This window comes from Trichomycterus rosablanca, chromosome 2 (assembly GCF_030014385.1).
Source record: "Trichomycterus rosablanca isolate fTriRos1 chromosome 2, fTriRos1.hap1, whole genome shotgun sequence".
NCBI classification, from domain to species: Eukaryota; Metazoa; Chordata; class Actinopteri; order Siluriformes; family Trichomycteridae; genus Trichomycterus; species Trichomycterus rosablanca.
The window spans coordinates 3848704-4103177 of NC_085989.1; the positions used below are offsets into that span (position 1 = coordinate 3848704).

Here is a 254474-nt window from a genome sequence, read left to right on the forward strand (position 1 = left end):
ATTGTGTCAAAGTGTCATTTTGTCAGTGTTGTCCCATGAAAAGATATACTTAAATATCTGCAGAAATGTGAGGGGTGTACTCACTTTTGTGATACACTGTATATATATATATATATATATTAAGGTCCTCCAAGCTCCTAAAACCTCTTTATGGACTCTTTATAGCTTTCCCTAGAGCTTTCTAATAGGAATTACTGTACAGTATAGTGCCAAAAGTATGTAGACACCCTTTCTATTGATTGAGATCAGGTGTTTTAGGCCCTTTACTCTTCTATAATGGCCGTGCCCTATGCACACATGTGCTCCATAAATACAAGTTTGTTATGGAGAACCACCAGTGACCAACACCAGTGCCTGACCAAAAATAAATGCTGTTTTAACGGAAGGGACCCAAATTCCTACTACATCCAGAAAGATTCCTGCCCTATACACAGTGTTTTACATGGCACCAAACTAACAACCTTGAAAAAAAAATAACTAAATAAATAAATAAATCACTTAAAATAATCCTGTTTGTCATCCACAATGGTACGTGACAAAATCTACTGAGTACAGCAGTACTCGTACAGCCCGGTTGTTCCTCTGCCCTAAAAATTTCATTTCTCATTTTGTTCCACACCAAGATTCAACTCATCAGTTAACAATTTACACAAGCCTGGACCAGCAACTGGTCCGCCAGAGCCAGGAAAACATCAGTCCAGATGTTTTTCATGAACAGGACCAGGAAAACAGTGATGTACAACATACAAACTTCCACGTTTGCTTGGTCTCAGATGGTCTGCATGAAATCATGAACTGGAAAAAGATCATCTGAATGGTTTCTTATTTTTTTGATCCCTTGAGCCGAAACAGAGGCGTGTTTATTATTTCCATTCTTTGCTGTTACGGTTCTCATTACAGCTCAGCCTGTTTGCAGACATGGGAAACTCATACACACAATCGTCGGTCAGAGCCCGAATGCTCGCTAATGCTCATTAAAATCCACACACAGGCGAGGACTTGGGTCTAATGTAATAACATTAGTCCTGTTAGCCAGACAGCAACAGCATCGTATCGAGAGGAGCGACAGCAGCAGAATCAGCATTAATTGGCTGGATTGACACAAATGTCGTTCATGACTGCAGACACACATCATGATTTAGAGCTGAACATAAAATTGACATAAACTATATGGACAAAAGTATTGGGACGCCACTTTTAATTTTTGAATTCATGTGTTTCAGCCACAAGAGTTGCTAACTTCCAATTTTGCAGCAACAGTTTAGGGAAGGTCCTTTCTTGTTTCAGCCTGACTGTATAATCAAAGAAGCACTTAATAACAGGTCTGCCATGAACTGATAAGTGTACATTAGGATTTTAACGTCATTTTTTACCATAACCCTAGACTTCGGTTACATTCATGACAGGACAGGTAGTTACTGCTTACTCAAGATTCATCAGTTCACAAGTTTAATGCCAAACACAATCATGGACACTTTTATATCTTCAATTCACCTCACTTGCACGTCTTTGGACTGTGGGAGGAAACCCTCACAGACATGGGGAGAACATGCAAACTCCACACTGAAAGGACCCGGACCGCCCGACCTGGGAATCGAACCCAGGACCTTCTTGCTGTGAGGCGACAGTGCTACCCACTTAGCCACCGTGCCGCCCAATTTTAGTCTGTAATGCCCAAGAAAATCATTTAAAAAATTCAACCAGTGTTTGTTCCAGATTTAGGTAAAACTGGTTAATAGGCATGTTCCAACATCCTCTATAAAAGCCAGTCAACTCTCTGCAAGCCAATGCTTTTTTTATTATTATTATTTTATTCATTCATTTTCTGTTTTATCACCGCTTTATCTTGGTCTGGGTCACAGTGGGTCTGATTCATTGTGCGAAAGCCTGGAAACACTCTGAACAGGTCGCCAGTCCATCGCAGGGTGTGCGCACACACACACACACACACACACACATATTGCAATTTTTACAAGCTCCAATTGGCCCGACTGCAGCTACAAACACAGTGAGGTTTATATAGATTTTTTTTCCTCTGGGCAGGCACTGCTTATAGTCCAGAAAATACACATCAAAAATGCACACGCTGCTTTTAGCTCTCTGTATGTTTGTGTTTGTACTGAAAAGTGTGTGCACATGCCGCCTATTATTTATTTATAAGAATTGGAGACTTGATGAAAGGCCCTTTCCTGTTCCAGCATGGCTGTGCCCCTGTGCCAGAAACGAAGACCATTAAGATACGGTTTGATAAGTCTGGTCTGTAGGAGTGGCGCTCGGGTCTGGAGGAGCTTCCATAGCAGCACAAAACCGTGTGAACTGGAACGACAGCAGTAAACCAGCAGTAAACTTCTCATTGTACATCACTGCCTGACCTCACAAATGTTGTTTTGATTAAATGGGCTCAAATTCCCACAGTCAGATTTCAACATTGTTTATTAACCTTTACTTTTTAAGGGAAGGCTTTCCACATAAAGTCTATTAACTGTAACATTGATAGCAGGCCAGGTTTCAATAGCTCCTTTGACTAAGTGTGTACAAATTCCCACAGACACACTCCAAAATCTTGTTGAACGCCTTCCTAAATGAGTGGAGCATGTTAAAGCCAGAAAATGTTTTTAAAGGACTTAAAATTGCACAACACAGTAACTCATACAGTTAACTTTATGACAAAGCTCTATAAATAATTTATTAATTTATAACTGGTTCGATGTGGTTAAGGTCGTAGATAGTACTGGACTACTAATCAGAAGGTCGCTGGTTCAAGCCCCACGACTGCCACATTGCTGCTGCTGGGCTCTTGAGCAGGGCCTTTAACCCTCGTTTGCTCAGACTGTGTACTGTAACTGTAATGTAAGTCACTTTGGATAAAAGCATCTGCTAAATGCCAAAAATGTAAATTATTTATGGAGCTCAAGCTCTCGATTCATTGCTGTTACGGTTCTCATTACAGCTCGGCCTGTTTGCAGACATGGGAAGCTCATACACACAATCGTCGGTCCGAGCCCGAATGCTCGCTAATGCTCATTAAAATCCACACACAGGCGAGGACTTGGGTCTAATGTAATAACAGAGTCCTGTTAGTCAGACAGCAACAGCATCGTATCGAGAGGAGCGACAGCAGCAGAATCAGCATTAATTGGCTGGATTGACACAAATGTCGTTCATGACTGCAGACACACATCATGATTTAGAGCTGAACATAAAATTGACATAAACTATATGGACAAAAGTTTTGGGACGCCACTTTTAATTTTTGAATTCATGTGTTTCAGCCACAACAGTTGCTAACTTCCAATTTTGCAGCAACAGTTTAGGGAAGGTCCTTTCTTGTTTCAGCCTGACTGTATAATCAAAGAAGCACTTAATAACAGGTCTGCCATGAACTGATAAGTGTACATTAGGATTTTAACGTCCTTTTTTATACAGTTAACTTTATGACAAAGCTCTACAAATAATTTATTAATTTATAACTGGTTCGATGTGGTTAAGGTACTGGACTACTAATCAGAAGGTCGCTGGTTCAAGCCCCACGACTGCCACATTGCTGCTGCTGGGCTCTTGAGCAGGGCCTTTAACCCTCGATTGCTCAGACTGTATACTGTAACTGTAATGTGTCACTTTGGATAAAAGCATCAGCTAAATGCCGTAAATGTAAATGTAAATGATTTATGGAGCTCAAGCTTTCGAGTTTGAATCTCAGCAGTGCTATCAACCTTGCCTGTCTGTGTCCGTCATTAAAGAAGAGTCACTGAGCCGGAGAAACAACAACCGCGACCAACAGATTCCACATTAATGACACATTTAGAACATGAACATGAATTAGTGGTCAGACAGATATACCAGACTATGGGGGAAAGATCCATTTTAATGCCAACTATGGGCATATGTTATTATCAAAACTGACCATTTCTTGCAAAGGTGGTGTTCATATAGCTGGAGTGCAAGCATTCACACTTAGTGGAACTTCCTTACACAATATAGTTGGTGTCAGACAGACACAATTAGCTGTGACTGAGAGAGAGACGGTCAACATTGTGTCATTGCAGAGGATTGATTACAAAGTGTAAAATGATTCTGCTTTGGAACGGTCATGAGCTCAATTCCTGACGCTCCTAATGAGTCTCGAGGGCCTTAAAAATATGATTAAACAAAGAACAAATGAAAAAAGCAGCTTGTTGCAAATATTGCTTTAATTGTTTTTTTGTTTTTTGTTTTTTACTTTAAAATCAACTTGGGGGAAAAAACCTACAAGAACACAAACTTTTGTATACAATTGCACAGCATTTCCACCTTCAGCACAGGGAAAATGATCAACCTGAGCCAAATTCAGACTTTAGACTTTTATTATTCATTGAAAAACACTTTTAAATGTTAGACATTAAATTGCTATTACACACAAACAAGCGGCTCACACTTTTCTTTGGTGCAGAAGTAAAACAAATGACCCCGATGAAGATCAGAACCTGAACACCAATCACCCCTAAAATCTGTTTTTCTAAAAAAAATAGAGGCAGGGTTTGGCGGGAGGGAAATGATGCAGGGCAGTTAGGTAAGGGTTTGAATCTCAGCTGTGCCACCAAAGATGCAGGGCAGCCAACAGACACAATTGGCAAAATCTGCGGGAGGGAGGTCGGACATTTGAGTCCCCAGTTGGCTGCTGCGTAAAGCTGTACCGTGATTGGTTCTAAAGCTCTGTATGAGGCTTCACCGCTGGCCAGAGTACAAGCAGTGTAAAAACAGTACTTGGCCCTCATGTATGGCTATTTATTTATTTATTTATTTAGATGTTTCACACCATGCTTACACAGTGGTTATACTCACGGCAGGAAAGGTAGGTAATTCTCATGTTTTAGTTTATAGTCCTCGTCAAGTGTTGTTCTTATACACCGTCCTAATATTGTGTTGGTCCCCATTTTGCTGCCCCACAAGCAACAAACTGCGATGCACTATGTATCCTGACACCTTCCTATCAGACCCAGCATTCACTTCTTCAGCAATCTGTTGTATCGGACCCACGTGCATCAATGAGCCTTGGCCACCGATGACCCTGTCGCCGGTTTACCACTGTTCCTTCCTTGGAACACTTTTGATAGATACTGACCACTGCAGACCGGGAACACCCCACAAGAACTGCAGTTTTCCCCCATTTTTCCTGCTTCTAACATCAACTTTGAGGATCAAATGTTCACTTGCTGCGTAATATAAGAGATGAAGAGATAATCAGTGTTATTCACTTCACAGGTCAATGGTCATAATGTTATGCCTGGTCGATGTATATTGTTCTTATATGTTGTTCTTAAAATGCGCTTTTTTATACCTTCTTTGGTATTGCAATAGATTGTCGTTGCTGCAAGTTTTAAGGACATTCAGTTAGTATATGTTTGATAGAAACTGGTATATGGCAGGTATCAGAGAGCTGTGTGTCTAGGGAAGCGGTGCAAGCATGAGGAATTCTGAAAGCAGCCGGGAATTGGAAACGCCTAAATTGGGGAGGGAGGGGGGTTGCTTGGCTATAAAGGTCAAAAACCCAAATCATCGAACAGTCTTAACCTAGACCCCACATAAGTAAAAGCACAATATAAACAGTCATTTCCAGAGCTTATTTTTAATACATGAGCTTTAGAAATGCCTTATTGTGGCAAACGTAGGCACCGGAAACATCACAAAGACCACAATGACCCAGACATTTCCAATAAGCGACCACATACATATCGGACATACACAGCAAACTCTGTAGAACAAGTAAAGCTCTCTCCGCTCCGGCTCAATAAGTGCCTGCTGCTGCATGATCTGGCAGCACCAAGCCGGGCATCGATTTCCTTTTGCTCTCCTTTATAAGCCGATGCGCCGCCGCACTCCGCTAGCACTCCGCTCCAGCGTACTTGAAAGGCGTCCGACAGAACTTCAGTTAAGACTCCGTGTCTGCAGAAGTGAACGTTCTCGGTGTCTGAATGAAGGTCCACTTCTATATGGCAAATCAACAGTCCACCCTGCAGGAGAGGATCGAATATAGTAAAAATAGCCGGTGCAGCAGGACAGCAGAAAGAGAAAAGACAGCAGGACAATATACACGCTTATACACACAAAAAAATGGGACGGTCTACAGCTCAGATAGAACTCGTGAAACCCACTGACACAGTGCTGGTTCAGCTAGTCAGGTACAGGCCAGGGACGAGCTGTTAATTTATTTACAGGACTAAAGGACTTATTTTTTATTTTATAAGGATTTTAACATCATATTTTACACATTTTGATTACATTAATGACAGAACAGGTAGTTACTGGTTACACAAGATTCATCAGTTCAACTTTAAAGTCAAACACAGTCATGGACAATTTTGTATCTCCAGTTCACCTCACTTGCACATCTTTGGACTGTGGGAGGAAATCGAAGCTCCCGGAGGAAACCCAAGGAAGGGAGAACATGCAAAAAGGATCAGAAAGGACTCGGACCGCCACCGTGCCGCCCGGCCTTTTTTTTTTTAGTAGGCATGACTACACAGTTGTTTACTAACAGGACACAATCACATACACAATCTGGGTAAAAGGATTTGGGGAATTGCACCAATACCAGTTTAATGGCAGCAACGTTAAATAGTTTAAACCGTATGAAAAACCCACGTGTCCCTCAATAGCACCTGATATCACCTGAACCAGCATCGTGTCAGTGGAAAAGTGCATTACGATAAAACCTCACCTACCTGAGAAGGAGCGATCACGTGAAACCTGATTCCATTCCAGGGTTTCTCAGGGAAGCACCTCCTACAGAAAGAAGACAGACGTTTAGCTCTGCATCAAGCAACAAACCATTCAAACAGAAGAAGCACATGCATCTACAGAAGCAGATACAGGTCATGCAACCCAGGCTTAGAAATATCAGATTCCAAAACGTTACGTTCAATTCGGCAAAGGAAAAAAAAAAATAGCAGCTTTCAGACGCTGATCGACTTAATAAAACTTTTAGAAAGAGTTGCATTACACATCTGATCTGATACTAATCTGAGTTAGTCTATCATATATTGGTTTAATTCTTTTTTTATATAAGACAGATCTACAACTGCATTTAAATCAATTTCATTTACTTTTATTATTATTTTCCTGACTGAACAGTTTAATTCATTATACGCCAAGAGGTTCAACATTTAAACATTTAGGGTTAGCGCTACCTTTACAAAGCTGCACTGAAGGTTTAGCAGTCCTCTCCTTTCCCTCCATCATTACTTACATTAAGAAAAGCAAAATTAAACTTGACAAATCTGGAAGCTAAACGTTATTAAACTCAAGTTATTAAATCAGACCAAAAAATAAGATTGCATTCAAGAAAAGTTTTATACATACCCAAGCATCGAATGCTTAGCTGTCTAAAGACATTAGGAAGCTATCCGGGTTATTTTAAAAGGCACAGGGTCTTACCTCTAGGATCCTTTTTAAGTATAAAGAGAGAGAGAAAGATTAAAGTGCTGCTTTTATTCAAATGAAACACTCTGAACAGTCCTTTAGTGGCGTTTACATCTCCAGCCTACATGCAGCGTTTTAAGATTTAAGATCTGTTTTGAAGAGGAAGAAAGATCGTAACTTAAGGTTATCAGGTTATTTAAAAGCTTTTAAGAAGATTGAAACAGAAAATCAACCACGGTTAAAAGCTTCATACAAAAAACAATCTAGGCTTTATTGACAACTGCTGCAAAAACATTTCCGGACAGATTTAGTTACCTATTTATTAGGCAAGCGTACACAGGTAGCATATCTGCATTTTATGGAGAGGATACAGAGACTACGATGGCAGTACGTACAGTTCGGGTGGGTTCGATCTTTGTTTTTTTTAATTAATATTATGTACAAGAGGTTCTGAGTTAGCTGCAGGATCCCTTTACATTAGAAAGAGACGACCCTGGTAGAGATTGTTGTCCCAATCCTTGTTAAACAGTTTGTGCATGCAGTTTATAGAACATTAAGAATTTGACTTATTTTAGGTGTTAAAAACAAAAATCCAAACACAGGGTTTTTACTTTTTACAAAAACAGATCCGAAGAGCCATTATTAATTTTAACAAATAAAGGATTTGAGGACAGTCCATCTCAACAGTGTCTATTAGGGCTATATTTCAAAACTCTAAAATATAATGGAAAAAATATATAATCGATATAAATATTTGACTCCTACGTCTAGATTTAAATTTTAAAACTATTTAAAGCAAAGGAATTATAATATCCATAATTGTTGGCAATGCCATAAGTTTTCCTTTCCTTAATTAACGATCTTAGCATGATTTAACATAATAATGATTTAATGGGCGTTTACATTTCATATTAAAATATTGATCAGAATTTTGAAATGTAGCCTAATGGGAATCTGCAACTCATCAACATTTATACATTTGTTAAGCTTCCTGTGCAGTTAAATAGTTTAACCAAACCACTGAAAAACCAAAATAAAATAACAATGCAAAAAATAAAAGCAAAGAGATTAAAAGCAAGGGGAGATTAGCAATAAAAAAATAGAAAAAGAGAACAGGTCTAAAACTGTCTTGGACTTCCAATCAAGTCTTGAAGTGTTCAGGAGCGGCGAATTCAGGTTCCCTTTAAAAGTGTCCATAGATCAAATGCATAACTGAAAGGCAGACAATTACTTTTGTCGGGCTGCGGAAAGCGTGAGCTGCCGCGAGAGACAGTCATCGTACGGGAGCGTTAGGAATGATGACATTGACAGGAGTTCAGTATCGTCCGTATGGGGCTTCCCTGTACGCCCCCTTCACTGGTCTCTGAGCGGGCGCTTTTCCTCCGCCGGTCACGCGCTGTGTTCCGTTCCAGTCGTCTTGAGCTAGGAGTGGAAACGCACACGGTTTAGTCAGAATCCCTACACCAGAAGGAACAAACCCAACCCATCGTTTAATACCGACATGCTCATCAAAGGACTAGCAAATAGTGTCAATTAAGCCTTACGCTTGAAATTGTGGATAAGTGTCCTTTTTTTTTTAAGCCGTTTCACTTAAAGCAAATCAATTTAGGATCTTCAGGACCGGTCTAGTTGGCCATTCGAATGTGTGGGGGGGGGCAGTTTCACAGAGCTTAGCATGACTCTCCATACGCAGTAAGGCTCTATGTGGCAACCCAACACTGTCAGATTATAAGAAACGACAAGAGCCCTGACCTCTGCCCCACTGAACAGCTTTGGAATGAACTGGAACATCAGCTGATACTTTCTTGACCAGCATCAGTGCCTCAATGGGACCGAATGGAAACAAATTCCCACAGACATCTGAGAAGTGCAACCAACACGCAATGCTAGTAATGATATAATAATAATTATAATGCTTACCATAATTTTCATATCCCTCTTGTGCCTCTCCATGTCCATAGTCATAATACTCTGTTTCTCTAAAAGAATGAATGCACAGTGAATACGCTGCATTTCTACAAGCATTCTTACACAACTAGAAACATTTACTGATACAAAGGCGACAAATATCACGTGATTAAAACGATCTGATCATTAGAAAGGCAATATTACAACAACTTTACTCCAAACCACGTGTGCTATAGTATCATTTGTGTCACTTCCAACATGAAACTGAAGAGTAAAATCAGGTAAAAGCCGTATTGGCAGATTTTTATGGAATGCGTCCTCGCTAATGGACCGATGTCTAGATTTCACTGATCATTCCAGCTGACCAGAGAAGATATGTGCCGTTATGACAAATTCAGACATAAAAATGCCATTCGAGTTCAACTCTCAGAAGTGCTACAGGCCAGGTGAGAAAAATAAATGCACGTGCGAGGACGTTCGGGTGGTGCGGTGGTCTAAAAGAATCTGATATTGAATTGCACTGATAGAATACATATCCCTTACGACATATCCAACATCTTCGTCATGCTTAATTTCTTTCTATCTATCTAATGCACCTCTAGTGGCTGTTTGTTTAATTCTGAACGCCATGTCAGCTGCTATGGCTATTATCATGGATTGCTAATAGATTGTCTTTAAATGTCAACATGGTGGGTCAATTTGCTTTCCTTAATTGTGCTTATGGTGATTTTGTGTTTGTGTAACTATGAGGGTTATAACTTAAATTCTTGGAAGTAATTGCACTTACTAAATGCCAATTAAGCAGTTTTTGGGGAGGTACTGAGGTGAAATTTCCTTGTAGCTGTTCGTATTGTAGAATTTTGTTCTAATGGTTTATCTGTTGGCATGAGTAGAGGACGTGTTTTAACAGAAGTTCTTGATCCACAGAGGGGCCAAGTGGGGGCCTGGTCTCCTTTTAGCAAGTACATATAGGTCAATTCAGTGTGTCCTATGCAGCATCTTGTGTAGATACTTCGTTCCAGTTGTTTGTGGGGTATAGAGCTCTATCCATTTTTATGCATTTTGTTGGTGGTATGAGTTTCCCATACTTTTTTGCCAAGCTGCTGGGGTGTATGCTTGTATAAGTGGTCTGCGATCGGATGGCGGCACCTCTGCTGCCTATGGAAGGGAAGGTCACTATGCCATCTCCAGGACTGGAGTGTAGCCTTAGCTGATTCTACCCACATGATACGGCTTTAATGTGTTCGGTATCAATCATGCATACTAACAAGTATGGGCAGCAGATTCACAATCTGGAAATGGAAATCACTAAACTGGGGACTGGGGGGTGGCGAGAAAAAAGGAACATAAATGTGCCGTCTTGCTTGCATTCGCCTTGCTTGTCTTCTGTCAGTCCCGAATGTGCGCTCAGTGTGGTAAAGGAACGACTTTTACAAATAAAGAAACACCGTACAGGTGCACAGCAACAAAATTCATGTTAGAACTGAAATCCCACTTGAAACTGGTTGTGTTTTATATCAGTATATCAGTTTTTTGGAAGCATGTTTTGGAACACAACCTTTGCTATTATGAAGACTGTTAAATTCCTTTCATATCTCCAGCAAAAACCTCAGATCAGAGTTAATATAAGTCTGAATCCTGATCCCTGAAAGCAGCCTGGAACATCTCTACCTGAAGAGCAGAGGAACGTGTGCAGGTCAGGTGGTGTCTAGTTCGAAGCCGACCGGCTATAACCTGGTATGTTAATTCCTGCTGTTGATTAGCCTCATTAATTAAACAGACTGGCCTTGTGGAGTCGTTCTGAGCGAGTAATGAACGGCGCTTGAACTCACCCCTGTGCTTGACTGTAATAGCTGTCGTAGGATTCGTAGCCGGCCTCCGCGTAGCTTTCGTCGTAGGACTGGAGAGTAAAACGGAGAGAAGACGAAGAACGTGAAACACCCGGTGTTGTCGTTAGGATTTAGGACTTTGCAGAGCAGAGCCGAGCGCACACGGCGACAAAGCTCCGCCGAGGTCAGAATTAAATCTTACATAATCTTCATAAGACTCGGCTGGAGGGCGGGGCGGCGGAGGGGGCATCCTCTGCGGTCCGGGAGCTGGTGCACGGGCGCGGTTGACAGCACCCCCTCTGCCGGGCTGGGCCGGCGGGACTCCTCTGGCTGCTGGCCCACCTCTCACGGCTCCACCTCTCGCAGGACCTCCACGAGGAACACCACCGCGCATGGGTGGCATGCCACGCCCCCTAAAAGATCAATCAGGGCTGATTTAATAAATACTACACTTAAAATGAAGCTTTGTAACATGAGATCTAATGTTTCCAATCAAAGAAAGAAAATTATGATGAAAATATATTAAAGTAAGAGGTGCAAATGTATTCAATTATTCTGACTGATAACTGAGCATCATTAGCGTTAAGCTACAAGCTTACAGCAACACTTTGAGAAAATTAATCACAGAATTTCACGTCAACGCGGCTTCAGGCGTTATTGCATAATTTACTGATTTATTTATTATGATTTAACGTCATGTTTTACACACTGTGGTTACATTCGTGACAGGACAGGTAATTACTGCTTACACAAGATTCATCAGTTCAAGATTAATATCAAACACACTCATGGACAATTTATTATCTCCAATTCACCTCATTCGCACGTCTTTGGACCGTCAAAGGAAACCCACACAGACACGGGGAGAACATGCAAACTCTGCACAGAAAGGACCCAGACCACTCCACCTGGGAATCCAACCCAGGATCTTATTGCTGTGAGGTGACAGTGCTACCCACCGTGTCACCAGTTTACCACCAGGACAGCTTATAGGCCATTTCATTGCATAACTGACAGGTTTGGGTGTAGATGTCATTTACATTTTCAGCATTTAGCAGACGCCTTTATCCAGTACTGTGACAGTATTATCTAAGCAATTGAGGGTTAAGGGTCTTACTCAAGGGCCCAAAAGTGGCAACCTGGCAGTGGTGGGGCTTGACCCAGCAACCTTTGGATTACTAGTCCAGTACCTTAACCGCTAGGCTACAACTGCCCTATAATGTTTTTTATTATGGGTGCTATACACAGTAGGCGTCTTTCAAGGTGGTAAATGATGCAATCTGTTCATAAATGCTTGACTGTAAGGGGAGTTTGGCAGGTTTTGCAGTGTGAGGTACCCTCACCCCTTATTGGAGGGAGTGTTTTAACACTGTATGGCCAATACACCATGTCATGCATGTGACTTGGTCCAATCTATCTTTGAAATAGTCTATAGTCGTTCTGCTTTTTTTATTGGGGTCGGCCTCATGCGTGCGTATGGTTAGTTTGTTGTGACTGTCTGCCACACTCGTCTAGCCATCTGTTCATAACGCAGAAAGTCAATGCCAGCTTAGAATCGGTTGGTGAAGTCCTACAGTAGGTAGCTATCATTATTGCATAAACACAGAAAGAAAAGTGGAAAGTAAACGCGACTCAGGATGAAACTGGTATCTCAAAGCTACTCAACAGCAATGCCAAAGTCAGAAGGGTCCCAAAATATCCCAATCATGTTTGTTAAAAACCATTATGATTTATTCCTAAAACACTATCACAGCATGCTCACTAGGGATGTAACGATGCACCACAAGACAGGTAAAATTCACATGTGTAACGATTTAAATCCGTTTACATGTATAATGAATCAATATTCACTTTAAAAAGCAGAGGGTGGTCGCCTGGTCGACGTCACTACAGGGTTGCCAGGTTCGGAATTTTCCAGCCAAATTTATTTATGTGAAGATACTTTATTTGTATTATTCATTTATTTATTTAATGTGGGATTTATTTCATTTCAGTTTTGTACCTACATTAAGTTTGTACCTACGTCAAAAAAAGGACATTATTCATTATTTAGATAAATAAAAGATGAGCACAAATACAGTTTTTTTTTAAAAGAGAAATAATAAAAGGAAACTTTTTTTAAAATTTAATTTTGTTTAAAAGAAATTGGGGTGAAAATTGTATCGTGAACCCAGTATCGTAAATCGCATCGTGAGTAGAGTGTATCGTTACAGCCCTAATGCTCACCATAGTGATTCTGGTCTAAAGCACAACCTCCATGCATGTTGCACATGGAGTAACTGCCAATCTGTCTATGCAGTCTTTAAAAACACAGTGCATGTGTGATACCTGGGTGGTCCTCCACGGCCTCTGGTGAGCGGGCCTCCTCTGCCCCGGACGCTGTGTTCGCTGCCGTTCAGATAACCCATCTCCATGAACTGTTCCTGGCAAATTTCATCCATCAGGTCCTACAGAACAAGCACACGGAGAGGAAAATCCAATCAAAGACAGAAATGATTAATAATAGTGGATTCTGACCATGAGGGTAGGGCGGGGTGAAGGAAGGGAGGAGATGGAAGGTAGAGATAAACCAGGACCATCAACACACAAGATCTGAACCTTCCATAAGCAAGAGAACAGTCACTAATGATCTAATAATGCCATCACGCACAGCGCAGAGATGATTTATCAGATAAAGTATTAACCTCTAGCCGTGGGCAGAAGCAGCGGAGCTCTAATTTAACCCCGTAAGTGGTTAATCAGCGCTGAACACTGACCTATTTGGGTGTAATAAATGAGACATAACCCATTCTCAATCAGCAGGAGAAATGTTTCCATCGGTACTTACAGGGAAGAGGAACTTCTTGATCTCCTCCATGGCGTTAGCCATACGCATGTAGGCTTCGGGCGCAGGGGCGAACACCTCGATAAACACGTGGAGCTCCATAGACAGGTGGGCGTACTTGGGCTCGCCGCTTTGCCGCAGGTCCTCCTCCTGATAAACGCATTAAAAACAAATATATTCTGTTAGATTTCATCAGAGCTTCGTCTCAACGAGGCTGCAGACGGCAGTAATCAGATCTGATGGACGCTAAACAGAGCAGCATCTGCGAGTCAGCGCATTGCATCACCGTCGCCGCGTCAAGGGATAAACGTGAACCGAAGCTGGCGGCTTTCTGCGCGGCTGTCGGACATAACGGCCTCTCGACCGTCCGTCCACACGAGACGGTAACACCGCAGGATCGAGTTTCAATCCGTGAGTTCAGTCGTTTTATTAGGTTCACCAGTACATGTGATGCCATCACTCGCTTTAATCACCATGCCAGTAAGTTTATTTCTGGATCGAATTAAATCCTCTAATGAAGCGGCTGAAGTGGAGAAGTGGAGCTCCGATATGAAACCGCACTCGAACCTAAAAGTCTGGAGAAACCTGAGAAGCGGTTCAGCTTGGATGTGGGTGGGATTCGAGTCCCACCAACGCATGACCGAAACTTAATTTTAGAACCCGAGCCCTGCTCCCTTGACTCAAAGAAACAGCAGCAATTAAAACAGGCTGTGTTCCAAACCGCTCCTTGATGTATTAAATATAATAACAAACCAGCTGTGTGTGAGAAATAGATCTTGCATTTCTGATTCAGCTCAACGTTTTCCGTAATCTTGAGCTTTGCACGCTCTCATGCTTGCATAAAAAATTCACAAACAAGCTGCTACAGCAGTTAGAGAAAGTCAAGCGCGAACGACGACGAGCAAAAACTCCCTTAAAATTGAAAGAAACCTTGAGATGAACCAGACTTAACAGGTGGCGCAGCGATAAAAACTCATGCTGGAACCAGAGCTGGATCTTGAATACATCGTATCGAATCTCAGCTCTGCCTGCCGGCTAAGGCCGAGCGGCCACATGAACAACGATTGGCCTGTTGTTCAGATATGGGCGGGACTAAGCCGGATGGGGTCTCTCTCTCATAACTGGTGCAATTACGACCTCTGCTGGCTGATTGATGGCGCCTGCACAGAGATGAGAAAAGAGTGCTTTCAGGGTGTGTCTCTCCATACACAGGGCTGACCCGAATTGCACTCATCAAAGTGTAGGTGATAAGATGCATATGGCATGCTGCCCACGTGTCGGAGGGGGCGTGGGTTAGCTTCGTTCTCCTCAATCAAAGCGGGTATCGGCATTGGTGGAGAGGAAGCATGACACAATCGGACGTGCTAAAAGGGAGAAAAAAGGGGAGAAAATGCATAAATAAAACACTAAAAAAAAAATACATATCAAATAAAAAAGTGTGTGCAAAGTGTATGAGGGGGCACGGTGGCTCGGTGGGTAGCACTGTCTACATAACTAACTGGGCGTCTACAAATAGCCAAGAATTGAAGGACGGAGAGTTTTAAGGCCCAATGGTGCATGACTGTGGTTAATGAACTAGCAACTATAACGCTTTCCTAGCTTGTTTGTACAGTAAGTAATGTAGCGCCAAGCTAACTGATCATGTTTGTGGAATGAGAATAACAGAGTAAATAGTAGTTTTGGACATCTGAATCATCCATCATCTGAATACAACAAACAGTAAAGCATTACTCATCATGAAGACAAAGTACAGATGTTAAATTTGGAAAGATTTAATCTGAGTAAAAGCATTCTTTAAATCTAGAATAGAAACCAGCAATGAGCTACAGAAAATTCCTGACACAATTACCATTGTGGTAGAAAAATCCAGAAGGCTTTTTTTCACTAGTCTGTGTTACTGGTTTGTGTTGCTTTCTCTGCCCCCTTCGAACCCCTGTGCCTGCTAATCAATCACCAGCCACCACCGGTTCTAGTGCCAAACAGATCAAATTCCCATCATGGCTAAAGGAATCGAATGGACAAACAGGTGCTGGGTGGAGTAAGTAAAGCCCACTGGTGCCGAGCGCACGAGTGGTGAGACGGACCTGAGCCGTGAATGCAGATCCGGGAATTCATTAATATTTCAGCGGTTCATTTAAGTCCCTCATCCATTCCATTTTAACGGTGCGCCATTAGCACAGGCCTAGCATCAACATCAACATCAACAGATGTGCAGTGAGACGCAGGACGAGATGCAAGCAAATCCACAACTGGAAGTTATTTCATTACTTTACTGCCTTAACCAGCATGCAAAACCGCCTAATAAGCAGCTCCAACCACCTAACACTAATGCGTAGCAGAAACAGCTCTGTCCAACCGAGACATGGACTCCACAAGACATCTGAAGATCGTGACACATTCATTTACAACAGCTCCTCTGTTGGTCTGTTCCAGATGCCATACCCTTCATGTCGTCTGCCCAACAACCTGTCGGGGGTTCATGGCTCAGACCATTTTCATAACCATCTGTCCCTTATCAAGGTCACTCAGGTCTTTATGCTGACCAGATCTGCTGCATTCAACATCTAAACAACAAGAAACTACTATCAGGCCGACATTTCATATACCCCAGGTTTTAGTGAATGACTCTGTTTTTATAAACAAGGTCAAGCAAGCCGACGTTGGGGACGAAAAAGCTACAGCCCAGCGGAGAGCGAAAACGCCTCTCCTGCTGACTGGGATGACCGCCAGCTCATTTGAATGTCATTTAACCACCGTAGGATGACCTCAAGTGCACTGGGGGCAAAGTGGACCACAAGGACGGTTAGAAAAGGGCTCCTAGGGGCGGGGCTGAAGTGGTGCCAAGCTGAAAAAGCCCATGTTTATTAGTTGTTTGTTTGTTTGTTTATTAGAATTTTAATGTCATGTTTTACACTTTGGTTACATTCATGACAGGAAACTGTAGTTACTCATTACACAAGACTCATCAGTTCACAAGGTCATATCGAACACAATCATGGACAATTTTGTGTCTCCAGTTCACCTCACTTGCATGTCTTTGGACTGTGGGAGGAAACCAGAGCACCCGGAGAAAACCCACGCAGACACGGGGAGAACATGCAAACTCCAAACAGAAAGGACCCGGACCGCCCCACCTGGGGATCGAACCCAGGACCTTCTTGCTGTGAGGCGACAGTGCTACCCACTTAGCCACCGTGCCGCCCCCCATGTTTATTAGTAACATGAAATTTCTGAATACGAAAGGTTTTGTTCTGTCATGAAACCTGAAGGTGATGGGGTTTCAAGTAGCAACCTTATGAATTATTAATCCAGTGCCTGAACCAGCAAGCTATTACTGCCCTTCTTATTTACTGTACAGGTCAAGAGTTGTAATGTTGACCAGTACCAAAGCCGCTTTGCCATTTGGCCCTCTTGTAAAATGCTGATAAATAATAATGGAAATGACAACTACAGCAGCGTAGCAACTATGATTTTACTCAATAAGACTGTAGATGACATTTACGTCCTTTTCAGACTGAAATCCCATACAAATCATGGGTCCCTTAACCAGTCACGACAACATCACTCGGTGCAATAAGTAAGTGTGAAAGGAGCTTAACATTACAGATTACAGGTTCACAAACAGCCAATTCCAGAATCCCTGTTTGCATTTTCAAGAAGGCAAAACCACAATCGATACAAATCTGCAATTTAGACTCCAGTAAAACACTCGGTCTGATATAAATTGTGAACCGACCAATAAAACACAGATCTAAATTAACTAAATTAACAGCACTACTCTACTTAAGTCAAATCGAATTTATTTGTATAGCACTTTTTACTAGAGATGTAACAATACACCCACAATGCAATGTGATTCACGATACTGGGCTCACGATACAATTTTTTCCAGATTTTTTGTTTTATTATTTCTCCTAAAAAAATAAAATAAAACACTGTATTTGTGATTCTTTTATTTATCTAAATAATGAATACCCTTTTATTTCTGAGGTAGGTACAAACTATGCAAAACAATTTTGAATTAAGCCCAATTTGGCTTAAAAACACCCGAATCTAGCAACTGGGCGTATAGTGCCAGTGACGTCAACCAGGCGAGGTGTATAGCGCCAGTGCCCTCTGCTGTTTAAAGTGAATATCGATTCATTTTACATGTCAAATTGATTTGAATCGTGGAATCAGAATTTTTGAATCGGTTATTAACCGTCTTGTGGTGCATCATTACATCCATACTTTTTACAGTAAGAAACTACACAAAATCTAGGACCCAATACCCTGTAGAGCGATCCAAGCGTGACAATGACAAGAAAAAACTCCCTTAATATTACACTTAACAGGGACCTCCATCCTCCTTGGGTGGCCTGGAGGACAATCTGATTGAATTGCAAAGTGTATGAATGTAAAAGCACACTATAATTATCATACTAAATACAGAACTTTCAATAAAACTAAAAATAGAAGGTTTATGCTTTCTATAAACGGTTGTACAAATCCAAGATTTAATTCTGATAAACAGAACACATGGAAAGTACTGGTCATAAATTTAAGGAGAAATATGATCTTTTAGACAGGCCAGTGTTATTTTTATTAAGGTCAAAATCTGACTTTATCAACGTAAACATGTGTCTTCAATAATCATACAGAAAACCTTGAAGAATCCAGAACACAGTAGAGCTTACTGATCTGCAGTAACTTTTAGATCTGATAAACTGCCTGATTTATACCATGAACAAAAAACATGATCCATTAATGCTGGATTTAAATCCTGAAGTCAAACATGTGATCTATCATCACATCTGTACTGCTTGACAGTTACTAATACTAAGAACTTAAGTACATCCAACCCCTGTTTTATAATTATAATCTATGGTAGATAAAATGCCTTTATTCGTAACACCTACACAAACACGTGTACAGTACAACAAAACGCTTTTTCCTTTGCGCATATTTACCTTGGCTTTGTCTCGCATGGATCCCTTCCCCAGCACTGAGATCTTGGCACCGGTTTCCTCCTGCAGTCTCTTGATGGTGTTCCCCTGAGGTCCAAGAATCTTCCCAACAAAGTTAAACTGCAAAGAACACAAGCGTGATTAAAACTCCATCCATAGAGAGAAGAAAGCTCGCTCCCGCTCTCGCTCTCGCTCGGCCGGGCTGACTAACTGGCTGGCTGGCTTGATAAATTTGGTTTGTGATCTGGAAATTATGAAATGAAATGCAAAGCTAATTGAAGGCCGGAGGCACTGCAGTACACCGAGGGCACTTTAATGCCGTGGACGCAATCAATCAGGGGCTCGTTTGAGGGAGGGGCGCTATCGTGGCAGGGCCGCGATCGCAGATGGTGCATCGGAACCCAGACTCCGGTGTGCAACTCTAGTTCATCATGTGTGACCCGTGCAAAATAGCTTCACACTGATCAAGCATTCAGGAAGAGACAAAGCGTTTTACTGACATAAAAATAAGAAACTAAAACCCATAACTGTCTTGCTAAGCACATGCAAATCAGAGATAAGAATGATAATTACTGACTAACTAACCAATAACCAAAAGAAACGTCATCCGTCCATTGATGCCATCAGTGATTTGGCCACTTCCACCCCCAGTGTGCATAAGTCAGTTGTTTACAGGTGTATAAACAAACCAGACCGCACGTTAAACTCGATCAAATACAGCTGATGTTTATTTTCATCAGCTACTTTATCCTGGTCAGGGTCTCAGCAGGTCTGGTTCCACTGGGAAACACTGGGCACAAGGCAGAAATACCTTGAAGAGGGCACCAGCCACCCCCTTCCTTTTCAGACATAGCCAATCACCTACCTGCCTACTGGTATTTGGACACAAACAGGGCTAGTTTGACTGCACTCATTAACAAGTATCTAAAATAAGGCTCATTTTTATGATGATAGGAATGTGTTCCCTTAACCATTAATAACAGGTCTGCCATGAATTAAAAGCTGCTAATACACAGACAATACTGTCCACAGTCAAGCGTCAAGCAAGCTTTATCTTCACTGGATCTATTGTCATGAGCAAATATACCGAATTTAAATAGACCACACAAGTGTATTTAAATCTTAAATGAAGCTACTGTTTGAGCATGAAGAGCAGAGGCTTTGTTCATGCACATCTCTTATATTTCATTTGCCTATTTACCACAGATTAATCCTGGTCAGGGTTGTGGTGGGTCTGGTTTCTCCGAATCACTGGGCACTTTGTGGTAACACCCTCCCCAGACAGGACTCCAATCATCCCAAGACCCCCGACCATCCCAGATACATAAATGTATATATAGCAAATCATGTTTTATGTAGCCACCAACCCGCCGATAGCACCGCTGGGAATACGAACCCTGGATCCCAGCAGTAGTGGTCTAGTGTAATTTCATCTCTTACATGTGTATGGAAACTTCTGACCAACCGTGACTATTTAGTTGCATCAGAAATGTAAATTTGGGCTGGGCGATGGAACGTTTCTGGCTCGATATCCTATACGCCGGGTTTGCTCAGACATTTGAGAACAAAAGCTCTTTGAATTACTGTAAATGAGGGAACACTGTGATCCACACAGCAGGTATGAATTTGCATCGATGTGACAGTGCGACACTGACCTTTGGGTACTGCTTGACTGGAATGAGGACTCGTTCCTTTAGCTTGATGTTCTTTGCAGTAAAAAGATCCAAGTAGGTTTCTGTGTCTTTTTCTGGCTCGTCCTTCTGAACCCGCTCGATTTCTGTAAGGAAAAATAAGTGTCTTTAGTCACGGCAGTCGAGGTTATATGTGAAAGAGCTCATTTGTGAATAAATTAGGAGATTCACGGCTGTTTTATCCACCGTTTCGCAGTTCGAGGGTTAAAACTAGAGAACGACTAGCCTGTCTCTGTCAGCGGATAAACAACAACACAGGAGGCGCCTCTGGCTGAACATAATCTCCGACCGTGCCTTTCAGCCCAAGCCAGAAGTGTATCAGCCGAGCGTTCTGAGGGCGTCCAGGGAGCGCAGCAGTCAGTAAACCATGAGTATCACTCCAAGTCATTCAAAACCTGCACAGCATCAACAAACTTAAGAACGCTCTACAGGATGCCACACTATATTCACAACACCAGCCAGCAGCGAGTTCGAATAACAATCGAGTCTGTCAAACACACACACACACACACACACACACACGACACACACACACACGACACACAGGGACACGCCAGGAACACAACAAACACTTCAAACACAACACTTTAAACACATTATTATTATTTATGAGTTATTAGGATTTTAACGTCATGTTTTACACACTTTGGTTACATTCATGACAGGACAGGTAGTTACTGGTTACACAAGATTTATCAGTTCACAAGTTTAATGTCAAACACAGTCATGGACAATTTTGCATCTCCAATTCACCTTACCTGCACGTCTTTGGACTCTGGGAGGAAACCCACACAGACACGGGGAGAACATACAAACTTCACACAGAAAGGACCTGGACCATTCCACATGGGAATCAAACCCAGGACCTTCTTGCTGTATGGTATCAGTGCTACCCACCAAGCCATTGTGCCACCCAACTTCAAACACATAAAATAGTAATGGTGTGTATCTACTGGGTAAGTCATTCTCAGGCTGGGTTAAAATGGAAAATTGACATGTGACTGCATATGAATCAAGCAGATTTGCTGTGTTCATCAGCTTAGTTAAGCATGTTTACAGATGAAATGATTTATTTATTTAGATGTTTTATGCCGTGTGTACACAATGGCTATATACACAGCAGGAAAGGTTGGTCATTTTTATCAGTCTATAGCCCCTGCCAAGTGTTGTTTTAGTATGTTTTTTTTTTTTTTTTTTTTTTACCCCTTTTTCTCCCCTTTTAGCGCATCCAATTGTTCAATTAGCATCGTGCTTCCTCTCTGTCTATGCCGAACCCTGCCCTGATGGAGGTGATTGAAGCTAACCCGTATCCCCTCCGAAACACGAGCAGCAGCCAGATGCATCTTTGCCACCCACACATTGACGAGTTGGCGCCACCTAGCGTTGCATGCGGAGAGACACACCCTAAGGGCACCCTCTCCCATCTCTGTGTAAGCGCCTCCAATCAGCCGGCAGAGAACGCAATCGCATTCTGACAGAGAGAGACCCACATCCGGTTCTTTGTCCCACCCCCCACATGAGCAACCGGCCAATCGTTGCTCATATAGCCACTCAGCTTCGAACCGGTAAAGCAAGGCTGGATTCGATACCACGCTTCTCAGAATCCAGCCCCGGTTGCAGCACGTTTCTTTTTACCGCTACGCCACCTGAGCGGCTGTATGTTTTTTTTTTTAGATGCATTCTTTTAGACCAGTGTCTCCAACCACCGGGCCGCAGACCAGTACCGGTCCATGGGTCATTTATTACCGAGCTGCACAGACAGAATAAATAATTAGAGATAGATAGAAAAGCAATTTTCACTGCTTCCATTTCGGGTGTTATTGTCTCCTATCACCCCTAGGTGGGAGCAGAGTCTAATGCAGCGAAAGAAAGCTCATCATTTGTGAGCAGTAAGGTTAAATACTCCCGCCTCCGCCGGGCCGTGAAATTATATCTTATATGAAACCGGTCCGTGATACAAAAAAGGTTGGGAACCACTGATTTAGACCACATTAAATGAGAAAGTGAAATATTTCTCCAGATAAGCAGAGCCAGGGTAGCACAAACTCGCCCTACAGTAACAATCCCAGCAGGCTGATGATCCAAAACATCTGGCTGAGCAAAGACAGCAGAGAAGAGAGATTTCCTGCTGGAGAAACAGCTCATATTCCAGCGAACATTTCCGAACCTCCAAGTGCCAAGACACGTCAGAAAAATGTTGTTCTTTTGTTTTTTATTACTTGTCCAGTTGTTTCACAAGCAGCACTGCTGGCTGAACTATAATTTATACAGTGTGTACCATCCTGCCCAGTCTTACAAAAGAATGATACAATAAAGGACTTGACTGTCCTATCAATCTATCTATCTTTTAACGCCGTGTTTAATCTTGTGAGTTACATTCATGTCAGGAAAGGTGTATGTACGTATTTGTATCCGTTAGGTAGTCTCTGGTATTATATATGCATTCCTAATTTAGTAAAGTTCAAAAGTTTTTGTCTTTCCAAGGTTAAAAATGTCTTTCATTGTTCCAGCTATTGAGAATTTTTGTCTTTCCCTGTGGTATTTAGGGCACTCAGTTAGTATGTGTTTAATCGTGATGGGTAATTGGCAGGATTCGCATTGTGGGGCATCCTCCACCTTTATCAAGTAGGAATGTGTAAGTCTGGTGTGTCCAATGCGACATCTTGAGTAGATAACTTGATCTTTACGTTTTCCTGGGTATGATTTCTGGCGGATTTTAAGTCAGGGTATATTTCATGAAGCTTGTTCTGTGTTAATGTGTTCCATTCTGTCTGCCATTTGCTATATTTAGTTTTACTAGAGGTATGGTGTCTGTTGTTGGAAGTTTGAGGTTGACGATCTGTTCTTGACTTGACTGTCCAAAAGATTAAAATGATATGATATTTTAGCATATTGAGCGATTATATTTAGTCACTGAAATTAAACCTGGTGTTTGTAAAAGCATAAAAATGGAACATTAAACGATTAGCTGCAGTAATTGCGATTAGCTCAAATCGTACTCGCTAATGAAACCACCAGACGCTTAATCCCAAAAGAAATCCCATTTTCCAAATTAGGCAATGAATAGTGTGTCAGACAGTTATTTCACAACACTGACATACGGTACAGTGAATTTCAGATAGCCAACATTTCCAGTAGACCTGGAGCTGAAGGAAAATCTACATGCTTTGTTTGTTTATTAGGATTTTAATGACAGTAGTTACTGGTTACACAAGATTCACCAGTTCATAAGATCATACCAAACACAGTCATGGACAATTTTGCGTCTCCAATTCACCACACTTGCACGTCTTTGGACTGTTGGAGGAAACCGAAGCATCCAGAGGAAACCCACGCAGACACAGGGAGAACATGCAAACTTCACACAGAAAGGACCCGGACCGCCCCACCTGGGGATCGAACCCAGGACCTTCTTGCTGTGAGGTGACAGTGCTACCCACTAAGCCACCGTGCTGCAGAGAATCTACATGGTAAAAACCAGGTTGGTTTATGCGTTTAGAAAAGCCAATGTAATAGTAAGGGAAATTTTAAGGTAAATAAAGTCTATCATTTTAATTCTACATGTTAATACAGGTTTAAAATTCTATTTCGACAGCTCGTATGAAAATATAAATGAAACTGCAATTTAGCAGTAAGTCAGTCACACTGCTAACATCACTCATCCATCTGTTCAGGAAAAAGGCACAGCCCTTAACAGTCATGGTAGCCCTTAACATTACTGTATGAGAAGGTTCTCTCTTCAGCCAATAACTTCAAAACATACTAGCCGGACTACCCTAAATTACAGCATTACTTGCTCAGGTTAGCTCGTTTGCCTTTTGACTAGATAAGCCATATAAGCCTGGTTTACCTTCCTAATGGAACAATTAGCAAATATAAAGATGTGTTGTACAATCAGCAGAAAACAAGTCTGAATGATGAAAGTCTTAGCCAGTCCTGCAGGGACTACACCAAACTGTGCACATTAGGTAAACATTTGCAGCCTTTGATTCAGATGTTTTTATTCTGCCATGCTTAATAAAAACCACCACAACAACATGCTCTAGCTCACAAGACTGTCTAGATCAAAACACCCTAATCGGACCAATGCACTAACAATGATGTCAAACTGTATGCGGTCATTTTGAAATCCGTCACGTCACGTTACTATTTTAGACGTTATTTGTTTTATAACAAAGTGGTTTTTTTTATTAAAACTAGAACCAGATTACAATGCTTTTATTCACCAAGACGTACAGGGAAGTCTTTGGTGTGGTGCTACATACAAAACAACTCGGGTCAATAACACGCCCAATAAAACAACATCTGATTGAAGATTTGATGTATTGATACTATAATAATAACAATAAATGAAACAGCGTGTGTATGAAACAGAAATAAACTGAATCCTTGTTGCTGGTGACATGGGTGAGTCTTCTATAACTTATTTAATATTGCAACATTAGACCTGTGTGTACTTAATGTGACAAATGAATTCTACAACAAACTAAAGGTACAAAAGATTCAGAGGACAATCCAAACTATATAAAACACTAGTGCACTAGATTAGGTATTTTCTGTATTTTAATGTTACATAAACATTAAGCATCAACACATTTGATGGAATAACCTGACAAAGCTATCCAACACCTTTTCATCAACACTTAATTCTATTATTTCTACCCTATATACCTAAACTCCTTAAAACCCAAATGAATCAACACTGAACCCGCAGCACACTGGATAGTGATCTTAAGATCACTACTGTCAAAACGATGTGAGATTATTGCCAGATATATTGTCTGAATTAATGACACTGTGATATGTATTCAGTATCCAATCATACGGTCAGATGCTTTACAACAGACCTGTGAATACATCAACACATGAGGATAACAGGGAAAACCAAAAATGTGTCAAAAATGATATTGTTTTCATCTTTGCTATTGTAATAAGCTTGCAGACAACTTATGTACGTTAATACATTAATACAAACAATTTAGTTTGATTAATTCCAATGCTCTTTCATCCAACAAAATCATCTTTGGTCTTACTTTTGCAGGAAGCACTTATCCTGACCATAATAAAATTGTTCAGAACACTTCTAAAATGACTTATTTATCTGGACGTAGGTAAGAATTGTGGTCTTGGACAGACAACGCCAACAAAAAAGTTCTGGCTGAATGTGACTGCAGCTACAACGCTGGTCTAAAATCCTCTAATATGAGGATGGTGGAGGAGAACACAAAGCTAACAATTAAGTAGCACTGCGACTTAAACAAGTGATGATTAAAATACTTTGACTTTTTTGAATTTTTCTCATTTATAACAATATGCAAACGTTAGCTTGAGCATTGAGCCCATTGAACAGCAGCAACCGCAGATGACTAGAAGGGAAAAAATCCTTCATCCCTCATGTTTTCCAACCACAAATGGCTCCAATTCAAAAGTCTTGACCTTTTAAACTGTATTTTCCTCGGGAACGACATTGCCATTACTCTGCCCATATATTGATGACGTGATGTGACGGTGTGTTCGCAAGTCTGTGGTTAATCATATGATCAGACACAGAAATAAGAATGTCGGACAGTGTGTCATAAATTCAGACAAGATATCTGTGAATAATCTCATAACGTGTCACAGTGTGTACAGTGTACAGTCTGGCTTTAAGAGGAGCAATAAGAAGGTTTTTCACTGTTTTTCTTTTAAATTAACTCTTGGCAGTCAAAGAAATCAGGTTCATTTCACTTTAACTGGAACTGACAGTATAATGTTAGACCCAGAACCATGGTGTATAAACAGTAAAATATACAAAAGTAAATAATTACAGTAACTTTGAAGAGAACCTCCATACTCAAAGGATGCTCACAAATCACTGGCAATGCATCAAACTCTGAATTAAACAAAAATGGATAAGGATAAATAAAGAAAAACCCGCTGACACACGTTTCCCACGGTTTGTTCTCACAGTTTGTGTGTACAACTCGTAATTATAATATTTTGGACAGCACTTTCCCAGCAAGCTGGAAAACCATCAACACTGAAGAACCCACTAGACTTCATGCTCATTAAAACCTAGCTGGACAGCTTTCAAAATGACGGCAGGATTTAATGTACTTATTTATTTATTAGGACTTCAACGTCATGTTTTACACACTTTGGACAATTTTGCATCTCCAGTTCACCTCACTCGCATGTCTTTGGACTGTGGGAGGAAACCGGAGCTCCTGGAGGAAACCCACATAGACACGGGGAGAACATGCAAACTCCACACAGAAAGGACACTGACTGCTTCACCTGGGAATCGAACCCAGGACCTTCTTGCTGTGTTACCCACTGAGTCACGGTGCCACCACAATGGGTTTATAAAGGCTAAATTATACACAGTACAATAATCTGACCAAAAAGTTTGCGGACACCTATCATCACTTTGAAATTAGTTAAATACATTTCCCTAGTTAACCATTAGTTAAAAGTTTGTATGGCATGCAGTATTGCATAACACTCCCGGAGGAAACCCACACAGACACGGGGAGAACATGCAAACTCCACACAGAAAGGACCCTGCTCTTTCCATCTGGGAATTGAACCCAGGACCTTCTTGCTGTGAGGTGACCCTAGACCAGTTATGGATGTTTCTGGATGGTACCAACCCAGTATGATCAGTGCTAAACATGATGTGCACTATGTAGGACACACAAATCCGTTTTCTACCAGTTTGCATAGTGATGAGTTTCATAACAAGACATTTCACTTTTTCACAACGCAGTCCGATTAAAGTTACTCCTAAAGCTACAATGCATTATATAAAATGCATAAACACAAGACTAAACACTTGCAGATTGCATGTGAGGAGTGATTTATTGATTTCCTCCAATTTACCTCACTTGCACGTCTTTGGACTGTAGGAGGAAACCCACGCAGACACGGGGAGAACATGCAAACTCCACACAGAAAGGACACTGCTCTCTCCACCTGGGAATCAAACCCAGGACCTTCTTTCTGTGAGGCGACAGTGCTACCCACCGTGCCGCCCCGGACTGACTAAAGTTACTCCTAAAGCTACAATGCATCACATGCAATGCACAAAAACAAGCCCAATAACTTGCAGGCTGCAGCTGTGTGATGTGAGGAGTGAGGATGATGGAGTGAGGGTGAGGATGATGGAGTGAGGGTGAGGATGATGGAGTGAGGGTGATGGAGTGAGGGTGATGATGGAGTGAGGGTGATGATGGAGTGAGGATGATGATGGAGTACCTGCGGTGAGAAGTTTCATGTGTGTGATGTGAGGAGTGAGGATGATGGAGTGAGGGTGAGGATGATGGAGTGAGGGTGAGGATCATGGAGTGAGGGTGATGATGGAGTGAGGGTGATGATGGAGTGAGGATGATGATGGAGTACCTGCGGTGAGAAGTTTCATGTGTGTGATGTGAGGAGTGAGGATGATGGAGTGAGGATGAGGATGATGGAGTGAGGATGAGGATGATGGAGTGAGGGTGATGGAGTACCTACAGTGAGAAGTTTCATGTGTGTGACGTGAGGAGTGAGGGTGAGGATGATGGAGTGAGGGTGAGGATGATGGAGTGAGGGTGAGGATGATGGAGTGAGGGTGATGGAGTACCTACAGTGAGAAGTTTCATGTGTGTGATGTGAGGAGTGAGGGTGATGGAGTGAGGGTGAAGATGATGGAGTGAGGATGATGGAGTGAGGATGATGGAGTGAGGATGATGATGGAGTGAGGGTGAGGATGAGGATAAAGTACATACAGTGAGAAGTTTCATGTGTGTGATGTGAGGAGTGAGGGTGATGGAATGAGGGTGAAGATGATGGAGTGAGGATGATGGAGTGAGGGTGAAGATGATGGAGTGAGGATGATGGAGTGAGGGTGATGGAGTGAGGGTGAAGATGATGGAGTGAGGATGATGAAGTGAGGATGATGGAGTGAGGATGATGGAGTGAGGATGATGATGGAGTGAGGATGATAAAGTACCTGCAGTGAGAAGTTTCATGGCGTGGATGAAGGACGCGTCCAGACTGTCTCTCTCCGCCAGCAGCTGCGGCAGGTACTTGTTCTCGCTCTCCATGCTGGACTTGGTTGAATAAAGTTCAATAAAGAGACGTGAAGATGCTCGGAAATCCGCTGGCGAGGCTGCAGAGAATCCACCGCTCCTACAGCTCCCGGATCTCAGGACTCAGAGCGCGGGCGGACAGAGAGAGCTGATCCTGAACACGGAGACTCGGCAATGGAAGAATAATACCAGCAGCGAGCGGGTAAAGGCGCCCTGAGAGCGGACGTGACGACGAAGCTTGCAGAACCGCCTACTTTTGAACGCATGGCGTCGAGGATCAGATTCAGATCCATGCATGATAAAATGATGTGAGTTCCAACACAGGAGCTGAGTGGAATTAGAGGGTAGATAAAGCAACCGAAGTCATAACAGAAGCTGAAACGTTGATATGGAAATGAATGATTATAAAATGACTGCAAAATTCATGTGATCAGGTTTTTTGAATTACAGATTGGGGACTGGGACAGACTGCTGTCACTGAGCTGCTCCTTTGTCCCCAGAGTAGGGTTGCCAACTTTCAGAACTGGAAATAAGGAATACATCTATCTGTCTGTCTGTCTGTGTCTGTCCGTCCGTCTGTCTGTCTATCTATTCATCTATCTATCTATGGGTGAAGTACATATTGTACAAGTCTACACTTACATTTACACCGATCAGCCATAACATTTAAACCACCTCATTGTTTCTACACTCATTGTCCATTTTATCAGCTCCACTTACCACATAGAAGCACTTTGTAGTTCTACAATCACTGACTGTAGTCCGTCTGTTTCTCTGCATGCTTTGTTAGCCTGCTTTCACCCTGTTCTTCAACGGTCAGGACCACCACAGAGCAGGTATTATTTAGGTGGTGGATGATTCTCAGCACTGCAGTGACACTGACATGGTGGTGGTGTGTTAGTGTGTGTTTTGCTGGTATGAGTGGATCAGACACAGCAGCGCTGCTGGAGTTTTTAAATACCGTGTCCATTCTATTAGACACTCCTACCTAGTTGGTCCACCTTGTAGATGTAAAGTTAGAGACGATCGCTCATCTATTGCTGCTGTTTGAGTCGGTCATCTTCTAGACCTTCATCAGTGGTCACAGGACGCTGCCCACAGGGTGCTGTTGGCTGGATATTTGTGGTTGGTGGACTTTTCTCGGTCCAGCAGTGACAGTGAGGTGTTTAAAAACTCCATCAGTGCTGCTGTGTCTGATCCACTCATACCAGCACAACACACACTAACACACCACCACCATGTCAGTGTGACTGCAGTGCTGAGAATCATCCACCACCTAAATAATACCTGCTCTGTGGTGGTCCTGTGGGGGTCCTGACCATTGAAGAACAGGGTGAAAGGGACTAACAAAGCATGCAGAGAAACAGATGGACTACAGTCAGTAATTGTAGAACTACAAAGTGCTTCTATATGGTAAGTGGAGCTGATAAAATGGACAGTGAGTGTAGAAACAAGGAGGTGGTTTTAATGTTATGGCTGATCGGTGTATATCACCACTTAACACTATTTTACTTAAAGGTTAATAGAATACTGTTTATTTTATGTCTCTATTCTATATTTGTATATAGTATAACTTTTTCAATATAATTTTGTTTGACTTTGTCCATTCAACAATTGTGTTGACACCTGCACCAAGAGAAATTGATTGTACACCTGGTACTGGGTGAATATATAAAGATTCTGCTTTTATTTTAAATAAATTCTTATATTTTTATCCTCAAGTTTTCTTTAGCTTTTTTCTCACTGTTTTAATGTCATTGCTTCATCGCTCTCCTCTCTATCCTCTTTAATACCTCGTATCTCCTTTTTTCTTTCTTGTGCCTGTTTTCCACTGCATGGGGCTCTCTGGTATGGTACATTTTTAAATCGGTGAGCACAATACATATTTAGTCCAAAGGCAAAACTTTTGAGTAGTGTGACAGCTTTACTGTCATGCACTAGATATTGGAAAACTCTGAGAACTGCTTTTGCTTAGTTAAAATGTGCAAGCTGTGAACCAAGACCTGCAGTCTAGAATTCAAACATTGCAAAACAACACAACTTCGTGGCCAAGATAATAAAGACCAAACCTGAATGAATCACCTGTATCAAGCAATAAGAATTGAGCTAATATGGACCGATGCCTGTAAAGTACGAAATGTTGATGTTTGCTGCCCCCCTGTGGATACAAAAACTGCGGTTATCTTCTGTAACCACTTCATTCTTGAAACATTCTGTATGTTTTTGGGGTGTGGAAGGAAATAGGAGAGTCTATTTCATAACCAAATCAACAAACTGCTAACAAAGGCAAGTTTTAAACCTGCTGTGTAACTTTTAGTGCTTACTATGATAATGTGGTGGGAGGTGTATGTCAAGACAGTTTTCTTATACACACGAATCCTTCAGCTGTTACTTTTCTATGACTGGATTATTGGAACACAGTACATTGTCTCTTCTTTTATAAGTTTGGCTGTATAAAAACAGCAAGACAAAGTCTCAGACAAGTGCACGTTTTACATTTGTAGGGGTAGAAAGTTTAAGGTGATTTGCCTCCATGGTACGACCTTCTTATTCCTTGTTAGTGATTATGCTGGACCATAACTGGTGGTTGAATATAATGTAAAATAATGAAGTTACTTTGGGAGATGGGGCAGAAAGTCAAGCATAATTTCTTTTAAACACAATTACTTAAAGGGTTTATATTTCAAAACATGCCGTTTACTTCATTGACTGACCACCTCAGGTACACCTATCTTCACTGGCTATTTTATGAGCCACATCCACCATATAGATGCATTTTGTGGGTACACAATTACTGAGTGTAGCGTGTCTGTTGCTCTGTACTTTGTCACCCCATCTATCCCTATCCATCAATAAAAAGAGACTCTTAAAGGTACCTCTGCTTTCCAGCAGTTATTTGGGTGGTAACGACAAGATAGCGTGTGCTGGTATGTCTTTATCAGGTGCAGCAGTGTTGTTGGGATTTTTAAACACTGCTTAAACTTACTGACCTCTTTATTAGGAACAAATACCCTGTTAGCACAGACCCTGTGTTTTAGTATGACACACCACTCGCTCACTTTCTTAACCGCTTATCCAACCAGGGTCGCAGGGGGTGCTGGAGCCTATCCCAGCCTCCCAACGGGCGCAAGGCACACAGCAACACCCTGGACAGGGCGCCGGTCCATTGCAGGGCAGACATACACACACACCCATTCACCTATAGAGCAATTCAGTGTCTCCAACCAAACTGACTGCATGTTTTTGGACTATGGGAGGAAACCGGAGCTCCCGGAGTAAACCCACGCAGACACGGGGAGAACATGCAAACTCCACACAGAAAGGACCCGGACTGCCCCGTCTGGGGCTCGAACCCAGGACCTTCTTGCTGTGAGGCGACAGTGCTACCCACCGAGCCACCATGCCTCCCCTGACACACCATGTTAAATGAAAATTATATCTGGTCAGTGGGGGACCCGTGTGGGTCCCTAATGGAAGGGATGGAGGTGACAAAGTGTGCAGAGCTTCCAATAGACTACAGTCAGTAATTGTATACCCACAAAAGGCATCTATATGGTGATAGTACATCATAAAATAGCTAATAAATGTACGTAGAAGAAAAGCTAAATTCTCATCTGAAATTCAGTATCAGTTTGTTTCTAAACACACAAAAACAATGATTTATTTTCTTCTAATGTAATGTAGATGTGATGTTTTCTCTGTGTACACACTTCCCCTTCTCTGCTGTCATAAGCAAACGGTGCTGAATTGCTTAGAGGCCTGAGAAACCTTTTCGTCCTGTGAAAGCTTTCAGAGCTGTCAGACCTGCTTAGCTCTTTACCATTTCACCTCTCACTTCATTTCTCTCTCCTCTGCCTGCCATCTCAAGGTCGGGACACACTACACGCCCGCGTGTTTACTGCGACTCGCTTCTTTACGTTCATTCAATTATTTTACATTTCATAGAAGGCTGTCATTCACGAGTGGCATTGATATGAGATAAAACCACAGGGGGTAAGGTAATTTCGGCACTTTGACGTGTCGGATTCTGATTGTTATACAAGGATGTTTATCTAAATGTATAAACCATACTTTTTAAACATGTATATGAAAGTATGTGGGCACACAGGCATCATATTCATCCAACATCATGGGCATTGAACAGCCCTCAGTTATCTAGAAGGGCTTTTCATGAGAAAGACCCCAGGCAGACATTTGAGGAACATTTCAGTTGCCATACAGACAATAACCTGATGAAACAAGCAAATATAAAACGAAAAGCCCCTGAAGCCAACAATACCAGCTTTGTCATCATGCCACTCCAAATGTTTTTGGTGAAAACAGATGTTTTGGACACCTCTTCTAATGATTAAATTCAGGTGTTTCAGCCACGCCCATTGCTAACAGGTGTAAGAAATCAACAACATTAAATACACTTTCATTCTTCTAACTTTGTAGCAGTTTTTGGGAAGTACCTGTTTCCTGTTCCTGCATTACTGTGCATCCGTTTGGCAAGTTTAGAGTAGAGGAACTCCAGTGGTGTTGCACAGAGCCTTGACCTTAACTCCACCCAACACCTTTGGGATGAATAGGAATGTTAACTGCAAGTCAGGCCTACCAGTCCAACATCACTGTCTGACATCACTAATGCTTGTTGTTGGCTAAAATTTGTAGCCGTTGGGGAAACTCTGTATTGACGCCCATGAATCAGGTACCCAGCAATGGGATGTCATGGTCAGGTGTCCACATACTTTTGGCCATATAGTGTATTATATGGTTCACTCTAATAAACCGTCAAATTATTTTTATTTTTTAATTTAATTTAAAAATCAAAAGCACTAAACAGATCTATAAGAGCTGAATAATGTTCTACTCTGATAAATTCTATTCATTAATGTCTCTCAGTACCACACCGTTTGCTTTATGCTTCTCAGAATTGAGATCATTAACTTTCATAATGTTTGATTCCTTTTCCTCCTAGAAAGACCCCCCAGGCGTAACATGTTCACTGAAAGACAAAAACAATTACACAGACACACTAATGATGAGGGAACCATCACTTCAAAGAACATCATGTACGTATACCGACAGAGAAGCACAAACAAACATAACAAACATACACTCCGTCGGTGTGAGGAAAACAGTGAAACACTAACCATTACCCACTTTTTCAGCTCACTCTTTGATCAGCGTGCCTGCCTGGGGTGTACAGCGCTGCACCACCGAGCTCTGATTTCCAAACCGAACCTCTAATGATGGTGAGAAGGTGGAAAGGTGCACCGGTACCCCTCCGAATAAGAGCTGCTAAGATTTTCAGACATTGTAATGATTCACAATGCAAGAATGTTTACAGAGAACTGCATGGCATCTCCAAATCCTGATAACAAGTATTAATTAAAAAACATCATTATTTTATAATACAGGCTCTATTCAACACATCTGAGGTGTATGGATGATTTTGCAGACAAGAATTTCAACACATTGTAGACTTTACTATTGGTCAGAAGTTTATTTGTTTACATTTATAGCATTTGGCAAACACTCCTATCTATAGAGACCTACAGACGTGCCTCCTCAGTAAACATTTCCTTACTCTAGTAGATGAACATGGATGGATGGATGGATGGATGGGTGGATTAATAAACTGATGAATAAATGGATAGATAAATTAATGGATGGATGGATGGATGGATGGATGGATGGATGGATGGATTAATAAACGTATGAATAAATGGATAGATAAATTAATGGATGGATGGATTAATAAATTGATGAATAAATGGAGAGATAAATTAATGGATGGATTAATAAACTTATGAATAAATGGATAGATAAATTAATGGATGGATGGATTAATAAACTTATGAATAAATGGATAGATCAATTAATGGATGGATGGATTAATAAACTTATGAATAAATGGATAGATAAATTAATAGATGGATGGATGGATGGATTAATAAACTTATGAATAAATGGATAGATAAATTAATGGATGGATGGATTAATAAATTGATGAATAAATGGAAAGATAAATTGATGGATGGATGGATGGATGGATTAATAAACTGATGAATGGATAAATGAATGGATAGATAAATTAATGGATGGATGGATGGATGGATGGATGAATAAACTGATGAATGGATAAATGAATGGATAGATAAATTAATGGATGGATGGATGGATGGATAGATAAATTAATGGATGGATGGATGGATGGATGGATGGATTAATAAACTGATGAATGGATGAATGAATGGATAGTTATATGAATGGACGAATGGATGGATGGATGGATGGATGGATGGATGGATGGTATCTAGTATAAGCAAAGACATTAGTAAGTTTGAGGTTAGTTGTATGTAAGTACCCAGTAAAATGGTGGGTCTTTTTTAAGACATTTCAAGTTTTGTCTGGTTATTTAATTGGGCCCTAATCAAGCTTGGCATAAAAGTTCTTCTGTGTATACAGACGATGAAATACTGGTAATCAGTATCAGTTTCATTCACTGATTCACCAGCCAGACGGTCCTCTCCCCAGGATGCTTTCAGGAGGAGCTTTGACATTTTTCCGCGCTGCCTCATTTCCCCAGCATGTCTGATCATCGTTGCTGTCATCAAGTCTTAACATCCAGTTCAGGAGCGGAGCGTGACTGTCTCATGACATCAGTCAACTCTGACCTTTAGGTAGGATGAACAGCCCTGGCTCAAGCACTGTGTTACATTGCTGCCACTGCCAAATAAACCATACATGATAAAGACGAGCAGTTTCATCATGACCACAGCTGGATAGTAATGCTGGATATTTACAGTCACATTTATTCAAGGAATATAAGAATGCTCCAGAAATGGCTCCAAATCATCACTTTTTATTTTATTCTGTATTGCTACTCATCACTGCATAAACACATGAAACATGGGTGATACTGTCTACAGTCATGCAAGCTTTACATCACCATGGGCTTAGAAAGAAGTTCATGCTCCAAGGTCAGCATTTTAAAGCACAACTACAGTAGTAGTAGTAGTACTGTAGTTTGCTTGCTGGCCACACTAAGAAAGAAAAACCCAGAGCAAGGGTTTGTTTTTTACACAGTAGCCCCAAGAAGCTTCTAAATCATGGCAGACTTTTTGTACAGTGGTTGTTGTACTGGTTTTTGGATGATCATCCAGACCAGTTTTCATCTTTGCATAAGGTGACAGCTGCGCTTTTCTTCCAGACCTGGCAAACGATCACTGCTCCATAGGTAGTAGTGTATTTAAATTAGCTCCATTTATTTGAGGACAGAGTCATTTCTCATGGTCTTCCTTTTCTCAGTTTGGTTTTCCTCCATGTACTCTGGTCCATGCTGCCTCTTAAAACATGCAAACAGTATACTTGTCGTCTCCACAGTGACTCGACCTGTGAGTGAGTAAATGATGTGTGATGCCCTGTAGTGCATTGCCATCCTATCCAAGCTTTATTTCTCATTAGTATTCACACTATGAACCCAGTGTTTCCATGAGGTGCCAAAATCACTGTGACCCTGATCTGGATAAACAAGTCAGTAAAATGAATAAATGAATGTTCTTCAGGCTTGTTTGCAAAGCTGGTCATGAGTGCTTGACACCCAGGTCCCAAGAACACAGAGCTTAATACAGAGGGGGAATACACTGTGGACAGAACCCCAATTTATCACAGGGCAACAGACATTCACACAATCACACATAAGTCATTTAAAGTAGTTATTTTGCTCTTGGCATGTTTTTAGACATTGAAAAGAAAACCAAAGAACCTGAGGGAACAACATCTAACCTATGTAACGTTCTTATATCACAAATTCTTAAATGTAATGTGTAATTGAAAATGTAATTAAAATGTAAAGTGACTGTGCCCTGGTGTTTAAGGTCTATAAAGATGTGGTTTGAGAAACTTAAATGACCTAGTATTCTAAAACACTGCGCCACATGAGCTCTTTTTTATGCATTTTCTCCCCATTATTCATTAAGCTTTCTCTCTACTGGTGCTGACCCCCGCCCCGATTGAGAAGAGCAAACTGACACACGCAGTAGCCGACTGCATCTTTTCACCCGCACGAGGCGAGTTCATATGCGGATCAGCTTTGTGTACAGAGAGCCACACCCTGATCCTCATTATTCCTCTACTCTGTGCAGACGCCATGAATCAGCCAGCAGAGGTCGTAATTTGCTCATTTATGAGGTCCCTATCCGGCTTTTTCCTCCCTGTATGAACAACATGTTTAAGTTTGAACATGTTAAACTTGAACAAGCATGTTTAAGTTTACATTTTAATTTTCAGCATTTGGCAGATACTTTAATCCAGAGGGACTTATGCCTTAGACTCACCTCAGTGACAGATGACCTTATATTTTCATCAAGAATTGTCTGATAGACAGTGAAATTACTTCAGGTCCTGAAACACCAAACATGTTTTTATGAGCAGAACTAACTCAGAAGTAATAGCAAAGGGGAAAATTACTTTTTAACCTCTAACCAAACCTCTTGCTAATTAACTATAATTGTTATGCATTTTACTTCCAATTTGCCCTAACCTTGATGTTGCCTCCGCATCTGACAATTGGCATTCATGGCACTCACTTCCGTCCTTCACTGAGCAGCGTGTCAGTGCATTAAGAGCCCTTTTAATTACTCCTGAATTAAAATGAGCTCTTTTACCTCCCCTCTAAAGCCCAACGATCTATCTATCTGGCCCAGAGTAGACATTTAAACGAGTCCAAGGTCAGTGACATTAAAGTTTCTGACCGCAGCACCTCGAGGAGGTGCTCAGTCGCTGGCATGCTGAACGTGCTAATTAGCGCTGGCATGTCGTGCATGTTTAAAGGTAGCGGTAACTCTGGACTAGCCTGTGCATTGTGCAAAATGATGAAATGTAAAGTTGTTGTTGGGATACATGTTGAAACCATATATGTACCAGACAGTGCCTGATCCTAATCACTTGCCAGCTCTTAAACAGAAGCTCCCAGAAAGTGACAGCTTGATCTTGAATGCAGTTTTTACTTCTGCTCCAGAGCACAGAAGGTGCATAGAATTTGGGGAGAAGCACCTACATATCATAATAATTAGCACTTTAACATAACACTAATATGTCTTTTCTTGGCATGAAAAAAATATATATTTTGTACAAATCCCACAGATACAGATCTTTTATATTTTTTGTTTGTTTGTGTATTTTCTCTCGACTTTAGAGTATCCAATTGCATTATGCTTCCTCTCAATAAGCAATAAAGCAATAAATGCCTGTTTTGTCCATGTATTCCACTGGAGGGAACTATACAGGTATGTCACCTAGCTATCAAGCATGTATAACATATTTGCACAGACAAGGTTTTTCTTGTCCTCCTCTCAGTACATAAAAATATGTCAAAATTATTGTTTGTGGTAAAATGTTAATAGTGGTGGGTGGTTAAAAACTTTTTAGACCACACACTTCGCTACATGAAGTTAATGGATGGTTATGCTGTCTTAGAGGCTTTTAAAATTTTGATTAAATCGTGCAATGACATGAGTCAGTGAATGTGTCGGCCGGCGAAGGCTGGAAGGGATAATGTACTGTGACTACATAAAAAAACAAATCACCCGAGAGAGATGCATGACATGAGCCTGAAATAGTTCTCTGTTTCAGCGGTGCTAGTGGGACGAGTTCGCTCTGCACTCTAGATCATTACTAAGACATGGATTAAGTGCACAGTGTAGTCATCATGCAGCTGAATCATTTAACTGCTCCTACTTACTTTAAAGTTTTAAAGGCTCTGATCTTATGATGAAGTCTATTTTAGGAAATTCTTATCTGAGGGATTTAATTCAGGTCATTTATATGTTTTATATATCATATTTCAACTCTTCCCACTGGAATTTGCACTTTCAGAAAGAGGCCTAGATTTTTAACCTTAATGACAGTGAAAAGACAAAGATTCACAGCATCCCTGACCAGGATACAGAGGTTAATAAAATGCATACATAAATAAATCAATGGCCGTGTGTAGGCTGTTGTGTGAAGTTGTTGTGTTGAAATGCTCTTTGCAAACAACCAGACGAGTGTGTGTGATTTTTTTGTCCTGACTTTGCCGCTGGCGCTGAACTAGGACACGCTGAGAAGTGTGAGTGCCAGCTTAGCAGCTTGTCAACCTTTGAACTTTCTGTCAGTGCTAATTCTGTATAAGTAAATTACACTGGCAGGGTGGGCACTGGAGACCCATATCAGCAGGAAAACATAATTAGAAGTGGAAGTGAGTGAACAATAGAGAGTGAAAGTGAGTCACCGCTGAGGACTGTGGAAAATAAAGATAAAGCAAAAACAGGACAAGAGATGGAGGTATAGCAGGACAGAAAAGGGCATTGGGACTGGCACTGGACCATTTCTAACTAAAAAATCCCTAAATAAGAGAGCAGAAGATAGCGGCTTCCTGGCACATGAGGTGTTCTGGTATTCTACATTAAAATACACACTTTGTTGACATGCTCTTGAATTTAGGTTCTTTCACTTATTTATAGTGGGTTTTATTTTTTTATTATTCAATTTTTGCATTTACCCCTTTTCCTCCTAATCTAGTCATGTCCGGTTCCACGAATGTAACATCCTCTGTTGCTGCAGTTTCCCACCTTGACTGAGACTATTACACACCCATTTCAACATGTGGACATTTACAACCGCTTTTTTTCACCTGCCAGAGAGGGGGTCTCACATGCGGAAAGTCATGCACTACTATTCATGAATCAATCGTCCCTCATGCAGGTGCATTGACCATCCAGCAGAGGCTGCTATTGCAGCAGCAAAGTAGACTTACGGTAATAAAAACATTGCAAAACAACATCAAGGAGTATTGGTACCACGCTGATATTTACATATTTTATATAAAAATGTATTTATAAAATGCCATGTGTCCCCAGACTACCATTATTAACAGATTTTCTATTACTTTTCTAATACAGGATAACATGTCTAACTAAGCTGCTGTCACTTCTGTTCCAATTTAGAGAGATGAAGAGTCCATTCAACTTCATTAGTCACTAATAATCCAATAGGTTTATTTTAATTTTAATTTTAGGCCAATTGTAAGAAAATGAAAAGAATCCAATATGTATAACATATGAAATATGCTGACTGATAAATGCATTTAGGTTTTAAAAGTTGCATCTATTAATAGTAATGTTAAATGATAACTCCTGGACTTTATACAGAAAGTTGGCAGCTGTGTTTTGAATAGCTGTTATTTTTATTACACATTTAAGGCCTTTAAACTAACAATCCATGGTAAACCACTACACTCTAGTGGTGAGTGTAAAGAACACACTATGTGTATATTCATATATTCATTTTAAGACAATATTGTAGGTGACTGGAAAGAATAAAATATGTTTTACTGTCATCAGAGGAATAATATGGACTGGGCTTTAGGTCAGCCTGAGCTGGGCTGTGTACATGTTTACAGACAAATTTACTATTTACTATTCTGTCAATGCACATAAATAATAGCTATAAAAAGAGGATTTGTTGTTAATTGTATAAATAAAAATAAGTTAACACACCCCTTGTTGAATTTACCATGTTAAATATATATAAACACAAAGTGTGAGATGTGAAATTCAGCAACTTAAGAGACATTTTTCACCAAAGCATGTAGACACAACATATTTTGTCTTGTTGTATGTATACATTTTAAATGTATAAGTTCTCGTCTCTCTTTAGGTTGTTCGACTAGATCTGAAATCCATAAGTAAAAATTACTGCAGATATTTTTTCTTCTGTTTTGTGTCTGTTGATGTAGTGATCATGCTGGTGTTAAGAATGAAATATGCATAATGTCTATATTAATATGATCATGCTTTTGCATTAACACAACTCAGAAAAGCTGATGTGTGAGTACATACAGGAATTAACAGAAAGGCTCTTTTATTATGCAGATTTTCTGCTACAACCCACTGAGTTGTGTAGAGTAATGAATCGTGGTTTGATGTTTGATGTGTGGTGATGCTTTAGAGGGGTGTTTTAAGTACCTGGTGAGACCCTACCATGGTCTAGCATGTAGAAAAAGCAGAAAGGTCCTGGGTTCAATCCCCAGGTGGAGCAGTCCGGGTCCTTTCTGTGTGGAGTCTGTGTGGGTTTCCTCCCACAGACGTGCAAGTGAGGTAAATTGGAGATACAAAATTGTCCATGACTGTGTTTGATATTAAACTTGTGAACTGATGAATCTTGTGTAACCAGTACTGACCTGTTTTGTCATGATTGTAACCAAAGTGTGTAAAACATGATTTTAAAATCCTAATAAATAAATAAATAAAGCCACTGGTACTGGTGCGCTGCTTTACTGTCAAACTTACATTTACTGTTAATTAAAGGCTTTTTTGTGTGAGGGTGTAAATACACACTTTTTGTGAATATTTATAGGTGCAAAAACATTGTGTTTAAATAAGGAGTGGTTATTTGCACTGGATATAGGGGTTAAATACTTGTTTACCTTAATACTTGATGTCCTGTAGCATCACTACTGTAACACAAGTGCTTACCTGTCAGACTGACTAGTTTATAACGTCACACAACTTTAACCATCCAATCAGCTCACACAGGCCAGGCCAGGCCAGTGTTTTGTGCAGTATTGGTGGATCTGGCAACCTTGTGCGTTTAGCCTTTGGTATAGCGTTTTGCAGGCTGACGCGTTTATTCACTCAGTCACCCGCTGTGTTGCTTCTACCCAGCCGGTTCGGTTCTGAATTAACAGTAGTCATTATAATTCATGTAATTTAGCTCGGGTAGACTTTGGTTTGTTGTATTTATTCTCAGTTTTTGTGAATAAAATCGCAGTGAGAGATGGGCTGCGCCGGTTTCACCTGCTCCAAGAATTCCCTCTGTGTCCTCAACATCCTCTATGTGGTGAGTAACACAACAGCCATATGGAAGCATGTTTTAAACTCTTCTGATTTTATTGTATGCGTTTAAAGTGCATTTTTGCAAACTTTAATGGCTAATATGTTGGTAAACAATAGCTTACGGTCCACCGTTCAGGGTTAGTATGAATAATTTAGGATAATTTCCAGTGCGGTTTGGTTTCAGCCTTTACTGATCACTAACAGTGGAATAGTTTCAATACTTACTATTTATACTTACAAATTCACACAAAATAGTACATTTATATATTGTTTACACATACTAGCTAGGGTACAAGCTTTGTCGTACGTAGCCATAGAGACCAGTAACATTCATTCTATCATAGGCCTCCTGTAAGTGTGAATGGGATGCGATGAATCGGAACCGACTCCCGGCTAGAAAAAGAGTCGACTCCAAATCTTTTTAGCTAGTAATAGTACATTGGCTAACCTAAATGCATAACATAGTTTGCTATTAATTCTATTAACAACAATAATTGTGTATTTTAGATAGCCAATAATTGTTATAACATATTGGTAAATTTTACCCAGTATATTAACATATTAGTACCAACCAGGAACGTGAATCAGAGTCGATTCCAACATTTCTGGAGTAAACAGACCTGTTATCCTATAGGGAGGTGAGTCGATTCGTAATACTCGACTCGCTATAGGGTTGCAGTATTTACTGCAGAAGAGAAAAAAAGCCGAAATGTTTATTGTTTAATATCTAGTAATTATTGCTGTCAGGTTTTTTCTTGTCGTATGTTTTAGTTTTAAATTTAATAAAAAACATAATGAATCGACCCCGTCTGTTTCTAGCACATTGAATCTGATTCAGAGTCGACTCCGAATTTTCTGGATTTGAGCAGGCCGGCTGTCTAGTTAGTACACTGGTTCTTGGGTTTAGATGTCTTCAGACATGTCCTGTTTTTGCTTCTGATGTATTATCTAGTGTTTGTCCAGTTTGCATCATGTTAAATTAAATGGTGGTCAAATAATTTTGCCCTAGTTGTATAAAAAATCCTGCAGTTGTACATATTAGTTTTGGAGCCATGTATAAATGAGTAGATTTACATATTTACACATGTCTTCTTTTAGATGGTGAGTATACTGATGATCGGCATTGCTGCGTGGGGAAAGTGGTTTGGCCTGGTCTCCAGTTTCCAGGTGGTAGGTGGCATCATCGGTGTGGGGGTGTTCCTGTTCCTTGTTGCTTTGGCCGGACTCATTGGAGCAATCAAGCACCACCAAGTTCTTCTCTTCTTTGTATCCTTCACTGCACATGCAAACTCTCTAACACAAAAGTGACTCTTTGTGTGTTTGTTTTTAAGTTAGTTAAATTTGTGGTTTGATTAATATTGATTGGTGTGTGATACTGAACCACTTGCAATGACATGCAGTAGAAAATAGTAAATCTGAAACAATTAAATCAGCATTTAAATAGTTAGTCAGCAGTTAAAGTAATTGTTAGGATTAGTCTTTGTTTTGTTTTTATTATGTTATTATTATAATAATCTGCACAGGCTCATGCACTGAGACTTAGTAAAAGGAAACTACAAATATGAACTTCAGTGGTGGGTGTTTCCAAGTTTTCTTTTTGGTGTAAGTTACATTAGACTTGTGCAGTTTTTTTAATCCTGCGATTGATTATGATCCAGGACACTACACTAAACAACTTTTAACATCCTTATTACTAAAGATGTGAAGCTTTAAGCTGCATTTCTACAGTTTGTTCACATGCACACTAATCTGAACATTATCAGATGTTTGCTTTCATTTAAGTGGTCGTGTAAACAGCATACTGTAGCATCTAGATATCTAAGTAGAATTTCAAAAATCTAGTTTTTTAGTTTTTCTTTTTTGTATCTTAGTGATGAGCATAAATCATGTGTGGTTTGCATCCATGTTCCCAAATAAATAGTAAAGCAACACTTTGATTTAAATGTAATGCTAAAAGCCTACATGAAGTATTTAGAAAGAATCCCCTTTGTGTGATCAAATTATATTTAATAATGCAGAATCCATCATAATCTGATTATTTCACTCATGTAAATCTGCTCTTTGTTGTGGGGGTCACATGATTCATCTGACCTCTGTCAATTACCTCCATTGTTTGTTCCTGTTCATTTTCCGTGAGCGTGCAACAGGATACCGGGTGTCCAGTTTCGCTTTGAATCAACACTCTACACTGAACAGCACAGACATAAATACTTGTTCTATTAACCTAAAGTACAGTTGTATGCAAACGTTTTACCTTTCCTGGCCATTTTTTGTTTAGAGGATTAGAAAAAGTAACATCACATGGCCAAGGCCGTGTGATGGATTGGCATCCTATCCAGGGGGTGTTAACCACATTGCAGCGATTGCAGGGGATTCCGGGGAAGCTGGACCCATGTAACCCATGTTCATCTTTTTACTTGATCCCTCCTTAATAGCTGTTATTAGTACATGATCATCCTGTTCCTAGTCTTTGTGGTCCAGTTCGCTGTATCCAGTGCGTGCCTAGCCATCAACAAAGAGCAGCAGGTAAGATCTGATCCAATCATTACACACTCCGTAATGCAAGAACACATGTAAAATTGTAAAAAATGTTTTTATCACTTAGTGCTTAATGTTTAATGTATTATGATTATACTTAATGTGAGTTATACAAATACCGACTGTATCCCATCTGTTGCTCTGTAAACTTTGGCACGCACACTGGACCCCACTGACCAAATGTTTTTTGAGTGAGGGTGGGCAACTTTAAACATCTTATTGTCAATGCCGGGAGGGAATCAGCGCACCAACCAAAAATATAAAGACAACAGTGTCATGTGATCAGTAAGCGTCCAGTAATAAAAGACTAGAGGTTGATCAACACACAGCTCTAGTCTCTGTAAGTACATGTTGTAGGTTCCTATAACACCCCATAATGCAGAAAACTTGGGAAGTGGTTGATCAGAAGTCAAGATACTGGACTAGTAATCGAAAGGTTGCTTGTTCAAGCTTCACCACTGCTAAGTTGCCACTGTTGGGGATCCTTGAGCAAGACCCTTAACCATTAATACTACAGTTATAAGCCGCTCCAAGCCTAATGCTAAATATTTTATTTAAATCATTTTTAGGTGGCTAATATTTTTTCTGGCCCTGGTTTTGCTCTCTGTTCTCACTGAAGCAGTTCGTACAGAACACGGAGTATTTTTAGAAAGCTCTTAACCTGAGTCAGGTTACAGTTTTATTTTGGCATCCAGTATAGCGCCTCATGTTCGCTTAGGGGCTGATGAATGTACGAGAACATTTGATCATGAACTTTGATAAAACGATCTCGTGTTTACTATAAGATCACCTTACCTATACACAGATGTTATATTGATTTTGTAATCCAAGGTGCTTACATACATATAACCACTTCTAACAGTAAATTCTACCAGCAGCACCTTTGAGCTGGGTAGAATATAAATCTGAAGTAGAAAATCTGAAGTGGAAAGCACAGGGTGTACAAGCTATGCAGTGACTAGTTAAATTCTTCTACTTGACCAATGGCCAGTACTGATCCACCTATCAAACCTCAGATTACCATGTAAGCAATGGGCCCAATGGTGGCAACATGGCAGTGGTGGGGCATCGACCAGCAACCTGGTTGTTTAGTATCTTAACCACTAAGCTCCCACTGGCACCCTGTAGTATGTAGACGTAGGAAATTTAGTTTTGCATGTGCTGCATTTCTATGTCCAGTGATCGGTCTGATCATGTGCACTTAACGTGTGTGTGTGTGTGTGTAGAATCAGCTGTTGGAGGTGGGCTGGAACAACTCTCAGACTACACAGAAGGATGTGGAGAAGAGCCTGAACTGCTGTGGATTCAACCACATGGATGTCAATGGCACCTGTCCTGCTGTAATTCATACACACACACACACACACACACACACACACTCATACACACATTTGTGCACACTGAGTGTGTTTACAAGCACAGGATACACTGATAATGAAACTCTGACGTGAATCTCGTTGTTGAGGTTATGTGGACTTAATTTTAGGCAACCTCTGGGTTTACATGAGTCTTATTTGTCAGAGAGGTAGAGAGGTAGTAACGTGTTATTGAATTATTTTGCAGAGAGCTAGTTTGCCGTGTTATCTTGTATCACATAAACCTGTTACATGTTTAATCATCTAATGCAGTTGCAATAATGGAAGGAACCTCAGGTCTATCACGATTTGCTCAATCACCTTTCAGTAGCGTCTCTATTATATCTCATATTTACATTTATGGCATTTATCCAAAGCGTCTTACAATTCAGCAGCAGGGACTGGCAGGCAGCTCAGGTCTGAATGGAAAATGCACAGTACAGCACACTTGCATTTACATTTATGGAATTTGGCAGAAGCTTATTAATCAAAGCAACTTACAATTGTGACTGATAGAATGCAGGCAATTCAGGGTTAGGAACCTTGCTCAGGGGCCCAACAGTGGCAGCTTGGTCATGGTGAAACGTGAACCAACGACCGTCTGATGACTAGTTTGGTACCTTAGACATTAAGCTAACACTTTACACTAGTAAATTTCTTTAATTAGAATTTTAGTATGATGATGTTACCATCTCTATTTTATAATCTTCAAGATTATCCAGTACAGTAATTATGCTTATAACAAAAAAAAGGATTTTTAGGCATTAGGACTTCACTAGACCACATTTTTGACTCGACTTTTCAGAGAACATGTTTTATTGAAGTGTCATTTGTTTGTGTGTCGTCATCTGCCCCCTTCAGGCCTGTTTTACTCATCTCACATGTGAGACCTGTGCAGCGAAGATCCAGGAGCATGCAGAGGAGGTGCTGCGTTTCGTCGGAGGAATTGGTCTTTTTTTTAGCTTTACTGAGGTAAGTTTAAACCGGGGCTTGTACTGTCTGTGATTATGGTTAAAATTTGAATAAAAAGATGCTTGTATAGGTTATTGTTGAGAACGCTACCCCACTACCACTGAGATCCAAGGTTTGAATTTCAGCAGGGCTTTTGGCCAGTCAGACAACTACACAGACATGACACATGATTGGCTGTGTCTGTGGATGGGATGGCCGATGAGCCTCGCCGCTCAGCCCGAAAGAATAAATAAAGAAACAAACTGACCAATTAACCAATTAACTTGTCTCTGGCAGATTTTGTCGTTGTATATTTTGTATGCCATGTCGTTACATTTCCTCTCCTCCTGTTTCAGATCCTGGGCGTATGGCTAACATACAGATACAGAAACCAGAAAGATCCTCGAGCAAATCCCAGTGCTTTTCTGTAACCCCAGCATGGCAAACATGGTGACATCCGGTTAGCCATCCTGTCACTCTGCACTCCTTTAATCACTGGACTTCTCTCCGGAGCTGTGGACACCAAAAATCGTGTGTGTTTGCTTTTCCTGAGTGGAGATCAGTGTTCGTTCTCACTGCTGCCATTCTGGGCTCATCGTGTGAAGCGTGTAGTTTACTGATGCGAAAGCAAATGCTGTAAATGTAACGATGCTTTATTTCTGTTTGAACATGTTTTGTACTGGAATCACTGGATTGTTAGTAGTTAATAGTTTCATTAAGGTTATACATCGCCCTGAAAATGTATTCAGCCTCTAAACCTAAAGAACCAAATTAAAAGTGTACCTACTAAAGTATTCACCCCTCTTGTTTAGTAAAGCCAAAGATTCCTAATTCATGCTGTGGAAATTGATGGCACAGCTTCCATCCTTTCCTAGTAACAAACATCTTTACATTTTGCTGGTTTAGTTCAGAAGCAACACTAATTTTCAGCGCCCACCACAGCTGGATAGGGGTTATCGGGACTCTGGGTCACTAGAGGAATCTTTTTTAAGCCTTTTAGTAAAATTTGTTTGGGTGTTTTCCCAAAAGTTGAAGTGGTACCTCAATTGTTAAGGTACAAAACCATTATGAATGAAAATGTTCAAATCCCACCGCTGATAAATGCCACTGTTGGGCCCCTAAGTAAGGTTCCCAACCCTGGATGGCCTGTATTGTATCAGTCACTATTATAAGCTGCTTTGATTAAAAAGCTTCTGCTAAATTACATTAAAGTAAAAACAAGCATGCTTTACTGTGCACTATACATTTTAAATTCAGACCTGAGCTGCCTTCCAGTCCCTGCTGCTGAAAAGCACCTCCATGGTTTTACCTCCAATAGTCTCTGCACTGGAAGCTATGATTGGCCCGATTTCACTATGTGACTATCATAAAAATTGCATTTTAATCCTCTCTAAAGATCTACAGATTAAATGTTGATCAATAAAATAAATCACATAAACCCACTAAATAAACTGCTGTCTGTGGTAAAACGACTCTTGGTGCCACTCTGGGTCTCGCTTTTTGGCCACTAGGAATCGAAGGATTTACCTGACCAGCTTAGGTGTTACCTTGCTGCTGTTTGTTGTTAGATATACACCGTACATAGGATTAGAAGTCTCATCAGACTGCAAGACCCTTCTGCCTGTTCATTGAAGAAGCATTTTTTTCAGTGAAGTCTTTTTATAAAGACTTGTTTGTGTAAAGGCACTCGGGTGGCACACCAGTAAACTAAGCTAGCCCATTATTGCTGGCATCCAAGGTTCGAATTCTCAGCGGTGCTGTTGGGTGGGATGGCCGAGGCTCTGTGATGGGTTGGTGTCTTATTTACTTCAATCTAGCAGGTTACTCTGTCAGTGTAGAAATGTGCCACTGGCTGATAGAAAGGCCCAGGTGGACGTGTGTCGAAGGGGACGTGGATGGATGTCAGGTTTACCCATGGGCGATGAATTGGACAAGTCTATATAAAAATGTTGCGGTGCTGAATACATTTTCAAGGCACAGTAAAAACTGTCCAAAAAATGACCAAATGTGAAGGAAAAATATCTGCTGACTTGATGGATGCAATAAGTGATTATGCCTTTATATTAATGCTTATTTGTATTAATAATCTGCTTGAGAAAAATTGTATTGTTTTTGCTGGTATATCAAATAATGCAAAAAAAGTCTTTAGGTGCATTTATTATCCTAACAACCAAATAATTTGATATAAAAAAAAATGTTTAACGATTCTGCCACTTTGACCTGACATTTTGTGCACTGTTTAATCTATTACGCCTGTAAATGTGTTTGTGTGTGTTTTTTGGTCTTTTGCATGAATTCCTAGCTCCAGTGTGCATCATTATCCTCTGGTTCTGTGAACTATGCACTCCCACATTATAAATAAAGATGGAATCATTACAAATCTGTGCTGTGAGGTTTTTGTTCGGTCTAATTGCAGGGTTTCTTAGAAGTATTTAGTTCAGGTTTGCTTTCTTTTCTTATGCTAATGCTTGGAATTTCTTGGACAAACAGTTTCCTCCTGAGTTCTACCCAATCCCAGAGTCACACGCACAGCTTTGAGAACGCCGGGGAATCGCAAGAACAGAAGTTACGTTTGGCTGCACACGTAACCAGGAAACGGTTCAACCAGGAACCACATCACTGGTCTCACACTTCATCCAGGATACGAGTGGGGGGAGGAGGGTATTGATGGGGGTGTTATTCAACCCAAGCTTCAGAATCTCAAGCAACACCTCAAGTTTTAGACTCCATTTCTATTTAGAATGTTTACAATTGTACTAAAGGAGAATAAATAAAGGCTGTAATAATTAAAGTGATTATCTAGTTCTTTACTTTGGAAAAAAACAAATCAGGTACATTTATTACCCACTTCTTTACTAGTGTGATTATCAGTAGAGTAAGTCTGTTATTCACTGGTAATAATCCATAATTATTCATCACTAATTAAAACTAAACAGGTAAACTCAGTACTAACTTCTCTGATTAGCATGCCATGCCAAAAAAATATCTATTGTTTTGGCTACTTGGTAATGTTTATAGGCTCTTTATGAGTTTGTATGCCAAACTGGGAATTTGGTGCCCACTTGCTTCTACCAGCATATTTAGAAACCGGTTTCTTTCATTTCTTTATTGATGTTTTTTATATTATGTTTATTGAGCAATAAAACAAGAGCTTACTGTTTGTTTTGTTACTAGATACTAGGTAGTTACATCACCCATTTTAGTGGTAAGACTCTACCCATTCATTTAAGTGCCCATTTAACTAGGTATAAAACCAAAACAAGACAAGGTTAGTGACCACTTGTTTACAAGCATAGGTTTCCACTTCTTTACTTGTAACAAGGTAAATGAAGTGTCCACTTTTTCTTACTAGTAAGGGTGTATACTTAAAAGGTTTATGGCAAGTGTTATACCAGAAAGAAGACTTGGAGAAAATTGGCATATTATTTATTTATTTACAGCTTAGAAGAACAAGTTTATTGTCCATGTCTTTAGCATTTTGAGGAAATGATACTGTAGATATTTAATGGTACTCTATTAAATTTACATTCTCCAGTGCTGAAATTAAGGCTGACTGTGTATCATTAAACTAACAATTATATTATATTTACTGTCGTTCTGCATAACCAAGAGAGCAATTGTTTTTGTTACCTAAAATGTGCTCCTGACTCACTAACTGTAATTCATGTAAATATGTTGTTTCATTTAACGATGTGAAATGTATCAGTGTGACGTGATAATAGGCCACAAAAGAGCTTCGTGTCCACTTCTATACTAGTTAAGCTGCCAAGTTTTAATCTAGTAAGAATATTTTTACATTTTTACCACTAAGAAGACCAAATGAAGTGAATTCTGCACAGTTTTTCTTTTATTCATCCACAAAGCTACACATTACTGATGCAGTACATTAAATAAAAAACTGGACTGTAATTATCAAACAGGATCAGTAACAGGATCTCAAACAGAAAACATGAAAACACGTCCAAAGGGTTTCCAGTGCGTTTCTTACATCAGTAAACAGGATCACAATTATAAAATCTAACTGGAAGAAAACTTCCACACACCAGGAGAAATCATGAGGGTTTTAGTTTACAGCTCGGTCTTCAGGAGCTTCTTTGCTCTCATCATGTTGTTCAGCACTGTGGAAATAAAGATAAAACGAATTAGTGCTTTGAGAATTTGAGAATTCTGGTGTCTTTAAGAATTTCTTACTACATATTTATTACATGATGCTGAAATAAGTCGTTTTTAACTTACAGAGTTTCATGTCAGCTGGCTCGTATGCGTACATGCGGTTGGAGTAACGACCAGTGACGTCAGCACGGACAGTCATTGAAGGATCTAAATAAAAAGCAAATTCAACGTTTTATTTACAATCCTAATAAAAGACCAAAGAAAGAACAAACGTTTGCTTTCAGCTGTCTGGAACTGACCAACAAAGATGATTCTGGGAACATACTGGCCATCAGGTGACAGATGCTTATCTGTGGTTTCATACTGTAATAAAAAAAAGCATTTTAATAAAAATCTCACAAGTTTTTACTCATTAAAACATTATAAAGTAAGCTGAAGACTCACCACCAGATTGAGCAGGATAAAGTCATTATCAGCCAGTTTCTGGAGCTCTTTATCTTCAGAGAAAAGCTTCTTCAGAGCTGATAAGGAACAGAACAAACATTTACTGACCTGAAGTTTCACAAGACGCCTACCTACTTCAATATGACTGGAATGAGCGCTAATAAAAACACACAGAACCCATTTTTACACCTTAAAATGTGCTTTAAAAAGCACAGATTCCTAAGAAAATGACTCAGTTAAATGCAAGTAAATGTAATCACTGTTTATTAAAAATAACTTAAGTAAAAAGTAAAGTTACTTTGGTTATATAAGTTTTTAAGAATGTTTTAATTTGTTCAATCTTGAATTGAATTTCAGTTACTTTAGTCTTTATTGAAGTGTTTATTTTCACTAATGCACCTTTAATAGCTGTTTAAAAGTAATTAGAGAAATAAAAGTAACATTCTTTTTTGCACTATGCATAACTCACCTTTACCTAAACCTTAATTTAAACTCTTAATATATATTTTATACATTCTTGTGAGTGCAAGATTTTAGTGTTTTTTTTATTAAACTAGTTATTATTAATGTTATAAGTTTGTCATTATCAGTCTTATTTTTCTTTTCCTTTTTATTACACAGAGCTTTTTAATTTTACATCTTATCATTTCCTTAAATTGTAAGTTTCCTTTAGATTTGTTTACAGATTCTTCATCATTACAGAAGTGAACATTACACACTCCCATTCTGAAGTAAAAATTACACACTCCCATGCTAAAGTAAAATATGATCTATTTCTGTAATCTACCCTGTAACCACTAGAGCCAAAATTCTACCCAACACACCTGTATGTTTTATTGCTGCCTGAAGAGCCACTTAATAACTAACAGAAATGAAATAGCTGAAGGAAATGCTTGTCGAGGAATCAGGATGTATGATCTTACACTGGCTGTGTGGGCACTCGTCCAGGTGGAAGATAACCATCAGGGGCTTATTCCTGCAGAAACGGTGTGATTTATTAAAATGACTTTGCACAGTTGGGTCATAGAAAATAAAATGGCATAAACATGTGTGGTTTCTTTATCTTTATCTGTTGTCATTTATCATTCACACCCTGAGGTTTGTAGTGGTTGAGCATGAGCCAGTTATTGATACTACAAACACGATTCTTTATTGACATAACTGTGAAGAACGTTTTCAGGTGTGTCAAGTTAAAGTCATATATTACTCTCCTTTTGCTTACTATGTTCCTTTTAGGTTTTAGAAACAGTAAGGAGTCCAGATTGTTATAATAATGACATTTTTTTTCTGGTACGACTTTTTATTAAATAGACAGTAGTGGCATTTTGTCTATTGTGATTCCCAAACAGAATTCAGAACTCAACCAACAACTTAAATGTGGGGGATGGGACGCCAATTCAGACAGAAATCTTTGGACACTTTTACTTTAAGAAAATTATATCTTGTTGTAAGATTACAAGTGTGTTTACATAATACTTCCTTTACATTATATTTTTATAATGAGGTATAACATAACATAAGAACGTTTTACTGTTGTAATGGCAAGAACAATTTTTTGGACTGAACATTTCATCTAATTCTGATTCTGATGGTTTTAAAGTACAAGCCAGTTTGAGCAAACGTGTCTGTTCATCTCTGTGATCTGAACCTCCAGCTTCATTGTGAACACTGAACTAAGACATGAATGTTAATTAATGTTACTTACTGAGAACGGGACAAGAACAGGGCCTCCTCGTAGGTCTGAGCCCAGAACAACTGATCACCCCACCCTGAGAAGTAAAAAAAAGACAAATTCAGAGTAAAACACTGAGATTAATTCACATGCTTTCATGTAACATGAGCTCAAACGAATCAGCCAAAATCAAAAAAAGTATGTTGAAAGTGTTTACTAAAACTCACCTCTGGATAGAGTCTGGGGGAATTTTCTTCCCTTCTTGAGTGGGTTCTTTTCTTCAGCCTTGTCGGCACTTTTCTCAGCAGCCTTCTCTGGTTTCCCCACGGTAGAAGTCACGGCCACCAGGACCAAGAGAACTGACAATAGTGCTTTAATCATCTTTCCGAGCTGAGCAAAAGAGATCAATCATCAAACCACAGTTAGAAACACTAAGGACAGTTTTATCTCCTGCAAACCTTATAAAACCAACACAGCAAACATCTATCACATTAACTAACAGGTGCAAAATAATAAAATCAATAAAAAGTATCATGTAAAGTATCTGCAGTAGAAAAGTCTCATATAAAGGAATGAAAAAAGAAAACTAAATGCATGTTAAGGTTCTCACCTGTTCTCAGGTTTTACTGTCCTCAGTGTTCAGTCTCTCAGTCCTGCTGTGCTACCTGAGTCGTACCTGTGCTGCCTTTATACACCTGTGCACCTGCCCCGTAGCCCCTCCCTCCCCTTTCCACTACAAGAATGTGAGATCCTACACCATCCTAGTAACGTTTCTATTTACCTTCACATTTACCTTTACTTTAATCATTATTAATAACAAAGATTTTAACTCAACATGAATGTCAGTAATAACAGTTAGGATTATGATGGGCAGAAAACGCTTTATGTGGCCTAAAATTCAGAAAACTGATCAATGTTGATCGATTTGGATCTGATCCAAAGCCAGGTCAGCATAACATCAGGAAATCAAAGTGAGGCTTGTAATGATTAGGCCTTTTCTGATTGGTTCAGATCTGATCCACGATGTCATGCTCACGCTCTTCTGTTTTAGTAACGATGACGAGTTACTAAGTGTAAGAAAACCTTCCATAGACTAATCTATAATGAGTGCATACAGAGAAAATAATTAATTAATGAATTAATCAATCGTAGAAGAAAAAAATAATAAATGATTATTTTTCTTATTTTCTTCTTCTTGTATTATTTACATTTACATTTTCAGCATTTAGCAGATGCTTTTATCCAAAGCGACTTACAGTGACAGTATACAATCTGAGCAATCGAGAGTTAAGGGTCTTGCTCAAGGACCAATAGTGGCAACCTGGCAATGGTTGGGCTTGAACCGACAACTTTCTGATTACTAGTCCAGTACCTTAACCACTAAGCTACAACTATTATTATTATTATTACAGTAGTAGTATTAGTACTATTACTATTATTATTATTATTACTATTATTACTATAATAATAATAATAATTATTATTATTATTACTATTATTATTATTACTATTATTACTATAATTATTATTACTATTATTATCATTATTATTATTGCTATTATCATTATTGCTATTATTATTATTACTATTATTACTATTACTATTACTATTATTATTATTATTATTATTATTATTATTATTATTATTATTATTATTATTATATTATAAAGTGGCCCACCACTGCAGAGTGGGCTGATCAGCTGGCCAAGGGTCTATGTAGACATGCCTGGCTACATCTGGGGAGGGGGTGGCCGAAGCCCTGTAATGGACTGACACTCTGTCCAGGGTATTCCTCCCCTATGCCCAGTGTTTCCTCTGACCAGGATAAAGTGGTTGATCTAAATGAAATCTCATTATTATTGAGATGGCATGGTTGCACATGGTAATGTAGGTGCAGCACGTGTCCTGGGCATCATTTAACAAATTACTAATGATTTAAGTAAAGCATGCTTGGTGCCAAGAATTACTTTTCTTTTCCAAAAATGTTTTCTTCTACATTTATTGAAAGCTCTATGAAATAAAGAACATTACTAGTGAGGCTCTGTGTTGCTACATCAGTCGCAGTATCAGCGGGGTGTGTTTTATGTACACAGCTTTAACATGCGCATGTTAAACGTGCTGGGATCCTCTAACAGAACGGCCCTGGAGGCGGAAGCTGCATGGATAGCTAACATGTTGTAGGAAATCTGACGTGTCCTTAGAAAACTGTTGATCCTGTAATGACATGTTTGGTCACTGTGCCTTTGTTTATTTCTTTTTTTACAACTTTATGAACATGAGTTTTTTTAAAGACTTGTCATAAAAGAAGCATGCATGTTAAACTGCTTGGTCAACCAGATTTACCTAATAAAGTTTACTCAATACGATCAAAAGTATTCTAAAATACATTTAGTACAGTGTGTTTAGTATTGAGCTTGTTTTCTTCCCATCATTTGGTCTCTAGTCACAGCAAGAGATTTATTATTTATGGATTTAAATTGGTTGATTCATGGACGCTGTCCAACTTGAATCCCCCAAAACCACCACTGCTGATTCTTGCATGCATGCTAATATAATTTATTATTATATACACTGATCAGCCATAACATTAAAACCACCTCCTTGTTTCTACACTCACTGTCCATTTTATCAGCTCCACTTACCATAAAGAAGCACTTTGTAGTTCTACAATTACTGACTGTAGTCCATCTGTTTCTCTGCATGCTTTAGCCTGCTTTTGCCCCTGTTCTTCAATGGATAAAACCCCCACAGGACCACTACAGAGCAGGTATTATTTAGGTGGTGGATCATTCTCAGCACTGTAGTGACACCGACATGGTGGTGGTGTGTTAGTGTGTGTTGTGCTGGTATGAGTGGATCAGACAGAGCAGCGCTGCTGGGGTTCTTGTAAATACCGTGTCCACTCACTGTCCACTCTATTAGACACTCCTACCTAGTTGGTCCACCTTGTAGATGTAAAGTCAGAGATGATCGCTCATCTATTGCTGCTGTTTAAGTCAGTCATCTTCTAGACCTTTATCAGCGGTCACAACACACACTAACACACCACCACCATGTCAGTGTCACTGCAGTGCTGAGAATGATCCACCACCCAAATAATACCTGCTCTGTGGTGGTCCTGTGTGAGTCCTGACCATTGAAGAACAGCATGAAAGGGGGCTAACAAAGCATGCAGAGAAACAAATGGACTACAGTCAGTAATTGTAGAACTACAAAGTGCTTCTATATGGTAAGTGGAGCTGATAAAATGGACATTGAGTGTAGAAACAAGGAGGTGGTTTTAATGTGTATATTTACAGTTGAAGTCAAATGTTTACATAGAGGGAATATATTTTATGGCAGTCTTTGGATTTCAATAATTTATGCAACTGTCTTTTTTCCTTTGGACTGAATGATTGGAAGAAGTTTTTTTTTAAATAAATTATATTTATTTAAATTTTGAAATTATAAAAATTTTAATTATAAAAATAATTATTCATTGTTTTTTCAATAATGTTATTTGCTATGGTTGGTACCGTCTCAGTGCCCATATACATAGGGCTAGTTTGACTGCACAACAGAAGGTCAACAGGAACTCAAACAATTATGCCAGAAGCTGCTGAACATGCTGAGATTATCCACATTTGAGCTTTGAGAAGAAGCCGCTGCTCCAAAATCTCCACCTGACTTTTTCATCACACTGCAGCAACATGTCTGGCGACGATGATACTCCTGACAGTTTTATCTTGTACGATAAGCACAGACAGCCACTTTAGGTCAAGGCTTTACAGGACTGAGCTATTAATTGTGGGTGACCTGGGTGATGATTGTTACAAATGCATTTTAGTTTATAGTAAAAAGGATATCAGTGTATCCATCATGAAGAGTCAGCCTGGTGGAGGGAACAATGGTGGGATTGAAGCCTATTTAAAAGCCGCTGGAATAAAGAGAGCGGCAGAGGTCAATGCTGCCTTTGTTCGATCCCAGACAGCATCAAGCATTTTCAACAACCAAGCCTAATAAAGCACTGTGTTCCTCTGTCCTTCAGATAAATGCCTGACTTCCTTTATCTGTTACTAAATGATAGTGTGTCATGTTTGGGTTTGGGTGGTAGTGTGTCTGCTGAATAAAGTACCATCAAATGTCTCTCAGCAAAAAGAGGATTGGCTAATTAAGAACCACGGCACGGTGGCTCGGTGGGTAGCGCTGTCGCCTCACAGCAAGAAGGTCCTGGGTTCGATCCCCAGATGGGACGGTCCGGGTCCTTTCTGTGCTGAGTTTGCATGTTCTCCCCGTGGGTTTCCCTCTGGAGCTCCGGTTTCCTCCTACAGTCCAAAGACGTGCAAGTGAGGTGAACTGGAGACACTGAATTGCCCTATAGGTGAATGGGTGTGTGTATGTGTGTCTGGCGCCCCGTCCAGGGTGTTACTGTGTGCCTTGCGCCCTTTGAAAAGCTGGGATAGGCTCCAGCACCCCACCGCGACCGTGATTGAATAAGCGGTTAAAAGAGTGAGTGAGTAATTAAGGACCCTATTCAGACTATAAAGGAATAGATTTAGACAAGAGTTATACCTACATATTTTCCACAAGTGGCTCATCAATTTGTCGCTGGTCCAACAACAATGTAAACTGTTTTTAAACATCACTGGAAGATTAAAAAATGGTCACTGAAAGCGGCTGTGCTGTGTTAAGGAATAATCACATATTGAACCCATTTAATTCAATAGAAATTCATTCTAGTCTTTGTACTGTGGGAATAAAACCGGAGCTTCCAGAGATAACCCACACAGAAAGGAATCATACTGTTCTACCTGGGAATTGAACCCAGGACCTTCTCGTTTTGGGGCGACAGTGCTATACCTACCACCACTGCCCACCAATTTCTTTTTTAAATGTAGTGAATTGTGTAGTCTGGACAGGCACTCGACAGACACAACTGGCTGTCACTGAGGGTGGGTGGGTTGGACAGGGTTTTTCCAGAGAGCTGCTGCAACAGCGACTCCTACTGTTTGGTCACTGTGCCAGCACAAATTGTGGAGGAACACATAGGGCTTATGATGAGGTGTTATGAGCACGGGCTAGTCCGTGGCTCTCCTCAGCCAGCATGCGGGTGATGCAAGCGGCTGAGTAACTGTAATAGGGCGACGAGATACCAAAGTTGAAGTGTAGTACTTGTACATCATACTATGAGGACACTGATTATTGAGATGATGAGTTTCAGCCATGTCCACTGTAAACAGGCGTATGAAATCGAATACATGCTTCCAATTTCGTGGTAGCATTTTGGGGAAGGCCCTTACCAGTTACAGCAAGTCACAATCCAAAAGCAGAGTACAGGCTGTCACAGCTGGAAAGGAGGGCCAGGGCAGCTGTAGCCTAGCGGTTAAGGTAATGGTCCAGTAATCAGAAGGCTGCCGGTTTAAGCCTCAGAGGTGTAGTTCACTTCACCACTACCAGGTTGCCACTGTTGGGCCCTTGAGCAAGGCTCTTAACCCTCAATGGCTTAGACAATATACTGTCACAGTACTGTAAGTCGCTTTGGATAAAAGCGTTTCCTACATGCTGAAAATGTCAATGTCAAAATGTATAGTGCCAGAATAAGATGTCAAACAGGCTCATGGTCAGGTGTTCACATACTTTTAAACATTTAGCATATTTCTTCACTCTAGGGGAGGTTTTTTCGTATTTAAACACATCCTGTTTCACCAACCAAATGTGTTATGTTGACCCACAATGTTAAACATGAGGCCCGTTTTAGTGTACGCAGTGTGTAACTGATCACATTCCTTACAGGTAAAGCAGATGGTTGTTTAAATATAAGTGTGAGAGGGTGAAGCAGATTGCTGAGGTGTACCTAAACTCTCTCAGGTCAATATTTACCTTCAAAAGCGGAGTGGCTGAGCCCCACACACGCACACACACCTTTGCTTAGGCCCGCCTTAAGAACACGGATGTGCCAGGATGGCAAACGGCAGGATGTGATCAGATTAGGCCAAGTCACCTCATTTTTTCTTTGGCTTCTAACATATACACCGATGAGGCATAACATTATGAGCACCTTCCTAATATTGTGTTGATCCCCCTTTTGCTGCCAAAACAACTGTGATGCTCTGTGTATTCTGACACCTTTCTATCAGAACCAGCATTAACTTCAACTATTTGATCTTCAGTAGCTCGTCTGTTGGATCGGACCACACGGGCCAGACTTCGCTCCCCACGTGCATCAATGAGCCTTGGCCGCCCATGACCCTGTCGCTCATTTACCACTGTTCCTTCCTTGGACCACTTTAGAAAGATACTGACCACTGCAGACCGGGAACACCCCACAAGAGCTGCAGTTTTGGAGATGCTCTGACCCAGTCGTCTGGCCATCACAGTTCGGCCCTCGTCAAACTCGCTCAAATCCTCATGCTTCTAACACCGTGCCATGATGAAGAGATAATCACTGATATTCACTTCACCTGTCAGTGGTCATAATGTTATGCCTGGTCGGTGTATAGTTTATAAAGCAAAGCAAACAGTCGTAAGATCAGAATGGACCCGAGTGACTAATCGAGGGTTAAAAAAGGTACAAATGCCCAGGACATAAGGGTCTCAGTGGGCACAAGAGCAAAAAAAAAAAAAAAAAAAAAAAAAAGGCCTAAAACAGGAATAGTCTGGACACGGTTCCAATCCATCTCAGTGCACCTAGGATCAACCTGGTTCAGGGTGTAATCCTGTCTGGGTGGCAACAGACCCACTGTGATCCTGACCAAAGAGAAGCGGTTATTTTTTACAAACACTTTAATTAACACTACATGACTGCACTATAATCATTCCCATGATGTATTAATTTGATTGTTTTTAAGTTCTTTTTTCATTCTATGTACTGTGTTGCCAGTTCCTCTAGATTACTCCACGTTTGTGCACCCAGAATTCACGGCTGCATTTTTAAAGTAAGGACTTTTTGTTATGTTAGGCAAAAAACAATCAATCGCTGATTTACCTACACACAAACATGAGCAAAGAACTGAAAGAGTGCTCTTTTACAAATACATGTGACACTGATAGAAATAATTTTATAACATTTATTAATACACGTAGAAAAGAAATGTACAGATTTTAATATACACTAGACTCAAACAAATACACCTCATACGGATAGAGGCAAAAATATTTAAACTATCAAAAAGCAAAAAAATTAGTCCCACAAGAGACACAAAGGCCACTGTTTTCACAGAAAACATGTTGAATAATGTTGACCCAGAGTGGTTTCTGAGCGCCGCTGGGCTCAGTTCAGCATTGCCAGATGCAGAAAATACAGAATAAATTAGAGCTCGACTGTATGGACGTGTACACACAGTTTTATGAAATGACAGCATGAACACTGGCTGGGAAATGACCGTCTAATCATCTTGATTGTCACACATAAATACATAGATGGCCAGAAGTATGTGGGCAGCCCTCGGAGTTCACGTTTCATTCATAGATAGCTCCCGACCAAGTGGTAAATAAGAATTTGTGACAGAAAATGTATTTTACGCTGCCAATTTTGCGCGACGGCTTGAGGAAACACATGTTTCGGTGTAAAGGATCTTCGGTGGCTGACCTCAACACGCCTAAACACGCTAAAAAGAAATCAGAACATCATGGGAGGCCAGCATTAATGCTTGACCTCGCAGATGGTCACAAATTCCTACAGGCACATTTCAAAATGTAATAAAAAGCCTTCTCGGAACAGAGTTTTAGAAATCCGCAGAGTGGGAGCCAATGCAATACTTTTGCCCACGGTTTTGGAACGGGATGACCAGCTGGCTAACCGTTATGTGTCCACATACTTTTGACCATATAGTGTATGTACGTCCAAGGCAAAACGTTCAGCCATGTTCAAAAGTAAAAAAAAAAAATAATGATAATAATCACGTATATGATAATTCTGCATTTGAATTCAGTAGTGGATAATCATCTCTCTAATAACACTACAGGCAGGATAGTGCAGGCTCGATAGTTTTTTGGTAGTAGTAGAACCGGTGATGTGACAGTATACCACAGTGAATGAACCCCCACTTTATATCAGCGAGGCAAGCTGACTTTTAATTCAAAAGAAACACAGCCTGCGTCATAAATCGGAGAAGCATCACGTTCTCCTCTTCCAGTTCATAAAAACATCTGGTCAGACCTTCTGGCAACACATTCATCTTGAGGGTTTGTAGTGCCAAACACTTCATAGAGTATCAAAAGGGATAAAGTACCACTGAAAAATAATCCATCTCATGTATACCAGTGCAAAGACACAATAAGCAGTAATAGTGGTTACAAGGTGTGTGAGCACAGTCTTAAATCGGTGTAGCACACACACATAATGGCAAAAATATAGAATATCTACATCTCAATTTCAGGAAGAAGTCTGTGTTATTTCTGGTTCTTCCAGTATGTGTGTATTTACAGTTTGCCGTTTCCATAAAGACCAGCAAGTGTTGAGGTCTGGGTTTTTGATCAGGCTGCTCTAAACACAGATGTGGAATCACCGTTCCTTCTTGTTCTGAGGCTCATTAGGAGATCTACTGCCTCCCTGTGGATCGTTACAGTACAAACAGGTCCGAGCCAAAAGTTAATGCCCGTGCTGAGGGGGCAGAGGGGGCCCGTTTACCCCAGGATGGTAGAACGCACAGTTGCTCTCGTATCTGCAGTTTCCTTTCATCATGAAATGGCGACACACAGGCCGTTTTGACATGTCTAAAGAAACGAGAGAGAGAGAGAATGCAAAAATATGTTATATTTTAAATAATATCACATAAACAAGTATATAATATCAGTTATTGCTATACAGTTTGTTTGCTTATTAGGATTTTAACGTCATGTTTTACACTTTGGTTACATTCATGACAGGAACGGTAGTTACTCATTACACAAGATTCATCAGTTCACAAGGTTATATATCAAACACAGTCATGGACAATTTAGTGTCTCCAATTCACCTCACTTGCACGTCTTTGGACTGTGGGAGGAAAACCGGAGCACCCGGAGTAAACCCACGCAGGCACGGGGAGAACATGCAAACTCCGCACAGAAGGGACCCGGACCGCCCCAACTGGGGATCGAACCCCGGACCTTCTTGCCGTGAGGCGACAGTGCTACCCACCGAGCCGCCCTACAGTTGAAGATCCATGATTTATGCCAAGTTCACACTACACGACTTTCCAAGTGGTCAGGGCGCTGTACAGTTCACACTACACGACTGGATCTCCTGCACCCGGGAGTCTTTCAGGTCGGTGTATATTTCACACTACACGACTGATCTGCGATAGGGGGTTTCACACTACACCATCCATCACCAACTGGAATCGCAGACGAGCTTCTCTGGTCTCCTTTTTTTCTTCTTTTAAACAAAAACACAGGTGAGAAGTGACGAGGGTTTTAATGACACCACGTCCAAAAATGCACGTCAACAAGTAGCGAGCGATCAAAGTGTTTGTGGTCTGATGTGCAGCGTAAAATCAAAGAGGAAAAATAAATGAATCCGAGTGGATTTGGCAACACAAACAGTATATGGCTTGTTCTGCAGTAAAGTGGATGTTAATGAATAATTTTGTAATGCAGCGTGGGTGTTATGTTTCGTAGAGGACGATCAAATCAGAAATACTACGTGTGTGTGCCGGTGTATCCTGATATAAACTATATCCTCTCCTGCGTTTCCCCTCACGCCGTATCCTGCGTTCTCATTGGCTGTTCGACATGTCACTCATTCCCAGTTGCCCATCTGAGATCAGATATCTGACGTGCTAGAGAACTCGATCCGGTCGCCGAGCGGTCTGCGAGCCGGTCGGGTCGAGTTGTTGGATAGTTCACACTTAGCGACCGAGAGCCGAGAGTTTTGATCGCCGAGTGAACGCCGAGTTGCTCCCGACCCGGAAAATCAATCGCCGAGCGAAAATCAGGGCAAAAAAAATCGTGTAGTGTGAACTAGGCATTATAAGCATCAGCATAAACCATCTTGATTAAAAATCCACTGTTCATGTATATTATGTAATGTATAATATGTATATAATGTATGTATATGTAAAACAGGTTTGGCCGCTGGAGTATCACAGTGGTCTATTGCACCACTGCCGAGATTTGAACAGACCGATAACACTAACGGATTTAACAAAAACAACACACACGACGTGATCTTACCCCCCATGTTGTTGAGTCCCCCTCGTGGTCCCCCTCTCCCACCTCGTCCTCTGAAACCTTGATCTCCTCCCGCGCCTCTTCCTCGGCCGCGGTGAAAGTGCCCGCCCCGGTGCGGCCCTCCCCTCATGGGGTCGTCTCCCCAGTAGTTTCCGTTGTCCCCTCCCCTGCCCTGAGGACCAGGAGGAGGTCCCATCATACGCGGCCCTCCGCCGAAGGGGGGTCCGTGCCCGTGGGGAGGGGGAGGCGGCGGGTGGCCGAAATGAGGACCGACGGGTGGCTTGTTCGGTGGGAAGCCGCCGTTCATGGGCATCTGCATGTTCATCCCTGGACCCTGGCCATGCATACCTGGGTTCACTACGAAGAGAAGACACGAGCGGAGATGGTTAATTTCACCAGGCCACGCTGCATTCATGGCTGCACAATTAATCGTGATCCCAACTGTTGTGAAAATTTGAAGTTTGAATTGTCTGATGTTATGATTTTAATATTTAGGACAATAATCTACAATTTTAACACATAAAATGCAAACTAGGGATGTCGGTGCATAACTGGTAACCAGTAACCAATAAAGAAAACGCTTTATTTTGTTAATTTGCATCCCTAAGCAAGCACAACATGCTAAAATATATAAATTCCTTGTATGGCTGTGTTCAAACCATAATACTTACTTGGAGGACCGTTGCCCTGCTGGTTCTGGTTCTGATTCTGGTTCTGGTTCTGCTGCAGCGAACCCAGAAGCTGTTTGATCTTGTCAGAAAAGTCAGGCTGCTTAATCAGGTCCTCTGCTGACTGGTTGGCACCCTGCGCTCCCTAAAGAAAAACAAGAACGACATCTTAGTACACCGGAAGGAGCTAAAAGTGCAGAAAGAGACACTCCGTTGTCGGGTAACTCACCATGATGGAGCTGAGAAGTTCTTGGACATTGACGGCTGGGTTGTTAGCGGGAGGAGGGGTGCTGCCCTGATTCTGGGGGCTCCGATTGCTGTTCAGGTTACCCATGAGATTTGCAAGGACAGGGGGCAGTTTGGAGCCCTCCTGAGCTGAAGAAGCAGGGCCCGATGAAGATGTCTCGGTTTCCATGTCGCTGTCGTCCACCGTGGTGCTATCCTGGGGTCACCACGAAGAAAAAAAGCTTGATAAGAGATTTTGGCCTTAATGACTGTTTTAAGATAACTGATGCGATTGAAGTAGGCAAAGCTGCTTACCTCATCCAGAGGAATGAGACGAGGTGGCATAGGCTCATAGGACTCTGGATCCGGCTCATGGGGGCAATCCGGGACACTAAATAAATCGAAAACAACAATTTTAGACTTGGACATCACACCATCAGCGGTATCGAAATCAGATCGGTGGTATCTCCAGTACTGAGACGAGCATACCTCTCCTTGCTGAGAAAGATCTCCTGAAGGATGCCCATCTCTCGGTCCCTCTGGGTCAGCTTCTCGGTACTGTTGGAACCCGAAATAACCAGACAGCCTGTAAGGGTGAGAGGTCGTAGGGACGCCCACGGCACTCTCTCCTCCATGGTGTCGTGTGAGAGCTGGCGGGACATCTCGAACGTGTGCCTGTCCATCATTAGCTCCCGCTTGGCTGCCTCGCCAAAGTCTTTGATTTTGTTGACGTTAACTGGGAAGGAACAAGCAAAGAGCATGACGATTCATCACCTCATCATCCACCGCAAAGACGGGCACAGATCGCTAGAGGACGGTTCTCTCTTGCTTACCTCTTTCCGTCTCGTCCAGGTCGAAGTAGAAGTATTCCTTGAGCTGTTCTTCCTCGGCCCAGCGGACGCTCTTCTTTTTCTTGCCTTTCTTCGTCAGGCTTTCTTCCTCTTCTCGTGGCTCTGCGAGAGCATTGGGTTTATCTGTGTGGGGCAGACATGGTAGCACTTGTTAGATCATCCGTTTGATTGATCGATGCTCTATAGTTTATATTACATGTTACATTCTCTACTCTGAATGAAAATTAAGAAGAAATAGCAGTAAACTCACCGGTGTCCATAGGCTCTGGGTCCTCGGCAGGCACGGGTGTCCCTGGCGGCTCCCCGTCTTGAGGCTCATGTGGAGGAGTCTGAGATGCGGGAGCCTCGGGGGATGCCGGCTTGGCGTGCGTGCTCGAGTACGCCTGAGGCTTGCTCTCAAATAGACATGGCTGTTAAAAATAGAGCGGAGGAGAGCATTAGAGAAGGACAATCTGTAACGAAGGGCATTTTCTTTTATCGTTATGCTCCTTTTTAAAAATATCCCTCTCGATCATACCTTATTAGATGTAGGAGAAGCTACTTTAGGTTTCTTCTTCTTGATCTTGATGCCGGGCACTGGAGCAGAATTAAGAGCATCCAGAAAGCCTGGGCATTCCATAGCTAGTGTTCCACAGAGACAAACAATAGTTAGAAGACATCCATGCAGCCGGTATAACTAAGCAGTAAACCAACAGAAAATAAAACTGCTTACGTTGTGCAGGAATGAGCTTGACTTTTATGTCTTTGGTCGTGTTGGGAGTTATGTTCAGAGGCTTGTACTTCTTCTCAACAGGGGGCGCATCTGACGCAGCAGAGCTGGAAAACAATCATTCGAAATTGAAAGGTAAACTCTATGGTCATAAGAGGGCGCTTAAGTGCAACATTTGTAAATAACCAGTGCTGAACAGATGAATGGGCTTATTTTCCCCATTCATTACGAGTCAGGAGACAAATTACCTGGGCCTCTTCAGAACAGCAGGCTTAATGTTGTATTTGTCTCCAAGCTGGGGAATAGGAAGGGCTTTCTTGGCAGGAACTGGTGTAGGGCTCTCTATCTCCAAACCTATTAAAAGTAATTGATGGAAAAACATTCACTGAAGGGACCAAGGTGATAATACATGATATAAATCTAGATAAGTAAGAAAAATATATATATTTAAAATAAATAAATCACCCCTGGTATCAACTGACAGTGACTATCAAGACTAACAGTTTTAATAACCATGAATGTATATATACAACAATAATCAAAAAACAACCAATTTTTGAAACCTGATACTGAACATTTACAAACTGACTAAAGAATTAATGCAACAAGACAGCGATCTAATTCCATTAATAAAGTAATCGGATATGAACCTTGCGTCCGACACGACATGAAATCACTGGACTGTTTAACCTGACTAGTAACTGCACTCAAACACGATTAGCTCAAGTAACTAGTAGAAGTTCTAAGGCCTTTTTACAAGGCAAAGCTCTGTTATAATACTAAAGCTGGGGTACAGACCTGTGGAGCGGATCTTGGCATGACTGGGTGCATGGGCTTTTGGTTTCTCTTTCTTCTTTTCCTCGTCTGTCCCTTTTTCTGCGGCCTTGGCTTCGGGACGTACTTTAACCTCTTCCTTCTTCCGTTTCTTGTCTGAAAAAGCATTGTGATCACAGCGACTTAGAAATATGTCCCTATGTTTGACTCACATCACAACAAAGGCCGTCAGGACGTGACGAGATCTATAAGAAGGTAATAAGTAATGAAAAGAATGAATTACCATTGGGAGAGACTCCACTGGAGACGCTCTGAGACCGGATAATGGCCATCCAACCATCCACAAGTACTAAAGCAAGCTTCCTCAACTCTGTGAGATAAGCATATGCAAACAAGATCAATATTCAGTGTTTACTAATGTCTATTACATAACAAAAAACACACAAAAAGACTTTACATGACAAATGTCTTGACAGAATGCTTGATTTATTAGTGTACTTTGGACTAGGTTGGTGTTATTTTGTTTATGTAAGCTACCAACAGACCAAATATAACAAATGGAAAAATATTAACATTTTAAAAAGGCTATTATTGTGTGTGGACTTCTGCATGTCTATGTACAGCTTCGGCAGTATGCAGTGATACTGGTCAGCACTAGAGGTGGCTATAGGTTAATGACTGTGTCTATTCTTAATTAAGAGTCCAACCTTACAGGCTCTATCTCTAAACTGCACATTACAAATTACACACAAAGTCACATTATTTTGGCTTTACTAGAAAACTAGGTGATATTAAGAGTTTTCTTACCTTCCGTTTCACCACTCTTGCTCAGATGCTTCACCAGCTTTGCTGTATTGTTCTAAAACCAAAAAAAAAAAAGAGAAACTAATGAACATGCAGCTTTAATACAACTCCATATTGCATGTCTCACTTGGATCTTTTAGTAAAAATGTACCTGTTTGAGATGGTCCACAGTAAGGGGCAGTTTTTGCAAAGTAAGCAGAATGAGCTGCAGCATCGGTGTATTGTTGGTCGTCTTGGAGTAAGTCAGCCACGAGTTCAGCAGCTTGTAGCCTCCGACACGGATAAATCTGAAATTAAATAGAAGAGAAACATGTATTTCAGTTGTACTTTTACACATAGGGACAGGGTAGAGATTGTAAAGTTTACAGTGTAGAACTGTTTTCACACATACCTGTTTAGAATGTCGTGTGACTTGGTCTGCAGCAAGATGTTGAGGTACATGCATCGACTGACCATTTTATGGGAGGCCTTCATGAGGCTGTTTTAATTAAAAAAAAAATAACACAGTTGGTATCATAATAAACAAAATGTTTCCCGATTTGCATGGGGGCTTTACCAACAATGCTTTCATAGCTCACCTGAATACTTTGGCAACGCCCTCCAAGCTCCGGAGCTCTCCATCTTTGCCCAACAGAGACTCCACTCCTTTCAGCACCTCCCTGGGGTCCACTGGGCCCACTGCCATTATTGCCTACTCACACACAGAAAAAGGAGGGAAGAGAATAAATGCATTGATACACTCTGGCCAGGGGCATACAATGGTTGCTACTGTTAGTGAAGTTCATATCTGAGCATTATGCGAATTATTAAGGTTGTCTCATATGCCGAATAAAAGTAATTTTATAGAGAGCTCATTGAAACGAAACGCCACATAAAGGTTTAAAAATCAAATCCACAACCATCGAGTTTCCATGAAAAATTGGAATAAAATATAGAGTTACACAAAGTCCAGAACTAGTCAGGATTTACTAGTTAAATACCATTCATACTGAATCACACTACAAAAAAAGAAAAGCTGTTTGTCAAGCTGAGCTGTAAAACTGCACAAAGAGGCCTTGAGCCCAAAGTTAGTCACACTTCCAGATAAACAGCTTTTGAAAGAGAGAAGTCAGCAAAGATGCCCCGATGTGGCAGGTTGAGTCATGTGGCATACACGTAGATTTTTTTTAGGTTTTGTAAAATACACAAGCTGTTTCATGTGGTATATTTGTAATCCACAGGCCTCGACAGACTTTTTCGGTGAAATTTTTCGGTGACTTGGGTGTTAAAATACAACCCAAGGCTGCTGAAATATTCCAGCATGTAATAAACCTTGCAGATTAAATACAGCCTCTGTTGCTGACTTAAAGGACGGTTTAATAATGTACTTCATGTGTATTATTACTATGGAGCAGTAATGCAGATGATTCCAATGTTTACACTGATTGCAGAAACATTTCGGACCTATATTCGATTTATATAATCGAAAAGCTCTGTGTGATACATTAACCTAAATATTATTCGTACTACATTCTGTTGAGAGTCCCTATTATTTGGCGCATCTGGTCTGAAAAGCATCAAGTACCACAGAAATAATCATACAAAACTTGAGATGACTTTATTGCATCATCAGATGTGTCTCTCACCTGGTACCTGTGAGCAGGATGTGCTCTTAGTTATAGCCCTTTTCTTCCAAAGCAAGCACTGTGCAACATCAAGTATGATCTTGAATGAGTATACTGAACTAACAGGCCTGATCATTACAGTAAGCAATTATTATATACCTAAAAGTACTTCAAATTTATAAAATTGTCAATTTCATGGAGAAAAATACATTTCTTCATGAAATTGACATACAATCAAAAAGGAACTTAGGGTTAGGTTTTATTTTTTGTTCAAGTTTTGATCTAAACTCCCTCGTTTACAAAATAAACTAAATAAATGAAAAAGAAAAACCCTAGAAAAAAACTTCTTAAATCCTGGATCTTAAATTCAGAACATTAGGTGTTGTCGGACTTCACAGATTTTCAAACACACACACATTCACACTTGTTTTTAATCTCAAGAGAATACAGAACTAAATGTTTTGCCATAATCTTAAGTATTCACCATAAAAAGTAATTATATTAGTAGTAAGTGACCACCGGCGCAGCTTAAACTTTTTCACACATAAAAAACTAACATGCCTAAACTGCTTACAATTCAGATACTTGCTCATTATTAGCTTTAAAAACAAACAGAACCACCAAACAGCCGAGTAAAAAAACTCGTCAGTAAGTAAATAAGCTTTGCGCACGGAACTCAATATAAACTTGAATACCTGAACTGAGAGTGAACTATGAATACTCCACAGACATTAGTTTGTTATTCCTTAACCAATACATTTCATGTACAAATATGAACATACATACTTGCACTGTAAAATTTTAAATTCTTTTCATTTATTTATTTAGCTGTCATAAAATGTCGATGTTAATTATTTAAAACTAATATTAATGTATGAGCCACTACTGGAATTTTTCTGCAAATTTCAATGGACATTATTAATTGCCTAATTTTTTGTTCTAAAAAGCAAATTTCAAAATATATCCTACTATATTCACACGTGCCCATCTATTTATCCCCCCTCCCCCCCAATATATTAAATATCATTATATATTATTAGCAAATAAGCAGTCATTCTGAATTAAAATGTGCATTGGTTTGAAACACTAACACTTTGTTACTAATAACTGTACATGGTTAAATGTAAATGCTCACTACAGTTAACTGACATCTGTTCTATGGTGGAATCCATTTATATGGTCAAAACTGAGATTTAACATCCTTAATGTACGATGCTACATAATTATTGAAAATTAGAATTCACCATAAAATACTGCCTTTGGCTGTGGTAAGATTTTTCTATTTAAATAGACTAAAATTATAGCTAAAATTGAAAACTGACAGTAATTGGTACATTTCAAAGCAAGTGTACACTTAAATAGACTTTTGAAAAGAGGAATAGCTACTTATGGATAACATATATTATTGGAAATGGCTGTTTAATAACAGAGCCTAGAAAAAAATTCAAAATAATAATTTCCTTAAACCGTCAATAGAAAAAGCCGACATTACTATGCATTTTTCCCCTTTTAAATTATCAACCATACAGCTTGCCCTTACATTCATTCTTGGGAAATGGCATACTATTCTCTTCTTGTATGATTCAGACACAGTAATGTCATCGGTCCAGTTTTTATAGACTCGAGTCTCTGGGATTAATCAGCCATTATCTGAAAATACAAACTCACAAATATGACTGATACCAATTAAAACTAATGGGTTGATGCATAATAATAGTACAGATGCTGCATTAGATTATGTATTATCTTTTATGGGTCCGGTGACAAGGTGATCACAAATGAAACAAAAAAAGTCTTAACTTTAAAACCTATGAAAATTAGAAAAGTAAATGTAATTGTTGCCAAGGTCCATGGACGTATTAGAGAAAAACAAAGCCTTTGATGAAACACTGCCAACTACTTATGTAACTCACAGTACAGAAAAACGAATATACATATAAAAATTAAGGTGTTAGGGTTTTATATCACTTTACATTTATTTAGATACAAGTTACAGAGTCCTTTCCATGCATGAATTGATGTAGCCATTTGATGGGTGTATCAAGTCGTTAATACCATTTGCCCTACAGGAAAAGCTCACAAGAACTGGACAACTGATGCAGTGTCTCACTAATAGCTAGTTTAATAAATACAAACCTAACTACATAAAGTATGATGATATGTGTACATACTAAACTTAAATATAACTAAACATGACCCTATCTGGAAAGAATAAAAGAGATGATTAAATTTAACTGCACATAACATTAAAATTTTAATTATTTTAGGGTTTACTGAGCTGTCCATAACATGTTTATAGGAGAAGTTTCAGGTAAAAAGGCTGGAAATTAAAAAATATATATATATAAACTAACAGGAGTAATTCTATTGGCTTCTTACACACAGTATATAAACTTACAGACGTGAAAAAGGCTTCAGTAAACTAGTCATATAGATGCAGTAATTAAGTACACGCTTTGTGAATGTGTTTGGGTAAAGTGTTATATAAGATAATGTGTAAAATAATAATAATAAAGTATAATATATTATTGGTTGTGTTCAGTGAGCAGCACCTGAGAGATCAGTGTGATAAATAAGGAGATGTGGGGGTGGAGCTACAGAGTGGGAGGCCCCGCCCACAGACTCACTGTACTTTAAATCTCTCCCTCAGCTGCTCAGTCAAAGCAGAACGAAGCAGCTCCACCAACACCGAAACAACCGGTCATAACAAGAAACAGATTAATATCTAATACTTTCGAGGTAAATTTCGAGGTAAATATATTTAATATAATATTACAGCATGCAACATTTTACAATCGGTTCTAAATAATACTGTCGGTGTGATTGTTTCCCGAGGACGAATAAAAATAACGTTTCTTTACTCTGTCATTTGTGATCTGTCATGAGAGAAATCAGGTTTGGTCTTACCGGTGAAAGCTGAAGTTTTAATAGTCTCTGTATCGACCTCCTTTACATGGTACATTACACACAACTCCTGAAAATGTCACAACAGTAAACACAGGGAACTAAAGTGATAAAGCTATGGGATTGAATGGGTTAAACACATGCCAAAATACTATTAACTTAAAGAGTCACGACCCTTCCCTAATGTATTTGTGTTTACATATGATCTATGATCTATGTGTACACACAATCCCTAGTCTACAGTGTTTTAAGTGCCAACTACTAAACACAGAAAACTGTGTATAATTTCCTATCTGCTTGTGATTTGATCATACGGTCCATAATAATAAACCTTAGGTGGATTAACCATAACAATCACCGCAAGTCCTAATATCAAAAGTAAACAAAGTAAATTTAATGGGAAAAGTCAAGTCCTGTAAGAGCTAAATGAAAAAAAATATGCCGCCCCCACCCAAAAAAAAAAAATCACAAAAAGTTGTATCCCTACCCAAGTGTATTAATTCCCAATTATCATCTGCTTGTGATCTGATCCTACAGACCCTCGCAACACGAGTCCAAAATAAACCCATAGTGGACAAACCAATACAATCACTGCAAGTCTTAAAACTGTCCACACCCAAGTCCACCCTTTTACAAAAAGAAAATTCCTGCAAAGGATCAACAAAGTATCTATCTATCTATCTATCTAAGGGTTAAAAGCAGAGGATACTATAGTACTTATCAGTTGGGTAGAAATTACTGTAAAAAAAAAAGCCAATTCAATGTTAAAACAAAAACAGGGAAATATGGTAGTATGGAAAACATGGAAATACCAAAGTATCAACCAAAACAAACTTTCTAAATGTCAAAAATGTTAATCTGTGGGATTAACACTATACCCCACTAATTTACCTGTTAAAATCCCATTCCCAAAATATACAACACGTTGAAATTATGCAAAACAATTCTGCTAAAGCCACGTAATGGCACTGATCGTTTTCTGCATGTAGTGCCGTAAGTATTAAAAGCAAGAGGAGACTATAGTACTGATCAGTTGTTTAAAAAAAAACCTAGAAATTACTGTAAAAAAGCCAATTAAATGTTAAACCAACCTTGATGCTGGGATTAACACTGTGCCCCACTAATACAAAAAAAATCGCCTTCACTATAAAACATGTGAAAATTATGCAAACCAATCTTGCAAAATCCAGTTAATGGCACTAATTCTAATTTTCTGCATGTAGTGTCATAAGTATAACAAGCAAGAGGAGACTATAGTGCTGATCAGTTAGGCAACAAAACTAGAACTAGAAAAAGCCAATTCAATGGTAAAACAAAAACAGGGAAATATGGTAGTATGGAAAATATGGAAATACCAAAAAAAAAAAAGTATCAACCAAAACAAACTTTCTAAAATGTCAAAAAATGTTAATCAGTGGGATTAACACTATACCCCACTAATTTAACTGTTAAAATCCCATTGCCAAAATAAAAAAAATCATCTTCACTCTAAAACATGTTAAAATTATGCAAAACAATCTTGTGAAATCCAGTCAATGGAACTAATCATTTTTTGTAGTGTCTTATATTAAAATCAAGGAGACTATAGTGCTGATCAGTTAGGGTTAGGGTTAAAAATTGAAATTACTGTAAAAAAAAAAAAAAGCCAATTTTATGTTAAAACAAAAACAAGAAAATATGGTAGTACGGAAAAATCTAAGTATCAACCAAAACAAACTTTCTAAAATGTCAAAAAATGTCAATCAGTGGGATTAACACTATACCCCACTAATTTAACTGTTAAATTCCTACTCCCAAAATATACAACACGTTGAAATTATGCAAAACATAGTGCCGTAAGTATTAAAAGCAAGAGGAGACTATAGTGCTGATCAGTTGGGTAACAAAACTAAAAATATGGAAATACCAAAGTATCAACCAAAACAAACCTTCTAAAATGTAAAAAAAATTTAATCAGTAGGATTAACACTATACCCCACTAATTTACCTGTTAAATTCCTACTCCCAAAATATAACTCGAATACAACACGTTACAATTATGCAAAACAATTCTGCTAAAGCCAATTAATGGCACTGATCATTTTCTGCATGTAGTGCCGTAAGTATTAAAAGCAAGAGGAGACTATAGTGCTGATCAGTTGCGCAACAAAACTAGAACTAGAAAAAGCCAATTCAATGGTAAAATAAAAACAGGAAAATATAACTCGAATACAACACGTTGAAATTATGCAAAACAATTCTGCTAAAGGCACCGAATGGCACTGATCATTTTTTGTATGTAGGGTTTTAAGTATTAAAAGCAAGAGGAGACTATAGTACTGATCAGTTGGGTAACAAAGCTAGAAATTATTGTAAAAGAGCCAATTCAATGTTAAAACAAAAACAGGGAAATATGGTAGTATGGAAAATATGGAAATACCAAAGTATCAACCAAAACAACCTTCTAAAATGTCAAAAATGTTAATCTGTGAGATTAACACTATGCCCCACTAATGTAACTGTTAAATTCTCATTCCCAAAATATAACTCGCATTCACTCGAATACAACATGTTGAAATTATGCAAAACAATCCTACTAAATCGAGTCTGTGTAACTGATCATGTTTCTATATAAAGGGGAGTTATTGTGGCTTCGGAAAGCGTCCGACTCCCTCAAGTCGGATCTGTTGATCTGACCCCGCCCACTTTCCGTTAACCGCTTCATGTCGGAACGAACCTGATGAAGAAGCTCGAGCGCCATATTGACTACCAAAAAACAACCTCGAATATTCATCACTTCAACGTGAACAACCGAACAAATTCACCACAAACTCAAACGGGCAACTCGCGTCGAACAAATAAAAAAAATGAAGTTCTATCTGGTTGGGATAGAAGATAGAGCCACAAGACAAGAATCCGAACCAGCCATTGCCTGCGCTACTCCTGAAAAAAGGACAACCTATCCGCCATGTTGACACCGAAACTACGCACAAACATCACGTCCGAATCACTTGATCTGTTTTTATAAGAAAACACTTTCTAGAAGGTTTATTTACACAAGGCAAGCTGGACAAGATTGCTGCATTTTATCCCCTTAAATATTATAACCATATACACGTATCCAAAGACGACGGTGCAACCTTTATGGGCAGATTGCGTCGATGTTCCAATGAGCTCTCCTTTCAAAAAGAATAAAGCACAAGTTCATGATTATCCTGCGGCAATCTTTATGAACAGATTGCTTATGATCAATATATATTCAATTATTAATTATAGTCTCACACACAAAGAAGCAGGACTTGTAGCCGCTGCTCTTTGTAATGTGAGCTCATACACTAACAGCTTATTCATGCCCTTATCCTTATTTATCTGACTTACCATTTTATCGTTATTTTTAAAAAAAGACAAACGGTCTGATCAACGGTTAAAATTTCCAATGTTCAAATTGGCTTGAAAATTTGTAAGTAAACACTATTTGAAAGTCAACACTTACTATTTATAACTCCTCTGCGTCTCGTGTAGCTATTAATTATTATTGTGCTTTAAACAGCAACAATTTTCACAACAGTTTTAGACAAACTCGACTGTCATGACTAATATCATTATGGCTGGAAGAAAAACGGACTTATGGGCGGGATTATGGTGGCTAGAATTCTAGCTTTTCCTTCTTGGAGCAAAAAAAAAAAACAGAAGTTGCAGTAATCAAATGTCCGTTACTCGAGCTGAAAAAATGTTTGGTTTGGGGGGTATGATCTTCATACACAGTTGAAAAAAATCCTCGACGCTTCGAGATCTTCACTTCGCTTCAGACCTGAAACAAAGCAAATGAGCAGAAGACCGTAAGATAAACTAAAATCTCCAAGAAAAAAACACAAATTTGGATACTTTAGTCATAAAATAAAAACTGCAACCGAATTTGAGCCGAAAAAAATCAAGAATAAAGACGAAATCCGTTTAAAATTGCGAAGACCTGTTTCAGTGTGTCACTTACCTCAAACAAATCCAGGAATGTTCGAGAAGGGTGGGTCAGACTTTATATACTGATGACGCTTTTTACGTCATTTGACTTCACGAGAACGCGCATTTTAGGGCGTTCACAGTCACGCATGCGCACTAAATCGAAACGACCTTTTGTTCAAGGACAAACAGCCCATCCCCCAACTGCGTGTCCTATTGAACCACGTGTTATTGTTCATAAAGGAGTTGTAATATCGCTTAATAACACTTACTTCATGATTAGATGTATAATCTAACAATTATATATGTTAAACTTATGTTTTATGATTTATTTGTGTTTGACCCACAGAGTTGATGCAGGTTATTATGTGATAAAGAAACATGTCATTGTTCTGCTACCATCTGGTACCATTTTTAACAATGAGGTTATAACATACATGCGTGTGTAAGGACATGTGTCACAGCAGTCTTGGGATTTTAATGATTTCTGTGTAAATAAAGAAGTGACAACAAACTTTTTGTCAAAAATGATAATTCATTCATAATATTGTTGGTGATTTTCTAAAATTTGCAAAAAATCTGCAGGGTTAACATGTACATACACCAACTAAGATTATTGATTTGATGGTGTAGAAAGTTCTTTAAATGTCATTGAACGTTGTAAATTACCTCCTAATTCATTGATAGTGATTACATACAACTGACTTTTCTGGCACCAAAATGGGACTAGTTTGACCACATTGTTATTACATATGTATTAGTTTTTTGCCTGGTTAAAAAAAAATTAAACCATGTCACCTTATTTGTCCAGATGGTTAGATGTATTCCAGGGATTGCCAAAAACAGGTCTAGCATAAATTACAAGCTTTAGGAACACGGGTGGTACAGTCCACAGTAAAGCAAACATTATACCATTATGAGCTTAGAGGTTGCTGAGCAGGAAATAAGCTTTTGCATTTAAAGACCATGCAGGATTAGTAAGGTCCATTAAAAAATGTACAGAGGAAAAATCCCCTTTGTGTTTTGTTTTTTTGTTGTTGTTTTTTGAATTACATTAAATTTAGTTAAATATATTTGATGTATACAATACAAACGGTCACTTATATAGATGTAGCTTGTAGAATAAATGGGCCCAAGTCAGTTGACCCACTCACAAATGCTGCAACAGACTCTATTTTGATTAAAACCCCAATGTATTTGCAAAGAGAAACATTTAATTTATTTAACATTTAAATTTATTTAAATAATTGAATTACTTTTTTTAAAGTTTTTTACGTTTTTAAAAATGTTATTTAATTAAAAGTAAATGGTGAGAATGGCTTTTGTACATTGGTGTATTTTGCTACAGAATTTCAGCATTTAAATTTAGGTATTTTTAAAGCACATACAAATGCAATGTGTATTTTCTAGAGGCAAGAAATACTTAGGAATCATTCATATTTTAAAATTGCCTTTAATTTATTTAATTTTGACTACAGAGATTTGTACAGGTAGCTGCAAAAACATAATTGTAAAAAGACGTGGACTCGGAGTCGGTTCTTTAATTCCAGGCTTTAAGAAATGTGAGTCAACTCCAACATTTAGATTCATAAATTGAATCGACTCTTCCCTTATTCAGCATGCTCTCTGTGATTTCATTGCTAACCTAGGGCACACTTGAACAAAATGGCGGCTTCCATACAGAGCATCGTAAGAACAGCTTGTCGCATCTCTTCAGTAGTTTTACACAGAACCCAACAAGCCCAGGTTTGTTTTATTAAGATATATTATAGATTTATTAACGCCTGTTGTGCGTTGCTGTAACTTTAGTGTAGGTAATGCAGCGTTCATTAGGTATAAGGTGCATAGTATCAGAGCAAGGTTATCTAGTACACTGTAGTTGTGTTTTGCCATTTAGGACTAATAACAAGTGTTATTTATATTGCAGAAAGTTCATAATGGAGTCAGGGTGCTGTTCGTCTCACCAAATGTGCGACACTTCTTTAGTTCTGCTAAATTGAGCTCATCTGATGGAGTTGCTGGTGTTCTTGATCCTGTGGAAACTCATTCCCGTTATAAAGACAGACCATGGGAGTATTTAGAAAGTGAAGGTACTGCTTAATCTGATTCTCTTTTATGTTTTTTATGTTTTCTTTTAGTAAATGTACATGTTTGTGTGTGTGTGTTATAGAGTACATAGAACGCTATGGATCCAAACCTGTATGGGCAGACTACAGAAGAAACCATAAAGGGGGTATACCACCACAAAAGACTAGAAAGACCTGCATTGTATGTAACTGCTTCTATAAAATATTAATATGTATTATAAATTTTGCATAACAAATAATAATAAATCTAAGTTACTGACATGCACAGGAGCGTAGGAAGGCAGTATGACAGCATTTTTCATGATATTTTAATTGGTTTCCTGTACCCAGACCCCAAACTAAACAATTCCTGAATTAATCTGAATAAATTTTTCACTAATAAAATACTTCTTGGCCCTATGTTAGAAATAGGGTAACCATGTGTCCAGGCTATGTTGTGGCTTAAATATTTAATAAACCATCTACAAATTGCTGTAGTGGAAATCTGGTGATCTTAGTGGGAAGTGCAATTGTTACCATTTAAGCTCAAATATGGGCAACACAGTGGCTAAGTGGCTAAGTAGCACTGTCGCCTCACAGCGAGAAGGTCCTGGGTTCAATCCCCAGATGGGGTGATCCGGGTCCTTTCTGTGTGGAGTTTGCATGTTCTCCCTGTGTCTGCGTGGGTTTCCTCCCACAGTCCAAAGACATGCAAGTGAGGTAAATTGTAGACACTAAATTGTCCATGACTGTGTTTGATATAACCTTGTGAACTGATGAATCTTGTGTAATGAGTAACTACCGTTCCTGTCATGAATGTAACCAAAGTGTAAAACATGACGGTAAAATCCTAATAAACAAACGAGCTCAAATATAACATGACGTTAAAATCCCAATAAACAAACAAGCTCAAGTATTGCTTGGAATCTCCTGCTACTGGGGCACCACACTAAGGGTACATGTTTTGTGTGCATGTTCTTTTGAGATAACTCACTTAGGGTACATAAGATATATATAAAGCTTTATAAAAAGATCATATTAAAACAGTATTGGACTCTGGTTTGTTTACATTTATTTACTGGCCTTTTTATATAACAGAGAGGAGAGAAGATTTGCGGTAACCCCTGTCCAATCTGCCGTGATCCAAACCTCATTATCGATCATCAGGTTTGCACATATGTTATCTCATGATATATCAGTCTGATTTATGTGTTCGACATATCAGCTTTGATCACCACATGCATTGTTAAAACTGATTATTCGTTCCGTTTGCAGAACTTTAACCTGCTACAGCAGTTTATAAGCCCTCATTCAGGAATTGTGTACGATCCTACTCGCACTGGTAACGCCATATGTTTTGTCTCCACCTATCATTTCTCACAAAATTTTTTATATTAAGATAATGTGCTATTTTAATTTCTACAGGTGTTTGTATAAAGCAACAGAAAATACTTAACAAGGCGATCGAAACTGCAAGAGAACACGGTAAGAAAGCTTAACAATGGCATATGGGTCAGTTATTTTTATAATGGTAATTAAAACACTTACACTTGAAGTAAACATAGTGCAGCAGTTTGGGGGCAGTGTTCTTTTACACCATGGGTAAAAGATAAATCTGTTATTAAAAATATATAGTTTTTACAATAATTTCCTTAGTATTGTTAGAAATCAAAGTGACATGCAATACCAAGTCCAAATATTTCACACCATGTCTTTGACTTATGTCTGTATTGCTCATGTGTAGAATGTATAAGTGAAGGAATTTCTTGTTTTTTTAGGTTTGATTCCTTCCCAGCTACCTGTTGTGGACTTTTCTGGAGAGGATTTCTCAAACTCCCATGGTGCAGTTGGGTGTACACCTATGCCACCTTCATATACCCATGGTGAACCGTGGTACAACTGGTACAGTGATATAACACCAGATGAACGGGAACTGGCTCGAGTGAAGAAGATCTACAAAGCCTACCTGAAGTAGAAAACAATCTTTTTGTTGCACATTTGATTAGGTTATTTATGGACAGAATAAATCATGGATTGTAAAAGATCTGTCAAACTGTATTAATCCAGGACTGAAGTTGGTATGTTGGGAAAACTTGGTCTGCTTTGGAGTAAAAATATTCAAATGTGAGACTGAACATACTGACTATAAAAGATGTATCATTAATGGCATACACAGTGATCTTTAATAAACGACTCAGTGCTTACTGAGGAACAAATGTACCTATATTATATCCATTACCACATAGTAAACCATTATTTTACTTCGTTATTATTCATTGTGACTAATGTGTATATTTTGTGTCAGAAATTTACATAAAGCAACTTAATTTCTTCTTTGTTCCTTAGTCATTTAACTTTGTGGCAAGGACTTCTAATTTGGTTGTGTCCATATGCATACGTGTAGTTTGATGAATGCTATGTCAACCCAACAACACGGTACCTACTGTCAAAACCTTGGTGGTGGTATTATAATTTTTAAACTAAAATTATTTAGGAAGTGTGCGTTTCAATTTATCTGGTCCAAATTGTAATTCCAGAAATCACATGACTGTCATATCATGCACAAGTTTACAACTTTACAACTTTGACTTCAGTTGTACTGAAGAACTAAACAGTAAATGGTGCAATACTGAAGCCATGAATCCTGTTAACCATAACGGCTAAATTCTTCCCTGAGATTGGTATGAATTTGACCATTTTAACTCATAAGCTTCTACACAAAATGATGCTACCACAGTGTTTTACTATGTTGAGGGTGCGTCACAGTAGCCATTGTAATGAGTATGGCCATACTTTTTTAGTTTCTCCACTTCTGTATGTATAAGGGGTGCAGTCATTTTATGTTTTACTGTTTCTTTATCCTGGTCGGGGTCAGTTTTCCTGGAACAATGCAGTTACACCATCCCCGAGACTGGACGCCAATTCATCACAGGACCCATAGACACCCGACCAGCCGATAACACTGCTGGGCATTTGAACCCTGAAACCCAGTTGTAGTAGGCTAGTGTAATTTACTGCTGCACCACCAGAGCTCCTCTGCTGCAGTCATTTACTAATGAGGAATTAGGTCTTGCCACAAAGTTAGATGATATAGAACATTCTACCCCACCAGATAATTAGTCCAGGTTCCTGTGTAAATATTAAAAAAAACACAAGAAAGTATGTTTTGAACTTTGCCAAAATCAAGAAAAAACAATGTTTTGTTGCAAAATTGATTTATTTTGAATTCCAGAGTCATACTTGGGTGCATACTTGATTGGGATAAAGATCTTTGCCTCTCATTTCAGTCAAGCCTAGGTAATACAGCTATAATGCAGTTAATTAAACTCCAGGTTAAGTGCTGTTCCAACTGAACATTAGAAATCAGATTTATTTATTTGTTATATTTTATATAATAGGCCAGTTTAAATTAATGTGCTTTAGTTAAAATAGTGCATCAAAAGTTGTATGATGCAGCACATAATGCTAAATCCAGCCTTCACACCACTAACACTCATACTATTCACCCAAGTCCTGTAATTAGATCTGTTCAGACACACTGCATCACACAGGGCTGGTAATGATGGAGCTTTCATTCCAAGCGATAGGGGTAAAGCCTTGCGTTTTTGTAATAAAAGCACAATCCGAAATGAAGTCTCATCCCCAGAGGCGTCTACTGTGTTCACACTTTCTGCTTGTTGACCAACGTTTCTCCCAGGGCCTCCAGCACTTCTCTCTTGTACTCGTCGAAATCTCCATCAATCTGGTTTACCTTCCTGTCCTCCACCACCCACATCTGGCACTGAGTTTCAGTGATCAACCTGGCGTCATGGCTCACGATGATCACAGCTAGAAAAGAGACATAAATCATGTAGATTTATTCTAAATAAAAACCATGCTATAGTTGGCACCATGCTTTCACTACTTTGTGCCATCTCAACATAACAGCATGAGTCTTCGTGCTTCATGAGAGTGGAAAATCCTGAGCAATGTATCTTAAACACACTCAATAAGATCTCTCCAGATCCTTAAGGATCCAGGTTTCTTTTCTCCTGGTACTTTAATGGAGTCCATTTTGCCATGTATTCTAATAAGATTCCCAGGGCCTTGAGAATTGTGTTGTTCTCAGTATAATTATATTTTTATTACTACACTCCCATCATATTTTATTATTTTGCAGGTGGACCTAAACAATGTCAACAAAATGTTCCCCACAATAAAACAGACCCATCAGTCCCTTCTTGCACAGGGGTTAAGCATTCGGGCTGGTAATATTCTCTAGGTGCTCTTGAAACATACAAAACCTGTTCAACTTGCTTGTGTTTCTGACTGAAGCTCCTGCCATCGATGTTCTAATAAAAAAGTATTGATGCTTCACATTGAAACACAGTTGATCCAAAATGACGAATGCTCATACTATTGCAGTGCATCGTCTGAGATTAAAACGTGTCAATGTATTTTAGAATTGTGGTTTTATTGCTCACAGGGGTGGCAAGCTCAGTATGCTTACTGTGACAAAGACTGTTAAGGAAAATTCTCATCAATTTCCAAGAGTATAAACAAAGAGTATTTATAGGACCCGATTTTATCCCCATTGTTAATTTAGGGACTGAATTATTTCCCAAATGAATTCCCAAGTTAGGTTTGGCTAAAATGCCTGTCACGGTAACTAAAAGCACAGTTCTCATTTCCAAATCAAATGTACCAGCCTCATCCTGACCACACCCAATTCACAAAGTGATGCAAATGGCAAGTTTCTGGTGCACCCAGGTCTTTGTTACAATGACAGTCCCAAGAATACATACCTCCTTTGTATTCATTAATGGCTTCTGACAGAGCATCAATTGACTCAATGTCCAAGTTGTTTGTGGGTTCATCCTTAAAAGCAAAAAAAAAAAAAAGCAAAGTATGAGCAAAAACATTCACATGTATCTCAGCATCAGATCTAAGCCACTAGGCCACACTCACCAAGATAAGGACGTCTGGCTGGCGACAGGAAAGTTCAGCAAATACTACTCTTGCTTTCTGACCACCTTTGGAATGGAAAGTTTGATTTTAGTCAATATTGTGGTTAAAAAGTGTGAAAATTCATTCAAATTTGTTGTAAACTTCATCTTACCAGAAAGTTTAGAGATCTGAATAGTGTGTGCATGGCTCTCCAGACCGAAGCGCCCCAGACACTTCCTGCTGTCCTGATAGGGAAGGTTGAAGTTTCTCTGCAGGTACTCTGTGGGAGCTTCCTCCATCTTCAGCTGATCAGCATACTGCTGGTTGAAGAAGCCTACTTTCTATTCACATTAAACAAAAGACATTTATTTCCTAAATGAGGTTTTTGGAGGGGGTTATAAAGAAAAAAAGTAGATTAACAAGTTTGGAGTTTTTACTTACCAAGCGATGATTCATTCTCATCTCGCCTCTTGTCTGAAATGTAATGTTTTAAGAGTTTTTTTTACAGACTTATACACTTATAATTATAAGAAATATGAAAGTAGAAAGCAGCACTTACAGGTGTTAATTTCCCTGTCAGTAGCAGCAGCAGTGTACTCTTTCCAACACCATTTGGTCCGACAATACAAACTGTAAAGAAAAAAATCAGTTGGTTTAGTGTTTGTTTGTTTGGATTTTAACACCATGTTTAACACATTTGTGTCATTTAATGGCTACAATAGGTATTATGTATCTGTCTTTATATTTTGGTCCATTTTATATTCTTCCATTTTATCATCTTCATATTTATGGCTGCGTGGTAGGTTAGGACTGTTCTTGTGTTGTCTTGTGTAAGATCTCGTTATGGTTTCAGGCATGTGCACTTGTTCGCTTTCCTTGGTGTATCTGGGGCATTCCATCAGAATATGTTTTATTGTTACAGGTGTTTGGCAGCTCTCACAGGTTGTGGGGTTTTCTCCTTTTACCAGGTGTTAGTGGGTTATTCTGGCGTGGCCGATTCGGCACCTTGTGTATATGACTTGATCTATGCATCGTCCCTGGTGTATTCTTGGTTTAGCACTGACGTTTGGGTGTATTTCACGGAGTTAGTTGGTTTAGTGTATCTAGCATGGGCAACTATAATGAGAAGTTGGATATGTCCAATTTGAGTGAGAACTTTGAATGAACAATACAAGACATATTATAAAGAATTATTTGACTATTTATTATGTAGTATACTGTTTTGAAACATGATTCAGGTTGTGATTTGACTTACTTCGGGACTCCATATCAATTCCAAAGTCTATGTTTTTGAACAGAGGCTTCTGACTCTCATAGCCAAAGTCCACACCTGAAAAGAAAGGAGCAAAAGTATGTCAGTAATAATAAATATGCACTATGCATTAGTCTGTAAGCCACAGAGCAGTTATTCAAATACATGACACAATATAGGGTTTGTTTAAAGTAATAATCGATAGTATAAAATGTATTAATATAAAAATCTTTGGGTCAGTGTGGGTTTCCTCGCACCTCCCAAAAACAAGCCGGGGGTGAACTGGCTGCTCTAAATTGCCGCTAGGTACAGGGGCTAAATGAATGAGAGTGAGAGTAAGTGATCGTCTGTATTAGACTGACGCTCTGCCTGTCCAGGACCCTGATCAGAATGAAGCACTTAGTGAAAATGAGTAAACAAATGACATCTGGTTACATTATTTAACATTAATTAACCACAAGGGCCAACACTAGCAAACCAAACCCAGAGAAAAGATGTCAGAAGAGTATGAGGAGTCTAGCACTCACTGTGCAGGCCGAGGACGGGTGGAGAGAGGGGCGGCGGGTTTGGGAAGGTGAACTTTACTGTGTATTCTTTAGGTCTTTTCAAAAGCTCCTGGGCCTCATGACTCTCCTCTTCCTGTCCCTTCTTCTTTCCTTTCTGTTGTTTCCTTGTCAGTGCTTCCTTCGTTTGTTTCTCCTGTAAAATATCATCGAGAGGCCATGAGGAGGCAAAAAACACTAGAAGCATATAGTATTATATACAACAACCTGAAATATATACAAAAACTCACAGCTTGTTTAGTGGATTTGCCTCCAGCCTTCAGGTCCTTGAGCTTCTTCTCTTGTTTCTCATACTGTTTCAGGAGTTCCTTCTGCTTCTGTACGTACATCTTCTTAAACGTCACTACAAAGCAAAATACATTGACAGGTGAATGTGATGAAATCTCATAATATCTGCCATATCACACAACCAGCTAGGCGTGACGCTACCTTTTAGAATATTCTATCTGTCATACTGAGACACTGTTTTTTTTGGAGCTTCGGGTATACTCACAGTAGTTGCCCCTGTAGTAGTAGAGCTTCTGGTTGTCTAAGTGAATGATGTCTGTACACACATCATCTAAGAAGCTCTGGTCATGGGACACGATCAGCAGCGTCTTCTTCCAGCCCTGCAGGTAGCTAAAAATAATATGAAAAGTCACATCGACAGCACTTAAAGCAATTAATTACTGTTCAAATGAATCTGACTGAAGGGCAGGTACTAATGGCATGCCAATTTTCCACCCTGCCTGTAAATGAGAAGATGGAGAACTGTCCCTGTGTGGTACAACCCATTCACCAAGCTGTACCTTAACAATCACACCTGTCCCTGCATACCCCAACAACTTCACCAATCGGTCCCTATTCAATTAAACCCAACCCCTTACCCACTTGACCCAACACTGGCCCATTGCATAGAGGTCTCATCCAAAAAATGAGCCAGTAAAAATGTCAAAGTGACAGAGTTCCATTCATTACCATCCCCACAAAACAGAATAAACTCTAACACTGAGTTTGTGGATATTATGAGGAACATGGCTGCAAGACGTCCCTAAAACATTTCACTTATGGCATAAGTGAGTTATTACTTGTTAAGCCAGATGACAGCGTTAAGATCCAAGTGGTTCGTCGGCTCATCCAGCATCAGCAGGGTGGGTTCCATGAACAGAGCTCTGTTGAGGAAAAAAACCCAAACAGACATGTAATAATAAGTACATGCAACCATGTCCATCAATACACTGCAACCAAATTAATTGACAAATTTCAGAATATTTCTGACCTAGCTAGTGAGACTCTCATTCTCCAGCCACCAGAAAACTTCTTCGTGGGCCTGTTCTGCATCTCCGGGGTGAAACTCAGACCTGCCAGGATCCTGCGAGCCTTGGCCTCTGCTGACGCTGCACCAATCGCTCTCAGCTCTTCATACACCTGATAGAGATGAGCACAGAAACACAGTGATGATCTGCACCCTCCGTAATTTAAACTGCAGTCTAAAGTCTGTGGCTTCATCTGATGAACTGAGCTCATGAAAGTACTTGGGGGTACATGTATGAAATATAAATATATCCATAAAAGGTTTGAACCTCATAATTAAAACCATTAACAGCCTAATTAGGGTAAACATCACAAAACAATAGCTAGAGGAAGAAAAGCAACCCATTGACTTTGCTGATTCACTCAGCCAAATACACAAATCATCGCTGAAAATATGCTGACCTTCTCCAGTCTCTCAGAGACGCCGTCCTCGCCCTTGTCCAGCAGAGTCTGCAACTTTCTCTCCTCATCGAGCAGCTTCAAGCGCCGAGTATCTGCCTTCAGCACGGCCTGGACAGCTGGAGTGTCGTCAGCGACCACCTCTGAACAAGAGCAAAGCAATTTAACGTTAAGAGCTGAAAAGGTCTTCCCTGAGTCTGTACCAAGTGCTGCCAAAATTATTGGAAGCATTAATAATTAGGAGGTGTGTTTACATAGTTCTGGACACCTAGCTCATGCTCAATCGCGACTTCTTAATGCAGCTCTTTCACTAAGAAGCCAGCTTGATGCTTAATTACTATTATTTATATTATTTTGTGTATGACAGACATTAATACAATACATTTCTGCTATTGGGTGTGCAAGAGTTAGCTGTTTAAAAGCATCTCTCCACTTTATGACTATGCAAACTGGAAAAACCAAATCAGACACACTGGTACACCTTCTTCTCTGGTACACCACGCACCTGGCCTGTGTTGTCATGTTCAAACATGATAGATTTCATGATACTAAAACAATGCCGGGCACTTGGGTGGAGCAGCAGTCTATTACGCTAGCCAACCACCACTAAGATTGGCATCTAGAAACTCAGCAATGCGATGAATTGGCACCCTGCACGAGGTATTCCTGCCTTGTGCCCAGTGTTTCCCTTTGGAGCCAAACCCACCGCAACCAGGACAAAGCAGGTGATAAAATCAGATGAAAATATGTTCAATAGCAGTGATCATAATCAAACAGTCTGCACACTTAAAACAAACACCATAAAGGATTTTAAACATGTAGTTTAACTTCTATGGTGAACGTTTTTATACACAAACATTTCCCAAATGAGTAGATGGTTTATAAGGAGAGAAATTGTGCAATGTACCTTGTTCACAGAGCAGCACATCAATGTTGGGAGGAATACTGAGAGCTCTGTTAAAAATATGCTTCAGTAAAGTGGTCTTTCCTTTCCTGGAAAGAAATAAATAAGAATATTGAGGCACCATTAGATACTGTAGCAACATTATCAGTAACCACATAAAGAACCTTTCATAGATTTTTTTGAATATGTTAATACATCACTGGTCACATTTCTGCTACACTGGCTTAGAAATTTGCAGGAGATGCTATAACAGAGCAGTTCTCAAGCTTGGGTTTAGGACTAGAGATGTCAATGACTAGTTGTTTAACCAGTAACCGACCCAAAAGTCATTGCTTTATTGCAGGGCCCTTAACCGACCAGCAGAGGCCGCAATGTTAGAAAGGGACGCACATACTTTGATAGTCGTTAGTTTAGGGTGTATATTTAATCAGGAATTCCTCATACTTAGTCTATAAAGCTTGTCCAGAAAACAAAAGTCTACTTTTCTGTGTGCTTTTTTGACTTAACACAACACAGTGGTTGCTCTAATTTGTACAAAGCATCACAAACAGCAAATGTAATTATTTATAATCACATTCAGCAGAATTGGCACTTCTTTAATGTATTAAGCACCGTGGCCTAAAAAAGCCTGAAAATTCTTTTCACTGACCCGTTGGGTCCGACCAGACCGTAGCGGCGTCCAGCTACAATCAGGAGATCAGCATTGACAAACAGCTCCTTCCCATGAGCAGAGATACTGAATCTCTCCAACTGTGAAACAGCACCACAGAAGACATGGAGTCGATTTCTGTCATTATTTTACAGACATGAGTTCAACATTAAAAAACTTAAACTATGTAAACAACTAATCCATAGTTACATTCTAAGATTTAAAACGATTTAAATATTGGGGGCCATAAGGGGCCCAACAGCTGCAACTCAGCAGTGGTGGAACTTGAACCGGCAACGTATGATTACTCATCCAGTACCTTAACCACCGAGCTACCGCTACCTCTGGTATATGTTTAATTCATCTATTTTTCCTATTACATTCTGTGTTGATTGCAATGTTTAGTTTTTACTGCATTTTTCCCTCTTTTATCTCACAATTTAGTCATTTCCAATTACCGAATGTTAATCTGCTGCCACCTGTACAACCCCAATCTGATCAAGGAAAGCCAGATGACCACACGTCTCTCTGATACATCCATCACCTGTCAGCGCTGGGCTCAGAGAGCCATGTTAGGCTCTAATCTAGTTAGATTTTAGACATTTGTGGGATTGGTTTGTTTGAATCTTAACGCCTTGTCAGCTGCTATGGCTATTATCATGGCTGAATAAAAGGTCCCATCTCTAAAAAGTTAAAGTGGGGGTCAAAATGTTTCTTTATAAGAATTTAAAATACTTTGTTGTTTAAGTAACTGTGAAGGTGATTGATTGAAGTCCGGTTGCATCTAAGAATTTTAGCAGTTTTTTGGAGGACTGTGCTGAAGATTAGGGGATTAGAGGAAATTAAATAACAGCTCAAATCAACACATACGGACCTTAATATCAGACGCGTTCTCCAGCATGGCTTGTCGTGAAGACATTTCAGCCTGAGAAACTGAGAAATCTCCCTCAGCGGAGTTCTGAGCCCGGACACTCGCCACTTGTCGCTCATATTCCATCTGTAACACAAAAAACATTGCATTTATAAAACTGTGTAACAAAAACATTTACAGTCATGTTGAATCCACTGTAACCACAATACTCTATATGTCCTGCTCATGACCTTCATTCCTGCATATTGTGCTGATCTTATAATGTAGTGAAGCACAAACTGGGCACTTTGTTCAGCATGGCAGGACTTCGTCGTATCCTATTATTAACGTTTTGCTCTAATCCTTGTGTACTGTTTCACATAAATGATTTAAACATATAATCCTGAGTGCATGTACCATTTTCTTTTTCTTCTTCTTCTCCTTTTTACTCAGGTTGGCGAATGGATCGTTCTCCTGATCTTTATTCTGCTCCACAAGGGCATCCTCAGCGCTCTGCATCAGAGAAGAGAGAATGCTGTGAACACCCAAACAACATAACATCACAAATAATGAAGAAAAACAATTAGGCTACCTTCATCATCGAGTCATCATCGTCACTCTTCTCCTCCTCTTCTTCATCATCATCACTCGGTGGGCGGGCAGGCTTGCCTTTCTACAGGGAAACAGGAGAAAACATTCAGAAACAAGTGCTAAACTGCAGCCCTTTATGAGCTTAGAGAGTTCAAGAGCTACTCAGCTACTACAAAGACAAAAACTACCTGCACATGCATCCAAATGACTGCACTCATAAAAGCTACATGTAGTGACCACAAGATTGACAATGAGTGAAATCACACCACTTACCCGGGGCGGTTCTCTCCTGCCAGCCTTCTGAGGCTTTTCCTCCTCAACTTCCTCCTGCACACAGTCAGTCAGTGTTTCAGTACAGCCATTTCATAAACACCATCAAGCAAACTGGTGTTATGAGCCTATTATCATCTACCATCAAAAAGGTGTTGGAATCACTTCACCACCGTTATTAATTTTGGCTGAATCAAATAGCAGCTCTATATGTACACTTCTTGCCAGGGATGCCAAATTATTCTAACCAATGACTGACCTTTAAACAACACCCGCAGAGATTCTGAACTCCTCGGTTCGATACTTGGCGTTGCCACTGGTCGGCTGGGCGCCATCTAGTGGGCATAACTGGCAGTGCCTGTAGGGAGGGATGACTGGACTATGTGGACGGGGTCTTCAAACACTGTAAGGACCCTGATTGGTGGCTAGAGGTGCCTGTGCAAAAGTGCATGGGTGGAAAAGGGCTCCGTTAAGGGCTGCGCGTGGGTTGGAGGAAGCGTGAGCAGTGAAGTACCCTCCTCAACCGCAAAAAAATTGGGGATCCTTAGCAGCGGAAGACAAATTGACTACACTAAAATTGGAAGAAAAAACGCATAAAAATATAGAAAAAAAACCACCACCACCACCCCTGAAAAATATTATACATAAATTATATCAATTTATGTCCACAGGGTTTTGCAGTTCGTTTACAGTCTCACAAGTGGCTCAGGAAAACAAGCTTTTATATTTGGCATCATTTTTTCAAGTTTTAGTATTCTGTTTATTGACTAAACGTTGGGGGAAAATGCAAATACAAAATGTGGCTCGGGTACCAGAGCACTCTATGATTGCTGTTCTATTCCTTAATATCCTTTGGGATAAATAAAGTATCTGTCTAATCTTTTCTTTATTTCTTTCTGTGGATGCTGTACTGCTTGCCATGCTGTTTTACCCACTGCCCAAGCTTCTAAGGTCTCATGTATATGAGCACAAGCCTTGATTGACAAAATCACGCTTAAATTAGGTATATTTAGTGGTGCATTAATCTGGTTAAATGAACAGAGTTCAGAGTCTCTGGTTGTTATTTTTATACCATGAACCTTGCACGTGATTTATAGTCATAATTCAAACTAACATCCAGCCTATTCTTAACATTTAGTGCTTCAGTAACACACAGAACGTCTCACTTTAGCTGATTTGCTGTCCGTTTTATTGCCCTTCTTCACATTCTTCTCCTCCTCCTCATCCTTTTTTTCTATTTCCTCATCGGGTTCTTCATCAGAAGCTTCCTGTTGGGATATAAAATAGAAATAAGAAGAGAAAATACTTTCTTAGTAGAACTATTTGACAGATTTGATAGATGAGCAATTCCACTCATGGAATAATGATCATCATGCAAATAAAACGATTATGAAAAGTTAGCGTTAGTATGTGAGATAGAGCATTTTCATTTCTGTAACACAGGGTTAGAATCTCCAGGGTTAGAAAGAAATGTACAAAAAAATAGAAAAGGTTAGATAAGAGAAATAAAAAAATTAACATTCCTGTGTACCAACCTTAGCTTTTTTACTCTTAGCTTTATCATTTTTCTTGCCTCCGGAAACCTCCTGAATTACATACAAACAGTTACAGACACACATACACGTCCAGAATTTAGTAAAGTTCTTAGTGGTATGTACACTGTGTTCAAAAGTATGTGGACGCCACTTGGTGTTTCAGCCACACTAATGAGAAAAAGGTATCTGGAAACCTTGTTAGAATATGTTGGTTTTCTCGACAAGCTTTATGAATCCAGCAGAAAGATTTCTCAACACATAAGAGCAAATCCAGACATGAATAGTTTGATGACCAAAGAACTAAAATGTTGCCAAAGACACTTTAGCTTTAAATCTGTTCTGAAATCATTTGGGTTAAGCTGAAGAGGTGAGTCAACAAGAGAAGATCCAAGTGCCCGGAGGACCTGCAGAGATTCTGTATTGAAGAAGGCTCTCAAATTCCTTGCTCTTAATCTTGTTAATCATTATAGGTAAGGATTTGTTTCACAAAGTACTAAACTAGATCCAGTTTTGTAATTCTTTTCATTTTTCTTATTTAAATGTTAAATTTCACATTTTCCATGTGATTAATAAAATATGTACTTTTTTCATAGGGTGGCAACATTTTTTAGGATGACTACATGTACAAAACAATCTAATTGCCAAAAAGGATATAATATAATATATAATAATATAATGTTGACAAAAGTTTGGGTTCACATTGTAATATTTGTTTTAATGGATGGAAGTTTCTTCTTTTAAGCAAACGTGGACACCAGACTAAATAGTTTGATTACTGGGCTCAAACCTGGATGTCTTTACTGAACTGAAATCATATATAAGATATTTTTGCATGCTGTTTACAGTTTACATATGCAGTTAAACACCTCAATGTGCAAAAATGGCAATGCTCCATGAATAAATACAGCTCTTCCAACAAAGAGATGAAACTCCACTTACCTTAGAGTTTTTGTTATTCTTCGGTTTATCATCCTCATCTTCTTCCTCTGTATCCTCTTCTTCATCACTCTGACCCTGACTGAGAGCAGCAAATATGTTGCCTCCCTAAAAGAATAAAATAAACAAATAAAAAAATCTATCAAAACTAAATAGTTAATTTAAAATTAATTAATTAATAATTAGTCTTTTGCAAACAATGATGGAACGCCCCTGAATACCTAAGCAGTGCAACTTACCCACACCACTGGCACTAACAAACCACATCACAACAGATAGGGACTTTTGAATTTTGCTTTGGTACATAACCCAGAGGACAAGACATAAGATTCAAAAATATTTCAATATGTGGACTCATCAGACCACAACACGCGTTTCCCCTCCATGTCAGTCCATCTCAGATCAGATCAGTCAGTGGCATTTCTGGTTGTTTATATATTGCTTTTGCTTGGGGTTTTCTGAAGTAACTGAGTATTTTCATTTTAAATGTCGGCATTCATTACTGTGTTTTTTGAAATATTTGTCATTAAACAAAATGTTAAATGTAATAAACTGAATGAAGACTCACCTTGTTTTTCTTTCCACCCTTTACTGGAACTTTTACTGTAAATCAAATCATACAATAAATAAAAAAATATTATTAAATACAAATTTTCTACATTTCTAGAACAATATTAATTTTATTGTGTTTAATGTAAAGAACGTTACCCTCTTCTTCTTCATCCTCATCACTGGGCTGAACAGAGAGTTTCTTGAGTCTCTGCATGATTTCTTCATCATCCTCCTCCCCTGCATCTCCAGCCTTCCCTTTTCGACGGTCCTTCTTTTTCTTTTGAGGCTAAGGAGAAAGACGTATTAACAAAAGAAATATAACGTGATACTTATTTAGACTAAAAAAAGTCTGGATTGTGGAGTACATCAATCAATTCAACTCTGAGTTAACACAGTTCTTTTACAAAAACAAAAACTCATTTTGAATGTAACACAATGTTAAAACTACACTGCAAATACTGCCTAGAGTCTTTATTAGCCCACAGCTTGATATTTACATGATCATTTACATTAATTTTAATTAATTTTGGTTCATGTTTTTCTGATGAAATCTATGAAGATGAAGAACTATAAACAATACAGGTCTTCAAGTGCTGTCATTTCTTTGAGCTCCATTAATAGGGAAAACAATTAGATTTACCCAAATTGGGTCAACCAGAACAAAATCTGTGAGATAGTTCAGTGCCTTCAAACCCACCATGTTATGGTAGACCCAATGAATTAACAAAACGTGCTGTACCTGCTTTCCTTGTGTCTCTTTCACCACTGGCTCCTCCGTCTTCTCTGCCTTACTTTCTGAAGCAAGCTCATCAAAAAACTGAGAATAAGAAATCAGAAAAATAAAACCACAGGCACAACAGTTGGGGGGTGAATTATTGATCTACACTAGTTTATAGAATCCAGTAGTTCATTTACTAAACACAGCTTGTTATAAATATGTGTTTGTACGCATTTCACTTACACTCTTTTTCCCCTTCTTGTCTTTCTTTCCTTTCTTGACAATTTTTTCTGTAAAATAATAATAAAAACGATTTAATAAAAGCAAAAAGCATCTACATTCACTAGCATGCTAGATTAGGGCAAGGTGATAAGCCAATATCTGAGGCTTTGAGTGTTCCCATGAGCTTGGCACAACATTGCAACTTCCTAGAGTTGACCATCCAGCCAAGAAATATTGGTCAGGGAGAAAAACTGATCAATCAGTAATTAAAAGAATGTGATCAAGTCTGGTAAAATTTATTAGTATAGAACTTTGTACAATGGATATTATCTCAAAGCCAATGTAAGGCAGTTGTAGCCTAATGGTTAAGGCGCTGGGCTAGTAATGAAAAGGTCACTGGTTCAAGCCCCACCACTGACTGTTTGCCACTGTTGGGCACTTAAGCAAGATCCTTAACTCTCAATTGCTTAGACAATATACTCTCACAACACTGTAAGTCACAAAGTTTCTGTGATTCTGATTCAGCAAATGTTAAACCTTTATTTATTTATTTATTTATATACTTATTAGAATTTTAACGTCATGTTTTACACACTGTGGTTACATTCATGTCAGGGCAGTTAATTACTGGTTACACAATATTGATCATGTCAAACACAGTCATGGACAATTTAGTGTCCCCAATTAACCTGACTGCATGTCTTTGGAATGTGGGAGGAAACCAGAGCACCCGGGGGAAACCCACAGTTATAGCCTAGTGGTTAGGGTGCTGGACTAGTAATCAAAAGGTTGCTGGTTCAAGCCCTACCACTGCCAGGTTGTCACTGTTGGACCATTGAGCAAGGACCCTTAATTGCTTAGACAATATACTGTCACAGTAATGTAAGTCGATTTAGATAAAAGCCGTCTGCTAAATGCCGAAAATATAAATGTAAATGAAGCAGGTGATGCAGTAAACTGATTCGTGATTCTGATTCAGCACGTTGGACCTTAATGAAAAGTTTAAACCAGATTAAAGGCTCGATCTTCTGTTAGTTTTACAACACACAATAATCTGCTGATTACTCGATACATTCAGTTCAACTACAAGAATACAAGCCAGTACTCAGAGTCAGTCAGTGTTAGATGTCATACTGGTGCTGCTGGTATTCACTGGTACTGTTAGACCTCATGTCCAGAACAATCACACTTTACCTGACTGGGCTTCATCATCACCCTCCCATTCAGCCACTTCTTTTGATTTCTTGGGCATTTTCGTCTCCTTTCAGCAGGAACTAATAAAGCCGATGGTAACAGCGGGTGAATCTGAGATACAGAACGGAATGTACACGAACTAATACGCGGCGCACATGCGGCCTACACTGCTCCTGCTCTGCGCCACTGAGCAACTGAAGCCGGTACTGTTAGAAATCACAGCGCCCCTGCAGGCTGGATGAAGTTTCACACTTTCACACTACACGACTGATTGGTGATAGGGGGTTTCACACTACACCATCTATCACCAACTGGAAACACAGGCTTCTCTGGTCTCCCAAATTATGTTTTGTCACGAAAACAAATGCAAGAAGTGACGAGGGGTTTAATGATACCACGTCCAAAAACACATCAACAATAAGCGAGCGATCAAAGTTTGTGCGCTGATGTGCAGCGTAAAAACAAGGAGAAAAAATTATTGAATCTGAGTGGATTTGGCTACGTGAACAGCAGGGATTGTTCTGTAGTGAGTTGGAGGTTAATAAATATTTTTTGCAATGCAGCGTTGGTGTTTTGTAGAGAACGATAAGGTCATAAATACTGTAAAACTTGTATGTGCTGATGTATTCTGGTATAAACTATATTATGTCCCTGTCCCACCTTTTTACACTCCTCTCCGGCGTTTCCCCCTCACACCGTATCTTGCGTTCTCATTGGCTGTTCGACATAGCACTCATTGCGGTGTTTGGCAACTCAGTTGGGCAACTCAGATCCAGATATTTCATGTGCTAGATATCTCTCTTCGAGAGAGATATCTAGCACGGAGATATCTAGCTCGGATCGAGTTGTTGAACAGTTCACGCATAGCGATTGAGAACCGAGTTTCGATCGCCGAGCAAACACCGAGTTGCTCCCAAACCGGCAAATCTAGCGTTGACCAGTCGACAAGCGAAAATCAGGGCAAAAATCATGTAGTGTGAACTAGGCATAATCTGTAGTCTCTAATAAAATTATCTTGATTAACTTTATAAACCTCTATTTACCTTTTTTAATCTCTCTGTTAGTCTTGATTAAACTACAGTATATTTAACTGTATTAATCGATATTAATCCCTATGTATATTAATCACTGATAATCTATATTAATCTCTATTATTCTCTAATAATCTTTACTGAGTATTAATTATCTGTTAATTTCTAATAATTTTTTTGTATTATATTTTTGTCAAATGTTCTGAGAACCTACAGTAAGCTGAGAAAACTTCAATTCATTAAGTATTTCTAAGAAAGTAGTGTGTTTTAATCATTTAGTCACAGAAAAGGAAAAACTGCAGAAATTACTAAAATCGACTGCCATGACATGTCCATTACAAGTGCATTTAAACCTTTGACTTGTACATAAAGTGGGTGCTGGCCCAGTGTGGGTGGGTCAGTGGATATGTGAGTGAGATTTGCTCTGCCCCGGGTGTAGTCCTGCATAGTGCAGAACCCACTACAACTGTAACTGGGATTAAAGGGTTAGCAAAAATAAATGCATGGCAAGAGGTGGCACAAATAAAAAAAAAAAAGAATGAATCACTCAAGTGGCTCAGCAGTTTACTCTGTTAGCCCACCACTACTGAGACCAGGTTGGGCACTTTAGCCATGCATGAAGAATGTGTCATGTGTCAGAGAATGTGTTGGTCATGTGTCATGTGATTGAACAGTGGTAGCCTAGGGGGTAGAGCTTTGGGCTATCAACTGAAAGGTTGAGAGTTTGAATCCCAGCTTCCATGCAGTCCCTGTTGGGCCCTTGAGCATTAAGGCCCTTAACCCTCTAGCTCCAGGGGCGCTGTACGATGGCTGACCCTGTGCTCTGACCCCAGCTTCCAAACAAGCTGGGATACACAAATAAAGAATAAAGAATTTCGTTGTACTGTTCATCTGTATATGTATATGGGACAAATAAAGGTGTTCTATAGAAGTCCTACTTGGCTAGCAACTTAGCTGAGCATGAGGCAGAGGTTGACAATGTTTGTTTGTTTGTTTATTAGGATTTTAACGTCATGTTTTACACTTCGGTTACATTCATGACAGGAACGGTAGTTACTCATTACACAAGGTTTATCAGTTCACAAGTTTATATCGGACACAGTCATGGACAATTCAGTGTCTCCGATTCACCTCACTTGCACGTCTTTGGACTGTGGGAGGAAACCGGAGCACCCGGAGGAAACCCACGCGGACACGGGGAGAACATGCAAACCCCACACAGAAAGGACCCGGACCAATCCACCTGCATATCGAACCCAGGACCTTCTTGCTGTGAGGCGACAGTGCTACCCACTTAGCCACTGTGCCGCCCGGTTGACAATGTAGTTAGGGGAATTAGACATGTTCAAATGTATATAAAATACACTCACTGACTTTCTTAACCGCCTATCCAAGCTTTTCAATGGGCGCAAGGAACACAGTAACACCCTGGACGGGGCGCCAGTCCATTGCAGGGCAGACATACACACACAAGGACAATTCAGTGTCTCCAGTTAACCTAAGTGCATGTTTTTGGACTGTGGGAGGAAACCAGAGCTCCCGGAGGAAACCCACACAGACACGGGGAGAACATGCAAAGAAGGGACCCGGACTGCCCCGCCTGAGGATCGAACCCAGGACCTCATTGCTGTGAGGAGACAGTGCTACCCACCGAGCCACTGTGCCGCCCATATAAAATCAAGGAATGCTTGAATGACTTTTAATCTGTAGACGAAGTTGAACTGAACTCGTTGGTTTCACTTGTGAATGAAACACCGCCTTTTCTAGAACTGCGGGCTGTGTAGTTTGCGCATGCGCACTGGCACTTCGGTGAAGGACATTTGGAGAGATGTGACATTAGATTCCTGTACAACAATATTGATATTTCAGAGCCGGCTGCTGGATTGAAGTTACTCCAGAAGACTGCGGTTTAACAGGTTTGTTTATACTACAAAAAGAAGTGTGAATAGTAGGGTGGTTAGAGGAGTTAACTTGATTCTAACGTGCTAACAACTTAATGCTCAATATGACGGTGGCTAATGCTAACGCTAGTAAGTCTGAGGTATTTTAATTAGCGTGTTGATAAAAAACGACTGTTTTGATTATTAGTCGCAATTCCAGCAATGTTGTGACTATAATTAGACTATAATAAGAGCACTGACAGTCCCCTGACCTGCTTGTAGAGCACTTAAATGCATTCACCTATTTTGTGTGTGCATTCACTGGCCATTTTATGAGCTACACCTCCCATATAGAGGCAATAGTGGGTATACAATCACTGTAGCCCATATGTTGCTGTGTAAACTTGCACTTTGGTGGTGTGCAACCACTGACTGTAGCTCATATGTTGCTGTGTACACTTGCACTTCGTGGGTGTACAATTACTAACTGTAGTGGATGTGTTGTGTGCACTTCTCGATGGCAAGGCTGTTTGGCAGTACACACTGATCAGCAACAGCTGATGTAGCAGTGGTGACTTAGTGGTTAAGGTACTGGACTAGTAATCCCCACCACCACCAAATGGGGCGGCACTGTGGCTAAGTGGGTAGCACCGTCACCTCACAGCAAGAAGGTCCTGGGTTCGATCCCCAGGTCGGTCCGGGTCCTTTCTGTGTGGAGTTTGCATGTTCTCCCCGTGTCCGTGTGGATTTCTTCCGGGTGCTCCGGTTTCCTCCCACAGTCCAAAGACGTGCAAGTGTGGTGAATTAGAGATACTTTATTTATTTATTCGGATTTTAATGTTTTTTTATACTTTTAGTTTCATTAATGACAGAAACGGTAGTTACTCATTACACAAGATTAATCAGTTCACAAGTTTAATCTCAAAACACAGTCATGGACAATTTAGTATCTCTAGTTCACCTCACTTGCACGTTTTTGGACTGTGGGAGGAAACCGGAGCTCCCGGAGGAAACCCACACGGACACGGGGAGAACATGCAAACTCCACACAGAAAGGACCCGGACCTCCCCGCCTGGGGATCGAACCCAGGACCTTCTCGCTGTGAGGCAACAGTGCTACTCACCGAGCCACCGTGCCGCTAATTGGAGATAACCAAAAGTGTAAAACATGACGTTAAAATCCTAATAAACAAACAAACTAACAAACCACCACCAAGTTGCCACTGTTGGGTCCTTTAGCAAGACTCGTAACCAATAGTTGCTTGTGTTTATTCAACATTGTGTTGTTCTTCTTTTTCTTCACCTTGTAAAATTGTTCTATTAAAACAGTAAAACACTTTAGGTCATCGTGAATAATAATACAGCTGTGATTCTCTGCAGCACAAGCTGGAGCTGTGACCGAATCACAGCTGTGATTTTATCTGTAGTAAAACAAATAATGTCATATTCAGTGCGGGCCAGAAATCTGAGACCACTAGTGAACATGCTTCTATTGTGCAGTTTGACAATTCACCGCCTTTTTCCATAATGACTGCACTCCACAAGTTTGAGCAAAATCTGATAGTCCTTTCTATTCCAGCATGATTTTACAATATTCCCAAGAGCATCTTGTGATGTTACTGAATGCAATCACAGCTGTGATTTGATTTAAAGTAAAACAAATAATGTCATATTCAGTGCGGGCCAAAAATCTGAGACCACTAGTGAACATGCTTCTATTGTGACTAATAAGTTTTCTCAAATTCAATACAATGTTTTTATTACAAATTATAAAACCAGTGTGACAATTGCAGTGAAACGTTAAATCTTTGGAAATTCACCGGTTTTTGTGGCGGTGTTCGAGCAAAATCTGATAGTCCATTCTACCCCAGCATGATTTTACAGTATTCCCAAGAGCATCTTGTGATGTTACTGAATGCGTGGCTTTCTCTGTCTTCGATCGATGAGGTTTCAGGTCACATGACTGTGAAGGAAAGTCCATGCCAGTCAGCACTTTCTGATTCTCTTTGGTCTAGGATCAGAAACTGGGCAGAAAAAATTATTACAGACTCCTCCTTACAGACTCCACACACCCTGGACACGAACTTTTTAACCTTCTACCCTCTGGCAGGCGCTACAGAGCCCTGCACACAAAATCAAACAGACACTGTAACAGTTTTTTTTCCAAATGCCATCAAACTCATTAATAACTAAAACTGAACTGCTGTTTACTGTTGTCTACATGCCACACTGAACTTTATACATGCTGTATAATACTATTATATTATATTATATATATAATATATATTATATTACCTAACTTTACTGTTTATCTTATGCTATTTTTATATTTTTTTGTACATATGCAAATTCTGCTGAACATGTAAATTTGTACATTGTCTACATATAGTCTTGTCTGTATATTGTATTGTTTGTAAACTGTAGAGAGCTAACAACAGCCGGAAACAAATTCCTTGTGTGTGTAAACATACTTGGCGAATAAAGCTGATTCTGATTTAAGTTGTTGCTGCATAGCTTTGAGGTTTAAGATTCGTAATAAAAAACATTGGATCATATTTGAGAAAATCACTAGTTGTTTTTTGACTCTTGACCCCCTATGTAGGCAGTATACTGATGTAAAGATGACACATATTTATCATACATAATATACATGTATAGAAAACCACATTAGCAATGGCAAAAGAGTTGAGAACTGCAAATAGTATTGTGTAATATAGAATTGAAATTGATATTTGTGCAGTAAGCATGTTTAGATGTGAAACTCATCAGATAATTTAGTGCTTTTTGTGGTATTGTGGTACAAGAGTTCTTTGTTTTTGTTTTCTGCTGCAGGGTTGTGTGACTGCATTGCAGAGGTGCTGGGACACAGACTGAGGAGTACACAGAAAAAAATTACTTCTGCTGATTTCCATCTTTATGCCAGCCGCTTGGTGATCTAGTGCTGTAAGATTCCAGAGCAGCCTGTCCTGAATGGCTGTGTGCAGAGGGGGTGTGTCATTTTGGGTGGGATGTATCAGGAGCCACGGTGGCAGGCAGCTGATACCGAAACATAGCTGGAGTGTGTGGCAGGTAATATAAGTGCTTTTTTCTCCCATGTTAAACTGAATGTTGTTTTTGATTTCTTATTAAAAAAAAACTCCCTGTATTTAATTACAGACTGTCTTGAATGGCAACATTAGATCGCTGAGAAGTGCAACATGGGCTTTGGCTCCACCAAACAACCTACATTACCAGTTCGCCCAGAAGCCATACCTTTCTCATACCATAAATCATGGGTGCCAGGGTGCAGAGGAAGATTGGGAGGAGACTGTCAGCATGTGTGTGCTGCTTAAACCCAGGGAATCCGAAGATCAGCCTACGCTGGTTGAGGTTCCCCTGTTCGGACAGGTTAAGCTTAGCGAGCTGCTGGCTTGGGGAGCTAACAAGCCCGCTGACTTTCCTTTCCTGTTAACCACCGTCGATGGGAGAAGAGAAGATGACATAAGTGTTATTGGAAAGTTAAGGACTGAGACCAAGCCTGATCCAGAACAGAGCTCTTTTAGGAGTTTATTCGAGACCGAGGGATGTCCTGCTCCGTTTACGTTGGGGTCGCGTTTCTTTTGCTTTCACTGTCCTGGGATGGAGTTTGCGCCCATGCCGGGGGATAACCTGAGGACAGGATACGATGCGAATGAAGATCTTCCGACTTCGTACACCTCTCTGTACAGTTATGCGGAGATGCAAAACACACAGAGAGGTTCTAGCGAGAAGGACATGGAGAATGAGGAGAAACTGGCTGTGATGTACGAAAAGCTTAGGATGGAGGTAATTCTTTGGGTCTTTGATGCATCTGCTTCTGGTCTTTTCTGATGTATTTAAAAACATTTTGAACAAGTCTTTCTGTCTTGTCTTTTAGCTTCCCAGGTTTTTCTTGAAGAATCATGACTACAGCATGTATTCTATTGATGTGGAGTTCATTAACGGCCTTCTCAACACCAAAACCAGGTAAGATTTACATAGCATTCATACCTGAATATATAAATAAATGTGGCTGTAGAGAGAAAAAAATCAGGATTGGATGGTAAGCTCTAATCCAGGGTCTGCCATAAATCACTTTGTCCACAATCCACCAAGCTTCACATCACCATAGGCTTTGGTGCTCTGCTATACTCTCCTTGCTGGTCAACAATAGGCGAAGTCTATCACGCCCCCTCTGACACTTTCACTCACCACTGATCAGCCATAACATTAAAACCACCTCCATGTTTCTACACTCACTGTCCATTTTATCAGCTCCACTTACCATATAGGAGCACTTTGTAGTTCTACAATTACTGACTGTAGTCCATCTGTTTCTCTACATGCTTTGTTAGCCCCCTTTCACGCTGTTCTTCAATGGTCAGGACTCTCCCAGGACCACCACAGAGCAGGTATTATTTAGGTGCTGGATGATCCTCAGCACAGCAGTGACACTGACATGGTGGTGGTGTGTTAGTGTGTGTTGTGCTGGTATGAGTGGATCAGACACAGCAGTGCTGCTGGAGTTTTTAAACACCTCACTGTCCCTGCTGGACTGAGAATAGTCCACCAACCAAAAATATCCAGCCAACAGCGCCCCGTGGGCAGCGTCCTGTGACCACTGATGAAGGTCTAGAAGAAGACCGACTCAATTACCTTTGGCCAACGGTCTGCACTGTTTCTCACTCCACTCACACGGCCGGGCTTCAGCACACTTGGGTCAGCGTGTGTTCAGCGATGATGGTACTGACCCTTTTGCTGTGGAAAATAAATTCCTTTTTGTGCTCGTTTCTCAGAGGTCGGGTAGCGTACCAGCTGAGTCTGACGCTGTGGAGAATCTTGTGCCTGTGTTATTACGCCGACGCACGGCTGGAGGTGCTGAAGTTAACCAAGCACCCTGAGGACGGCTCCATCAAAGCACGCTGGAGAGTCAAGGGTCTGCCCTTTCACACCCTGTTCCTCCGCTTCTACAAGAAAGACAAAAGCCAGTTTTACAGGTGGGATGCTGATGTTGCAGGTGCATTAATAGATAAATGAGCACTGAACAATATGGGTCATGAATTGTTATAACAACAATACCACCATATTTTTACACAAAAATTTAACATGAACCTTTTTAATCAGTGTAATCAACATGTAATCAGTATATTTGCAGCATATTTTCCACATAAACCAGAGTTTAGGGACAAGGAAGAGTTCTGCATGGCCCTGACAGTGATTGTGTCTTTAAACGTTTGTTTTGATTGTTTTGGCAGGACCTTTGATGCATTCTCTACCTTCTACCTGGGATCTAATGGACTCATTCAATGCCATAAAGTTGAAAAGGTGGAACATTCTTTTGCTTAAAGTGCTTGTCTTGATTTTTTTGTAATAGATGTTGATAAATCTCACAGCAGATGCTGAGTCTATATTTTGAATCTTGCAGGTAATGCAGGCTCAGCCACCGGTGCTGCCGAAAGTGACGTCCCTGCTAGCAGGAGCTCTGGTGGCCCTGGGGCTTCAGGAGGACCGACCAGCGTTTAATCTGCTCCCACTGTTCCTGTCTTCCTTCAGACAGGCTCGAGATTAAGGAGCGCCGCACATAGCACAGACACGGCAGGTAGAGGGAGGAACGCGCCGCTCTCGACGGGGATGGAAGACGTTCTCCTACGGAAGGAATAATAGACTTGGAGAAGTTGAGACAGCCATGAATATGGATAAGAACTGTACGTTTGACAGCAGTAACGAAACAGAAGTTCAAGTATAACACAGTTCTATGTTGTTGAATAGATTTGACATGATACTGTTCTGTGTGTCATTCAAACGTTCTCTGGCGGCAATACATCAACCGATGCTCTGAAACTCATAACTGCAGGATTGGCATGTTATCTCATTGCTTCTATTCTGGTTACTGTAAAGCTTAAGCACCACCATGGATTTATTAACTTATAAAGGCTGTCTTGGTTCAGAATTATTTAAGTTAGTCTCGCCAGGCCAGCAACCATTCATTAAAAGCCATCAGACAAGCTGCTTATAAATACAGCTGAAATCAAGCGCGGCTACGACCACAAAAACCTGCCCCAGTACTGGAAAAGTTGAAACCTTAACACTTAAGTAAACAAGTCTTTAAAGTGAATGTGTCAGAAATATACTTACCATTTGATTCAAGTGTCCTTTTCCTTTAGGGCAGTTGTTACCTAGTGGTTAAGGTACTAGACTAGTAATCAAAAGGTCGCTGGTTCAAGCCCCACCACTGCCAGGTTGCCACTGTTGGGTCCTTGAGCAAGGACCTTAACCCTCAATTGCTTAGACAGTATACTGTCACAGTACTGTAAGTCAGTTTGGATTAAAGCATCTGCTAAATGTTGAAAATGTAAATGTTCACTTTCGCTTCCTCAGATTTCGGTCAATCCTACATAAAATCAGTAATTCATTCCATACAAAGACTTATAATCAGTTTAATGCCGTTGAGCTTCAAGCTGTATAAATACTGCTGAAATCAAGTGCAGCTACGACCACAAATTTTCCAAAACCTGCCCCAGTAATGGAAAAGTTGAAACCTCGACACTTAAGTAAACAAGTGTTGAAAGTGAGTGTCAGAAATATACTTACCATTCAATTCTAGTGTCCTTTTCCATAGGTAATATCTTTAGGGCAGTTGTAACATAGTGGTTAAGGTACTGGACTAGTACTCAAAAGGTTGCTGCCAGGTTGCCATTGTTGGGCCCCTGAGCAAGGCCCATAACCCTCAATTGTTTAGACAGTATACTGTCACAGTACTGTGTCAGTTTGGATTAAAGTGTCAGATTTCGGTCAATCCTACATAAAATCAGCAATTCATACCGTTCAAAGACTAATAAACGGTTTAATGCCACTGTTCTCGTGAGAAGTGACATTCTTTCCACACGTTCTTACTTATTTTCTGGCTGCATCCCAAACCACATCCCGTGTGCTCAATAGTTTGCGACTACACCGTTCGTAGTACACACGTTAGGCATCCTGTTTATGGTAATAGTGTGAGATTTGAGACACTGATGCTCCAACTGTGGTTGGTACGCTGATCTTTGCCTTTATGAGGCGTGAACGGTTTATAAAGTACAGGAAGGTCTGGCCCTGCGAGAGACGATGTGGGAGACGATGTGCACCCTGATCCAAGTCAGCTGACAGCCAGCCCGTGCAGACTTAAAGCAGCCGTCTAATACGCCCTTCTTTCAGGCTTTCATTTTCAACAGTAGGAATTTGGAAAACGCAGATGTCATTTGTCCTCAGGCAAATCTAATAAACCCTCATGATGTGTAATCTCCTGCAGTTTTAATTTATCTGGCTGCATGCTATAACACCAACACGGCCCTCTCTATTTTACAGTATTTCCTTAAAGCAGAGGTTCTTAAACAAGTGTGTGGCTGCCTGATATGCAGATATGGGCCCTGGAAATTTGTTTATAGTTTTACATAGATAAATCTAATTTAAAATCTTTAGGCTATGTAATGTATTTAATTCAAAGCAGTATTTAATTTTACTGTCACACAGCTGATATTCCACCTATTTATTGTACTGCACTGGACAATTAGCAAGTTTTCAAGTTGTAAAAAGGGGTTACTGACCAAAAAGGCTTGTGTTCATAATAAAGAGGCCAGTAAAATGAAACAGTATTTACCAGTGCAGTATTGAGTGATCCACCACCCAAATAATATCTGCTCAGTGAGAGTCCTTATTGACAGGTAACAAAATGTACAGAGCAACCAACAGTCTACAGTCAGTAATGTTATCCCCACAAAGTGCATCTACATAATAATAGGTGCATATACATTATACATACATTATTAGGTTAGGTGAATATACAGGGAATAAAAGAGTCAAGATTAGTGGACCAGACTTTTGGGGTTGTGTTTTATTGCAGGACCGTCACGTATGACAGGGGCGCTAGGACTAATCATTTGAAAAGAAAGTAAATAGCAGGTAAAATAATAATAATACACAAGTGATTTACAGGATCTTACAGCATAATTGTATACTGAAAACTAAATATACTCAGACCCTTACAGGTCAGTGAGTGAAACACCTAGCCATACAAAGCCAGATGTGTTCTTCTACAGCTAAAGTCAAAAGTTTACATTTATTTGTACTTGCACATCATGTCACAGCAGTTTGTTTTCCGCAACTAATATTTGGAACAAAGTTTTCTGACAATTGCTGTGTCAGAATGAACATACAGCAGCTGTTGGTTACATATACGTATATGGGTTGCTACTGTGGCTCTGGGCACATACCAGACTTGGCACAGTTTTTACGACAGATTCCCCTACTGATGCAACCCTCCAGTTTTTATCTGGGCTTAGGACAAGCACTGAGAGCGCACTAACAAGTGCACCTAGGCTGATTTGGCCAGCCCTTCCGGCCGATAGCACCACCAAGCTCAACCTACTTTACCTTTTTGCCACCCGAGCGCCCACATACTCTAACTGTTATTACGAAACTATTATTTGGATTGTGTAAAAGGTGTCTAAAAGGCTTCCAGTCCATATTTGGATCCTTGAAGCTCAACTGAAGTTTGTTGCTGATCACAGACAACGTAAAGTCATCCGGATAAAAGTAATTTAGCATAAAGTGACAGTTTAGAACTTTCTTTTGTACAGAAACTCACAATTAACAACTAAACAAATTATATAAATGGTATACGTTTCAATTATTCATTTACAGAATAAGAACAGTAGCAGAAATCCGGACTGCCATGACATTGATGTTTTTTTCTGACTGTATGTTGACAACTGACATCATCTGTAATGACTAATGAAATCCTTACACGTTTGTTTTAAGTGTGCATGATGATACTGCTGCAATTATTGCCACAATAAAACCGTTACAACAATATACAACTACTGTACAGTCCGAATGACAGATGCAGCAGGAAGGACACCAACCCATCACAAGAGAAATCAGGTCCCAGGTGAAGTGTTGAAATAATGAAAAGCTATTGCACACTGAGTGACGAGTGTGAGGCTGCATTCACAAGGACGTTTTCAGCATCCATCAAAAACGTATAAAGAGGAATGGACAGCCTGCACACGTTAACGCACGGCTATGCATATAAACGATGCCCTGTCAGTCCGTCATCAGAGGGGAACTTGTGAAAGGAAAGCACTTCGATACAATTATAGACGAACGTTCAGTCACTGACCCTGTCAAAGACACAAGGATGACAGATCACGGGTATCAACGCCCATCCAAACGTCCCCAATCCATCACTAGCTCACCACACACAATTGACCCTGTCTAAGGAAAAAAATGCCGGATTGGGAGTCACCTCCATGCCACTGTACCAGCGCATCTAAAGTCAGATTGAGGTGCAAGAGCATCTAACATGATTCTCTGTGCGTGTTAAAGCTCTTTCTAGGAATTCACAGCGGTAAAGAAGCAACCTGAAGCTACACTGCAGGAGGCAAGCAGACTCGTAGGTGCTATGCGTGTGTTAAAGCTTGCGAGTACAACAACAGAACGGCATCTCTGGCTCTGTCCCAATCCAATTCATTCTGTACTTAAATACATAATCTAAAAAATAATCTATGCAGTTTTTATCCATGATTAGTCAACCAAGAGATGTAGAAATACTGAGGCTGGCCCATTTTTACAGAAAAACACGACAGGGGCCAATAGTAGCTCCAGGATTTAAATAATGAACTAGTAATCAAAAGATTGCTGGATTTAGCCCAGTCATTACCAGGTTGCTACTGCTGGGTTATTGTACAGGACCCTTAACCCTCAACTGTCAAGTTGCTTTGGATGCTGCAGCTAAATGCAACCGCAGTTACACATAATTCACACAGTAGCAGCACACATTCAGGTTATGGTGCTCACATTAAATGTTTAACATTGAAAAATCATTCTTTATAATGACGTTCAGCACAAAATCATGTGCATTGCTGGTGTGTGTGTGTTTGTGGATGGATGCTAATAACGTCCATGTAAACACAGTCCGAGTCGATCCTTTTTCCCCCAGAAGGATCCAGCTGCTCTATTCCCTGCCTGGACTACAGGATCACCACAGTAACTAACAGCTTATTTCAGTTTGAATTATTGGCAAAATAAAATGGTTAGGAGTCCTCGGAGAAAGCCTTGTGCGTGTTGGGGAATCGCTGCGAGCTGTAGTCTGGATCTTCATTAACTCTTTTCTTCAAGTCACTTTTAATCTGAGAAAGACAAACGCATAATTAGTGAATCACATGGAGCACATTTTGGTGTTCAAATAATGAACTAGGTGACCTTATGCTTTCACACAAATCAAAAATACTTAAATAAAAATTAAAATCTGTTACCCTGAACAAATGAGCAAACACATTTGGGCAGTGGTAGCTCAGTGGTTAAGCTATTAGACTAGTAATAAGAGTGTCCCTGGTTCAAGCCCCACCACTATCATGATGCCACTGGCCATTAACCCCAAGTTGCTTAAATCATATTGTCACAATTGTCATTCGCTTTAATGGTATAAATATAATTGTTTGGGGTCTTAAAATGCAAGTTATGCCTAGTTCACACGACACGATTTTTGCCCTGATTTTCGCTCGCCGGCTCGGGAGCAACTCGGCGTTTGTTCGGTGATCGAACCTCGGCTCTCAATCGCCATGTGTGAACTACTCAACAACACGATCCGAGCGGCTTACCGAGTGCTCGCTGAGCGCTTGGCGACTGAAGAAATATATCTAGCATGTCAAATATCTGGATATGAGTCGCCCAACTGGCAACGAATGCTATGTCGAACAGTCAATGAGAACGCAACATTTGGTGTGAGGGGAAACGCCGGAGAGGAGTGTAAAAAGGTGGGACAGGGGCGTAATATAGTTTATATCAGAATACATCAGCACACACTAGTTTTACAGTATTTCTGAGCTTATCGTTCACTACGAAACAGAACACCGACGCTGCATTGCAAAAAATATTTATTAACCTCCAACTCACTATAGAACGATCCATGCTGCTCGCGTAGCCAAATCCACTCAGATTCATTTATTTTTCCTCTTTGTTTTTACGCTGCACATCAGCGCACAAACTTTGATCGCTCGCTACTTGTTGACGTGCATGTTTGGACGTGGTGTCATTAAACCCCTCGTCACTTCTCACGTTTATTTTGTGACAGAACGTAGTTCGGGAGACCAGAGAAGCTCGCCTGCGATTCCAGTTGGCGATAGATGGTGTAGTGTGAACCCCTCTATCACCGATCGGTCGTGTAGTGTGAAAGCCACACCGGCTTGAAAGACTCCCGATTACAAGAGATCCAGTCGTGTAGTGTGAACTGTACAGCGACCCGACGACTGGGAAAGTCGTGTAGTGTGAACTTGACATAAGTTTTCAATTTTGCAAATAAATGGTAGCTGTGCATTAAAATGTAAAAAAATTGCTCCATGCAGTTGAGTTAGCCTTAGATTTTACTTTATTTTTACTGTCCCATAGAAAAGCAATAAAATATGGACTTTAACCAGGACGTTTCCAAAATGTTGCATAGGACTGAGTAAATGTGCTCTATAGGAAAAGCCAGTGGCCAGATGAAATTTGTCTGTGGGTTTGCCTTTGCCTACCTACTGAACTTGAAACAGTGAAACTGTGGATATGATATTTTCAGTTACACAACTTAACCTTTGTCTGTTGTTATTGCCAACAATGTGTAACCTCATGAGCATGTCTGATTAAAATGTCAGCATGGTTCAAAGCAGCCGTGTAAAGATTGTATAACCACACAGTAGCTTTCACAGTGGTCACTGGTTTCACCAGTGCAAAATAAAAGACGACTTCAGACTTTACTAAACGATTTGCATCTTATTTCTGTATGCTAATATCTTGGGTTAACCGTTCAGTAATGAATGACCTGTTGTGTGTAGGCACCCTGCAGCTCTGGGGTCTCCAGCTCCTCCTGCAGGCTGTCTGGAGTAGTGACGGGTCGTGCTCCTACAGTTCGGGCTGCACAAGTCACAGCCTCAGATAGAGAAAGGTGTGGTCCCTCACCTTGAGCAGTCTGTAGGAATGAATATACACAAGTAGGAGAATAAACCAGTTTCTGATTCTATATTAGAGTTCATTAACAGAATCCTTCTCAGCAGAATTATGTCACACAAAAGACATCCTGCAATCTTTATTATACACTCAACATAAGACACAAATGATAAATCTGATACGTTTTGAGCATTAATTCCAGCTACATTATTAAAATACAAATAAAATTCAATTTTTGGAATCCCCAGCAGTGCTTCAATTTACAGGGGACAGTGGTAGCCTAGTGGGTAGAGCTTTGGGCTATCAACCGGAAGATTGGGGGTTCAAATCCAGGCTCTGCTATGCAGCCACTGTTGGGTCCTTGAGCAAGACCCTTAACCCTGTCTGCTCCAGGGGCGCCGTAAGGTGGCTGACCCTGCGCTCTGACCCCAGCTTCCAAACAAGCTGGGATATGCGAAGAAAGAATTTCATTGTACTGTACATCTGTATATGTATATGTGACAAATAAAGTTTATCTTCTTCAATTACATTTTCTGAATTTCCCAGGTGGCGCTTTTATCTAAAGTGACTTACAGTACTGTGACAATATATTGTATAAGCAATTGAGGGTTAAGGGCCTTGCCCAGGGGCCAAACAGAGGCAGCCTGGAAGTGGTGGGGCTTGAACCTGCAACCTTTTGATTATTAGTCCAGTACCTTACCCGCTGGGCTACAACTGTTTAAAGTTCACATTTACAGTTTCGGCAGTTTAGCAGACGCATTTATCAAAAGCGACTTACAGTATACAGTCTAAGCAATTGAGGGTTAAGGGCCTTGCTCAAGGGTCCAACAGTGGCAACCTGGTAGTGGTGGGTTTGAACCATCAACCTTCTGCTTACTAGTCCAGTACCTTAACCGCTAGGCTACAACTGCCCCTTTCAGGCTCTACATACAGACATGATTGGCTATGTTTGGGACATCCTGTCCGGGGGTCTTTTAAATCATTGAACCCAGTGATTGAGAGAAAACCATACACAGTAAGCACTGACCTTTCTCCTCTTGGCTGGCATTCCCTGAAGATAGGCATCAGACAGTGGAGGCTGAGCTTTAATTTTCCTTTGGGACAACATGTCATGTCTAATGATGGGCACCCACTCCTGACACACACACACACAAACACTCTATTCAGTCATTCAGGTCTTTGTTGTCTGTCAAAATGTCACAGCACATACTGTAGGTAAATATATAATTAATTGGGGTCTTACAGGTGGCATGGCTGCTGCCCATGGCTCTGCCTCTGCGCCAGCTTCCGCCCTGCCGTTAGCCATCATGCCGAGAGGTTCTCGTGTATCTGCTGATGCTGGTCTGTGAAATGGGTGGATTTCTGTTGCTGGCTCTCTGGTATCTGTCCTCTCTTCAGCTGACGCTATGGCTTCCTCTGCCGTGGTGGCCGGTGGTGGAGACATCTATAGGTCACAATGTCATTATTATTAAAAAAAGATTTAAAGACCCAAGATTCAAAGACAAATGAAAGGATTTGGGATGTTTTTTTAAACGGCATGTGTTCAAATCAGTATAGAATAGGACGATTTCTGTTATTAATACTATACAGGATGCAAGAGATATATACAGCATTTTACCATTGATTTCAGATTCACATACATTCAAAATATGCAGAAGATTTGGAATATTTTTTTAAGTGCGTTTTCTCCCATTTGCTCCCAATTTAGTGTAGTCAATTTGTCCTCCGCTGCTGGGGATCCCCGATTTTTTGCAGTTGAGGAGGGTATATTGCTGCTCACGCCTCCTCCGGCCCGTGCGCAGCCCTTAACGGAACCCTTTTCCACTTATTATTCTAGATGGCACCCAGCCGACAGGTGGCAACGAACCGAGGAGTTCAGAATCTCAGCACTGGTGTGCTAATGGAATATCCCGCTGCGCCACCTGGGCACCTGGAATAAGCATTTTTACCCTCCTACAAATATCATTACATCTTTCCACTATGCTTTCCATGCCCCATAAGAACCCCAAGACGACGTGTGGTGTCAGTATTAGGACAATGTGAATTAAACACATTTAAAGCAGATCAGGTGAATGCAAATTTAATGAGACAATAACGTATACATGATTTGACAGTGATAGTGCAGAGAATCAACTCCTTTGTCTTTCTGTAACCTTTTAAACAAATATTAGTACATTTACATTTTCAGAATTAGCAGACGCTTTTATCCACAAAAAGAAACAGTGCAAGCAACTGAGGGTTAAGGGCCAAGCTCAGGGGCCCCAACAGTGGCAACTTGGCAGTGATCATGAATGGGTGGAATGAGATCAGGTCTTAGGGAAAGAGCACTAGCGACAATATAATGATAACTCCAATCTTACCTGCAGTTCTGACATCTGAACTGAACTGTACACTAATAAATAACCCTAAACAGCACCACGTATTAAACATGAGCTCTTAACACATGTTCTTACCTCCACATTCTGGCTCTCTGTCTCCTGGACGGCCTGAGTATCCGACTCCGCTCTCACATCAGATTCAGGCTGAAGAGTAAAAGACAAAGACACATTCAGAATGATATGCGATTGTGTTTAGACACATTTTCTCGGTTACAGAAGCACATTTATGAGAAAATGACCTGTGTGTAGATGACGTAACGCTGGATCTGGTCCTCTGTAACTGGGTTGTGGTCCAGAATCACATGCAGTCGCATGGACATCATACTGGTCAGCCAGTTCACCAGGCTGGGATTCACCTCTGCGGACATCCTTCTCTGTGTTCACGACAACACACACATCTCCTATTATTCTGTTTGTACAGCTTTAAGACAATATGTTGACTGATAATCACCAAAATGTTTTAAGAACTGAAGGTGTGAACTGACAATTCGATGGTTGATAACTGCTGTAAGAGCCCGCTGCTCTCCTCTTAAACAGTACAGATTGAGAGCCAGACATTCAAACAGACCCTGTGTGCAGAGGAACAGCAAGCGAGGACCGAAAGTATGATCTGGAAAAGAGGAAAGCACTCACTCAGCATTTCTGACAGTACAACACATGCTGCTGTAGATACAGACTGATTTGGTTTGATAAATGGAGCACCTGTACAGCGCAGTATGTGTGTTGCCATGCAGGTAAACTGTTGTCTAAGGAAGGACATGTTGGTCTGGATGATGTTCACCCCCTCTCGCACTCTGACTGTAGACTGGAACACAATCATTTTAATCGCAATGTGCACCGTCAACAAGATCCTGATGTTTTTGTAGTATATAAGTAAGTGTATACTTACAAAGCTTTCAGAAATATACTCTTCAAGCCCATTGATGAGATCTTCTGCAGCAGTCTAGAGAGAAAAATCAAGATTTTCACCTAACAAACAGTATTTAAACATCTTTCATGTTTGCAAATGATCCAATCAAGCAGTCATGTGGCAGCATGTGGCAGCAGTGCACTGCATAAAATAACAGATACATGTCTAGATTATCAGGTAATGCTCCATCTGAATGGGCAATATGGGTAGCACACCAGTGCTGGAGACTCTGAGCTACTGGATTCGAGTTTCGGCTTTGCACCCTCTAGCAGACAAAATTGGCTTCCAGTCTGCTCGGTGAGAAAAGACCAGACTTGGATTATTAATGCTGTGTAAGGACCTTGGTTGACCATGGCGCCTGTACAGAAAATGAAGGAGCTCAGAGATAGGGGCATGGCTCTCTGAATGCTAAGCCGACCTCATGCGCAAATCCACAGGAGTATGGGTGAATACGATGGTATTGGGGGACTGTGCACACACATCGGAGGGAATGTATGTCAGACGAATATACGCCCTCCTTGGACGCTGCCCCAGCAATGGATTGGCTAAGCTAAATTGGGTATTCTATATCTCTATATTTACTAATCCTTTAGTCCATGGGTTTGTGAAGACAGCAGAAAGAGGCGCTGCCATGTGAAACAGCCTTACTGCAATGTTGCTGTCTGTGGGCTCTCGGCCCTGGAGATAGTGCTCAGTGAAGAAGGACGACAGTTCAGGCTGGATTCGGCTCAGGGGCTGAGGGTTCCCGTGCAGCAACAGCACCATGTCTACCATGGAAAAGCTCTGACACACCAGAGACATCAGATCTCCAAAGAAACCTGCCACAAACGCAAACAGAGATGAGACTGTTATAGGAAACATTAAAATTGTATGACTATGACTATGACTAAAGTAACGCTCACTGACCCACTGCATCTCCGGCTCCAGGTGTGAAGAGGTTGGTGGTCTGAGAAAGTCTCTGGATGAACTGGGCGATGCTCTCGCTGTTCCCCTGGCCAGCCCCTAGAGAGCCCATCATGGTGGACAGCACACCTTGCACTATGCCTGTGAAAAGCTCTGGGCTCAGCGTGTCACCTCCTCCGCCGGAAGGATGAGAAGGGTTCGGGGGAGTCGCTGACTGGGCGGGTGGAGCAGAGGGGGCAGGGGGAGGCTGCTGGCTTGGGGGAGGAGGGAACACGGGTTGATTAGCCTGAAAAAAAGAGAGGAACTGTTAAAGCTAAAAAGTGGGACTGTAAAGTATTCCCACAAAAAAGAGGGAACAAGCCCCATTAGAGCACCATAGCAATAAAACCAACAGCGAGATTCTAAATCACTTAAACTGCTCCTTATATAAAACTCTAAACAATGCTGACCTGGACAAAATCAGTCATGCCCTGGATGAAGGCAGGCACACCAGGCAGCGTCACAGTTATAGAAGGAGAGGCTCCGGAAACACTCCCGCCTACTCCAGGAGCTCCAAAAAGAGAGCCCAGCATCTGTGGTATGGTGCTTCCTGTGGCCTCCTGCTGTGACTGGCCTGCGGAGGCTGTAGTGGTAGTTTGAGCGCCGGTTTGTCCAGATGTGTTGGCTGAAGAGGATTGGGTAGTCGAGGAGGTAGAGAAAGAGAACGTATGGGATGAAGAGGAAGTGGATGCTTGATCACCTGAAACAAAAAGTGTCAGTGAGCGATTTGGCTTAAATTAACTTGGGCATGTCAAAGATTAGAAAAAGAGCAGCTCACCTGTGTGCATCGGCATCAGCAGCTGCCCGACCAAACCACTCATCATCTGAGTGAGAGGAGAGTTAGCCATAGGGGGGGCCTGGAGACAAATTAAGAAATGAAGTGAGAATTTTAAAGCATTAAGATAACTAACAGTCCAAATATTGGGAGTTCGGACTGAAGGTAAATTATAAAAACTGGAAAATTATTTAATCAGCAACAGTGGATGCAAATGGAAGCGCATTGACAGGGAAGAGCGGCACTTAAAAAGAAGGTTACTAAATGTCACAAAAATAAATTAGCACAAATGCCAGACTTCAGAAATAAAGATATGTTGTAGGCTTCACAAATCTGAATGTGATGTCAGGGTTACTATTCAATTATCTTTAATATAAAAAACGGGAAAACATAACGATGTAAAGAACCCAAAAGCTGGCACCCTGAGCAGTTAAAAGAGCAATATGGCTGGTCCACTTTTAACTGTATTGCTTACACAGCCTTATTTTTATAGAAAAAAAGCAAAATGATTCCATTGACCCATAATACCTGCTGTCAGCTGTTAAGTACAGTGAGACAGTAGGTGTACAGACATCTGGTAAAAGTAATTAAGTCTAATATTAGCTTTCATGGCTGTACCTTTTGGTGCAAGCACTTTCTATATGATGTCTCTTGTAATTCAGAAATTATATGAACCTATATGCTGATAAAATTATATATGAGGGGTTTGAATTTACAACAAGATGTCAAGCGCCTTGCGTGACCTCCCGACTCAGCAGATTTGAAACTCATTACAGGGAAAATTTGTAGCCGTTTGGCCATTAAGTGTTAAAAATTCTGTAACTTACCTGCCCAGGCTGTTGGCTGCCCGTGGTCGGCACGGATCCCCGCATATTATTGGCGGTCGCTCTGTCGCCAGTGGGCTGATGAACGTGCTGGGTGAAGGAAGGCCGAGTGATGACGACTCTTGCTTGAGGAGGGGGAGGAGGAGCTGAGGCTTCTCTGTTCGGGCCAGAAGTTCCCGTCTGCTGGCTGTGCTGGCTAGCTGAGGCTGCGGTGGCCATAGCAGCCGCCTGCTGGGAAATCTGGTGCACGATGGTCTGCATGAACTCGGGAGGCAAGCCAGGGATGGAAACAGGTGGAGTGGATCCTTTAAAGACATGAGAAGACTATTAAAAGCCAAACTTCAGATAAAAAAGGTGACACTTGATGCATTAAAATTCATGATTATTTACAGTGAAATGTGTTTATAGTTTAGACAGATACAGCACACAGTAATGAAGCCATCACACACTCATAGTCTTTAGAGATTGCTGCATTATTGTTAACATGTCTGCATTTGTTGTTGACTATGAGGAGCAGTGGACACTGACCAGTCTGTCCGACAGCGTTGGGATTCTGCTGGCCTGGGGCCTGAGCTCCACTGCCTGAATCTGTTGCACAGAAATGCACAGATCAGTGGCTACCATGACACTAATGCCTGCCAGTCCAGGTCTGAGAACATTCTCTTCTATAAGTACTCATGCCAATAATAGTAGCCTCTTTAGATGGAACATTTACTTAAATTTGGCAACGCTATTGCATTCTGGTAGTTTCTTACAGACCAGGAATGGATGGCTGGACAATATACTGTGTTAATAGTTCACACTGAAACTGCAACTAAGGCCAGACACAATAAGCACAGACATACCATCCAGATTCATCTGCATCATGACCACAGGCTCCACAGTCTGGTGGGTAATTCGGATCACCCGAGGAGTCCCCTGTCCGTGCTGCTGACTGGCTCCGCTGGTTTGACCGGGTGGATGCTGTGCCTGACCTTGGTCCTCGGATTGGCCAGAGGGTTGAGAAGTCTGAGGCTGACCTTCGCCTGCCTGTCTACCATTGGAAGACATGGTGACAGTGGTTCCGATGTTCATCTGCTGAGCACAAGGCTGTCAGTAATTTACACAAACTATGCATAAGTATGTTAATGTATGTTAATACTGGTACGTTAATTATATTCATAGCAGGTTTTTATTTTTTTATTTTTATTTTTTATTTTTTTTTTACTTTTAACGGCATTCAACAGCAGTAACGTACTCTAAATACCAATCCCACACTTTGTGCTTATGCTTATTAGATTCTAAAGGGCAGCTCACCGGTATTGGTACATGTGGTAGACCACTCTGCAGAATAACAGGAGAGGCGTAGTGAGAAACTGACCGAACCACATGTAGGTGGCGGGGAGGCTGAGCAGCCAAATTGCACCGCAGGTCACTTAACGCAATCAAGGTGTTTCCTAGAAGGCGGAGGGACTCGCCGACTACGTTGAGAGTGCGCTGGTCTTCCTCACGCTCTTGTGTCTGGGTAAAAAAAAAAAGGCAAGCACTGTAAGATAAAGCATGAGGTAAAATGAAAATTTGGGTTAAAACAGCGTTAAGTCAGTGTAATTAAAGATTTTTATTGCATACATTGTTGTTGTAATCAGCAGAACCAGCTGCTCCGAGGATGGAGTGAGTCCTTTCTACGAAGGGCCTGAGTCTCTCCTCCACCCTTCGCACCTCTGAGAAAACCTCCATCAGTTCCAACGGGCTCGGGTGACTAAAAACAAAACAAACAAAAAAAGAAATCAGCTTTTTCTTTTGGCTGCTCTTGAATTCTGAACAGTGTCAAAAGTTTAAAAAATACATTATTGTTAAACTAAGGAGGGGGCGTTCTCTTACTTTGGTCCAGAGTGAGGAGGACCTTCTGTTTGTGTGGAGGCAGAGGAAGAGGAGGTAGAAGGTGGAGGTGGAGAAGTATCCATTGGTTGTGCTGCTGAGGAGGATGTGGAGGCTGACTGTGGAGCTGCAGGACCCGGCTGTGTTGGAGCTTCACTTCCTTGACCCTGAAACAGTATCCAGGATACTTCTAATAAAAAAATACTACATATGTTTGGCTTTAAGTCTACTGTAAAAACAGGAAGCAGTAGGTTTCACCTCTAGTCTGCGAATCAAAGTCTGAGTCTCTCGCAACAAATTTTCAGCCAGTTGAAGCCGTATTCTTGGTTCACTTTGGACTGGCTGGTCCAAGTTGATATGCACATCTACAGATCCATTGCTCTGTGATCAAAAATATAAACATAAACATTAGTTTAACCTAAAGAAATAAATACATACATATTAACGTTGGCCACTGAGCTTGTTTGCTTACCCCAGTGCTGGTGCTGACTCTGGTGTTTCTCCCTGCCTCCCCAACTCCTGCCATCATCTGCTGCACAGACATCTAAAAGACCAAAAGGTGCAGCAATTTAAACCCCCAGTTAAAGCTGGACATTTCATCCAGCTAAAGAACACAGACTGTAGCCAAACAGAAAGGATTGACTTTAAAGTTCAGGTGTAAATGTTCCCGAGATCAGTTTAAAACAGAAAGCAATTTGGACCAATTACAATTTTAAAGAATGTAACAAGAATTTTTACTTCTGAATTGAAACAAGCATCAAAGAATTGTGTGCACACCCTCATCTAAAGTAACCCTGAAATAATAAATGTAGTAACCTGTATCTGCTGAGGGTCCATGATGTTTACCGGGAGGTTAAAGGTGCCCAGCATTACGTAGCTGTTGCCATTGCGGTCGTGAGGCGCTCCTTGAGAGGTGGAGGTCGAAAAGTGAGAAGAACCGGATCGTCCCTCTGCTCCTCCTGACAAACCGGGCGCTGCTCCTCCTCCGTTTCCAGACTGAGTGGTCTGAGGAGGTGCTCGCTCGACAAGATGAATAACTTTTCCATCAACATCTGAGGAAGAGCAAAGGAAACCACTCAGAGCATGTATACGCGCCACTAGATATTCACATAATACCATGGTATATTAAAAATACATGTGAGAAATGTGAGTATCACTACATGTTTAATTTTATATCCTGTAAGTGTAAATATTAATTATACAATCTTATAGTGTAACAGCCCATAAATTGGAACACAGACAGTGACACTTACTGTATTCACTGAGTGTCCGTTCATCCTGCAGCACTCTGCCCTGGTATATGAGTCTTTGCTTATCTACCGGGATCTCAACCGATGCAGCAATATGCTCCTTAAACTGCTTTACTGTCCACTGTAACATGAGATGTGATCAGTATCAGTAAGAATATTAGATACTTACATTGCTGTTTATCAAAAGTCATATGCCATTATATTTTAATAATTATTATAGGTATTATCGTTACCTCTCCCCGAACAGTAAAGGTCCTGCTCTGAGAGTCCAGAGTTTTCACAGTAACCTCTATAGACCCAGGCTCCTCCATGGACGCCTACTGCCAATAGACACAGATCATTACGTTCGATCAGTTATCTTTATTAACCACTTAATTCTAGTTCTGGTAGATCCTAAGCTAAAAGGAGAACCCCTAGGCACAAAACAAGAACAAACCCTGGATATGTTGCCAGTGCATTGCCAGGCATCACACATTCCTTCACACTTAGAAAGGATTTAGATTAGTCGGTCAACCAAAAATGTTTTTGTCAGAGGAAATTAACCCATAATACCCAGAGGATACCTACTTGGACTCAGATAGCAGTCTGAGATAATAATCTAACATCCAACATCCCCTATCCTGGGATCTTGGAGTCATGTAGTAGAACAGTGGTATCATACAGCTTCAGATACCAAGATCCAATATTCACCTAGGTTCTTTTTGTTAACTTGAGTTTGTTACAGGTACTCTGTCTTTTCACACTTTGAAAGTGAAGATATACTTTATTTGTCATACATACATAAACAGGTGTACAGTACAATGAAATTCTTTCTTCGCATATCCCAGCTTGTTTTACGGCGCCCCTGGAGCAGACAGGGTTAAGGGCCTTGCTCAAGGACCCAACAGTGGCTGCATAGCAGAGCCTGGATTTGACCCCCCAATCTTCCAGTTGATAGCCCAAAGCTCTACCCACTAGGTTACCACTGTCCCCGTTAGTGAGATGCCCTGTCCATACTGTTATTGGAAAGTGTTTCCAGTATAGACTCTAGACTCTGACCAGTATAAGTGGTCATTAAGAATGGATGAGTGTATCCCTATATCACACAGCCCAAACAACACATCAGGAGTGATGGGGAACTGTTCCTCTAAAAGTTGTTTCCTCAATTGCCATTTTAATGATTGTGGTAAACAGGCTGTCAAAAAGTGATTAGGCTCAGAAATGTAGATTGTGGGGTGAAAGCCACAGCATATAATTTACATATTCTTTTTCAAATATTAAACCATTTGGTAACCCCCATGCAATATAAACAGGGTCATTCATAATTGTGAATTGACTTGAACCTAAGTGAATTGTGAACCTAACACAGCGACTTACCAAAGGGGTCAAGCATTCAGACCTGTACCGTCCTCTTATTGTTCACCAGCTACACAACAGAGAATCGTGCAGATCTCTACCTTTTGGCATATTGTTTCCATTATGAGATTAACAAGGCCTGCTGGACAGTTTATACCAACCACATAACATTTAAGATATTCTCTGAAAGCATATTATAACTAGTTAAGTTCACCCTTCCAGTTCTGTCATTAGATCAATGCCTTATTTCTCACAGTCTCTCACACACACACACACACACACACACACACACACACACACACACACACACACACACACACACACACACAAACACACACAAACACACACACTTTGAGTTTGCTTCCTAAAGCAGTTAAATAAGCTTTGCAGGACAAAAACATGAAGATACGCATTACCTTATACTACCCTGCCCAGACTCTTAGCTTGTTAGTGGCTAGCTAGCTGCTTAGCGTTGTTTATTGTGACTTGGTTAAAAAGCCGGCGAATTAGCCTTAATGCTATCTAGCTAGCTTAGCCACTAAAGCTGCTTTTTAAATTACACGTCTATCTAAAATCTAAATATCTCGATATGAATTTGAAGCAAATTGGAATGCTGGTTTAAATACCTTATTTGTCGTTGATGTTCTTAAAAACAACCACGTTATAGTGTAAATCCCAATTATATTAATACCAGCTAGCGGAAAACAACCGGCTAACGCCAGCTAATGCCTCTCAGCTACGTACCGCAGCACTTATGGCTGTGTCTCAAATGGTTACACATTTCCTATGTAGGCTTCCTATGTAGTGTGTGCAGTAAAGGTTCTTACACCCTATGTAGTGCGTAACTCGTTTTTAATGTCCGGTTATTTGGGATATTGCCACATCGGCCGCGTTAAATATCCGATCAATATACAATATCCAAGACAGTCCTGAGCGAATAATGATTTGAAGATCTGCTATTAGACTAGTGAAAGTAAGAGTAACTGAGAGTAAATACAGGGTCAGTATCGCCAAAACCAATATCGATACTATTTTACCTATAAAAGCAGTATGTTTAATTTCATGAAGGGGAGAGCAGTGTGTCATGATTTATAAGTAGGGCATTGATTACTATAATGGACAAAGTCTGAGGTTTTTGACCAGAACCAATTATATAATAACAAAACGTAATTTATCCCTTTCATACAGGCATGTGTGCATGGTGTGCAATGATAAATGGTGGCAGTATCAGTATAAGAGTTGTAGTATATAATGTGGGTTACACTTGATAAAATACAACTTGTCTTGGAGCAATATGATGAATGCTTTAATAGCTATTGAAGTTATTAATAAAAATCTGTTTTTATTATGTAATGAAGGGTGACAGTGTCAGTATAAGAGGTGTAGTATGTAATGTGGGTTACACTTGATAATAAACAACTTGTTTTGGAGCAATATGACGAATACTTTAATAGCTATTGAAGTTATTAACAAAAATTTGTTTTTATTATATAATGAAGGGTGACAGTGTCAGTATAAGAGTTGTAGTATGTAATGTGGGTTACACTTGATAAAATACAACTTGTTTTGGAGCAATATGACGAATGCTTTAATAGCTATTGAAGTTATTAATAAAAATGTGTTTTTATTATGTAATGAAGGGTGACAGTGTTAGTATAAGAGTTGTAGTATGTAATGTGGGTTACACTTGATAAAATACAACTTGTTTTGGAGCAATATGACGAATGCTTTAATAGCTATTGAAGTTATTAATAAAAATGTGTTTTTATTATGTAATGAAGGGTGACAGTGTTAGTATAAGAGTTGTAGTATGTAATGTGGGTTACACTTGACAAAAAACAACTTGTTTTGGAGCAATATGACGAATACTTTAAAAGCAATTGAAGTTATTAAAAAAAATTTGTTTTTATTATGTAATAAAGGGTGACAGTGTCAGTTTAAGAGTTGTAGTATGTAATGTGGGTTACACTTGAAAAAATACAACTTGTTTTGGAGCAATACGACGAATACTTTAATAGCTATTGAAGTTTTTAAATAAAAATCTGTTTTTATTATGTAATAAAGGGTGACAGTGTCAGTATAAGAGTTGTAGTATGTAATGTGGGTTACACTTGATCAAATACAACTTGTTTTGGAGCAATATGACGAATACTTTAATAGCTATTGAAGTTATTAATAAAAATCTGTTTTTATTATGTAATAAAGGGTGACAGTGTCAGTGTAAGAGGTGTAGTATGTAATGTGGGTTACACTTGATAAAATATAACGTGTTTTGGATCAATATGACGAATACTTTAAAAGCTATTGAAGTTATTAATAAAAATCTGTTTTTATTATGTAATAAAGGGTGACAGTGTCAGTTTAAGAGTTGTAGTATGTAATGTGGGTTACACTTGATAAAATATAACATGTTTTGGAGCAATATGATGAATACTTTAAAAGCTATTGAAGTTATTAATAAAAATCTGTTTTTATTATGTAATGAAGGGTGACCGTGTCAGTGTAAGAGGTGTAGTATGTAATGTGGGTTACACTTGATAAGAAACAGCTTGTTCTGGAGCAATATAATTAATACTTTAAAAGCTATTGAAGTTATTAATAAAAATCTGTTTTTATTATGTAATAAAGGGTGACAGTGTCAGTATAAGAGTTGTAGTATGTAATGTGGGTTACACTTGATCAAATACAACTTGTTTTGGAGCAATATGACGAATACTTTAAAAGCTATTGAAGTTATTGCTAATATCGATCCGATTCCAAAAACAACATTGGTATCAATAATATCGATATTTGGATCGATCCGCCACCCCTATGAGATACAGTAATGGTGTATAATTATTATTTTAATAGTAGTAGTCCTTCCAGTTTTCATCCATTCATCTATTCATAAAATGTAATTAAGTTTTAGATCAATGTCCAATCAACATTTTCACATATGCCAATTACTATTACTACATTTAATATAATTTTGAAGCTTTATCAGTCAAATAATTATCTCAGTTTCGGTCTGACTTGATTATAAGTGCATGCATGCATACAAATAATCTGCTTAATCTTAGGTTATGACAGTAAGGTTGTGGTTCTGACTAACATGCTTAACAGCTATGCAAGCAAAATACATTATCGTTGTTTAGTTCATTTATAAATAAAGAGTAAAACAGTAAAAATGTAGCAGAAGCACGCAGACACATGAGATGGACAGGTTTTTGAAGTAAAAAGACAACACACGAGTATTACGCTAAGTGGGTAGCACTGTCGCCTCACAGCAAGAAAGTCCGGGGTTCGATCCCCAGGTGGGGCGGTCCGGGTCCTTTTCTGTGTGGAGTTTGCATGTTCTCCCCGTGTCCACGTGGGTTTACTTTGGGTGCTCCAGTTTCCTCCCACAGTCCAAAGACATGCAAGTGAGGTAAATTGGAGATACAAAATTGTCCATGACTGTGTTCAATATAACCTTGTGAACTGATGAATCTTGTGTAATGTGTAACTACAGTTTCCTGTCATGAATGTAACCAAAGTGTAAAACATGACGTTAAAATCCTAATAAACAAACAAACAAACATTAAAGCAATGTCCTTGTGAATCGACTCACAAGGTGAAGCTTTCTAGTAATCAATTGCGTATAATTAATGAATCGATTCTTTAGAATCGAGTCTTAGAATCTGTGAGTCACTGCACGAAAACTGAACAGCTGAGAGTGTTTTTGAGGATTATCACAACCAAGTGAGTGTTTTATTGTATTTCACTTGTAGGCATAATTCATTATTATTTATAGTGACGATGTTATAAATTATTAATACTGTAGTATGCAATTTTGTGGCGCACTTGTCTGCATTTTGCAGCAATGCAGTCTATGGCAGTTTGCAAATATTTTAAACAGCGTTTAAACGATGCAGTTAGTAAAACTTATAAACTTATAAATTCACACTCAAGTTTGATTTAATATTTTGATATAATAGTTTACAGCGACCGTTATGTTCGTGTTCACACCGGAACGTTTTGAATAAACTGCAGCGTTTCAGCCGGACTGTTGTTTTTGTCACACTTAGTTGAATAAACCCGCTTTGAGACGCAGTTGCTGCTAATTAGATACGAAACACTGAGTGAGAATTTTATTTAAAACAGATAAAGAAAAACAGATAAAGAAAAACAGATGGAGAACTTAGAAGAGAAGAGGTCTGGCCTGTGTGAGCAGTTTGCTTCCATTACCGGGACGGACAGCGCCGTTGGGCAGTGTTATCTGGCTGAAAACGACTGGAACATGGAGGTTAGTAACAGTAGCTGCAATGTGCTGAAGCAAATAACAAACCAGCCACAAGTTCCCACAGTAATGTTCTAAATAGTGCAGGATTTTCCAACCTCTTTTGTCAGCTGAACTCATTAAGTCATAATTAAATGCCTCAAACACCAAGGCATTTACAATTTTGTCTAGTCTAACCTTTGTAATGACTCGCACAACAATTTTCAGTTCTTTATGTCAATTATATAATGATGATAATTATTATAATTTTCATATTTTGCTATAGTTATGGTATATAAGAATTGCAAGCAGCTTTCAGTATTACTGGAAAGTTTTAAGGTTTTGTTTTTGAAGATGAGTTTAGCACTGCATATTGATATTGTTTTATTGTTTTATTTGGATCCCCATTATCTACTATTACCATAGCAGCTATTGTTCCTGGGGTCCGACAAACAAAATACATACATACAAAAACAAAAATAGTAATTAAGTAAGAGTAAATAATCAAGAAAAAAAAACAAATAACATAGTAGAAAATAAAGTAGTATTTAATTATAATCACCCTATTCCCTTTTCTTACATTAAAATTAACCTGGTCTAGCCCTGAACTGCCCAGTTGTTGATCTTAGTCTTATCTGCATGTCTGGTATCTACAGTAAATCTGTCATTGACATTAGATGATCCATTGCATAATTCAAAAAAGCAAAATGGACATTTTCAATGTGACATTTAAATGTCATCACACTCAAATGAACCACCTGCAATGCTTCCACAAACTCTTGATGTGTACAATCTCATGACTTGTGCGTCTGGGTTAGTGCACCATGTGACCAAAACTATCAAATTTGGTAGCCAGTGTCATAAACCATGCATTTTACTTTAGCGAATATGTTTTGCTTTACAGAATTCAACCCTAAACAGTCACTATGTTTTGATGAATGTATATTGTAAAATTTGGTTAAAACCTCATATGTGTAACATCCTTTGTTATGGCCTATATGTATTGATAAATGTACAATTTTAACATTTCTATTTCATATTTAAAGGTTACTTAAAAATGTTCTAGGTTCTACTGTTTGTGCAGATTGAGCTTGATTTAGGATTCCATGCTACAGTAGTACACGCTACAACAAATGGACTTTGGGAAAAGGTGTGATGTACATTCTTCTTTACTGTTTCAGAAAGCTTTGAACTCTTTCTTTGAAGCAGACATGGAGTCAGTTTTTGAGGTTGAAAATGAGCAGGAGGAAAACAGACCTTCCAGTAAGAGAAAAGAGAATCCTCAAGCTGATGCTCAGGAATCAAAAAGGAAAGTGAGCTCCGATCAAGTTAATTGGTAATATGCTGGCTCATTAAACTGTGGCTCTTGTTCTTAAATCTAAGCCATACAATTTAATTCATGCAACATGGCAGGAGGCCATGACATAAAAATGAGCACTATAAAAATAATCACTAATAATTATTTATTGTGATCATCCTGACCAGATGCTTAAGTTTTAGCATTCATATGCTCTATCTAGGATTAAATAAATGATTTAGTGAAAACAAGATATAGACAAATTGCTCTATTCTTATTTGACCATGTGCCATTTTTCCAGATGGGCATTAACAGTCAGTATAAACGTCAACACCTATGCTAAAAATAATATGTTCCACATTTAATGTTCAAATAAAAATGTTAATAGAATAGGATTAAATAGCCTTATGCCCCCCATTACAGTGTTTTAGAAAAATGATTATAGATAGTGTGGTGTGATGCAAAAAATCATCATTCAGTCCACAGAGGTTAAACATGTTTGGTTGAATAACAACATATTTCATAAATACATACAGTATAAAACTGGTGCTTATTTTGCAGCCCTACTTTGCACATAATCAGAAATTTTCTTTGAAATTCCAGTATCGACTTGACTGATGACACGCCTGCTTGCTCAGATTCCAAGAGCAGTGAGGAGGATGAAGGTGATGGCAAGCTTTCACTCATCTCCTGGAATGTGGATGGCCTGGACACACTGAATCTGATAGAACGTGCCAGGGGTCTGTGTTCTTATCTGGCATTGTGAGTTGTTTTTGAAGAGCAAACACATTTGATGGTGCATTTGTATAAAGGACAGTGACAGCTGTTGGAGTCTGAATGGTTGTGGATATGAATTCTAGATCTGCCTAAGTCATAGCCTAGGTCAAAAGTTTACATACCACTGCCCTGAACTCTTTAGTGATTTAGTTGCTAATCACCTGGACAAAGAATAATCAAATACAGGGGCTTTATTGCACAGCAGTCTCTAAGCCTAAGGCATTGTAATGCTTGTGAAACTGTGTACAGTGGAATATGCTGCTTGTGGAACATTTACATTTATTTTCTCTTTTTTTTAGATACAAACCAGACATAGTTTTCCTGCAGGAACTTATTCCTCAGTATGTTCAGTATCTTAAAAAGCGTGCAGTCAGCTACCTGTTTGTTGAAGGTAACCACTACATCTACAGCAAAAAGTGGTCAGTACATTTTTAAGTACCTTTCTGATATATTTCATTCTCGTTAAAGGAAATGAAGAGGGCTATTTCACTGGCCTGATGCTGAAGAAATCAAGAGTAAAACTTGAAAAAAGTGAAATCATTCCTTACCCAACAACACAGATGATGAGGAATCTTTTGTGTGCCCAGGTAGGTCAGTGTTTTGCTGCCAGTGAAACTGGGGCATTGCAAAAAGTGGACGGAATAATGAAGAATAAATTTGGAATAACTAAATTAAGCTTAAATTAATACTTTTAAATGCTTATTACTAAGTCCTGACCCCAACCCTAACTAAATATGTGAACTATACATCATTTGAGCCAGACAACCAACACAGGTTGCAGTCTACCAATTTTCCGAGTCAGATCAGGTGTCCACATTCTGTTGACCATACAGTGTATCGCTTTTGTTGACATAGAGCCTGATTTTGGTTTATACAAATTTCAACTCTTTTGCATTCACACTTATTTCATGTACGCCACAGATTCATTTGTCTTTTTGAGAATATGAAATGTGTCTGTCACTTTCATTCCTTTATTATTTCACACCACTGAACCCTGAAATTTGTATTCTAAACATATCTGGACTTGAGCATTTACTTCCTGTTCTAAACCATTAACATGAAGGTCCTTCACTTGGAAGGCTTTGCACAAGATTTTGGAATGTGTGTTGTAATTTGCGTCCGTTAGTCAAACGAGTGTTTGTGTTAATGTTTGACAATAGAGCCTGATTGGTGGGGTTGGGGTCAGGGCTCTGTGCAGGCTGCTGCAGTTTCCTCCGAACTCAAACAAAAGAATCTTTCCCAAACAAAGCTGGAAGAATAAAATAAAAACTCAAATTTTATAAACCTCTTAGCAATGGGTCATATAATTTTAATTTGGGTAAAATGCTGTTATGCTAAACCAGTGTCCAGTTCTCATGATTTTCCAGCAGCTGTGCTGTTGTGTTTGGAAAAACCCGGATGCTGTAGCAGTATGTAAACGTGTCTGCTTAAGATAAACATTTCCCATAGATGAATGCTGCATCTAACTACCCTTCTGTACCACACAGGTCAGTTTCAAAGGTCAGGAGCTGTTTTTAATGACCTCACATTTTGAGAGTTGTAAGAACCAGGCTGCTGAGAGGAAGAAACAGTTAAAGGTGGCGCTGCAGAAAATAACAGAGGCACCAGATAGCATGACTGTCATTTTTGGAGGCGACACCAATCTTAGGGATACCGAGGTAACGTTAACCATTTATGTTTCACTAAACTTGAACAAGTAAGGCGTTGTCCAGGGTTTCAATCTCAGCTGTGCTATCGCCAGTCAGGCATCTGTTTAAACAATTATGTGCCTATAAATACACATTTATTTATATTTATTACCACACAGACAAATGTGGAGTGTTTTTGTGTCTGTCTCCAGGTGGTACAGGTGGGTGGTCTACCTTCAGGTGTGATTGATGTTTGGGAGGGGCTTGGCAAACAGGAGCACTGCAAGTACACGTGGGACACCAAAGCCAACAGCAACAAGAATGTGCCGTATATCAGCAGGTGTCGCTTCGACCGAATCTTCCTGAGACCCGCTAAAACGGGACCGAAAATGGTCCCTGAACACATGGCTCTGGTTGGAATGGAGAAACTGGACTGTGGCAGCTACACAAGTGATCACTGGGGTATCTACTGTTCTTTTACCAGCTGATTTGAGCAAGAATTAAGGGCTTGTTAACAGTCGACTGGGCAGTTCAGTTGTGTTTTTAGACTGATTTAAGCAAGAAGGATGTTTTACTTCTTATAACTTAATGACTGATTTTATTCACATTTATGCACAACTTGGCTGTTTGATTTGGTCTGGTGGTCAGTGATCATTAATTACTAATGTTGACCTTTTGCAACTGTAACAGCTTTCACTTTCTTTTCAGCATTTTGTAAATTGTGCCCATAAAAGCACATGTGACTTAAGGCACTGATGTTGTACAAGAAGGCCTGGTTCTCAATCAACATTCCACTTCATCCCAAATGTGTTTAGTGGGGCTAAGTTAAGGGCGTTTACAATTTTCTGCTAGTTTTTTCTCTCCTTTTTTAAGCTGTTCCTGTATTTAGGGGTCACCACAGCCGATCACTCTGGTCCGCGTTCCTGATTTGCACCCATACCTTATTTTATCTGGGCTTGGGACCTGCACTAAGAGTTCACTGACAGGCGCACCTCTCAATGGCTGGGCTGTTTGGCAATGCCCCACGACAGACATAGCCAATCATGTCTGTGTAGACCCCCGATTTGAACCTGGATCTGCACTACCTGCAGTAGTGAGCTAGCATATTGTGGCTGTGCCACCTAAGCACGTTGACATTCCTACCAGTCTGAAAAGAGCAAAATGGGTACAAGAGATCCCACTGGTGGTCTATCAGTCACTGATTCTGACCAGTATTTAAAACATTACTTAATATTAAAAATCCAGCACTGTCCAGCTTTAACTGCAAAACCAACAGTATTGTCTGTACTCTGATGTGTACTCTGAAGGACCAGGCTTTTCCTGTGGTTTTAAAATGTTGATTTTGTTTAATTTATAACTTATTTAGTTTTTTTAGTTTCATTAATGTTTTTAATTATGTATGTATTATTTTATAAAATATAATTAACTAAATAAATGTTGGAAACTTTTCAGGTCTGCTGAGTCGTTATTTGGGAAGCTGTTAGTCACTGGATTTCTTTATTAATTACACATTAAATGTAGTTTATTTTGTATTTTAATAATTTACAGTTTAAACAAGTAACCCTTTGTACATAATAACTGGGAGAACCCTCTTAGGCAGCACTTTTCGCAAACAAGTACCACAGTCGTGAGATTTCAGCCTCTCGGGTCACGCCACAGCATCTCGGCTGGAATAAGATCTGACTTGAATTGACTGTTTCAAAACACAAACTTGCTGCTCTTTAAATCATTCCACTGTTTGTGTTTTGGCTCGTTGGCTTGTTGCATCATCTAAATTCTGTTAGGTTTTGAGTGAGACTGCCACTCATCTCCAGCCTTTAATCCTGCTTTCACCAGTGATTAAAGTCAAACTGTCACGAGAGAAGCTCTATAGCAAATACTGTACAAGTACCTAAATACAGACACGATTGGCTATATCTTAGGGGGTGGTCGAGGCCCCATAATAGTTTGGTGTTTTGTCTAAGGTGTTACTACATTTTGCCCAGTGATTCTACAGAAACCAGACCCATAATGACCCTGACCAGAATAAAGCTGTAGTAAAGCATTAAAATAAAATCAAACTAAGAAAAAAATAGCCAAATGTCTCCAAACCTCACTTTAGTAAGGAATGGTTTTGTAATCTACTGTGGAGGAGGGATGAATCAGCCAATGTGCACGCAATGTTCCTGACTTTCTACCTATAGTGATGAACAGAAAATGTCTTTATAAGCATCAACAAATATATTTTTTCTATGTAAACTGACGAGAGGAAGTATTTTGAAACCCAAAGTAAATAACAGTATTGCAAAGCTGCCTAGAACTGCTTGTTGTCTGATGAGTTGATTTATTCAACACCTTCACATAATTCTGATTCAGTCACAGGGCTACTTAGTATAAAATGCTCTGAACAAGAGCTTCTGAGTAGATTAAATCCATCTGCTCAACGTTGTATGATAACATGATTCAATGGAAAGGATCAGACTGGAAAAAAACGGACTTTTTGTACAAAGAAGTTGACCTGGTCACTAAGACAAATGTGTGTCCCTGCTTTTCAGGAAGGAGGAGCAAACAATTACTTAAATGACTAACAACCTACACAATAAAACTGGGATGTTATTAAAAAAACACCATTGTTGGTTAAAGGTCATATTGGGTGATAACATCATGTACAGCCTGGCAACATATAAACTATTAACCACAATGTAAACAAACCTGTGCTCGAAGCAGCTGAATATATAAACTAGAGTAATGTAACACTCCACATTATTTTTATGATTATTATTATTCTTTTTAAGTGATGTCAAGTTGATTCTGACTCCTGACAAACATATGGATTGTGTTTCTCCAGAACATCCTGTTATAATACACTGGGGAAGATGTTGATTGGCTCCATCACAAAGCTGTGATTGATGAAAGCCCTGGTGTTGCCAGTAGCCACATATACTGTAGATGTCAAGCCTGGACAGTAAAGAAAGAGAAACAAATACACCGACAAGGCATAACATTTTGACCGCTGACAGTTGAAGTGAATAACACTGATTATCTCTTAGTTCACTGATTAGTGAACATTTTATCCTCAAAGTTGATGTTAGAAGCAGGAAAAATGGACAAGCGTATGGATATGAGTGAGTTTGACAAGGGCTACATTGTGATTGGGTCAGAGCATCTCCAAAACTGCAGCTCTTGTGGGGTGTTCCCGGTCTGCAGTGGTCGGTATCTATCAAAAGTGGTCCAAGGAAGGAACAGTGGTAAACCGGCAACAGGGTCATGGGCTTCCAAGGCTCATTGATGCACGTGGGGAGCGAAGGCTGGCCCGTGTGGTCCGATCCAACAGACGAGCTACTGTAGCTCAAATTGCTGAAGAAGTTAATGCTGGTTCTGATAGAAAGGTGTCAGAAAACACAGTGCATCACAGTTGCAGGGCTGTTTTGGCAGCAAAAGGGGGACCAACACAATATTAGGAAGGTGGTCATAATGTTATGCCTAGTCGGTGTATGCATTCAGTCTTTTAAAAACAAGTGTATCAGAAAACAGACGACCACTGAGTAAGTGTACGAGATGGACAGAACAGAAAAGAAGCTGCTAAACCATTTTAAATCATTAAACGCTTTATTCTGACCAGGGTTTCGTGGGTTGTGCAGACACTGAACACTAGACATAATATGAGAAGAACCTGTCAAAGTGAAAAGAGGCAAGGTGTGAACTTGAGTCTTCAGAAACCTGATGATGTGCAACCACAGTGACACCCTAACACAAGTAATTAAAAATGCAAAACATGCAAGAGGAGACAAATATCTAATCAATCAACCTGGAACTGCATGGTCATGCTGCTTCAGTTACTATCATAACAAACTGTATGTAGTTAGTTTTGCTCTCTGGTTGATGTGCATGTGAATGTGATCTGGTATCATCAGAGAAACAAAGGTGGATTCATGATCATGTGTAATTACAGTAGTTACAACATAGCATGGAAACATACACAAAAGTATGTGGACACCCTACTAAATAAAACTAATTAAACTGTTCAGTATGCATCCAACTTTTCCAGACTGCCTTAAAGGTTCTGTGCAAACCATGCAGAAGTCAAATGCAGGAAGCTTAAGGGGCAACACATTAGCTAAGATAACCCCAACTATATTCTCACTTAGTTCCTCTAAACAAATATCTAGTTACATAGCTGAACAAAAGCCTATTATATTCCCATGCATATAATAAATGCTTTGTAATTACTAACCAAGTATTTTTATACCCTCCCCGTGGCCACATGGTTTCAGCATATGTCCTTCAGATGGACATTATTTACTTTTTAAATTCTCAGTATGTAATCTGTCCCTTATTGTTACTGTCCTGCATTCCACGCTCTCGGATGAGGTTCAAGGGTGACCAGGCCTTTACTGTAGCTGCCCCAAGACTTTGGAACAGCCTTCCCCTTCAATAAAGGAATCCCCCACAATAGATGCTTTTAAGTTAAAATTAAAAACCCATTTGTTTTCTTTGGCATTTGAGTCCTTTTAATGAATATGTATTCAATATTTGTTCTGTCTAGGTTGTGTCCGTCACGCCAGTTTAACCATTTTTATCTTTTTTAGTGGTTTTATTTATTTGATTTGTTTGTATGTATGTTATTTGTCCTTGTTGAATGATTGCAGTTGAGTGGTATTTAAATTTTATATTATTGTACAGCACTTTGGCCGACACTCGTCTTTTAAATGTGCTTTAGAAATAAAGGTGACTTGACTTGTTAATCAGTAACAAGACTGACCACAGAATATTGCCAGTTTTATCCAAGTTCCCCTGACCTAAGGCCTCTTTAAAAGCTGTGTGGTGATCGAAAGAGGACGGTCCATAGGAGAAGTTCTGAACCAAAGGGTGCCATCAGATTTCTTGCTTTGGATTCTCCAGTTTTATCAAGCATGACAGAAGAACATTCAGTACTGTAATGTTGGTCAAACAGAAAGAAAGGTTACACAATTTTGTTTTCTCAAATATTACTTTCAAGCTTAAGACCCATCTTTACCAAATAATTGTCAAACTGACTTTTCATTATACGAAGCCATTAAAGCAACCGTATTGTTTTATCTTTTTATTTCATAAATAACACAGAACAAGCATGGTACAGCCATTATTATCCCTTTTAGAATCTGTATTTGATAATACAGTGGAATTATAATGCACTTGATCGACAGGGGCAAAGGTTTCTTTACGACTGTGCCAGATTTGTCATCTAAAGCCACACGTACTTCTGGCTATCTGCTGTAGCCGTGCATGCACTCTCAGATAAAGGCTAATCAGAAACCATATCATATTGACCCCATATCAGGTTCTACTTGCATAATTTGGCAGATTGACAACGAAAAAGCTAACTTAGCACTGACAAGGACATTCTCAGCATCTGTCAAAAACACAGCGTTGCTGGTGACATTTCTTTTTTTAAATGCATGGTGTGTAAATGGATCGCTTTGAACTTGTAGAGAAATAAACCTTTGTAATCCCCTAAAGTTCCCCAGGTTTAAACTGTTCATAAAACACATTACACACAAAGCTTCATTTGTTTATAGAATTTTATTTAGCATTCGCTGTATAAAGCATATCTTGTTTTATGGTTCCATTGGCCGAGCTCTCTAGATGGAAGATAAAGTATTTTCGCTTATTTAACCAGCATGCTTTATGGCAGTAATTCCAATTTTGGAACATTTAACCAGGTGACCTGAGATCCTTGGGAACAGCACATGTGCAGAAATATTGCACATCAGACACCATTCAGATAAAGTCTTTAATAATTAAAAGTCACACTTATCAATGTCAGTTGATATCAACAATCATGTGCATTGCTATGTAATTTTGGAAGCAGTCAAAACTGAGACAGCTAAAAGCAAAACGGCTTTTGTTTTATTGCTCACAACAATAATGTACATTTCCTTAACACGTCATTACTTCATCATCTTTTATCTGAGACTGAAAGAATTAAATTTTACTACATAAACTGTTTATATATTAAACAGCATATTGTTGCAGCTCTAAAATCCAGTATACTGGAAAGCCAGTATGTTGAGTGCACTTATGGATAAGTCTAAATCCAATCTAATACTTGATAGTGTCGCTATTAAACCACTACTTGGTATGCAATAGATATATAAATTGTGGGTTCCCCAATTATTTGGGCAAAGCAACTCTGCCCACAAACACACCAGCGATCAATGTTTTCCTGACAGATGCCAAGAGTGTCAATGAGATCACAGCCTATTAAAGTCTGTCACACCATCTTCTCTAGATTTGACATCAACCTTAGTAATATATTCATTTCTTTAAACATGATTGATGATCCAGTCATGCCATAGACTAGTGTCCTGTCTGGGCATGGCACACTGACATCATAGCACAAAACTGCGAATGCTGCATTTCTATGTGTAATTATTGCTAAATAAATTCAATAATAATAATAATAATAATAAAGAGATGAATTTTCATTTCGCACTGCAAAAAGAAAACAGCCAGACAAAAATATCAGCGAGGAATGTGTGCCAGTTTATACATGCACGTCTGAAAACAAGTAAAAACGATTAGAAAAGTTCTACACCTATCTTAACATTTGTACAAGCACGCAGGGAATAACTACGTCGTGGTATTAAGTAGGTGTGATATTAATTCGAGCCCTTTTTAGAGTGAGTAGCAGCAATATTATAATCACGATAGAAGAATGGATATTAAATGAACCATGATGTGCAAAATGACTTAACACCTGTTAAGTGTCCTACACAATGTACAGTTGAGGTGGTGGAAAAAGCACTCGCTCTACTGCTGTACCTGTTACAGTTAAAGGCCCGGACTATTTTACAGCTGTACCTGTTACAGTTAAAGGCCCGGGCTATTCTACAGCTGTACCTGTTACAGTTAAAGGCCCGGGCTATACTACAGCTGTACCTGTTACAGTTAAAGGCCCGGGCTATACTACAGCTGTACCTGTTACAGTTAAAGGCCCGGGCTATACTACAGCTGTACCTGTTACAGTTAAAGGCCCGGGCTATTCTACAGCTGTACCTGTTACAGTTAAAGGCCCGGGCTATACTACAGCTGTACCTGTTACAGTTAAAGGCCCGGACTATTTTACAGCTGTACCTGTTACAGTTAAAGGCCCGGGCTATTCTACAGCTGTACCTGTTACAGTTAAAGGCCCGGGCTATACTACAGCTGTACCTGTTACAGTTAAAGGCCCGGGCTATACTACAGCTGTACCTGTTACAGTTAAAGGCCCGGGCTATACTACAGCTCTACCTGTTACAGTTAAAGGCCCGGGCTATTCTACAGCTGTACCTGTTACAGTTAAAGGCCCGGGCTATACTACAGCTGTACCTGTTACAGTTAAAGGCCCGGGCTATTTTACAGCTGTACCTGTTACAGTTAAAGGCCCGGACTATTCTACAGCTGTACCTGTTACAGTTAAAGGCCCGGGCTATACTACAGCTGTACCTGTTACAGTTAAAGGCCCGGGCTATACTACAGCTGTACCTGTTACAGTTAAAGGCCCGGGCTATACTACAGCTGTACCTGTTACAGTTAAAGGCCCGGGCTATACTACAGCTGTACCTGTTACAGTTAAAGGCCCGGGCTATACTACAGCTGTACCCGTTACAGTTAAAGGCCCGGGCTATCTACAGCTGTACCTGTTACAGTTAAAGGCCCGGGCTATTTTACAGCTGTACCTGTTACAGTTAAAGGCCCGGGCTATACTACAGCTGTACCTGTTACAGTTAAAGGCCCGGGCTATACTACAGCTGTACCCGTTACAGTTAAAGGCCCGGGCTATCTACAGCTGTACCTGTTACAGTTAAAGGCCCGGACTATTCTACAGCTGTACCCGTTACAGTTAAAGGCCCGGGCTATCTACAGCTGTACCTGTTACAGTTAAAGGCCCGGGCTATTTTACAGCTGTACCTGTTACAGTTAAAGGCCCGGACTATTCTACAGCTGTACCTGTTACAGTTAAAGGCCCGGACTATTTTACAGCTGTACCCGTTACAGTTAAAGGCCCGGGCTATTTTACAGCTGTACCCGTTACAGTTAAAGGCCCGGACTATTTTACAGCTGTACCTGTTACAGTTAAAGGCCCGGACTATTCTACAGCTGTACCTGTTACAGTTAAAGGCCCGGGCTATTTTACAGCTGTACCTGTTACAGTTAAAGGCCCGGGCTATTTTACAGCTGTACCTGTTACAGTTAAAGGCCCGGACTATTTTACAGCTGTACCCGTTACAGTTAAAGGCCCGGACTATTTTACAGCTGTACCCGTTACAGTTAAAGGCCCGGACTATTTTACAGCTGTACCTGTTACAGTTAAAGGCCCGGACTATTTTACAGCTGTACCTGTTACAGTTAAAGGCCCGGGCTATTTTACAGCTGTACCTGTTACAGTTAAAGGCCCGGGCTATTTTACAGCTGTACCTGTTACAGTTAAAGGCCCGGGCTATTTTACAGCTGTACCTGTTACAGTAGGGCTATTCTACAGCGGTTCATGCTCTTTGTGGAAGGAATTGCACTTTTGTCAGCCCTATCAATCATGCAGTGCCAGCCAATCTCCGGGTTGAAAGAGCCCTACCACGAGCAGACTGATCCACTCAGTGATATTACATAAGCTGAAGCTTATAAAGATGCGACTGGCTGACCGCATGTCTTGTAGGTATCATGTTCTAGCCCTTACCCATCTGGACTGGTGGCCGCAGTGTGATAGGGGAAACATATAATGCTAAAATAACCTGAATCTGACAGCAACTTGATTATCTGGGTATTTCAGTCATGGAGATGATTCTAAAGACCTCTTTTAGCATCCTTTAATATTAAAAACCTATAAACAACCGGATAAACAGGCAAAATACTTTAAAAGAAAATAAATTAGTAAAATATGATATCTGAATTTGATGGGTTTTCTGCATCTCCAAAAAGAAAAACCACACTGTTTATTACTGTAGAGGATCTGTAATGTTTTAGGGCAAATAAATATTTGTCATTTTTTCAGTGTGAGGTTAAAGACTCCAACAGTTCTGAAAAAATCTGCATATTGAATTTTCTTTCAGATTCCAGTCACCTCATTCAAATACTAATAATTAAACAAATCTGAAGCTGAATTTGGATATCCTGATATTTAAATAAGAATGTCCTGTCCTTTGTTTACATCATTAAAGAAAAAGCAGCTCTGAGTTGTTTGGAATTGTGTGATTTTAGATTCCAAGGACTAATTCAGTCAAAAGATCCTGGGGGGTAGGAGACTGTCCGCACCTAGGGTGCAGAACTCGTCAAGACAAAACCCTGGGCTGATGTAAACAGATCAAACCACATCAGGCTTTCATTCCGGAGGTGTTTATGTCTAATTTAATTTAATCTGTAAGGAGAGTGTCGGGACACTGAGACGTTTATGTAACAGGTTATGAGTTTCTTAGACTATGGGTTTTAATAGTGTACTAATTAAATTAATTTGACTAAGTGCATTTATTTTACTAGCATGCTTAGCTTGTGCTTTTTTTTAAAAAGGGATCAATAGCTAAAGATTTTTTAAATGTTGAACAGCATCTGCTTGTAGTATTTACTGTATATTTATTCAACGGTTTCACTTACTGCTCTGCTCGCTGATGTCATTTTCACACTTTGCTAGAATACAGATACATCTGACCATCCACATTACTCAAATCTGGTTCATATGAATCCAGTGGAACAAAACTGTGAATGTGAAAATGACCTAAGCAGCTTGTAATATGTTTAATATCTAAATAAATTGCGAAACTTGCTGGTTAATGCTTTACCATTGACTATAAACAGTCGGTTATCAGTTTATAAAATTTGGCAACTTGCATCCCTAACTATATACAGTCAGCAGCATTTTATCAAGGACACAAACGCAGTTACTGACTGTAGCCCATCTGCTGCTACGACACTCATTTGTTTCTTTTAGCTTACCTTATAATTAATAATATTTAAATATGCAGCTTAAATTACCAAAAAATACATACATTTTAATTAATCTTTCCCAGCTTTAATCTATCCCTGAAATATCAACAGTGACAGCCTGACAGGTGCAGGATAATGTGGTCTGATTTTCTTCCAAGTCATGATATTACACAAGCTCTTCAGCTTAAAATTGAATTTGACAAATTAGCTCATCATTCACAGTCCAGGCTGGAAAAGTATGTAACCTTGAGGCTAACAAGCTCTCAACAAGTCAGAATCTCCTGTCATATCAATGTAGCCTACAAAGTATGACTCTACTCTTCATGTGTTTGTGAACCACGCCCCGATCATTACTTATCCTTAACAGAGTAAAGGATACTAAGCCGTTTCTAAATACCTGGTTGTTCATTAGTTTACATGAAGACAAATTGTCTACAAGGAGTGGTCACCTTTTAAAGATCACACAATGCAAACACTACTCTGTTCAAATGTTTACTTTCAGAACAGCCCTGAACAAGAACGGTATTAAACTGAATTCTACAAATCTAAAAGATGTTGCTTTAAGTCTCAGGTTTGCAATGAACTACCTGAATTTTTATACAGCACTTCTGGCACAACAGTGGAATATTTTTCCTAAATATAAAAAGCTTTTGGCAGAACTGGGGAAAAACTATGCATGGTAGAGGGTACTGTGTTTGGAATAGAATCGGGGAGTTTAAACCTTACGCCAATGGATATATTGTGGCATAACCTTAATGTCTCTCCATGGTTTGGTTCAAAACCGCAGTCTAATCAGTAGCTACAGAAAACATTGCTGTTTAAATAGACAAGTTGTTAAATACAATGGTTCACATACTTTTTCCTGTCTGCACCGTGTATGCTTACTTAATTAGTTCAACAAAGACACAGGTTTGTGAGTTTGTGGGTTTTAAGTGAAGATCAGACCACATTGCAATTCTAAAACCAAGTTATTAAAAAGGTTCACAATGTTTTTTCTTGCAACTGTAAAGAAATTCCAACATACAAGGCAGATACGAGTCCGGTGAAATTTATAGCAGCCTTGAAACTACATGTTTGGATACATAAAACGAGAACAAGACGTGCCAAGCTCTCCCGTCCAAACATGGATGATATCACGTGGTTCGCTTTAATCAGGCTGCACTTACGAATCTTGGCAGGCCGTTTTTAAATATCCTGTAGGGAAATTTGCCTTCCTTTCCATCTGTTCCTCACAGACGTGAGCGACTGAGAGACTGACCCGGTTTGGCACGCTTGGTGTAATGGTTAAACAAATAATTAAAAGAAAAATTATAAAACGGATAGTTCCGGTCCTAAAATCTGATTGGCTGAGCCGCGTTCGAAGCCGTTGTAAAATCCCCGATAAACTCACACCTAGGACCACCTCACATCATTCCATATTAATACGCCACTGAATCGAAAAAGTTAATGTTATTTTCGCCCTCATGTTGCCTAGCAACACTGTTAATCGAACTATTTTGCGTCGCGGAAGAATGCTTTATTGTAAGTGTATACACAATAAATACATTTATGAATTAAACATTGTTGTATTTGTTATATTTTTTGTTGACCGCCGTTTTATAAAAGCAATAAGCCACTCGAGACCGTGCATTACTGTTATGATTTTAGCACGGGGAAAGAAGTTTTAGGCACTCCGCTTCACGTCGTGCCAAAAACGTCATCCCCGTGCTAAAATCACAGTAATGCACGGCCTCTCGTGGCTTATTGCTTTAATAACAACCATAATAATAATAATTTAATATTTCTGTGGTTTGAATATTTACCAAAATCTGCTTGTAAATGGTTTACTAAAACATCTGTCAGTGTAATTAACCCTTAGATTACATCTTCATCGCTCATTGAGCGCTGTCTAATCTACAGCAGCAGCTGGTTCTCTACGATAGGGGTTTTCAACCTGTGGGGCGCATCCCAAGCACCGCTCAAGGGGGGTGGTTGAGATATTCATGTCTGCAGTTTAACTGTGTAAATAAAGATAAAATGAGCAGTGGGATGCATATTTAAAGCGTCCAGTTAGTTGCAATTCAATATTAATCCACTGTATGATCCATTAGCGGCAAAAATGGATCCACTGCTTTGTCTGGTGCTCAAAGTTTTGTGTTGTTTCTGCTCTGTGATTGCTGTCTTTTATCAGCCTCTCTATCAGATGTAGGGTTTTATGTTCCTGACAGAAAGTCAAAACGAGATTTATTCTGGATTGATTATTTAGATCTGTTTTACATAGGACAGATTACTTTAGTCTAAATTTGATATACAACAGAAGTCAGAAGTAAATGCATTTGTGATGCACAGTAAGAGGAAACTAACATTTAACCATGTAGTTTAGAATGCTATTTTACTTGTATTTATGTATTTATAAGCATTATATGTTTCATATATTAGTTGATGGTAAAAAAAATGATTGGTCTCAAGAACACCAAACCAGCAGTGAAGTATGGTGGTGGAAGTATGATATGGAGCTGGTATGTTTTTCATGTTTTTATTAATGAAGCAGTACTGGAGGTGATGGGTCTAACCAAAACAAGGGGATGAAAGTTGAAAGTAAACAAATGAAAGGTTGTGCAAGCCCTAAAAGGTTGAAAACCCCCACGCTATAACACTGTACTATACTGTTCTCCAAATCACATGCTGACATCCTGCTCTAAATACATAAAATTCTATTTTAAATTCATACCACATAAAAAAAAAGAATCATTTCGAAACAAAACGTCCCAATAGAAGCTATTAGGCGCCGTATTCAAACTTCAATTTTTGTCTTGCAAATTACTGGCCTTGTTCTCTTGAACTTTCGTCACAACCAGCGCTGATCTCCTCACGTATCGGATTTGCAAGTTCGCAGCTACACGCCGCAGATGACCCTGAAACGATGCTTCTAAAGAAGAAGCTTCTCGGGCGTCAGACTTCATTATCTTCAGCCTGATGATCATCATCATCATCATCATCATCAGCCTTGGCATTTGTGACCAAGCCGCTGGGAAAAAAAGGTGGTTAGACTACACCTCAAATAGCATCAGACCACGTTAATTCCGCTGCATGCTGAGGAGCGTTTGCTGCAGTACGTGGAACCGCTGTGGTTCGTCGCTCCCCCGTTCATATGCGAAGTCTTCATCTCCATCTGACAGGCAGCGATGGCGGCGTTCAGCTCCAGCTGTGCTCGGTGCACCACGTAGAACATCAGTCCTATACTGATAAAGATCTGGAATGGAGAAAGAGCAAGGGAATTCACTTTAGAGTAGGAAAGGTAATGATTAACCAGTTAACTTATAACTGACCACGAAGTCCTGCGATTAATGCTGTCGGTTCAAAAGGTCATTTAACTTGTTTTTAAATAACAGCGTGAGAGCTCAGACTGCCGAGAGTCACCCTCCTCCACCATCAGCATCCATGCGCCAGGGTAGCTGTCCAAACTCAACTAGAGAAACTGTGGTGAACTAATACAAACAGAAAAAGTTTCTTATGCATTTCTATTATATAAATCGAACGATAGAACTATTAAACATTAAAAACACTAAAGGAAGCGGTTCTGTGTCAGTATGGAGCCTGACTATTGAACTCAGCACATGTGGATCTGTGTGGAATGTTATTTTCTTACAAAAATGATGTGGACATTTTACATCATGTCCCAGTATAATGATCTTAAGATTCCTTTAGTGATCCACATGGGAAAAATGTGTTACAGCAGCTGTAGCACAGAGTAAATACAGTTAGTGTAAATACAATAAGAGTAGAATAAAATAAAAATATGGACTATGTATATACAGTGTATCACAAAAGTGAGTACACCCCTCACATTTCTGCAAATATTTTATTATATCTTTTCATGGGACAACACTATAGATATGAAACTTGGTTATAACTTAGAGTAGTCAGTGTACAACTTGTATAGCAGTGTAGATTTACTGTCTTCTGAAAATAACTCAACACACAGCCATTAATGTCTAAATGGCTGGCAACATAAGTGAGTACACCCCACAGTGAACATGTCCAAATTGTGCCCAAAGTGTCAATATTTTGAGGATGCGCCACAGGTGCTCAATTGGGTTTAGTCCATCACCTTTACCTTCAGCTTCCTCAGCAAGGCAGTTGTCATCTTGGAGGTTGTGTTTGGGGTCGTTAGGGAAGTTTTCGAAGGGAGGGGATCATACTCTGTTTCAGAATGTCACAGTACATGTTGGAATTCATGTTTCCCTCAACGAACCACAGCTCCCCAGTGCCAGCAGCACTCATGCAGCCCAAGACCATGATGCTACCACCACCATGCTTGACTGTAGGCAAGATACAGTTGTCTTGGTACTTCTCACCAGGGCGCCGCCACACATGCTGGACACCATCTGAGCCAAACAAGTTTATCTTGGTCTCGTCAGACCACAGGGCATTCCAGTAATCCATGTTCTTGGACTGCTTGTCTTCAGCAAACTGTTTGCTGGCTTTCTTGTGCGTCAGCTTCCTTCTGGGATGACGACCATGCAGACCGAGTTGATGCAGTGTGCGGCGTATGGTCTGAGCACTGACAGGCTGACCTCCCACGTCTTCAACCTCTGCAGCAATGCTGGCGGCACTCATGTGTCTATTTTTTAAAGCCAACCTCTGGATATGACGCCGAACATGTGGACTCAACTTCTTTGGTCGACCCTGGCGAAGCCTGTTCCGAGTGGAACCTGTCCTGGAAAACCGCTGTATGACCTTGGCCACCATGCTGTAGCTCAGTTTCAGGGTGTTAGCAATCTTCTTATAGCCCAGGCCATCTTTGTGGAGAGCAACAATTCTATTTCTCACATCCTCAGAGAGTTCTTTGCCATGAGGTGCCATGTTGAATATCCAGTGGCCAGTATGAGAGAATTGTACCCAAAACACCAAATTTAACAGCTCTGCTCCCCATTTACACCTGGGACCTTGACACATGACACCAGGGAGGGAGAACGACACATTTGGGCACAATTTGGACATGTTCACTGTGGGGTGTACTCACTTATGTTGCCAGCTATTTAGACATTAATGGCTGTGTGTTGAGTTATTTTCAGAAGACAGTAAATCTACACTGCTATACAAGTTGTACACTGACTACTCTAAGTTATATCCAAGTTTCATGTCTATAGTGTTGTCCCATGAAAAGATATAATGAAATATTTGCAGAAATGTGAGGGGTGTACTCACTTTTGTGATACACTGTATGTAATGCTAATAAGATCAACACTAAAGTTGTTGGGAAGAGCTTTCAATACTGAATGCGTCTGTAATAACTATAATTAGCACGTTACGCTAGCACTTTTAATGATCTGTTCAGTAATGGAGTCTATTTAAAATCTACATTCTGATGCTGAACTGGTTTTGCTCACTGTGATGATGTTCATCTTACTGTTTTATGTTACCTCAAGAGTAGTGGAGAAATACAGTGGGCACAGTGTGACTCTCCAGCCTTTGTGAAAGCAAGCATCAGGCGACTGCAATCAAGCACTCAGGTCAGTAAAGGAAATAAAAAACAGGCTAGTCAGACTAAGACGGCCTGATTAAGGCATTCCTACAGAGTCTCTATGTAGGAACCCATTGCTAGATGGTATAAAGAGGAGGCTCGCAACTTCACATGTTTCAGAAGGGGCAGATGCTAGCCTGGGCAAGCCTGGCCAGCATGGGGGTGGTGCAAGCAGGAAATTCTAAACTGGTATTGACAACGACATTGGAAATGCACACAACAACTTACTTGAAAACTGAAAATAAAGTATCCACTGATGCTCTGCTCGGCTATAACGTCCTCCATGGTGCGCAGCGTGGTGCCCAGGTAGGAGTTGAGAAGCTGAGTGGGCAGCAGGCCCACTGATGAGGCTACTAGATAATCCGGCAAGGACACGTTTGTGATCTGAAAACAGAGGAAACAGCAAAACAGTAAGCACCAGCAATGACCTTCAACTGATCACAGTCGCGTATGGAAAATCCTACACTTGACTGTTTAAAATACACCTGCACTGCAGTTTTCTTTTCCCTTGATGATTAATTTCTTTAACATTTCAATAAATTCACAGGAACAATCAGGTACAGAGAAAATCCACATAATACAGGGTGATGGACTATAAACAAACAAGCTGCTCTAACATTTTAAGTGACATACAGTGAAGGAAAAGTTGAAATTCTGTGGTAACATCTTCCACAATAACTGGTGAAGCATGAATAGTCACTACTACTTGTGCATGGTTTAAAGTATGTTAGTATCGAGGCTTTGACATGTCTTGCTTAAGGGCCCAATAATGTTAACTTGGCTGTAGTTGGGTGGGGCTTGAACCAGTGACCTAACTACTAGTACAGCACTCTTTAGCCACCACTGCCCTACTACTGCTGCCTTTGTGTTGGCATATGCTTAGCTGTAACAAAGGAATTGTAGGTTTTATTTCTGACCTTGTCAAGGAGACCAATGCTCCACGTACTTTGCACTGGGTTCACTCAACACGGCCTTAAGTATATGGACACATAAGTCACCAGCTGTAGTCAATTATTCCCCTAACCAGAAATTAGGAGATCAAGTCACATAGCAAAACAATATTTTACAACTAAACCACCATAATAATATTGCTGTATATAATCCATGAAAGCACGAGGACACCGCTTCTAATTATTAGGTGTAGATGTTTCAGCAACACCCATACCTGTAACACGTGTATAATATCAATAATATGCAAGACCCATAAACTGCACCTTTTAGGCTTACCCCTTTGGTTTTTTTCTATTATATGTTCTTATATTCTTTACATTACATTTCTTTATGTTTTTGTGTGATGCTTTTGTAAATTGACCTTGCAATTTTCTTTCATGGATCAATAAAGCAATCAATCAACCAACCAATAAAGAGACGGTTTCGTGTGAAGAAACTCCAGTGACGTGCACAGTTCCCTGATACCAACCCCACTAAACCCCTTATTTGGATGAATCTTAATGTTATTTGCAAGCCAGTCCATCTTATTCAACCTGAGAACCTGACCTCACAAATGTTCTTTGACTGAACGGGGACAAATTCACACAGAGATTTCTCTTTAGTGTCTTCTTAGAATGTGGGTGCAGTTTTAGCCTAATGTCCATGGTTTTGAAATGGGATGTCAAAGCAGCTCATGGTCAGGTGTTTACTTAATTTTGCCCACAGTATAAATCTTAGCAGGTTCTGTTACACTTACAGAAAACCAACAGTAAATTAATAGGTTTTTATTAACTGAAAAAGTACAGATGCAAAATCTTTTCATTTAAATCCTAAAATGTACAACCCTCCAAGAGATCAGCGACACCAAATTATGTCCAAGTTTAGTGAATATGTATCTGATTTGAGACCATAAAAGAAAGTGTTGCAAATAAAATCTGAGAAGATGGAAATAACCTTCGAGGTAGGAGGGGGGATTTTATGCAACATTAGCCAGCTAACCAAGCGGCAGTAAAACATGGACTTTGTAACTTTGGCGAAAGGTCATGAATGCATTAGAAAGCACTCATGAGTAAAAAAAAACAAATGTATTTATTTTTTTCTTGAATGTAGAGCTGAATTATTATAGATGGTATTTTGACTGATTTAAAAATGATTTTAGCTCACAATATGGACAATTTTTGGACACCAACATTGCATTTTCATCACAGCTTATTTGATGCTCAATGCTAGAGTTCTTCCAGCTTTACACATGCCATAAATATATCCAGTCTAAAAACTTTTAAGGTGGAATATTCTGGTTAAATTTTTATTGAACAAAGCCTGACTGATCGGACTGACTGATGGATGTACAGTACCCTTCAGAAAGTCTAGTGTGCAGTGCTTATTGTGTTGGGTTACAAACATAATGCAGTGTACTCAGTTTCAGCAGAACATGCAGAACACACTGAAATGTAGACGTCAACAGAAAGTGCTTACTGAGGAGCAGATGCAACGCAATTCCTGGATGAGCCGGACACTAGCGCATTATACACTTGGGTGGTGAGCAGCAGGGTAAAACCACAAGGACCACAAAACTGTTTTTCACACCCAACTTAAGGTAATGGACACCTGATAGGTGTTTAATTTACAATAGGCTTCATGTTTTTTTTTACAGAAACTTGTGTGCCAAGCAAATCAGATCAGCAGTTCATCACTTCACACTCACAGTAACAATGTCTGGCATGTAAGATTCAGATACTTTGCTGTCTGGTGGTTCCACTGCCTGTCACGAATACAACACCAACTACAACAGATTCTGTAAAACAGCCAGCAGTGTTGGTGTGGTGCAGTAACTGTTACTATTCAACGTCAAGTTCTCAACAATAAAAGTCTTTATAAGAAAACCCTCCTCTAACTCCCTCCTAAAACACAGCTACACTGTATGGATAAAAGTATTAGGACACCCCTTCTGATTATTCAATGTATGTGTTTCAGCATCAACATTTGCAAACAGGTTTAATAAATCAATTATGTAAAGCAATTAATTATATGCTTCCAACTTATGGAAGGCCATTTCCTGTTCCTGTGCACAAAACAAGCTCTTTAAAGCCATGAAGAAAAGCTCGGTTTAAAGAAACTCCAGTGTCCTGCACAGAGTCCTGACCTCAGCCCCACTGAACAGTTTTGGAATGCACTGGAACCATGAACTTTCCCATTTTAACTGAGCCACCCACTGCCAAAATTAAGGCTGGCTAAGTCCAGGGTGTTCCTGCCTTGCACCCAGTGTTTCCCAGTGGAACCAGACCCACTCCTTATGTTTAAAAATACATACATTTTGTTCATATTTATTAGTACAAATGTGTCACAACAGCTGAGTAAATACGTTAAAAAAAAAAAAGCCAGCAAAGCTGCTCGACCAGTTCCTCAAACCTCTTTGTGTAGTACATCTGTTAGAGCTCCAGACACTGATAAACACTAGAAGCAGAAACTATTAAATTCCAAACATCAAGTGAGCTATGAAATGTTTGGTACACTTGCAAACTAAAATGGAACAACGAGATCTAACCTAATCTAACCTTTTAATGACAGTGACGTTGCTCCTACTATTAAGCCACAAAAGCTCACCTAACCTTTTATTGACTGTACATTTTATATATATTTATATATTTATATATATATATATATTATATATATATAAATAATCCAATTATTCTTTTAAATCATACTTTTTAAAAAACCTTCCAACATAACATCACTGAGCCTTTCCCTATAGTTCTAAATATGGTTCTCAAAACAGAATCTTCCCTAATACGAAGTCCTTCAAGCTTCAAGATCCTCTTTTATGGACTCTTGTCTTCAGCTTTTTGAAGACGTTTAGGTCAAAGGTCAGGGATGGCCATACTTAAGTAATTAAAGGTGGAAAACAAAAGCAATACATATTAAGATGCTATTTTTAAGTTATAAGAAACATTCCCAAAACATGGAAATTAAACAAGCATGTCCAAAGACGTTGCATACGACATGGGACTTTTCAAGTCAAAATGTTACAGTTGTTTTGTCAGTAATGTTAGTGGACAGATCATTTTTCACATCAGGTTTTGCAGACTCGTGCACTTGACTTGTGTTTGACTGCACATCTCTGCACTTTACTTTACTTTACCTTGCTGATTCTGAATCGTTGCACTTTTGTCTCGGGTGTCAGATAATTAAAAATGAATAAATACAGGCGATGCATCACCTCTGGGAGTAAAATTACTGAGCACCAGTTTGGGCCCTTTATCTTATCTGAACCACATTGATGACACAATGATAACTCGAGACTTTAGTAAAGACTTAAGGACACAGATTAATGATAATCCAGATTAATCCACCGATATCTCTGTAAGACTCACAGTGTTTCATTTTAATTCGTTTTAATTCGTTGCGTCTCCTCAGCAATTAAAACCAATACTTGTGTACGAACGTGACTTCTGCTAAAAAAATTCCAAACAATTAGGCAGATAGTGTGTCTTGGCTCTGACACACCAACACCTACTAACTGTATAATTAGCATGCCATTAGAGAGCAGATAATGAGTGTCAGGACCGGTTTGGAAAACACTGAATTACTTAAGTAAATATGAATGTGATACACAACTAAACATTAATAAATAGCGATGTAAACATTTACTCAAACATTTCTGCATGTGTGCCTGTGTTTTTGTGCCTTAATGACTGGAAAACTTGTGCTTCAAAGTCACTCAACTTTGCAGCATGGCCTTCTAAATCCGTACTGGTGGTTATGATTGACTACAGCTGGTAACGTCTCTGTGAAATAATAAATATAGTGATTTTGAAAAGTACTTAAGCAACAAGACATCTGAAACCTTTCCAAATCCACTGCAAGTCTACTACATTAAACATTAGTCTCTCCAAGATTGGAGGGGAAAACCAAGCTTTTACCAGACGCCTCGAAATAATGGGTATGGGTTTTCAGTTGTAATTTAAACACCATCCAAGAGGAATGTGAGAGACAAATTGCTTTGGGTTAAGAGGCTCTATTGCAACATGGACAAAGGAAAAGTAGACACATGGAAAGAAAACAGAAACAGTGAAGTAAAATGGGACAGCAATGTCTTTATAAAATAGTGAGTAGTCTAACAAGTATTTGATTGGGCACGGAGGCCACCAAACATTTAAAAAGCCACCGAATATCACTCACCGAAAACACCGCATTCTGGAGGCCGAATGGAATTGGCGTAAGTCTGGCTAACGCCACCACCTTCAGCCCGCTGCCTCCTTCCACCACTCTGATGACGGCGCTCAACTGCTCGCTGTTTCCCACTCGGCTTAGCACCCACCCAGAGAGCACTCGCCTGCACGCCAAGTGTGCCACCAAAGTCCCGATCAGTACGCCCACCATCACGAGTCCCACACCAGGCACGAAACCATACAGGTATCCGGCAGCCACGTTCAGCACCATGTACCCCCAGCCGCAGGGAAAAGAAACGGTGATCAGGCCCACGATAAAGAGCATTCCACCCATCAGTCCGTCCAGGCTCTCAACCCAGAGAAGTGCCTCTTTCAGGTACTGACGGATGAGCGAGACTGATGAGAAGCAAACCGCTGTCAGGAGACATGCCAGTAGTGCAGCTTTGAAGCAACAAGTTGTGATGCAGCATGGATTCCTGAAGTCTGTGGAGAAGGGTGTCATGGGTTCACCAGTGCATGCAGGGTCCATTTCTGTTCTGGAGGCACCGACTCGCTCGTCAAACGTGCTGCAGATTAGTAAGTCGATTTTATCACCGTCTGTAGAGTCTGGTGCTCGCTGAAGCCACCGGTTTAACTGGATCTGCCCTTTACCTGCAGCATGCTTCACCGATTTGAGAAGGACCTGCAGAGTAGCTGTTGCCAGGCCCCACATGATAACAGTTTTAAGAGTCAAAGATGTTAACTTTTAACAAGGTTCCCAGTCACCGTTTGTGGAGCAAGATTAGTAACCCTTTACTGTTTTTTGTTTCAATCTGGAGTACGAATCATAATTCATCTTCAATTATTATGAATAAAAGAGATGCTACACTCTTCTGGCTCTTCTTTAAGAGTTTATTAGATGGTTATCTGTTAATAGAAGAATAATTTAAACCTGAAGACAGACTGAGTTTGTATAATGGTGTTCTGTAATACTACTTAAAACATTTAACAGTTCCCCAATAAATAAACCAAAAAATCTAATTTGAGACAGAACAAATTTGATGGCGAATGTGGTCTGAAAATGTTACCCTTTAAACGGTATCTCAAGGGTTCACCAATCATCCTTTATTTATATGTATCTTAATTTGATTCTCATTATAAAAAATAAAGCACATCAGAAACAATGCCGTAAATCATAAGCTTAGAAAAATAGTTTTATCTTATAGGCTCTCACCTGGAAACTTCATTGGTCCTTCAGGCTTAACTTGCTCACTAATTTGGTGTGTTACCAGGTATATTTAACAGTGGTGCTCAATGGCTTAGTTGATTTTGCTTTAAACTGGTTTAATCAGATTCCTGTTTCAAAATCAAAAACTTAACATGACTAAAACAGGGTTGCAGTACTCTATCCGAAGGGTTTTATCTGGTTTTAGGTGCAACCATTTCCACTAAAAGCCTCACTAGAAGATATAAAGGTACTCCAATAGGTTGGTTTTATGTCAAACTGAAATTAAAATTTCACTTTAGAGTAGCCAGGTGGAACGTGTTAAACTGTAAAAAAAATTGTGTGCTATTTACATCCAGTTTGGTTCTTTGTCACTTTTTCACAAATCAAAAATTATTCTTTTCCAGAAAAGCGTGGTGCGCCAGATACTCTAGATATCAGGTTCCTCTAGAGTTCCTCTGCAATTCAAGGTGAAAACATTGTGAACCTTTAAATGGATGTAAAGTGCTCACCATGTCGAAGTGTTAGAACCTTGTTTGGTTTTACATAAAAGCTTTTAGAGAATGGTTCCTCAAACAACAAGTTAAAAACTATTGTCCTTCATCTACAGATCTTCATTATCAGCAGTGAGCTCACCAACGTGGAACACAATCCAATCTTACAAAATATAGTGTATATAGAGCAACATAAAAAGCAGGGTGTGTAATGGCGATCCAGAAAAGCAGTTTTGTTGATGGGAGAATGGTCCAGTTTTGATGTCCCATGCAGGAGCCAGATCTGATTCATTCCAACTTCAAGGACTTTGACTGAGGTTCAATAATAAACGCCATAACAGGCGCTCTTTCTGTCCTCTCCACGTCGATCGTGTTAAAAAAAAAAAGATCCACACATACACGCAGGCTTGTCCACGCAAACACAAACTCCTAGATCCCTGATCCAACCCAGCAGATTAGATCAACCCATCAAACTTTACACGCTCAGTCGGATCAGAAATCACAGATCAGTGTAATACAGAGATGAGAACCAGGCTTCAGGATCAGGTCCAAAGTCCCACTGCTGTCACCATTACTCAGACAGTCCAGCAGCTCGTGTTTGTGCTGACCGGTGATCCGAGGACCAGTCAGTACCGCCGGGAAATCTGATAAACAAACACTGTTCAGTCTGAATCAGATCACATCAGTCCTGCAGCCGCACACTGAACACACTGTACACGCCAATGTATCAGTGTTTGTGTCCCACAATGCCACGCACCGCCACCACGTGGTCAGATCTCTCTACAGCTGATCACACGTGACCCAATGATATCGCGAGAACAGACTTCAAAGGGATATTAAACTTTGAACTGGGGCGGCTCGGTGGCTCGCGCTGTCACATCACAGCAAGAAGGTCCTGGGTTCGATCCCTAGGTGGGGCGGTCTGGGTCCTTGGGTCTGGGTCTGTGTGGAGTTTGCATGTTCTCCCAGTGTCTGCGTGGGTTTTCTCCCACAGTCCTTACAGTACAGTATACAATCTGAGCAATTGAGGGTTAAGGGCCTTGCTCAAGGGCCCAACAGCAGCAACCTGGCAGTGGTGAGGCTTGAACCAGTAACCTTTTGACTACTAGTCTAGTACCCTAGGCTACGGCTTTGAGATACAAAATCGTCCATGACTGTGTGACCTGATTAACATTGTGTAAGCAGTAACTACCGCTTCTGTCCTGAGTGTAACCAAGGTGTGTAACACACATACCTGTCAAGTTTGGGATTTAAAAATAAGGGAAATTTTCCGCCGCGCGCTTCGAGCCGTCCCACCAGCCCAACCGAGGTTCAGTATCCCTTACATTTTAAGACAGGTTTACAAGAAATCTAAAATAACCACCTGTGAACCACGTACAAACTACAATTAGATGATCCGAATCTGATAGGCCTACCTTTGTTGACACTGAAATGCTGTGGACATTCCTACATATGTAATTCTTATAATACAGCCTAAATGAAAACACAGTTACAAACCTTACAGAATGCATAACTCTGCCCCATCCTGCTCCTCTTTAGAAAGGTAAATTCGATGTCCCATTTCTCTAGATATTTACATGCAGTCTTTACTTTTTTGGCAGGAATGCCCTCTCTCTCCTTGCATCCATCCATCTCTCCCTGTTCCAGGTTTGTTCCCGCTGTCCGGGTGGCAGTTCTCGCGAGGTTAGTGACATTGCAGTTTGGAGAGGCACAGGAATGTTTTTTAAAATTATAATATAATACGGGAAATGTACGGGAAAACACTAATACGGGAGGACGGCGGGAAAGAGGGGTAAAATACGGTAGTTTCCCGGCCAAAACAGGAGACTTGACAGGTATGAACACATGACGTTAAAATCCTAATAAATAACTAAAATAAACATTGACCGATTGACCAGCGACGAGATTTAACACCCATGTTTTCATGAACCTAAAGCTGTGCGACAACCACACTACATGGAAAACATCTAGCATGGTGGCGTTACAGCTGTTTATAATGATCAACTGAGAATGATAATATTATTCACAATAACAGAGTGTGGATTTTATGCACAACATCCTTTCCACATTCTTCTCAAACTCAAAAGAAGCTTTATTGGCATGACAAAATAGGACATTCGTATTGCCAAAGCTCAGTTACAGAGAAATAATAAAAATAACAATAAGTAAATAATTACAGGTGCAAAAATATAAAATAGAATAAAATAATAATATAAACAGTGCAAATAATAACAATAAAAATTCTTCTATGTACTTGTGTTTACCACAAGGTGGAAGTGCTGAACCATTTGTAATTTCTGCCCCTGCTGACTGGAACTACAGACACATTCCAAGTATGGTATGTATACTAGTAAATGACCCAGATGTTTTTTTTCTCTCTTTGTCTTTTTAATGACAGCAAATACTGGGAACTGACATTTATTTACTTATATGCCGCGATAAGTATATTAAACATTCGACATATTAAAAACATATTGAACAATTTGGAATTCATGCCTTTTTTTTTATAGGTCTGTTAAAGTTGATGTTTGCCGCTCAGGTGGCGCAGCAGTAAAGTACGCTAGTGCACCAGAGTTAGGGTTCTGAATGCATCGCATTGAATCTCGACTCTACCTCTCCGACTGGGTTGGGCGGCAGCATAAACAACGATTGGCTGTTGTTCAGGGTTAGAGGGTAGAGAGTCGGATCATAGGTCCTGATAACTGGTGCAACTGCGGCCCCTGCTGGCTGACTGATGGCGCCTGCACAGGGCTGAGGAATAATGCTGATGAGGGTGTGACCCTCCGTACACAACGTCCATTAGTGTATGAACTCGACTCGTGCAGGTGAAAAATGCAGTCTGTACTGATTGCGTACCGGAGGGGGCGCAAGTCAGTTGAGAGGCGTCCTCAGTCGGCGGTGAAGGGTCGAACCAGTATAGAGGACGCAATCAGGGTAATTGGACACGACTAGAATAGGGAAGAAAAATTGGCGGAAGAAAGTGGGGAAAAATAGATTTAAAAAAAAGTTGATGTTTGTTATTTGTTAATTTGTTATTTCAGTACGAAATAGCTTTTAAATTGCAATTTGCTTTAAATGTCAGGAAGTACAGCATTCAATGAGCTTGTAGCTATGTACCTACTGCCATGAACTGGGATCAACACTTCCACCACAGAGTGTGTTCACAAACCCATTTATTTATTTATGTTGGTTTAAAGCTCAGTTTCTTTGTAAAACAGCCCTTAATCCTCATCTCTTTACTTTTACAGTGCACTCCATAGAACAAAACACAGTGAAGATTTATTGCACCAGAGGGTCAATGGAATTCCATATGAGATTCCACTGCTGGAATTTACTCACCTGCAATATCAAACGGCCTACTTTATTGTTTTTAATATTCCATTTCAATAATGATACATTACTGAAAATAAAATAAACAATAAGTTCATGCATAAGGCAAATATGTATTAAATTGTAAATAGGTAGTGCTAACACATTATGCACTTATTTTACCAAATTACCAAACATCTTACATTTAGGTTGGACACAGAACATCAGTGTTACTATTTCATACGAACCTGCAGTGAAAGGTTACAGTCACATACATATATGCTGTGGGTTGGTGCTAGAAATTGTGATATTTGGGTCTTGATATTGATACAGTAATTGAAGATGGGTAGTAACACGCCACAAACTCTCTGTTCCATTTATTTCATTACATGAAATTAAACAAAAACATGCACTTTTACTCCGTTCTTAACCTGACTGAATCCAAATTAATAACCAGTATTCATGGTTATAGGCAGACTGGAACGTTGCAGAAAAGATAATTATGGACACCCACGTTTAAAGCACCATGCACCCAATCAATAGGCTGAAGTATTGCGTACTGGAGCGCGCATCCTCTGTCGGTCGGGAACGCGCACAGCATCAACCTGTTCTCAGAGCCGCAGGTTGGTGCGTCTGCGCGTAACTGTGCTGGTGTTTATTATAGGACCTTATTATTCATTTTATCAAAGCGGTAAATGAAAATGGATTGCTCTGAAGAACTGCAGTCACTTTCAGATGAAACCGGCTCTCCTGTGGAGTTAAAGAAAGGGATGTCCATATTCTTGGACGTAAGTTCAACCGATGTATCGTTTTTAATCAGGAAAGATTAATTATAGGTTTGCTGGATGGGAATCTTTAATGTTGTTATTATAATAGAAACCTTTTTTACTGGCTAAAATGCTGCTTGAATTGTTTTGCTGTTTGAGTTTTTGCTGATTTGTGAAATTATTTAATTAAGTAATATTTGTATTAACTCTTAGTACAGTCTTATATAGCCACTGTAATTGTAAACACATTGAATAACACATTTTAGTCAATTTTAATCCTTTAAATTCTTTTCCACTGGCCTTTTTTTCATGTAAGGGTCACCGTGGGTAAGGGTTCTCCCAGAAACACTGGGAGAAAGGCAAAAACAAACCCTGGACCTGGACATCCATTGCAGGGCATTGCACTCTTACACATTCATTTACCCACTTTAGACTTTTGGGATGTGTAAGGAAACATGAGACACTGAAAAGGGGAAAACATGCAAAACTTCCTATGATCAGAGCACCACCAGGTACTGTACAGTTTAACAGGTTTCACCAGTACAGGTAAAACTATTCATTTTCCCTGTCAAGTTTGTTTCTTACTGACTTTTTTTTTCTTATGCAGATCTTGAGAAGAGCTGATAAAAATGGTAAGTCTGTAATTGCTATTATTTATTTATGTATGCATGTGCTGATAATCAAGAGTTTGTGGCTGTCCCCCTAATTACTGAGTTTAGGTCAAATATACTAAACCACACCATCAAGGTGAAAGGCTTGGTGATTGCCGTCTCTTGTCCCAGCATGACAAAGCTCTTGTGCTCAAAACCATGCCATAATAAAGAGAAATTTGGTAAGTTTTGTTTGATATGTAGGAACTCCGGTTAAACCTATTAAACACATTTTGGATGAATCAGAGCTCAGTTGAAAGCCAAGTACTCATGTTTAAAAGTGCTTGACCTCTACAAATGCTCTCTTGATGGATGGGCTCAATTTCCACAGATATGCCTAAAAAACCTTTCCATAAGAGTGGAATACTTTATACTAATGGTTATGGTTTTGGAATGAGGTGTTCAACAAGCTTATCGGGGTTCCACATTCATCTGACCATTTAGTGCGTATATGTGTTGTATGCAGATTTAGTGGCTCCAAATAGACCATCACCCTCAATACTGTTGCCCGGTTGTCATGGAAACACTCTGGACCATCCATACCAAATTTAATATCATTCAATAATTCAGATGTGGAGTTTGGCACTAAACAAATGCCATCATGTTTCTAGATTTATAAGAAATCAGTTCTGTTGTGTTTTCATTTTTTTGTATGACTGAATTGAGAATACTACATCACCTTAAATATGTCTTCGAATTGATTGTGCTCTGTCTGAATCAGAATAATCACTGACTTGTTACAGGAGACAAACAACACAAGAGAGTTTTTGGAGACTTGGGTCTGATAATTGTCTCCTGTTTTGTGTCTGTGTGGGTTTGGGTTTTCAGTGTTTTCAGGCAGTGTGTGAGGATCCACTGTGACCCTAAACAGATTAAAGCAGTTAGAAAAAATTAATAAATGAATTAAAATATTGTTAAAACAATGTACAGTATAATAAAAAATACAGAAGCTTAAGCTTAGTTTAGGTGTTGCAACCAGAGATGGTACAATCAGTTATTAAGTTCAGGAGGTCATAACATTACACTTACCTGAGTTTTGGATACCTTTGTTTATTTATTCGATAAAATTAATGAATTAAGTTGTGTATGTTCTCCCTGCCCCCAATAGGGTTTTCTTACAGATATCCTGCCTTATTTGGTGTTGTTATTTGGTGGCTCTGGATGTACTGTGACCCCAGACAGAATGAAGATCTTAGTAATAATTAAGAAATTAACAAATCAAAAAAGTTGAAAAGAAAAATGTAAAATCATAAAATAGTAAGTGAGAATAAAAAGAATCCATGGATGTGGTGCATGAATGTTGTTTGCGTGTTCGGTCTATTCTGAGTGCTGGTGTGACTCACATCTGGTATTACGTATGTCACCATGTGAAGACAAACCTGAGGGCACAGAGTCAACGCAAGTCACAGACTATTGATTTACTGTTACAGAGGAACATCTCTGTGACTACAGATTTATGAACTGTCCCCACTCAGAAACGAATCCACTTTCACACTGTCACAGCTATAAATCTGCATCATTTATTATTAATAAAGGAATAATAAACAATGAATCATTGTGTTTACTGTTACAGATGATGGTAAGCTGTCGTTTGAGGAGTTTAAAGCGTACTTTTCAGATGGAGTTCTGACAGGGGACGAACTGAAGGAGCTCTTCCATAAGATCGATACTCATAATACAGAGTAAGTACGAAAGATGAAGCAGAGCACAGACAGGGCACTTTATTAGGTACACCTATCTGGTATGTACAGTCATTGATTATTTTAGGAGCTACACCTACCACACAGATGAACTTTGCTGGTATACAATCACTGACTAGATGGGTAAGTGGTGCCCTGCAATGGATTGGCGCCCTATTCTGTTTTTTGGGCAGTGTAAGATCCCTTGTTACCCCAAACAGGACGAAGGATACAGTTGAAATGTTTTGAGTCTTTCGATTTTAAGTTCTGTGTAAGGAAAGTGCTTCTGACGTTATAGGATCTGATGGCTGATGGAGAGCTTTCATGTTTTGGGTTTATGCTCCATTAATAGCCTTGTGTATGGTTGCAAAAAGCATGAACAGAGACTCTGCTGTGAATAAGTCCTTGGGGTATGATGTGGATTTTAAACCTGATATATCAGCTATGGCAGAGAAGGTCATGTCAGTGTGATTGTGCAGAGTTTCCTGCTTACTTTTCTCTTTTCCAACAGCTACTACAATGTTGCACTTATCCTTAAAATATATGGACACCTTACTATGCGCTGGTTGGACGTCCCAGGGGCAGGGGTCTGCAGTAGTTAAGAAAGGGTACAAACAAGTAATTGGAACTACATTGGGAGAAAAGACTATTTGATTTCCAAAAACGTTCCAAAAACTATCATTTGTCCTCAAACCATTTGCAACAAAAGCATCGTGTTTGTAACTGGACTCAAAACACATGATTTATTAGTGAAAAGGAACTTTCAGGAACTGGTTTATACTGATGCAATAATATCATTGCTACAGCTTTCTCTTTTTGCAAAATGTTTTAAATAAATGATTAATTATTAACAATAATTAGAATAATATTTAATGCTCTGGCATTACACAGCATTTTCTTATACTAAAATAGTCAAACATGACTGTTTTATTGTATGTTAACTACCAGCTTATTTGGATTTGTGGGTTTAAAATGTATAGTATTTATAATATTATACATATTTTTGTTTAAAAAAAGAACAACAACCCTATTAAGCTCCTACGAAGGTTTATGCAGTATTTAAGCAGATGCATGGTGCACTGATTATTGCAATTTTATTCTAAGGCATTAATCTGTATGGTGCAGATGAAATTGTTTGAATAAATCCTTCCCACTGAGTTATGAGTGAGTTAACATGTTAATATATGTTAATCTTACATTAACTTACATCTTAATGTCATCGAATTTCTAATCATTGGCGGCATCCTGGTTTCCATAGCAGCGACTCCCTGACTAATTTGCAGGCACCTTGTAGCAGAGGTTAGATGGGAATTTGCCTCATTTTGCTCTAGTCGTGAGTGGTGGGTGAAAATCTTTGATGTGGATCGCAGGCAAGAAATAAAGAAATAATTATTTTGGGTATTTTTCAGTTTTGGGTATTTGCTTGATCTTTTATTTATTTGTCTTCCACCTGAAACAGTCATAATACAAACGGGTGGCAAAGACTAAAGAACTCAACATAGGTTATGGTCTTAGTAAGGTGTTAGACCCAATAAACAGCAAGTCTCATCAGTTAGTTTTAAATGATTCTGTCTAACACATCTGTCCAAATTATGCAAAAATATGCATTTTAATTTACTTCATTCATGAACCTTTCAATTCATTCAGTAACTTCTCTTGCCCTCTTGGTAAAGGCATTGGCATCTTGGATGAGACCACTCCCATAAGGACAGAAATGTTCAGTCACATTAATCAGGTGATCAGTCAGAATAACTTTGTTTTAATTTGTGACCCAAATCAAGTCAGGAAAATTACCCGAACAGAATAACAGAACCATTGAAAATCACCATAACAGAATAACAGAACCATTGAAAATCACCATAACAGAATAACAGAGGCATTGAAAATCACCCCAACAGAATAACAGAGGCATTAAAAATCACCCAAACAGAATAACAGAGCCATTGAAAATCACCATAACAGAATAACAGAACCATTGAAAATCACCATAACAGAATAACAGAGGCATTAAAAATCACCCAAACAGAATAACAGAGGCATTAAAAATCACCCAAACAGAATAACAGAGCCATTGAAAATCACCCCAACAGAAGAACAGAGGCATTAAAAATCACCCCAACAGAATAACAGAGGCATTAAAAATCACCCCAATAATTAATATTGGTTAAATATGTGATTATTAACGGTATGCTGTTAAATCCTTTTCTTTCAGCAATGTGGACACAGATGAGCTGTGTGGTAAGGACATGATTTATTGATTTACTTAATTATTTACTGTTTGTTTATATGTATCTATTTATTTGATAACAGTTTGCCTTCAGCGTGTTGGATTTGTCTTTAATAATTCAAGGAGAAGGGTAAACAAGAGACTGGGGTTTGAATTCCATCTCTGTGTTATTGGCAGAATACTTCTCACAACATCTTGGAGAATATGAAAATGTTCTTGCTGCTTTAGAAGACTTGAATGTCTCTATTTTAAAGGCTATGGACAAAACCAAGAAGGTGAGTGATTTTCCAGATTTTTCCCTCATTCTAGTAGCCTAATGACTACTTGAAACTGCCTCATTTTCTTTGCTATTCATTGAAATGCTGTGGGTTCAAATCTCAGGATTCAAGAGGACCACTGTTAGCATCTTAAACAGGTCCTCAGAAGCTCAGATGCATGCTTGTAGAGCACTTTGACTTCTCGAGTGTAATTTAGGCTGGAAAAACTGGGACACAGTGATGGTTTGCACCATTTTCATTTTCTGTAATGCCTGCTTTTGTCCTCACATCTTCAGCACACATAGTAATGTTTCACTTGTTGCCTACTACTATTTTAAAAACAATAATTGCTTTTTAAAATATCAGATTTTTTTCCTGATAGTTCTTCTTTTATGCCCTAAACCTTTTTAAACATGTAATTTGTTGTCCTTACCACTTTTAAAATGACCAATTTTTTAAGCATTTTCTCCCATTTTCTCCCATTTTCTCCCAATTTAGTGTAGTCAATTTGTCTTCCTCTGCTCCGGGATTCCTGATTGGCACTTTAAATATTGGGCGACTGTTCTGTATGCCACTCTGACACCTACATCTCCAGGTTTATTTTTGCTTTACTTGGCACTGATGGAACAACCTTATCACGCCTGTCCATACAGCATTGTTTTTTGCATCCTTATATTAGTCTTTTTTCTTTAACTAATAACAGGTTTGTATTTTGTTACGACAGCTTTGTAATTTTACTGTCAAGAAAGATTTCAAGAAAGGCATCACAGTATTTTCATATCTACCAGTGCTTATATGTTGTAAAATTATATATTTGATTGAATTTAATTAAATATTTTAAGCATAAGTAAGTTAGCCATTAAAAAAGGTTCATTATTTTTATTAATCACTGATTTAATTAATGAAACCAATCCAACTCTAATAATATTGAGTCAATAACTGGCTGACATGAGGTTGAAAATCACAAGGGGTAAAAAGAGCTCAATACAAAGCCAGGCAGAAACACAAGAAACACAAAGGAAAATAAAAACCTGGTGCATGATTTTAAAAATTAATAGGATACAGGGAATGTTTGTGCCGTTACACTTTGGTTTATTGTTTTAGCTGGAGGCTTGATATTTAGCACCATGCTGCGGAAAATGAATTTAGAGTCGAAACAAGAAAATATGAGCTGCCGCACACTGAGAGGAATGATGGCAAACTACTGCAGTATCTGTAATTGGATTACCAAAAACCCCTAAAACAACCCCCCCCCCCCACAACAGCCCCAGAGATTCCAAATAATAAAATTTAGTCATTGTTCACCAAAATTGACCTGATCTTTTTTTATGAAAATGCACTCAGCAGCAAGTGCAATTTTTCCTGTGTTTGGAGTGTGATAAGAGATGTGAGAAGATCTTCATTGACCAAATGAGTCATAGCTCTGCCAAGGAAAAAAGGCCTTCATATCCTTCTATGTGCCAGCAGGGCATGGCTACATTTCTCTCTCAGTAATTATAAGTTATTATAGGAGATCTTTACAGGGATGTATTGATTGAATCTTGCATTAATAGGGAAATGTTCCTGAACAAAGAGCCACACCAGCAATACAACAGCAGATGAGTCAGACTCTTGGATCACTGAGGTCCTTAAACAGCTGTGGTCTAAGCTGTGAGGTGTGAAAATGCTTTTTTGCAGTATGGATGGAGTACCATGCACATACATGAACGATAGGGGCGGCACGGTGGCTAAGTGGGTAGCTATGTCGCCTCACAGCAAGAAGGTCCTGGGTTCGATCCCCAGGTGGGGCGGTCCGGGTCCTTTCTGCATGGAGTTTGCATGTTCTCCCCGTGTCTGCGTGGGTTTACTCCATAAGCTCTGGTTTTCTCCCACAGTCCAAAGACATGCAAGTGAGGTGAATTGGAGATACAAAATTGTCAGACTGGAACAGGAATAATCTGTAGTTAAAAGCATAGAATTCATTTTATAAACCTGTTTGTTTATTTGTGCCTGGTATTGTCCACATTTTTTACTTTAGCATGGAGTTCTTTCTCCATGGAGCTGCTTTGTTGGAAATGTTGAACCTCAGGGGATATGATTCTTTTTTCTATTTGACTGAAATGGCCGTGGTGTGTCATGCTGGTCTGGGATGCTGGGACTCACAGCTGGTCTTTTAAAGGTCACCTTCTTGTCTCTGTCTGTACAAACCCTATTCAATCTGCTTTGAACTCAAATGTTTACTGTTTGTACTGGATGCAATCTGAGTGGGAAATACAGTGCATTATAAATGAGCGGCTGTTGGTTATTTTATGAAGATATGAATTAGTGTTATATGCATGTTAATAAACACTATTTGCACATATTTTTGGGTGCAGCACTACAATGCTTTCCATACTTTAGATTAAATTGAGTGAGGGGGAAAACCATAAAAAGCACCAAATATTTTCACCAGTATGTAAATTGACATTATCATCCTGGAATGTGGGAACAATAGGAACAAGTGTTTGTGCCATAGGGTGTGCCTATTCCTGTAAGAGTGGCTATTATGCAGTTATTCAAAGTAAACATGGATCTAACAATGTTCATCACTGCCCATCCTGTACTTGCATAGACTTGGTCATTTAGAACTACCCACCATAGATGGCATTATTTAAAAAAAAGCATTTTGTGTAGATGTAACTTTAAAATGCACTCCCTACTACATTTTAAACAATATCTGTATGAAATCACATGATGCAATCCCACTATCCCACAAGTACAAAGAAGAAGAAACACAGAAGTGAGGAGTTTGACACGCTCTTCTTGTGTTTAAATGTGTTTCCTTTGGGTACTCTGGTTTAGTTCCCTTTTCCAAAAACATGCCAGTAGGTTTTTGTATATCAAGTAAAGGCAAATCCCACTGTAAACTGATCAAGAGCAGGTCTCCATGGCTCAAATGTTTGTTTGAATTTAACATTGTTTTGACGTGGCATATTTATTTATTTGAAGGAGCTGACGCATGGCCTCGATGCGTTCACACCTGCTACCTCCACAGTCGCATTGCTGTGAAAATATCCAGAAAGGGCTCAGATCCATGTCCTCAGGTGTTGGTGCTAATTTCATCCTGATTCATTTTGCTTGGCTTGCTGTCAGCAATTGTCTCTGGTAGGCTTAAAAAAAGTCAGTTTTTGGTTTGCTTTATTCTTTTTTGTTTAAGACCCATGTGGAGTGCTAGAATACTGCTAAAACTGTTAGGTATATTTATAGGAAACCCAAGTTTTTACCTTATTTGGGAGAGAAATGAGTTCAGATGGTCAGATAAAACCCATGAACCATAAACATCAGACCTTTCATCAATTAAAAATGCTGTAATACGGAGACACTGCCCACAGTCAAGGCTGTCCTTACAAGTTCCTTTTCTACTCTTCATTTAAAGGACACACTGTTTAATGTATTCATGCAGGGAGGATATTAAATAACCCACAGCTTCATCCACAAATCCAATAGTAAAATAAATCTGACATGGACCAACGGTGCTGCTTCTATTAGATGGGACAGGAACCTGGTGTGCTCCTACAAGATGGGATGGGAACCTGGAGTGCCCCTACCAGATGGGATGAAAACCTGGCGTGCCCCTACTAGATGGGATGGGAACCTGGCAGGGCGCAACAAAAATCTGGCGTGCCCCTATTAGATGGGACGGGATCTGGCATGTTGCAACAAAAATGTCCAGAACTTATAATGTCAGGTCTTCCTCAAAGACTGGATTAAAAATAAAGAACTCCTCCAGGCCACCCAAGAAGGTTGGGTTCCTGCTGAGTCTGGTTCCTCTCAAGGTTTCTTCCTGTAATTTTTAAGGGATTTTTCCTTGCCACTGTCGCCCTCGGCTTGCTCAGCAGGGGAAAAGTTGATTTGAGACAATGTTCATAGTAAGAAGCGTTATATAAATGAGTCTGACTTAACTTGACTGATAAACACAACTTGTGTATAATCTACCTCACCATTATTTACTCAGTACCATGTACTAACCAACACTTGTCTCTAGTCTCGTCTTTCTTTACTTATTTTAAGCATTCTCGTATTAATGTAATGTTGTCTACCTGCACTGTACTGTACTGTCTTGCACTTTTTGTTCTATGTTGCACCTTGGACCTGGAGGAATGTTGTTTCGTTTCAATATGTACTTGTATATAGCTGAAATGACAATAAACCTCTCTTGAAGTCTTGAAGCAATAACTCGCTGAGAGAGCGCTGCTCTCAGGGCGCTCTCGCCCTTCTCTATAATTCAGCAATCAGCAGGTTGAAGTTATAAACTCTCATCTCTGTTCTTCTGATCTGCAGGACTACCAGGAAGCTACACACTTGGAGCAGTTTGTGACTCGGTTCCTGCTGAAGGAAACAACAAACCAGCTGCAGTCTCTGCAGAGCTCGCTGGAGTGTGCCGTGGAGACCACGGTCGAACAGACACGGCAGGAGAGGCAAGAAATAGACGTGCACATACACTACAGCACATAGTTACATGACTCTAGTGCTCTGTGTACAGCTACACTACAGGTACACTTCATTATGCACATTACCGCTGCAGTCTTGGACTCATTAGTATTTTACTAAGACTCTGTCGGGCGTTGGTCTCCCAAATAGGGATTGCAACTATTTGATTTCTGTGACTAAATTATTAAAACATTGTCACATCATATTTATTGTGGGTTTTTTATGAAAGGAAATTGCTCTATAGTCAGTATCAGTATCAGTATCAACATGTGTCAACATGTGTCCACTGTCAAGCAAGCTGTACGTCTTAAATCACACACATAGAGCCTTCTGAAGTGTTTTGTTGCCAGATAAATAAAAGATCTATAAAAAAACCCCCAGATATGCCTTGAATGAAAATCTATTGGAACATGTGTCCACTGTCAAGCAAGCTGTACATCTTAAATCACACACATAGAGCCTTCTGAAGTGTTTTGTTGCCAGATAAATAAAGATTAAGTGATTAGCTACAATGACCAGGAGTATATTTGCAGAATAAAAGGTGAGATGTTCAAACCCAACAGCATCAACCTGTTCCATCTCTATTGGAATCAATGTTTGTAAAAATTAACAGTTCTTAGTGGCAGTAGCTAAAGACTATTTGATGTGTTCTCTGTGTGCTGTGTGTTGGAGGTTGGGTTTTGTGGGTTTTGTTTAAAATGGATGACGGCCAAAGCAAATAGAAACAGTAATTCTCTATTCTGTCTGAAGTGGTTGGGGAGCCGCCAGGCACGGTAGGATGAAAGAGGAGAGAATGGAGACTACATGTCTTTCATCTTAGACGTACACACACACACACACACACACACACAAACACACACACACACTATAATAAGAACTTTCATCAAGATTTTCTACTGGAGTTGCAAAGTGTTGCTTACAACATTTTTATTAATGCTTCATTTTGGTTACTAATTAATACACTTACTTACACAAAAAAACATTCTAGAAAAGCCAGTCCACCGTCTGCATGTTTACCGAAGTACCAGATGGACGCCCTTGCAAACATACAAAACTCCTAACACATAGTAACAGGAAGAAGGTTGATTGGTCGGATGAATCCTGTTTTCTCTAAGATCTTGTGGATGGCCGGACATGTATGTATTGTTTACCCATAGAAAAGCTGGCAGCAGGATGCACTGTATGATGATCCACCTTGCAATGTACAGAAGTCAAATGACCTGCTAGTAATGTCCTGGTACCAGATTCTACAGGACTCTTTCAGCCGTCTAATGAAGTCTATGTCCTCAGCATTTGACAGCATATTAGGCAAATGGTCCTAAAATTTTGGCTCATTGGAGTATTAAGAATTGACCTTATTAGACCAGTTTACTTTTTTCCGATTCCAAAACAAATGTATTATGTTTTTAAGAAGCGAGCAGGTGTTCATAGAAGCTGCACAAAATTGCATATAATTTTTGAGTGTCCTTATTATATTTTCTTTTTTTTATTTTTGGCATAAAAAGGTGCCCAGGTTTCTACTTTGGGTGCATAATACACATAATATTCCAGCATAGATAGTACTTTATTGGAAGAAATATTAAATAATCTTTCAGCTGTAGCAAATCCTGAAATATCCTGAAAGAAAAAGGCTTCAGGCAATACTAGAAGAACATGTCCTTATCACAATCACAGACCTGCACGGCCACTGTACTGCCTTCTCTCTTGATGATTATTGTGTGTGCTGTGCAGATATGAGACATTTTTAACCTTGTGGGATGTTTCCCCTCAGGACCCGTGTTGTATAACAGTGTCGTGTAGGATAATGAGGAATAGCTGAGGCGTAATCCTGACACCTGCTATCGTCCATTTTCCTTTGAAAGCTGAGCTAAAAAACACTCTAATGAGGAAAAAACCCAAAAATAGAGGCAGAATTATTCACAGTCAAGTGAAGCCTAAAAATTGCTCTCTGGTGGGATTTTATGAGAAATAATCTCTTTAATAACTCGATGAATTTAGACAGTACAGCACAGTAGTGTATAATTATTTCATTATATAATGATGTTATTCATTGACTATTTACAGTGGTGTGAATAAGTAATTTGCCCCTTTCTGACTATTATTGTTATTGCATGTCACACTGATTTATTTATTTAATGTCTGTTTTAGGTATTAAACACCTTAAACAGGTCGCCAGTTCATCATAGGGCAGATACACACACACACACACACACACACACACACACACACACACACACACACACCTAGGGCAATTTTAGTAGCTTGAACCGAAGTCCTTCATGCTCTGAAGCAACAGCTCTATTTACTGCACCACTGTGCCATCCCACGCTGAACAAATGTGTTCCTTATTTAATTACAAATTATGTTTCACAAAATGCGTCCATTTTTGTCTACATTTTTACTTCTATACTACCAAATATACAGTAACAGAGTTAATCAGAAAGTGAGCAACAACGAATCTTACCCTTTGATCTTCCCTATTATGTTTTAGTTAATGAGCGCATTAGAATGTAGCTTCGATTTGACCATTTATGGAACATGCTAATACATACCCTTAGTGTCTAAAACCATTATGCCAAATTAAAAGTGTGTCATTTTTAAGCTGTACCTGAGTAATCACTGGCTGGAGGTGCACATAAGGGTTTATTGACGCTTGACTGTTTATATTAGCTTAATTTAATAGAGAAGGCCAATCAGCACAATGGGTCAGCAGGCAAACTGGGTGTTGCATAGCTCAAGGGTTTTATGGACATGGGATCCAACCATGTATTCTCACCTGTCAAAAACAGTAAAAAGGTGGGATGGCTGATGTAAATTGACCCTAGGTGTTAGTGAGTAAATGAATGGGTGAGTGTGTGATGTCCTGTAATGAGCTGGTGCACTGTTTAGTGTGTATTCCAGCCAGTGGTGTTAATTGAATGGTATATGGATATTTTTGATTGATCTGCTTGCATTCATGTGTGTTTTTGTGTGTATGTTTGTGTATTGTGTATTTGTGTGTATTTGTGGTCTGATTTACAGAAAGGCTCCTGTGAAGCCAGAGGTGTTGTCGATTCAGTGGTCAGGAAGGCGATCCAGTCGAAGACTGCAAAGAAATAACAGCTTGTCTCCAAACAACCCGCTGCTCAGCCTCGTCAATTCAGGTGTGTTTATTTTTAGCTTCAGTGCTCATAAGGAAACCGTAGCCACCCACATCGCTTGGATCCACAGACAATTTATATGGGAGATCTCTGCATCAATTTATTGGATCAGCTCACTTAAATATTTACATATTTAAAATGTATATACTGATATAGTTACATTCATTCATTTGGCTCACTTTTCAGATCAGATCCCAGTCACTAGTGTTGAACTTTAAAGGGATTGTACAGTCCAAACTAAAGTTCACAGTTTTTCACCCAAGATGATTCCAAATGTAATTATAAAGCTGAGACATTCGTGGCATTATCAGTTTGCTTTTTTGACCTTGGAGATGCTGATGTTTGCTTACAACAGGAGTTTCTTGCGGGTTTGGCCACTGACCCTTTTTAACCTTTAAAGCAACCTCACCCCCGGCCCATGGGCTTTTCATTCCAGTGCACTGTGTTCAGCCAGTTATGCTTTTAATTTATCATAACCAAACCTGAAAGAAAGACCATAAAAAGGGATGTGTACATGTTTCATTTCACATGGTTGCTATTTTTAAGGCCATGAGGTGCTTGAAAATGGAAGAATTAGTCTAACCTAATACAATTATCGAATGCTAGAACACAAATTAAAATGAAGTTAGATTTATCTGCCTACAATTCCATTTTAATGTTTTTTTAAAAAATCTTTTGGTACTCCATCTGCATCTTATGCAATGCCATGTGTCCCGACCCGTTTTGTAGTGATCATTTTTGTACATTATCCTAACTCTGTATCTCAGTCCAACTGCACGTTACCTTACTTAACTTTGCATTATGTTGAATGTTGAATATGAGTTTATTTCTTAATGTTATATGTTTGTATTGTGTTACTTTTATTCTGTTTGAAGCATTAGATAACATGAGACAATACAAAGATTATTTTCTTTATCTGTGGTTGTAGGTGTGCATGAGGACAACAGTCAGTGGATGGTTCAGATAAACAGACTGCAGAAGCTAATCGATCGGCTGGAGAAAAAGGTACAGCTCCCATATTCATTATCATGATCATTACAGCTATGGTTGCTTTAAAGTTTTTCATTATTGTCCTAAACTTGGATATGGGCATACACTATGGATTTTTATATGTGTCTGTGGGAAATTGTGAGGTCTGGCACTAAAGTAGGATGAGAAGGTCTGGCTCATAATTACCATTCATCATTGATCCCATTCATCCCAAAGATGTTCAGTTCAGGTTGAGGTTGGGGCTCTGTACTGTGCAGGCCACTAAAGTTTCTTTAAATATATATATATATATATATATATATATATACAGTGTATCACAAAAGTGAGTACACCCCTCACATTTCTGCAGATATTTAAGTATATCTTTTCATGGGACAACACTGACAAAATGAAACTTTGACACAATGAAAAGTAGTCTGTGTGCAGCTTATATAACAGTGTAAATTTATTCTTCCCTCAAAATAACTCAATATACAGCCATTAATGTCTAAACCACCGGCAACAAAAGTGAGTACACCCCTTAGTGAAAGTTCCTGAAGTGTCAATATTTTGTGTGGCCACCATTATTTCCCAGAACTGCCTTAACTCTCCTGGGCATGGAGTTTACCAGAGCTTCACAGGTTGCCACTGGAATGCTTTTCCACTCCTCCATGACGACATCACGGAGCTGGCGGATATTCGAGACTTTGCGCTCCTCCACCTTCCGCTTGAGGATGCCCCAAAGATGTTCTATTGGGTTTAGGTCTGGAGACATGCTTGGCCAGTCCATCACCTTTACCCTCAGCCTCTTCAATAAAGCAGTGGTCGTCTTAGAGGTGTGTTTGGGGTCATTATCATGCTGGAACACTGCCCTGCGACCCAGTTTCCGGAGGGAGGGGATCATGCTCTGCTTCAGTATTTCACAGTACATATTGGAGTTCATGTGTCCCTCAATGAAATGTAACTCCCCAACACCTGCTGCACTCATGCAGCCCCAGACCATGGCATTCCCACCACCATGCTTGACTGTAGGCATGACACACTTATCTTTGTACTCCTCACCTGATTGCCGCCACACATGCTCGAGACCATCTGAACCAAACAAATTAATCTTGGTCTCATCAGACCATAGGACATGGTTCCAGTAATCCATGTCCTTTGTTGACATGTCTTCAGCAAACTGTTTGCGGGCTTTCTTGTGTAGAGACTTCAGAAGAGGCTTCCTTCTGGGGTGACGGCCATGCAGACCAATTTGATGTAGTGTGCGGCGTATGGTCTGAGCACTGACAGGCTGACCCCCCACCTTTTCAATCTCTGCAGCAATGCTGACAGCACTCCTGCGCCTATCTTTCAAAGACAGCAGTTGGATGTGACGCTGAGCACGTGCACTCAGCTTCTTTGGACGACCAACGCGAGGTCTGTTCTGAGTGGACCCTGCTCTTTTAAAACGCTGGATGATCTTGGCCACTGTGCTGCAGCTCAGTTTCAGGGTGTTGGCAATCTTCTTGTAGCCTTGGCCATCTTCATGTAGCGCAACAATTCGTCTTTTAAGATCCTCAGAGAGTTCTTTGCCATGAGGTGCCATGTTGGAACTTTCAGTGACCAGTATGAGAGAGTGTGAGAGCTGTACTACTAAATTGAACGCACCTGCTCCCTATGCACACCTGAGACCTAGTAACACTAACGAGTCACATGACATTTTGGAGGGAAAATGACAAGCAGTGCTCAATTTGGACATTTAGGGGTGTAGTCTCTTAGGGGTGTACTCACTTTTGTTGCCGGTGGTTTAGACATTAATGGCTGTATATTGAGTTATTTTGAGGGAAGAATAAATTTACACTGTTATATAAGCTGCACACAGACTACTTTTCATTGTGTCAAAGTGTCATTTTGTCAGTGTTGTCCCATGAAAAGATATACTTAAATATCTGCAGAAATGTGAGGGGTGTACTCACTTCTGTGATACACTGTATATATATATATATATATATATATATATATATATATTATGTAATATATATTATAGGTTTTGAGTAACCCAACTAATTGTATTTAGCATAAATGATTAACTGATTACAAAAATCCACAATCTTCTCTGTACTTATAAGCAGAAATTGGCCTCTGTGTCATCTTTTATTTATTCTTCAGCAGCACATTAAAATTCATAAACACTTAATGAACTCAATTAAACTTAAAAGTAAAAGAAAAATGGGAACATGCATAATATTGTAATAACTGTACTTTAATCAAAGGTTAGTGTAAGAATAAACCAACTACAGACATTTTTACTCTTTATTCTTTATCATTCCTTTAAATCTCTTTGTTTGTATTTTAAAAAACCCAACCGCTCCCTTTTCTTTTACTTTGTGCCAGGACAGGTGGTTAATTCTGAAGTGGTGAAACATTTTATGTTTTGTTATGTATTTGTTAGGAGCTTCGTCTAGAACCCGTAGAAGAGGAGCTCTCGGATGGCACCACCAAAATGGTACTTCATTTACATCTTTCTTTCTCTAATTACTTCATTATGTTCTATCTTCTCATCCTTCCATATCTGACTTTTTCATTTCCGTATCCATCCATGTCTTCATCGTTCTGTCTTCTATTTTATTCATGTTGTGACGTACTCTCTCCTTCTCTTTATGTCATTTCATTTTTACTGATTGCTTTATCCATGGCAGGTCCATTTTTACCAAGAAACACTTGGCGCAGGGCAGGAATACCCTGGACAAGATGCTAATCAATCTCAGGGCTTTGATCCCCCAGACATAGCCAGTCATGTCTGTGTTGATGGCTGGCCGCTGATAGCACCACTGACCGCTGCGCCACCTCTAAATCTCTTTATCTTCAACTTTCCATTCCTCCATCTCATCACCATCATTTTTAAATCTCCAAGTTTTGAATTTCCCATCTTGTGAACTCTCTCACTTTGTCACCTTTTCATGTCTTCATCCATCTACCGCTTCAATTCTCAAAATCTTCATCTCTCATCATAAGTCTTATCATCTCCTCACCTTTATGTGTTCATCTTATAGTTCTACATTTATCAAACTCTTCACTTCTCATCTTCCATCTCCTCTCTCTGTGCCCTCTCAGTAATCAGTATCACTATCAGTATTGCTACTCGCTCTCCATGCTGTTGTCTTGGAAACGGTAAAACCTCTCAGATTTGTTCTTTTTCACCGCCGGTTGCTCTTCCGCTCTCGTTCGACAGCTTCATCTTTTAAGTATTTTCCTATCTGTAGCAGGCTCACTTGACTGAATTGAGAGACTGGTGTTTGTCTCTGTTAGTGTGTAAAAGTAAAAATAGGCATGAGTGGCGCTGAAGCCGCCTGAGGAGCAACATGCTGAGCACAGGAATGTGTCAGACCATGGAAGAGACGCTGCGGGAGACCACTGTGTTTATCTGAAACATGTAATCAGACTAAATACGCTCGCACTGCACATGCAGACTTCAGGCGCAAAACAACAAGATGAACTTTTAGCAGTGGGACGGGTCAAATAGAAAAAATCTGATAACCTTCAACACGCTATTGTCAAAGGATCTCACCTTTTCAACAATATTTAACAAGGAGCAGAGGTTTTACCTTTGCTTTATCCTATTCAGGGTTACAGTGGGTATTTGTCTCATTGGGCAATAGACAGGAAATACCCTGGACACCAGTCCATCACAGGACACACACATCTAGGGCAATGTAGTAGTTCTAATCTGACTTGTGTTGTGATACAAATCCAGACCACTTGAAGGAAACCTGCATTAATAATAGGAGAACATGCAAAACTTCACACAGAAAAGACCCTGGCTGCTCGGCCAGGGAATCAAACCCAGGCTCTTTAGGTCTTTATTATTTTTTTCTAATGCGCCTTTTTGTTATTAAGTTTTAAGTTGTATTATAAACTGTTTAGTGAGTAATCCTGAATATGTATTTCACATTTTCATATCCTGTGAGATGTTTTTGTTGGACCGTGTGTATGTAACTAAGGACGTGTTTTTCTATATTTAGCACTATAATGATCTATTACTGGCTCACAGGCGCCTCATTAACGCAGTGTTTTAACCAGGGTGTGAACATAAGAAATGGATAGTACTGGAACACTGAAATTGCACTGAATGAACTGTTCTAATTAAAACACGGGTCCAGAATTGATTCTTTCACCCTGAGATGTTGTATAGTACAGGTTTAGTTCATGGATATTTTTTTCTGTGACTCTGACCCTGTGCTTGTGTTTTCAGCACATCCTTATAGTGCAGAGGCAGCTCTCAGTGCTGGAGGACGAGGTGGAAGAGTTTCGTTTGGCTCTGAGGCAGTACGTGGATTGTGCCAGCGCCCAGACTGGCTGCCTCCAGTGAGTACACAACTCCAGGTCTTTCCTATCTCTGTACCCTAAAAATATCACACAAATCAAATCAAAATGTACTGTGATTAAACATCTTCTGAGTAGCAATAAATATTTCATTATAAATGCAGCAGGGTCATTTGTCATCAAACGTTTATTGAGATTCACATATCACTTACAGAATGATGAAGATGCATGTATTTACTGATCAGAAAGCTATGTTTGAAACTAGGGCAGGATGAAAGTGCCAGACGGCACATAGCTCTATTTTCCTAATGTCTCTGGGGCATTAGATATTTTTATATCTGTTGGCTACTTTTCCCAAGCAAGAAATACAATTAGATGTGGTATAGCAGCACTGGTCAATATTGAATTACTGTAATTATAAATAGAGTAGTGGAGAACGGGTAACATGGGGAGAGTTATAACACCAATTCCACCTAGTAGGAATAAGATAGGAGTAATATAATGATTTTAATGTTTATCCACTTCCTCACTAATTCCACATGGTGTCAAAGCTGGAAACTTGCAGGCAGGTGCAGATACAGTGTATCACAAAAGTGAGTACACCCCTCACATTTCTGCAAATATTTCATTATATCTTTTCATGGGACAACACTATAGACATGAAACTTGGATATAACTTAGAGTAGTCAGTGTACAACTTGTATAGCAGTGTAGATTTACTGTCTTCTGAAAATAACTCAACACACAGCCATTAATGTCTAAATAGCTGGCAACATAAGTGAGTACACCCCACAGTGAACATGTCCAAATTGTGCCCAAATGTGTCGTTGTCCCTCCCTGGTGTCATGTGTCAAGGTCCCAGGTGTAAATGGGGAGCAGGGCTGTTAAATTTGGTGTTTTGGGTACAATTCTCTCATACTGGCCACTGGATATTCAACATGGCACCTCATGGCAAAGAACTCTCTGAGGATGTGAGAAATAGAATTGTTGCTCTCCACAAAGATGGCCTGGGCTACAAGAAGATTGCTAACACCCTGAAACTGAGCTACAGCATGGTGGCCAAGGTCATACAGCGGTTTTCCAGGACAGGTTCCACTCGGAACAGGCTTCACCAGGGTCGACCAAAGAAGTTGAGTCCACGTGTTCGGCGTCATATCCAGAGGTTGGCTTTAAAAAATAGACACATGAGTGCTGCCAGCATTGCTGCAGAGGTTGAAGACATGGGAGGTCAGCCTGTCAGTGCTCAGACCATACGCCGCACACTGCATCAACTCGGTCTGCATGGTCGTCATCCCAGAAGGAAGCTGACGCACAAGAAAGCCCGCAAACAGTTTGCTGAAGACAAGCAGTCCAAGAACATGGATTACTGGAATGCCCTGTGGTCTGACGAGACCAAGATAAACTTGTTTGGCTCAGATGGTGTCCAGCATGTGTGGCGGCGCCCTGGTGAGAAGTACCAAGACAACTGTATCTTGCCTACAGTCAAGCATGGTGGTGGTAGCATCATGGTCTTGGGCTGCATGAGTGTTGCTTGCACTGGGGAGCTGCAGTTCATTGAGGGAAACATGAATTCCAACATGTACTGTGACATTCTGAAACAGAGCATGATCCCCTCCCTTCGAAAACTGGGCCTCATGGCAGTTTTCCAACAGGATAACGACCCCAAACACAACCTCCAAGATGACAACTGCCTTGCTGAGGAAGCTGAAGGTAAAGGTGATGGACTAAACCCAATTGAGCACCTGTGGCACATCCTCAAGTGGAAGGTGGAGGAGTTCAAGGTGTCTAACATCCACCAGCTCCGTGATGTCATCATGGAGGAGTGGAAGAGGATTCCAGTAGCAACCTGTGCAGCTCTGGTGAATTCCATGCCCAGGAGGGTTAAGGCAGTGCTGGATAATAATGGTGGTCACACAAAATATTGACACTTTGGGCACAATTTGGACATGTTCACTGTGGGGTGTACTCACTTATGTTGCCAGCCATTTAGACATTAATGGCTGTGTGTTGAGTTATTTTCAGAAGACAGTAAATCTACACTGCTATACAAGTTGTACACTGACTACTTTAAGTTATATCCAAGTTTTATTTCTATAGTGTTGTCCCATGAAAAGATATAATAAAATATTTGCAGAAATGTGAGGGGTGTACTTACTTTTGTGATACACTGTATAAAAGAGACAAAAATACCTAATTTAGAGCATCTGAGCAAGGTGATATTTTATTTAGTATCTATACTATTGCAGATAAAACCGTATGACCTACGATTTGATTAAATTGTAGTTTCTCAAACCACTGTGCTAATACAGTTAGCTAAACAATAGCTAACGTTAGAGTTGGGCTGCAACACATCTTTAAAAAGTGCTACAACAATTACCATACTCTCTAAATTTTGTTAATTTAACAGAATGCTTAGACAGTTAAAAGAAACACTCACAGAGGTTTTCCTGCCAGTGGTTTTGAATAAAGCACATAATAAAGTCATAAGAAGGGAAAGGACATGATGTTTTGCAGACAGATCTTTTGTATGTTACGACTTACGTACTCCAGCATGTCTTACAACCTACTCAGTGAAGTGACGTGGGTTGTAACACTGGAACACCTGTAGTCCATCTGTTTCTCTACATACCTTTTTAGCCTGCTTTCACCCTGTTCTTCAATGGTCAGGACCCCCACAGGACCACCACAGAGCAGGTATTATTTAGGTGGTGGATCATTCTCAGCACTGCAGTGACACTGACATGGTGGTGGTGTGTTAGTGTGTGTTGTGCTGGTATGAGTGGATCAGACACAGCAGCGCTGCTGGAGTTTTTAAATACAGTGTCCACCCACTGTCCACTCTATTAGGCACTCCTACCTAGTTGGTCCACCTTGTAGATGTAAAGTCAGAGACGATCGCTCATCATTTGAGTCATCTTCTAGACCTTCATCAGTGGTCACAGGACGCTGCCCACAAGGCGCTGTTGGCTGGATATTTTTGGTTGGTGGATTATTTCTGTCCAGCAGTGACAGTGAGGTGTTTAAAAACTCCAGCAGCATTTCTGTGTCTTATATTAAAGAACAGGGTAAAAGGAGGTTAAAAAAGTATGTAGAGAAACAGATGGACTACAGTCAGTAATTGTAGAACTACAAAGTGCTTCTATATGGTAAGTGAAGCTGATAAAATGGACAGTGAGTGTAGAAACAAGGAGGTGGTTTTAATGTTATGGCTGATCAGTGTATATTATGTTCGCTGTCATTGATGCGCAGTAACTGTGACAACATCTCCCTCTTGTGGTGAAACTGAGTGTTTACAAACCAGATCCTTGAGGTGCTTTCGAACCTACAACCTCCAGGCAACGTTGTGTTGAGGTTGTAAATAAGTTGGCACCCACTTCGCATATGGTCCACTTATTTACAACGTCGCTAATATGTTACATTCATGTTGAACACAACACATTATTGTGTCAACTGTTTGGCCCTTAGGCAGAGAAAAAAAAAAATAGTAATAATAATAATAATAATAATAATAATAATAACTGGGGCCAGTGATAGCTCAGTGGTTAAGGTACTGGACTAGTAAACAGAAGGTTGCCAGTTCAAGCCCCACCACCACCAAGTTGCCACTGTTGGGTCCCTGAGCAAGGCCCTTAACCCTCAATTGCTCATCGTGTTCTGCTCATTGTGTAAGTCGCTTTGGATAAAAGCGTCTGCTAAATGCTGAAAATGTAAATGTAAATGTAATAATAATAATAACAATAATAACAATAATAATAATAATAACAGGCACATGAAGTGATACCTGTAAGCGCCCCCTTGTGGAGGAAATAAGATGCATTGTTTTGCGTTTAAAAAATCATGAACAATATGTTTGTCGCTTAAAAAAATAGTTAAAAACCACTGACAACCTTTTCTTATACATAGAGGGGATTTAACCTTGTGTCCTCCAGCCTGGAACTGAGCATGAGGGAAATTAAATCTTGTTTGCTGCACAATTTGGCTGGATTTAGGGAGTTTTAGATTTATTTTATCACTAATAATGCTAATGGTCAACATAAAACTTCTATTAAGAACTCAGGTGATAAGCTAACACCATATTATAGTAACTAGAGATGATATAGATTATGATGTAAAACAAAGAAGGGCGGCTAATAGCTCTGCTAAACAATTTGGATGTAATGGCATCATATTTTTTTTATTTTTTATTATTTTTAACATTTACTTTCAAATTATTTTAATTGGTAGATGGTTTAATATGACTCTGAAGGTTAGGCTATATACACACTGCTGCTAGTTGTCCACTTCCTACTGCTAAATGTTATAATTGTACTCTCCCAACAGCATTGTAGTTCAGAGGATTGCTAATGAGTCACGCTTTATAATCTATGAATTCTGGGAGCACACCAGTCTGTGGAAAAAGTAAGTAATGTTGCACCTTTTCTTTATCCTTCAGTTTTCTCTGCCATAGCATTATCCAAAATATAACTGGGTTTATTGTTGCATTTCATTTCTTTGCAACTTTATAAAGCTCTTGTGCACCTTTAGTGCTGGTCCCAAACCTGGATAAATAGGAGGGTTGTGCCAGGAAGGGTATCCGGCATAAAACCCCTTTTTCCAAACATGATTAGCCACATTTTTAGAATATTTAACCTAATTTTGTGCAGGGTGCAGTAGTGGAGAGGTTTGTGATGCAGTTATTTTCTTATTCTTTACTGTGTAACTGTTGCTCATGCTGCTCTCTAGTGGTCATGCAGCTTTTTCTGAGTAATTGCCACCAACGAGAAATCATCAAACCATCTGCATTAGTGAATTAAATATTTAAGTTGCTGTATGTATTTTTCAAACCCAGTATATATAAAGTTTTTGGGACACAAGTATGTGGGTCCAATGCTTCAGAAAAAACATGAATTATTAAATACAAATTGACTGCTCTAAAATAAGTGTTTTGTTGTGATTAGTCATCTGCAGACAAACTCCAGCAAAACCTTTCAGAGGAACAATGTGGATTTCTTGGAGACACCAGAGATTACAACAACGATGCTGGTACCAGGTAGAGTTCAGACTTTATGCTGCCATTAGCTGTAGTCTAATTCATTGTACAAGAAGGAGATGATTTAAAGAAATTTTATTAATTCTGTGAATTACACAGTGATTGTAATAATTTTTCTTCTTTTTAGCATCGTGGTGGGTCCTGAACAACAACTAAAAGTGCAATAAATTACCAGGATGAATAGAAACCTAGTGTAAATCCTCTTGATGGTGCACTCTCGTGATAACACTCATTGTGAATTGTGAACATTATTAACCACCAATTCTCCATACATCATTAGATCTTTAAAAATGCACATTCCTAGATGCTTATTTCAGAAAATATGTTGTCATCCTAATGATATGATGATATCATCACAGTGACACTGCATATTGAACTTCAGTTACTTGGATGTTTGGAAACAGGTTATGTGAATGTCAAGATTTAATTCTTCCTTATACAGTAGCTACATTCACACTGCAGGTGAAGGGATCCCAAAACTAGGTCTTTTGTGTCATATGTGACCCAGATGTGTCTCTTTCATGAGTGTGACCAGCAAAACATAATGTAAGACGAGACATTTTTCATTTAAAGCCACTTTTTCACATATCTAATGTGACCTCAATTGAAACACCTACACTGTCTGGCCATTGCAATAAGTGGACACCCATTTGCAGCTGGCAGCCGCTCATAATGGCCTCCACTTTCCACAAGAGTTTGAAGTGTCTGTGGGAGTCTGTGCCTATTCTATGTCCAACAAAAAGGATTGCTTGCAGCTGGGTTCCTATTTATCCCAAATTTGTTCAATTGGGTTAAAATTAGGGCTTTGTGCAGGAAATTCTTAACTCCAAACATGGCATCACACCATTGCTGCAGGTTTTCCTCCAATAGATTCAGATCTGGAGACAGGGAAGGCAATCAAAGTACATTAAATTCATTGTCATCTTTGAGGAACCAGTTTAAGGTGACTTCTACTTTGTGCTGGTAAATTGTGGCCATAAAAAGATGCACATTGTCAGCAACAATACTCAGATAGGCTGTGATATTTAAATAATGCTTGATTTTGATTAGAATGCTGACCACCACCAGCATTAACTGTTGACTTAAGGCAGATTTGGTTCATAGATTCATGCAGTTCATAGAAAATTCTGATCCAGACAAGATCTGTAACTGTCCAGTCTTGGTGAGCCTGTGCCAACTGTAGCCTTTAATGCCTGTTCTTTGTTAACATGGCTGAAACACAATGTGGTCTTCAGCTGTTGTAGCACATTTGCCTCAAGGTTCCTGTCTGCTCAGACTAGTCTGGTCATTCTCTGGCTTTAGAATGCATTAAAATGGTAAGATAAACACTTAATAACAGTTTTATTCAAAGAGAAATTTGCATTGTGATCGGAGAAGCATTTGTAAACTGTTTCTGTATAAAATTGTGTTCACCAACTGTTGATGTATTTTATGTAGTTTATTAGCTGTGAATAAATGAAGCTACAGTCGCCGTGTTTGTGTCTTGATTTTGAGGAACACAAATGAACTGCAGACTCTGGAAGTTACTGCTTATGTTGGAATGTTATTCGTTCATGTGGACATAAAGCCAGTCATGTGACTACAAGACTTAGGAGTGTTTTGTGTCTATTCAGTCAAAATAGAATATGTAAGATCAGGAACTAGGGTCAAACGGCTCTCAGTGGATATTCCAACTTATCCTCAAGGTGTTCAGTATCCAGTACATTTGTGATCAAGGCTGTTTAAAGGTTGGAATAATTAAACAGGATGCAGCTTTGTATTTGTAGCTTATATAATAATAAATGAATGTACAAACCAAAGGTAACAAAGTGCTCTGTGTGTATATTACTGTGTGTAGTGCCATTCGATATACACAAAATCTATCAAACAGGATGGGATTTTTATTTATTTTATTGATAAATTATCATTTTTAAAAAGATTCAAGCTATAGTTCAACTCAAGCTACAGTCTCAGTGTGATGAATAAACTATATACAAAAAATAAAATAAAAATCAGTCACATTAGTAACTACAGTTTCGAGCAGTTGTGTCAGAGTTAGGGAACGACTGCGGATGGTAGAGGAAGCGTTTCAACACGATGTTTTCTATTATACGGCAGAATTCAAACGTAGAAGCAAACACTCCACACTGACATTTTAAAAACAGAACAATCAAATTAGTCATGCAGAACATTTAAATGTGATTAAAGTCAAATGATGAGCTGCAGTGTTTATTAATGCACTGTTAACTGTTTTTTGAGCAATTACATGGATCTGAGATTATTGAGATATTTTACTGTAGTCTCCTTCCCTAACAAACACAGACATTAACATTGGCACAGATTTGTAAAATAAAAAAAATCAGATAACCGTATATTTAAATGTAACACAGTACCATATTTATGTGGGCAGGTTTTCTTAATACTTTATAACTTCCAGCTTTTTACAGCTGACAACTAGCAGCAACAGAACAACACTTGCATAAAACTGTAGTGCAATGAGCAAAACTGTTCATAAAAGATCCAACGTTTGGTCAAGTCGGTAATAAAAAGCAGAAGACACAGTCTGCGTTTTGATCGCTTAGAGCCAAAATCCACCCATCCATCATTTCAGCTGATCACAATTTCATATGCTAATTTAAATGATTCAAAACATTTGCTTTATAGCTCATTCATGGGATTCCTGTAATAAAAAGAAATATCAGAGCCAATTAGTGACAGAACAAGGCTCAATTCCAGACTGAATTTTAGCTCTCTGCACTAAACGATCGTCAAAACATTCACCTGTTGTTAAAATCAGGATAAAATGAACAACTAAAAAGTCCTTTGAACGATGGCCACTCAGTCTATGCGAAGGTGTTTTCCGGATAGCTAACTTTAATTGCTCCCCAGTAACAGGCTCGTACCAGACAGATCAGACCTAGCAAATACGCAAAAGCCCAAGAGACGTAGGTGGCATGGTACCGGCGGGCAAATTCTTGGGTGCCAACCTAGGAAAACAGACGAAAAAATAAGATGCACACAAATGAAGCAGAGAACACAACAGATACCAGGTTGCAATGAATTATGAGCACTTGATGTGAGGACAAATTACATTACAGCTAGCTTAAGATTTATTTGTACCCTTTGTACAGGAGTAAAAAAGGTCATAACAGGGTTAATGAGGTCAGTCTCACACTAAACGGTCATTTACAAAATGTACAAAATGCATTGTGGTTAGGATCAGTACTCACTGTTAATCCAATTCCAATGAAAATGCATATCATTCCTACTGTGATATAGGCACAACAGCGCCTCCGGGGTAGGGCACTGCCAACAGACGAGCTGAAAACAAATATTGGCATCCAAAATTAGTTTGTGAGCAAAGATTGGTTTCCAAAAACAAAACCTCATAGCATTTTTTAGTCAATAGAGCTTTGGGCCATACAATATCTGCCTCTGCACTCTGACCCAAGCTTCCAGACAAACTGAGATAAAGAATTTCCTTGTACTGTACTTGTGTATATGTATATACAGTGTATCACAAAAGTGAGTACACCCCTCACATTTCTGCAGATATTTAAGTATATCTTTTCATGGGACAACACTGACAAAATGACACTTTGACACAATAAAAAGTAGTCTGTGTGCAGCTTATATAACAGTGTAAATTTATTCTTCCCTCAAAATAACTCAATATACAGCCATTAATGTCTAAACCACCGGCAACAAAAGTGAGTACACCCCTAAGAGACTACACCCCTAAATGTCCAAATTGAGCACTGCTTGTCATTTTCCCTCCAAAATGTCATGTGATTTGTTAGTGTTACTAGGTCTCAGGTGTGCATAGGGAGCAGGTGTGTTCAATTTAGTAGTACAGCTCTCACACTCTCCCATACTGGTCACTGAAAGTTCCAACATGGCACCTCATGGCAAAGAACTCTCTGAGGATCTTAAAAGACGAATTGTTGCGCTACATGAAGATGGCCAAGGCTACAAGAAGATTGCCAACACCCTGAAACTGAGCTGCAGCACAGTGGCCAAGATCATCCAGCGTTTTAAAAGAGCAGGGTCCACTCAGAACAGACCTCGCGTTGGTCGTCCAAAGAAGCTGAGTGCACGTGCTCAGCGTCACATCCAACTGCTGTCTTTGAAAGATAGGCGCAGGAGTGCTGTCAGCATTGCTGCAGAGATTGAAAAGGTGGGGGGTCAGCCTGTCAGTGCTCAGACCATACGCCGCACACTACATCAAATTGGTCTGCATGGCTGTCACCCCAGAAGGAAGCCTCTTCTGAAGTCTCTACACAAGAAAGCCCGGATTACTGGAACCATGTCCTATGATCTGATGAGACCAAGATTAATTTGTTTGGTTCAGATGGTCTCAAGCATGTGTGGCGGCAATCAGGTGAGGAGTACAAAGATAAGTGTGTCATGCCTACAGTCAAGCATGGTGGTGGGAATGCCATGGTCTGGGGCTGCATGGGTGCAGCAGGTGTTGGGGAGTTACATTTCATTGAGGGACACATGAACTCCAATATGTACTGTGAAATGCTGAAGCAGAGCATGATCCCCTCCCTCTGGAAACTGGGTCGCAGGGCAGTGTTCCAGCATGATAATGACCCCAAACACACCTCTAAGACGACCACTGCTTTATTGAAGAGGTGATGGACTGGCCAAGCATGTCTCCAGACCTAAACCCAATAGAACATCTTTGGGGCATCCTCAAGCGGAAGGTGGAGGAGCGCAAAGTCTCGAATATCCGCCAACTCTGTGATGTCGTCATGGAGGAGTGGAAAAGCATTCCAGTGGCAACCTGTGAAGCTCTGGTAAACTCCATGCCCAGGAGAGTTAAGACAGTTCTGGGAAATAATGGTGGCCACACAAAATATTGACACTTCAGGAACTTTCACTAAGGGGTGTACTTACTTTTGTTGCCGGTGGTTTAGACATTAATGGCTGTATATTGAGTTATTTTGAGGGAAGAATAAATTTACACTGTTATATAAGCTGCACACAGACTACTTTTCATTGTGTCAGAGTGTCATTTTGTCAGTGTTGTCCCATGAAAAGATATACTTAAATATCTGCAGAAATGTGAGGGGTGTACTCACTTTTGTGATACACTGTATATGACAAATTTATGCTATTCTATTTTATTCTATTGTATTTTTTCTAACATAAAAAAGCCTTCGACATTTCAGAGCCCTTGATGCCATGTCCCTATTTAGTTTTTTAAGTTTTACCCAAAATAAAAGCAAAAATAGTATTTGTTCTAGCACTTAGATTAGAACAGATTAAACATGCAATACACAGCAAAGCAAATGTCATACTTTGGTTTGTAGTTTTGCCACTGGCTCTTTTACAAATGTTTAGAGTCAGATAGGAATTTCGTCAGGGGTCACATGGCTCCCCGTTATCCCTGCTGGGTGCTTCGCATGCCTCTCATGTGACTGATTCAGAAACATTTTTTCAAATCACCACGACTTACAGTGCTTTTTTTATTTTCTGTGTTTATCTGTCCTATTACAAGAACCCTTCACATGTACTCTGTTTGAACATTTGTCATCTCAGTGGTAGGTTTACTCTAACAGTGAGTGCAATCAGTGTGTTACATGATGTCAGGGTGAATGTGCTCTTTTTTCATGGAAGGCTGGGCACTGGGTGCATGGCATCACATTACTGGCTCTGCTGCCCTCAGTTTGTTTACTCTTCTTCTCTGCATCACTATGTGGAAGTTCGTCTTAATGCCAAAGGAATACAAACACACCAACTCCAGTACCGATGCAGAATGCTCTTTATCAGCCCAAAAGGTTGAGCAGCAACAAACGTGACAAAATGATAAATGTAACCCACTCACATTTTTTTGCAGTGTGGGCACTTGGCCAGTGTGTTAAACCGGAGCTCCATCCACTGTGGGGAGAACACAGAGACGGTTACTTTACATCCAACTGAAATCAAACACAACTGTAAAATAGGCTCCAGCAAGACTGATTTTCTTACATGGTAAAATGTATAGTTCTTTATATTTTATTTAAATATTTTGTGTCATTTTTTATCAAATGCATTTATATAACAGTTAATGTATTTTATTACTTATATATTATATATTTTTATTAAATTTTAGTCTATATATGTGTATGTATTTATAAAGTATATTATCTATCTTTCTTTCTTTATTTGACCAAGATTTTTTTTTTATTATATGATTTACATGATATCAACTATTTTTATGTGTATGGAAGAATACATCCTACAGTTGTCCTAAACTCTGAAAGCTTCAGGTTTGGTAGCCACATTTCTATCTTCAATAAAGATACATAAAGTCCCCCCACTTTAACTTACGCACCAAATGGTGCATCCCATGCGATATCCATAATTTACCTATCTGCAATATCCAACCGTGTCAACGGTTCAAAGAAATGTGGATAAAATCTGACAGAGTTGAGGATGTTTACATACGAGGAATGTGTTGCCGCAGTGTCCGCAAACCACACGGAGACCTTCGGGCTGAACAGGAAGAGCCGGCTGCGCTGGCTGCTCCTCAGGAATTACCATCACCGGACTTAGGTTGATAATGCGTCTGCTGGGGGTCAAAAAATACAGATAGTTTTAATCCACAACATGACCTTTGTTCTGCTACACGATGCTGCTGTTTGAACTGTGAGACACTTTCACACCTGACAGACATTTCCAGGTCTGAATCTGAGTAAAACTGAGCTTCTAGTTAGTAAATTTTACTGGTACTGTTTTCATTAAATGTTAAAATAGTGGTGCAAAAGAGAAGGGGAACTGTAATCAGTAGCATGTAATAAAAAGTGCAGTATCTCCAAAAACTCCAGAAACTGAACAATAACAATATTTAGTGGACTTTCACAGAAAGTGAAATGGACTGAAATCTTTCTCTGCTTTCTGTGAAGCATCAACCTCTCGTGAAGGCCAACTTTACTCAGGCAGGGCCAATTATGACTGTTAGACACATGATCAGGTCGATAGCACAGATCAGATTCATATTTGAGAGCTCAAGCACCATCCGAGTAGTATACTAACTGTATTATAGCTTATGTTAAAATAGGTCTTTTTAGGTCTGGACTTATTCATGTCTTATTGTTTAAGTCCATATTTACTATCCTTTCTCACCTAGTATTTATCACCCTTTTCTTCTGTGAAGGTATCTACTAAGTCATCTCTTTATATTTTCACTACAGATCATGTTCATGCAGTTGCGCCACTCACAGTTGCACTAACAGGATGTGAATAACTGTCTCTCTCACTTACCAGTTGGGCCGAGGGCATCCTATCCTCCGAGATGTGTCTTTACAGATTAAAAGGCAGTTGCAGGGACATCTGACATACTTCTTTCCTGGCGGGGGATTTTTGATAGGCTACAAAAAACAGCGATCATAACATGGGTTTACAGATTACTCTTTAAACATTTCAGATAACTTTTGATGTCACAGATCTTAGAAAATAATGAGGCAGTTTGAGTTGGAAAGTCTTACTAGGGCAGCACCAAACACACATTACCATACTTAAGAGTACATCTTACTGAACTACCAAGGCCAAAGTAACACACTAAGCAGCAAATCGGATGTGGTTCGAGAGGCAGCCAGAAAATGACTTGTGTGTGCGGTGTAAACAATGTCTGCATGACCGTGCAGGGGTGAAGGAGGGTGGATGTAGACCGGTTTGGTTGTTCCTGAAAAAGCATTAGAGCTAGGAGATAAGAAGCTTTCTTACTGTGGCCTCATTGCAGACTGTGCACTTCACCACGTGCTGGTGGAGCTTGCCATCCAGGTTAATGAGGGACTGGCACACTCGGCAGTTAATGACGGGCACTCCTCCTGTATCAGGACTTGCAATGGCTGTGTAGGGTGGCGGAAGTTCCGCTAACAGATAGAAACACACTGTCAATATATCTGTGTATTATGAATTGGTGTAAAGATTAGATCTACAACAACAACCTTATAAAGCCAAGATTTACATATAGTGTCCTACAACCGAGTCTAAGTAACTGCACAATAAGGATCTTGCTCAAGGGAACACTCTTGGCGTGTTAGCTTGGTGTAGAGGGGGTTGAGCCATTAACCTTCTGATTAATGTTGCTATAAAGTGAATACATTCTACAGGATTTTGCTCTTTACAAACACTGATAACAGAATGGAAGCACAGTACTGAAAACACAGTTGACTAGATTACAAACTGTTGTCTTTGTATGAATGAGAAATGGATTTCAACAGAAACAAACCTCTTACACCTACTTTAGAACAAAGAAGCAAGTTAACATCAGTGTTTTCTACATCAAGGAGGTCTATTGTGTAAAAATGCCATAGAATAATTTGACCTTAATCCAGAAATATTAGTTGGTTCGGCCAGTAACTGGTAATGTGCCAAGCTGTGAATAAATAACTTTTGGATTCTAGACTAAAGCTCATTCTCACATTATTAATACAGTTATTAAGGTCATGGTGTGAATGACTGAACATTTAGCCTTTATACAGATCCCAGATGATGTTTTTTTATGTGAAGGTGCTGTAATAATACTTCATAAAACTATATTTTTTATATAATATTTCAAATCAAACATCCAGAGCTTGTTTACTACAGGATAACCTGGGTAGGTTACTTCAAATTTATAATTCTATTAGAGTTATTAAAGTTGTTATTCTTTTTTATCATCCAATTCAATACTTGCCCTCTTTGGCCTGTGTTCAGATAATACATATTATTTTTTTAACTTGTTTATACAAATTTAAATCCAATATTTAAATTGTACAGAGTAAATTAACATCTGTGCAGTCAAGTTATAGTTTGGCAACTGTTGAAATGTGACTGCCACCGCATTGCAGTGCATTATAAGCAGTAATGTTGATGATCATTCCACTTACAGCTTGTGCATGTGGTTATCATCCAGCAAGCCAAACATAAAGTATAACAGTATAACAGAGTAAACCAGTGTGAAAATAACTGCAGCAGTGTGCATGAACATGTCAATGCTTCCTATTGTCATTCAGAACCAGAAACCAGACTCTGCAAGGACCTTCTTGACCATCCTAAACAGTAATTGACCCGTTATGGCTCAACAGCAATAACAACAACCCAAACTCTAGACTTCTGCTTCTGACCTCCAGTGGAATGAATCACAGTTTTTATCAAACCAAGGATGATGTGCAGACAACCTAGTACAACTTATAAAGGCGTTGTGAAGGCCCTGCACTCTGTGTCCAATGGTGACCCTGTGTGGCTAGATGTTACTATAAGACCATGGCAATAAAACACTTGCTTGACTGTGAACATTATGACCTTTGTTTTAGCAGCTTCTAATTTGTGATTGACCATATTTTGGTTCTTGGATTACACCTAACCATTCTGATATGTTTTCTTTCAGCACAGGGTAACAGTTTTGTTTTTTTTCTGTCCTTTTTCTGAGACTTCCAGAAAACTACTGTTGCACAATTAAACAAAGTGCTTAAATGAATCAGCTCTATGCTTAAATTGATTTATAATTCAGATAGCAGCTCTTTGCAAAAGTAAACAGATCATCAGGATGTTCCAGTTGTTTTAATCTAAATCACTGATCAACTTACACAGAGCTGCTAGCAGATCCCTTTATACCTTACATGCCAGTACAGTCTCTGCCTCTTCTGGCAAGTCCAGGTTTAAAGTTTCACTACTTTACACTACATGTAAGATGAGACTGCTTTCCATCACTGAGCATTAAACTGTGAAGCCAGCTGCTGCCCAGCCTCAAATCTGGATATGGCAGCAGGGGACTGTAAATTATAAAGAGATTTTGCCCTGAAATCTGTGTTTTAGGTCATTTCAGTTTTAGGTCATCTGGTCACACTGAATAATTGGACTGAGGGTTCATTCGTAAATCTACTCGTTTCTGTGGCCTAGTTTAATAGTAACCTTATAGGTCAATAGCTTAGTATTAGTTTTGGTGCTAATTATTAGGGTTTTAAGTGTGTGTATATGTTGTATAAAGAAAGCCATAATCCCTCCATCATACAACATCAGTGCCTTTGAATTGAATGGACACAAATTCCAATGGACATAATCCAAGATTTTGAGGAATGATTGCCTAAACAGTAAAGGCTATATTGGCTGCATTAGCAGGAACAACTCTGTATTAATGTCTATATAGGCCCAACCTAGCCTTTGTGTTCTTTTTGGTTAGCAGTGGTTTGTGCCTTGCAGCTCTTCCATGGATGCCATTTTTGCCCAGTATCTTTCGTACTGGCCACTCTTTCAAGAGTCACCACTATTTCTAGTTTTCTCCATTTGTGGGTAATGGCTCTCACTGTGGTTTGCTGGAGTCCCAGAGCACTAGATATGGCCTTGTAACTTTAATGACTTCTGTAATCTGTATTTGAATCTCTTTAGAACTTGTTTAGATTAAACAGGATGACAGTAATTGAACCAGTTGCAAACTGAAGTTGGTTAACTGGTTGATGTAGCAGCTAAGAAGCCAATATTTTTTTCCACAAAGGTCCAGGTAGGGTTGAACAGCACTTTTCCTTCAATAAATAAAAAAAATTATTTCTTAATAAACATTTTGTTTACTTACAACTGTGATGCGACACTACTTAATTGGGTTTAGCAATTGTTTTGGTACCAATTAATCCACTTATCAACCATGTTTGATGTCTTTTTCTGAGTAAGTGTGGTACCCTGCCCCTGAGTGGAATAAGCAATCAGCCAAATGTTCTACTGCACTCAAAATGCTGACTGGCCAATATCTTCAATTTATCTAGACTGTCACAAGTATTAGGACTATATCACATTCTTTAATGCCATTCTTGAGACATGGACTCAGGTCCCCATAACCATGTGCAAACATTTTGTCGTCTTGTACAATGGTTAAAACCCCCGTTGTTAAATAGGGCGGGACAGCGGTGCAGCTGGATACCACACAGAAACTTGGGTTGGATCACAGTCTGTGAGAAGTTACGCATGTCCACACAGGTTTCCTACAGGTTTTCCTCCCACCTTGCAGAAAGTGAACTGGCTACTGTTGCTGTGACTGAACAAGTGTGGGTGTGATGTCCTGCGTTGGAGTGGTGCTCTGATTATGGTGCATTCCTGCCTTGTGCCCAGTGTTTCCAGGTACCACTGGATCCAAAAGATGCAGACAAGCCTGTTGCAGGCTTAAGTGAGTGGGCATTATTTGAGAATTAAGAGAATCGATGAAATTACAATGCAAGTGCACCACACGTTATGAAGATTTCTACACCCAATCTATGTAGGGACCTGCTGGACCAGGTTTATTGAAGCACAGGCCTAAAAGACCCCACCAAAATAGCATAGACATGCAGGTATCAACATAGTAATGCTATATATTGGGCTGTTAAGGTACTGTGTGGTTTGGGACAGAGTTCTTCATCAATTAAGGAGCATAATAGACAATAGATGCTGACAAGCGCCGTTCGCCCATCCGACACCAATAATGCTGACGATTCAAGCGTTACAAAACGGTAAACAATGTAAGCATCTCATACAATGCGATACAATTTAATATGAACAATCAATTTTTCACTAATCCACATTTAAAGCTCGGGAGGATTCAGATCCCTGCATGTAATACATTGTAATAATTTCTAACTGATTCAATTCCTGCACAGATGCGGAGACAAAACCAGGGCCTAAGATGCAACATAACAAATCCGCACAACTGCGCGTAATTCATGGTTAAATTCGGCCTTGCGCACTGGTCTGTACTCGTATGCATTGCATATTACTGTCAGATAGTCATCTTGCATTTGTATGAAACACAGATCTCACAGTCAGTACCAGACCGTTATGTGAATCTCAGTATGTGTCGCTACGCCCAAAATGATTCAGCAGCTCGGACTCGATCTGATTTGTGGTATTACCTCTCGGACTGGGCTCCTGTAGGTACGGAGGGGCCGTGGGCGTCACATTACCCGAGTTCTGCGACGACAGAAGCGGTGAGCGCTCGTCCGTGCCGTCGGAAGCCATCTGTAAGCTTTATTTAGGAGAAAACAAGGAAAAATGAAAGCTGCGCCTGATCCTGACCGGCTGTTTGGAGCCCAGTTGATTCAGCACCGCTCCAGCCACAGCATGACGGGGCGGGGTCAACAACGCACAAAGGGGCGTGGCCAGAGCGCGACCACACAGTGGGGTAAACATGGGTCTTATCCTAATGTACCTACCCATATCTAAAGTGCACTATATAGGTATAAGATTGTATTTCAGCCTGTTTTCTTATTTAACCAGGGCACTAGAAAGAATAAAGCTTTTTTTTTTTTTGGTCAAATCTGCTGCCTCTCCTAAAATGTCCCTATCAACAATACAAAATGTAAACTTATTAAAAGTGTATTGTTGTTTTTACTATTAAAAATGTGTTGAATTTAATCGAAACAATTCCATTTAACAACTGTAATCATGAGACAGCATCTAAAAAGCACAGATCCAGACTTACTAGCTTCCATTTATCTTGCCTGCCACATTATAGACATGACCCAAGAACTATTTACTCCACCACAATCTTTACAGCTCACAAATGAAAACATGTCAGACTCCATTACTAAAAGACAACATTTTGTAATACTACTAGTGGAAATTATGATTTTATTTAATTCTCTGGGTAGTGTCTAATCACAGTTTTAAGACTTGGTTGACCCCTTTATGATTTTTTTCTGTAACTCTCTGACAGTGGTTGTTGGACTTTTTGCCTCTTTCACCATCCTGCTCATTGTGTGGGGACAAAATAAACTTAGATCCTCATCCAGGCAAGTTTGTGTGTAAAAGAATCAGCTGTATTCTCAACAGTGTAGTGAATAAATTAGGGGGTGTTTGGGACAGAATATCAATAAAAAATAAAAAATATTGTTTATATGCAGTTGCCAAAAAACTAGGAAAACTTGTGAAGTATCAAGCCGATTGAAAAAGGATACTTCATGAGCTGTTAAAAAGCTTTGTGGTCCCAGGGATCCCAAACAGAACGTAAGGGTTAAAGCAAATTCACCAAATTAAATTTCTTGTAACCCTTTTAACTTATTTTTTGACAGGGTGCCAATAAAGGGGGCTGTACGTGTTGCAAGCTGCAATATGCATAGTGACGTTGGATTATGGCAGGGTACAGTGTGTGCCCCCCTTATCAGGGAAAACCAGACTGATATAGAAAAGCACATTTTACCACTCCCAACCTACCAGTCAACTAGCTTTTTATTTTTTGTATGGGAAGATGAGAAATTAGTGTCATTTTTTGATCACCACCATTACCAACACACAAAAAGGTAAGCCTACTGTTTATATTTTAAGTGTTAATTGACATTTGCTTTTTAAGTAATTAATCCAGTAGCATTTACAGCTTTTATACTGTCACATTTGATTACACCTACACTGAGCTAACAAATATGAAAACATTTACATATACAGAGCTGTGGACGTTAGCATTTTTGTGTACAGTATTTCTTCCAGAACTGCTTAAAATTAGACACACTGTTTGGTCCAGGGGCATAAATTACTTGTCTCTCAAGTCTTTTGGACTTCATCTAGGTCACTCCAAAACATTAATTCTGTTTACTTTATCCATTCAGATGCAAACTTGCTTTGTATTTTCATTAATTGTTCAAAACGTTGTCCAGGTTCAGAAGCAACAATGGGCCCCTACACAATGTGAATACAATTGCCGTATTTGACTGTTAATAATAATAATAATACATTTTATTTATATAGCGCTTTTCAAGATACTCAAAGACGCTTTACATAAGACAAATAATCAAAACAAATACGTACATACACCATACAAATCAAATCATACTGTTGATATAATGTTCTTACTTTAAAATGTAGTATTTGATTTTAGCCAGGCATAATGGGGCTTTTGTTGTTCACAAAGTTTCATTTTTGATCGTGGTGGGTCTGATACATTGGGTAAAAGGCAGGGAACATCCTAGATAGGTCACCAGTCCATCACAGTCCAGTAGTAGCTCCAACTGGCCTGACTGCACGTCTTTAAACTTGTGGGAGGAAACGGGAGGACCCGGTTAAAAAACAACATTTAAACTCCACACAGAATGGACTCTGGCCAGGGAAACGAACCCAGGCTCTTCTTGCTGTGAGGCAACAGCGCCACCCACTGTCCCACCACTGTGTCATACCTAGAACATTAACATAGCTTGATAACGGGCCAGTGATAGCTTAGTGGTTAAGGTACTGGACTAGTAAACAGAAGGTTGCCGGTTCAAGCCCCGCCACCACCAAGTTGCCACTGTTGGGTCCCTGAGCAAGGCCTTTAACCCTCAATTGCTCATCGTGTTCCGCTCATTGTGTAAGTCGCTTTGGATAAAAGCGTCTGATAAATGCTGAAAATGTAAATAACGTCTTTTTGCATTATAAAGTGATCTAATAATGACTAATTTTGCTAGTAAAGTTTAATATAAGTGAATTAATCTAATTAGCTTGGCTTAGTTACCAAAAATAAAATCTGCAATTAACGAGAGTCTGTTTTTACTTTAGTTTATTTGTTTCATGCAATATTTTGTTTAACTATCTGCAATAATTCAGTGTATCTTTTGCAATAAGTGTACTTTAAATTGCATTGTGGTATTTTGTTATGATATGTTTTATTAAATATGCTCGATATATTTTGTAAGTCCGAATATATATCATGCTTACATAAATACATTTTCTAAAACTAGATCAAGCATTACATGGGCATCTGTCCAAAGAAGAGCCTTGTCTCAAAGGCCATGGCTGAATCCAGAGACTACGGTAAAGCCTAAACCTTTATTATTTCTACATCTCTGCTCCTGTTATACTTATAAAATACTTGGTTGTATTCTAGTCCACGTTGGTTCCTTTTCAGAAATGATCAATTTGTGTACCATCAAATCTGGGCATCAAAAGAATGTGTGGACATTGCTAATTACATATTTTATATTTAGTGTATCTCAAGGGTGTCCAAAATGTTCTAAGCAGAATGGGACAGACAGACCAGTAGGTACCTGTAAACTGGTTTTAAATTAAAATTTCTCTATCTCTATTGTTGTACAATCCAGCTTCCCAATTCATTCAGCATACGTTACCAAACCAAAAGTATGTGGACACCTGACCAAGAGATCGCTAGTGCACCCCATTCTAAAGCATTGACATAGCCCCCCCATGTGGCTACAACTGTTCATGGAAGCCTTTACACAAGATTTTGGAAATTCATTTTGAATTGCTGCTGTCAAATGTGCGCGTATTTTAAGATAAGCAACGATAGTAAAATGGCATTTAAAAATTTGATAGATATTTTTTATGCTTTTATTGTGATGCCCCATAGTGGGAGACTTCCTCAATGAATTCAGGCGGGAGATCATCACACGAACAAGACGAGTCAGTGAGATCACTGAGGCAGTCTCCTCCCAAAGTCTCATTCATGATGGTGCAATTTGTCAAGTCCAAGCTGCTCGTACTGAGCAGGAGGCGATGAGGATGCTTTTTGAAGCTCTGGAAAGAGAACCTTCTCACCACAGAGCGTCCTTTCATCTGATATTGAGGATGAACGAGCCAGAACTTATTCAGGAACTTGGTGAGTCTTTTCAAAGTTAATAAGCACCTCATCATTTGCAACTTTTACATTTAAGACATTACGTTTGCAATATAGTTTGCAATAAATGCAATACTAGTATTAATATATACCTTAAGATTAAAATATATGCTTGTGTGAGAAAGTAAACTATAATTAATTAATGAATACAATTGGAAGTACAAATTATCCTATTTATGTCTGATATAAAAATATGTATTAAGGGCATGGGTTGTAGAGGTGCCCTACTCTATTACAAACACAATTGTAGAGATGCATGATGTTAAAACAGGTTAGAAAAGCAAGTGTTCAAATTTTCTACAAACATAGGAAATGAAATACTTTTTCTGTCTGTAGAAGTTGTTTAACCCTTTCATGCATGGTGGTCACTATAGTGGACAGCTATTTGAAAGTTATTTTTTTCCATGTGTGCAGGTTTTACTGTTATTGATGCATGACAGCATTTTAAGGAAAAAGCAATTCAATAGTTTTATTAACCTGAAAGGAAAATTAAACAATTTTAGAAAAATTGATTCATTCATGCATGAAAGGGTTCATCTTTATGTGCCCACATAGAACACCACTGAAAATGCACACCAAAACAGCCCCAGGCCATTATTTCTCATTGACCAAACTTTAGATCTGAATGCTACACCAAAACCAGATTTATTTATTAGTCTGCCAGATGTTAAAGTGTGAATCCTTGCAAATCAGGCCAACTTTAGGCCAGAAATGTGAGAAACCATCTGGCTGGAAAGGTGATTTTAAATGACATGGTCACTGCCAAAGTCATTGAGCTCTTATAATTTTACAGACTATCTTAATGTATCTTAATTAATATATATTAAAATCTATTAAAATATTTGTGACAAATTATGTGTATGTTTGTGCAGCATAATTTTGGATATCTTAGTGTATGACATACAGTTTTTATCCTAGTTAAACTCCTTCTTTGATAGAATTGAGACAACGAAACAGCAAGCATACACAGACCGAAGATGATCAATCACTTGGGGAGAAAAAAAAGCAAGATGGTAAGATAAAGAGAGATTCACTGAAGAGAAGAAGACTGGAGACAGTGCTAACCATAGAGCAGATTCAGAAATTTTGGGAAGAACCAAAACCAGAGCAAAATGAAATTGAAAAAAAGAAGGGAAGAATCAAACAACAGCAAGATGAGATGGCCTGCATGACAGAGGAAAAAAGACAACTAGAAAAGATGCTGGAACATATTAAGGAAAAGATGAATCAAAACAAAGAGGAGCTCAATAGAGAGAAATACACAATTGAACAATTAAAAGCAAACCTGCAATCAGAGAGAAAAGTCCTGGAAGATGAACGTGATAAAATCCAAAAAGAGAAAAAAAAGCTAAGAAATGTGCAAGATGAAGTTCAGAAAGCTAAACAAGAAACTGACAAGAACAAGCATGATTTAAAACTTGAGAAGGACAAAATAAACCAGATGCGAGCTGAAATGCTCAAAGAGAAAGAACTCCTAGAGAAAAGATGTCAAGAGACCTTAGAAAAAGAGAATGAGTTGGAGCAGGTCAAGCAAAAAGTTGAACATGAAAAGGAGGATTTGATACTGAACAGGACATTGTTACAGAAAGAGTGGGAAAAAGTGGAGCAGACGAAGGCAGATATACAGTTGCAAATTGCATTTATTGAGATCAAGGCTGAGGAAATCAAGATTGCAAATGAACAACTGGTTCAGATGAAACTGGTGATGCAGACGGGAAGAGATGTTCATGAAAAAGAAGAGACTGATATGCAGAAAAGAAAAGATGACATGGAGAAAAAGACACAGTTGCAAATGACTCAAATGGAGATGAAGATGCAGGCGTGTGAAGCTGTTAAGGATGAACTTAACAAAGAGGGAGAAGAAACAATTCAGAGTAAGATGGAGGACTTGAATGAAAGAATGGATGAGATAAGAACTGAGCTGAGGCATATCCAGGATGTAAAAAATGACTTAATAAGACAGAAAGAAGAGGTAGAGACCCAAATGAAAAAGGTTTTAAGTGAAATGCATAAACTTGAACAGATGAATGCAGACCTACAGAGAAAAAATGAAGCAATTGAAAATAAAATAGCTGAGGCGAGAATTGAAGGGACTAAACTTGAGCAAATGAAGACAGAGATTCTAAGGCAAAAAGAGAATGTTGAAAACACAATGCAACTTACAAATGCAGAGATGGAAAAGCTACAGCAAGTCAGGGATGAAATACAACATCAAAGAAATAAGTTGGAGGAAAGGATGAAGAGAGCTAAACGAGAAATGGAAGAGATGGAACTCTTGAAAAAAGAGATAGACATGAAGAAAAAAGAGACTGACCAAAAAATGAAGCAGACAATTAGGAAGAAAAATGAAATAGAGAGAATGAAAATGGAAATACAGATGGCATTAGAAGAAATTGAACGCAAAAGGGCAGAAACTGAGAAGAAGAGATATGATATGGAACGTGTAAAAGCTGAAATTCAAAGAGCAAAAGGGAAGAATCCAAACACAGAGGAAAAAGAGGAGATGAATGCTAACATTATCAACCTAATCTTTCAGATTGAAAGAACCAGGGAAATGGTAAGGGATGCAAAATTTCATATGAACAACAGAATGACAGAAAGCCTGCTAGGAGCAAGTGATAACGAGGAGATGAATGCTGAGATGCAGAAACTTATTGTGGAAATTGAACACATAAGAGAAATGCTCCAACATCTTAAAGAAGAAATGGAACAAAACAAGGAGGTTCTCAAGAGAGAAAAGGATGAGATAAGAACACTTAAAATTGAAATTCAAAGAAAAACAAGATACCTGGAAAACCGAGAAGAAAAGAACAGGAGAGAACGAGGTGAGTTAGAACTAATGAGTGTCAGGATACAGAAACAAAGGCAAGAACTGGAGGAAAGACTGGAAGGCATCAGACAACAGAATAGAATGAAAGCAGATCAAACGGATGATACAGACAAACCTGGAAAAATGTTGCGATCTGATGTGCAAGTTCAAACCGAAATTTGGGAGCAAGAAAATCAGATTCTTGCTGAAGAAATAAACCAGAAGAAGAAAGAGTTGGAAAAGATGACTGCAATAATAGCAAACCAAAATCAGGATTTTGAGGCAAAGACAGACCTTCTTGAGAAGGAAAAATATTACATTGAAAACAAATGGTTGGAGCTGCAGAGGAAAAGTGAAGAGTTGCAAATTGAAATGACAAAACAAAAAGAAAAGGAAGACATGGAAAGAAAGGCAATGGAACACGAGAAACAAGCCCTAGAAAAAGAAATAACCAAGGTGAGACAACAGAAAGAACAGTCTGAAAAGGAAAAAGAAGACATGGTAAAAACATGGAAAGAACTTGACGTTCTAAAAGAGCAAATAACAAAAGAGAAGGCTGAAATAGATCAAATTACAAGCAAAATTGCAACTGAAAAATTTGTACTTGACCAAAGAGAGACTGAAATCAACCAACAAAAGCAATTTCTGGAGGACACTTTTAAGGACTTGATGCAAAAGACCAACAATCTTGATAAAATGAGAATAAAATTTGATACTCAAATCCAACAAATGGAAAATGAGAAAAAGAACATTAAAAAGGAGCGAGATGAACTTGATCAGCTATTGAAAAAAGTACAAATAAAGAAAGGGGAAGTTGAAAAAATGAATGACGAGGAAAGAAAGGATGAACTAATAAAAAAGAAATTGGAACAAAGTGATCATCTACAAAGGGAGAGTGAAAAATTGGAGGTAATACAAGAATACAAGAGAATACAAGAGGAGGTCAGTCGGACAAAGCAGGAACTTCAACAAGACAAAAAAATAATCGAGCAAATGAAAGCTGAAATTAAAATTAAACAAGACAATTTAAACAGTAGACAAGAGGAAGTATTTAAGGAAAGACAAGAGTTGGAGAAGCTCAAGGAGGACACAGTCAGAGCCAAAGAGGAGACTGAAAAAATTAAGACAGAACAACAAAAAGAAAGAGTCGAGCTTGATCGAATAAGTGCTGAGCTGAAGACAGACAAAGAAGCTCTAGATAGAAACAGAGAGCTCATCAAATTAGACAAGGACACATTAAATAAGATTATGTCTGAGATTTTAGAGCAAAATGAAGAAATAAGGAGCAGACTGGAAAATATAAAAGATGCAGATGATACAATAAGACAAATGCGAGAAAAAATTTTACTTGAAAGAGACAATATTCAGCGGATTCATGTAGAAATAAAGGAGCCATATAAAAAAGCCAAATATGAACTTGCTAAAGTGGAAGAACAAATAAAAAGACGTCACAATGAAGCAGAAAAGGAATATCAGGAGGAGAACGAGAAAATTCAGAAAAGGAAAGATGAGCTAAGGATCGAAAAGAAGCAGATTCAAGACATGAGAAATGACTTAATTAGACAGAAAGAAGAGACAGAAGCCAAAGTGGAAAGAACAAAAAAGGAAATGCATAAACTTGAACAGATGAAGGTAGACCTGCAGAGACAGAAGGATGTCATTGAGAACAAAAGTGCAGAGACTAAAAGAGAGATGAATAAACTTGAACAGATGAAGGCTCAGATATTATGTGAAAAAGAGGATGTTACAAACAAAACGCAACTTGCAAAAGTAGAGATGGAGAAGGTACAGCATGTCAAGGATGAAATACAACAACAAAGAAATGACTTGAGGGAAAAGATGCAGAGGGCAAAACGAGAGATGGAAGAAATGGAACTCTTGAAAAAAGAAATAGACAGAAATAGAAAAGACAGTGACCAAAAGATGAAGCAGAGTATAAGGAAAAAAGATGAACTAGACAGAATCAAATGGGAAATACAAACAGAAAAAGAAGAACTTGAACGCAAAAGAGCAGAGATTGAGAGGGCTAGATATGAGATGGAACGTATTAAAACTGAAATTCAAAAAGTTAGGGAGGAATCTGAGGTTAGGTATGAGGATTACAGTTTTTACGATGAAGACAAACAACAAATTAATGCTGAGATGATCAACCTGATTCTTCAAATCGAGAAAACCAGAGAAATGATAAGGGATACAAAATTTCATATGGAAGACAGCCAGCTGGAGGCAAGTAATGCAGGGGAGATGAATGCTGAGATGCAAAAACTAATTGTGGAAATTGAACACATAAGAGAAATGCTCCAACATCTTAAAAAAGAAATGGAGCAAAACAAGGATGTTCTTATTAAAGAAAAGGATGAGATGAGAATGCTAAAGACTGAAATTCAAAGAAAAACAAGAATTCTGGAAAACAGAGAAGAAAAGAACAGGAGAAAACGAGGCGAGTTAGAACTAATGAGTGTCAGGATACAGAAACAGAAAGAAGAACTGGATAAGAGATTGGAAGACATCAAACAACAGAATAAAAACACAGAGAAACCTGAAAAACAAATTATGTTGCAATCTGATGTGCAAGTGCAAACTGAATATTGGGGAAACATGGCTGACGAAAAAAGTAGAAAGGATGAGTTGAAAATGCAAATGTTAGAAATAAAGAAAAGTGAGATGAAATTAGAAAAGGAAAAAGAGCAAAACAGAATTCTTGTTGAAGAAATCCACCAGAAGAGGAAAGCCTTGGAAATGATGGCTGCAGCAATAGCAGAGCAAAATGAAGATTTAGAGACTAAAAAAGAGCTTCTTGAGAAGGAGAAAAATTACATTGTAAAACAAAGGATGCAGGTGCAGGCAAAAAGCGAAGAGTTGCAATTGCAAATCACAACACAAAAGAAGAAGGAGGGCATAGAAAGATTGGCAATAGAGCAGAAGAGAAAAGACCTGAAAAAGGAAATGACCGAAATACTTAAGGAGAGACAAGAGCTGGAAAAACTCAGGAATGACGTAATCAGAGCTAAAGAGCAAACAGAGATAGTAAAGACAAAACAGCAGAGTGAAAGAAATGAGCTTTATCGAGTCAGTTGTGAACTGGTGAATGAAAAAGCAGCTCTGGATAAAAGCAGAGAACTCCAAATTATTGAAAAGGAAAAAATTAAAGGAATTTTGTCAGAGATTCTCGAGCAAAATGAAGAAATAAAGAGTAGACTAGCAAGAATCAAACAATCAGAGGACACAATAAGACAAATGCAAAAAGAAATTGAGTTTGAAAGAGAAACTCTGCATGGCATTAAAACATTGGTGGAGAATAAACCATATATAAAAGCCAATAATGAACTTGTCCAAGTGAGAGAAGAAATGAAGAGTCTTCGCACAGAGGCAGAAAGGGAAAATCAGCATGAAAAAGAAAGGATTCAGAAAAAAGAGGTAGAAACCAACATGTCAATAACGAAAATGGTTGAACTTGAACAGATGAAGTTGCAGAGACAGAAAGAGGCAATTGAGAACAAAATTGCAGAAACTAGTAGTGAGTGGAAGAAACTCAATCAGATAAAGGCTGAGATAATAGAGCAAAAAGCGGATGTTGAAAACAAAATGCAAATGGTAAAAGCAGAGATGGAAAAGGTGCAACTTGAAAAAATGGACATACAACAACAAAGAAATGAATTGGAGGAAAGAATGCAAAGGGCAAAGAAAGATATAGAAGAGATGGAACTCATGAAAAAAGAGATGGATTGGAAAGAAAAAGATCTTGACCAAAAGATAAAAAAGGTAATTAGAAATAAGAATGAGCTTGTCAGAATAAGAATGGAAACAGAGATGGCAAAAGATGACATTGAATGCAAAAGGGCAGAGGCTAAGAAGGAGAGATATGAGATGGAACGTGTTAAAGCTGAAATACAAAGAGCAAGACAGGAATTTGAGAATTTAAAAATGAGGGAAAACAGTCTGGATGTGGAAGAGAAAGGGGACATAAATGCTGAGATTATCAACCTGACTTTTCAGATTGAGAGAATTAGAGAAATGGTCAAGGATACAAAAATTCATATGGAAAATCAACTGGCAGAAAGTCAACTAGAAGCAGGTGGTGAAGAGGATATGAATTCTGACATGCAAAGGCTGGTTGTGGAAATTGAACACATCAGAGAGATGCTACAGCAAATTAAAAGCGAAATGGAGCTAAATAAGGAGCTTCATAGAAAAGAAAAGAGTGAAATAAAAATATTAAAGAATAGTATTGAAAGGAAAAAAAGAGAACTGGAAAACAAGAAAGAAAAAAACAGGAGAGAACGAGATGAGCTGGAAATAATGAATGCCAGGATACAGAAACAAAAAGAAGAACTGAAAGAAAGATTTAAAGACATGGAACAAAGAAATAAAGAGAAAGAGGTGATGAGAGTGGATGAATTGGATGGAATATACACTGACAAATTGGTAAAAATGAAAGCGGATATACAGGTGCAAACTGAAAGCTTAATAGGAATGAATAAAACTCAAAGTGAAGAAGATGGATCAGAAATAAGTAAAAATGAAAAGAACAAAATTGAGCCTGAAGTAGAAAAACAGAAAAATAGGATTTTTGTTGAAGAAGTTCACCAGAAAGAGAAAGACTTGGAAAAGATGACTGAAGAAATTGCAGAGAAAAGTCAAGATATTGAGATAATGAAAGTGCTCCTTGAGCAAGAGAGAAACGATATAAAAAATAAATGGTTAGAGTTGCAGATAAGAGGTGATGAGTTGGCATTACAAATTAAAACACAAAGAGAAAAGGAGGACACAGAAAGAAAGAAAATGAAAGAGGAGAGACAAGAACTGGAAAATGAAATGACCAAGATCCTGCAAATGAAAGAACTGGCTGAAAAAGAAAAGGAGGACTTGGTGAGAAACTGGAAAGAACTCGAGATTCTTAAAGAGCAAATACTAAAAGAGAGAGCTGAACTAGATGAAATTAAGAACAAAACAGCAACTAACCAAACGTTACTTGGTGAAAAAGAGGCTGAAATGAACCAACAAAAGCAAACTGTGGAGAAAACTTTGAAGGACTTGATGGAGGAACGAACTCATTTGGACAAAATGAGAGAGGAACTTGATGCGCAAACACAACTAATAGAAAGCAGCGTCAGAGACGACCTGAAACAAGAGAGAGACAAAGTTGATGAGTTAATGAAAGTAGTACAAAAGGAGAAGATGGATTTTGACACTGTGAAGACAATCACAGATGATTCAAAGAATGATCTAGAAAAAATGAAAGCCACATTAGCAGCTGAACAACATGAACTGAAAGTAGAAAAACAAAAGATGGAAGATGAGAGAAAATCCTTCGAGCAGTCAAAGGCATCTATGCAGAAAGAAGGCGAGGAAATGAAGAATGCTCTGGAAAAGGCCAAACTAGACATGCAGATACTTCATGAAAATAAAACGGAACTGGTAAAAGAAGAAGAGCAAAAGATGAATCTTGTTAAAGAAGTTCACCAGAAAGAGAAAGACTTGGAAAAGATAAAAGGAGAAATTGCAGAGAAAAGAAAAGATATTGAGACAATGAAAGTGCTTCTTGAGCAGGAGAGAAACAACATTGACAATAAATGTTTGGAGTTGCAGAGGAGAGGTGAAGAGTTGGAACTGCAAATCACAACACAAAAGGAAAAAGAGGACGTAGAAAGAAAGAAAATGAAAGCGGAGAGACAGGAACTGGAAAATGAAATGGCCAAGGTCCTGCAAATGAAAGAACTGGCTGAAAAAGAAAAGGAGGACCTGGTGAGAAACTGGAAAGAACTCAAGATTCTTAAAGAGCAAATACTAAAAGAGAGAGCTGAACTAGATGAACTTAAGAACAAAACAGCAACTAACCAAAGGTTACTTGGTGAAAAAGAGGCTGAAATGATCCAACAAAAGCAAACTGTGAAGAAAACTTTGAGGGACTTGATGCAGGAAAGAACTCATTTAGACAAAATGAGAGAGGAACTTGATGCGCAAACACAACTAATAGAAAGCAGCGTCAGAGACAACCTGAAACAGGAGAGAGACAAAGTTGATGAGTTAATGAAAGAAGTACAAAAGGAGAAGATGGGTGTTGAAACTATGAAGACAACCACAGAAGATTTAAAGAATAATCTAGAAAAAATGAATGCCACATTAGAAGCTGAACAACATGAACTGAAAGTAGAAAAACAAAAGATGGAAGATGAGAGAAAAGCCTTCGAGCAGTCAAAGATATCTATGCAGAAGGAGGTCGAGGAAATGAAGAATGCTCTGGAAAAGGCCAAACTAGACATGCAGATACTTCATGAAAATAAAACTAAACTAGAAAATGAAAAAGAGCAAAATAAGATTCTTGCTGAAGAAGTTCACCAGAGAGAGAAAGACTTGGAAAAGATGAAAGGAAAAATTGCAGAGAAAAGACAAGATATTGAGATAATGAAAGTGCTTCTTGAGCAGGAGAAAAATGACATTGAAAATAAATGGTTGGATTTGCAGAGGAGAGGTGAAGAGTTGGAACTGCAAATCACAACACAAAAGGAAAATGAAGACATAGAAAAAAATAAAATGAAAGCAGAGAGACAAGAACTGGAAAATGAAATGACCAAGGTCCTGCAAATGAAAGAACTGGCGGAAAAAGAAAAGGAGGACTTGGTGAGAAACTGGAAAGAACTCGACTATCTTAAAGAGCAATTACTAAAAGAGAGAGCTGAACTAGATGCAATTAAGAACAAAGCAGAAACTGACAAAACGTTACTTGTTGAAAAAGAGGCTGAAATGATCCAAAAAAAGCAAACTGTGGAGAAAACTTTGAGGGACTTGATGAATGAAAGAACTCATTTGGACAGAATGAGAATGGAACTTGATGAACAAACACAACTAATAGATGTGGAAAAGGCCACATTAGACACTGAACAACATGAATTGAAAGTAGAAAAACAAAAGATGGAAGATGAGAGAAAAGCCTTCGAGCAGTCAAAGGCATCTATGCAAAAAGAGGTTGAGGAAATGAAGAATGCTCTGGAAAAGGCCAAACTAGACATGCAGGTACTTCATGAACATAAAATTGAACTAGAAAAGGAGAAAGAGCAAAATAAGATTCTTGTTGAAGAAGTTCATCAGAAAGAGAAAGTTTTAGAAAAGATGAAAGGAGAAACTGCAGAGAAAAGACAAGATATTGAGACAATGAAAGTGCTTCTTGAGCAAGAGAGAAACGATATTGACAATAAATGGTTGGAGTTGCAGAGGAGAGGTGAAGAGTTGGAACTGCAAATCACAACACAAAAGGAAAAGGAGGACGTAGACAGAAAGAAAATTAAAGAGGAGAGACAAGAACTGGAAAATGAAATGGCCAAGGTCCTGCAAATGAAAGAACTGGCTGAAAAAGAAAAGGAGGACTTGGTGAGAAACTGGAAAGAACTCGACAATCTTAAAGAGCAAATACTAAAAGAGAGAGCTGAACTAGATGCAATTAAGAACAAAATAGAAAGTGACAAAACGTTACTTGATCAAAAAGAGGCTGAAATAAAGCAACAAAAGCAAACTGTGGAGAAAACTTTGAGGGAGTTGATGAATGAAAGAACTCGTTTGTACAAAATGAGAGAGGAACTTGATGCACAAACACAACTAATAGACGTGGAAAAGGCCACATTAGACACTGAACAACATGAACTGAAAGTAGAAAAACAAAAGATGGAAGATGAAAGAAAAGACTTCGAGCAGTCAATGGCATCTATGCAGAAAGAGGTCGAGGAAATGAAGATTGCTCTGGAAAAGGCCAAACTAGACATTCAGATACTTCATGAAAATAAAATTGAACTAGAAAAGGAGAAAGAGCAAAATAAAATTCTTGCTGAAGAAGTTCACCAAAAAAAGAAAGATTTAGAAAAGATGAAAGGAGAAATTGCAGAGAAAAGTCAAGATATTGAGACAATGAAAGTGCAGCTTGAGCAAGAGAGAAACAACATCGACGACAAATGGTTGGAGTTACAGAGGAGAGGTGAAGAGTTGGAACTGCAAATTACAACTCAAAAGGAAAAAGAGGATGTAGAAAGAAAGAAAGAGAAAGCAGAGAGACAGGAACTGGAAAATGAAATGGCCAAGGTCCTGCAAATGAAAGAACTTGCTGAAAAAGAAAAGGAGGATTTGGTGAGAAACTGGAAAGAACTCGAGATTCTTAAAGAGCAAATACTAAAAGAGAGAGCTGAACTAGATGAAATTAAGAACAAAGCAGAAACTGACAAAACGTTACTTGATCAAAAAGAGGCTGAAATGAACCAACAAAAGCAAACTGTGGAGAAAACTTTGAGGGACTTGATGGAGGAAAAAACGTATTTGGACAAAATGAGAAAGGAACCTGACACACAAACACAACTAATAGAAAGCAGCGTCAGAGACGACCTGAAACAAGAGAGAGACAAAGTTGATGAGTTAATGAAAGAAGTACAAAAGGAGAAGATGGATGTTGAAACTATGAAGACAACCACAGAAGATTTAAAGAATAATCTAGAAAAAATTAACGCCACATTAGAAGCTGAACAACATGAACTGAAAGTAGAAAAACAAAAGATGGAAGATGAGAGAAAAGCCTTCGAGCAGTCAAAGGCATCTATGCAGAAGGAGGTCGAGGAAATGAAGAATGCTCTGGAAAAGGCCAAACTAGACATGCAGATACTTCATGAAAATAAAACTAAACTAGAAAATGAACAAGAGCAAAATAAGATTCTTGCTGAAGAAGTTCACCAGAGAGAGAAAGACTTGGAAAAGATGAAAGGAGAAATTGCAGAGAAAAGACAAGATATTGAGATAATCAAAGTGCTTCTTGAGCAGGAGAAAAATGACATTGAAAATAAATGGTTGGATTTGCAGAGGAGAGGTGAAGAGTTGGAACTGCAAATCACAACACAAAAGGAAAATGAAGACATAGAAAAAAATAAAATGAAAGCAGAGAGACAAGAACTGGAAAATGAAATGACCAAGGTCCTGCAAATGAAAGAACTGGCGGAAAAAGAAAAGGAGGACTTGGTGAGAAACTGGAAAGAACTCGACTATCTTAAAGAGCAAATACTAAAAGAGAGAGCTGAACTAGATGCAATTAAGAACAAAGCAGAAACTGACAAAACGTTACTTGTTGAAAAAGAGGCTGAAATGATCCAAAAAAAGCAAACTGTGGAGAAAACTTTGAGGGACTTGATGAATGAAAGAACTCATTTGGACAGAATGAGAATGGAACTTGATGAACAAACACAACTAATAGATGTGGAAAAGGCCACAATAGACACTGAACAACATGAATTGAAAGTAGAAAAACAAAAGATGGAAGATGAGAGAAAAGCCTTCGAGCAGTCAAAGGCATCTATGCAAAAAGAGGTTGAGGAAATGAAGAATGCTCTGGAAAAGGCCAAACTAGACAGGCAAGTACTTCATGAACATAAAATTGAACTAGAAAAGGAGAAAGAGCAAAATAAGATTCTTGTTGAAGAAGTTCATCAGAAAGAGAAAGTTTTAGAAAAGATGAAAGGAGAAACTGCAGAGAAAAGACAAGATATTGAGACAATGAAAGTGCTTCTTGAGCAAGAGAGAAACGATATTGACAATAAATGGTTGGAGTTGCAGAGGAGAGGTGAAGAGTTGGAACTGCAAATCACAACACAAAAGGAAAAGGAGGACGTAGACAGAAAGAAAATTAAAGAGGAGAGACAAGAACTGGAAAATGAAATGGCCAAGGTCCTGCAAATGAAAGAACTGGCTGAAAAAGAAAAGGAGGACTTGGTGAGAAACTGGAAAGAACTCGACAATCTTAAAGAGCAAGTACTAAAAGAGAGAGCTGAACTAGATGCAATTAAGAACAAAATAGAAAGTGACAAAACGTTACTTGATCAAAAAGAGGCTGAAATAAAGCAACAAAAGCAAACTGTGGAGAAAACTTTGAGGGAGTTGATGAATGATAGAACTCATTTGGACAAAATGAGAGAGGAACTTGATGCACAAACACAACTAATAGACGTGGAAAAGGCCACATTAGACACTGAACAACATGAACTGAAAGTAGAAAAACAAAAGATGGAAGATGAAAGAAAAGACTTCGAGCAGTCAATGGCATCTATGCAGAAAGAGGTCGAGGAAATGAAGATTGCTCTGGAAAAGGCCAAACTAGACATTCAGATACTTCATGAAAATAAAATTGAACTAGAAAAGGAGAAAGAGCAAAATAAAATTTTTGCTAAAGAAGTTCACCAAAAAGAGAAAGATTTAGAAAAGATGAAAGGAGAAATTGCAGAGAAAAGTCAAGATATTGAGACAATGAAAGTGCAGCTTGAGCAAGAGAGAAACAACATCGACGACAAATGGTTGGAGTTACAGAGGAGAGGTGAAGAGTTGGAACTGCAAATCACAACTCAAAAGGAAAAAGAGGATGTAGAAAGAAAGAAAGAGAAAGCAGAGAGACAGGAACTGGAAAATGAAATGGCCAAGGTCCTGCAAATGAAAGAACTTGCTGAAAAAGAAAAGGAGGATTTGGTGAGAAACTGGAAAGAACTCGAGATTCTTAAAGAGCAAATACTAAAAGAGAGAGCTGAACTAGATGTAATTAAGAACAAAGCAGAAACTGACAAAACGTTACTTGATCAAAAAGAGGCTGAAATGAACCAACAAAAGCAAACTGTGGAGAAAACTTTGATTGCCTTGATGGAGGAAAGAACTCATTTAGACAAAATGAGAGAGGAACTTGATGCGCAAACACAACTAATAGAAAGCAGCGTCAGAGACGACCTGAAACAGGAGAGAGACAAAGTTGATGAGTTAATGAAAGAAGTACAAAAGGAGAAGATGGATGTTGAAAGTATGAAGACAATCACAGAAGATTTAAAAAATAATCAAGAAAAAATGAAGGCCACATTAGAAACTGAACAACATGAACTGAAAGTAGAAAAACAAAAGATGGAAGATGAGAGAAAAGCCTTCGAGCAGTCAAAGGCATCTATGCAGACAAAGGTTGAGGAAATGAAGAATGCTCTGGAAAAGGCCGAACTAGACATGCAGATACTTCATGAAAACATAACCAAACTAGAAAAGGAGAAAGAGCAAAATAAGATTCTTGTTGAAGAAGTTCACCAGAAAGAGAAAGACGTGGAAAAAATAGAAGGAGAAATTGCAGAGAACAGACAAGATATTGAGATAATCAAAGTGCAGCTTGAGCAAGAGAGAAACAACATTGAAAATTATTGGTTGGAGTTGCAGAGCAGGAATAAAGAGTTGGAACTGCAAATCACAACACAAAAAGAAAAGGAGGACGTAGAAAGAAAGAAAATAAAAGAGGAGAGACAAGAACTGGAAAATGAAATGGCCAAAGACCTGCATATGAAAGAACTGGCTAAAAAAGAAAAGGAGGACTTGGTGAGGAACTGGAAAGAACTCGACAAGCTTAAAGAGAACATACTAAAAGAGAGAGCTGAACTAGATGTAATTAGGATCAAAACTGAAACTGACAAAACGTTACTTGATCAAAAAGAGGCTAAAATGAACCAACAAAAGCAAACTGTGGAGAAAACTTTGATTGACTTGATGGAGGAAAGAACTCATTTAGACAAAATGAGAGAGGAACTTGATGCGCAAACACAACTTATAGAAAGCAGCGTCAGAGACAACCTGAAACAAGAGAGTGACAAAGTTGATGAGTTAATGAAAGCAGTACAAAAGGAGAAGATGGATATTAAAACTATGAAGACAATCACAGAAGATTTAAAGAATGATCTAGAAAAAATTAAGGCCACATTAGAAGCTGAACATCATGAACTGAAAGTAGAAAAACAAAAGATGGAAGATGAAAGAAAAGCCATCGAGCAGTCAAAGGCATCTATGCAGAAAGAGGTCGAGGAAATGAAGAATGCTCTGGAAAAGGCCAAACTAGACATGCAGGTACTTTATGAAAATAAAACCGAACTAGAAAATGAGCAAAATAAGATTCTTGCTGAAGAAGTTCACCAGAAAGAGAAAGTTTTAGAAAAGATGAAAGGAGAAATTGCAGAGAAAAGACAAGATATTGAGACAATAAAAGTGCTTCTTGAGCAAGAGAGAAACGATATTGACAATAAATGGTTGGAGTTGCAGAGAAGAGGTGAAGAGTTGGAACTGCAAATGACAACACAAAAGAAAAATGAGGACGTAGACAGAAAGAAAATGAAAGAAGAGAGACAAGAACTGGAAAATGAAATGACCAAGATCCTGCAAATTAAAGATCTGGCGGAAAAAGAAAAGGAAGACTTGGTAAGAAACTGGAAAGAACTTGACATTTGTAAAGAGCAAATACTAAAAGAGAGAGCTGAACTAGATGAAATTACGAACAAAGCAGAAACTGACAAAACGCTACTTGATCAAAAAGAGGCTGAAATGAACCAACAAAAGCAAACTGTGGAGAAAACTTTGAGGGACTTGATGAAGGAAAGAACTCATTTGGACAAAATGAGAGAGGAACTTAATGAACAAACACAACAAATACACTTGGAAAAGAACATATTAGACACTGAACAACATGAACTGAAAGTAGAAAAACAAAAAATGGAAGATGAAAGAAAAGCCATCGAGCAGTCAAAGGCATCTATGCAGAAAGAAATTGAGAACAAGAGACAAGAACTGGAAAATAAAATGGCCAAGGTCCTGCACGTGAAAAAACTGGCGGAAAAAGAAAAGGAGGACTTGATGAGGAACTGGAAAGAACTCAACAATCTTAAAGAGCAAATACTAAAAGAGAGAGCTGAACTAGAGAAAATTAAAAACAAAGCAGCAACTCACAAAATGTTACTTGATCAAAAAGAGGCTGAAATGAACCAACAAAAGCAAACTGTGGAGAAAACTTTGAGGGACTTGATGGAGGAAAGAACTCATTTGGACAAAATGAGAAAGGAACTTGATGCACAAACACAACTAATAGACGTGAAAAAGGCCACATTAGACACTGAACAACATGAACTGAAAGTAGAAAAACAAAAGATGAAAGATGAAAGAAAAGACTTGGAGCAGTCAAAGGCATCTATGCAGAAAGAGGTTGAGGAAATGAAGAATGCTCTGGAAAAGGCCAAACTAGACATGCAGATACTTCATGAAAATATAACCGAACTAGAAATTGAGAAAGAGCAAAATAAGATTATTGTTGAAGAAGTTTACCAGAGAGAGACAGATTTGGAAAAGATAGAAGCAGAAATTGCAGAGAAAAGACAAGATATTGAGATAATGAAAGTGCTTCTTGAGCAGGAGAGAAACAACATTGACAATAAATGGTTGGATTTGCAGAGAAGAGGTGACGAGTTGGAACTGCAAATCACAACACAAAAGGAAAAGGAGGACGTAGAAAGAAAGAAAATGAAAAAGGAGAAACAAGAACTGGAAAATGAAATGTCCAAGATCCTGCAAATGAAAGAACTGGCTGAAAAAGAAAAGGAGGACTTGGTGAGAAACTGGAAAGAACTCGACAACTGTAAAGAGCAAATACTAAAAGAGAGAGCTGAACTAGATGAAATTACGAACAAAGCAGAAACTGACAAAACGCTACTTGATCAAAAAGAGGCTGAAATGAACCAACAAAAGCAAACTGTGGAGAAAATTTTGAGGGACTTGAGGAAGGAAATAACTCATTTGGACAAAATGAGAGAGGAACTTAATGAACAAACACAACAAATACACTTGGAAAAGAACATATTAGACACTGAACACCATGAACTGAGAGTAGAAAAACAAAAAATGGAAGATGAAAGAAAAGCCATCGAGCAGTCAAAGGCATCTATGCAGAAAGAGGTCGAGGAAATGAAGACTGCTCTGGAAAAGGCCAAAGTAGACATGCAGATACTTCATGAAAACATAACCAAACTAGAAAAGGAGAAAGAGCAAAATAAGATTCTTGTTGAAGAAGTTCACCAGAGAGAGAAAGACTTGGAAAAAATAGAAGGAGAAATTGCAAAGAACAGACAAGATATTGAGATAATGAAAGTGCAGCTTGAGGAGGAGAGAAACAACATTGACAATAAATGTTTGGAGTTGCAGAGGAGAGGTGAGGAGTTGGAACTGCAAATCACAACACAAAAAGAAAAGGAGGACGTAGAAAGAAAGAAAATAAAAGAGGAGAGACAAGAACTGGAAAATGAAATGGCCAAGGTCCTGCATATGAAAGAACTGGCTGGAAAAGAAAAGGAGGACTTGGTGAGGAACTGGAAAGAACTCGACAATCTTAAAGAGAACATACTAAAAGAGAGAGCTGAACTAGATGTAATTAGGATCAAAACTGAAACTGACAAAACGTTACTTGATCAAAAAGAGGCTAAAATGAACCAACAAAAGCAAACTGTGGAGAAAACTTTGATTGACTTGATGGAGGAAAGAACTCATTTAGACAAAATGAGAGAGGAACTTGATGCGCAAACACAACTAATAGAAAGCAGTGTCAGAGACAACCTGAAACAAGAGAATGACAAAGTTGATGAGTTAATGAAAGAAGTACAAAAGGAGAAGATGGATGTTAAAACTATGAAGACAACCACAGAAGATTTAAAGAATGATCTAGAAAAAATGAATGCCACATTAGAAGCTGAACAAGATGAACTGAGAGTAGAAAAACAAAAGATGGAAGATGAGAGAAAAGCCTTTGAGCAGTCGAAAGCATCTATGCAAAAAGAGGTCGAGGAAATGAAGACTGCTCTGGAAAAGGCCAAATTAGACATGCAGGTACATCATGAAATTAAAGTTGAACTAGAAAAGGAGAAAGAGGAAAACAAGATTTTTGTTGAAGAACTTCACCAGAAAGAGAAATATTTAGAGAAGATGAAAGGAGAAATTGCAGAGAAAAGTCAAGATATTGAGACAATGAAAGTGCTTCTTGAGCAAGAGAGAAACGACATTGAAAATAAATGGTTGGAGTTGCAGAAGAGAGGTGACGAGTTGGAACTGCAAATCACAACACAAAAGGAAAAGGAGGATGTAGAAAGAAAGAAAATTAAAGGGGACAGACAGGAACTGGAAAATGAAATGGCCAAGGTCCTGCAAATGAAAGAACTGGCAAAAAAAGAAAAGGAGGACTTGGTGAGAAACTGGAAAGAACTCGACAATTGTAAAGAGCAAATACTAAAAGAGAGAGCTGAACTAGATGAAATTAAGAACAAAACAGCAACTGACAAAATGTCGCTTAATCAAAAAGAGGCTGAAATGAACCAACAAAAGCAAACTGTGGAGAAAACTTTGATTGCCTTGATGGAGGAAAGAACTCATTTGGACAAAAAGAGAGAGGAACTTGATGCGCAAACACAACTAATAGAAAGCAGTGTCAGAGACAACCTGAAACAGGAGAGAGACAAAGTTGATGAGTTAATGAAAGAAGTACAAAAGGAGAAGATGGATGTTGAAACTATGAGGACAACCACAGACGATTTAAAGAATGATCTAGAAAAAATGAAGGCCACATTAGAAGCTGAAGAAGATGAGCTAAGGGTAGAAAAACAAAAGATGGAAGATGAGAGAAAATCCTTCGAGCAGTCAACGGCATCTATGCAGAAAGAGGTCGAGGAAATGAAGAATGCTTTTGAAAAGGCCAAACTAGACATGCAGATACTTCAAGAAAATAAAACCCAACTAGAACAGGAAAAAGAGGAAAACAAGATTTTTGTTCAAGAACTTCACCAGAAAGAGAAAGATTTAGAGAAGATGAAAGGAGAAATTGCAGAGAAAAGACAAGATATTGAGACAATGAAAGTGCTTCTTGAGCAGGAGAGAAACAACATTGAAAATAAATGGTTGGATTTGCAGAGGAGTGGTGACGAGTTGGAACTGCAAATCACAACACAAAAGGAAAAGGAGGACGTAGAAAGAAAGAAAATGAAAAAGGAGAAACAAGAACTGGAAAATGAAATGTCCAAGATCCTGCAAATGAAAGAACTGGCTGAAAAAGAAAAGGAGGACTTGGTGAGAAACTGGAAAGAACTCGACAACTGTAAAGAGCAAATACTAAAAGAGAGAGCTGAACTAGATGAAATTACGAACAAAGCAGAAACTGACAAAACGCTACTTGATCAAAAAGAGGCTGAAATGAACCAACAAAAGCAAACTGTGGAGAAAACTTTGAGGGACTTGAGGAAGGAAAGAACTCATTTGGACAAAATGAGAGAGGAACTTAATGAACAAACACAACAAATACACTTGGAAAAGAACATATTAGACACTGAACACCATGAACTGAGAGTAGAAAAACAAAAAATGGAAGATGAAAGAAAAGCCATCGAGCAGTCAAAGGCATCTATGCAGAAAGAGGTCGATGAAATGAAGAATGCTCTGGAAAAGGCCAAAGTAGACATGCGGATACTTCATGAAAACATAACCAAACTAGAAAAGGAGAAAGAGCAAAATAAGATTCTTGTTGAAGAAGTTCACCAGAGAGAGAAAGACTTGGAAAAAATAGAAGGAGAAATTGCAAAGAACAGACAAGATATTGAGATAATGAAAGTGCAGCTTGAGGAGGAGAGAAACAACATTGACAATAAATGTTTGGAGTTGCAGAGGAGAGGTGAGGAGTTGGAACTGCAAATCACAACACAAAAAGAAAAGGAGGATGTAGAAAGAAAGAAAATAAAAGAGGAGAGACAAGAACTGGAAAATGAAATGGCCAAGGTCCTGCATATGAAAGAACTGGCTGGAAAAGAAAAGGAGGACTTGGTGAGGAACTGGAAAGAACTCGACAATCTTAAAGAGAACATACTAAAAGAGAGAGCTGAACTAGATGTAATTAGGATCAAAACTGAAACTGACAAAACGTTACTTGATCAAAAAGAGGCTAAAATGAACCAACAAAAGCAAACTGTGGAGAAAACTTTGATTGACTTGATGGAGGAAAGAACTCATTTAGACAAAATGAGAGAGGAACTTGATGCGCAAACACAACTAATAGAAAGCAGCATCAGAGACAACCTAAAACAAGAGAGAGACAAAGTTGATGAGTTAATGAAAGAAGTACAAAAGGAGAAGATGGATGTTAAAACTATGAAGACAACCACAGAAGATTTAAAGAATGATCTAGAAAAAATGAATGCCACATTAGAAGCTGAACAAGATGAACTGAGAGTAGAAAAACAAAAGATGGAAGATGAGAGAAAAGCCTTTGAGCAGTCAAAGGCATCTATGCAGAAAGAGGTCGAGGAAATGAAGACTGCTCTGGAAAAGGCCAAATTAGACATGCAGGTACATCATGAAAATAAAGTTGAACTAGAAAAGGAGAAAGAGGAAAACAAGATTTTTGTTGAAGAACTTCACCAGAAAGAGAAAGATTTAGAGAAGATGAAAGGAGAAATTGCAGAGAAAAGTCAAGATATTGAGACAATGAAAGTGCTTCTTGAGCAGGAGAGAAACGACATTGAAAATAAATGGTTGGAGTTGCAGAGGAGAGGTGACGAGTTGGAACTGCAAATCACAACACAAAAGGAAAAGGAGGATGTAGAAAGAAAGAAAATTAAAGGGGACAGACAGGAACTGGAAAATGAAATGGCCAAGGTCCTGCAAATGAAAGAACTGGCAAAAAAAGAAAAGGAGGACTTGGTGAGAAACTGGAAAGAACTCGACAATTGTAAAGAGCAAATACTAAAAGAGAGAGCTGAACTAGATGAAATTAAGAACAAAACAGCAACTGACAAAATGTCGCTTAATCAAAAAGAGGCTGAAATGAACCAACAAAAGCAAACTGTGGAGAAAACTTTGATTGCCTTGATAGAGGAAAGAACTCATTTGGACAAAATGAGAAAGGAACTTGATGCACAAACACAACTAATAGACGTGAAAAAGGCCACATTAGACACTGAACAACATGAACTGAAAGTAGAAAAACAAAAGATGAAAGATGAAAGAAAAGACTTCGAGCAGTCAAAGGCATCTATGCAAAAAGAGGTAGAGGAAATGAAGAATGCTTTTGAAAAGGCCAAACTAGACATGCAGATACTTCAAGAAAATAAAACCCAACTAGAAAAGGAGAAAGAGGAAAACAAGATTTTTGTTGAAGAACTTCACCAGAAAGAGAAAGATTTAGAGAAGATGAAAGGAGAAATTGCAGAGAAAAGTCAAGATATTGAGACAATGAAAGTGCTTCTTGAGCAGGAGAGAAACAACATTGAAAATAATTGGTTGGAGTTACAGAGGAGAGGTGACGAGTTGGAACTGCAAATCACAACACAAAAGCAAAAGGAGGATGTAGAAAGAAAGAAAATTAAAGAGGACAGACAGGAACTGGAAAATGAAATGGCCAAGGTCCTGCAAATGAAAGAACTGGCAAAAAAAGAAAAGGAGGACTTGGTGAGAAACTGGAAAGAACTCGACAATTGTAAAGAGCAAATACTAAAAGAGAGAGCTGAACTAGATGAAATTAAGAACAAAACAGCAACTGACAAAATGTCGCTTAATCAAAAAGAGGCTGAAATGAACCAACAAAAGCAAACTGTGGAGAAAACTTTGATTGCCTTGATGGAGGAAAGAACTCATTTGGACAAAATGAGAGAGGAACTTGATGCGCAAACACAACTAATAGAAAGCAGCGTCAGAGACAACCTGAAACAGGAGAGAGACAAAGTTGATGAGTTAATGAAAGAAGTACAAAAGGAGAAGATGGATGTTGAAACTATGAGGACAACCACAGAAGATTTAAAGAATGATCTAGAAAAAATGAAGGCCACATTAGAAGCTGAAGAAGATGAGCTAAGGGTAGAAAAACAAAAGATGGAAGATGAGAGAAAATCCTTCGAGCAGTCAACGGCATCTATGCAGAAAGAGGTCGAGGAAATGAAGAATGCTTTTGAAAAGGCCAAACTAGACATGCAGATACTTCAAGAAAATAAAACCCAACTAGAAAAGGAGAAAGAGGAAAACAAGATTTTTGTTCAAGAACTTCACCAGAAAGAGAAAGATTTAGAGAAGATGAAAGGAGAAATTGCAGAGAAAAGACAAGATATTGAGACAATGAAAGTGCTTCTTGAGCAGGAGAGAAACAACATTGACAATAAATGGTTGGATTTGCAGAGGAGTGGTGACGAGTTGGAACTGCAAATCACAACACAAAAGGAAAAGGAGGACGTAGAAAGAAAGAAAATGAAAAAGGAGAAACAAGAACTGGAAAATGAAATGTCCAAGATCCTGCAAATGAAAGAACTGGCTGAAAAAGAAAAGGAAGACTTGGTAAGAAACTGGAAAGAACTTGACATTTGTAAAGAGCAAATACTAAAAGAGAGAGCTGAACTAGATGAAATTAAGAACAAAGCAGAAACTGACAAAACGCTACTTGATCAAAAAGAGGCTGAAATGAACCAACAAAAGCAAACTGTGGAGAAAACTTTGAGGGACTTGATGAAGGAAAGAACTCATTTGCACAAAATGAGAGAGGAACTTAATGAACAAACACAACAAATACACTTGGAAAAGAACATATTAGACACTGAACAACATGAACTGAAAGTAGAAAAACAAAAAATGGAAGATGAAAGAAAAGCCATCGAGCAGTCAAAGGCATCTATGCAGAAAGAAATTGAGAACAAGAGACAAGAACTGGAAAATAAAATGGCCAAGGTCCTGCACGTGAAAAAATTGGCAGAAAAAGAAAAGGAGGACTTGATGAGGAACTGGAAAGAACTCAACAATCTTAAAGAGCAAATACTAAAAGAGAGAGCTGAACTAGAGAAAATTAAAAACAAAGCAGCAACTCACAAAATGTTACTTGATCAAAAAGAGGCTGAAATGAACCAACAAAAGCAAACTGTGGAGAAAACTTTGAGGGACTTGATGGAGGAAAGAACTCATTTGTTCAAAATGAGAGAGGAACTTAATGCACAAACACAACTAATAGACGTGAAAAAGGCCACATTAGACACTGAACAACATGAACTGAAAGTAGAAAAACAAAAGATGGAAGATGAGAGAAAAGCCTTCGAGCAGTCAAAAGCATCTATGCAGAAAGAGGTTGAGGAAATGAAGAATGCTCTGGAAAAGGCCAAACTAGACATGCAGATACTTCATGAAAATATAACCGAACTAGAAAAGGAGAAAGAGCAAAATAAGATTCTTGTTGAAGAAGTTCACCAGAGAGAGAAAGACTTGGAAAAAATAGAAGGAGAAATTGCAAAGAACAGACAAGATATTGAGATAATGAAAGTGCAGCTTGAGGAGGAGAGAAACAACATTGACAATAAATGTTTGGAGTTGCAGAGGAGAGGTGACGAGTTGGAACTGCAAATCACAACACAAAAAGAAAAGGAGGATGTAGAAAGAAAGAAAATAAAAGAGGAGAGACAAGAACTGGAAAATGAAATGGCCAAGGTCCTGCATATGAAAGAACTGGCTGGAAAAGAAAAGGAGGACTTGGTGAGGAACTGGAAAGAACTCGACAATCTTAAAGAGAACATACTAAAAGAGAGAGCTGAACTAGATGTAATTAGGATCAAAACTGAAACTGACAAAACGTTACTTGATCAAAAAGAGGCTAAAATGAACCAACAAAAGCAAACTGTGGAGAAAACTTTGATTGACTTGATGGAGGAAAGAACTCATTTAGACAAAATGAGAGAGGAACTTGATGCGCAAACACAACTAATAGAAAGCAGCATCAGAGACAACCTGAAACAAGAGAGAGACAAAGTTGATGAGTTAATGAAAGAAGTACAAAAGGAGAAGATGGATGTTAAAACTATGAAGACAACCACAGAAGATTTAAAGAATGATCTAGAAAAAATGAATGCCACATTAGAAGCTGAACAAGATGAACTGAGAGTAGAAAAACAAAAGATGGAAGATGAGAGAAAAGCCTTTGAGCAGTCAAAGGCATCTATGCAGAAAGAGGTCGAGGAAATGAAGACTGCTCTGGAAAAGGCCAAATTAGACATGCAGGTACATCATGAAAATAAAGTTGAACTAGAAAAGGAGAAAGAGGAAAACAAGATTTTTGTTGAAGAACTTCACCAGAAAGAGAAAGATTTAGAGAAGATGAAAGGAGAAATTGCAGAGAAAAGTCAAGATATTGAGACAATGAAAGTGCTTCTTGAGCAGGAGAGAAACGACATTGAAAATAAATGGTTGGAGTTGCAGAGGAGAGGTGACGAGTTGGAACTGCAAATCACAACACAAAAGGAAAAGGAGGATGTAGAAAGAAAGAAAATTAAAGGGGACAGACAGGAACTGGAAAATGAAATGGCCAAGGTCCTGCAAATGAAAGAACTGGCTGATAAAGAAAAGGAGGACTTGGTGAGAAACTGGAAAGAACTCGACAATTGTAAAGAGCAAATACTAAAAGAGAGAGCTGAACTAGATGAAATTAAGAACAAAACAGCAACTGACAAAATGTCGCTTAATCAAAAAGAGGCTGAAATGAACCAACAAAAGCAAACTGTGGAGAAAACTTTGATTGCCTTGATGGAGGAAAGAACTCATTTAGACAAAAAGAGAGAGGAACTTGATGCGCAAACACAACTAATAGAAAGCAGTGTCAGAGACAACCTGAAACAGGAAAGAGACAAAGTTGATGAGTTAATGAAAGAAGTACAAAAGGAGAAGATGGATGTTGAAACTATGAGGACAACCACAGAAGATTTAAAGAATGATCTAGAAAAAATGAAGGCCACATTAGAAGCTGAAGAAGATGAGCTAAGGGTAGAAAAACAAAAGATGGAAGATGAGAGAAAATCCTTCGAGCAGTCAACGGCATCTATGCAGAAAGAGGTCGAGGAAATGAAGAATGCTTTTGAAAAGGCCAAACTAGACATGCAGATACTTCAAGAAAATAAAACCCAACTAGAACAGGAAAAAGAGGAAAACAAGATTTTTGTTCAAGAACTTCACCAGAAAGAGAAAGATTTAGAGAAGATGAAAGGAGAAATTGCAGAGAAAAGACAAGATATTGAGACAATGAAAGTGCTTCTTGAGCAGGAGAGAAACAACATTGACAATAAATGGTTGGATTTGCAGAGGAGTGGTGACGAGTTGGAACTGCAAATCACAACACAAAAGGAAAAGGAGGACGTAGAAAGAAAGAAAATGAAAAAGGAGAAACAAGAACTGGAAAATGAAATGTCCAAGATCCTGCAAATGAAAGAACTGGCTGAAAAAGAAAAGGAAGACTTGGTGAGAAACTGGAAAGAACTCGACAACTGTAAAGAGCAAATACTAAAAGAGAGAGCTGAACTAGATGAAATTACGAACAAAGCAGAAACTGACAAAACGCTACTTGATCAAAAAGAGGCTGAAATGAACCAACAAAAGCAAACTGTGGAGAAAACTTTGAGGAACTTGATGAGGGAAAGAACTCATTTGGACAAAATGAGAGAGGAACTTAATGAACAAACACAACAAATACACTTGGAAAAGAACATATTAGACACTGAACAACATGAACTGAAAGTAGAAAAACAAAAAATGGAAGATGAAAGAAAAGCCATCGAGCAGTCAAAGGCATCTATGCAGAAAGAAATTGAGAACAAGAGACAAGAACTGGAAAATAAAATGGCCAAGGTCCTGCACATGAAAAAATTGGCGGAAAAAGAAAAGGAGGACTTGATGAGGAACTGGAAAGAACTCGACAATCTTAAAGAGAACATACTAAAAGAGAGAGCTGAACTAGATGTAATTAGGATCAAAACTGAAACTGACAAAACGTTACTTGATCAAAAAGAGGCTAAAATGAACCAACAAAAGCAAACTGTGGAGAAAACTTTGATTGACTTGATGGAGGAAAGAACTCATTTAGACAAAATGAGAGAGGAACTTGATGCGCAAACACAACTAATAGAAAGCAGCGTCAGAGACGACCTGAAACAGGAGAGAGACAAAGTTGATGAGTTAATGAAAGAAGTACAAAAGGAGAAGATGGATGTTAAAACTATGAAGACAACCACAGAAGATTTAAAGAATGATCTAGAAAAAATGAATGCCACATTAGAAGCTGAACAAGATGAACTGAGAGTAGAAAAACAAAAGATGGAAGATGAGAGAAAAGCCTTTGAGCAGTCGAAGGCATCTATGCAGAAAGAGGTCGAGGAAATGAAGACTGCTCTGGAAAAGGCCAAATTAGACATGCAGGTACATCATGAAAATAAAGTTGAACTAGAAAAGGAGAAAGAGGAAAACAAGATTTTTGTTGAAGAACTTCACCAGAAAGAGAAAGATTTAGAGAAGATGAAAGGAGAAATTGCAGAGAAAAGTCAAGATATTGAGACAATGAAAGTGCTTCTTGAGCAGGAGAGAAACGACATTGAAAATAAATGGTTGGAGTTGCAGAGGAGAGGTGACGAGTTGGAACTGCAAATCACAACACAAAAGGAAAAGGAGGATGTAGAAAGAAAGAAAATTAAAGGGGACAGACAGGAACTGGAAAATAAAATGGCCAAGGTCCTGCAAATGAAAGAACTGGCAAAAAAAGAAAAGGAGGACTTGGTGAGAAACTGGAAAGAACTCGACAATTGTAAAGAGCAAATACTAAAAGAGAGAGCTGAACTAGATGAAATTAAGAACAAAACAGCAACTGACAAAATGTCGCTTAATCAAAAAGAGGCTGAAATGAACCAACAAAAGCAAACTGTGGAGAAAACTTTGATTGCCTTGATAGAGGAAAGAACTCATTTGGACAAAATGAGAAAGGAACTTGATGCACAAACACAACTAATAGACGTGAAAAAGGCCACATTAGAAACTGAACAACATGAACTGAAAGTAGAAAAACAAAAGATGAAAGATGAAAGAAAAGACTTCGAGCAGTCAAAGGCATCTATGCAGAAAGAGGTCGAGGAAATGAAGAATGCTTTTGAAAAGGCCAAACTAGACATGCAGATACTTCAAGAAAATAAAACCCAACTAGAAAAGGAGAAAGAGGAAAACAAGATTTTTGTTAAAGAACTTCACCAGAAAGAGAAAGATTTAGAGAAGATGAAAGGAGAAATTGCAGAGAAAAGTCAAGATATTGAGACAATGAAAGTGCTTTTTGAGCAGGAGAGAAACAACATTGAAAATAATTGGTTGGAGTTACAGAGGAGAGGTGACGAGTTGGAACTGCAAATCACAACACAAAAGGAAAAGGAGGATGTAGAAAGAAAGAAAATTAAAGAGGACAGACAGGAACTGGAAAATGAAATGGCCAAGGTCCTGCAAATGAAAGAACTGGCTGAAAAAGAAAAGGAGGACTTGGTGAGAAACTGGAACGAACTCGACAATTGTAAAGAGCAAATACTAAAAGAGAGAGCTGAACTAGATGAAATTAAGAACAAAACAGCAACTGACAAAATGTCGCTTAATCAAAAAGAGGCTGAAATGAACCAACAAAAGCAAACTGTGGAGAAAACTTTGAAAGACATGATAGAGGAAAGAACTCATTTGGACAAAATGAGAAAGGAACTGGACACACAAACACAACTAATAGACGTGGAAAAGGCCACACTAGACACTGAACAACATGAACTGAAAGTAGAAAAACAAAAGATGGAAGATGAGAGAAAAGCCTTCGAGCAGTCAAAGGCATCTATGCAGAAAGAGGTTGAAGACATGAAGAATGCTCTTGAAAATGCCAAACTAGACTTTCAGATACTTCATGAAAATAAAACTGAACAAGAAAAGGAGAAAGAGCAAAATAAGATTCTTGCTGAAGAAGTTCACCAGAAAGAGAAAGACTTGGAAAAGATGAAAGGAGAAATTGCAGACATAAGTCAAGATATTGAGATAATGAAAGTGCTTCTTATGCAAGAGAGAAATGACATCGACAATAAATGGTTGGATTTGAAGAGGAGAGGTGAAGAGTTTAAACTGCAAATCACAACTCAAAAGGAAAAGGAGGACGTAAAAAGTACAAAAATGAAAGAGGAGAGACAAGAACTGGAAAATGAAATGGCCAAGGTCCTGCGAATGAAAGAACTGGCTGAAAAAGAAAAGGAAGACTTGGTGAGAAACTGGAAAGAACTCGAGATTCTTAAAGAGCAAATACTAAAAGAGAGAGCTGAACTAGATGTAATACAGAACAAAACAGCAACTAACCAAACGTTACTTGCTGAAAAAGAGGCTGAAATGAACCAACAAAAGCAAACTGTGGAGAAAACTTTGAGGGACTTGATGGAGGAAAGAACTTATTTGGACAAAATGAGAGAGGAACTTGATGCACAAACACAACTAATAGACGTGGAAAAGGCCACATTAGACACTGAACAACATGAACTGAGAGTAGAAAAACAAAAGATGGAAGATCAGAGAAAAGCCTTCGAGCAGTCAAAGGCATCTATGCAGAAAGAGGTCGAGGAAATGAAGAATGCTCTGGAAAAGGCCAAAGTAGACATGCGGATACTTCATGAAAACATAACCGAAGTAGAAAAGGAGAAAGAGCAAAATAAGATTCTTGTTGAAGAAGTTCACCAAAAAGAGAAAGACTTGGAAAAGATGAAAGGAGAAATTGCAGAGAGAAGACAAGATATTGAGACAATGAAAGTGCTTCTTGAGCAGGAGAGAAACGACATTGACAATAAATGGTTGGAGTTGCAGAGGAGAGGTGAAGAGTTTGAACTGCAAATCAAAACACAAAAGAAAAAGGAGGACGTAGAAAGAAGGAAAATGGAAGAGGAGAGACAAGAACTGGAATATAAAAAGGCCAAAATCCTGCAAATGAAAGAACTGGCTGAAAAAGAAAAAGAAGATTTTGTGAGAAGTTTGAAAGAACTCGACAACTGTAAAGAGCAAATACTAAAAGAGAGAACTGAACTAGATGTAATTAAGAACAAAGCAGCATCTGACAAACTGTTGCTTGTTGAAAAAGAGGCTGAAATTAACCAACAAAAGCAAACTGTGGAGAAAACTTTGAGGGAGTTGATGGAGGAAAGAACTCATTTGGACAAAATGAGAAAGGAACCTGACACACAAACACAACTAATAGAAAGCAGCGTCAGAGACAACCTGAAACAAGAGGGAGACAAAGTTGATGAGTTAATGAAAGAAGTACAAAAGGAGAAGATGGATGTTGAACCTATGAAGACAATTACAGAAGATTTAAAGAATGAGCTAGAACAAACGCAGGCCACACTAGACACTGAACAACATGAACTGAAAGTAGAAAAACAAAAGATGGAAGATGAAAGAAAAGACTTCGAGCAGTCAAAGGCATCTATGCAGAAAGAGGTTGAGGAAATGAAGAATGCTCTGGAAAAGGCCAAACTAGACATTCAGATACTTCATGAAAACAACACCGAAGTAGATAAGGAGAAAGAGCAAAATAAGATTCTTGTTGAAGAAGTTCACCAAAAAGAGAAAGACTTGGAAAAGATGAAAGGAGAAATTGCAGAGAAAAGACAAGATATTGAGATAATGAAAGTGCTTCTTGAGCAGGAGAGAAACGAAATTGACAATAAATGTTTGGAGCTGCAGAGGAGAAGTGAAGAGTTGGAACTGCAAATCACAACACAAAAGGAAAAGGAGGATGTAGAAAAAAAGAAAATGAAAGAGGAGAGACAAGTATTGGAAAATGAAATGGCCAAGGTTCTGCAAATGAAAGAACTGGCTGACAAAGAAAAAAAGGACTTGGTGAGAAACTGGAAAGAACTCGAGCTTCTTAAAGAGCAAATACTAAAAGAGAGAGCTGAACTAGATGAAATGAAGAACAAAGCAGAAACTGGGAAAAGGTTACCTGAACTAAAAGAGGCTGAAATGAACCAACAAAAGCAAACTGTGGAGAAAATTGTGATGAAGGAAGAAATGAACCTGGATGAGACAGGAATTAAAGACATTCTAGACAATCAAGAACAACAAGATACAGAACAATTGATGAAGCTGGACAAAATGCAGGAAAAAGATGATGACGACAAAACAAGTGTTTCTAGTACAAATCAAGAAATAAAAAAAGAACTGGAACATAGCATATACGATTTGAATAAACAGAAGAGTAGCATAGTTCTGGAGGTTGTGATGCAGAGGCAGAACCTGGTACAGTTAAATGCAGAAATGCATAAAGTAAGAGAAGACCTAGCTGTCCTTCAGGAATTATTACAAAACAAACATGCTGAGTTGGATCAACTCAAAGCTCAAATCCAAATACAAAAAAATCTAATGGGAAATGTTGATGCTGGCAAATGGATAAGTTCAATTAAGGTGCCACAGAATTCGATTAAAACAGACAATCAGACACAAACAACTGAGGATGACATTGTTCCATTGATCAGCGATTCTGCAGTTGTAACAAGGGAAACACTTTTCAGAAAAGAATTTGAAATCCCAACACAATCCCTAAAAATGGAGAAGAAACATGACTTGGGGAAGCCTGTGGTGAGAAGTAATCAGACAGAGATGGAAAAAGAGTGGACTGCACTTCAGCAATCTAAAATAGCACTGGATAGACAACAGGAAGATTTATGCACATCCAAACAAAACACAGAGAATGAGAAGACAGAACTGGAAATGACAAAGAAGAATATGATACAATACATGAAGCAGATGCAGGAAGAGTTAAAGAATACACAAGCAAAATCAGATCAACTTGAGCTTCAGATAAAAGAACAGAGGATAAAACTGGAAAGCATTTTAGATGAGATTAAGGAAAAGAGAGACAAACTTGAAATGCTCAGTGTAGAGATACAAAGAGTTAAAAATGAGAAAGAAGACAATGAAAATCTGAGAGCTTTGATATATACGCAACAACACCACATGAAACAATTAAGGGAAAAATTAGAAGCACAGAAGGAAATCGGGAGAGTAGCAATTATAAGTGAAGGAAAAGACACTGTGGATCAACAAATTACAAAAGAAGTGGCTGACCGAGATGAATGCATACCAGAAGTAGAACAGAGTCTTAAAGTCAATGACTTAATGGAATCCCTGAGAGGAGAAAAAGACAAAACAATGCAAATGAAATCTGAACTTCTAAAATATCAGAGGGAAATTGAGGAACTAAGAAATGAGCTTAAACAGGTAAAATGTGAAGCACAAGAGAAAATAAAGCATATGGAGCGCACTTTGGAAAAGTATGAGAAAGACAATGACGAAGCAAAAGACATGATAAATAAACTTCAAAATGAAAAGGCAACCATTGAGGTCATTCTTGAAGAAGCAAAGGAAAGGATCAGAAACTTGGAACTCATGAATGACAATATAAAAAGACAGAATAAAGATCTAGAGGACAAGAATCAGCTGCTTGAAAGCCAGATGAGTCATTTGAAAAAGAAAATAGAAGTCTTACAGAAAGAGGGTGACGAAATGAGCATCAATTTAAATAAACAAGAAGAAAAAGAAAAAGAAGAGCTAGAACTCAAGAAACAACAATCAATGATTAAAGAGAATAACCTGAAACTAACTAAGTATGAGCTACAAAAAAAGACAGAGGATGTAGAAACTCTTATGGAAAATGTAAAGAAAGAGAAGGAGGCACTAGAGAAAAAGGCCATTAAACAGGAAAATGAGAAGGAACAACAGAAACACCTTCAAGAACAGTTAGAAAGAGAATTGCAAATTTTAAAGCACACAAATGATGTTCTTACAGTGGAGAAAAATGAAATTGAGCAAAGAAAGATGCAAATACAGAGACAAAAAGATGACCTTCAAGACATTTTAAGCACAAAGCAAAAAGAATTTGAGATCAAGGAAAATGACATTGAAAGAGAAAAAGCTTTTCTGAAGAAGATGAAATTTGACTTGGAAAGGGTAAGCACTGAAATAAACACTGAAAAAGAACAGCTGAGTCTTAAGAGAAATGACCTTGAGCGCTGGGAGGTAGAACTACAGGAACAAAGAAATGAAAATGTGGCATTGAAGACCTCATTAACAATCGAGAAGGATCAGTTGGAGAAAGCAAAGGCTGACTTACAACTAATTCAATATGAGATGAACATCTTGAAAGAAACCAAAAATGAGAAGTACGCAGAGGAGCAGCTGAAGTATGACACTGATATAAAGGCAAAGAGGAAAGAGTACATAAGTCATGAGGAACCAACAACAGCAAAAGTTGAATGGGATCAATCACATAGCATGCTACAAGATAAGGAGGAAACTGAGAATCAACAGACACTTACAAGGTTAATGGATGAGCTTAAACAGAAGGAATGGAGAATTAGGCTTGACAGAGAAAACATTCAAAAGGAAACAAACAGTTTGGAGCAGGTCAAGGCAGAGACACAAAGACAGGCTGAGAATATTGAGAAACAAATGAAGGAAACACAGACTGAGAAAGTCAGAGTGGAGGAAATGGTTGTTCTACTTAAAAAGGATAAGGAGGAATTTCAAACAGTTATTGAGGAGACCAAGAGGCGTCAGGTGGAAATAGAAACACTGCAAGCTGATTTAGAAAGACAGAAAAATGAAATTCAAGCCAGTCTAGAATTGCTTCAGAAAGAAAAGAATGACATGAAGAAGAGCAGAGCAGAGATTGAGACTTCTAAGAAAGATGTTGAAAAGCAGATTGTTGAACAAATGGAGAAGGACATGATGACAAAGACAATGTTACAAAAAGAAATGGAGGTTCTACAAGAGTTAAATATGAATATAACAACTGAAAGAGAAGCTATGGTAAAAGAAAAGAACAACATTAGACATAAAGAATTTGAACTGAAAACACAGTGGAAGGAAATGGAGGAACAAAAAGACTGTCTCATGGTGGAAATAGGTCAGCTTGAGAAGAGACAGCAAGACCTGGATAACTTAGCAAAACAAATAAAAAGAGAACAAACTAAAGTACAATCTACTACGGCTGAAATAGGAATACAGACTCAGACTACTGGAGAGGTAATGGAGGACACAACAAAGAAACAGGACTTGAAAGAAATTTCAGACCAGCTCGAAATGAAAAGAGAAGAGTTAGCGACCATCCTTAAGGAAGTACAAAGGAAAAAGAAGGATCTGGAGCAAGTAAATGCTAAGCTACTAAAACAGCATGAAGAAATTATTTACAAGCAAAGGGAGAGAGAGAAACTTGAACAACTGAAAAGAAACATTCAAAAAGATAAGAAGGAAACTGATGACCACACGGAGCACCTGCAGATAATGAAAGGTCTTACTGAAAATGCCAGTGCTGATCTTGAAATACAAAGAATGCCATTGCAACTCACAGAGCAAAATATAGCACACCAGAGAACCTTACTGCAACAAGAAAAAGATGACATGGAGAACACCAGGAGGAGAACTAGGGAAGAATTACAGGTGATGACCTTTCAATTAGAAGAGTGTAACAAGGAGCTGGACACTATAAGTGCACAGACAAATGAGAAGCAGAGGGAACTCGAAATGATAAAGAAGGAAATCCATGAAAAGAAACAAGTCCTGGAACATTTAAAAGAAATATCTGCAAAACAAAAGCAAGCTAAAGTAACAGACACAGACCCGCTACCTGTACAGAAAGCTAAAAAAGCAGATATTTTAAAATTGGATGATGTGTACAAAAACAATCATGCAGATGCATGCACACAAACCTACATGGAGAAAATGTACGGCAATGAAATGATGCATGGAAAACATGTTCTTAATGTTATACAAACATATGAGGACACAAAGGATGTTTGCATACAGTGCAAACTGGAAAAACAAATGAAGGATACAGAAACCATGACAGAAATTACTATGGAAAAAGAAGTCTCAGAGAAAGAAAGACAAATTCAAATATCCATAAAATACCTTCAGAGTAATAAAATAACATATGAGGAAATGAGTAGAACAATTGAGGAAATGAGGAAGGAACTAGATGACAGACTGGAAGACATTCTACTGAAGGAAATTGAGAGAACTGGATTACGGAGAGATCAAATTGAGACAGAACTTAGAAGAGCAACAATGGAGAGCTATAATGCAGCAATTATTCAGGAAATGGACAAAGAGCGGCAGAACAGTTTAGAAAAAGAAAAGCAACTCATATTGTTAAAGGAATCTATGCTGTTGGAAATAAGTCAGATTAAGAGCAAGAAGACAGACACAAGCACCAAATACCTACAGAGGCTGGAGCAGCTCACAAATCAAACAGCCACAATTAAAGACAGAATCAGGGGGGTGACAGATCAAGCTGTCCAAACTCTGGCCGAGAAGAGTCAAGACAGGCATACAAGAGAAAAGAAAACACGGACTGGTCAACAAGTGGGCATACAGTTGGACAGGCCAGTGGCGTCTGCCAGCTCTTCACAGCATGTACTGGTTGAAGATGAGGATGAGACATTTAGCAGCAATGCTAAGAGGAGAGAACAACCTACAAACACTTCACAAAGATGGCGGCTACTGCATTGGATCAGACGATCATGCTCTAGCTGTTGCAAAACAGAAAATAAACAAGAGAAAGAAGACTGTTAATCCTGAGGCTGGACAGTGTGGTTTTAACAAACCAAATTCATGCAAACCTAAAAAGATCTTAAGGCTAAGACGACCAGTTTTTACTTACCTTGTGTGCTTCTATTATGCTTTGAAACTGCTATAGAAACTGCTAAAGAACCAATAATGTGGATATAATCCTGCATAGCTTTAGGGCACTAACATTTTTATCAGTATGTATCAGACCAAATATTACAGTATAACTCTTTTCTATTCTCATAAGGGCTAGATAACTCTAACACTTACTAAAAAGGTTTTCAATCTTTTTTGGCCAAAGACCTGATTTTATAAGTTTAAAATCTTAGTAACCCAACTTCTTATATCATGGCCAATTTTCCAAGTAAATTTTTGTAAATATGAGAGCTTTACAATTTTTTATAAATAATAAAATGGTGGCATGCTACAACCTTTATTTCATATGTTTGATTGATCTACCTAGAACTAGAATCAATGATTTGGGAAACAATCACATCTTCATATCAAGTGGCCCTATGTGGGGTCATGCCCCAAAGTTTGAGAGCCACTGTTTTACTACAAGTTATCTTTAAGAATAAAAACAAATGAGAAAACAATGAGAAGATAATGCTTACACAATGTTAAAATACCCAGATTACATTTTTATAGTGTGTAAGGAATGTATAGCAATAATTTTTGTTTTTATGCAGAAATAATTGACTTGTGACCAACTTTGTGTACCATTTTCCCCATGGTTATAATAATAATTATTATCATTAATGATTGTGACTTTGCAAGTGTGTGAAACTTACAGCAATATTTTGTGCATTTGTGTACCTGGATGTGTTATTTCTATAAACTAACCTTGTTTTTTCAGAACTAAAACAACTTTACTAGCATGTGTTTTACCTACTATGAGTTCATTTTAAACTTTGTGGATATTTAGTAAAATGTCTTTGTAAAAAGGTTTAAGGTAAAATTTGTACATCCCTGCCCCATATGGTGCATTTCTTAACACCCATAATTCTGCTGTCCTAGGTGCTCATGGGCATTTTACTCATTTAGGCCCATTAAGTGACAGAAGACTCAAACTCAAACCCCAGACCATCAAGCTGTGACAAATGCCATGCGACAGAATTAAGCACCCAGCATTCTGAGAGCATGTTGAGGTGTTTTCATATGTTGCATGACTAGTGAAAGGCTGCATTGTCCTTGGAGGAGACATGTACTGGCCTTCAGCTGTCCAGCCTGGTGTTGTGTGGTGGTGAGGGGAGTTTCTGTCCATGACTTAATTGCTCTGATCATAAATTGGGTAAGAGTGCTATGTCTGCAACAATGCTGAAATCTCGAGCTCTGCTATCAGCCGGCCGGGTACATACACAGACACACGATTGGCTGTGTGCCTGTAGGAGAGGGACAATGGCTGAAACAGGGTTTCTTGTCGCTGGTGTGGCCTCTGCTGACCGGTCGAGGGGCGGCTGATCACAGATGGCAGTGCGTAGCTCTCCGCATGCGATACTGCGCTCTGTAAGACTCCGCCCTGGTAGGTGAAAAGAAGCGATCAGCTGCATGTGTGTCGGAGGGGGTGCATGACAGCCTCTGCTTTCCTCAATCGGGGGTGAGAGTGGCCGCAACGACAAGGGAGAGATAAGCTCTGATTGGCCACGAATTAATTTGATGCAAAAAGAAAAATAGTACTATGTCTGATTTTAGTCACTGAAATAAAAGAGAATGTCACATGGCACCAAAAGGAAATTCTGCATCTATGTAGGGATGATACTGCAAACTTACCTTAACAATCGTGTCTAATTGGAAAGGAAGCTACTAAATAATAACTGACTTTTAAATATGATATGATATGAACACTTAAGAAAAACAACAAACTTAAACATAGGATGACATTCAGTAGTACACTGCATTTTGAATCCATTATGTATAAACACATTGCAATAAATAAAGCCTTATGTTGATTTTATACCTGTCTTATGTCATTTTTATATTTAACAATACACTGTTTATCTATGATTATTGAACAAATCATAATTCAGCTCAAGGTAATCTGGCTACATTGCTAGAAAGCATTCGCTTCAGTGAAACAGCACATTATGTAATGTGCAGTTATTGCATGTGATTATGTGAACTTACAGAAAAATATTTTAAGGTAAAATATTTAATATATAGTTTGATAATGCCAAAAACTTTAAACATTTAAAGAATATTCCAGTTTGACAGCTGAATTATACATTTGACCTATTATAATAGTATAATCTCAACATATAAATGCTATAAAATTGATGAACCTTTGTTGTTCCAGAACTGACAGAAACCACTATCACTATTAAACCATTCATTACTTCATAAGGGGTGCCTACTAGAGATGTTAATAAATGATGAATTAACTGATAACTAACAAACTAATAGTGGTTTAAATTTAATTTAAATTAATTTTTACAGGAAAATGATGAGGATGAATTTATAAAAAACAAGTGTTAGTGAAAAAGCAAAGTGAATTGTTCTAAAATGTGACACCCTTACCTACTCTCTGTGCATATGCAGCATTTCTGTTTCCGCTTTATGCTCAGTCTTGGAGGTTGAGCTGTCATACTGACTTGAAACAGAAAACGTATATTTTATTAAAGTCATTTATACCATAAATTGGGAAGCTGTTTAGCGTCAGTATGGAGTTTGAGTGGAGTGTTAAACTTTGCACACATGAATCTTTTTTTTTTTGTTTAAGAAATTATGTGGATATTTTGTCTGACATATTAGCTAGAGTTGCCATGGTGATGGTGGACGCTGGCGCATTTGGCTGCCGCTACCGTTACCGTATTTTACCGTATTTTATTGTATTTTTATCGTTTTTCGTTTTCATCTTTTTACACACCTTGTGGATCTATTTCTTTTATGTTACTTTTGATACTTTTATTTGTGCTTTTGATACTTTTTGTTCTTTCTACTGTACATCGCGTCTGCGGCCGGTGGTGAACGGTGGATGAGTTTTCCTGGGATCGGCACGATGTTGAACTATTCCGTTGACCAGCTGAGGAAGTTCAACAACTGCACTACTCCATCGTGTATTTCAGTCATCAAACAGCTTGGACTCCTTCGCCGGCCTCGTTATATTCACAGGGGCTCCCGGAGAAAGCTTGTTTATCTTCGAAACGGTAACGCTATTCCATCCTTCTGGTCAGCCGTGCGCACTGTCGCTCCGCAAACACGTCATCAGAGCGCTGCTGCCTTGCACACCAGTAGCGGTGTAGTCTCCATGACAACGCTGTCCACGGAGTGGGATGGGAAACGCGGAGTGGACTTAGCAAATCTCCGTTCTCTTCCTCGTTCCTCACAGCCAACTACACAACAATACCACTTGAAAATGGCATTGCTTAATGTTCGTTCACTCAACACAAAAAGTACTGTACTTAGTGAATTTATATCTGACAGTGAACTAGACTTTTTCTGTCTCACTGAAACTTGGCATAAACCCTTGGATTATTTTACGTTAAATCAGACCACGCCAATGGGATACTCGTATATTGATGAACCTCGTATGGAAGGGCGAGGTGGTGGTGTTGCTGCAGTCTATAGGGATGATATTAAAATAACCACTTTGTCTTTTCCTGCTGCTCTTTCTTTTGAACACCTGGCTTTCAAGTTGTCAGGGCCTACTCCTCTGGTCACTGCTGTAGTTTATCGTCCGCCAAAGGCAAACGCTTCCTTTCTCTCTGACTTTTCAGATTTTTTAACCCAGCTTAGTGCCCTCTCATCCTCTGTACTGCTTATGGGTGATTTTAACATCCATATTGATGACAACAACTGTAAATTTGCCAGGGAATTTTTGGAATTGTTACAGTGTTTTAATTTCACACAACATATACATTTTCCAACTCATAAAAAAGGTCATACTCTTGACCTTGTCTGCTCTACTGGTGTCCTAGTTCATCAGCCGTCCAGCCATGACCTTACTGTCTCTGATCATTTGACAATCATCATGGACATTGAGGTCACTAGGCCCATCACTAGAGCTAAACGTAAAATATCCTTCAGGAATCTTCAATATATCTCTCCCTCTGCTTTCTCAGATTCTCTTGTTAAAAAGATGTCTGTCTGTCCTGTACTGTCTAGTAATTCATCTGACCTTGTCAATTACTATAATGACATACTCGCCTCATGTCTTGATGAGCTGGCTCCTTTGAGAACCAAATTTGTTTCATTTAGTCATTCTGCACCATGGTACACAATTGAGCTTCACCAAATGAAATCCCGTAAACGCCAGCTTGAAAGACTTTATAAGAAAACCGGTCTAACAGTACATTATCAGATTTATTCTGATTATCTTCAACATTACAAAGACGCTCTTACGGCAGCCCGATCCACTTACTATTCCGAACTCATACATGCTGGATCAACAAATCCTAAGACTCTCTTTTCCACAATAAATAAACTTCTCAAACCAGTTGACAATACTACCAATTCCTTTACAGTTGACAAGTGTAACTCTTACCTCTCATTTTTTCAAACAAAAGTTGAGAATATCCACAATTTTCTGACAGTTTCCCCTGTCATCTCTGTTTCTCCGCCTATCTCATCTCAATTTATTACCCAGCCTCTGTCTCAGTTCTCACCTGTGTCTCATTTGGACCTATCTGAGATCTTAACAGGGATGCGAAGCTCCACTTGTGTTTTGGATCCTGCTCCATCAAAACTTGTTAAGGGTTGTTTTCCAGTTATCTCATCACTTATCACAGAGATAATCAATTCCTCTCTTAGTTCTGGCTCAGTCCCTCAATCACTCAAATTGGCTGCTGTTACTCCCATACTTAAAAAACCTGGACTTGACTCTAACATTATGAGTAACTTTCGGCCCATTTCCAATCTTCCATTTCTGTCGAAAATACTGGAACGTGTTGTTGCCTCACAGCTCAAAGATCACCTAAATTCCAATAATCTATTTGAATCATTTCAGTCTGGTTTCCGCCCCCAGCACAGCACTGAGTCAGCCCTCCTCAAAGTCACAAATGACCTTCTTCTTTCCTCAGACTCTGGACAAATTAATATTCTCGTCCTCCTTGATCTTACTGCAGCTTTTGACACCATTAATCACTCCATTCTTCTGTCCCGCCTTGAATCCTCTGTCAACATCACTGGTACTGCCCTTTTGTGGTTAAGGTCATATCTCGTAAACAGACAACAGTTTGTTAATATCAACAATTGTAGTTCTGCCATTGCTCCACTGTCCCAAGGCGTTCCCCAAGGCTCAGTGTTAGGTCCCCTTTTGTTTATTCTTTATATGCTCCCCCTTGGTGACATCATACGTCGGCATGGTTTACATTTCCACTGCTATGCTGATGATATTCAGCTTTACATCTCCTCCAAATCCATTAATACTGAACTTCACTCCACTCTGACAAATTGCATCACTGAAATGAAATTGTGGATGAAAGCTAATTTCCTCAAATTAAACTGTGAAAAATCAGATATGATCATCGTAGGTCCTACAACCCTGGCAAAAACCACAAAAAATTTTCAAATTACCATTGATAATGACACTTTGTCTCCGTCTTCTAACATCCGAAATCTTGGTGTAATTTTTGATAGCAACCTCTCTTTTGACCGCCATGTAAATCACATCACCAAAACTGCTTTCTTTCATCTAAAAAACATAGCACGTCTACGTCCATCACTCTCCTTTTCTGCCGCCGAAACCTTGATTCATGCTTTTATTACATCCAGAATTGATTATTGCAATAGCATCCTTTATGGTACATCTAACAAAATCCTAAAAAAACTTCAGTATATCCAGAATTCAGCTGCTCGCCTCCTTACTCATACTCGCTCCCGTGATCATATTACACCTGTTCTACAAAAACTTCATTGGCTTCCCGTTGCTCAACGCATTCAATTCAAAATTCTTCTATTCACTCACAAAGCTCTCCATAATCAGGCCCCATCCTACCTCACCGACCTGCTCCATCAGCACATTCCCTCCCGTAGCCTTCGCTCTTCTGAGGCTAACCTACTGTCCATACCCTCTAGGACCAAGCACCGGACCTGGGGTGACAGGGCCTTTTCCATAGCTGCTCCATCTTTATGGAATGCTCTCCCCAAACACCTACGAGATTGTCCTGACCTGTCCAAATTCAAGTCACTTCTCAAAACTCATCTATTCAATATGGCATTTAACTTGTAACAACACGAAATAAATGCTTTTATTTTTGCTATTCTTTTTAATAGTTTTTATACTTAGATCACGACAGAAATGTGAAGTCCTAGATCCTAAAACTTGTAAAGTTTTCAGTTTCCTGATTGCATGTAAATCTGTCCTGTTTCTGTCTAATTTTAAGAAATTGTTCTATATTTGTTGTTCTCTCTCATAATTTAGCTAATTTTTAATGAACTGTCTTATGCTGCTCTCTTTGTTTTTATCTTAATTATTCTTGATGTTGATGTACTATTTTGATTTTGTACTATGATTTGTATGGTGTATGTACGTATTTGTTTTGATTATTTGTCTTATGTAAAGCGTCTTTGAGTATCTTGAAAAGCGCTATATAAATAAAATGTATTATTATTATTTATTATTAGTAAAAAGGAATAAAAAGGTTGGCTTATTATTTAATCTTAAATCATTGTTTATATAAAACTCTGACATGTTTTATTTTTATTGGGATGCTTTAAGCTTGTTAGCTAATGCTTCACTGTCGATTAATAAAGACAGTGAATGATGAAGGTTACGGGTAAAAAGAAATTGGCAAAATTTGCATCCCTAGTGCAGTCAAACCAGCCTTATTTATTTGAAGGAAACCACATTATGAACTTATAACAAGAAGACTTAACAAATAAGTGTAATAAATTGTTAAATAAATAATAATAAAACAAAATACAATTTGGAGAAATAATTAAAATGTCAACAGTACTATGTCACACGTCTCTTGTGTTATTTTGTAAATGTGATATTCAGTGTGTGCATTTTTTAAGACTGAAACAGTGAATTACCTAGTTATATGTAATTTTAAGTATATAATCATTTTTTACTAGTCTAAATTAAACAAAAATATATAATTTAAAGCAGAAAATGCTGTGCAATGCCTGCACTTTAAATAAATGCACTTCTTACCTTCCATACCATTACTATTAAAAATGCATTAATTTTGTATTTGTCTATATCAAGCAAATGAAAAACGTGAAAATGTTTCCACCACATTATGCACCTCAGTTTATGTATTTTTTCTTATTGTTTAGCATTTTGAGGTAGCCGTTAGCTTAAAGTTCATTGACAAGTTTAACTTTTAGCCTAGCTTTCTAGTTGGCAAACACAAGGTGGAAAATTGCGAATAAAAACGTATAATTGGGAGGTATTGCGTGTGAAATATAAGAGCAATAAAAATAGCATTAAAATTATATATAGAAAAAATACGACAACAAATTATATCGCTTGCAAGAAAGTAGAATTAATCAGACTAGCTTGGTTACTATGGAGTTAGCATAGCTCGAATTCCTCTCAGTATCATTAGCACTACTGAGATGATAAACGTGAAGCGAATAAAAATGAAGATGTAGACCTTGCACATTAAGCTAAAATTAATAATATTTTAGTTGTAGTGCTCCCTTTCATTCATTTGAAGCTTTGTAATCTTACAAATTCACACAAAAAAAAAAAAAAAAAACGGCGAACGGCATCAGTTTGGCTGTAAAACGTCACTATCCGATGTTACCACAAGATGGCCGCAAAGCACAGCACATCATCTCATAGAAACCCGTTCAGTGTTTGTTCACTCTCACCTGGAACTCATTCACATCTCAAAAAGTTAAGATAGTCAGACAGACAGATAGATAGATAGACAGACAGAGAGACAGGAAGACATAGATAGATAGATAGATAGATAGATAGATAGATAGATAGATAGATAGATAGATAGATAGATAGATAGATAGATAGATAGATAGATAGATAGATAGACAGCTCACATCAGACTCAACTTGTCACATACATACAGCATCCACTGACAGTATAAAAACAAGCTAAAAAAAATCACAGGAATATTTATATACATGTAAACATTAGATGTTGGTGTATGCATAGCATACTACTTCAATTAACTACTCCAATTTAACTGAGAAATGAAGAGCCAGTGACCAGCAAACACACAATACAAACACCATGCAACGTTGTATTTAGATTGTATTAATGTCCATTAAAGGCTCAGTCAAGATGGGTCATGATTTACCACTTTGTGCCAAACATAGGGTGACCATATTTTGGTTTTTTAAAAAAGAGGACGCCTGGGGGTTATTTCATGTTGTTGGTGACACCATGGCAATGTGTATGGGGTAGAGGTTTAAATAGTTAACAAATGAGTCAATAACCATCCAGCTGTGTTACTGAACTTTAATAAATGTACAGCTGCTCTTTAACAAGGGCCTTTATGGTCAGATAATCTTATTCCTTCACATTCAGCGTTAAGCCCTAAACAATAATAACAACAAATTAAAAAACAGTTGTCACCTATAAATAAAAATCCCTTTTTTTTTAGTTTCTTTGATGTATTGTACAATCGTATCAGCCGACTTATTAGGAGTGTTTTTAACTTTAATTTGATTCACTTTAATTACTTGCTCCCATCAGTAGAAACCCAGCAGTAAGATGTCTTCTAGTGCTTGCTGAGCAATTTTCACAGAATGCAGTGCCATCACGGTGTTGACAAGAGCCTCTGTGTTAGTACGTGCACGTGAAAATCAGACTTATTTTAACAAAACAGATGCACTCCTAAAAAGACCTAAAAATAAACCAATGCAAACCAATGCAAAAACATACACACAGAACAGCGAGTGCAGACTAGAAAAGCTGAATCCCAGACATTTTTGGTGATTTAAAAATCCCGGCCGGACGCGTTTTTTAGGTCTCAAAAAGTGGACATGTCCGGGAAAAAGAGGACGTATGGTCACCCTAGCCAAACGGCATAAGAAAGTTGAAAGTCAGTTGTAAAAATCAGTTTAAAAAGAAAATTTTTTAAACAAAAAATGAAAATTCTGGCCTTTTGCCATCTACTGTACAATAATGTATTAACTTTAAAAAAATTAAACGACCTAATGGATGTTGATATAGAACTGTGGTACAAGTAGCCTAATGATTTAAATGATAAAGCCTTTATCACTACTAAGATTCACCAACAGTCATTGTGGATGGGTTCTAGGGAGAGATATTTTACATGTTCTGTGTGTGTGTTATGATTACCTTCCACCTCCCAAAACATGCAGAGGGTGAATTAGCTGCTGTAAATTGGCCCAGTGTTTCTCTGTGGCTGTGGACCCACTGCTCATAATCAGGATAAAGCAATCCTTAAAATGAACATATGAATATGACTGATACCACGTTTCTATTACTGATAGTGCAAGTAACACTAAATTTAACTCCAACTGTAAATATTTTGCATTTACTGTATTTACACATGACATTATCATGAATGATGCTACTTAAGAACTCAACTTTCTTTTATTTAAGAGATTTTTAGAGATTTTTAAAGGAAATGTAATAGTACATAATTTAGATTTTTTTTTGGCTACACCCAGAGGCTAAGATATTACAGTCATTCATTTTGATGTCCATGCTTCATCTTAGCATTCAAACAGAAACTCTGACCTGAACAACCTTTTTTTCTCCAATTCAAATATTACACCAAGGTCTTTTAACCTAAACCTCCTCTCTGGGACTTTAATTACCTTTGCTTAAAGCCATGCTTGTGTAACAGCCATTAAATATTAAATTGCTGTTCCCCTCGCAAAGCAGTGCAAACAGTTAACATGGATTTGTAATTGCAACCAACTAGAGGAAAAGCGAGTTCACAACCTTTAAAAGTCATAAATATTGATAGGCTTGGTGCACTGGCTCAGTTTAATTATCCATAGTGATTAGAAAATGGAGGCCAGACAGACGACAGTACAAACCGCCGTCTCCCTCTTTTATTGCTGCACACCAAGTCATTTAAGGAAGACAAGAAAGATGGGGGTGTTATATTAGCGGTAATATTGGCATCATTAAAAGTGGTGTCAGGTCTGGTGGAGCCATAGGCACAGTCAGGTCTGGTGGAGCCATAGGCACAGTCAGGTCTGGTGGAGCCATAGGCAATGCATGGAGTGCCAGTCAGGGATAATGACTGACTCAGCTGTGTGGATGGGGCTCATTAGTGAGTTTGGCACACTGGGGCCTCATCTCTTTTGTCCAGGTTCCCTCCGGCCATTCCTGCTGCAGAGGTTGCTTACATTACCAGAGTTTCCTGTAGAGACACTGAAACAGTGTGTTTTTTTATGAGCCAGTCAGCAACAGCAGGCTGTCTTTAGTTTAGATGATAATATTATTTAAACACGGTTATACTGAACGACACTTGTATTGCTTTATTTAAATAATGACTAAATTGCACCTGGGTTACATTTGAATAAAATATAAATATAACACATGTAAATATACATTTTTAATAAGAAGCTCAGTTGGTAACTGTTACGACTGGCTATCTTTCATTTGTTCAGACCTGCCTCTTCTACTTCGCTGTGTATTGCACCATGGAGGTTTAACACTGCACCTTTGGAGAATATACACAAGCAATGCAAATAAATGCTGTATTTGCACAGCAGCAATGTTGAATATGAGTATTTAAAAGCAATAATAACTCAGCCTTTACAGTTATTAGGATGGTATAGTACATGGCCAATGAAATGTTGACACCTCTACCAGTTATCAAGCAATTATTTCAGCCAGTGCTAAAAGGTATAAAATCACTTATATAAAGTAAATGAAATGCTTTTGACTGTGTGGTATAACTGATTGAGCCCACGTGCACAAATCCAGATCCATAAAGAACTAGGTTGATAATTTTTTGGAGCAGCTCCAGTGGCCTGCACAGAACCCAGACTGAACCAAACTAAACACCTTTGGGATTAATCTGAACGGTGATTGCGAATTATACCACCTTGTCCATTACCCGAGCCTGATTTACAAGTGCTATTTTGACTCAGTTGGCACAAATGCTCACAGACATGCTCCACTAATTTGGAAAAAAAACTTTACAGAACAGTCATCCAGGCATCCATATTAATACCTATGAATTTGAAATGGGATATCCACCCAACAACCCTATGGTCATATTTTTTGGCCATTAAGTATAATATAAATTAGAGATAGATTTAATAACTATGAAACCATCATGCAATGAAGCAAAGAAAAGAGAGCAGGGTGCAGTTCAGTTATTTAGACAGTTGTTCTAAGCTGGGTCTAAATTTGGCCCTGGAAACTTCAGTCCCAGTTCTCCCAATTTGGAAGGCAACAGTTTTCTGTGGGGAAGCTGTCGTATTTCTTGCGGGCACACGTAATGTGATGCTGACTCTGCTTTAGATTAAAGCAAAGGTCAGTCCTTCCATCGCAGGCAACTGTCACATAGCATCCCGTCAATTGATGAGAAACAGCACTGGTACACAGAGCAGCTGCATCCTCTCACACCTGAATGGATTTATCTAGGTGATCCTGTTGTTGCTATTTTTTTAAAATTACTTCCTGCTCTAGTGCTCAACACATCACTGATTACTTGAAAATTTTAGTAATTTATCACTGGAGTTTCTCTAAACCAAACTAATCAGCCTTTGTGTATGGAACCCAAACTGTTACCACACAGTGGACACATATAATTTATTTAATATAGCTGATTTTATACACCTATTAGCCATTTGTTAGTCTGAAACACTTGAAGTCAATAATTAGAAGAGGTGTCCACATACTTATGACATCCATTACATGTCATAAAATAAGGACATTTTTTCTTCATGTGGGTATTCTGGGTCTGGGTCAGATAGAACGCATTTAGCAATTATACTATTAATCTGGTGTGTGCTATTTAGTACAGCTGGTGACTTCATTATGTCTGTATAAATAGGGATAGTTAGACTGGACCTATTATAAAACTACATCTCAAATTGGTCACTTTGCCAAGGCCAGATAGAAAACCCAAACTATCACCTTTATTTGGATGGTGTAAACGGATTGTTTATTAATTACAAGCTGCTTAAACAAAGGTGACACTGTTCACAGTCAAGCAGGCTGTACATCAGCATTTATTAGCATTTCTCAGGTATTTTATGTTTCTAAATTTTCCATTTTTTTTGCACCTTTCTTTTCCTTCTGGTGACCATAACTGCCTGATCTTTCTATTTTGGTGTTTACCCTGTGTTAAGGGGTATTTAAAGAGAATATTGCATCAGGCCCCTGCTGGAAATACATGGCTGCCTCTCTTTTACTCCACTTTATGGAGTAATGGCTTTAAATTGAGTCCCACTGTTTGCTTGCCAGGGCTTTGCTAAATGTCAGTGGGTCTGCAAATCACAGCGGTGTGCCATCCTGCCTATCTCCAAGTGCCCTGTGTGACCTCCACTATTGTTCCTGTGGTTGGAGAAGAATGAAATATATTTGTACTCTCACAGATATACAGACACATCACTCACAGTCACACATTCGTATATAAAAATGGGTATATACAAGGGTGCTTACGTCATATAAAAGAGTGGCTTTATGCTAACCATAAAACACTGCTCATGACAGCTTTTGTTGTGTGTGGTCAGCAGATTTGATGAGGTCAGGCCTGCATGGATAATGCAGATGCTTGAACTCCACAAGGTGGTTCTCAGTTCACTCTTATTGGTGTAGGTCAGACATTTAGCACCATGGATAGCGAGCGTTTATATCCCTACATTTAGAGCAAAGATTTTCCTACTTGTTGGCTTTAAATTGTTGCCACAAGGTGATTAATACCACATTCCTTAAATTATTTAATTCCTCTTAATAAACACTTGCTGCAAGTTAGCAATACGCCCTGGAAGCAATGCCAATCCATTGCATTGCAACACTCACTCACACATTCACTTTCACCTAGGGAGAATTTAAGATCTAATCAACATCATACATGTCTTTGGGAGGTGGGAGGAATCTGAAGGCATGGAGGAAACCAACACAGACACGGGAAGCAGAGGCTAGGATTGAAACCAACTCTACCAGCTTTGCCTCCGTGCTGCCCCATAAGCTACTAAAATGGCATAGAAACATGCTATGATCTTCTACAGGATTTATACATATGCAGGCAACTAAACAGGGTGGCAGGGAAGGCTCTTTTAGGCAATGCCATATCAAAACCAGGTTTGTTTTATTAATGAATCTTTACCTGAATCTGGCATTACTCTGAAACACTGGATGCCAGGCAAGAATACTCACTGAAAAAGACACCACACACCCATCTTTTGCTCATTTTCTTTCTTACTTTGCAGAGATAAAAGAAAACCAAAGTGCCTTGAGAAACCCTACAGAAAAACTCACAGTGACCCAGGACTCTTAAGCTCCAGGACCCACTGTACCTGCTGTTCCACTGTGCCCTGCTGCGCAGATTTGTTAAATAGTAATTAATGAATACAACTTTAAAACAAGCCTTAATTATAAAGAGTAGAGACCGTTTAATCGCCCAGACTGTATGACCTCACAGGTCAGATCTAAAGGGGCACACATTATGTCCCCTCAGCACTCCTGCCACAAATGCAGTCACTAATGTGCTCTATCAAAAAGCACTCCGGGTGGCAAATGTGAGATTAATCAAATTAACATCCAACCCATCCTGAGCTCCAGTGTTAGAATTTGTTCAAAACCACTGATCAGAATGAACCAAGACTAATTATTATCATTTGTCTTCGGTACATTCTCTGTGCCATTACATACAGCGCCATCAATTTGCGTGCTCCCACTCAGAAGTCTATTGCTAGGCCTAATACACCAGAAACTCAAACTCAAAGCCCAAAGTAATCTTCTACAAACTTTAGATCTGCATTTATTAGGGAATGAAAGCTTGACATAATGTCTTTTGGGCATCACCGTGGTCCTAGGGACTGAGATCAACCCCTTCCTTAAAATATATAAGATTCTTCTTGTCTTGTATTTGTTCAGTAATACAGTAAATCAGTATGATAGAATTTGCATAGACAAAACTCTATAGTGTCTATGACCAAAACACCACTGACAAGCTGTTGGTTACACTCAGGAGAGTGTTCTGTATTGAGAAGTGTTTTCAGAAATCATGAACCATTATCTGAAAATATGATGGCAAAAGCAGGTTGCTATTAAATGCTGGAGTGACAAAGATATAATATACAAGATATATTCAGTGACATAAAACAGTAATGAACCTTTTTCCTGACTGTGTGTGTGTGTGGATCTGTGTGAGTAGGCTGCCCCAATTCAGATTTTTGATTGGTTGTTGGGCAGAACATGGGTGACATGACCCACTTTCTAAAAAATGTTACAGTTCCACACATCATAAATGTTAAATCAAAGCCACTGCATGCTGTTAGGCTTGAAACACTCCAGAAAGCTTCAAAATAATTGACTATTCCTGTAAAATATAAAAATATAAAAATAAATAAAACCTCATTAAAAAAAGAACATTTTAGTCTGATATGCACATACACTATATGGACAAAAGTATTAGGACACCCCTTCTCATTTTATTTCATTCCACTATGCTCTCTTACAATCCCTGCCTTTGGACATGACTATTCCTTCTGTTTACAGAAAGCCCATAACATGTAGTGAAGAACATGCTATGCTTGTGGTATTCCTTTACTGTTTGTGCCAGTGCCTCAACCATGCAGTAATGTGTCTTTGACATTACCAGTAGTGTGTGTTTAGCACCTGAGCAGACCTGTGTCAGTGCTAAGCCTTGATCAGGACTCTCTGTGATGGAAGGTGCTAAATAAACCGGTGCACCAGCTGAGTGCATGTCAATTTTTATTTAAAAGGAAACATTCAATTGCAAAAATGATTCGAATTCCAGGACTGTTGTAAATGTGGAACGTGTTAAGATCCAACAGCAATTACTTACAGCAAACACAAACTGGTGCTTCCTATTAACCCTGCTGTCAAAACACCTCCAGATTGAAAGCTACTTCCTTCTCCTATACCCAGTTTTATAAACTGCTATTTTCTCTTCCACTTTTCAGTTTTGTACTTTAGAGATCAAAGAGAGACAAACTTTGGTGAAGTGAACTGGTTGTGTTTGATTCAGCTGCATTTCTTTACATGTGAGTGAAAGTGCTGTCATGCTTGGCAAATTTTAGGTTGCCACTGATGTGCAAGGTGATTCAACTTTTCCTGAACCGCAGCAGAGCGAGGAAGCTGCTGTGCACTGTAAAGTAAAATAAAAGTATGTGGGTTGAGTGCTCGAGGGCAAAAAATGCAGCTATGCCATTCTCTATTCACTATGTTTTATATTCTGAGTCTTAAAAATGGAAGTCATCCTTCAAGTGAATATTTTGCATATTTGTATTATCCAGTCCATAAAAAATCCAAAGTTTTTATTTTAGTTCACGCTTAATTACTTTTTGATGCCAACTTAAGTTTGTTTGCTAGAGGGCTGAGGGATTTATTCAGCATGATAATACACATGGCAAGCAGAACTTGCCCGAAAGACAATGAAAGCTAATGTAATCTTAGCAAAAATCTCAGAAGAAACTACATATTGTTGCTGTCCGATAAAAAACATGTATCGCCACTTTTTTTTACGTGTTGATTGTGGGTATAAATCTCTGTCTGTCCAAAGCAATGAATATCAAAATGACCAATGAAAAGATGAAAAATCACGCAATCTCTTGTATCTCCATTGGCTGCTAGACCTGTCCATCAAAACTGCATATCTCCTTTTCCTTCCCCTCCGTTCATTTTACATATGAAACCGACGGACTGACGACCTGATAAAGATATATTTTTATGTCTACGCTGAATTGTATGTAAATGTCGCTATCTGTGGTTTGTTTGCACCGTTAATGTCAGGGGGAAAAGTTCCTTTTGTCCTGAAAAGTTGGGTTTTTAGAGATGCATGTATTTCTCATCGGACAGCGACAATATGTAAATAAAGCAATAGCAATTCAGTATTGTTGCATGTGACTGGACCTTTCTGTGAAGCGAAAAAGCTACTCCCCAAGCCAGGCAGGACATAAACATATTAGTTACAGATCCTGACCACTACCTAGTAGCAGTACCAAAATAAAGGTTTGTAACACTAGTCACCAAGCCTGTAAAATATGAATAAACAAATAAATTAATAATAATTTAATGGAAACAAAGATACAACTTTATATAACTAAGATATAAGAGCAATTCTTGAGAAGAGGTTTGGTATGGATATGGTATAGGCTATAAGCTTTCTCAGATGAATTCTGGGACTGTGTGAAGTCTATGCCAGTAACATGGAGCCAGTATAATGATCCAGCTTGAGTATTGATTAAATTCGTCCTTGAGCTTGATGAGTGACATTCTTCCAGGAAAGAAAATCCTTTTTACCTGACAAGTGCAACATGAAACCGTATATGGATTAGATGGAAATGGTGATGTGTTCAGTGATACTCTTCTTTAACAGAGATGAACCATTCCCTAAAGTCCACTGCTAAGGACTGTTTTGTGTCATCAGTTATCAAATGCTTTTCACTTTATTGATAGGTGTTCTTAAATAATGCAGTGGAAGCCCACAGATTACGGGGAATACAATTATGATTATCAATCAAACTTAAAGTTTTTTTCTCACCTAACAACTGTGTGAATATTTGGTTACCTACATAATAAACCGTTGATGTTGGTCCATAACTTTAAAAGTTTTAGAATGTTCTAAAACCTGTATCATGGGTCGCTTCTGCTGGCTGTTTTTATGTTGTTACCCATCTGTACATACAGTTGCAACTCTATTTTGATGTATTCTGGCAGCTTGAATCAATGTCAGGACAAACAGCTAAACTATCATAGTCCCCGATAACAACACAGAGAATTGGTATCCTGCAAAAATTACAGGATATTATAACAGGCATGCCAGTGCTTTTCAAATGGGTTCCTAAATACAGGTTGAATTACAAGGCATCCTCATATCTAGAGGGTACAGCGCTTCATAATACGCTCTTTAGCAAACCAAAAGTCTGTGATGCGGAATCATCACTTTATTGCTGTTGGGCACAGCGGGTGGGGAGTGGATGGGGTACCACTCCAGAGCAAAATACACTGTTTCTAGGAAGGAATGATGCTGATGCTTATTCATTGGCAGAACCAGGCATGATTCTGCGGGTCGTGGGGGTTTAAAAGGGGAGGGTGAGACATACAGTATAGGGGGAAGGGAAGCAGCATGGTCCTACAGTGAGGAATATTAAAATCAGTGTATAACCATGCTCTCGTTATGGTTATTCTTTCACTGTGATTGGAGCACATGTACATTTTCTATTCACTGTCACACTGTATAATGATTGGCCAGGTAATAAAATCCAAACAGTCCTGCACTGACACTTCATTCTGAAAACAATGACCATTTTGAACAGGACTGTTCGATTACAGGCAGCATCATGGGTAAATGCTCTGTATAGTTAAATTCAAAAGTGAACATAAATTTGTGATGAATATGTATCCATGCTGATCTTGATTTAACAGTGATTTCTATAACTGTTACTGGAACACCTTTGGGGTGAATAGGAAAATTGATTGTGAGCCAGACCTTCTTATCCAATATTAGCATGTAAACTTATATATTTTATATGACTGAATGAGCTGGTCAGGTGTCCACATACTTTTGGTCATATTGTACTTCCACTTCATCTCCATAAAGTATTGCTTAGGTTTCCTTAACTAGTGTTTTGCTCTTTTAGTCATGTTCCTATTTACTCACCGTACTGAGTGTGGCTTCATCCCCGATTACTGTCCGTTGGTACCACAATAAAATCACTTCTCATGCATCCTACCACAATTCTAAGTTTCCAAGTGCAAACAGAGGATGAGGAATCACGGTTGTGTTGTAGTTTCCTTTATCCGATGATGAACAACTGGATGGGGTAGGAGCTTCAACAGCTGTTGCTAGGTTACACAATATTTCTAGATTTCGGCCTCTCATCCGCTGTCATCCAAAACTTGTCAGGTTCACACAGTGAGGCCAGGTTGAAGACATTGAAGACCTTAGTAATGCAGCTGAGGTCATAAATACTTTAACACACTGCAGTTCAAGTTTTCTCAGATATGAGTGACTCTTTGAGGTTCTTGCATTCCTGTACTTTAGGTGATCCAGGATATTGACCTAAGTCAGGGTGGCAAAACGTTCTGCAATTTGTTGTCAAATGAAAAACTTCTGACTGAAGAAACATAATGAGTGCAGATGCATAACCTACCATGCTTTGTGGCTTGATTAAAATGCTGGTTTAGATCATGCTGGCTATAAAACGGATCAAAATGGCAAAAGGAATGGATACACAAAAAGTGTTCATGGTTTGGACATGTATTCAGCCAAAAAGACTGTACACCAAGAGAATGGTACAGGTTTAGATGCTTGACCCCCACAATGAGGGCTCCACTTGCTCTGTTATGATGTGAGGGACATTATAAGTGCATGATTTGCCACCAAGTTTCTCCTTAAATAAAGGTTGCAGTGCAAAGTTCTGCAGTTATTTTGACTGATCATGTCTGTTGAACGCCCAACCAGGCCAGTGGCAGGTCTCGGCAGTGGTGGAGGACTAGCAGTTAAGAATACTGTGTCACCAGAGACCCCACATTGTATTACTGTGATGATGGAATTATTTTTAACTACATTTGACCCAATTTAATTGTTACTAATTTTATTATCTAGGTCTCAGCCTATTTGATAACAGCATGCTGGAGGGTGAGTGCTTACAACTGGTTTCTTTGATACATGTAAATTCAATTGTCTGAATTTCAGACAGCTGGTTATATTTAGCATCATAAAGATTTGAAGTCAAAGACTCTCAGGAACCTTCCAAACCCCAACAGTTGCACCACTTAGAAGCAAGAAGTAAATTTTTTCTTATTAGCTTTAGCAGAGCAGGAGGTTTCCACATTTGTGACTGATCTATAGCTAGCTTGCTTTTCTCTAATCACAAACAAAGCAGATAAAAGATTGACTGACTTGCTCTTTTCTTTTTCTGTTACTTCTCCTCCACCCCCACATCGATCCATATAATTCATCAATAGTCTAGCTGTTGAGTTTTCCTCCTGGTCATTCATGGTCTGAACTCAAGGGGATTGGCCGACCGGATGCTCTGCTGATGTGTTTAGCTGCAAAACATCCAACTAATTGTATTAATTTGGACGGTGCGAATTGAATTAGAAGCTTGAGGTCATGAGCTCGCTAAGGTGTGCTGAGGGCTCCGTTCCCCCAAGCAGTGTGTGGAATTAAATCCAATAACGATTCAAATGAAACAGTCAGATCCACTGTGTGGAAAGGTGAGATAAAAGACTAAATGACCTGCTTCTTATGCAGAGTAAGGTGCAACCTGTCTGCTTCTTTTGCTTTTAATGTAAATGAACGTTTAGATCTAAATGTAGTCGTTTAGCAGTCAAGGTCAGAGATGACACTGTTGTAAAATGTATAATTATATACAGAGCTAACTGAGCTACTTGAGAGCTTTATTGTGATAGGTAGCTCAAAATGACATTCTTTACATTCTTAATGTAATTCCCTGCAAATAATGTAAATATTACCTCTAATTACCTGCTAACATGAACATTTAAAAAGCCAAATAACCTTTTAGCTGATTGGCCTCTGCAAATTAATTCTTAAGTTGCAGAAAACATGATCCTGGAGTAATGATCATGCTCAAGTATTACAACAAACTCATGGTCAGGTGTTCAAATAATGTGGACCATGTAGTGTATAAGTAAAATGTTAAGACATAAGACATACAGTATGTCAACTAACTACAGCTTCATTAGTAACAGAACTAACAGGTAATTTAATGGTTCATCCAAAAACAGTGGTCACAGGCTAAAGCTCAGACAGGGACAGACATGCACTATAGAGGATAGCTGCTAGAGGCCACATATAACCACTAAATGATCACAGAATTGAATTGGCACTTATGACCCAGTTTTAACAAGTATTTTATGTTGTGAGCTACATAAAGCTAAGATAGTTGGCAAGACGACTATTTGGATCCACGTTCTATAAAATGACCTGGTGTGTATAACTTGGTGTAAAGAGCAGAAACCTGGACCCCTAAAGCAAATAGGAAAAAAACAATATGATGTAATAAATGTACGGTACTTATATTTTCTACATCTAGACAGTATCTTGTTTGAAAACAAATCTTTACAGGATCAGATACACCCTATGGTGCAAATACCCTTTGAGGGTGATGTTTTCATATTTTAGGATGGGCTGAAGAATACAAGAATGAGACTAACTTCTTTCCATGGCCTACATGATCACTTGATTTAAACATCATTGAACTCTTATGTGATGTCCTGGTGTGCAGACTGTAAGTAGAACTTTTTCATCTATTAATAAATCAGAGAAATCTCCAATCAGAAAGCTGAAAACCATTCAGGAGAGGTTTGGCAGCATTCAAAGATATTTAAATTGTCTTCTTTAGATTAATAATTCTTACAGACTTCTCATATTTTGTCTATTGTCAGTAGATAAGTAGCTGTGTGATCTATTCTCCCTTCTCCCATAATTGCTCCTGTGGTTCATATCTTTTTGTACAAACTTATCTCAATCAAATTTCTCAGCATTCATGTCTGATTGGATTTGACAAGTAAGTGTTGGAGAGGAGGATCATATATTGTGTTCATTATAATAGGTCTTTACAGGCACTCAATTATTATGCTATCTTTCTTTAGCTATTAGATGAAGTTATAAATCATGTGCTAGAAAATGACACAGTGCTATATCATAATGATGAATGCATAATTCTATCTGTTATCATATGCAGACTATCCTTCATAGAAAAACCCCAAGGTTTAATTTTAAACTAGTTAAATAATCTGGCAAATATAAAATCATTGTCTCGATGCCAGTTGAACTACTAAAATGTCTTGGTATTTGTACACAGTTGACTTATGGATTGATAAATATGCATGAACATGCTAATTGAAAATGCCTTCACCCCCCTGCTACCCTGATACAGCTATAATACATATAATGAACTGTTCTGTTACAGAAGTTAAAAGCAATAATGGGTAAACTAATCAGGATTTATTTAAATCTCAGACCGAATTAAACACACAGACATTTGTCCCCCAAATTATGTGGGATTTTAGTATTTAAGTTACAGTTAACCTGTTTTCTATTTGAGAATGTAAATAAAAGTAGCCTGTTTTTCCCCAATGATCAAGATTTATTTTTCTTCCCCACCTTAGCTTAAGTAGGTCCTGGCATAGTATGCATGTTCTGAATTTAATAGTTTTTAGCGATCAATAAGTGTTTAACTTAATATTACTTCAATATTATATTACCTAAGAGTAATACTGTATAATACTGTCTCAAATTAAAGAATGATGGGTTTAAACCACTGCGCTCAGTAAGAATGTTTAGAAATGCCCCTGTGTTGCTAATAACAAGGCTAGCAGACTACACTAAATAGTCTGTCAGGAGGTATACAAGTTGCATATGATTTGATACAGTATACCAGAATCTTGAGGGAAGCCTTACCAGTGAGTGTAGGCTGTTAATGCCACAAGAGTTAGGGTGTCGTATTAATGGCCACGACTTGGTGATGGGATCTCCAAAAATCTCATGGCCAGGTGTCCACATACTTTTGGCAATATAGTGATTTTTCTTTACACATTTATTGCATTTGTCACATGTCTACATATATTCAGACTTGTGACGTGAGGTAAGATAACTATATAAAGGTCATGTTTTGGACATATTTATATTTTAAAAATTAAATTAAAAATCAGACCCTAAGGCCAATCTGTGTAATTAAAACCAGGTGACCATGTAAAGATCAGTTCTAATTTAGATACAATAATAAACTGAAATTAACTGAAAAACCTGAATTATAATAAAAAAACAGTAGATGTTAATGACATAGTAAAGAAATTCACCTTCAGTTTGAACATTTGATTTTGTGTGTATACACTGCATTCGATCTGTGAAAGAAGACCATACCGGATGTTTCTTTTCTAGACAACAAAAGCAAAAACCCCAGTTTGACAACCAGTGAGTATCGTCTTCACATGAGAGACGAAACCTGTTCCCCCACCTCCTCCAGCAGACATGTAGCAACTTCCTTGCACTGCATCATGTAGACAAGGTCATTAAAACCCCATCGATTGAGCACATACATGTAGTCTCTGCGTCAGTGTTTAGAGCTGCTGTGTTTGAGGAGGGATGCAAACAATGGGGGGTCATATTCAATTACTTCCTCATTTTGGCTTAGAACTGACTTCACATCTCATCACATCCTTCCGAATCTTCTTTTTGAACAACCACACGCACTCATCGAGTTGATTTAAATGAATCTCTAAAATCAGGCTTTGTAAAATAACCTGATAATAAAACTCGACAATTCAGATTCTATCACAACCACTGCATGCTGGGATACTAATTAATATTAAATACATACAGTCAGCTTCAAAATGATTGCCTATCCCCAGTAAAAATAAGTAAAACAATAAGAAAAAAAAAAAAAGAAAAAAAAAAGCCATAACATAAAAATATGCCATATGGTCAAATGTATTGGGACACACCTTCTTTTTTTTGAATTCATGTGTTTCTGCTACAACAATTGTTAACTGGTGTAATATATCAATAAAAAAGGGAATAATATGCTTCAGTTTATGGAATGCCAAGCTTAATTGTGCCCCTGTGCACAAAGCAAGGTCTTTAATGGCATGACAATTGCTTGGTTTGAAGAAACTGGACAACTGAATAAACTGACCAACATCTGTGACAGATTTTCACAGACATACTTCAAAATCTTGTGAGAAGCCTCATTTAAATAGCATTAATTTAAATACACTCAACAAGCTCATACCAGGTGTCCAAATACTTTTGGCCATATAGTGTATATATACAGTATATATATATATATAAAACATATTAATTGACACATTCAATAAAAACATAACTGATGCCTCATTGTGTGAAATGCACCCATACTAGGGGTTGAACAGCGGGACTGCTTTATAACAGCTTCCCCTTAAAAGCTTGTTTTGCTTAGCCTTGCTTTAGGCTGACACTTATGTCACTTGAAGAGGAGCGAGCTGTAAACCCCTTTGAAATCCTCTCTGAAATGTTTTCCCCCACAAACCCCTCCTCATCATTTTATCTGAAGTGGGGTTTGGGTGGGCTTCTAAAAGAAGGGGCAGCTCCATGGTGCCTTTGTTCCTTGACTGATTATGTGCCTGCAGAAGACAATAGAAGCTTGGTGAGTTGAGTCAGGATCAGGTCTTGAGTTTGGGGAGGAGTGTGCCTGGCTGAACCCATTTCAAGCTTGATTTGCCCTGACAAATACGACCTGCTTAGATTAGCATTTATGGGAAGCTTTAAACCCATTATTGCAAAAAAAAAAGCACCCAGGACATCCAATTTGTGGCTGACAGATTGGAGAATTGCTCCTGAGCAGGCAGGTATTGGGGTAAACACTGGCTGGTTTGCATGCATGGGAATTTTCAGGCGTCAGCAATACTGGAATCAAATCATAGACGACTAATTTCTGGTACTACAGTCATGCAGAAAATGTTACGCGACGGTACACAAGGTTTTGGTTTCAAGGTGTATAGAGAGTGAGAACAGCCAAGCATTAAAGGGGCACTGGATTAAATAAAAAACAACTTAAAGCAAAAATGTAATTACTGAAAGCGCATGGTTAGTTTTATTTATTGAGCTATATTACAGAGCAGAAATACATTTCTTTTTCCATTTAAAAGCAGTTATGATGCTTCGATGGCATGGCAATGTAAAACACTAGTCTTGAGTTTAAGGCTTGACAGTACCTCTGGACTGTTGGGACACAACAAAGGGAAAGTTGGATGGTGACTTAGTAGACATAGCAGTCTCTTTCTTAATTTTTTTTTTCATTTTATTAACGGGTCTAATTTAATTCAAGAACTACTAAAACTGTTTTATTGCCAACCTTTTGTGTGCCTTTTTTATATCTCCATTGTGTTATTAATGCACACTGATTAGCCATAAATTAAAACCACCTTCTTGTTTCTACACTCACTGTCCATTTTATCAGCTCCACTTACCATATAGAAGCACTTTGTAGTTCTACAATTACTGACTGTAGCCCATCTGTTTCTCTGCATACTGTTTTAGCCTGCTTTTACCATGTTCTTCAATGGTCAGGACCCCCACAGGACCACCACAGAGCAGGTATTATTTAGGAGGTGGATCATTCTCAGCACTGCAGTGACTGACATGGTGGTGGTGTGTTAGTGTGTGTTGTGCTGGTATGAGTGGATCAGACTCAGCAGCGCTGCTGGAGTTTTTAAATACCGTGTCCACTCACTGTCCACTCTATTAGACACTCCTACCTAGTTGGTCCACCTTGTAGATGTAAAGTCAGAGACCTTCATCAGTGGTCACAGGACGCTGCCCATGGGGAGCTGTTGGCTGGATATTTTTGGTTGGTGGACTATTCTCAGTCCAGCAGGGACAGTGAGGTGTTTAAAAACTCCATCAGTGCTGCTGTGTCTGATCCACTCATACTAAATAATACCTGCTCTGTGGGGGTCCTGACCATTGAAGAACAGCCTGAACAGCTAACAAAGCATGCAGAGAAACAGATGGACTACAGTCAGTAATTGTAGAACTACAAAGTGCTTCTATATGGTAAGTGATGCTGATAAAATGGACAGTGAGTGTAGAAACAAGGAGGTGGTTTTAATGTTATGGCTGATCGGTGTATGTTGGTGGACAGAGAAGAAAAGAACCATTTGTTCTGCTTATGAAAAAGAATACACATGATTTTATTTGCTGCAGTTGATTAGAAACAAGCTGATAACAGCTTTGAAGTACGCTGTGCATACTGTAATCCAATCTTGGTAATTAAAGCTGTATTCCTGAATTGCAGTTTCTTATGCTACTATTGAAGTCCTACCAGGTGCTCAAAGTAATCGTACATGACTGGAGACCACTGGGTTTTTGTTCCCTTATAGCCTTATTCTTGCTCCCACACCTCACTGTGAAGTGTAATTAATTCTTTAATTGAGGCCTGAACAATGTAAACTTTCAGTTTCATTGAGGCTCTTTGTCTTTTGTTCTCCTTCACCATGTCTGTATTTTGGTTCCTGACAAAACATTTGCATATTTTAATTGGATCAGCTTGGCGAGGCATCTACTGTTGATTGGGCACTTCCATCTTCTGCCCCACTCCCATCCAAATGTTTCAGAGTACAAAACTGAACAGAAATAAACTATACCTTTTACTCACTGTAGATGTGTGTATGGGTATGACAACAGCAAAATGCATTTTATAAATACCAATATATCAACTGGTATAAGGGTATTAAGGTGTTGGTCCTGTGAAAGTTTCTAATACCACAATCTTGTTGGCTTTTTTACCAGATACTGTCCATTCCATCATAAATCCTTGTTAGTTCCACAAACACAATGCTGTGGAAAACCTAAATGAGGAGTGGAGGCTGTTACAGCTGCAAAGGGAGGAGAGCAATCCATGATTCCAAGATTTCCAGCAAGCCGTATATTGGCCGTATAAAGTCTGCATTCAATTCAAATAAACCCTCTCTGGATATGATCATAATAATCCAAGGCAGATGGAACGCCTTTATTTTTCATATATACATTTACACATGTACAGTAAAATGATTTGTTTTATATATCCCAACTTTTTTGGAAGTCAGAGCTGAGCGGGTTAAGGGCCTTGCCCAAGTCTGATCCATCCACGTCTGTCAGATCCATGTTAGATCTTCATTTTCCTAACCATTGTGCTGTGTTAACCACGTAGCATGGCAGTGTTGTAATTTATCTTTTAGACATGACACGGTGTTAATCAGCCTGGTAATTGTTTTCATCACATGTAATTGAACTGGAATAATTGTGACATGCTGAAAACACACTGGGATACACACACCAAAACACACCCACACCAACACACACATACACATATCCTTTAGAATCCCTTAGCATTCCCTCCTAATGAAACAGCTTTTTGAAATAGCTCTCTGTTCACACCACTGGTTGGATAATTTCTTAAAGCCTGTATTGTTGGTGTAGTTGACACTTGGATAAATGTGTTTTTCCAACCCATATAAATTAGACACGCACTGTAATCAGACAGCGGACTGTGTGTCTCTGCTACTAGGTTTATATTTCATTGGCTTTCATTGACTGCGCATTTTAAAAATTATTTTCCCCCAAAACTAAAAACGGTGTGCATTATGCTAAATGAAATATCTTTGTATGTTTCACAGGTTCATAGTTAGACACAAATAAATTATACAGTAAAACTGATGTCAGGCCACAACCTTTTTACAGCATAACAACACAGTGGCTTCTCAGCAAGACTCACAGGTGTCATTCAATTTTATGACGCTTGAGAGGATATGCAATGAAGAAAGGGATAAACTGCCTAAACCCAGTTTCAAAAGCATGTATTCAAGAACAGTTGCAGCTGTTATTGCTACATATGTTTTACCATGTTTTAAGTAAAGGTTAAGTGTCAAGTAAAAAAAATAAATAAATAAATAAATAAAAATAAAACCAAAGATAATAAATTTCCAAGAACGTTTGGTGTGTTATGGGTGTTTTCCCAAATCCCAGGTTCACATTTGTTTATGGAAGAAAAAGGGTTGAGATGATTAGTCTTGTTTTTCAGTGCACTGTAATCCATCACGCATTTCCTTTCTCGTTTCTCTGAACCGCTTCCTCTCAGCAGCATATGTCCCCAGTCTTTGCTTTCTTTGTGCTTGTTGCTTTGTTCCTTAAGAAGCTTTGCTTTGTTCTGTGCTTTACTCTCTGTTTTTTTTTCTTTTTTTGCTAAAAAGCTTCTTTCTCTTGCTTTCTCCTCTTCTGCTGATATTCACTGTTGTTCCAGCAGTATCCTGCAGGGTCTTTATGAAGGGAGGTTAGTATGCATACCCTTCCTTACATATTTTACAGGGTAACAGTCCTGTTTAAATATTAAAAAGTGCATATGCAATTCCAGCCCTTTGACAAAATTAGCTTTGCCTAATTTTTCTGTGTGGATGTTTACATTGGTCAGTGATCAATTCTGAATGGAGGACCATGCTATTACCTCTGTATTTTTCCACCACTCATGTCAGCACCTCGACTAGACTAGTTACTGTTGCAGTTGCAAGTAGACAATTCTCCATCCAGCCAATGGTGTATGTTCGGTGCCTGGTCAGGCAAGTGGCTAAATGTTGCTCTGCCCAGTTTGTCAGTTACTTTATACATTCATGAATAAAAGGGACCAATACAAATGTGTCTGTGTACACCCCTCCTTATTACTGGGTTAAGGTATTTCAGCCACATTCTTTGCTAAAAGGTGTATAAATAATATATAATCAATTGCAACCAAATTGTGGCAACAGTTTAGCAAAACCCCTTTTTGTTCCATTATGCCTGCGTTCAAAAAGCAGGGTCCACAAGGGCCCAGCAGCTGAACCAATGGCATGGTTGAAGGCATGGCAGTCAGCAGTACCAAGCAGAGGAGTAGAAGTAAATCCACAGTGTTCAAAATCTAGAAAGCACTTACAGGAAGATAACAACTGTAACGTGTACATATAAACGTGTACAGTACCTTTACTCTCGTCTTGGTGGATAATCATTTCAAGCTCCTGATTGTTGGACAATGCTGGCGTCCATATTCTTTAACACATATGGAGCTTACTATGAGTGGATGCACAACACTTAACACGACAAATCCACCAGCTGCAGCACCATGTTGTCCTTACCGAAAGTGTTCCCAGATCTGGATCCCATCCAAATGTTATGTTCCTGGCACAATGCCATTCTGACTGACCCTCATGGACTTCTGGCATGTTGTTGATGTTTCAATATAGCATTTTAATTTATGGTTGTAGGTAATTGGAAGCCTTAAAGGTTAATTTAGTGTATAATCTTATTCCCCTGGTCCTCACAATACACCAAAAGTCTTTAGACATCCCATTTCAAAATCATGAGGTTTAATAAGGAGTTGCCCTTCCTTTGTGACTTTTGTCATTTATGAGGTCGGGCACTGATGTGGGATAAAAAGAACTGGCTTGCAATCAGCATTGTAATTAATACCAAAGCTGTTCTGTGAATTTGAGGTCAGGGCTCTATTCAGGCTAACGTTGAACTTGGAGGCATTTGGAACTTGGTAATAGGTGCTATATAAATGTATATCATTTATTTTATACATTTAATCACAATCTTGTATTGTGAACTTGTATTACCTACTGTTTTGCGGCTGAGCTGTTGTTGCTCCTTGACTTTTCTAGTTTAGATTAACACAGCTGGCCAAGGCAGTTTTATCAGGACAGTTAATGTAACAGTTCCACTGCCAATGTTTGTTTAGCAATTGCGTGGCTGGCATTTATATTCCTGTTATACAAGGGTTGTGGATAAAACATCCAAGGCTATTTTAAATAGGTGTCCACATAATTTTGGATATATATTACCTACGTCTTTATATTGTGTCTGTTGGATAGACGACAGTTGGCGTGCTTATTGTCTGTTGGTCCTAGTTTGCCCAATTTGTAATGCAGTTTGCTCTCTGTGTCATTGTTAGCAGGGGGTCAGCGCTTTCCTTTATTATCCTAATTGCTGTAAAATGGACACTGGCCAGCGTCTGGCCTCTCACAAAAATAGGAGGGCATCAGGTCTTTTCTCGGTTTGTGCCGCTGTACAAGCAGTTGAGATGTAATCATATCAGGCTACATGGGTTTAAAGTTTATCTTTGTAATATTTCTACTATCATTTCCCATTGATCTTAAATAGGAGGTTTGTGACCCCTGCA

At 39.1% G+C, this 254474-nt stretch overlaps 14 protein-coding genes across 22 annotated transcripts; 7 read left to right on the forward strand and 7 right to left on the reverse strand.

Annotated features, from left to right (window-relative positions):
• Positions 1-4325: 4325 nt before the first annotated feature.
• Positions 4326-28820, reverse strand: khdrbs1b (KH domain containing, RNA binding, signal transduction associated 1b). 2 transcript variants are annotated; one of them, XR_010014758.1, is made up of 11 exons: positions 28566-28820; positions 20561-20682; positions 18909-19025; positions 13963-14109; positions 13464-13582; positions 11338-11548; positions 11139-11206; positions 9319-9377; positions 8630-8820; positions 6702-6762; positions 4326-5990 (listed from the first exon to the last, which is right to left on the reverse strand). XR_010014758.1 is itself a non-coding variant. In XM_063010110.1 (9 exons), the coding sequence occupies exons 1-9, from the start codon at positions 28657-28659 to the stop codon at positions 8714-8716; spliced, it is 1044 nt and encodes a 347-aa protein (XP_062866180.1). In that variant the 5' UTR covers positions 28660-28820; the 3' UTR covers positions 7649-8713. The 2 variants fall into 2 exon arrangements, 1 of the variants encoding a protein (XP_062866180.1); XM_063010110.1 differs by lacking the exons at positions 4326-5990; positions 6702-6762 and having other exon boundaries at positions 7649-8820.
• A 12595-nt stretch (positions 28821-41415) lies between these two features.
• On the forward strand, positions 41416-48723 carry tspan13b (tetraspanin 13b). The gene is made up of 6 exons (XM_062989672.1): positions 41416-41511; positions 42606-42773; positions 43953-44033; positions 45272-45385; positions 46262-46372; positions 46708-48723. Exons 1-6 carry the CDS (start codon positions 41449-41451, stop codon positions 46780-46782), a joined length of 612 nt encoding a protein of 203 aa, XP_062845742.1. The 5' UTR covers positions 41416-41448; the 3' UTR covers positions 46783-48723.
• A 1501-nt stretch (positions 48724-50224) lies between these two features.
• agr2 (anterior gradient 2) lies at positions 50225-53207 on the reverse strand. Its single transcript, XM_062989682.1, has 8 exons — positions 53191-53207; positions 52808-52970; positions 52614-52677; positions 51832-51884; positions 50909-50985; positions 50764-50827; positions 50588-50671; positions 50225-50469 (listed from the first exon to the last, which is right to left on the reverse strand). Exons 2-8 carry the CDS (start codon positions 52959-52961, stop codon positions 50420-50422), a joined length of 546 nt encoding a protein of 181 aa, XP_062845752.1. The 5' UTR covers positions 52962-52970; positions 53191-53207; the 3' UTR covers positions 50225-50419.
• Positions 53208-59612: 6405 nt separating this feature from the next.
• ppp1r10 (protein phosphatase 1, regulatory subunit 10) lies at positions 59613-76070 on the reverse strand. 4 transcript variants are annotated; one of them, XM_063010147.1, is made up of 19 exons: positions 75985-76070; positions 74723-75040; positions 67321-67433; positions 67134-67220; positions 66894-67029; positions 66746-66797; positions 66222-66308; positions 65963-66094; positions 65413-65518; positions 65168-65271; positions 64973-65076; positions 64706-64865; positions 64438-64578; positions 64094-64340; positions 63920-63995; positions 63609-63821; positions 63383-63524; positions 62715-63068; positions 59613-61274 (listed from the first exon to the last, which is right to left on the reverse strand). In XM_063010147.1, the coding sequence occupies exons 3-19, from the start codon at positions 67425-67427 to the stop codon at positions 61150-61152; spliced, it is 2373 nt and encodes a 790-aa protein (XP_062866217.1). In that variant the 5' UTR covers positions 67428-67433; positions 74723-75040; positions 75985-76070; the 3' UTR covers positions 59613-61149. The 4 variants fall into 4 exon arrangements, with proteins under 4 accessions (XP_062866217.1, XP_062866211.1, XP_062866202.1 ...); XM_063010141.1 differs by lacking the exon at positions 75985-76070 and adding an exon at positions 75221-75294; XM_063010132.1 differs by lacking the exon at positions 75985-76070 and having other exon boundaries at positions 74723-75209.
• Positions 71014-79528, forward strand: mrps18b (mitochondrial ribosomal protein S18B). Of its 2 annotated transcripts, XM_063010156.1 has the most exons (9): positions 71014-71097; positions 76665-76748; positions 76836-76932; positions 77114-77276; positions 77357-77454; positions 78351-78419; positions 78528-78594; positions 78678-78737; positions 79031-79528. In XM_063010156.1, coding segments are annotated over exons 2-9 (753 nt in total). In that variant the 5' UTR covers positions 71014-71097; positions 76665-76746; the 3' UTR covers positions 79228-79528. The 2 variants fall into 2 exon arrangements, with proteins under 2 accessions (XP_062866226.1, XP_062866234.1); XM_063010164.1 differs by lacking the exon at positions 76665-76748 and having other exon boundaries at positions 71015-71097.
• A 922-nt stretch (positions 79529-80450) lies between these two features.
• Positions 80451-94281, reverse strand: abcf1 (ATP-binding cassette, sub-family F (GCN20), member 1). The gene is made up of 27 exons (XM_063010174.1): positions 94107-94281; positions 92934-92980; positions 92712-92789; positions 92129-92258; positions 91989-92023; positions 91424-91528; positions 90485-90535; positions 90116-90217; positions 88953-89006; positions 88681-88761; positions 88506-88601; positions 88113-88235; positions 87239-87339; positions 86593-86678; positions 85689-85828; positions 85252-85400; positions 85061-85144; positions 84487-84611; positions 84224-84336; positions 83958-84129; positions 83434-83508; positions 82738-82808; positions 82620-82652; positions 82351-82519; positions 82200-82264; positions 82037-82109; positions 80451-81080 (listed from the first exon to the last, which is right to left on the reverse strand). Exons 1-27 carry the CDS (start codon positions 94162-94164, stop codon positions 80914-80916), a joined length of 2583 nt encoding a protein of 860 aa, XP_062866244.1. The 5' UTR covers positions 94165-94281; the 3' UTR covers positions 80451-80913.
• A 2682-nt stretch (positions 94282-96963) lies between these two features.
• Positions 96964-103867, forward strand: c2h6orf136 (chromosome 2 C6orf136 homolog). Its single transcript, XM_063010196.1, has 7 exons — positions 96964-97053; positions 99850-100086; positions 100174-100821; positions 100913-101001; positions 101811-102011; positions 102270-102339; positions 102440-103867. The coding sequence occupies exons 2-7, from the start codon at positions 99988-99990 to the stop codon at positions 102581-102583; spliced, it is 1251 nt and encodes a 416-aa protein (XP_062866266.1). The 5' UTR covers positions 96964-97053; positions 99850-99987; the 3' UTR covers positions 102584-103867.
• A 988-nt stretch (positions 103868-104855) lies between these two features.
• Positions 104856-119904, reverse strand: bag6l (BCL2 associated athanogene 6, like). Its single transcript, XM_063010185.1, has 24 exons — positions 119873-119904; positions 118145-118231; positions 117915-118032; positions 117478-117713; positions 117134-117205; positions 116920-117042; positions 116665-116828; positions 116413-116542; positions 116101-116304; positions 115650-115878; positions 114808-115109; positions 113984-114062; positions 113616-113905; positions 113170-113452; positions 112912-113081; positions 112243-112296; positions 112056-112158; positions 111839-111963; positions 111593-111727; positions 111429-111497; positions 110219-110419; positions 110003-110110; positions 108851-108997; positions 104856-107180 (listed from the first exon to the last, which is right to left on the reverse strand). Exons 2-24 carry the CDS (start codon positions 118220-118222, stop codon positions 107085-107087), a joined length of 3516 nt encoding a protein of 1171 aa, XP_062866255.1. The 5' UTR covers positions 118223-118231; positions 119873-119904; the 3' UTR covers positions 104856-107084.
• Positions 119905-122897: 2993 nt separating this feature from the next.
• Positions 122898-128632, forward strand: tdp2b (tyrosyl-DNA phosphodiesterase 2b). Of its 2 annotated transcripts, XM_062989695.1 has the most exons (8): positions 122898-122966; positions 123369-123510; positions 124665-124819; positions 125384-125542; positions 125857-125948; positions 126026-126144; positions 127045-127215; positions 127398-128632. In XM_062989695.1, exons 2-8 carry the CDS (start codon positions 123397-123399, stop codon positions 127671-127673), a joined length of 1086 nt encoding a protein of 361 aa, XP_062845765.1. In that variant the 5' UTR covers positions 122898-122966; positions 123369-123396; the 3' UTR covers positions 127674-128632. The 2 variants fall into 2 exon arrangements, with proteins under 2 accessions (XP_062845765.1, XP_062845772.1); XM_062989702.1 differs by lacking the exon at positions 122898-122966 and having other exon boundaries at positions 123294-123510.
• Positions 128633-137951: 9319 nt separating this feature from the next.
• tmem64 (transmembrane protein 64) lies at positions 137952-148631 on the reverse strand. Its single transcript, XM_063010203.1, has 3 exons — positions 147716-148631; positions 142835-142990; positions 137952-140332 (listed from the first exon to the last, which is right to left on the reverse strand). Exons 1-3 carry the CDS (start codon positions 148415-148417, stop codon positions 140147-140149), a joined length of 1044 nt encoding a protein of 347 aa, XP_062866273.1. The 5' UTR covers positions 148418-148631; the 3' UTR covers positions 137952-140146.
• Positions 148632-150783: 2152 nt separating this feature from the next.
• necab1 (N-terminal EF-hand calcium binding protein 1) lies at positions 150784-176455 on the forward strand. Of its 2 annotated transcripts, XM_062989714.1 has the most exons (14): positions 150784-151086; positions 151674-151741; positions 154087-154111; positions 155703-155811; positions 158021-158046; positions 158213-158310; positions 162592-162728; positions 165763-165884; positions 166810-166886; positions 169282-169335; positions 171082-171194; positions 175473-175550; positions 176090-176181; positions 176309-176455. In XM_062989714.1, exons 1-14 carry the CDS (start codon positions 150981-150983, stop codon positions 176335-176337), a joined length of 1134 nt encoding a protein of 377 aa, XP_062845784.1. In that variant the 5' UTR covers positions 150784-150980; the 3' UTR covers positions 176338-176455. The 2 variants fall into 2 exon arrangements, with proteins under 2 accessions (XP_062845784.1, XP_062845792.1); XM_062989722.1 differs by lacking the exons at positions 150784-151086; positions 151674-151741 and adding an exon at positions 153408-153500.
• A 1600-nt stretch (positions 176456-178055) lies between these two features.
• On the reverse strand, positions 178056-188163 carry pip4p2 (phosphatidylinositol-4,5-bisphosphate 4-phosphatase 2). Of its 2 annotated transcripts, XR_010007770.1 has the most exons (8): positions 188010-188163; positions 183874-184022; positions 183412-183518; positions 182596-182719; positions 181994-182046; positions 179391-179481; positions 178942-179147; positions 178056-178840 (listed from the first exon to the last, which is right to left on the reverse strand). XR_010007770.1 is itself a non-coding variant. In XM_062989732.1 (7 exons), the coding sequence occupies exons 1-7, from the start codon at positions 188113-188115 to the stop codon at positions 179004-179006; spliced, it is 774 nt and encodes a 257-aa protein (XP_062845802.1). In that variant the 5' UTR covers positions 188116-188163; the 3' UTR covers positions 178056-179003. The 2 variants fall into 2 exon arrangements, 1 of the variants encoding a protein (XP_062845802.1); XM_062989732.1 differs by having other exon boundaries at positions 178056-179147.
• A 2643-nt stretch (positions 188164-190806) lies between these two features.
• On the forward strand, positions 190807-195197 carry LOC134300889 (trichohyalin-like; the record flags this gene model as incomplete). Its single annotated transcript, XM_062985352.1, has 3 exons — positions 190807-190875; positions 191429-191677; positions 192634-195197. Coding segments are annotated over exons 1-3 (2874 nt in total), but the record flags the coding sequence as incomplete, so codon positions are not given.
• Positions 195198-195280: 83 nt separating this feature from the next.
• Positions 195281-227697, forward strand: si:ch211-250g4.3 (nesprin-2). Its single transcript, XM_063010214.1, has one exon. It carries the CDS (start codon positions 195327-195329, stop codon positions 225747-225749), a length of 30423 nt encoding a protein of 10140 aa, XP_062866284.1. The 5' UTR covers positions 195281-195326; the 3' UTR covers positions 225750-227697.
• The last annotated feature ends 26777 nt before the right edge of the window (positions 227698-254474 follow it).

Excerpts from the sequence above, each read along its gene's own strand:
- khdrbs1b (XM_063010110.1), bottom strand. The coding sequence starts at position 28,659 with ATGGAGAGCGAGAACAAGTACCTGCCGCAGCTGCTGGCGGAGAGAGAC. Across the intron at positions 20,683-28,565 it reads CATGAAACTTCTCACTGCAG|AAATCGAGCGGGTTCAGAAG; the intron begins GTACTTTATCAT and ends TTTTCCTTACAG. Across the intron at positions 19,026-20,560 it reads CAGTCAAGCAGTACCCAAAG|TTTAACTTTGTTGGGAAGAT; the intron begins GTCAGTGTCGCA and ends TGTTCTTTGCAG.
- tspan13b (XM_062989672.1), top strand. The coding sequence starts at position 41,449 with ATGGGCTGCGCCGGTTTCACCTGCTCCAAGAATTCCCTCTGTGTCCTC. Across the intron at positions 41,512-42,605 it reads TCCTCAACATCCTCTATGTG|ATGGTGAGTATACTGATGAT; the intron begins GTGAGTAACACA and ends GTCTTCTTTTAG. Across the intron at positions 46,373-46,707 it reads TTTTTTTTAGCTTTACTGAG|ATCCTGGGCGTATGGCTAAC; the intron begins GTAAGTTTAAAC and ends CTCCTGTTTCAG.
- agr2 (XM_062989682.1), bottom strand. The coding sequence starts at position 52,961 with ATGATTAAAGCACTATTGTCAGTTCTCTTGGTCCTGGTGGCCGTGACT. Across the intron at positions 50,986-51,831 it reads CGAGTGCCCACACAGCCAGT|CTCTGAAGAAGCTTTTCTCT; the intron begins GTAAGATCATAC and ends GTTCCTTATCAG. Across the intron at positions 50,672-50,763 it reads TCCCAGAATCATCTTTGTTG|ATCCTTCAATGACTGTCCGT; the intron begins GTCAGTTCCAGA and ends CTTTTTATTTAG.
- ppp1r10 (XM_063010124.1), bottom strand. Across the intron at positions 65,519-65,962 it reads TGCCAAGATCCGCTCCACAG|GTTTGGAGATAGAGAGCCCT; the intron begins GTCTGTACCCCA and ends TACTTTTAATAG. Across the intron at positions 63,996-64,093 it reads ATCTTTCTCAGCAAGGAGAG|TGTCCCGGATTGCCCCCATG; the intron begins GTATGCTCGTCT and ends CGATTTATTTAG.
- mrps18b (XM_063010156.1), top strand. Across the intron at positions 77,277-77,356 it reads GGAGTATTTAGAAAGTGAAG|AGTACATAGAACGCTATGGA; the intron begins GTACTGCTTAAT and ends TGTGTGTTATAG. Across the intron at positions 78,738-79,030 it reads CGAAACTGCAAGAGAACACG|GTTTGATTCCTTCCCAGCTA; the intron begins GTAAGAAAGCTT and ends TTGTTTTTTTAG.
- abcf1 (XM_063010174.1), bottom strand. The coding sequence starts at position 94,164 with ATGCCCAAGAAATCAAAAGAAGTGGCTGAATGGGAGGGTGATGATGAA. Across the intron at positions 89,007-90,115 it reads CGGACAGCAAATCAGCTAAA|GAGGAAGTTGAGGAGGAAAA; the intron begins GTGAGACGTTCT and ends GACTGTGTGCAG. Across the intron at positions 84,337-84,486 it reads CTACTACAGGGGCAACTACT|TGACGTTTAAGAAGATGTAC; the intron begins GTGAGTATACCC and ends TTTGCTTTGTAG.
- c2h6orf136 (XM_063010196.1), top strand. The coding sequence starts at position 99,988 with ATGGCTGTGTGCAGAGGGGGTGTGTCATTTTGGGTGGGATGTATCAGG. Across the intron at positions 101,002-101,810 it reads CTTCTCAACACCAAAACCAG|AGGTCGGGTAGCGTACCAGC; the intron begins GTAAGATTTACA and ends CTCGTTTCTCAG. Across the intron at positions 102,340-102,439 it reads AATGCCATAAAGTTGAAAAG|GTAATGCAGGCTCAGCCACC; the intron begins GTGGAACATTCT and ends TGAATCTTGCAG.
- bag6l (XM_063010185.1), bottom strand. The coding sequence starts at position 118,222 with ATGGAGGAGCCTGGGTCTATAGAGGTTACTGTGAAAACTCTGGACTCT. Across the intron at positions 110,111-110,218 it reads GGGCAGCAGCCATGCCACCT|GAGTGGGTGCCCATCATTAG; the intron begins GTAAGACCCCAA and ends TGTGTGTGTCAG. Across the intron at positions 108,998-110,002 it reads TGCCAGCCAAGAGGAGAAAG|ACTGCTCAAGGTGAGGGACC; the intron begins GTCAGTGCTTAC and ends TCATTCCTACAG.
- tdp2b (XM_062989695.1), top strand. The coding sequence starts at position 123,397 with ATGGAGAACTTAGAAGAGAAGAGGTCTGGCCTGTGTGAGCAGTTTGCT. Across the intron at positions 125,949-126,025 it reads CAGCTACCTGTTTGTTGAAG|GAAATGAAGAGGGCTATTTC; the intron begins GTAACCACTACA and ends TTCTCGTTAAAG. Across the intron at positions 126,145-127,044 it reads GGAATCTTTTGTGTGCCCAG|GTCAGTTTCAAAGGTCAGGA; the intron begins GTAGGTCAGTGT and ends TGTACCACACAG.
- tmem64 (XM_063010203.1), bottom strand. The coding sequence starts at position 148,417 with ATGTGGGGCCTGGCAACAGCTACTCTGCAGGTCCTTCTCAAATCGGTG. Across the intron at positions 142,991-147,715 it reads TCCAGAATGCGGTGTTTTCG|ATCACAAACGTGTCCTTGCC; the intron begins GTGAGTGATATT and ends CTCTGTTTTCAG. Across the intron at positions 140,333-142,834 it reads ACTTTATTTTCAGTTTTCAA|ATCTTTATCAGTATAGGACT; the intron begins GTAAGTTGTTGT and ends TCTCCATTCCAG.
- necab1 (XM_062989714.1), top strand. The coding sequence starts at position 150,981 with ATGCAGTCTTTACTTTTTTGGCAGGAATGCCCTCTCTCTCCTTGCATC. Across the intron at positions 151,087-151,673 it reads CGGGTGGCAGTTCTCGCGAG|GTGGAAGTGCTGAACCATTT; the intron begins GTTAGTGACATT and ends GTTTACCACAAG. Across the intron at positions 155,812-158,020 it reads ATCGATACTCATAATACAGA|CAATGTGGACACAGATGAGC; the intron begins GTAAGTACGAAA and ends CTTTTCTTTCAG.
- pip4p2 (XM_062989732.1), bottom strand. The coding sequence starts at position 188,115 with ATGGCTTCCGACGGCACGGACGAGCGCTCACCGCTTCTGTCGTCGCAG. Across the intron at positions 182,720-183,411 it reads GGATGCCCTCGGCCCAACTG|CAGACGCATTATCAACCTAA; the intron begins GTAAGTGAGAGA and ends TTTGACCCCCAG. Across the intron at positions 182,047-182,595 it reads ACTGCGGCAACACATTCCTC|TGGATGGAGCTCCGGTTTAA; the intron begins GTATGTAAACAT and ends TTCTCCCCACAG.
- si:ch211-250g4.3 (XM_063010214.1), top strand. The coding sequence starts at position 195,327 with ATGAATGACGAGGAAAGAAAGGATGAACTAATAAAAAAGAAATTGGAA.